This window comes from Schistocerca cancellata, chromosome 4 (assembly GCF_023864275.1).
Source record: "Schistocerca cancellata isolate TAMUIC-IGC-003103 chromosome 4, iqSchCanc2.1, whole genome shotgun sequence".
Taxonomy (NCBI): Eukaryota; Metazoa; Arthropoda; class Insecta; order Orthoptera; family Acrididae; genus Schistocerca; species Schistocerca cancellata.
Window position 1 is genome coordinate 693,365,750 of NC_064629.1, and position 288,358 is coordinate 693,654,107.

General features: G+C 41.5%; 1 protein-coding gene across 1 annotated transcript; it reads right to left on the reverse strand.

The window, feature by feature from the left end:
* Window positions 1-16,453: 16,453 nt before the first annotated feature.
* Window positions 16,454-168,079, reverse strand: LOC126183586 (uncharacterized). Its single transcript, XM_049925684.1, has 20 exons — window positions 167,947-168,079; window positions 131,273-131,358; window positions 115,206-115,467; window positions 112,995-113,124; window positions 104,894-105,045; window positions 103,978-104,110; window positions 98,040-98,182; window positions 91,925-92,224; window positions 90,121-90,216; window positions 85,768-86,075; window positions 75,732-75,856; window positions 56,252-56,412; window positions 51,646-51,824; window positions 43,506-43,645; window positions 40,293-40,529; window positions 39,953-40,103; window positions 35,749-35,895; window positions 35,419-35,579; window positions 23,783-23,911; window positions 16,454-17,217 (listed from the first exon to the last, which is right to left on the reverse strand). Exons 1-20 carry the CDS (start codon window positions 168,020-168,022, stop codon window positions 17,058-17,060), a joined length of 3,276 nt encoding a protein of 1,091 aa, XP_049781641.1. The 5' UTR covers window positions 168,023-168,079; the 3' UTR covers window positions 16,454-17,057.
* Between the last annotated feature and the right edge of the window lie 120,279 nt (window positions 168,080-288,358).

Here is a 288,358-nt window from a genome sequence, read left to right on the forward strand (position 1 = left end):
TTGTGGTCTTCAGTCCAAAGGCTGGTTTAATCCACCTCTCCATGCTAGTCCATCCAATGCACGTCTCGTCATCACTGTTTAACTACTGTAACTACGAGGGTTGACTGAAAAGTAATGCCTCCATTTTCGTAACTCTTCAACAGTAGGCATCATTGGTATGCGGCAGGTACTGTTTGTTCCGTAGCCTCTTCTCTACAGCACCTGTTGGTGGGAAGCCTTAGCAATGAACGGTTGTGTTGTTACAGTGTAAAGTATGGAACCCTGCGCAAATGGTCAGTCAATGCTATTTAAGCAACATGCAGTCATTGAACTCTTGACAGCAGAAGGTGTCACCCCAAAGGAGATTCATCAGAGAATGAAAGCAGTTTATGGTTATTGTGTTGATGTGAGTACTGTGCGTCGTTGAGTAAGTTTAAAGATATTGAAGCGGGAACATCTGACTTGCGTGAGAAACATCCTGTGACAGCAACCACTGAGTTTCACAAGCAAAATGTTGACAGATTGATTCAGGTCAATCATCGTATCACTCGGAGAGAAATTGCAAGCACAATCAGCATTTCACAAGAACATATGGGTCACATTAGTGCTTTGCTTGGCTATTGGAAGATCTGTGCAAAATGGTTACCTCAGGTGCAGACTCCTGAAATGAAAGTGAACAGACTTGAAATTTGCCAAGAACTCCTCTCGCGTTACAAGAATGAAGGTGACGCATTTCTCCATTCAATTCTGACAGGAGACGAAACATGGGTGCACCATTATGACCCGGAGACGAAACGTTAGTCTGTGAAATATCGACACAGACTCGCCCCAGAAAAATAAATCAGACGCAGCCCTCAGCTGGAGAAATCATGGCCACAGTGTTATGGGAAGCAGATGGTGTTATCCATGTTGATTTCCTTGATCATGGAACAACAACAAATTCAGAGGGTAACATCACGGTGCTGCGAACTCTGAAACGACAGCTAACAAGGCACCAAAAGTAAAAGGGAAATGGTTCCCTGCATCATGACAGTGCCAAACCACACACTTGACGTGCCACCACAGCAGAACTTCAGAGACTGAATCTCACCACTGTATGGCATCCTCCATACAGTCCAGATTTAGCACCGTCTGACTTCCATCTGTTCCCGACAATGAAAGATAATCTGCGGGGACATCATTATGCTTCTGCTGGAGATGTTGAGAGAACTGTGAGACTGTGGTTGCAGAAACAGTGTGTCGACTTCTTCCTTGACAGCTTCAGAAAACTTGTTCATCGTTGGCAGAAATGATCCAATTGCCTGGTGATTATGTGGAAAAGTGAATATTGGTAATTAAAGATCACATTCTACGGCTCCCTCAGGGCTAGTTACTGGTCCTCATTGTACCAGTACTTTCAGAAATATTAGAACTGTTTATGATCACTTAGCTAAACATTTAATTTAAGAGACCCAATGTTCTGTGTAACAGCCAGTCCTTTTGTTGTGAAAGTACCAGTGCATCTCGTGTGGAAATTCTTAGTGAAACAGTAACATCTTTTTGAAACAAGAATGTGTTTCTTGTGTTTTGGAATGTGAATAAACCATGTCTTTTGACATCTTATTAGTAAAATTGAAGTTGACTGTGTAAATATTTCCATTCATCCTACATGAGTAACATAAGGCAACAAACATTCTCCCTTAGTAAAAACTTCTACTTGTGTTCCACTGGGCTGTTTCCTGAGGCCCGTTTTTTCCAATCAGTGATCTGTGTAACACTGGATGATACAACCTGAATTACCTCAAATCACATTACTTCTGCTACCATACTAAAAACAAGAGTGTAATAGATAATGGTTTAGTCCAAGAATGATACTGATGATCCAAGAATAAATATTACTATGCAACAAAAGGTACAGTGAATTAAATTTCTTCAAACGATTGTATCAAACTGAGATACCAAGACATCCATTTTGGCAACAAAATTAGCACATTGTTGTCAACTGTATTTATGCAATAATTTTCAGACATCAGTAATTTCTCATCATTACTACTAAAACTTGGGAAAACGTGAAAATGTAAGTTGCATGAGTTCTTGGTGCCTCTGAATGTGTCATATCAACCAATCCCTTCTTTTAAACTAGTTGTACCACAAATTTCTTTTTCCCCATTTCAGTTCAGTACCTCCTCATTAGTTATCCAATCTACCCATTTGTACTTCATCATTCTTCTGTAGCACCACATTTCAAAGCCTTCAATTCTCTTTTTATCTGAAATTCTTGCTGTCCAAGTTTCACTTCTGTACAAGGCTACACTCCAGACAAATGCCTTCAGAAAATACATCCCGACACTTAAATTTAACTGAGCAAGGTGGCGCGCAGTGGTTAGCACACTGGACTCGCATTTGGGAGGACAAAGGTTCAAACCCACATCCAGCCACCCTGAGTTTGGTTTTCCATGATTTCCCTAAATCACTTCAGGCAAATGACAGGTTGGTTTCCTTGAATTGGCACGGCCGACTTCCTTCGCTATCCTTCCCTACTCCGATAGGACCGATGACCTCGCTGTTTGGTCCTCTCTCAAATCAACCAACCAACCAACACTTAAATGTATATTAGATGTTAACAAAGTCCTGTTTTTCAGAAATGCTTTTATTGCTATTGTCAGTTTGCATTTTATATCCTCTGTACTTTTCCCATCGTCAGTTATTTTGATGCTGAAGTATCAAAACTCATTTACTACTTTCAATGTCTCATTTTCTAATCCAATTCCCTCAACATACGTGATTAATATTCACCTTCTAACTTCTTTTCAAGACATTGTCCATTCCATTTAACTGATCTTTCAAGTCCTTTGCCATCTCTGACAGAATCACAATGTCACTGGGAAACTTCACAGTGTTTATTTCTTCTTTCTGAACTTCAGTTCCCTCCTTGGTTACCTTTACTGCTTGTTTGGTATACAGATTCAATAACATATGGGACAGGCTACAACCCTGTCTTTCCTGTCTTTCCTGTCTTTCTCCCTTCTTAACTGCTGCTTCCTTGTCATGTGTTCGAATCATATGATTGCAGCCTGGTTTCTGCACAAGTTGTAGATAACTGTTCGCTCCCTGTCTTTTATCCTTGCTGCCTTCAGAATATCAATGAGTCTATTCCAGTCAATACTGCCAAAAGATTACTCTAATTCTACAAATGCTATAAATATTGATTTGTCTGTCTTTCAGCTATCTTCTAAAGTTTGCATGTTCCTGCATTTTTCCAGAACCTATATTGATCTTCCCCAATGTTGGCTTTTACTGTATTTCTTTTAAAAAAAAATAATTCATGTCGGTATTTTGCAACTATGCAACAGTTCATACCTGTCAGCACCTACTTTTTTTGGAATAGGAATTCTTACATCCATCGTGTAATTTGAGGATATTTCTCTCGTCTCATATATCTTGTATACCAGGAGCAATAGTTATGTCATTGCTGGGTCTCCCAATGATCTCAGTAATTGTGAAGGTACTGAATTCACGTCAGGGGCCTTGTTATGACTTAAGTCTCTCAGTGCTCTGTCAAATTCTTCTTGCAGTATTGTACTCCCATCTCATCTCCATTTACTTCCTTTTCCCCTTTTCAAGTTTGTCGCTTTATAGCCCTTCTACGTATTCCTTTCACCTTTCAGCCTTCCCTTCTTTACCTAGGAAGTGCTTGTCATCTGAGCTCTTAATAATATTCAGACAGGTACTTCTCTTCTCACGAAAGGTTTACTTTATTTTCTTATAGGTGGCACCTATCTTTCTCCTAGTCATTCATCCTTCTTCAGCTTTGTATTTAACATCTAGCTATTCCTGTTTTGCCATTTTACACTTCTTGTCAGTATCATTTATTAGATTTCTCTATTCCTTTTTGCCTGCTCCATTTGCTTTATGTTTATATTTTCTTCTTTTGTGGATTAGATTCAGTATCTCCAGTGACATTCAAGGACTTCTACTGGGTCTGGTCTTTTTGCCTATTTCATGCTCTGCTCCCCACACTATTTCATCTCTCAGTGCTACCCATTTGTCTTCTCAGTATTCCTTTCACCTGTTTCAATTAATGCTTGCCTAATTCTTCCTTTCAAACTCCCAAAAACTAGTGATTCTTTCAGTTTATTCAAGTCCTATCTCCTTAAATTTCTTCCTTTCTGCAGTTTCTTCAGTTTTAATCTGCAGTTCATAACCAACAAATTGTCACCAGAATCCACATCTGCCATTGGAAATGTTTTGCTATTTAAAATCTGGTTTCGCAGTCACAGTATTGCCATTATATTATGTGTATGAAAACTGCACCTACTATTTTATTTCTTCTTTTCCATTTCCTACTGTTGAATTCTATTCCTCCATCACAAGTAAATTTTTATCTCGTTTAATGATCTGAATAATTTCTTGTATCTCATCATACTTGCTTTCAATCCTTCAACATCTACGGCACTAATTGGCATATAAACTTGTACTAATGTAGTGGGTTTTGGCTTTGTATCTGTCTTGACTATGATAATGCATTCACTATGCTGTTTGTAGTAGCTTATCCTCATTTCATTTTCTCTATCATTATTTGACCTACTCTTACATTACCTATGTTTGATTTTATTGATAATCCTGTACTGACCTGACCACTTACTATATCTAAATTAAACCCATCTATCCATCTTACTTGAATTCAGTTACCCACCAACCTGGTAAAGTGATCTAACATTCCACACTTGGACCCATAGAATTACAGTTTTCTTTATCCTGATAGTAACAACCTCCTCTGAGTTGTCCCTGCCCAGAGATCTAAATGGAAGCCCAGTTTACATCCAGAGTATTTTACTCCAGAGGATCTGCATATCCTTGGAAAAGAAATCTGTAATAGTTTCCTCTTGCTTTCACCCATTCTCAGTATCAACATAGCAAATCCATGTTGGCTAAAGTTACAGGACCAGATCAGTTAATCATCCAGACGTGTCCCTGCAACAACTTAAAAGGCTGCTGACCCTCTTCGGAAACCATATGTCCATCTAGCCTCTCCACAGATATCCCCCTAATGCAGTTGCACCAATGGATTGTTATCTGTTTCATATAGGCATCTCACTTTCAAACGATCAGTGGTTCATGGTGGTTGGTGTCCCAGTTAATACACATTTATATTTATTCAAAACTGTACTGAAATTATTTTTAAAGGTTGTGTCTATTTCTGTCACAATACTGGGCCCTCAGGGGCTCAGCATTCATTTACTGGGTACAGGCATGATGACCCTGGGGTTCCTGAGCTGGGGACTGGTAAGCGCCACCAGTCCTGTCTCTCCATAAGCTCTGGGCACGCTTCAGCGACCATCATGTGGCGCAGCGGTGGAACATTATGTGTGTCAGGGAACAGGGAGCTTTGCGTGACCGCCCGAATTGCAAGGATGGAATAAACCTCCATAATAAAACCCTCAATGTCAAGGTGTGCTGCACGCTGATGACGTGCATGGCGTTGAGGTGGAACAGTTGCTCGTGGGCAACCTCTGGGAACCTGCCACACTTCAGTTTTATAAGGCTTACTCAGACATGTGGGGCTGTGTTTGAGTGGACCCTTATTTCCCTAGCTGCTTGTGGGACAGAGATGAGCCCTCGAAATTTTCCTCTTCTCCTCCCAGTGTGATGGGGGTACCACCTGGGAGTACTCATACCCATTCATCCATAATCAACTTGTTAGTAATGGGGGCTCAAGGAGTCATGAATCAGAATGTCTTTAAGTGATCAAGAGGAAGAAGGGAACATTTGAAAAAGTGTCCCCCTTCTACATCCATAAAGGCTTAGAAGGACTTTCTGGTACCCTAAAGTCTATTAAGGGGCTTGGATTTTGATGCCTCAGCACCGAATGCAGGCAGCTGTCCATGCCACCTCACTCTACAAGCACCTTAGCACCCTGGTGTAAGGACGGGGTAAATCAAGACCACACTGATGAAATTGCTCCCATACTCCAATGGAATATAAGTGGATAAATGACTCTTCTGGAGGAACTGAGACTCCTTGTACAGGAGAAACCCTTTTGCCACTGTCTTCAAGAGGCTCATTTTAGAGAGACTGACACATCTGTACTTGGAGGCTATCACCTCTACAGAAAAGATGACCTTACTGGTGACAGGGTGAAAGGTGGGGTTGCAGTTTCCATCAAGGATTGCAGTTTTCACTCCTCACATGTGTCCTTAACCACAACACTACAAATAGTTGCTGTTCAGATAGTGGCCCATGTTACCATCATGGTGTGCTCTGTGTACCTACCTCCCCATGAGCCTCTAGACAGTATGAACCTCACTCATCTTCTTGATGAACTACCCTGTCCCTTTCTCCCTTGAGGAGATCAATGCACACAGTGCACTATGGAGTTATAAAACCACTTGGCCCCAAGAGTCAGATACTTGAGGATCTGGTACGCACTACTGATATCATACTTGTGAACATGGGTCACGCTACAAGTTTTAGCACCGCTACCGGTCTGTCTACAGCCATAGACCTCCCCTTCAGCTCACCTGCCCTTGCAGACGCTGCTCAATGGGGAGTGGTAGCGACCACTGCCCTATCTGGATCCACCTGCATGATGGAATGGATCCCGAAAGGAAGCCACCGAGATGGTTGTTCCAAAAAGGCTAACTGAATGCTTCACAGGCAGTTAGCTGTTTCTGAGCACTGCAGAACTGGGTGGCTCACATTACAGATGTGATTCACCATGCTGTTGATGCTTCCATCCCATCTCTCTTGGTGGAATGATGAATGTCATTCTGCAATCAGGCACAAGAGGGCAGCTATGCACGTATTCAGTCAATGCCCTACATATGAGAATATTGTAAACTTTCGAATGATGCATGCAAGACCAGGTAAATAGTTCAGGAGAGTAAGCAGAGGTCTTGGCAAAAGTTACTGAACCACGTCAAGAGGTTCACATCCACAAGTAAAGTATGGGAAGCCATCAGGAGGATCTCTAGGTGCAACTCTCGACTGGCAATAGCAGCTGTACAAATACAGAGGTCTCTTGTAACACTGCCAAGAGGGATACCTCAGACAATGGCTGACTCCTATAAGCCCCTTACAGCTGATTCTAGCTGGGGTCCTACTTTCTGCCGATATCAGGAGACACAGGAGAAGTCTGATTTTGGTTTCTGTTCCACCAATATGGAAGAATACAACCAGCCTTTCTCTCTGTGGGAGCTGGATTCTGAATTGTCATTAGCTTGTGATATGACCCCTGGAAGTGACTCATAACGTACAGCATGTTGAAATAGTTGGACCCATGGTCGAAGGAGGTGCTTCTTCAGCTCATTAATGAAATTTGGATGAAAGGTGACTTTCCCAACTCGTGGAAAGACACTATTTTAATCCAAATTTTAAAGCCATTGAAGCATCAGACAGACCCCAGTAGTTGTTGTAGTATTTGTCTGACAACCTGCTAGGAAAGACACTGGTGCGTGTGCTCAGTCAGTGCCTAGTGTGGGTTCCCAAAACCAGGTCCCTACTCAGTCGTTCCCAGTGTGGGTTGAGGAGGTATCACTCCATGCTCAATAACCTGACCCTTCTCGAAGAAGCAATTCAATGAGCTTTCCTTCATAAGCAGCTGTTTTCTTCAATTTCGAAAAGGCCTACGATACTACCTGGAGGCATAATATTTTTTCACAGCTCCATCGGTGGGGATTCCATGGATGTCTACCCACCTTCATACGGTCATTTCTCTCAGACAGATATTTTAGATACAAGGTCAGGAATATCCTGCCTGACCGTTTTAAGTAGGAGAATGGTGTCCCTCAAGGGAGTGTTTTAAGAGTCATGGCATTTGCCATTGCAAAGAACAGTATTACATCCATAGTGTGATGTCCTATACTATGTTCCTTGTTTGTGGACATCTTCTCCATCTTCTGTGCATCCTCCAGCCTTGCAACGGCTTCTTGGCAGTTACAACTGACAATTAGGTGGTTAGAGGAGTGGTCTTATACCATAGTTTCTAAATCCTCTTTGGAGAAAACTGTTTGTGTTGATTTTAATAATTCACTCACTCTTTTTAATTTGTTCGTTTTAAAATTGGGGGACATCATTCTCACTTTTAAGAACAGGCGAAGTATCTGGGTCTTACTTTTGATGAGAAGTTAACATGGCTACCACCCCTTAAAGAACTGAAACTGAGATGTCTCAAGGCCTTAAACATCCTTAAATGCATCAGTAATAGGTCTTTGGGAGCCAACAGGGCACATCTGCTCCAACTTTATAAGGCCTTTGTTTGTCCCAGCTTGAATACGGATGCCAGATTTGTGAGTCAGAAAGGCCTTCACACTTCAAAATACCGGATGCGGTTCACCATGGGGGTAATACTCTGTCAATAAGGTCCTATTGCACAAGCCCTGTTCTTAGCTTGTATGTGGAGGCTGGTGAGCCGCCGCTGTCTATTCGACATATTTTTGTGGTGCACCAAGCGTATAGGGCTTTGTCCGCTCCTACATCACCGCCAGCATCCAGCTATATTGTGCAACTGCCACTAGAATGGCTGTTCAATCATCAGCCACAGGCAACAAGGTCATTTGGAATCCATGCAAGGGAGAGCTTTGAGTTATTACAAGTGGGGGCATTAAGGGCAAAAGCCAGGGTGAAATAGGGCATCGCCCTGGCTACTATCGAGACCCAGATTGCCTTTAGAACTGACTGCTTACAGGGAGCATTATACCACAGACTATATTTTTACAATTAAATTTAATGAGATCTTTCATCACCATTCAGATTTTGTTACTGTGTACACATATGGATGTAAGCAGGGAGATTTCTCGTTTGTTCTATTGTGTCCCCCGACCTTGTCCTGAGGGTAGGGCTTCCAGAAGCAGTTTTCAGTTTTATTACACAGAATTGTTTGCTACCCTGAGGGCAGTGGAGCAGATGAGATGGCATCATGACAAGAAATTCCTTATCTCAGATTCTCAAAATGCCCTCTTCGCTATTGGACAGATGTACCCAATAGATCGGATGGTGTAAAAATTGCAGGACGCTCTTCTCCTCTTGCAAAGGCATGACAATAAAATCATTTTCTGCTGGGTCCCAGGGCACTTAGGGATTCAGGGAAATGAGCTCACTGGTGTGGCTGCCAAGGAGTCTTGCTCTGTTCCTCCTGCTGCTCACTGTTCAGTCCCCCCTGCAGGCTGTCACTGCATTTGTGATCAGGAAGGCCATGTGTTTGTGGAAAGCTAAGTGGTTGGAAGTGAGGAATAATAAACTATGTTCCATAAAAACTTCAGTGTGACTGTGGTTTACCTCCTTCTGCCTATGATGGTCTGAAGAAGTAGCTCTAACATGGCTTAGAATGGGACAGTGCCAACTGACACATGCTTCCTCTTATGTCGGGAGGACCCCCAGTATGTCAGAGATGCAGGACACAGCTTTCAATATGACAATGACATATTTTAACTAAGTGTGTTTTATATGATGACCTGAGGGTTGAACTGGGGCTCCCACAGGATCTGCCCTCTGTCTTAACTGATAATGAGGTGAGTGTTGTTCGTGTTTTAAGTTTTTGTGTGGTGTCCAGAATTCTTCCCAAAATATTGGGTGTAAGTTTTTTGTGTGTCACAAAGTGGCTGGGTCACTCATTATTTATAAGTAGTTATCCAGTCGCAGTTATCTGTCCCTCCTTTAACCATGTTTTTACAGTTATTTTATCTAGCTATTCTTTTGTGTCTCATTGGGATTTAATCATGGGCTTTTCTGAAGCTCCCCTTATTGGGGTTGCCTTGCAATTCTTGTGGGAGGGTGAAACTTCGTTTTCCATTTTATTGACCTCCTTTCATAGATTTTCAACATGCCCATCATAATACTGAACACTGAGGGTGGCACTTAGTATTCAAACATTTGTGAGGCTATATACAAGACATACCACCCCTTTTATTTCATGAACTGTTCCAGGTATCAAAATGAGGTTTTCTGCAGTTGATAGTGCACTGAGGGGCGTGTAATGTTTTGTAGGGATAATGCCCTGAACTCTGGTGTCAAACAAGATACTGAAACAAGTGTGTGTGTGTGTGTGTGTGTGTGTGTGTGTGTGTGTGTAACCATATGCCTTTCATAACCGCATTCAGTAGCTTTGGAGAAAACCATTATACAGATACAGTGCTTGTTAATACTGAGGTTGAAGCCTTTTACAAAAGAATCCAAAAAATGTAGTATAATTCGAAAGAAATGTGGCCGGAGTCAGCTATTGCAGTGATAACAGTGCCAAGTAGAGCTCTCATGCCGTGCTCCATAGTTACATACAGCAAGAGAGGCCTACACTACTAAGATAAAAATTCCTTTCCTATATGACATAGATACAGGGTAATCTTGTATATGGAACTACAGCATATGCCAGCTTTTGGCACATGAGATGTGTTTAGTCCGCCGCTTGTGGTCTCGCGGTAGCGTTCTCGCTTCCCGAGCACGGGGTCCCGGGTTCGATTCCCGGCGGGGTCAGGGATTTTCACCTGCCTCGAGATGACTGGGTGTTTGTGTTGTCCTCATCATTTCATCATCATCCAGGAAAGTGGCGAAATTGGACTGAGCAAAGATTGGGTAATTGTACGGGCGCTGATAACCACGCAGTTGAGCGCCCCACAAACCAAACATCATCATCATCACACATCAGATGTGGCTTAGGAAAACTATTTAAAGTGTGTTTACATTTCCAGATTTGTGTGGAAACAGCTGCAGTTATGTCAGTCAGTTTTCCATTTAAATCCTTCCCTTTGCTGGTTACGTGACAAAGCCAAAACATAAATGTCAATTGTTCATACTTCATAATGATAAGCAGCCGTCTTCACAAATAAAAGGAAACTACTGTATTAACTTTCTTAGATTTGGAAAAAAAAAAAAAAACAACTCTGACCTGCCTTTTCCTGGAGATGTCTGAATGCTTCTTAAAAGGTAAAACACGTGCTATTGGACAAATGTGTGTGTAGATTCTACTCAAAACTGTAATTAGTTGGAATACACCATTTACTGATGACATGTCATCCTAAAAATAAGTACTTTTAATAATGAAACACTGGCTTGTGTAAAGTTGAAAACTATGTTTCATTATGAAAAGTACTTATTTTTAGGGTGACATGTCATCAGTAAATCTGAATAAAATGTTTAGTTTATTTATGGTGTATTCCAACTAATTACAGTTTTGAGTAGAATCTACAGACACATTTGTCCAATAGCAGGTGTTTTATCTTTTAAGAAGCATTCAGACATCTCCTAGAAAAGGCAGGTCAGAGTTCGTTTTTTTTTTTCAAATTTGTTGTTGTTGTTGTTGTTGTTGTTGTTGTTGTCTTCAGTCCTGAGACTGGTTTGATGCAGCTCTCCATGCTACTCTATCCTGTGCAAGCTTCATCATCTCCCAGTACTTACTGCAACCTACATCCTTCTGAATCTGCTTAGTATATTCATCTCTTGGTCTCCCTCTATGATTTTTACCCTCCACGCTGCTCTCCAATGCTTAATTTGTGATCCCCTGATGCCTCAGAACATGTCCTACCAACTGGTCCCTTCTTCTGGTCAAGTTGTGCCACAAACTCCTCTTCTCCCCAATTCTATTAAATACCTCCTCATTAGTTATTATGTGATCTACACCCCCCCCCCCCCCCCCCTCCCTATGAACCTAGGACCTTGCCGTTGGTGGGGAGGCTTGCATGCCTCAGCGATACAGATGGCCGTACTGTAGGTGCAACCACAACGGAGGGGTATCTGTTGAGAGGCCAGACAAACGTGTGGTTCCTGAAGAGGGGCAGCAGCCTTTTCAGTAGTTGCAGGGGCAACAGTTTGTATGATTGACTGATCTGGCCTTGTAACACTAATCAAAACGGCCTTGCTGTGCTGGTACTGTGAACAGCTGAAAGCAAGGGGAAACTGCAGCCATAATTTTTCTCGAGGCCATGCAGCTTTACTGTATGGTTAAATGATGATGGCGTCCTCTTGGGTAAATCATTGCGGAGGTAAAATAGTCCCCCATTTGGATTTCCAGGCGGGCAACACTCAAGAGGATGTCATTATCAGGAGAAAGAAAACTGACATTCTACGGATCGGAGCATGGAATGTCAGATCCCTTAATCGGGCAGGTAGGTTAGAATATTTAAAAAGGGAAATGGATAGGTTAAAGTTAGATATAGTGGGAATTAGTGAAGTTCGGTGGCAGGAGGCACAAGACTTTTGGTCAGGTGAATACAGGGTTATAAATACAAAATCAAATAGGGGTAATGCAGAAGTAGGTTTAATAATGAATAAAAAATTAGGAGTATGGGTAAGCTACTACAAACAGCATAGTGAGCGCATTATTGTGGTCAAGATAGACACGAAGCCCATGTCTACTACAGTATTACAAGTTTATATGCCAACTAGCTCTGCAGATGACGAAGAAATTGAAGAAATGTATGATGAGATAAAAGAAATTATTCAGGTAGTGAAGGGAGACGAAAATTTAATAGTCATGGGTGACTGGAATTCATGAGTAGGAAAAGGGAGAGAAGGAAACATAGTAGGTGAATATGGATTGGGGGTAAGAAATAAAAGAGGAAGCCGTCTGGTAGAATTTTGCACAGAGCATAACTTAATCATTGCTAACACTTGGTTCAAGAATCATAAAAGCAGGTTGTATACATGGAAGAATCCTGGAGATACTAGAAGGTATCAGATAGATTATATAATGGTAAGATAGAGATTTAGGAACCAAGTTTTAAATTGTAAGACATTTCCACGGGCAGATGTGGACTCTGACCACAATTTATTGGTTATGAACTGTAGACTAAAACTGAAAAAAACTGCAAACAGGTGGGGATATAAGGAGATGGGACCTGGATAAACTGACTAAACCAGAGGTTGTACAGAGTTTCAGGGAGAGCATAAGGGAACAATTGACAGGAATGGGGGAAAGAAATACAGTAGAAGAAGAATGGGTAGCTCTGAGGGATGAAGTAGTGAAGGCAGCAGAGGATCAAGTAGGTAAAAAGACGAGGGCTAGTAGAAATCCTTGGGTAACTGAAGAAATTTAATTGATGAAAGGAGAAAATACAAAAATGCAGTAAGTGAAGCAGGTAAAAAGGAATACAAACGTCTCAAAAATGAGATCAACAGGAAGTGCAAAATGGCTAAGCAGGGATGGCTAGAGGACAAATGTAAGGATGTAGAGGCTTACCTCACTAGGGGCAAGATAGATACTGCCTACAGGAAAATTAAAGAGACCTTTGGAGGAAAGAGAACCACTTGTATGAGTATCAAGAGCTCAGATGCAAAACCAGTTCTAAGCAAAGAAGGAAAAGCAGAAAGGTGGAAGGAGTATATAGAGGGTCTATACAAGGGTGATGTACTTGAGGACAGTATTATGGAAATGGAAGAGGATGTAGATGAAGATGAAATGGGAGATACGATACTGCGTGAAGCGTTTGACAGAGCACTGAAAGACCTGAGTCGAAACAAGGCCCTGGGAGTAGGTAAAATTCCATTAGAACTACTGACGGCCTTGGGAGAGCCGGTCCTGAGTAAACTCTACCATCTGCTGAGCAAGATATATGAGACAAGCGAAATACCCTCAGACTTCAAGAAGAATATGATAATGCCAATCCCAAAGAAAGCAGGTGTTGACAGATGTGAAAATTACCAAACTATCAGTTTAATAAGTCACAGCTACAAAATACTAAAGCGAATTCTTTACAGACGAATGGTAGAAGCCGACCTCAGCGAAGATCAGTTTGGATTCCATAGAAATGTTGGAACATGTGAGGCAATACTGGCCTTACGACTTACCTTAGAAGAAAGATTAAGGAAAGGCAAACCTACGTTTCTAGCATTTGTAGACGCAGAGAAAGCTGTAGACAATGTTGACTGGAATACTCTCTTTCAAATTCTAAAGGTGGCAGGGGTAAAATACAGGGAGCGAAAGGCTATTTACAATTTGTACAGAAACCAGATGGCAGTTATAAGAGTCAAGGTACATGAAAGGGAAGGAGTGGTTGGGAAGGGAGTGAGACAGGGTTGTAGCCTCTCCCCGATGTTATTCAATCTGTATATTGAGCAAACAGTAAAGGAAACAAAAGAAAAATTCGGGGTAGGTATTAAAATCCATGGAGAAGAAATAAAAACTTTGAGGTTCGCCGATGACATTGTAATTCGGTCAGAGACAGGAAAGGACTTGGAAGAGTAGTTGAATGTAATGGGCAGTATCTTGAAAGGAGAACTGCATCAAACCAGTCTCAGGACTGAAGACCACAACAACAACAACAACAACAAAACAACAACAACAACAACAGATTTGTAAAAAAAAACAACTCTGACCTGCCTTTTCCTGGAGATGTGTGAATGCTTCTTAAAAGGTAAAACACCTGCTATTGGACAAATGTCTCTGTAGATTCTACTCAAAACTGAAATTAGTTGGAACACACCATAAATAAACTAAACATTTTATTCAGGTGTACTGATGACATGTCACGCTAAAAATAAGTACTTTTCATAATGAAACACAGTTTTCAACTTTACACAAGCCAGTGCTCAAATTGTTTACCATCGACTGTATTGCATATTTGCAATCATCACTCAAGAGATAGATGAACAGATGCAAGTACATTAGATGATATGCTGCTGGATGCTGTGAGAATTAGATGGCACATATCATCTGGAATAGTTGGGACTTCAGGATAGACTTCATCTTTTAGTGCTCTTCATAAAAAGAAATCAAGAGGAATCAAATCAGGGGACCTGGCCAATCACTGTACAGCAGCATTCTGTCCTATCCATTGGTTGGAAACTTTTCATTCATTATAATCACTACAACATGAGAAGAGGGCATTGGGCAGCCATTGTGTTGGAACAACATACACTGTTGCTTATGCAGTGGTACCTCTTCTAGGAGACCAGGTAGAATGTTCATAAGAAATTGTGTGTACTTATATCGATTTAACACCCATAGGATAAAGTAAGGTCCCATGCTGGAATTTACTATGGTGCTCCACCATGCATTTACACACCACAGTCATTGGGGTTGTACCTGACAAATCCAGTGTGGATTTTCTGCAGACCAATACTGCATCTTACGTAGATCTGTGTCACCGTGGTATAAAGTATCTTCTCCCAGATGCTGCAATGCAAATCATCAAAATTCTGTATGACATTTGAAATCACATTCTCTGAGTGTGTGATGTAGTGACAGATGATAAGGGTGAAATTAATGTCAATGCAAGATGCAAATGACACTTATCTGGCTGACTCCACATTCGTTGGCCATACATCTCAAGCCAACATGTGAACTGATAAGTGTCGTAACCAGAACAGCTTCTTCATGTGCTCTCGGCATTTGCTCTCATAGTCCTCACCCTCTGACGTTCAAGCTGCTTGTTTGCACTAGTGACGTAATAATCCGTGAGAGTGCCCGGCGTGATGGACAATGATGATCAGGATAGACATTCCAGTACTGCTGCACCATTTCGACAACATTTTTTTGAAATTTGCCATATAGAAGTAGAATGTCTAATTTCTCCTCATTGTTGTACGTGTCTGCATAAATGTCAAAGCAGAAATGACCTGCTGATAGATGATATGGCTCCTGCTACTTTTTGCAGTCAGACACGTAAATGGTGACCTTTGTGTGTGTGTGTGTGTGTGTGTGTGTGTGTGTGTGTGTGTGTGTGTGTGTGTGAAGAAGAGTTACCAATTTCAAAATTAAGAAGCAGTATATCACTGTACTCATCTTTTCAAGCACTTTCAAATGCCATAAAAAAAAAAAGACCATTATTTTTGAAATATCATACTTGCTTCAACATCTTAAGAGTTAAGACTATAGATCACAGAACATAAGTATATGCCCCTTAGCATACTATTATTTGCTGAAAACCTCATTTCAATGTTTCGAACTATTCCTGAAATAAAAGGGATGTTACATATTTCCTGACACACCATGTATATTTCTTCCATGTCTACAGTATTTCATACTTTTCTAAAAAAATTAAAACTCCATCCCAATAGGCCTTGGAAGGTCCAATGGTACTGACCAGCTGCCGTGTCATCCTCAGCCCCCAGGTGTCACTGGATGCGGATACGGAGGGGCATGTGGTCAGCCCACCACTCTCCCAGCCGTATGTCGGTTTACAAGACCACAGCCACTACTTCTCAATCAAGTAGCTCCTCAGTTTGTCTCACAAGGTCTGAGTGCACCCTGCTTGCCAACAGCACTCGACAGACCGGATGGTTACCCATCCAAGTGCTAGCCCATCCCAACAACGCTTAACTTCGGTGATCTGACGGGTACCGGTGTTACCACTGTAGCAAGGTCGTTGGCGATACATACTTTTCTACTGTTATCTAACCCCTGGCTGGAAATTTTAAATAACGTTTTTCATTCTGTTTACCTTTTCAGAATGTAATCATACGTGACAATACTGACATGGCACAAAAACAATTTTTTTTAAACTTTTGTTTGCAGGGAAAATAAAGTAGAATTGTCCACAAATTTAATATCTGTATGTTTTACAAAATTTATTGATGTTATATAACTAAAAAATTACAAATTTAGCTCATAGTGTGAAACTGATAATTGTTACATTATGTTCTTGTATAACAAACTTTCATTGGGTTATTTACAGTCTTATATATATCATGAGTTAATAATCATCGAGATTTCAGAATATTACAAAATGAAAATAAAATGTAGGATGAAAGTCTTAATGTCACAGGAGTACACATTGGCAGAAGACGGTTTAGTTACAGTAAAGTCTCTAAAAGCTATAGGAAAATAGTATGTACTGTTTGTTTCAAAATCAATGTGGTAGCAACTATGACTGATCACTCAGTGAAGATGTATAGAAGTAAAAAAATTGAAAGTTCAGAAAATGTTGAGAAAATATTATGAATAGATTGAAACATGTTCACATCAATGTATAAATGAACACATTAAATCTGTTTACACCTTCAAAAGAAAACAAAAATCTCAAGACAAACATTCTCTTCCATGTTACTCACTGAAGGAGACGAGTTCAATAAACAGATGTCAGTAGTTTGTGCCTTTTATACCAAACGGAGAGAAACATTTTTGTTGTCTTACATAACACGCAGTCTGCATACCCAAAGGCTTTCGTTACCTATACTTGCATTTTATGTCCTGCCTGTGATGCTGTAATGCTTCTTAGACTTCGAGACCTTTCAAACAATGATGGATCTGTATAGATAGGCTCACTTGGGTCATCAAATCCTCTACCACATCTATTTGGCATTTCTGGATCCATTATTTTTGCTGTATTCCTGTATAAAGAAAAACTATCATTCAGTTTTCATATAAATATAATCCCAGATGTTAATATACTTATATTTCAACACATTTTTGACTAGTAAATACGTGGTGGGTAACAATGGAAATGAGCTTTAAATAATAATATCCAATTGCTATCATGTTCTTGCACAACATCTATGGATAAAAATATGAAGTTTTTGAATGATGAGTAATGTAAACTATTTTAATTCATGTGTGTGGGGTTGTAAGTCATATTCACATGGTTTCCTGTTTTAACTACATGTGTCGTATCAAAGAAGTGGAGTCGGGCAGCTTCACTCTTGTGTATTAATATACACACACGTGGAGTTGGACACTTCTAATATGAGATGGGTCGTGCCAAGTGGCAAGCATCTCAAGGCTCTCAGCATTTAGCTGGGGACTGGTTATTGCCACCATATGTGCACATTTCAGAGAGCACTTTGCCACAAGACAGTGGATCATTTTATCATATCGAGTGGGGATCTTAGCTTAGCTGTCTGTACTATGAGGATGGTACAAACCTGTATATAAAAACAGATCTCCACTTCAAGTTGTTCTGTGTGCTGATGGCGTGTATGGCTGTCATGCTGAAACAGCCATGAATGGGCAACCTCTGGTGCACATACCACACCATGATTGCATAAGGCTTATTCAGACAAGATGGGGACTGTTTACTGTATTTTATGGACTATAAGACACACTTTTTTTCTTTGAAAAATTGTCTCCAAAATTCAGGTGTGTCTTATACTCGAAATTAATGTAAAATGTCCAGTGTTTTATTTAAAATTCCCAGCAGTCTTAAAAATTCCCATATAGCTGCCGATGCCATGGGAAACCAATGATCATTTTCAAATGCAAAACAATTCCAAAACCTTCTGAAATATTGCCAGGTGTTGTTCATGTATCAGTACATGGCAAGGGTTGGATGGATGAGCCTGTATGAAATTACGGATTAACAGTGTGTGGGAGATAAGGAAAGGTGCTTTATTGAAGAAGAGTTCTCTTCTCATGCGAGATCAGTTTAGTACTCATTTGAAAAATTATGTGAAAGAGAAATTGAGACAGGGATATAAAGAGCTTGCTGTTATTCTGGGAGGACTTACTTCACAATTGCAACCTTTTGATGTCTCGATAAATAAACCATTTAAAGTGTATATGAGAGAGGAGTGGAACAACTGGATGACAGAGGAAACCCAACATGAATTTATGCCAAAGGGAGATGTAAAACAACATACAATCAAACAAGTGTGCCAGTGGATGAAACAGTCATGGTCTAGAGTGAGAGAAGATATTATTGTTAAATCTTTCAAGAAGTGTGGCATAAGTACTGTTCTCCGTGGCAGTGAAGACCACCTTATATATGAAGAGGACAAAGATGGAGGAGGAGGAGGAGGGGAGAAGGAGATGATGACAACGTCGATGAAAGTTCAGATGACAGTTTTCAGGTATTTTTAAGGTCAGTTTGGTTTTATAAACTAAGGTTTTTTTAGTCTGGCTTTGCAGTCTAATAATAAAAATGTAATTTAAAAAAAAAAAGCTTAAAAAATTAAGGTGTGTCTTGTAGTCCATAGTGTCTTATAGTCCACAGAATATTGTGCCTATCTGTGGGACAGGATCTAACTTCTGACTTTTTCTACAAATGTCAGAAAATGGGTGTCCCTCTGGTACATATCAACATTCAACCTAATTAGAGGTCATGGCTAAGCCATTCCCCTGAGGAATGATTTGGAAAACAGGTTTCAAACAAGAGTAACAAAACACAAGTGTGTTCTTAAGACAAGAAGTTTTTTTTTTTAGAAAGTGCCACTTTCCTAAATCAAGAAGAATACAGAAGTATTGCTGACACTTTAAAGTTAGTAAAATATTTGGGCAGCAGGACTATGTTCATAGAAACACTCGTGTTCATGTAAACAACAAGATTCCCCCACACAGCAGAGCCAAAAAAATATACAGAGCTTTTCAACTCCCAACATTTGCTGCTGTGACTATTTTGGCTCTTAAAATCCTAATCTGGATAGCTCATGCCTCAACACAAATGCAGATAAATAGTGCCAACACAAATATCTGCCTTTGTAAGTTGACTGCAAAAATGTGCTTACCTCAAAACCTGCTGCTCCCTGCAGACAGGCATAAATGACAGCAGGTACCAACACACTGTCAGTAAAGCCGTGAAGGCAGGTTGTGAGTCATGCTGGGATAGCTCAGTCAGCAGAGCACTTGCTTGTTAAAGACAAAGGTCCCAGGTTTGAGTCCCTACTGACACACACTTTTAATCTGCCAGGAAGTTTCAAATCAGCATATTTTCCATTGCAGAGTGAAAATTTATTCTGGAAATGTATAACTGCCCCATCTTTATCTGGGAGACTGACTTGACATTGTCTGCTACTCATAACCCATCACCTGATCATGATGGGATCCATTACTGTATTTTTCAGAACCTTTTAGAGGGGAGCAAAGAAATCCTCCTTGCCCTTTTTAATTTTGTCTAGGCATGGAAAGTAGCTTTTGTAAAGTTTTCCCCACTTACTGTGAGGGAAAGACCTTGAATCAGATGGTAAGCTGCTGCCACAATTTCATTGTGAATACAGGAGATATTGATTGATAAACTAGCACTGCTGAAGGCAACTATACAACAGATTCCTTGCAAAGACATCACAATTTTTTTTTAACCTTGAGAAGAAGTAAAATACTACTTGGAGTCCTAATATTCTCTGACATCTCCATGAATGGAACATCTGATGGCATCTTTGTGTAATACTTTCATTCCTCACATTTTAAATACAGAGTTGGAAACATCTAGTCCATTCATTTTTAACAAGAGAACAGTGTCTCTAATTGCTAATAACAATATTACATCCATGGTAAGCTCATTGATGAGTTTTCCATTCTTACCTCTTTGCAGGTAGCACATACAAGCTGCAAATGGAAATTAAGAGGTTGCAATTTACGAGCAGATAAAACAGGTATTAAATTTATGACAGACAAATCTGTGCATGTCCTTTTTAACTATGCACACATCATTTTTAATTTGCCTGGTTTGAGATTGAGGAATAGCAATTCAAAATAACTGTGAGATTTATTGGTATTGTTGATGAAAAGTTCACTTGATGATTGCACAATTCAGCTGTTTAAAAGCAAGGTCTTATGGAGCACAAAATTTTTAAAATGTATTAGTCACAGGGCTTGGGTTGAATTCAGATTTATCTGCTCCAATGTTACTGAACTCTGTTTGTTCCTACCTTGACTACAGATGTATTACATTGTATGGGTCAGTGCAAGGCTCATATATTTATTTATTGTTCAGCTAATTCAATCTATACAAGATGTAGCCTCTTTAAGTTATTAAATACATTTTTAAGAGGTATTTCCATGCATCTCTGTCTGCTGCTGTCTTCTGCCAGTTGAAGTCTGCAACTTTCCTGAGTTCCCTATCCCAGCGATCAGGTGGGCTCCCAGGTGGTCCTCGTTTTTCTCTGTGACTCCACTCTAAAACTGATTTTGCCCATCTTTCATCCTTCATTCATGCAATATGTCCTGCCTACTGCCATTATATATATATAACACAGGAAGTTCACTGTGGCTGGCCGGCCGATGTGGCTGTGCGGTTCTAGGCACGTCAGTCTGGAACCACGAGACCGCTACGGTCGCAGGTTCGAATCCTGTCTTGGGCATGGATGTGTGTGATGTCCTTAGGTTAGTTAGGTTTAATTAGTTCTAAGTTCTAGGCGACTGATAACCTCAGAAGTTAAGTCGCATAGTGCTCAGAGCCATTTGAACCATTTTTTCACTGTGGCTGTTTATGGATGATGCTGCTGCAATGCAAAAAATATGACCTGCACAGGATCTGTGCTTGGCACAGAAATTGACAGTTGAGCCTTAACATAAACAAATGTAATGTATTTCCCATATATACACACCAAGAGACCCATTATTGGTTGATTACATGATTGCTTACAATCACTGAGAAGAATCCCATCCATTAAATCTCTGGGAACATACATAAAGAATAATTTGTAGGGGAATGACCAGATGAAACTAATCATTGGAAAGGCAGATGCTAGAAAGATTCATTGGAATAACCATCTAGTAGTGTAGGCACCCATAAAGGAGATCTTACATATCTGTCATGGAATCAGTTCCTGAGCATTGCTCCTGAATTGTGAACCTTTTCACGTGGGATTGAGATAAAGCCAAAGAAGAACAGTGTATTTCATTGCAGGTTCTGTTGGTAAGTGCAAAAGAATCATGAGATGGTCATTCAACTTCAGTGAGACTGGAATTCAGCTCACAACAGGAGCTCTTTGAATGAGCCCAGTGAACAGCCTCCTCATGGATGCTGGTGTTCCTCCGTTGTGGCTTTGACGGCAACTGCTGCTTGAAAAGTGTACCGCCCACATTCATAATTCACCTCGCCACCCAAATTTCCATCTCCTTTTCCCTAACATCTCTCCAGCAACAGTGGTCCAGAACTGAGAATCCCCTTGCCCTCTGTGTCTGGTTGCTTCATACTGAACTCAGCGCTTTAACTCTACCACCTTTCCTGCAGGTCCACTTACTTACACCTCCATGGTCCATGCCTTGGCCACAGCGTCATTTGGACCTATTGCAAGGCCCAAAAGGCTCAGTTCCACCTGAGGCCCTCTGCCAGCAATTTTTATCTTATAGTTGGCAATAAATAAGAAACACACAAAAGTCCATATTGTGCTTTGTGGAATTGTTGAATTCTGCCAGTCACTGTTTCCACACATAGTGGTGTATAGCACTTTGTTTGTATTGGTCAGGTCAACTTGTCCAGTTTTAACTGCACCTATTTGGGCTTGAAAGCTATTTGTTCCTAGTGACCCTAGTGAATAGGTGCCACTAAGAGTGGATGTATAGGTAGAGAGACAATGGCTAGCTGTGCTTCAACTTATTAGTTAGTATTACCAGTTTGCTTGAATTCATTGTCATTACAATAAATCATTTAAAATCTCTATCTTCAGGAGGTTCAACTCCTATTATTGCTGATAGAAGCATTTAAAACAGAACACAGCACTCTTAGACGCTTTATTGCCTCTCTTTGTCCACATGATATGTGGGTCCCTTTTAACCTAGGAGCTGAGTGACCAGTTTTCCCACCTCCAACCTCCCTACACCAGTCTTTCTTTCCTGCCTGAAGAAGAAAACTATTGTTTCCAAAAGCAGGAATCCTGTGTTCTATTTCAAGTGTTTCTGTTGGCAATGCTGGGAGTTGCACTTCCTGAACAGAAGAATGAGCCAGCATTTCAGTCTCTATAGTTGTTGACAAATTTATAAACTGATTTTGTTTTACAAAAAATCAGTTGGGATATTTAATGTATTGCTTTACTGAGCAGTAGTCACCTCAGATCCAAATGTGTGGTGAGATCTACAATTGAACACTTTACGGAAACCATAATGCTGAATTGTCAGTTTACAAGAAATTACTATGTGCAATAATTTACATTACTGGTTAAAATACTCTTTAAAAATGGATAAGACAACCATCTTCCTTGTAGGGTGTGGGAGGATATGTGTACAAAATTTCATAAAAGTTCTCATTAATCATTCACATAAATTTACTTGAGAAATAGCAGTGGTGCAGAAAATTTGCCTTGCATAGATAAGGGGGATGCATTAAGCAGAGAAAGTTTAAATTGCACAAAACCTTGTAGAGGGAATGCAGTGAATTAAGTTCTTGTCACACAGTAAAACTGAAACAGTGACACATGTTCTGTGTATGATGGTCTGAAACCTGAAGACAGAACATAATAGCTATAAGACAGATGGTAAAACTGTATTCAAAGTCACGATCCTGTTCTGTAGGTTACACTATTTGGTAAGGTGCTGTACTCTCCTTGTAAATTGAATTGAAAGATCTGTGGTTGTCTTGAGAAACTAAAATACAGATTTGTGCTTGCAGTGAACCAACTTTTCAGGCTGCAGTACGGGTAGAGAACTGTGTGAGCTATCTGAAAAAAATACTTAACTTGAAAGATCAGCTAATCTTTATCCATTTCTACTTTGTTTTCTGTTCTATCTCTCTACTAGTTGGTGAGTAGTGCTCTGTCTTTATACACAACTTTTATTCCATACTGGATGTTCTGTCTCTCAATGAACAAACTCATTTCAAAATAAAGGCCACAGATTTAATTTAAATGCTTTCAGTTCTGAAAGATGTCATATCTCCTGCCGATCTCCACATGCTAATAAAGCATTCAGATGTTGAAGCTATGTCTTTTTATGTTTCATGCTATTTGAGAATCACAAATATAATAACAATAGCAAATTTTCAGAGCCGAAAGGTGTTTTGGTTTGATGTTTTATATTAAACAGCTGAGGTCCTGCAACCATCTGTATAAAGGTGTGTGTTTGTTTGTGTGTGTCTGTGTGTGTGGGGGGGGGGGGGGGGATGCCTATAGTTGCACACTATCTCCATGGTGTATATGAAACAAACAGTGCTACCATAATACATCATTTCATCAGGAAACATTATTTGTAATATTTTCCCCAGGAAATATATTTAGCCAGCCCCTCTACTTTTACATGTCTACTCACCCATTTCCAAAAGCTTTCTTGGCATTTGGAACAAGAAAAGAGAAATTTGGTCTGTTTGATATGGTAGGAATATTAGCTGGATGTGTACTGTCAGCTGCAACATTCTTCATATGGACAGACCAGTAGCGCCTATAGAGAATAACACAAAATAATGATAAAAAACAGGTACAAAAATATATGTGCCACATTCTGTGTAAAATTAATTTGCATCTGAAATAACTTACACTGTTCATAGTGTTTTATGTACTGTGCAAGAAAGAATTATTATAATATCACGTCATCTGCAAGACCATATTTCTACAAAAAACATTGCTGACTAATTTTTCTGTATTTGATGTGTAGTTTCCTAATTAATTAAATATTTTATCTCACTTCCTCACAATATAATGTGCACAAGTGGGTTAAAGGTAAAAACTTTAACATGCTTATAACAGCTTCCACCGGAGAAATCTAAATATGATTCAAAATAAATCTAAATATGATCGAGAATAAACATATAAGTAGAAACAGTTGTCCAAATGGGACAATCTTTGTGATAAAGAAAGGATGCTCTGCAGACTAAATGAAACCTCTTAGAAAAGTGAACATGAAATATATCAAATATTATCATTCTTGGTAGGAGATAGAAAGAGAAAAATAAATAAATTTGCTATCTCATTGAAAATGAGAAGACAGAAAACAATGTATACACTTTTTACATGTATCCACTTAACAGGAGTGAGTGATTTCGTATTCTGCTCATTGACTATTTCATTTTGGAAAATGTGTGTATGAATCTGATCAGTTACAGAAAGAGAGACTCTTAAAGTAAAACTGAAGCAGAATGGTGAATTAATTGAAGCTGTGGGTATCCTGACTGTACCATGTGGGTACATTTTGCAAATAGTGATCCACGTTAAAAGAGACACTGATCAGGACACAATGAACAGGTCTCTACACAAATATAGAACCAGATCCAGCGACTACTTGCATCTCAATAGAAAAAACAAAACAAAAATCCAAAATAGTGTGCTGTATAATGGAATTAATCTATACAATAAACTACCACAAGAGATCTAAGACGAAAGCAAAATACGTGCTTTCTGGAGTACCCTAAAATTATTTGTTAGAAAAGTGTTTTTATACCATAAAGGATTACCTAAAATGATGTGTAAATTTTGATGACAATTATGCTAATGATTGATTACTGCAGTTAAGAGGCATTTTAAAATATGTTAAATAGAACAGTGAAATACAATGTCCAAATGGGTAACTAAGTAAGGCAAGAAATGTATGTATCTATTTATGTGTGTAATTGTGTATGTTTATTTTTCCCTGTGTCTGTATTTTATGTATTTATGTGTTGACAACATCCACACAATTTGCATTGTCTATGGATAGACAAATAAAAATAAATCATACACTTTAAATGTTGTGAGTTATGCATTATTTTTATACTGTGAGAACAACTGTGTGGAAGGAGGAAGGTTCTACTAGCACATGTAAAAATATACAAATAGTAAGTAAAATAAAGAAATAAGAACATATTTCCTGAATTTGCAAAACATGGTGTAACTTAGTCATAAGAAATTTGGTGTACAACAGCAACCAAAATATATAGTTAGATGAACATTTAAAAAATTAACAAAACTGGAGAACAGTGAACAGGATGAACTCTCCTCCCAGGTACCACACATACTTCATAGGAATGTGGGTGGGAGCACTCTATGAGGTGGCTGAAGGGCTCAATTGGCAGTGAGTTGCAACCAAAAACACTGCTGTGTGAAGGTCTTTAACAATGCTTATTTGCCACAGACTGGCTGCATATTCCCAATGTATCAATGAATCCTCTGATAAAACTAAGATCTGGAGACCTCACTGACAAGTCAATGTGAGGAGTATCTTCACCAGCAAGAAATCCATCTTCTAGAGCAGCCTGATGTATAAAGGCAAGGTGAAAGGTCTCTGACCTTGTAGTGAAAAACTGTTTCTTAATTCAACACACACATTGCTTTCAGTATAGTCCCCTTTTAGGTCAACTCACTTTGTCCAGTGCCTTTCCCGTGAGTAGATTCTGTCCCTGAAGTGTGGTTCTGAAAGGTCAGTAGAAAACAAATCAGTGGCTGTCATAGCCTCTTCACTGGGCTCCATAAATATTTTCCAGTCCCAGATATCTTTAAATGTGAAAATAAGTGGAAGTTAAAATGTTCCAAGTTGGCTGAACAGACTGTGTGTTCAAACAATTAATATTTGAAGTCCTTCGTTTTTATGATTGTCATGGCACCTTTCATTGTCCTGATGAGAGATTTTTTTCCATTGTAATCCAGACCTCCACTCACATTTTTTTAATCCAGCTGGCCAAGGAGACTTATGTGTAGGAGTCATCAGTTGTTGCTTTAATCAGCAGGGTAATAAAAAAGAAAAACCTTTTTGTATCCCAGAAAATAGTGGTCTTAATATTTCTGGTGAATAAAAATGGCTTTGTCTTCTTTGCTGCACAGTAATAAGCCCTTACCTCCTACTTTGATTGCCATTCCATTTTTGCCATGAAACAATAGACACTGCCCACATAAGCCTACCCCTTGGATATTATGGTAACAAGCTATTCTGTGATCATCATTCATACCAAGACTAAAGTGAAATTAATCAGTGGATTTAATTCATTATCATTATTGTGCACAACTGCGACATTCTGTGTACAACTCATGATGAGCTGTATGTTGCAAAGAGACATGAATACGCAATGCAGAAGATGTCATGTACACAGGTCAAATACAATAATTTAGGGCTGCTGGAGATTGGCAAATGGAGTGCAAACTCCATGATCTGCTAGGTCTGTCTGGATGAAACACAACTGTTTTCTACTGCATGATTATCTATGTTGTATTCTTATGTCACAGCAGCTGATCTCAATGAAACATTAACTGAGTAACATGTTGTATGGGGGGCTGGGGTGGTGGAGGGGCAGGAAAGAACGAGGTCATCATAAATTGTAAAGGTCAGTGATGGGTGTTTTCCCTATGCATATTCTTACAAACATTTATGTTCTTTATTGGAACACATGAAACTGGGTGGTCGGTTTGTCTTGTAGTTTCCATGTAGGCTATATAAACACAAGAGTACACAAATTTTGTGAGAGCCAAAAAATTATGACCACTGCTCATCGCAACTGAATGCTGCTTAGTGTGTTGTGGATAAATGGCAAGGTAGGAAAACTATATAAGTGGAGCATAGAGAAATGGTGAACCATTCTAGCAATGATACAGGTCATAAATGGTAAAGTCTCTGCTAATCCATCAAGGACAGTGGAACAGCAGCCGAATGTGAAGTACTTTGTAATGGTTCTTTATTTACGTGGCCATTACGGCACTCCAACCCCAGTTCTCGATACCAGTAATATCAAACTACTTTTCTGTCAAGTAACAGACATTTTTGTGACAATATTCACATTTGGTTTTATTAATGTATAGTTACTCCGATGTATCGATATATTACAGTGATATGGTTCTTGTGTGTATGCATTTCTGTGAGACTGTCATAATCTTTGTCTTGCTTGTAATCATTTTGGTGTGAATGCACACAGAGCAGTCTTTGTTTCACTTTGCAGAAGTTACATTGTTATTTCACTTTGTAAAAGAGCAGTCAAGTCTTGAGTTTGATTCAAGTGGAAATTAAATATGTGAAGATTGATACAAAACTGTTTTTTGATGATGTGACAATTAAGAAGAAGTATATGTGAATTTACAAGATGTTTATTAAAAATGTGGATCATGAACACCAAGTCAAAAATTATTTCTACCATGCCATTGTTCTGATCTGGGATTGTTTGATCATTAAGAATTTCCTGAAAATGTATTTGTTAGGTCTTCAAATATTGCTAAAATACAGATCCGGACCTTCTAGCAACCAAAGTGGAATCACCCTAGAATCAGCAAGATGAACCATAATGATTTCAATGAAATCTACGTGGGAATCCATTCAAGATAAGTGCCAAATTAATGACTTTTTTACAGTGACCTCATTATTTCCATTCTGACGATACCATCCACAGTCAGTGCTTTTGTTGTTGCCCGATAAAGCAAACATATGCTGCATGAGCAACATTATTAATCTGATTTCTAATCTACTTTCCAAGTGGTGGTATTGTTAGAACTTGAATAGAGATAATTAAAACCAGCAGCCTTTTTGTAATCCAACATCACGTATTTAAAGCATGCTACCAGTTTTGACACCAAAAAGCATCATCTTAAGGCACCAAGCGAAACCTGCCATCAATGTACAAACTGCAGTGACAATGACCAGCGAGGTCTTCAAATGGAAACAGTATGACTTATTAAGCATATACGCCAGCATGTGCAGCCAACAAAGTCACATGCAGAGGGACCAAAATCCACTGAATTCTGTATCTTTTTAGCTGTAACAAGCCCAGCAATTGGCAGATGACAACTGAAACTCCAAGGCACATGGAGGCAAAGCCAAAGATTATAAACTTTGCCCAAAGTTTCCATCTGAAGACTCTGCTGGTCTTTGTCATTGTGGTTTGTACATCAATGCCAAGTTATGTTTTGGGCCTGAAGATGACACTTCTTGGCGTCAAAACTGGCATGTTTTGAATTGTCGACGTTGGATTACAATACACCTGTTGTATTTAATTATCATTATTCAGGTACAAATCGGGAAATCCATTGACAAAAATTATTTTCACAAATGGCAGATTGCTGTAGTCTGGCACCTGGGAATGAGTGTCTTGGAAGGGGCAAAGCTGCTCAGCTGTTTGTTTACTTCCATTGTGAGCATCTGTGGAAAGTGGTTGAAGGACAGCGAAACCCCAAATAGGTGACAGTGTTGGACATAAATGCTTCATCACAGATAGTGGAGGTTGAAGATGCATGAGATGATCTGATGACAGAGTACAGTGTTGGTAGAGGCATATGTGTTTTGGTGCACCCCATTCTGTGCACATCGTTGAACATGGGGCTCTGCAGCAGATGACCTCTATGAATTCCAGGTTGACTCAACAATATTGTCAGTTATGACTGTAGTGGACCCAGGATCATCAAGATTGGACCATGGATCAATGGAAACGTGTCGCCTGGTCAGATAAATCACATTTCTTCTGCACTAGGTTGATGGTCATTCTGGATATGCTGTCATCCAGACAAAGAACTGCTTGAAACGTGCATTGTGCCATTGATGCAGGCTGGCATCTGGTATGTTACTGGATGCCAGTTCAACACCCAAAAACCACCAGCCCATAATGTGTGGGAACTGTGTGCCCTATGTATAGACATCTGGTGTCACATATCTATAGAAACCTCCAAAGGTACTTCTCAAGTCCATCTCATGCAGAATTGCTCTGTGTTGCATCCAAAGGTGGATCACCATGATATAAAGCAGGAGGTCACCATATTTTGGCTCACTAGTGTATCTAAGGAAAACACCTACACTGATAATTTCCACTAACACACCCTCCACCCAAATTTACATTCCAAACCACACAATGTGTTAGTCAGTTGATGTTCCAATGAGATCAGTTACTAAGAGGGTAGACTGCCATGTACATAATCATGAAGAAGCAGACAGAGAGTAGATAAGACTTTGCAGGTCATGGAACTTGGACTCAATTTGTACAGCACTGTGGCATATCTACAGATGATGAGTGCTGAAATATAAACTGATTCCTCTCTAACTTTTTGCATGGCCTTTAAGCATTGAGGACCGACATGAATGCCCTCTGTATCTCTGTAATTGTTAATCAATATGAAGTATGATTCCTATCTGACTGCTAACAAATGACATCTTTACTAATCTCTTTCTTTTTCAATTTGCTGGTAAGTATTCATTTTATAAATCAAATGTATGTAAATATATTTAGAGAGAGTTAGGTAGACATGAAAAAACAAATCTGAATTCTTGAAGGGGATCTCTTATTTACTGGACACGAAAAGGAAGCAGGATTAAAGATAATATTTCTTTAAACTCTCTGGAAGAATATATCATCTCTGAAGAAATGAAATTAATTGTTTCAGATTATGTAAGTGACAATTGACTAGATGCTATTTAACAAAATTGTGTTATTTGCTGATAACAGTGGGAAACTATGAAAAGTAAGTTAAGAATAACTTAGTATATTAAGATGTTTTAAATGTGCAGAATGTTCAACCAGTTAATTAATAGTAGTGACAGCTGCTGACAGAAATAAACAACAAAGAGAAAAAATAGAGTTTAAGGTAGAATTGCTGCTAGGCAGCAAAATCAATGTATGAGCATACATTTCAGCATTGATATATTTGTTGCAAACTATGTATAGAAATAATTGTTAATAGTGTCTATAAAACCAATCATATGACAATGAAAGTGGATATTATAACTAATAATGAGACAAAGGGGAAATACCGGTAAGTCATGTGTAAGTTTACAACCAAGCAACTTGATTAATGCAAGAACTGGCACAATTATGGGTATCTCGATGCATTATAGGGAGAACTTTGTGTCCAGAGCAGCTTGAAATGCAACTGCTCATTATTGATATAGTAAGAGGAAAAAGGATCCTCTACTATCTAAATATATTAGCGAGACACATGATATGTGAGAGATTGGAGACATAATCTAGTTTGCATTTTGGCCATTCTCTGGTTCAGTGACAGGGAAGATTAGAAGGTTCCTGAAGACATATAACACCAAATCAATCACTCCTCCACCTAAAGTATCCCAATCCATCAAGCCTGTGAAAGTTAATGTTCTACGTGTGTGTGGACAATATTTTGCTCAGCAGACTGTGTGCACGATGGAATAAGGCTGATCTGGATATGAGAGGTGTTGGGAGCTACAGTATCCAGAGAAATAGTCAGTAGCTTAACATGCATTGGAAGATGGACATAAAATTGCATGTAATCCCACCTCTATCATAATAAATGTTAGATGGGAGTTTGTTACTTATTACAGCATGGGACCTGGCCATTGCAAATTTAAAGCAGGCATGGCAGACAGTGTGAAAACATTGCCTTATACAGCAATGGACAAAGCACCAGTGATGTCATAGCCAGTACTATGGCTGTTTAAGGATGAGGCCTGAAACCATCTGAAAGTCAATTGCCACTTGACAATGACTGAGGAGCACGCAGCTGAAAACACATGTATGTAGTGTGATCCATAAGTAATGGGAATTTTTTAATTTCATGAGCTTTGTAAACCTGATTTTCAAAATTCTTTTGTCTTGTTGTTACTCATGCCCCTTAGGTATATTTGTATTTTTAGCTGTTTTGAATAATTAGTTTATTGTTGTTTTTGTGTTCTTGGTGAATTTTTACTTTTAAAGAAGATGGATCAGAGAATTTGCATTAAATTATGCTTGAGAAATGGAATAAAGTGCAGCACCACATTCAAAATGTTGACTGTGACTTTTTGCGAAGCTGCTATGAGGAAGACAAAAGTTTCTAAGTGGTATAAACATTTCAAAGAGGGTCAAGAAGGTGTTTAAGACTACGACCACCCTGGATGCCCCAGCACATCAGTTACTGATGAAAATGTGGCAGAAGTAAAGAAAATTGTTCTGGAAAATCACCGAATCACCATCAGAGAGGTTGCTGATGATGTCAGCATATCCTTTGGCTCATGCTGAGCAATTTTTTTGGATGTTTTGGGCATGAAACGTATAGCAGCAAAGTTTGTTCTGAAACTGTTGAATTTCAACCAAAAACAAGATCTGGAATTGCTGAATGAAGTCGGCAATGATTCAAAGCTTCCAAAGGAGGTTGTAACAGGTGCTGAAATGTTGATATACAGGTATGACATCAAAACCAAGGCCCATTCATCCTAATGGAAACTGCATGAAGAGACAAGACCCAAAAAAAATTTTGATAAGTCCAATCACATGTGAAGGTTCTTCTCACTGTTTCCTTCGATTACAGTGGGATAGAGCATCATGAGTTCCTGTCTTATGATCATACAGTCAATAAAGAATACTACCTGGAAGTTATGCACTGTTTGCTTGAAGCAGTCCAAAGAAAACAACCAGAATTGTGGCAAAGCTACTCATGGAAACTGTATCATGAAAATGCTCCTGCTAACATCTCAATGCTTGTTCATGATTTTCTGGCAAAAAATAAAACTGTTACGTTGTCTGTATTTACTGGACATGGCCTTTGTGACTTCTTTCTATTCCTGTAGCTGAAGAGAACCATGAAACAATGTCATTTGCCACCACTGATGAGATAAAAACAGAATCACAGTAGGAGCTGAACATCATAATGAAAAGTGAGTTCCAGAAGTGCTGCCAAGACTGGAAAAAGCACTGGCACAAGTGTATTATATATATATCTGAGGGATTACTTTGAAGGGAACAAAGTTGATGTTGATGAATCAATAAAGATTCTTTAAAAAAATCCGATTACTTTTTAATTACACCTCATATGTATAAGAGCTTGACCTCGCAGGAAACCTGAGAAAATTTTGTTCAGCCCTATCACCATGAGACAACGCTTTCCCTAATAGAGAATGTTTTTCATCTGCTTGTGACGTCTGTTGATGTTCACAGTTCCGATCCTCAGACCCTTACCTCACTGAAAATAACTTTTGAAACATGAATTTCACACATTTGTTTTCGATATCACAGACATCATCATTAACAGTGATACACATCACTGTTGTACTGCTTGAGCTAATATATTAATATTATTTTGCTTCACCAAGTTGTGACACCTCCATTTGTACATTACAGACATGCTGTAAGTGAGTATGTTACCAGAAAACTATGAAATCTGACATTTTAAGGAATGCCTGGGCAATATATAGAATACAAAAAAAATCATAAGGAAGGGTATTAAATGTATCTTTTTCAACACTTTGCCTAGGCATCTAATAAAATGCCAGTTATGTTTAAGGCAAAGTATGAAAGAAATACAATTTAAATGTTTTGACAGTTTGTACAGACATCACTGTTGTAACAGTTTTAGTCCAATTTGGATGGAGTTCAGTTGTGTCAGAGTGCCAAAGTGCCACTTTCGCTAAAATGGAGGCTGCATGTAATGACTATGAAACTGTTGTGGTTGATGATCGTGTAAATGCAATGAAACAAAGATTTTATAGAGAGTTACAGATTATGAGGAGCAATTCCTGAAGAAATGGTGTTTTTCTGATGATCACCACAAGGAAATAATAAGAGACATGGAAATTTCAGAGACTGTGAAAAAGAAGCAACTTCATTATTACTGGTTAATGAGGTAGTACACTGTAATGAATGCACAGAGAACACAGAAATTGATGCAAGCACTGAATGAAATATGTGATGCAACCAAATTTTATGCACCAGATGGTGAGTTGTTTAACATACTTTATCAGACCCATTCTTCTTTTGGCCATGGTGGGCAAGACAGGATGATACAGGAATTGTCTATTAGATATGTTAATATAGCTCATCATGATATAAATCTTTTCATACAAATCTGTGAACCCTGCCCACAGAAACAAAAGAGCTGTAGAAAAGACATAGTAGTAAAACCACTGATTTCTTCTGAATTTAATTCTCAATATCAGGTTGACCCAACTGATTTTCAAAACCATCCAGATGGTGACTGATTCAAGTATATCAGGATCACATGATGTCCTTAGAACAAAGACAGCTGAGGAAGTAGAATACCACTCAATTGATATATTCACTGTTCTGAGAGCTCCACCAATCTCCCAGTCAGCCAGGAGAGAGTTTGTCAATAAGAGTACTGGTCTCAACTGAAAATCTTATATGGAGAATCTTGTCATAGCCAAAGTCAAGGAAATGCTGTCCACCCCCAGCAGCTGAGTGGTCAGCGGCACAGAATGTCAATCCTAATGGTCCAGGTTCAATTCGTGGCTGGGTCGGAGATTTTCTCTGCTCAGGGACTGGGTGTTGTTTTGCCCTAATCATCATCATTTCATCCCCATTGACTCACAAATCGCTGATGTGGCGTCAAATCAAAAGACTTGCACCCGCCGAATGGTCTACCTGACAGGTGGCCCTAGTCACATGACATTTTTTTAAGGAAATGCTGAAAGAATAAACCAAAATTTGGACAACATCTTGACAACATGGATGCAGATCAAGCAAAATAATAATTGGAGCATAGGTTTATGGTTCACCCAGTTAATGAGACACTGACCATATCATTCTGGTATTAAAAAGTCTCCATATGAGGCTCTGTTACACTGCAAAATAAAGGTTGGACTGAACATGTCAGCTCTGCCACAACAGGTTTAAAATGGTATTACAAAAGAAGAAGAATTGGAAGAGATCATTGATTCATTAGAAAAAGCCGGTGAATGTGAAGATGTCTGTGAAAATTCAGGAGAAGCCCACCATGAGTTTATTACACCTATGGCTTCAACATCAACTCAAGCGTCTAAAATACAAGATTTCATTTGTTGTGTCTGTTCAGAACTGACACAGGATGCGTGCCAATGTCCACTCTGTGAATGCTACATGCACGTTATCTGCAGGAATTCAACTCAAATGGGAGGAGGTTTGGTATGCATATTACATGCCCCCTTCGCATAAATAACAAAAAATTCATTATTGGTCAGACAGACTCATAAAAAAATCTAGTCTCAGGCACAGAAAATGAAAATTTTCTTTGAAAAAATGTTCGCATTAGCTGAAAAAGGATCTACAGTTAGAGTTCCAGTTCCTGAAATTGATTAAGGTTATGGAAATGTTTGAAACATTTTGGCTGTCGTGGTTTTTGTGAAAAATGATGGTTTTTATAAATTAGGTACCAAAGAAGGAATTCTAAAGCAGTTGTACATGAGGTCACAGTTCACAGCATGCAAGAAATATCTTCTAAAGTCTGGAGATGTTACGTTGGACAAAGAAGTATCTCTTGGATCAGCTGCAACAAGGCAATCTACTGGGAATGGACAAGAATTGAAGTGAATGTGCAAAAATAAATGTCAGAACCTCAAGTGTTTGTTTTTAAAAAGAAAAGTTATTTGCAATTCAAATCATCATTTCAGTATTGCTGCTTGTTACAATAAATAAAGCATAACAGAATTACAGCTTTGAAGTACATAAAATGTCAAAGTTTTGATTCAGTTATTGCATATTATGCATTTGTAATAATTGTTAAAATGTTTTTTTCAGTTGTTTATTACATATAGGTAATTGTTAACAACTATTAAAACACATGTACTCCAGGATAAGCCAGTTTTCAGACACACAGAATTGTGATAATTTTCATGTTCTAATTTAGCTTCCATTAAATATAAAAATTTCTAGTTTGAAAATATTATTTCATTGTAACTTTATGCTTTGCCTGAGTCTGTTTTCATTTTATAAAATTCCTAGACATTTTTTAGATTTGCTACGAAAGGTATTAAATTAAACATCTTGCCAAAAAATTCTAAATATTCTATAAGTTGCGTAGGCATTCTGTACAGTGCCTTGATTGGACACTGCCAGTAACGTACATTAAGTCCAGAAATGTGTTTTCATCTTTTATTTTATTTTATTTTTGTATAGCAAGTTTTACATAATTCCATCCAAGTTTAATTGCATTGAAGATGGGGAGAGGGGGGCATAAGGGGTGACATGCATGCATGAGTGAGTGTGAGTACGCAACTGGAGGTAAATTTTTGCAGTTCTCCTCACTTCCTAATTCATAATTAGTTTGCTGCCCCAATATACTTACCTGTAACATACTGCAGAGAAGCTGGCCACAGCAATGAGAGCAAGCATGAAGATAATGACTGCAGACATTAGCCCATAGTACTCCCGGTTGGTGAGACAAATATTTGCAGTCAGTGGCTCAACTGTTTCCTCTTGAAGGATATCATGTCGTGATTCAAATACCTGTCAAGTATTCACATGAAAGTAAATATATAATATAAGTTATATAATGATGGGTGCAGCAGGAAAATTTTGCTCTGTAGCTATATTTAAAGCAGATCTTACGGCTATTCTTTTTCTACAGGAACATAAAAAACAATTTAATGATGTGAAAAAACCATTATTAGCCTACCTCAATCATCTCTCTAACTTGTTCCTCTTCTTCTGTTCCATTTTTGTATTGATCATTTTCTTCCACTTCTCCTGTTTCATTTGTTACATCCCTTTTCCGTCTACCAAATGATGGTTCACTTCTGCCAGAATGGCCAGTGCAGTAAGCCTGAAATATAACTTATGCTATATGTAATGTAACACTATTAAAGCAAAAAGAAACTATACCTGAATCAAAAATCTCAACACAATTTCATTATTTAAACTTTTGTGTATTTGCTCATGATTATCATTTTATTTCTTATGGATGTCTGCAACAGCTTTGAAATACTTTACTATGGAGCAGTTATTGAACATTAACATTTGAGACAGATAAAGGTGCCATTATTTTGTAAGTACGTAGTGGTAGCCAAGAATTTCTAGTACTTAGCTAATGATTTGGAATTTATATTATTGCCATGATATCCATAAAATATTTACACACATGCTCTTGCAATATAATGCCTGCTGTCTCATATTTTGCTCAGAACTATAATGTGAACAGAACATGCAGGATTACATTATCTAATAATACTGACTGAAGTTACAGATCTGTAAGCCGATCAGTTTCACACATTTCTCTTTTCAAAGACACATTTTATTTTTTTGCCTGAAGTGTGTTCCCAAATCATACACTATTTTTTTTACAGATATTTCATAAAATAAATCAGTTGCAACCCTAACGGTTTTGCAGATAACTCTAATGTCTTCAGATGATTACAGTTACAACTTCGTAAGTCATACACTTACATTACAGTAGGACATTATAAATTGCCCCTGCTGATATAAATAATGGCACTTCTGTTTCTTGATATGTTGTGAGATAATACTTACTGGATTGGGTATTGAAGGTGGTGGTGCAGTGGTTAGATACTGAACTTGCATACAGGACACCATGTCAAACCCATGTTTGATCATCCAGAGTTAGATCTTCAATAGTTTTGCTAAATTTCTTAACACACATGCTAGGATGATTCCTTTGAAAAGTACAAGACTAATTTCTTTTTCAATTCTTGTCCAGTCTGAGCTTGTGTTCCATCTTTAATGACCTCTTCAGGACATTGAACCCTAATCTTCCTTCCTTGCATGAGCTTTATTGCATCATATTATTTGAAATATCAACACCATGAAGATTTACAGTAGTATTTTTGGCATGTTGGAAGCTGTGCTGCTGTAGTGCTAAAGTTTCCAATCTACTCCAGTCATAGTAGTATGAACATTGATCAAGAGATGAGTTTTTTAATGCCTTAGCATAGCATGAGACATTAAAATTGCAGTACTACAGGGAAAGATACACACATCTATTGCATGCCCACAATGGATTGGGAGGATGAATGTGTTAGCAACTGCAGTGCTTTTAACTTTTCTGTTAGTAGTTATATGAAGACTACTGTCAGTATTTGTTCATGTTTCCTGTAAAGAAGACAATCTACTTGTCACTTCATATTTCACCAAATGATATGCAGCAGTGGTAAGACACTAAGCTCATATTCCTGAGGACAGCTGTTTGAATTCCCACGTTACCATCCATGTTTAAGTTTTCCATTGGTTCCCTAAATTGCTTAGGTGAAAGCTGAGGTGGTTTGCTCCAAGGAACACAATTCATTTACTTTCACATTCTTTCTCAGTCTGAGCTGCTGCCTCTTTTCTAATGGCCTCATTGGAAGGACATTAAACCCTAATCTTCCTTTCTTCTTTATTTTTACTTCAAAATTCAAAACTGAAAGAGCAAGCTGGAAAGGAGATTCCATACCATCAAAACTATTTTCAGCACTCCTACAGTAAGAAGTTCATAAAATAAATTTCTACAATACATACGGCTGTTGGTAAATTATTGCATCAATAAATAAGTTTTTTAGGTGTTCTAACTGATCAAAGAAGAAGAAGAAAAAGAAGAATCATTTATTGATGCTATTAATATGAGCCATCTTCAGTTTGGTGATGACATTGTACTGTTTTGCCGTAACTACGGGTGATCTTCAACAATGAATGGAAGAACTTAACACTCAGAGTTTGAAAGCTGACCTCAAAATCATCTAAACTAAGATGAAAATAATGTACAGTGAATACACTGAAAAGGAAATTTTAAAAAAGAAGATATTACTTGTGCCAAGACTGTATATTTACAGAACATAATGCTTATGTAAACCATTATTGGCTAAATTTGGCTGTATAGCCATTTTCAAATGGGCCAACAGCAAAATAAATCAGTCAAACATACAATCGATTTTCACAAAGCTTATGGTTGCTAGGAATTTATTTTATTGTGATGATGCATCTATCACTATGTATGCAGCAGTCAGTGTGTTGAAAGAAGTGTTCCATACACATCCTTGCATTTGGATGTAATACTGCACTCTCCCCTGCAGTGAGTTATGAATTAGTTTAAACACCTTCAGATCATCTTGTAAAGCTGGACAACATTGTAGAACCTGCTGTTCCAACTCTTCAACCAAATCAATGGAAGTACTGTACAATTAACTTTTGAGACAACTCCAGACAGAAAAATTCAGATACCTGAAGCCAAATGATCTTGGAGATCAAGGAACAGGTCGTACTTGAATAACATATTGTGGACCATATTGGTGCATTATATGTCATATTACATGGCAGAAAAATATGCCATTGTTGCATTGTGCATATGCTGTTTTCCCTAACACATCAAATTTTCTTGGAAGAATGTGAGGTCCAGTGAGATGGTTACTTAGTACCCCAACCACACATTCAGTGAGAAGCACTGCCAATATGTCAACTCATCAACAGTATACGGGTTTATGTCATGTTTAAACCCAATCACATGGAGACGTTATTGAAAAAAATTGCATTTGAAATACATTTGTGCTATCCAAGATAATATTTCATACTGAAATCAGTAGTGTCTCATAACTACACATTCATAAATATCTCACAAACATTTCAGTAGTGAACCCATATTTACTACTGTGTGTGTGCTTTCGAGTATTGTATACTTACACTTGGGTCAGTTTTTGCTATTAATTGTGATAAACACTGTATACTGTCTTGATGAAATTAATGTAGCCTTTCAAGAAAGGGACCAATGACCTCACAGTTTGGTCCCTTCCCCCCCCCCCCCCCCCCCTTTAAACCAACCAACCAACCAACCTTTCAAGAAATTTCATATTTCTGGGGAACCAAATATAACGTTAAGTGTAAATTAACAGGCAATAGAATCTGTTGTTAAGATTTTGTATTTAGGACAGTCAAAGGCAACAACTGGATAGACAGAAAAAGAAAATAAACAGAAGAATAAAGTGTCTTGAAGTGCTTTAGGTGCACTGAACAAGTTTGCAAAACTGAGCATCCAGTGTGTCTGAAAAAGAAAATTTGTTATTGCCAGTTTTAACTTATGGCAGTTTTAGATCTACTTTTAACATGAAAAATTCTCATACTTAGAGTTTCTGAATGAGAAATGTAGAGATACATAATGTTAATTACTGGGAGTAACAGGAAAACAGGAAACAGGCTGAAGTGGAGGATGTAACTATCTCCAAATGGAATCGAGGTGGGCAGGATGAGTAACTAGGTTAATGCATGGTACATGGACCAAGGAAGTTCTTTGTTGGATTTCAAGAGATACAGAAATATTAAGATGATGAGCTAACAGAAGACGACACGAGAAAACATATAGGAATAACAATGATGTATCTAGATAACAACTGTAATGCATGTAAAAGTCTAAAGGATGCCTTTTTCCAGCAGTGGCTGTTGAATGGCTGCTGCTGCTGCAGATTATGATCATGATCATGATGACATTTCAGGTGTTTCTAGTGGTGCTGCTGATATTCGGTCACAAATTTCCAACATTCCAAGATGGATCCACATACAAGTGAGGACAACATGCAAGTTAGTAACATGCCATTTTCATGGATGACTCATGCCTGATCTTATAAAATCACAGAGGTTACATATGTATGCAGATGAAACAGTACCATTTGTTATCAATAACCATAATATTTGAGAAGCACACATTATTTAATGTGCAATTGAAAACCAACCCCCCCCCCCCCCCCCACACACACACACCTACTTTTACTTTTACTTTAACATAATTTAATAAACAGAGTGTCAACACATGATAATGTCCTCTTATCTATACAAGCCATACAAATTTCTCAAATTTTTAATCATAAAATTGCAACAAAAGGAAAGAATTTGTTTGTACATACTGGCTGACATCCATCACGACATGTTCTAACTGTTGCTTCAAACACTAAAAAGTTTGATTCAGGTATTTTGAAAGCATTAAATCGTGCCTCGAGCCCATCACCTGATCTGGATCTATCAAGGCCTGGGAAAACATAATTGTCAACTGGACACCTGAAAAGGAATGCATATTTCAAGATTTAATTATGAACAACAAAAAGAGCCATGCATAACATTCATCCCCTTCACAGAATATACAGAACCATGGGCATTTATATTTGGTACTAATTTTGTTAGAACAGTGGTTGTGAATTTAACACAAAAATATTTGTTTTGTTCTAGCTAAATTATTCATCTACTCACCCATATCTGTCAATAAGTTGCACAGATCGTCCAGAGTATGGATCTCTTGCTATCACATTTGTAGCAAAAATATCAGTAACATAATTGTAACCATCTTGTGCCTCGAGACGAAATGTCAAAGGATCACCGACAGCAATTGTTGTTGTTGGACGTCCTTGGTACAAAATCAGCAACCTCACCCTTGAACTCAGTGAATTTTCAGCAGGCAAATATTCAATTGGAATTGGGCTTCCAGACCTGAAATATTTATTTCCATTTCACCAATTGTGGATGCTGTTGCATAGAAAGAAAGTATCTATGACTACAAAAAGTCATGTTATTAAAAACGGTTTCTTCACTTATGGAAATGTTATGTTGTTTGTACTTTGTTTTCATTTTGTTATTTATTTGCATAATGGAGGTTGTGATACAACTGGAAATGTGTTAACAGGAGCTGGAAAAGTGTTTCATAATCAGTGTAAACAAAAATCATTTATTAAAAGAAGGAATAATACTTGTATAATTATATTATAACAGCTGTTGTCCTTGGAGTCTGAGATCAGAAAATGACATTAATTGTGTTTGTATAATATTCAAGACTTAAATAACAGAGTTTTTGTAATGAACATCAAAAGAAACACACTTGGTATGCTAACAAATTTAAAAACTGAAGCCAATTACATTCTTTTGGAACTCTTGAGTTAGTTCCTCCAGAGATATATGAAAGCATTGTGAACTTGGCAAACACAGGCCAAAAGTAAACATAGGCCAAGTTAGACCCATCATGATGTAAGGGAGATGAGGTGGGAGAAGTAACAAAATAAAAACAGTGATAATAATAATAATCATACACTGAAGGAATGAATATGTGCTATGAGAAGTTTGCTAAGGAAAGAAAGAGAGATGAAAAATTTAGAGAAAAGAAAGTAAGTTGTTGTTGAGCATTGTGGAGACCCTAATAACATTTTGCATTTCACAGTAAATGTTATGATGTGCAATATTTCAGTTGAAAAAGTTGGAGAGACAACTGGTGCTTTGAACTTCACCACCAATGAAGATCCTCCAGGCTGCTGACCAATGAAGACCACCGGGATGGTGTTATAAGTGATAGCCACCTGGACACCAGTCTTATAGTTCAAGATTGCTGCTAGTTGAGATTACTTGTGTGTTGCTATTTACTGCTGAATGTTACACCAAGTTGTTGATAGTCATCTCTACTGGCAAACATTCAGTTTACTTGGACACAGACCAAGTTGTTAATATCTACCTCTACTGGCAAATATTCAGTGTACTTAGATGCTCACCCACATCAGGACATTGTTTATAGCTAGCCATGGCTGCCACAAGTAGTCAACAGTGTGGCAGTTCTTTCACACAAGCTGAGTAAATCATATTTATTTAAAGTGCACTTGTGTCAACTAATCTTTTGCTTTCTTGTCCAGATACCTACAGTGACAGATCGCTTTGGCCAACTTTCCACCCATTTATCATTAGCAGTGAGGTCATAATATTTGGGTTCTCAGAACAGAACAGTTACACATCATGACAGACTCTAGCCATTTACAGGTTTGTAATTGACTACATATTTCCCATCGAGACTACCATTATGGAATAGAAGCAATTTTTCAAGAAAAATGACTTCAATCTACATTTGAAAACAGTTCTTCCATGGGAAGATTGCTGAAGAGTTTTGTAGTCATATATTTTCCTCCATTCTGTACCAGATTCACCAGAGGAAAGTACAGGTCATTTTCCTGCTATTATTGTATTTATTTATATATCTGTTATTCCCAAACTGCAATTGATTGCAGATAACAAATTTCACCAGTGAATAAATGTACTGTTGTGTGATAGTTAATATGCCCAATTGCTTGAACAGATGCCTATACGTGTTTCAGCACACATTTAAAATTACCTTCTTTTGTACATTTTACCCAAGTGAGGAGCTACCCCAGAACATTATCCTGTAGGACACAAGTGAATGAAAATATGCAAAAGATGTTAACTTACTGATTTTAGGCCCCAAATTGGCAATTACTGTCTTGATAAAAGTATCTTAAGTTAATGCTGTCATACTTCTTCTAAATAGTTTTTCCAGTTTAAGTTTTCGTCAATATGGACTCTTAAGTTTTTACTCTATTTATTATTTTTGTTGGTACATTACATTAATAAGAGGTTGAGATACTTTTGAGAGTGTAATACTGGATTGATGGTGTTTTACAAAGTTTTTGCAAAACCCAAATAATAACATAAAAAATTTACTATTTTCTGTGTTGATGTTTCTTTGCTTTGTTTAACTATAATGCTTGTATCATCTACAAAAAGACTAGTAATTCTGCCTCCTGATTCAAATAAAGTGAGAGATCATTAACATAAAGCAAGACCAGTAATGGGCCTGTGCTGAACCCCATAAAATATATGTATTACTTGAACATATTAGTGTAATTTTCTGGAGCTTGTTTATTCTAATAGGTATGTACTGAACCATTTATCATATAAAAACAAAATACTTCTTCTAGAATATCATAATTTACTCAGTCAAATGCCTTTAATGTTACAAAAGATGCCAGTTGCTGACATATATAATTTAAAGTTACATTATCTGCTCAGTGAATGCGGAAATAGCTGCTTCCACAGAGTAGCCCTTTTTAAATCCAAACTGTGATTAATGGAGTACTGCATTACTATGCAGGTGGGTGACAAGCCTTGAGAACATTATCTCTAAAAAAAATTTTAAAACTGTATAGAAGGTATTAAAGTTTGAGGTTACACTTTACATCTAGTGAGGCTTAAAAAAGGCCTGTTAAAAATACCATGAATTAATAATTTATTACACATGTAACTGAGAACGTTACATACTGATATTACATGGCCACAAATTTTAGGGTCTCATTGGAGGTATCGTAATAGACAGTCAATGTCCCTTATTCTTCTAAAGTTAATTAACACAGTTTATGACTAACTCTTTGGGGTGCAAAAATAAGAACTAGTAAGTAACTAGGCTATACAGAATTGTAGTAGAAACTGGAGATAGTCCATATGGTGATATGGTGGTTCAAAATATTGTTTAAAATTTTAGGGTTGAATACATCAACCCCAGACACAAATAATGCAAAAAAACAAGAAAATTTTTCAAAATCACACTTAACCATAAAGATAACAAACAAACAATTGATGTAGCTCCAAATAACTCAAATACTGTAGAGAGTAAATTCAAAATTAAATCATAATTACCCAGCTCCAATGTATCCAGATGTAACCACAGCTTCTCCAGGTCCACGGAACAAACAAGTTAGATTATACCTTTTGTCTCGTCCAGTTTGTACATAATCACTGAATTGTACAACCACAATGTTTGTCATGGTGTCACCATACTGAAAATAAACATTCCTGGACTTACATTCAAAATAATATCGTTTTGGTATATGTGATGTTATTTTACAATGAAGTTACATTTTGTGCAAATCACTATGAGGTAAGCAGCTAGTTAACATTACAGTAAAGTGGATATAGCACAAGTTTTTGACTCATGAAAGTAAGTCTGAAAATGTGGCCGCCTAAATTGTTGACAACAAAAATGTGTAACACTACAACTTGATGAAAAGTCAACACTGGTGGTCACAGTGAAATAAAAGTAAAAATTTGACGATCTAGCACCAGTAGAAGAGTGAACATGGGAGCTTTCCCCAGTGGACGTATGCCTGTTATTTTCCTCACTTACAATTGAGTTTATACGAGGGCTGCCCAGAAAGTAATGCACAGCATTTTTATCTACGCACCCTATTTTTTCCACGTAAACTTCATCATGTTCTATGGTCTTCCTCCAGCATGAAACAAGGGTGTGTATGTCCTGTCAGTACCAATGTTTGTCCTGGTGGCAGAGCCAGTGCTTCACTGTGTGAATCACCTCCTCATTGTCCTCAAAATGTCTTCCATGAATGGCATCCTGTGATGGCTCAGACAAGTGAAAGTCCACGGGGGCTAGGTCAGGGCTGTAGGGTGGATGGAGTAACACTGTCCAACCCTCTTTTGGGATGTGTTCAGCAGCCTCAGACTTGTGTGGGGCCAAGCTTTATTGTGTTGCACCAAAACATCTCTTGGGTTGTTGCAGTGCCAAAGTTGCCGGAAACACATCTTGAGTTTTGTTACTGTGTTGTCATATGCTTCTGAATTAATGGTACTGCCTCTTGGCATCACATTAATAAGAATCACATCTTCACAGTCCCAGAACATGAAGCAAATGCTTTGAATTTTTTCTTCAGTGAGGAGTGCCATTCCAACACTTGTTTTGTTGTGGGCTCAAAATGGTGAACCCAGGTTTTATCACCTGTCTCAATCTGGGACAAGAAGGCCTCCCCCTCAGCTTCAAAATGTTGCAACAAATCATGACAAATGTTTTTTCTGTATGATTTGTGATCCACCATTAGACCTGCGGGACCCATCTTGCACACACTTTTGAATATCCAAGAGAGCAGATAATTGCATCCACATTTCTTTTGCTGATTGACAGATGCAGTGCCAAATGCTGAGTTGTAATGCTGTAATGCATCTGTCCTTGTGAATGACAATGCAAGCTCACTGCAACATGTCAGGTGTGACAGCCGCGGATGGTCTCCCCAACCACTGCAAATCATGGAGCTCTGCTGCACAGCCTTCTGATGACCTCACCCTCTGTGCCCAGCAACTAACTGTACTTCTGTCGACAGCAGATGGTCCATAGATTTTACACAAGTGTTTGTGAATATTTCACACAGTTTATTTCTCTGCAATGAGAAATACAATGACGGCATGTTGATTGTAATGTACATCACCTATAGATGCCACTTTGAAACTGTCCTGCAGCTACACTATCTGTTGGAAGTGATGGAAACTTGGCATGCTCACTCAGCAGACGCCAGATAATACATACATAACGTTTCACGTTCATAGCATTGTTTTCAGCAGAGAAAAAAAAATGTGGTGCATTACTTTCTGGGCATATATTCAATCCTGACTATGTCCTGACAAGTGTTTACTCTTGACTGTCTGCATGATTTAACTAGTTCCAATCACCACTCAATAAATTTATAACCACACTACTTCACATAATTTATATATGTGCTGAGCAGAAAATACTAGTACAAACCTGCAGTCTTTTTAAGTCTACCTTAGATTTTTGCAGAGTTTCTCTCAGATATGATTTCATCATAAATGTGCCCTCTGTAAAAAAGCCTGAAGCTATAGTTAAACGTTTATGATGAGTCCTTAATGCAGTGTTCAAACATCAGTGATATTTACATCAATGTTTACAGCATATATGATTTGAGAGCTGTTGAAACAGCATTATCTGCATATTCGAGTTCCATTACTTCTACACTATCCAGACACCCCCCAAAACATACGTTTTTCATATTAGATGCATTGTACTGCCACCTACTGCCAGGTACTCCATATCAGTGTCCTCAGTAGTCATTAGACATCGTGAGAGAGATGAATGGGGCACTCCATGGGACTCATGGACTTCGAACGTGGTCATGTGATTGGGTGTCACTTGTGTCATATGTCTGTATGCGAGATTTTCACGCTCCTAAACATCCCGAGATCTACTGTTTCCGATGTGATAGTGAAGTGGAAACATGAAGGGACACATACGGCTCAAAAGTGTACAGGCCGACCTTGTCTGTTGACCGACAGTTGAAGAGGGTCATAATGCGTAATAGGCAGACATCTATCCAGACCATCACACAGAAATTCCAAATTGCATCAGGATCCACTGCAAGTACTATGAGAGTTAGGCAGGGGGTGAGAAAACTTGGATTTAATGGTCAAGTGGCTGCTCATAATTCACACATCACACTGGTAAATTCCAAACAACACCTCGCTTGGTGTAAAGAGCATAAGCATTGGACAATTGAACACTGGAAAAATGTTGTGTGGAATGACGAATCATGGTACACAATGTGGCAATCTGATAGCAGGGTGTGAATATGGTGAATGCGCAGTGAACATCATCTGCCAGCGTGTGTAGTGCCAACAGCAAAATTCGGAAGGGGTGGTGTTATAGTGTGGTTGTGTTTTTCATGAAGGCGGCTTGTGTCTCTTGTTGTTTTGCATGGCACTATCACAGCACAGGCCTACATTGATGTTTTAAGCACCTTCTTGCTTCCCACTGTTAAAGGGCAATTTGGGGATAGCGATTGCATCTTTCATCACGGCCTGTGGTAGAGTGGTTACACAACAATAACATCCTTGTAATGGACTGTCCTGCACAGAGTCCAGACCTGAATCCTATGGAACACCTTTGGGATATTTTGGAATGCCAACATCGTGCCAGGCCTCACCGATCGACATTGATACCTCTCCTCAATGCAGCACTCCATGAATAATGGGCTGCCATTCCCCAAGAAACCTTCCGGCACCTGACTGATCATATGCCTGTAGAGTGGAAGCTGTCATCAAGGCTAAGGGTGGGCCAACACCATATTGAATTCCAGCATTACCGATGGAGGGCACCACAAACTTGTAAGTCATTTTCAGCCAGGTGTCCAGATACTTTTGATCACATAGTGTATGACTTAATCTAGTTTCCAGAGAGAAATTCAGCCATATTGCAAACAAAACCTTCATCAATGTAATATCCAAGATCAACATCCAAATTATCTAATAACATTCCATGTAGCATGGCTGATAAACATAATATTAAGACAGCTAGTTTATGCAAATAATTATGGTCCTGTCTATGTAAGATCAGAATTAAGACAATGACAATAATTGATTCAGATATGTTGTGTAAGTACAGAATGTTTCCAGTCATCCCATACTTGACAGATCATGATCTCAATTGGATCAACAGAATGTGGTGCACACTAGTAGTGAACAAGAACTGTCCATGCAGTAGATCTTTGGACTGAATCAAAAGTCTTCTCCCAGCTACATAAGTCTAAAAAGAGAGGCTTTTCATTGCATTTTTCTTAGAGTTGATGTTAGCAAATCATAGTGGAATTTGGGGAGAAAATCATAGCAGTGATAATTACAACTTTTGAGCAAAACAGAAAGAAAGCAGTGGATGAATATTTTTGATGGACTGAGGAACTTAAATGGGGAAATACCACAGTAGTGAGTGGAACTTATATTTACAGAGATACAATGGACTTGAAAATTAGAAAAATGATACACATGGCAACAGGTTAGTGTTTAATATGAAGGACAAACTGAAGACCACTCCTCCAGATAGATAAATATGTTTGTTTACACTATGAATGCAAACTGCAGAGCTCCACATGTACAAGACATTAATGGTGTATTAATGGTGTGGCAACCAATACATATTCCTTGGCACCTCTAATTTTGGCACTTCTAATTTTGTCGATGACCCTCCATCCAACGCTACACACTGCACCCTCACTATTAAAAGGTCTTCAGTCCAGTCACAAATTTTCATTGATACCCCCATAAAATAGTATTTTAATAAATAACCAGTTGCATAGTACTGAGCCAAACACTTTTTGGAAGACAAGAAGTACTGCATCCATCTGATTACCTTAATGTATGGCTTTCAAGATATCATGTGAAAAAGTGTGTGCTGGGTTTCCCATTATCTGTGTTCACAGAATCCATATGGGTTGGAATGAAGGAAGTTTTCTATTTGAGATACCTCATTATGTTCGAGCTCAGAATATATTCTAAGGTTGTTCAACAGATGTGTATCAAAGATAGTAGAGGGTAGTTTTGTGGATCACTTTTGCTACCCTTTTTGTAGACAAATGTGATCTGTGGGCGCAGCTTATTGGGCTCAGCTTATTGTTTAAGGGAATTACAGTATATTATGATTAAAAAAGGAGATAACGCAACCACAAATTATGTATGGAATCTGACAGAGATTCCATTGGGCCCTGGAGTTTTGTTCAATTTTAGCTCTTTCTCAATGCTGCCAACACTAATATCTACACCAAAGAATTAAACTGGGGCAGTACACCTCAAAATTCCTTTGACAGAAGAGTTACGCACTTCCTCTTTTGCTTTCCTAACCTCAGTTTCAGTTCTTATGTTGTTCATCACTCTCCGGACACTAACTTTGGTGCTGCTCACAGCCTTTACAGTTGGCCAGAATTTCTTTGGGTTTTATGATGTATGTTTCAATAAAATTCTGCTATGGTAATCACTGAAGGCTTCACACATTTCCAACCAGACATGTTTCATTTAGCATACCTGTTCACTTGGTTTTATTTTTGTTTATTTATTGATTTCACTCCATCTGATTAGGACCATCAGGCTCTTTCTTACATCAGACCAGAGTTTCACACATATAATACCTTTCTTGCATCATAGTTACCTAAGTATCAACAACTTTAATATGACAAATATTATTAAAATGATCTGAGTTTCTGTAGTGACAATATGAGTAAATAATACGGACTGTGAACTAATAAAGCTAATACTGGCAAGTATCTCTACAGCTGCTGCTACTGTCAAAATGATAATGATGATAATAGTAACAACAATAACAACAACAATAATAATAATATAAAAATAATATGAGTGTGTACAGGGACAATGGTAATCATTACTGTTGCTTCAGTAGCTAAGTCATTAACTGTCTTCTGAAGCTGGATCTATTATTTATTTCTCTAATATAATGTGGGAGGTTATTCCAGAGTTGTGTTGCTGCTACTGAGAAGGACAGTGAGAAAGTGGCTGAATGATGGAGTGGGACAGACAGGTTTTTGCTCTGATGGGAATGGGTGTTTCTGCTATGTTGTTCAGACAAGAGTGTAATGGTGAGAGAGAGATATGAGGGACAGTGTATGTTGATAAGACAGTAGAGAAGACAGAGAGTATGGAAATCTCTGTGCCTGTCTGAACACAGCCAGGATAGCTGCACATATGATGCTGAAAGATGATAAAAGAGTCAAACATCACAGATGTAATGAACACAGGCATTCATAACTGGTTCCAGGTGCCATGAGCTTTCCTGAGAAAGACCAAACAGGCTAACAATACTGTAATCAATATGTAGAAGTATAAGTGTCTGCACAAGTTTCTTTTTCATTTTAAGATGGAAAGGCTTTTTATATTTTGGTAGAACATGGAGGAATGCTGATGCCTTCTTACACATTGCAGTTATGTGCTCAGTCAAATTTAGATTCTCATCTGATATTACTCCTAGACTCTTTGCTGAGGGGGAGAAGGTGATATTTGTTCCATTTAGTATTACAGGTAGTAGGGATCCCTGATGTTTCAGCCTAATGAGCCTAGAATGACCAATAAGTACCATCTGGATTTTGGATGGGTTGAGTTTTTAAACCTTTATCTTGCACCAATTTTTATAGCACACACAGGTCAGTATTGAGATTCTCAATAGCACTTCAAGTTTATCGGTTTTGAACTTAGAGACAATTGAAGGTCATTAGTGCACATGTGGTATTTGTAGTAGGACAAAGCTGATGACACATCATTGATATACAGTGGAAAAAGTATAGGACTTAGTTCTGAAGCCTGGGTGATGTCTGATACTGCCTGCCTCCATTGTGACTTAATGGTCCTGAACATGACACATTACTGGTGAGACGTAAGGTATGTGCAAAACCATTGCACTGCACTTCACAATAAATTCAGGCTGTTAATTTTGGCAAGTAAAATTTTGAAGCTGACAGTGTCAAAGACTTTTCTGAAGTCTAAGAAGCACATGACAGTTGCCTCTTGTGTATCCATGGCAAGCTTCAGATCATCTGTTACCTTCATTAAGGCAGATGTTGTGCTGTGGTGTTTATAGACATCTGGTTGTATTCATCTAGTAGGTTGTTTGTACTTAGGTAGGTTGCTGGACAGTGCAGAAAGAGGGCAGATAGATTGGTAGTCAGAGGGTGATGTGGCAACATCCTTTTTAAGTAGTGGCTTATGTAGCGCCTGCTTCCAAGCTTCAGGGAAAACACTTGCAATTTTTTTGAAGATATGTGTTATAATGGGCAGTAGTGGTTCAATAATATGCTCAATGATTTGGCCTGTGACAGCAGATATCTCTCCCAGTGGGCTGCTGTACAACATGATGGAATTGTATCTAGTATGGTGTGTATTACAGGCTAAATCCTTTGCTTAAAAGTTTCAGCAAGTGGAACCAGTATGGAACACTATCTCTTGCAAGGTGACAGCTAACACCTACATTATTTTCTCTATTACCAATTGCTGGTCTGAGCTGCAGCTAGATGATATGTTGGAACAGTTGTCCAAGATCATCTGAGCATTGGTGTATGATACTGTGATTGTAATAGTACCTTATACACACCCTGTGTATGTGAATGAAACTGTGTATGTGAATAAAACTTCATTCATGTGAGACAATTGCTACAAGGTACTCATTTTGCACTAGTGTATACTATCCAGGAGGACATCCAAGGTCTTACATACAAATTGCTCTGGATATGAATTTTGAGGGTGTTTGTAATTTATTTACACAAGTGGTTTGTTGACTGCTGCTTCAGAATCAATTAAATATATCACAAGCAGTTGTACAGATATAATTTTGCATAATCCATGGATAGATGGAAACAAATATTTTGATGTTATTTCTGTTTAAGGAAAAGTATGTTGTAATTAATGTAGATTGTAATAGGAAGTCTGAAAAGACAGTATCATATGCAGGATGTTGGTGCAATACAGAAATACAAATAAGCCTTGCAGGATAAAAATGTTATTTTTTGGATTGACTTGATAGGAAGAAAAACTATCCAAAGATCTGGTGAGACAAAGTTGCAACAAGGATAAATAGAATATGTCAGTTTTATTTAGACAGGCAAATTGTAGTTATTGCTCACAAACAAATCACAGAAACATTCACATTATAGCTCAACAGTTCATGTAAGTAAGATAATAAAGATTGATTAATGATATATAGCATAAAAAATTAACCAATAAGAAAATAAGGATTACAAATTAATTAGTGTTGCATCTGTATGGTGATTTAATAACAGCAGACTTGACATGAAATATAACACAGATCCAGAATGAGACCTTCAGTGGCAGCCAGTTGTCTATTCAAATGATTTCTTAGTTAAAAAATAAAACTACCAATTGGAAGCTGTCTACTGTCACAGATGGAAAATTTTAAAAGAAGCTGAAGTTAACAAATGTGCATTAACTTTAACTCAAGATGCCATTCTGTGAAATAGAAGCACACAATGCCTTAGATATGAAATAGATTTTCAAAAGAAAAGGCAATAATTTATTATTGCCACATGACTATGAAAATTTCTCATGGAAATTTATTATCAAACATGAATGTTACATACTGATCAAAAAAATCTAAATTCAAAAACTGAAACCACTATGTAAACGACACTGTGAAATAGTTTTACTATTTTTATGAAAAAATGAAAATGATATTTTCTCATCAACAAACCCTTTGTGTTCCACATTCTGGGTAGCCCTGTGCACCACTTATTCTCAAAACATTCAGTGTTCCTCCATTTCCCCGGAAGAAACAGCGATCATAGAAACCATATGTATAGATGCGGCCAAAGAATCCCTCAGGTGTTCTAAGAGTAAATTCCATTCCATCTTCACTACATTGCTGGCTGACTGTGTATGAGCAAAATAACAAAATGTATATTTTATTCCTTATTTCAATAACAACACAATGTATTTAAAAACAATTTCAAAATTGGAAAAATTCTTAAATTACTTTTTCGAGATAGGTACTGATCTGGATATCTGAAAAATGATCCCTTATGTATAAGTATACATAAAAAACTGACCTTGACCTTTCTGTCACATTTTTTACATGTTTATTAATGTTTCTAATGCCTATAATCATGAATCCAGTAGCACTTTAGAGAAGTAAAAGTCCTTGAACTATGACCTAGATGTCTGCATGCTATAGGATGTGATAATGTGGAAAAAACAAAAAGATATGCACCATGGTGGAATGATCTGAATGGGACAGAAATCAATTGGTGTGATGTAGATGTACAGACAAAAAAATGAATACAATTTCAGAAAAGATGGATAATTTATTCAAGAGAAGGAGCTCCGCAAATTGAGCGAGTCAATAATGTGTTGGTCCATCTCTGGCCATTACATGAGCAGTTATTCAGCTTAGCATTGATAGAGTTGTTGAATGTCCTCCTGAGGTACATTGAGCCAGATTCTGTCGAAATTGTGTGTTCATTCATGAAAATCCCAAGATGGTTGGTGAGCTCAGCCCATAGTGCTCTGGGACCAATGACCGTAGCAGTCTGGTCCCTTTAATCCCACAAACCAACCAACCATAGTGCTCCACATGATCTCAATTGGGGAGAGATCCAGTGACATTGCTGACTGAGGTAGGGTTTGGCAAGCACGAAGACAAGCAGTAGAAGCTTTAGCCTATGTAGGCGGACTTTATCTTGCTAAAATGTAAGCCCAGGATGGCTTGCCATAAAGGGCAACAAAATGGGGAGTGGAATACTGATGACATACAGGTGTGTTGTAAGGGTGCTGCGGATGACAACCAAAGGGGTCCTCCTATGAAAAGAAATGGCACACCAGATCATCACCCTTGATTGTCAGGCCATATAGCAGACAACATTCAGGATGGCATCCCACCACTGTCCAGGGTCTTTACAGACACATCTCTGGCCTGGAATCTCTTGAGTATAACTGTCTTGAGTGATGAATCCTGCTTAGAATTGAGCCCTGATGTCCAGCGATGTCCCACACTAGTGGGATACCAACCTGGCTAATGCCTGCCATAATGCTAGACAACCTGGATTGGTGGTTTGGCATGCCTTTTCTTGGTTGGTCACTTTGGCTGTCATCCGCAGCACCCTTACAGCATAGTGGTACTTCAACGTTACTCTATACCCCATTATGTTGCCCTTCATGGTAAGCCACCCTGGGCTTACATTGCATCAAGAATGCCCTTCTGTCCACAGTGAGAGTTTCTATTGCTTGTCTTCATGCTTGCCAAACCCTACCTCAGTCAGCAGAGTCACCAGATCTCTCCATAACTGAGAACATTTGGAGCATTATGAGCAGGGCCCTCCAACCAGCTCAGGATTTTGATGGTCTAACACATCAACTGCGACCCTCCTCCCTCCCACCTAGCCATCCCATGGGCCACCTTTCAGGAGTTCCTTACTTCCAACTTGGGCTCACCATCCTTCGCCAGGTTCCTTCCCAAGAATGAAAATCTCTCAATAGAAGAAAGGACAACTATTCACAACATCAAAACAAACCTTAATTTAACTATACTCCCTGCAGACAAAGGTTCTACCACTGGTAGTGATGAATCATAGTGACTACCTGCCAGAAGGCTTACTACCAACTGTCTGGCTCATTCATCTACAAGCTCTGCCATACTGATCCCATCTCAGCAGTCCAATGTAACCTCCAACCACTACTGAAATCTTTATGTATATCCCAGAATCTGTCCACTGAGTCCACCTCTCTGCTCACTCCAGTGACACCATGACACCCATTTTCTACATGCTCCCCAAAATCCACAAACCATCAATCCTGGATGCCCCATTGTAGCTGGTTATTGTACTCACACCGAAGGAGTTTCTGCTCTTTTGACCAACAATTGCCTGAAGCCTAGCCTCTCACATCAAAGATACCAACCTCTTCCTTCACTGACTCTCTACCATCCCCACCCCTTTACCACCAGGACCGCTACTCATCACTGTTGATGACACTTCCCTATATACTGACATTCCTCATGCCCATGGCCATGCCACTATTGAACACTACCTCTCCCAATGTCCTTCCAACTCAAAAGACACTGCCCTATTCCTAATAAGCCTTACCAGCTATAACTTCACACAAAACTGCTACTCCTTCAAGGGTAAGGTATATTAAAAACCAGTGGCACAGCCATGGGCAGCTGCACGGCAGCTTCCTATGCCATCCTGTTCATGGGTCATCTAGAGGAAACCTTCCTAGCCTCCCAAGACGCCTAACCTCTTGTCTGGTCCAGGCTGATATACGATATCTTCACGAACTGGACTTGGGGCCAAGACACACTGTCCTCATTCCTTCACAGCCTCAACACATTCCCTCCCATCCACTTAGGCTGGTCCTCCTCAGCCAATGTGCCACCTTCTTGAATGTTTACTTCCACCTCTCTGATGGCTCGACACACACCTCTGTCCATATTAAACTCACAAACGACTGACAGTACATGCATTTTGACAGAACCTACACCAAAAAAATCGCTACCATGAAGCCTGGCCACCCATGGGTGAACCTGAAGGTCTCAAGAGGGCCACCACAGACAAGCACTACCCACCAAACCTAATCCGCAGACAGATTGTGTATGCCATATTCTCACACATCCAAATCCTCCCACCAACCCCATGAATCCTCTACAAAGGAGCACCCATATCATCACCCAACATCACCCTGGCCTGGGGTAGTAAATAACCATACCCCTGCCAGAGCTTTGACTACCTGTCATCATGCCTGAAAATGAGGGAGATCCTACACAAGTTCCTTCTCATCTGTCCTAAAGTGATATTCCATCGCCCATGCACCTTACACGGTATTATAGTCCATTCTTACGACACTCCCACTACCAACCTCTTGCCACAAGTGTCATATCCTTGTGGAAGACACAGTTGCAAGACCTGTCTGTTTCACCCATTCAGCACTTACAACTCCAGTCATGTCACAGACTTATCTTGTGCCATCACTGGCACGACAACCTGTGAAAGCAGCCATGTGTTACATCATCTCTACTACAGCCACTGCACAGACTTCTATGTCAGCATGACTACCAGTCATATGTCCAGCAGAATGAATAGCCACTGTCAAACTGTGGCCAAGAACAAAGTTTACCATCTAGTGGCACAACATGCTGCTGAGCACAACATGCTGAAGTTCAATAGTTGCTTCACAATCTGTGCTATTAGGATCCTTACACCCAGCATCAACTTTCCTGAATTATGTACTTGTAGATGTGAGTTATTCTTGCAAAATATCCTTTGCTTCCGTAATCCTCATGGCCTCATTCTCCACTTACCCACTGTCCCCACATCTTCGAGCCAACAGTTTCCCCTTCCTATGTCCTGTCACCCCTCTCAATCCACACTTTCACACCTCTCCATAGTGTGATTTCAGAGGGATTATTTCAGCATTTTCCTGGAGTGATTTAGAGAAATCTCTGAAAACCTGAATCAAGATGGCCAGATGTGGACTGTCATCTTCCTGAATGCAAGGCTCATAGGCAGAGAGAGAGAGAGAGAGAGAGAGAGAGAGAGAGAGAGAGAGAGAGAGAGATTGAATGTACTAAAAAGAAAGGAAGGTTATAGATAGTGCTAGGGATACTAAAGTAATCTTGAGCTAAGGGGAAAATTCATATAACAAGCACCTGCAACACTTCAGAGGCTATACCATGAAATGTTCTTTCTTCAAAAATATCAAAACAGTGATGAACCAAGTATAATAGAATCCAATGACAGAAGTTTTCAACACTGTTTATTTTCTGCAATTTTAGAAGTGTGAATTCTCAATGACAAGTGATTTTTGAGATTTACACCATGACCTTAGGCATTTTTTCTGCAGATTATTATGGGTCTAATCATGGAAGACATCAGAGGATATGGAAATGTGTTCAAATTCTCAGATGATGAATGCTTAAGAAAATATGCAATTTCAGAGGAATTACATTTGGAGATTCAAAAACCTAGTTACATAGCCACTGATGATGTTTCCAACAGCAAATGGTGGATTTTTATGCAGAAAATGATGCCTAAGATCGTGATCAAAGTCCCAAAACTAAGATGTCAGCAAGGAATTAAGCACCAGTTGGTAAACTATACACTGTATGATCACACTTTGGTTTGCTATATGATGTGACTCATGGAAGGGGGTAGGGCATAACTAACTGGAAAAGATAGCAAATTCTGTGAATCATATTAATTACAGAAGGGGGGGCGGCATCCATATTGTAAAATTTATAAAGAAGAAAGTAAAGAATGAGGAAGGTGCCCCTGAATTGTTGTAAAGCATGAAAAAATTAAGCTTACCATCAAGACAGTCTCCTGCAATTCTTCCACCAAACCGTTCATAGAAGTCATAGTCTCCCGTTGTCTCAAAATATAGTGGATTATTGATATCAAAATCTTTTGTATCACGATCACTTAGTTCACAGTTTTCTCTTTCTGCACCATAGGGTGCAGCATATGCCCTGTGGGAGAGAAATCCAGCAAAACTATTTAGTTATAGATTACTTTGTTGTGCTGATACTGAAAAACATAAAGCAGAGTACTTCAAAAGTGCATGACAGAGGATATTTAGTATTGTACCACAAGTTAAGGTTTCTTTGTAAGAATCACTAAAAGTATGTGATGTCTTATTAAAAAGGTGAACCATTGATTGTGCTGTAATATTTTAAAGAGAATTATTAAAAAAAGCCCCAAAATATGCACATCATATCTGAAATTAACAACTTGAGCCACAAAGTAAAAACCATGTGGCAAGTTGTACACAGGGAGAGTGGGCAAAAATTGGATTGTATTTCTGATAAAGATATAAGTCAGTGTAGAAATATTGCAACAGCTATATAGCTAGAGATATTTTTAATAGCTGCTGAGAAAACTGGCTGCAAAGGCTCAGTGAGTGACGGGATTAGCCCTTCTGTGTAAAGCTAATGGAACCAAAGTTATGTGTCTCATATCATCCTTAATAAGATCGAGAAAATAGTCAAAGACATGAAAGCAAATAGTTCTTTTGAAGTCAATAATATTTCCATAAGAAATCTTAGCTCTGTCATGTTTATATAAGTGCAGTTCTGTGTCACATATTTAGTGAATCACTACACAAGATATTGCCCACTGAGATTGAAATATGCATGTGTGAAACCACTTTTCTAGAATGGTGAAAAAACTGTAACAAATTACTGTCCAATGTCCCTGCTAACAAGTTTTTCCAAAGACCTAAAGAAACTGGTGTTCAGGCTAGTTGTCAGTCACAACATTCTCAGTCAATGTCAGTTTGGTTTCTGGGAAGACACCTGCAGCTCATGGTCTAGTGGCTAGTGTTGCTGCCTCTGGATCATGGGGTCCCAGGTTTGATTCCTGGCTGGGTTGTGGATTTTCTCTGCCCGGCAATTGGGTGTTTGTGTTGTCCTCATCATTCATGAAAGTGGCGAAATTGGACTGAGCAAAGGTTGGGAATTTGTACGGTGCTGATAACCGCGCAGTTGAGCACCCCTCAAACCAAATATCATCATCATCGTTATGTGCAATTTCATGTGACACGTTAGGAACATAATATGAAGTGCAATGGCCATGAAGTACTGCAAATGGATTCTGATAAGTTCTTGTTGGATTTTGATATCAAATTAAATTGGTCCAACCAAATCCTAGATCTGGCAAAAAGACTTCATTCTACGACTTTTGCCTTACACATAATTGCATCATATGCACATAAGGATACACTGTTGTCTTAAGCGATCATATTTTGGGGTAATCAACCCCTGACAAAAGAAGAGAGTTATATGCATTATGAATGCTGTTCATCCAAGATGCTCTTGCAGGAACCTTTTATGAAAACTACATATTTTACAATGATATCTCAGTATATCTCCTCCCATGTATGTTTCACTGTTAAAAACCACTCTCTTTTCAAAACCAATAATGCATATCATGGCCACAGTATGAGGTCAAATCTGGACTTACATAGTAACTTGACAAACTTTACCCTTGTGCAGAAAGAAGTAATTACTTAGGAATGAAATTTTTCAATGCTATACCTATAGACGTGAAGAGTGTTGCCCCTGAAACACCAAAATTCAAGAGCAAGTCGAAAGAATACCAGTTACAAAAGTCATTCCACTCAACTGGTGGGTTTTTAGCACAAATGAGCATGCATGTGTGTAGTTATTGTATAACTGAGTCATTAAATTTAGTTTAAGCATAAATATGAATTATTTTTGTCATAAATCTATATTAATTTTCAGATATTAAGATATTACTGATATAAATTTCTCAAAGTGTATGTGTAAATATTAATTCTGATGTGTTGTTCAATTATGTACCATATTTATTTTTATGTATTATAATGTAACTTTAGTTGATATGAGCATTATTATAAATCTATCACATTTTATTCAACTATATCCACTACTGTAAATTTTATGCAAAATTTATAATTGTAAATACTGTAAAAAAAACTGACTCATGTCATATCCTAACTACTCTAACGCTACTAGGATCAATGTAATTCAATGTAAAATAAAACAAATGAATAAAAAATTATCATTCAATGAAATGAAATGATCGTATGGCATTGTTCGCCAGGAGACCCCATGAGGGGTGTTGGGCCGCAGAAAGTGCAAGTCCTTTTTAGCTGACGCCACTTCGGCGACTTGTGAGTCAATGATGATGAAAAATTATCATTCAGTAATTCACCTGTAGAGTGTGGGAAGGTGTTTTGAGGCAGGTAAAGCTTTTCTGTTATAATGTTGACTGACACTGACATACCTATCGCTTTTAAAAGGGGACTGTCGAACACTGGACTTTAGGAAGGTAAACTGGATTTTGCTCATAATTTCATTCACACCATAAAAAGTCACTGTTGTTTCCCCAATAAAATCAATCAGTTGGAAATTAAAAACCCATAAGCACATTAGAATACACATCACATGCAGTTAAGCACTAATTAATCTAGGCACTTTCAAATAAAAAATACGTAATGTGTGTAATAACGTATTTATGAATGGCAAAAGAAACAAATGTAAAATTTTAGGTTTTTACATATTATTAAAATATATAATTAACTTCGTTGTTGTTGTGGTCTTCAGTCCTGAGACTGGTTTGATGCAGCTCTCCATGCTACTCTATCCTGTGCAAGCTTCTTCATCTCCCAGTACTTACTGCAACCTACATCCTTCTGAATCTGCTTAGTGTATTCATCTCTTGGTCTCCCTCTACGATTTTTACCCTCCATGCTGCCCTCAAATGCTAAATTTGTGATCCCTTGATGCCTCAGAATATGCCCTACCAACTGGTCCCTTCTTCTTGTCAAGTTGTGCCACATACTCCTCTTCTCCCCCGTTCTATTAAATGCCTCCTCATTAGTTATGTGATCTACCCATCTAATCTTCAGCATTCTTCTGTAGAACCACATTTCGAAAGCTTCTATTCTCTTCTTGTCCAAATTATTTATCGTCCATGTTTCACTTCCATACATGGCTACACTCCATACAAATACTTTCAGAAACGACTTCCTGACACTTAAATCTATACTCGATGTTAACGAATTTCTCTTCTTCAGAAACGCTTTCCTTGCCATTGCCAGTCTACATTTTATATCCTCTCTACTTCGACCATCATCAGTTATTTTGCTCCCCAAATCGCAAAACTCGATTACTACTTTGAAAGTGTGTCATTTCCTAATCTAATTCCCTCAGCATCACCCAACTTAATTCGACTACATTCCATTATCCTCATTTAGCTTTTGTTTATGTTCATCTTAATAAAATATTACAACGTTATTACAGTATTCTATGTTTATATTTACGTTTGCGACACTTTGACATTTGACTGTAACTTTAGGTCATAAGTTACTGTAATTTAGTAAATAACAAAAGCGACTTGCCTTTCACATCTCACTGTAAACTTATTTGTGATTTCTTTGGAATCTAGATGTAGTGCCAGATCAAGATGAACACTCATTAGAGCAAGACCAGTAAGCCTGTCATCTCCTATTTTATTTCTGATATAAGCTTTTAGCCTCATTAAAGTGGAGAAACATCTTTCTGGGGTCGCAGTGACACTGGGAGTGTGTCTAAAATGATGACAAGCTATTTTATCAAAGGGAAAACTGTTCATTGCACTGATCAACAGCTTCTCTTGCAATGGCATATTTCTTCTCTACACTTTTCCAGTGATTTTGCCATATCTCACATTCACTCGGAAGTTCTGTGCCAGCATTTTCACCCAGAAGTATTTGTGCTATCTTTTTGTCCTGGAGTCATTACTGGTTTTCTCAGACAAAAGCATCTAAATCCCTTAGATCGTTTCTTCATGTTTAAAACAAGTATCGAGTTCCATACTCACATGTCAATAAAAGGGCAAAAGACATACTGGCGGTAATATGTTTCGGCAGTTTCTGCTGGTGCATTGCTGCGCTGGGTTCGCCTTCCAGTCGTCCTTGGAACAGCTATGTCACTCAGAGTCATTTGGTTTGCCTGCTCGAAAAGGATTGAGAATTGACTTTCATTCGGAATATTTTATTTTTTTAAATTATTTTATTGTTTTAGCATAGCTACAAGCATTGGTCAAGTCAACACTGACCTTTTGCATTGCTTTGTTTAGCTTCGCTGTATACGAAAAAGCTTTTGTTCGTATAATTTCGACACAATAAACTGACTATTTTCTAAGGTGGTCTGCAGTTGGTATGCTGAAGTGGCGACATCCCTACATGCATCGTCTTGAAGTGCCAAGCGTTGCGCGCACTACAGGAAGCATTTCTGCAAATCTTTTGACACCCACATGTTTTTCGGTCCACCGCGTCTTACAAAGAGCGATAAGCGTCAAATGAGAAGAGTTGATTTGTCTCGCAATTTTCTTCAAAAGATTGTCCCGAAGTGGAGATTGTCGAAAAAGGTTTACTGCAGTTTTCATTGTTCCGATACAGATCCTTATCATCGGTCTCGCGCGTGAATGCGCTGGAACTAAATTAAGAACGTGCGCCACACAGTGTACGAATTGCACTCTTGGGTATCGTTCTACAAATGTTGTTCTCACGCCTCGTAACCGGCCGCTCATCACTGTAGTGCCATCAAAGCCCTGCCCAATAAATTTATCCATATCCAAGTCATAAGATATGAAATGCGTTATAATCGTTGCTGCTAGTGCTCGAGCTGAAACATCGTCTGCGTAGATGAATTCAAGAAAACCTTCCCCGATGATCTAACCCCAAAACAGATTTCTGACTTGTCCGTTTCACTGTTTTTTCAAGCGTGACTAATCAAACACAAGCACGCTAAGTTTAAGCTCGGTTGACTCAAGACGCCCGAAACTGTCACCGTTAATTGTTGAACTGCCCAGAGCGAAGCTGCGCATCAGCCCGTTGCGCGCATAGCGATGGGGTGGGCCCGTGAAGGGGGGAAGGGGATGCGGGAAAGGTGAAACCCCACTTTATTGCATCGCAACTCCATAGTTTGTTGCTGTCTCAATCAATTACAGTGCGTGACTATTAAAATGTGGCACGGGTTTCACAAAGCGGACATTCGGGTAATATTCCAGTTTTTCGCGTAAGATAAGGGTGGGGGTTGGGGGAGGGGGGAGGAGGGGCTCCAGACCCCCTAAACCCCAATTCCTCACATTCATCCCCATTGTCAGCATTGTGCGTAATAACAAATACACATAATTCTTAAGTGCTTCTGGGTGCACTGTAGTTACTCTGATCTCGTCTTCACAGTCCGTATGAGAGCAATAAATAGCAGGATGAAGAATATCTCTAGATTCTTCATTTAATACTTTGTAAATAGGATTTTATGGGATAGTTCTACATCTACATCTATCCACATGGATACACTGCAAATCACACTTACGTGACTGGCAGAGGATTCATCGAAGCATCTTCACAATAATTATCTATTATTCCAATATCGAAGAGCGCGCGGAAAAAAGAACATCTATATCTTTCCGTGGGAGCTCTGATTTCCCTTGTTTTATTACGATGATTGTAGGTCTGCGTCAACAAATTATTTGCACATTCGGAGGTTGGTGATTGAAATTTCGTGAGAAGATTCCGCCGCAACGAAAAGCCCCTTTGTTTTAGTGATGTCCACCGCAAATCTTGTATCATGTCAGTGACACTTTCTCCCCTATTTCGCGATAATACAAAGTGTTTTGCAGTCCTTTGAACTTTGTCGATGTACTCCGTCAATCTTATCTGATAAGGATCCCAGACCGCGCAGCAGTACTCCAAAAGAGGACGGACAAGCGTAGTGTAGGCAATCTCTTTAGCAGATGTGTTACGGTACATTTTCTAAGTGTGCTGCCAATAAAACGCAGTCTTTGGTTTGCCTTCCCCACCAAATTTTCTATGTGTTTTTTCCAATTCAAGTTGATCGTAATTGTAATTGCTGGGTATTTAGTAGAATTTACGGCCTTCAGATTTGACTGATTTATCGTGTAACCGAAGTTTAGCGGATTCCTTTTAGCACTCAAGTTGATGACCTCACGGTTTTCATTATTTAGGATCAATTGCCAATTTTCGCACCTTACAGATATCTTTCCTAAATTGTTTTCCTGTTTGTTTTGATATTCTGATGACTTTACTAGACGATAGACCATAGAATCATCTGCAAACATCGTAAGACCGCTGCCCAGTCTGTCTCCTAAATCGTCCGCAGCTCGTGGTCGTGCGGTAGCGTTCTCGCTTCCCACGCCCGGGTTCCCGGGTTCGATTCCCGGCGGGGTCAGGGATTTTCTTTGCCTCGTGATGACTGGGTGTTGTGTGATGTCCTTAGGTTAGTTAGGTTTAAGTAGTTCTAAGTTCTAGGGGACTGATGACCATAGAAGTTAAGTCCCATAGTGCTCAGAGCCATTTGAACTATTTTGTCTTCTAAATCGTTTATATAGATAAGGAACAGCAAAGGGCCTACAACACTAACTTGGGGAACGCCAGAAATCACTTCTGTTTTACTCGATGACTTTTCGTCAATTACTACGAAGGTTGGTTGGTGATACGCTTTGAGGGGAAATCACGAATCCAGTCACATAACTGAGGCGATACTCCATAAGAACGCAATTTCACTACAAGCCGCTTGTGTGGTAAAATGTCGAAAGGCTTCTGGAAATCTAGATTTACGGAATCAGTTCGAAACTCCTTGTCAATAGCACTCAACACTTCGTGTGAATAAAGAGTTAGTTGGGTTTCACAAGACCGATGTTTTCTAAATCGGTGTTGACTATGTGTCAATAGGCCACTCTCTTTGAGGTAATTCATAATGTTCGAACACAATATATGTTCCAAAATCCTGCTGCATATCGACCTTAATGATATGGCCTAAAATTTGGTGGATTACTCCTACTACCTCTCTTGAATATAGGTGTGACCTGTGCAACTTTTCAGTCTTTGGACACGGATCTTTCGTCGAACGAGCGGTTGTATATGATTGTTACACATTGAGCTATTGTATCAGCATATTCTGAAAGAAACCTAATTGGTATACAGTTTGGAGCGGAAGACTTGCTTTTATTAAGTGATTTAACGGAAGCAGTGCGGCCTTGGTAGGTCGCTGGAGGCAGTTGGCACCGCATCTGCACACACAAGTCACCTAATTCCTGTAAATTCCAGGGAGGGTGGTGGTGAGCTCTGATGCTACGTTCAATCACATCTCAGATGTGTTTAATCAGGTTCATATCTGGCGATTTGGGGGGCCAGCACATCAATTGGAACTCGCCACTGTGTTCCTCGAACCACTCTATCACACTCCTGACCTTGTGACATGGCACATTTATCTTACTGAAATATGCCACTGCCATCGGGAAACACGATCGTCATGAAGGGATGTTCATGGTCTGCAACCAGTGTTCGATACTCCTTGACCGTCATGGTGCCTGGCACGAGCTCTACTGGACTCATAGATGTCCACGTGAATGTTCCCCAGAGCATAATGGAGCCACCACCAGCTTGTCTCCATCCCGCCGTACAGGTGTCAGGGAGCTGTTCCCGTGGAAGACGATAGATTCGCGCCCTCCAATCGGCACGATGAAGAAGGTACCGGGATTCGTCAGACCATTCTACGCTCTGTCACTATGGCAATGTCTAATGACGATGGTCGCATACTCATTTCAGTCGTAGTTACCGATGTCGTGGTAGCATTGGCACATGCATGGATCGTCAACTGCAGAGGCCCATTGTTAGGAGCGTTTGGTGCATTGTGTGTTCAGACACACTTGTACTCTGCCCAGCATTAAAGTATGGTGTTAGTTACGCTACAGTTCGCCGCCTGTCCGTTTTTGCCAGTCTGCCCAGCCTACGACGTCTGACATCTGTAATGAGGTGCCCAACTGCACGACGTCTGGACGTGGTTTCACCACGTGTTGAAGACACTCATCACAGCAATCCTCAAACACCCGACAAGTCGTGCAGTTTCCGAAATGCACGTGTCGAGCCTCCGGGCCATTAGTATCTGCCCTCGGTCAAACTCAGATAGATCGCATGCGTTCTCCATCTACATCTACATGTACATTTATACTCGGCAAGCCACCCACGGGGTGTGGCGGAGGGCACTTTACGTGCCGCTGTCATTACCTCTGTTTCCTGTTCCAGTCGCGTATGGTTCGCGGGAAGAACGACTGTCTGAAAGCCTCCGTAATTGCCGATGTCGTGGTAGCATTGGCACATGCATGGGTCGTCAACTGCAGAGGCCCATTGTTAGGAGCGTTTGGTGCATTGTGTGTTCAGACACACTTGTACTCTGCCCAGCATTAAAGTATGGTGTTAGTTACGCTACAGTTCGCCGCCTGTCCGTTTTTGCCAGTCTGCCCAGCCTACGACGTCTGACATCTGTAATGAGGTGCCCAACCGCACGACGTCTGGACGTGGTTTCACCACGTGTTGAAGACACTCATCACAGCAATCCTCAAACACCCGACAAGTCGTGCAGTTTCCGAAATGCACGTGTCGAGCCTCCGGGCCATCAGTATCTGCCCTCGTCAAACTCAGATAGATCGCATGCGTTCTCCATCTACATCTACATGTACATTTATACTCGGCAAGCCACCCACGGGGTGTGGCGGAGGGCACTTTACGTGCCGCTGTCATTACCTCCGTTTCCTGTTCCAGTCGCGTATGGTTCGCGGGAAGAACGACTGTCTGAAAGCCTCCGTGCGCGCTCGAATCTCTCTAATTTTACATTCGTGATTTCCTCTGGAGGTGGAAGTAGGGGGAAGCAATATATTCGATACCTCATCCAGAAACGCACCCTCTCGAAACCTGGACAGCAAGCTACACCGCGATGCAGAGCGCCTCTCTTGCAGTCTGCCACTTGAGTTTGCTAAATATCTCCGTAACGCTATCACGCTTACCAAATAACCCTGTGACGAAACGCGCCGCTCTTCTTTGGATCTTCTCTATCTCCTCTGTCAACCCGACCTGGTACGGATCCCACACTGATGAGCAATACTTGAGTATAGGTCGAACGAGTGTTTTGTAAGCCACCTCCTTTGTTGATGGCCTACATTTTCTAAGTACTCTCCCAATGAATCTCAACCTGGCACCCGCCTTACCAACAATTAATTTTATATGATCATTCCTCTTCAAATCGTTCCGTACACATACTTCCAGATATTTTACAGAAGTAACTGCTACCAGTGTTTGTTCCGCTATCATATAATCATACAATAAATGATCCTTCTTTCTATGTATTCGCAATACATTACATTTGTCTACGTTAAGGGTCTCTTGCCACTCCCTGCACCAAGTGCCTACCAGCTGCAGATCTTCCTGCGTTTCGCTGCAGTTTTCTAATGCTGCAACTTCTCTGTATACTACAGCATCATCCGCGAAAAGCCGCATGAAACTTCCGACACTATCTACATTCTACACATAGACAGCACACTCACTGATACTTCGTGCACCGTGTGTGTCTGACTAGCAGTCATTCCTCACTAGGTGACGCTGCTATCGCCTGGACGGTTTTATATCGACAGTAGATCGGTGGTCACAGTGTTTTGGCTGATCAGTGTATATAAGACATCCACATGCATAACGGTTTCAGTTTCGATTACGAATAACATTTAAGCGGCTTTTACCTCCGTGTGTAACATCGACTGTAGCGAAAGCATGCAGCACAGGTCAAGGTGCCTGAACTGCGACTGACAGGCGTGGCGTGTTCCCCCTACACGGCTCCTCACCCCTTGGTATTCTTATGTAAGGGCCGGGGCTTGGTTCATTCGCTCCTCGCTACCCCTTCTGTCAACTGACCAGCTTTAGTTAACAAATTGCACACAGGCGCTATGTGATCTCACTGGTATGCAGGATAAGGGTTGCAGACAGAAGCTTGAAATACTGAATTCGCTATTCCCGAACTATTTCACTGTAGAAGATCGTAGTACTGATCGTATTTTCAGTCATTGGATGAAGGCCGAAATGAGACATAGAGAGAAGTGATGGCTGAATAGAAAATCACTTATATTCGCTCATCAAAGGAAAGGCAACTGGACCCGTGTTCTATATAGAGTACTCAAAAGAACTTGCTATCCTTCTAGAAGCAGTTTATCGTAGGTTGCTAGAGCAAGGAAGCATTACAAGCGATGGAAGAATGGCGTGGGATATTCCCATTTCCAAACATATCTTTGAACAGATGCACATGACTATAGCCCTATATAGCTGTTGCACAATTATAGACCACGTTCTATGCTTGAGCATTACGATCTTTTTGGAGACCGCAAGTTTCCTTGATGCTTGGAACCACAGTCTACTACTGAGAAGGTCACAACGCCAAGGCTGTAAAGAAATGAAGGAAAACCTGCAGAAGACACACGCTTGGTGTAGGGACCCTCAACATGAGTAAATGTAACATACTGCACATAAATAGGCTGTTTACCCTACATGCAATAAATCACTGCAAACAGTGGCAACAGTAAAATATCTAAGAGTAGCTGAATGTTTGTTCACTGCGAGAAAATATGTTATTTTTGTAAAGGGTACCGGTTGGTTGGTTGGTTGTTTTGGGGAAGGAGACCAGACAGCGAGGTCATCGGGTTAGAGAAGGACGGGGAAGGAAGTCGGCCGTGCCCTTTGAAAGGAACCGTCCCGGCATTTGCCTGGAGCGATTTAGGGAAATAACGGAAAACCTAAATCAGGATGGCCGGACGCGGGATTGAACCGTCGTCCTCCCGAACGCGAGTCCAGTGTCTAACCACTAAAGGGTACCGGTTAACCTGTCTGAATCACTGAGAAAAAACTCAAACATCATCAAGCTAGTTCTCTGCCAGTATTGATTGCTCTCGTTGTTGCGGTCTTCAGTCTCAAGACTTGTTTGATGCAGGTTCTCTGTTCTATACAAGCCTCTTCATCTCCGAAGAATTACTGCAGCCTACATATATTTGAATCTGCCGACTGTATTCATCTCTTGCTCTCCCTCTACAATTCAAAGCCCCCTCCCTTCTCCCCCTCATACACACACACTTCCCTTCAGTACTAAATTGACGATTCCTTGATGTCTCAGAATGCGTTAAATCAACCACCGGCTTCTTAAGCCTAGTTTATACGACGACACTGGGTTGCACGCAACTGGGTTACCAGCCAGTGCGCATGCGCGAAGCACGTTTGCGCATCTCATTGTGAAACTAAAGATTTTCGGATTGTTCAAACTTTGACGACACTAGTTGCATGAGTATTCGAGGTTAGGTGTGTAGGTAGAGGGTAAACAAAGTGAAATATGAAGTAGTGAACCGAGGAAACTGTTCCTGTTATGGGTATAAGACTATAAGTGCTGTGCATAGATGTTCTGTAGGACTGTAATTATGTTGACTACCAAAACAAGTAGCGAGTTGTTGCTGCACTTGAGACTGGCATACACGATCTCCACATGAACTGATAGACAATACATGAGCTGTAGAGCAAAATCCACTCAATTAAAATTATAGGAGTATATACAAAAACGAATTAAAAAAATAGACGCAACAAAACAGCTGGCTGCAGAACTGCCCACGTTTACAAGACTAAAATTCCATGGTACGAGTTGCCGGATTCTTTTTTTAAGAAGAATAGTTTACAGGAGAAAAGCTTACAGAATTCTGGAAAGCTGATTTCTTTATTCAGTATTAATTTATTTAGAATGTCACAGAAGTGCTTTACGTTCACAAATTGTAGCTAAAAAAATTAAAATAACTTATATGGTCTTCCAGTACAATTTCTTTCAGCACGGTCGCTGACCAACTGAGCTGACGTCATTCCTTTATTCAGCCACGAACCTAAACACGTTTCTTATTTTTTTAAATGTCTTGCCATATGCTGTGATTTCCTGAAAACAAGCATTAACTCCTGATAACTAGTACAGCTGCCAAAACTTTCATTTTACGCTCGATTATGGCTCTCACAAAATGACGAAACTCAAGTGCACACTGGTGGCGCCGTGTCTATGGACATATACGAAATCACTGGCGTGCAACTCGTTGCATGCAACGATTGGCTCAAGCCAGTGTCGTCATGTAAACTAGGCTTTATAGTAAGATAGTATCACAAATTTATTTTCTCCCCAGTTCTACTGAATACCTCCTCATTAGCTATACGATCTACTCACCCAATCTTCATCGTTCTTCCTTGGCACCACATTTCAAAAGCTTCTGTTCTCTTCTTGTCTAAACTGCTTATTCTCCCCGTTTCACTTTCCTACCGGCTACACACCAGACAAATACATCTATATCCAATCTCTGCAAACCATTGTTTAGCGCACTGCAGAGGATACGTCCCAGAGTACCAGTTATTACGGCTGTTTCTTGTCCTATTTACGTATGGACTGCGGGAAGAATGAGTCTCTAAATGCCCGCGTGTGTGCTGTAATTAATTTGATCTTGTCCTCACGATCACTACGGGAGCAATATTTAGGGGGCTGTGGTATAATTTAAATCAAGTTATTGAAAAATTGTATGTAGGCTTTCTCAGGATAACTTACGTCTATCTTTAAGAATCTAACAGTTCATTTCTTGCGACATCTCTCTGCTATTCTCCTGCGAGTCAAACAAACATGTGACAATTAGTGTTTCCCTTCTCTGTATCATTCAGTATCCCCTGTTAGTTCTATTTGGTATGGGTCCCACATACTTGAATAGTTTTCTAGAATTGGTGGCACGAGTGATTTGTAGGCAATCTCCTTTGTAGACTGATTGCAATTTTCTAATGGTTCAAATGGTTCAAATGGCTCTGAGCACTATGGGACTCAACATCTTAGGTCATAAGTCCCCTAGAACTTAGAACTACTTAAACCTAACTAACCTAAGGACATCACACACACCCATGCCCGAGGCAGGATTCGAACCTGCGACCGTAGCAGCCCCGCGGTTCCGGACTGCAGCGCCAGAACCGCTAGACCACCGCGGCCGGCTGCAATTCTCTAATGTTCTGCCAATAAACCGAAGTCTGCTGCCTTACCCACGACTGAGCCTATGTGACGTTCCAATTCATGTCCCTGAAAAGTGTTACAGCCAGATATATGTATGAGCTGACCGATTCCAACATTGATTTACAGAAATTACAGTCATAGGATACAACGTTTTTTCTTTTTCTCAAGTGCACACTTCTACATTTCTGAACATTTAAAGCTAATGGCCGATCTTTGACCCTGTCTGAAATCTTATCAAGATCTGACTGAATATTTGTGCAGCTTCTTTCAGAATGTACTTTATTATACATAACCCCATCATCTGCAAAAAGTCTGAGGTTACTATTAATACTGTCCGCAAGGCCATTAATATACAACTTGAATAGCATTCAGAAAACACTTCTTAATACTACATTTTATATTACATGTTAACAAATTCCTTTTTTTCCAAAAAAACCTTCCCATGCTTTAGGCAGTCTGCTTTTTACAACCTATCTGTATCGATCATCGTCAGTTATTTTTCTGCCCAAATAGTAAAACTCTTCTACTACTCTTTGTATCACATTTCCTAATCTAATTTCTTCAGTATCACCTGATTTAATTGGACTACATTTCACTACTCCTATTTTGCCTTTGTTGGTGTCCATCTTGTATTTTTCTTCGAAGACACTATCCATTCATTTCACCTGCTCTTCCAAGTCCTTTGCTGTCTCTGACAGAATTATACTGTCATCAGCGAGCCTCTAACTTTTTGTTTCTTCTCCGTGAACTTTAATTACACCTCCAAATTTTTCTTTGGTTTTATTTATTGTAGGCGTAATGTACAGATTGAATAACGACAGGAATAAGCTACAACCCTGTCTCACTCCTTTCGCTCCTACTTTCCTTTCATGCCCTTCAAGTTATAGCTACCGTCTGGTTCCTATGTAAGTTGTAAATAATCTTTTGCTCCGTGCATTTTATTCCTGCTCCTTGTTGATATTATTTCAGAAACTAACAGCCACAATAGATAATGTCCTCCAATCTGCTTACTATGCACTGTAAATAATAACATATTGCAGTATTAGGTGAAGATTTCAACTTACCAGCTATAGACTGATGTTGGTGAAGTCCCATACTCCTTCACAGAATGTATGGGACGATGCGGGAGACACGCATTGCTGTACTAGGCAAGGTCCTTGTGGAGGTGGTTTGCCATTGCCTTCCTCCGACCGCAATGGGGATGAATGATGATGAAGACGACACAACAACACCCAGTCATCTCGAGGTAGGTGAAAATCCCTGACCCCGCCGGGAATCGAACCCGGGATCCCGTGCTCGGGAAGCGAGAAGGCTACCGCGAGACCACGAGCTGCGGAGGCTACACACTGGGAGACTCAAATCATTAAATCGGGTATAAGGGGTAGGGAATCGCGTGAAATTGTACTAAATGCTTTCTCCAAAAATTACCTCGAGCAGTTAATCAGAGAACGACTCATGAATCGAATATGTTAAATGCGTGTGACAAACAGACCCGAACTTTTCAACTCAGCGCAGAAACAGTGAATCAGTGATCAAAGGCGTCACAGCATCACTGACTACGACTGTTCAAATGGTTGAAATGGCTCTGAGCACTATGGGACTTAACTGCTGAGGTCATCAGTCCCCTGGAACTTAGAACTACTTAAACCTAACTAACCCAAGGACATCACACATATCCATGCCCGAGGCAGGATTCGAACCTGCGACCGTAGCGGTCACGCGGTTCCAGACTGTAGCGCCTAGAACCGCTCGGCCACACCGGCCGGCGACTACGACTGTAATTAGGAATGTACAGAAAGGTAGTAAGAGCTTTCTGTTCAGCAAGAGCGACAGGAAACAGATTACCTGAGCGTTCAGCGTGAAATTTTCATATCCAACACTAATAAGGCTGAGTATCAAAGAAAAAAGTTCAAATGCATTATACAATACACTTTAGACAGGTCACGTACCAAGCAAAGTTGAGGGAGATGGACAAGACCCGCCATTGTGTTGGAAAGCTACTACGAAGTTAAGAGAACTTCATTGCATAGTTAAACGTAGCTAAAACCTAGCACACAAAAATTAAATGTGGTCAAAATTAATGTGAGGAGAGCCATGCGTGAAGCGTTCAACGATTTCGAAAGTAAAATTCTCTCTACCGACTCGACAGAAAATCCCAAGGAGTTTTGATTTTATGTTTAATCAGTAAAACGATCGAAGCCGTCTGTCCGGACACTCTATGACCACAATGGTACTGAAACGGATGACGACACGGAAACGGCCGAAATACTGAACGTGTTTAGCAAAACTGTTACACAGAAAAAGACCACACTGTGGTACTTCATTTAAATTGTCGCACGAATGAGAAAATAGCTGATACCGAAATAAGTGATCAAGGGATAGAAAAGCAACTGAAATCGCTCAACAGAGAGAAGGCCAGTGGAGGAGTGAAGTATTCCTGATGATTGGAAAAAAAGTATAGGTAATTTCCATTTTCAAGAAGGGTCGTCGAAAGATGCACAAAACTATACGCCTATATCCCCGACGTCGGTTTGTTGTAAAATTTTGGAACGTGTTTTATGCTCATGTATTATGACATTTCTGGAAACCGAAAACTTCCTCTATAGAAGTCAACATGGGTTCTAAAAACGACGACGCCGCGCGGGATTAGCCGAGCGGTATAAGGCGCTGCAGTCATGGACTGTGCGGCTGGTCCCGGCGGAGGTTCGAGTTCTCCCTCGGGCATGGGTGTGTGTGTTTGTCCTTAGGATAATTTAGGTTAAGTAGTGTGTAAGCTTAGGGGCTGATGACCTTAGCAGTTAAGTCCCATAAGATTTCACACACATTTGAACATTTTTGAAAAACGACGACCTTGTGAAACCTAGCTCGTTCTGTTAGTTCATGAGATCCAGAGGCGGCCGAACTTCCCCGCATGGGGCCTCCCGGCCAACAATGCCATACGATCATCATCAACATCAAGGCATTCGATCAGTTCCGCACTGCCGCCTACTGAATAAAATACGAGCGTACGGAGTATAAGACCAACTTTGTGATTATATGAAGATGTTACCTGTTCTTTCGGACCATCTTCATATAGTTAAGGCTAACCGGCCATTGACCTTCTTCTTCTGTGCTGGATGCACACGCATTGCCCGAACTCTTACGGGACTCGGTAAGATTGTCTGCCGCGAGTAATGAGTGTAATGGGCAGGGGCACTATGAATGTAGTGTGTGGAAATTAAGTTGGGAATGTGGGGTCTCACGGGGAGCGTGCAAGGGATAAATCCCTGAAGTCGCATTATCCTATGTGACCTCGGTGGCTCAGATGGCGTCTGCCAAGTAAGCAGGAGATCCCTGGTTCGAGTCCCGGTCGGGACACACATTTTCAACTGTCCCCGTTGAGCTTAGGGTCTTGATCTGCCGGCACGGTAGCTCAGCGTGTTCGGTCAGAGGGTTAGCTGCCCTCTGTAATAAAAAACTGAGTGAACAGGTCAAGTATGAGCTTGAACGGGTGTCATGGGACGTCCGCCCCGAACAAACGCAACGAATAATGCCGGCACGGTAGCTCAGCGTGTTCGGTCAGAGGGTTAGCTGCCCTCTGTAATGAAAAAAAAAACTCTGAGTTAATCGATCAATAACGAACTTAAACGGATGTTTTACGACGTCCGCCCCGAGCAGATGCAACGAACAAAAGCGAACAAAATGAGATTTGCTGGCACGGTAGCTCAACGTGTTCGGTCAGAGGGCTGCGTGCTCTCTGTAATAAAAAAAACTGAGTCAAAGAATCAACGATCAGCTAGAACGGATGTCTTGTGACGTCCGCCCAGACCAAACGCAACGAAAAAAAAAGATGGATAGAGCGTCTGCCATGTAAGCAGGAGATCCCCGGTTCGAGTCCCGGTCAGGGCACACATGTTCAACTGTCCCCGTTGATGTACCGGTATATCAACGCCTGTCGACAGCTTAGGGTCTTGATTTAATTATCATTTCAACTTTGTGATTGGACTGAAGAGTTTCTAGCAAACAGAAAACAGCGTGTCATTCTCACTGGAGGGAAAAATTCAGACGTAAAATTAACTTCAGGAGTACCCCAAGGGAACGTTATACGCAGGTCCATTACTTTTCACAATATGTAAATGACATAGTAGACAACTTCGGAAGTTTCCTGAGGCTTCTGACAGATGATTCTGTTTTATAAAGAGAAGTTAATTGTACCGAAATGCAGGAAGATCTGCAGGTGATCGAACCTTGGTGTAAGGAATGGTTCTTGACCACCAACACAAACAAATGTAACGTATTGCGTATAGATACACACAAAGACCCATTATTGTCACGGCCGATTCGAGAACATTTTTCTACACAAAAGACTTACCATTTGGCGCCCCCTCCCCCTCCCTCCCTCTTTTTCCCTTGCGTAAAGAGCAGCACGTTTCGTTACGGGTTCATTTAGTGAGGAAGAAAGTGTCGTGGAGATGATCAACCGACTCCATGGTAGATGCTGCAAGAGAGACGTTCTGCATCACGGTGTGGTTTACTGATAGTGTTCTGGAAGCATACGTTCCTAGAAGAGTCAACAAATATATTGTTTCGTCCAATGTCCAGCGAAGGAGTCCTTATTTCAGATTTAAATGTCTCGAAAACTGAGATCGATAGACGAGTGCAATAAACGATATGTTTATTGTGAAAGCTGCGTGAATTCTATACAGGTTGTAAAGAAGTTTAGAAATAGTTCCAAAAGCTGCTAACAGATAGCGCTGTAATCGCAACCCGATAAATAGTGTGCCACAGCACTTTAGTTCCACCGTCGAAACGGAAGAGGTTAGTTTGCTGAAGGAAGAGGGTGAAATCATGTATTCCACTGCTCAACGTGTTTTTATGGCTCTAGAATGCCACAGTTTAGAACAAGGCGCTGTTTTCAAACACGATGTAATGTTCCATGACGGCCCGATGCGAAAACCATTCGCAAGCTCTTTGCCACATTCCAACAGACAGGTTGCATGGCCGATAATATGGCGGGGAATGTGGGCTGCAGACAAAGTGTAGTTATTCCCGAAAATGCCGCCATAGAATCTGGGGCTATTCAGCACAATCCAAGGAAATCCGTCGGAAGAATTGCAACAGAGACTGGTTTGAAGCGTTCCAGCAAGCAAAAGATACTGAGACAGAATCTACTCATGTTCTCATTCAAAATCCAAAGCCACAAGGCCATACCTGTACGATATGTACGGCAGAGGGCTGACTCTGCGAACCAGACTCTCACAAGGAGTGATAATGAGGAATTTTATGTTGGCTGCATCTAGTACACAGATGAAACCCACTTCCGTCTGAATGGAGCCGTGAATAAACAGAACTGGTGATTTTAGGCTTCAGAAAATACCCTTTTGTGTGTAGAGAAACTACTGTATTCTCCCAAAGTTATTGTTTGGACTGCGGTATACAGCATCTGCATTATTGTCCCTTTTTTTCGTATGATAAACGATCACTATTGAATATTACGTTGCAACTTTGTCGCCATAAAGCTGCTGGCACTGAAGGATCGACAAGGTATTGAATGGTTCATGCAAGATGGGGCCAGACCACATCGCACCGAACAGGCGCTTCGCTTTCTCGATGAATTCTTCGGGAATAGAGTCACTGTGTTGGATTATAGTAAATTTACTGGCGCAGGGATGGATTGGCCTCCATATCCACCCGATCTGACCTCTTATGACTGCTTCTTATGAGGCACGTTGAAAGACACTGTCGAGCGGAACCATATCACCACTCTGGACGAGCTGGAATCGGCGATCTGTGTGACCCCTGAATCAACTTACGTTTTGACACTACAAGATGTGATGGCAAATTTAATTGTTCTTTTGCGCCACCTCCATATGGCGAGTGGTGCACATATCGAAAAGATTGCGATGTGATTGCAAAGACTGCTTGCAGAGGACTGATACTGTACGAGCTGCACAGCGTCCATCGCCATCTGTTAGCAGCTTTTCGAACAATTTCGAAATTTCCATATAACTTATGTTTAAAATTCTTACAGCTTTCACAGTAAACATACATTTTGTTGCACTCGTCTCTATCTTAATTTTCAAGATATTAATTTAGTTTTGAGAACGAGAACTTTTTCGCTGGACATTGTGAATTTGTTGCACAAAAACCATGAGTATTTGAGCCCAAACGGAGGCTTAAGGAAATCATCCTTCCCGCGAAATATTCGTGACTGGAATAAAAAAAGAAGGGTGGCGGGTGAATGTAACAGTGGTACATAAAGCACCCTCCACCAGATACCTTAAGATGGCTTGCGTTGTAAGTAGGTAATATGTAAGTAGGTAATGTTACCGGTAATTACACTGTCAGGCTGTCACTGCTAGTGGTTAACAGTAAGTCAATGTATTTAGTAGCTTCTCCAAATTCTAGGATTTACTAAAGGAGAAAATTTTCATTACCTGAAGTTGAACGCCCGACAGATGAAATCTCTCGCCTCGGCACATTCTCGCTCACAGACCGGAAGTGACGGCGCCGACACAAACCTCCGTATAAACTGTCGTCTCATGCGCAGACGAACGCCCACCTGAGAAACAACAGTCGGTTTATGGATAGCTTCATTCTTAATACTAATGCAATAATTTTTAGGTACGAAGCAAAAAAAATTCTTTCCCTTCCAGAACATGCAGCTGATGTGCCATGCTCTCCAAGGAACAATGTTTGATGGATGGCTATGTTTGACATTTGCACCAACGGCCAAAAGTTGTATGATCTTGGGATACAATTTTCAGTATTTCACTAAATATAGTAACAGCATGTGTATGATTAGCTTGGCCGAAGATAATGGCACTAACATTAGTAAAAATATGTATTTCGAGATGGTTACTAAAAAAAGGTCGTACCAGTATAATACACCCGAGGCTATTCGAGTAATATAAAGACGTCACATATTGTACAAAGGGAGAAATTACAATGGGATTCCCACACGGTTCGATCACTTGTTCGCAACTGTTCTTGCTTTAAGTTAATGATGAACTCAAAAGAGAATCGTGACTATTAGCTAGTTAATAAGAATGGGGGTACACATTAAAAAAATATTGTCAGTAATGCTAATTTTCTGTCGCTCATCAGTATTTGCCCTTTGGAGTTGAGAATACACTTTATTCGTGCATAATACCAGCCTTTGATGAGTGGTCTTATAGTTTCTACGATACGTATTCATTGTTTGCAGTCTTAGTTTTAATTAATTAGTTAGCTAGTTACACGTTCCATAGATCATTTGAACGATTCTTTTATCGAAATGATATGGAAGGAGTCAGTTTACAGGATACTTATACATGATTAGTGTTAACATTAACGAACACATTATCATCTTATTCCTACTCATGCAACTACACTTTACTCCAAGAGAAATGATTTTAAAATGGGGTTAAAACTTGCTTCGCTACCTGTCAACATTTCATGCTATTGGACAAATGATCAAAAATTTTTATTGCTGCGTATTCAACTCCTCTCTGAGCCACAGACAATTTTAACAATGGGTAATAAAGGTCATTTTTCCCTCTAGTATTGTAGGTATGTGCAACATAATTCTTCTCAAATTGTGATGGATTGCTTATGACGAATTTCATTAGCGAAAATATGTATTGTGACGGCGCAGTTAAAATGCCTATCTCGCTGAAGAGGTAGCTTCATTACGTTCGTGGGTGAACACCCCATATTGTTCATACTGCTCGCCTTTATGTAATCAATACTTTCTTTCTAAGTGATGAGTTACCCCAGAAAATTATTAAGTGAGACATTATTGAGTGGAAATATGCAAACTATGTCAGGAGGCTGATACGTTTGTTTCCAATGTTAGTAATCATACAAAAAGCAAAAGTAGCTGAATCTAATTGTTTGAGAAGCTTAGTAATACACTTCTTCCAGTTCAAGTTTTCATCAATATGTACACCTAAAAATTTGGAGCGTTCTACCCCATTTACCGACTCCTGCTCGTGTGGATTCGAAATTCGTTGTTGGTAAAGAGCACATTGGAGTTTGTCAGTGACTGATTTTGACGTTAGTGAATATTGTGTAATCGAGGAGAAATTTGCAAGAGGTAATGATTTATATATTCACGCGTGCTTTATAACAAATGAAATGTTTTTATTTTGTCTTACCTTTTTGGTTTTTCGAGTTCTGTGTCATTAGGTCTTCGTCAATTTGTTAACTTTGATACTCATATGTTTTTTCTTAATGAATGCTTGTGTCTAGTGCTGATCCTTCCGAGACGAAAGAAGGTAGCATTCTGCTAAACAGTCCCAACAGTCAACATGTATTGTTGCGAGATGTTACTCGCGTTGCTTAGGGGTTTGGGTTGTTTTGGGGAAGGAGACCAGACGGCGAGGTCATCGGTCTCATTGGATTACGGAAGGACGGGGAAGGAAGTCGGCCGTGCCCTTTGAAAGGAACCATCCCGGCATTTGCCTGGAGCGATTTAGGGAAATCACGGAAAACCTAAATCAGGATGGCCGGACGCGAGGTTGGACCGTCGTCCTCCCGAATGCAAGTCCAGTGTTTAACCACTGCGCCACCTCGCTCGGTGCGTTGCTTAGGTATGGCAATCACAAAAACTGAGAAGCTATCGTAAGTCCAGAATCCTCAATGAATATTTAAAACTTAAAATACTCTCCTTCTTTCATAAAACAGAAAACAGGTAAACTGAAAAGACGAGAACAGTTAAAAGCCCCACCCCCCCCCACACAGACACAGCTACTCTTTGTTGGAGAGTCTGGCAAGCGTGCATCCCATGGAAGTGGTTGGCTCCGACTTAGCCGCCTGTGATGTGGATACCGATCCACCATAACCGAACATTCACGTGTCGCTACACTGCGGCATTGCCCAGGTTGGGCATATACTACAAACTTACTTTAAATTTAAAATTATTTAACGTAACCTGTTATAATAACCTGCGTATTGTTGATTCCAACTAATATGCTATACTTCTCGCCATATTTTATTAACAATATCTAGAATGCTTTCCTCTGATTTATAGTCAAGATACACAGTATGCTGTATTTGATTCCGCTATAACTGAGTGCTGAATAACGAGCCTCAGCCAGTGTTGAAATTGGCACACAGATGGAGAAGAAGTAGTTACAAAACTCGAAATTGTTGGCTTTGAATTTAACCTCGCCCTCCCCCTCCTCGTCATTTTCTCCATGATCACCCATGACAACAGTATGCTGTATCCAGGAAGCCAGTGGTGGTACTCTTTGGTGAAATGTTCCACCATTTTTCGACTAATTTCCTTTGATGTTGTCTGAAGACGACCCTCTTTTAATATAGCTACTACACGTTCCAGGCTGCCATTTCTGGAACCCCTTCTGGCAATTTCCCATACTCGTATGGTGCTACATCTACATCTACATGGTTACTCCGCAATTCACACTTAAGCGCCTGGCAGAGGGTTCATCGAACCATTTTCATACTACTTCTCTGTCATTCCACTCTCGAATGGCGCGTGGGAAAAAGAAACACCTAAATCTTTCCGTTCGAGCTCTGATTTCTCTTATTTTATTATGATGATCATTTCTTCGTACGTAGGTGGGTGTCAACAAAACATTTTCGCTAGAGGAATGATTGATTTGGTCCATGAATGCTTGGTATGACCTATTATTGTTCCCATCAGTGGGTCGTAAGGTCTTTGTCCTGACCACTAGAAACACTGGAAGGTTCTTTGTAGTTAGCTGGCATTTGAACCTTCGCATAGCTGCACATCTGTCCGTGAGGGCTGAATTACACTCTTCACTCCACGGAGGAAAATATTGCCTTTGGCCCGAAGATAGTGTAATGGAGGCATCAGGATAGTGTAATGGAGGCATCAGCAAGGTGGTGAATCCCATTCATTATGCGAGCCACACAATCTCGGACGCTATTACAGCCGGTTGTCTGTATAGCACCCAATTAGCCTTGCTGAACATTCATTTGGACACCTAATTTTCAGGCACTACTCAATCTGGTTGGTGTATCCTTATCGGGAAAGAATCACTGGAGGGAAACGTGTCGACCATTGTCCACTGATTTTCGCCAAGGAACATACTAACTGATAATTGGTAGAGATGAAGCATGTATCAGTATCCAGTTGTGTTCTCCCGACCATAAAGGGCCTCTGAAAACCTCAGCTTCTTAACAGCTCTGTCTCTTGGAAACATTGTAACTGAGTTCCATAATACGAGGGTAAGTCAATTATTATCCGCAAAGTTGTTATAAAATTTTATTGTAACCAAATAAGAAACGTGCAAGAAAGTCAGTTTTCGACATAGTCTCCTTGCGTTTCAACGAACTTGGTCCATCTTTGTACAAGCTTCCTGGTGCCCTCATAAAAGAAGGTTCTCGGTTGAGCTGCGAGCCAGGAATGCACCGCTTCTTTCACTGCTTCGTCTGAGGAAATTCGACGGCCCCTCAGTATCTGTTTGAGTAGACCAGACAAGTGATAGTCAGAAGGGGCAAGATCGGGACTATATGGAGGATGATCCAGTACTTCAAATTTGAGTTTCTGGAGCGTTTCAACAATGTGGACAGCAGTATGCGGACGGGCATTTTCGTGCAACAACACAACACCTTTTGACAGCAGTCCTCGGCGTTTGCTTCGAATTGCAGGCTTTAGCCTGGCAGTAAGCATCTCACTGTAACGTACACTGTTTATTGTTGTGCCCCTTTCCCCATCATGTTCCAGTACTGGACCTTGTGCGTCCCAAAAAACCGTAAGCATCTGTTTTCCTGCGGACGGTTGGGTCTTGAACTTTTTCGTGCACGGCGAATTTGGATTAATGATCCAGTCTAAGAAGTTGTCCGCTTCGTTACCATAGCGATCCATATGTTTTTTGCAGATGTCCAAGCGCGTTTGTTTATGCAGCTACGTGAGTTGTTTTGGGACCCATCTTGCACAAACTTTATGAAACTCAAGTCTGTTGTGGATGATTTCGTAGGCAGAACCGTGACTAATTTGCAGACGATGTGCCACTTCGTCAACAGTTAATCGTCTGCCTAAGAGAATCATTTCACGTGAACGCTCAATGGTTTCTTCATTTGTGGAGATTAACGGTCGTCCGGTTCCTTCATCGTGCGTAACACTTGTGCGACCATTTCGGAATTTTTCAATCCATTCGTAGACACTCCGTTGTGGCAAAACACTGTTCCCATACTGTGCCGAAAGTCTTCGATGAATTTCGGACACTGATATGCCTTCCCACCACAAAAAACGGATCACTGAACGTTGCTCTTCTTTGGTGCAAATAGACAGCGGAGCAGCCATGATTAACAGTACGGCAGCGGTAACGAAACTAACCTAGCAGCTTGAAAATTGCAAAGATATAACAACAAATAAACAAAGCATGCGTCATCAACGTAATACGACAGCACTACGAAAATAAACAAAAATGTAACTAAATTGCGGATAATAATTGACTTTCCATCGTACATTATAAGTATGAAAGTTCCAACAGACGAGGAACGGATGGGGAGTAAGCTATGAGCCCTGTGCGAATCTCTACAGTGTCATTAGGAAGCAGGCATAGAAAACATAGCATTACCTTGTATAGCAAGTACACTATTACAGCGATTGCTTGGTTGTGAAGGGGAAAAGCAAAGTGTGATATGTTCAACACAAACGGGTACACCACCGTTAGCCCTCTTCGCTGTAAGTTTGCCTTTTGGTGGAGACTGTAACCTCTTAGCACAAGGGTATTAGTACCTCTAAATGTGTGTGGGTGTGTTGGAAACGAAGTCATAATGGCCCTCTCTGTGCTAGTTGAAGTTTTCGCATTTATGTTTCACTATACTATCAAGGCTGTTTATTGTTTAGGTTATTCTATGTCTACGTTTTTCTCTTTCTACTGACTGCAAACGTATATCATTGAATCATTCACAGGAGGGACTGGTTCGTTTCCTCTGGCCACCTCCTTTATTTCCCTGGATTTGTTACCTTTGGAGTCATCAGTCTACACTGGTAATGATGTCCTAATGGTTTTTGACCCATCGTTTTGTGTTTCTGTTTAATGATTTGGTGTTTTTCTTTCGGTGACTATGATGCTGGTAAATACGTTTTCATCCACCTACATCTACATGGTTACTCTGCAAATCACATTTAAGTGCCTGGCAGAGGGTTCATCGAACCATTTTCATACTACTTCTCTACCATTCCACTCTCGAATGGCGCGTGAGAAAAAGGAACACCTAAATCTTTCCGTTCGAGCTCTGATATCTCTTATTTTGTTACGATGATCATTTCTCCCTACGTAGGTGCGTGTCAACAAAATATTTACGCATTCGGAAGAGAAAGTTGGTGATTGAAATTTCGTAAACATATCTCCCCGCAAAGAAAACCGCCTTTGTTTCAGTGACTGCCACCCCAACTCGCGTATCATAACAGTGACAGTCTCACCCCTATTGCGCGATAACACGAAACGAGCTGCCCTTCTTTGCACTTTTTCGAAGTCCTCCGTCAATCCTACCCGGTAAGGATTCCATACCGCGCAGCTATATTCCAGCAGAGGACGGAGAAGTGTAATGTAGGCTGTCTCTTTATTGGGTTTGTCGCATCTTCTAAGTGTTCTGCCAACAAAGAGCAGTCTTTGTTTCGCCTTCCCCACAATATTATCTATGTGATCTTTCCAATTTAAGTTGCTCGTAATTGTAATTCCTAGGTATTTAGTCGAATTGACAGCCCTTAGATTTGTGCGATTTATCGTATACCCAAAATTTATCGGATTTATTTTAGTATCCATGTGGATGACCTCGCACTTTTCATTGTTTAGTGCTAATTGCCACTTGTCGACCCATGTATAAATTCTCTCTAGATCATTTTGTAAGTGGAATTGATCGTCTGATGATTTTACTAGACGGTAAATTACAGCGTCAGCTGCAAACAATCTAAGGGGGCTGTTCAGATTATCACCTAGATCATTTATATAAATCAGGAACAGCAGAGGGCCTATGACACTACCTTGCGGAACGCCAGATATCACTTCTGTTCTACTCGATGATTTACCGTTTATCACTACGAACTATGACCTTTCTGAGAGGAAATCACGAATCCAGCCACACAACTGAGACGATACTCCATATGCACGCAATTTGATTAATAGTCGCTTGTGAGGAACGGTATCAAAAGCCTTCTGGAAATCTAGGAATATGGAATCGATCTGAGATCCCTTGTCGACAGCACTTGTTACTGTATTCTGTGCTTGGTGTGCATGCTGGTGCACCAGTTTGAGGTGATGTGTTACTCTTATTTCGGGTTTCGTTAGTATCTAAAACTGTGATGAAGTCGCTAGGCAGAAGACCGAGAGAGATCGCACACTGGACTGGCCTTCGGGAGGACAGCAGTATTAATTCCCTTCCGACCATCTAGATTTAGGCTTTCGATGGTTTTCTTTCATCGCGTAAGGCAAATGCCACGATCGTTCCGCTGGAAATGACATGACCGGTTTCCGATCCAATCCTTCGCCAGTTAGAGCTTGTGTTCCTATTCTAATGACCTCGTCGTCGACGGTACATTAAATCTTAATTTTCTTTCCTTCCTTTTAGTAGGCACCCACACAACGTTCAGCAGTTAAGTTATCCGTGGGCTTTTCAGTCACATACATGTGGATAACAACAGCATAGATGTATGGTAGAGGTAACTCGCACGGTCCTTGGCAACAGCTCGTTAGATGGATTGCACAGGAACTGACTGTGAATCTTGGGTAATTAGGGATAGTCAGTGGGCGGGTCTGAGCATCTTGGATCTTACATGGCGTTGTGTTTCCTCAGTTGGCACTAGGAGGCATAATTTATTGCTGACCATTGGGTACCCTATGCAGGGTCCAACCCATTAGCAGGGTGATTTTTCTGAGTTAGTTTCCAGGGTGATGTGTGGAGGTGACAGTAGATACCCCGAACCCACCTATCTACGGTTTCTAGGTACAGCCTTAGGTGAATTAACACCTTCCACATACGAAAAAAAAAGCATTTTGTGTGCAGTTTCTGGAATGTTGCTAGAGGGTTTTGGTGGTCTTGGTATCCTGCATGAATGATCTCTCTCTCTCTCTCTCTCTCTCTCTCTCTCTCTCTCTCTCTCTCTCTGTTCATTTAGTCGGTTATTGCCCTCCGTGAACCCATGAACTAAGGCACGCCAATTTATTCTGACCTTTACTTTCTCCCGCGGACTTTCCTGGTTGAATCCATTACTTTTGCGATGCTATCAATCCATTTCATCCTTTGTAGCCCACTTCTCCTTGTGCCTCCGATATTCCCCAATATTAACGTCTTTTCCAGCGAATCATGTTTTCTAATAATGTGCCCAAAGTAGGCTACTTTTTGTTTCGGTATCAAACCTTCCAAGGAGCAGTCTGGTTTTATTTGCTGTAGTGCTGACCTATTCGTTCTCTTTGCGGTCCATGGAACTTTAAGAAGTTTCCTCCAACACCACTATTCAAAGATATCTATTCTATGCCGTTCAGTCTTTCTTGTTGTGCATCACAACGGGAAGGACCATACCTCTTACTAAACGGATCTTTGTTATTAAAGTTATGTCTCTACTCCTTAAAACATTATCAAGGTAGAACGCTGCCTTTCTGTCAAGTAACAAGCGTCTCCTGATTTCGTGGCTGCAATCACCATCAGCAGAAATCTGGGAGCCGAGATAACTGAACAAGGAAACTACCTCCATTGTTTCTGCTTCTGCCTGCCATGAATGAAGTGATAGGCGTAGTTGCCGTAATTTTCGTTTTCTTGACCAAAGATCAATGAATGGAACATGTCTAGCTAACGTAAACAGTTGTTCTATTATGCATTCTACTGTGTATTGTGATATTTTGCACTTAACAGTTATCTACGAGGGTAATCCCAAAAGTAAGGTCTCCTACTTTTTATAAGTACATAGACCTGTTTATTTCTACAATGGTTTACATCAGTTTACAGCTTGAACATTTAGCTATTGTTCGACATAATCACTATAATCACTATTTCTGTCGATGCATTTTTGTAGACGCTGTGGCAGTTTTTGTATGCCCATGTCATACCAGCTCGCCGCCACGCCTTTCAGAAAGTTATGAACCTCTTCTTTCACCTCGTCGTCGGAGCTGAATCGCTTTCCGGCCAAATGTTCTTTTAACCTAGGGAACAGGTGATAGTCACTGGGCGCCAAGTCAGGACTATAGGGTGGGTGGGTGATAACGTTCCACTGAAACTGTTGCAGGAGTGCAACGGTTTGCCGAGTGATGTGTGGGCGAGCGTTGTCATGGAGAATGTGTACGCCCTTGCTCAACATTCCTCTTCTCCGGTTCTGAATTGCCCGATTGAGTCTCACAGTACCTGTCTGCGTTCATTGTGGTCCCAGCGATTCAGCTCCGACGACGAGGTGAATGAAGAGGTTCATATTTACTCTAATATAACTTTCTGAACAGCATGGCGGTGAGCTGGTATGACATGGGCATACAAAAACTGCCACATCGTCTACAAAAATGCATCGACAGAAATGGTGATTATGTTGAAAAATAGCTAAATGTTCAAGTTGTAAGCCGCGCGGGATTAGCCGAGCGGTCTAGGGGGCGCTGCAGTCATGGACTGTGCGGCTCGTCCCGGCGGAGGTTCGGGTCCTCCCTCGGGCATGGGTGTGTGTGTTTGTCCTTAGGATACTTTAGGTTAAGTAGTGTGTAAGCTTAGGGACTGACGACCTTAGCAGTTAAGTCCCATAATATTTCCCACACATTTGAACATTCACGTTGTAAATTGATTAAACCATTGTAGAAATAAACAGGTCTATGTATTTATAAAAAAAATTGGAGACCTTACTTTTAGGATTACCCTCGTATGAACGCTACATGTACAGGCATAGTCATGTGCACAAGGTGCTTTTTGATTGTAAATATTTTATTTCTTACAAACCTTTGTATCATGTGCTACATTTTCTCCACTAATACGACAACTTGGCTAGAGTTTCCAGCTCACAATGAATGCGTTTTGCAACAAAAATTTTGAAGACCAGAAGATGACAGCAAAGTTCAAATGTTCAAATGTGTGTGAAATCTTATGGGACTTAACTGCTAAGGTCATCAGTCCCTAAGCTTACACACTACTTAACCTAAATTATCCTAAGAACAAACACACACACCCATGCCCGAGGGAGGACTCGAACCTCCGCCGGGACCAGCCGCACAGTCCACGACTGCAGCGCCTGAGACCGCTCGGCTAATCCCGCGTGGCGACAGCAAAGTCTATAGAAACCAGTTGTCGATAATAAAGAAGTAGTTACGCGATCTTGGCTGTAGAAAGTTTTTTTTACCAAGTGAAACAGATCGCTCCTTCTCATTTCTGAACATGAGAAAATTCAATCAGTACAGTGTATACTTGTTTTCCAAATCAAACTGCAAAATAGTACAGTGTACATCGATCATGCGCTCCCTCACACATACAATAACGATCGATTTTTGTAATGTGCGGCGTATGCCGCGACGAAGAAGAGAAGATTACTTGTCTGAAGCTGTCTCCCTCGTCGCAGCGAGGCGCAGTGAAGGGCGGTCGTCCCGGGGGCGGACCGCCGCCGTAGACGGCGTCCCCGGCTGTGGCGTAGGGTGGCACCGGCGGTACGGGAGGCAGGGGCGGACCCGGGGGCCCGGCAGGCCCGGGGTAGCTGCCGTAGCCGCCGCCGCCGCCGCTGGCGCCGTAGTGCCCCCCTGGGCCCGGGTAGCCACCGCCGCCGCTTCCGCCACCGCCGCCTCCGCCGTAGCCACCGTACCCTCCGTAGCCTCCGTGTGGAGGAGAGTATCCAGGTCCGCCAGCTGTCCCAAACAGAGCATTTATTACACTGCATTACATTAGAAGAGCAACTCAACAGCTACAGTCTGTCAGAACTAGAAGGCGAGTGTGGTGTCACCGCCAGACACCACACTTGCTAGGTGGTAGCCTTTAAATCGGCCGCGGTCCGTTAGTATACGTCGGACCCGCGTGTCGCCACTGTCAGAGATTGCAGACCGACCGCCGCCACACGGCAGGTCTAGAGAGACGTCCTAGCACTCGCCCCAGTTGTACAGCCGACTTAGCGAGCAATGGTTCACTGACAAATTACGCTCTCATTTGCCGAGACGATAGTTAGCACAGCCTTCAGCTACGTCATTTTCTACGACCTAGCAAGGCGCCATTACCAGTTTATATTGAGATTGTAATTAATGTATCAACAAGAGCGATGTTCTCCAATTATGGATCAAAGTTAAGTATTGCAGAAGCTGTGTACTATTTTTGGCTACTATAATTCCTTGTCATTTTTCAGACCTCACGCCAGCCTGCGTGAGCTTAAACGCGTGCCTTTCGGCATCCTCGCATAGTGACTTGGCTGTCTTGCCAAGTCACAACAGCGAGACCTCATTCTTTTTACCTAGCTACACTATCTGATCAGAAGTATCCAGACACTTATTCCTCGGCCGGCAGCTGTGGCCGAGCGTTTCTAGGTGCTTCAGTCCGGAACCGCGCTGCTGCTATGGTCGCAGGTTCGAATCATAATGGTTCAAATGACTCTGAGCACTATGGGACTTAACTTCTGAGGTCATCAGTCCCCTAGAACTTAGAACTACGAGGGCTATCCACCGTTTGTGTCCGTTAGGAGCGGGGCTAGCGCGACCATCTTGGTGTCATGGCATTCCGCCGCTCAGTCGGCATCCTGCCGTGCTAGTGAGAGGTTCGTGCTGTACTCCGTTGAGTTACTGTGACAGTTTGAAATGTCAGCGTTAATTGAAAATGCCGCGAAGTGTGAAGTGCGTGCTGTAATAAGGTTTCCGACTGCAAAAAACTGTACACCGATAGAAATCTATCGGCAGCTTTGTGAAGTGTATGGGGACAACATAATCACTGAAGGTGGAGTGCGTCAATGGGTCATAAAATTTAAAAATGGCCGAACTAACGTTCAGGACGAAGAGCGAAGTGGAAGACCCAGCATAGTGACTGCCGAACTTGTCGAAAAAGTCGATGCCGCGGTCCGTGAAAACCGTAATTTCACAATAACGGAACTCTCTATGAGTTTTCCACAAATTTCACGAAGTTTGTTGCATTAAACCATTACCGAAAAGCTTGGTTACCACAAGTTTTGTGCAAGATGGATACCAAAAATCTTGACAGAGATTCACAAAAATCAGCGAATGGCTGCAGCGTTAACGTTTTTGGACGCTTACGAGAAAGATGGCGACTCAGTACTCGATCGCATCTTTACTGGTGACGAAACATGGGTTAAGCATGTGAACTGCGAGACAAAATTGCAGTCAGTGCTGTGGGGGCACACAAATTCCCCCCAAAAACCCAAGAAATGCATGCAGACGATGTCGGCAAGGAAGGTGATAGCGACTGTCTTTTGGGACAGAAAAGGTGTGATTTTTGTGGATTTCCTGGAAAGAGGCACTACAATAAACACTCAAAGGTATTGCAAAACTTTGCACAACCTCAGAAGAGCAATACACAACAAGCGCACGGGAAAGTTGGGCTCAAGGATCTTGCTGATTCACGACAACGCCCGGGCCCACACGGCAAATGCGACTCGTGAAGTTCTCGAATCTTTTAAGTGGGAGTTGTTTCCTCATCCGCCGTACAGTCCCGACCTGGCACCGAGCGACTACCACTTATTCCCTGCAATGAAGAAGTGGTTGGCTATGCAGCGTTTTGATGACGACGCACAGCTTCAAGAAGAGGTAACCACGTGGTTGAAGACGCAGGCGGCCGAATTTTACGACGAAGGAATTTCCATGCTCGTCCATCGCTACGATAAGTGCCTTAATTTAAATGGTAACTATGTAGAAAAGTAGTATTTAAGTGTGGCTTTCTTCTGTATATAATAAAATTTTTTCCAATACTATATTTATTTTTAATTCCAAAACGTAATGTACTTTGTGGATAGCCCTCGTACTTAAACCTAACTAACATAAGGACATCCATGCCCGAGGCAGGATTCGAACCTGCGACCGTAGCGGTCGCACTGTTCCGAACTGTAGCGCCTAGAACCGCTCGGCCACCCCGGCCGGCGCAGGTTCGAATCCTGTCTCGGGCATGTCCTTAGGTTAGTTAGGTTTAAGTAGTTCTAAGTTCTAGGGGACTGATGACCTCAGAAGTTAAGTCCCATAATACTCAGAGCCATTTCAACCTCCTATAGAAATACATGGAAGAAAACTTAAACTCTCATGAACAGGAAAGGAAGGCAGCTACCCATTATGAAAAACAAATGCATCAAAATAGAGTTGTTAACAAGAAAAAAATGATACTAACAGTGTGGTTCCATAGTCCTGGCAAGACTTTATCTTTCAGAGTGACTGCTACTTCATCCTCTCTTTGTGGCGTAACTGCGACACAGGATAAGGAGGGTAAAGTTTAGCATCCCCGATACAGAGATAAGCTGGAGGAGGAAGGGAAAGTGAGTTAGCCGTAGCCTTTTCAATAGAACCATCCACGTATTCTCCTAAAGCTATTTAGGGAAATCACTGAAACCCTAAATCTGACTGAACGGCGTTTGAATCCCACTAATCTCATATACTAGTCTAATGTATTAATCGCCTTGTTTGGAGTACTGCGGTGGCCGCTGTGGCCAAGCGGTTCTAGGCGCTTCAGTCCGGAACAGCGCTGCTTCTACGGTCGCAGGTTCGAATCCTGCTTCGGGCATGGATGTGTGTGCTGTCCTTAAGTTAGTTAGGTTTAAGGAGTTCAAAGTCTAGGGGACTGATGACCTCAGATGTTAAGTCCCATGGTGATTAGAGCCATTTGAACCATTTGAGACACTTATTAGTGCATGTTAATAAGTCGTGTGTCCAACATTCGCCTTTATGTCGTCTTGAACTCTGCTGGGGACATTTTTAATGAGGTGTGTGAATGTCTGTGGAGGTATGGCAGCCCATTCTTACTCTACAGCAGAAACCAGAGAAGGCAGTGCTGTTGGACGCTGGCGTCTGGAGCGAAGACGACGATCTAACTCATCCCAAGGATGTTCCATTAGATTCAGGTTGCAGTGGAGTGTGCACTGATATGAAACTTTCTGGCAGTTTAAAAGTGTGTGCAGGATCGAGACTCGAACTCGGGACCTTGGCCTTTCGTGGGCAATTGCTCTACCAACTGAGCTACCTAAGCACGACTCAGGAGCCGTCCTCACAGCTTCAGTTCTGCCAGTACCTCGTCTCTTACTTTCCAGACTTCACAGAAGCTCCGCTGAAGAGTGACAATCTCATTCTGGAAACATCCCCCAGGCTGTGGCTAAGCCATGTCTCTGCAATATCCTTTCCTCCAGGAGTGCTAGTTCTGCAAGGTTCGCAGAAGAGCTTCTGTGAAGTTTGGAGGAGGAGGAGGAGATTAGTGTTTAACGTCCCGTCGACAACGAGGTCATTAGAGACGGAGCGCAAGCTCGGGTGAGAGAAGGATGGGGAAGGAAATCGGCCGTGCCATTTCAAAGGAACCATCCCGGCATTTGCCTGAAGCGATTTAGGGAAATCACGGAAAACCGAAATCAGGATGGCCGGAGACGGGATTGAACCGTCGTCCTCCCGAATGCGAGTCCAGTGTCCTAACCACTGCGCCACCTCGCTCGGTGTGAAGTTTGGAAAGTGGAGACGAGGTACTGGCAGAATTGAAGCAGTGAGGACAGGTCGTGAGTCGTGCTTGGGTAGCTCAGTTGGTAGAGCACTTGGCCGCGATAGGCGGAGGTCCCGAGTTCGAGTCTCGGTCCAGCACACAGTTTTAATCTACCAGAAAGTTTCAACGTGGGATTAATCACCTTATCTAACGAATAAGTCGCGAATGTAAGTAAATAAAGACTTATTTACTCTATAATACGACATAATTTACTATTAAAATGGCACTTACGGTAGGCATTGTAAGGTGGCCGCCCGTGGTGATTCGAATCCTGGCCAAGGGGATCAGGACGGTAGCTAGGTCCTGGCGCATCGCCAATATAAGGATCTGAAACAGAGACAGTTTCGGCCAACGATTGTTAAAGAATATTCGAAATTAATCCCTTGAATGAGAATTTCTTGACATCAGCTGTATTACGTAAAGATCTACCACCCAAAAGTGATATGAAAATTTTAGCTGGCCCTGTATACAGGGTGAAAAGTATTTAAACCGACAAACTATGGGAGGTTGTAGGGGACATCAAAACAAATATTTTTCCCTAATGTCATTTTTTCCTATGATTTCTCTGGCGGCAAATTAATTAAACCATTTTTTTATGACCAAGAGACAACACATTAACACAAACCAATTTCAATTACACTAGATTTTCAAAAATGCCTCCATTGACACGTAAAGAAAAGTTACACCGTCGGATCATGTTCTGTCTGACACGGGAAAAAACCCTAGGAGTATCCTGAATTGTTCCTGCTGCTGCTGCTACTATCCGGGCAACCAGATCCTCTTCTGATGCAACAGGAGTTGCGTAAACAAGGTTGCGCATCTCTCCCCACACAAAAAAGTCCAGAGGGGACATATCTGGGGATCGAGCAGGCCATGATACAAGACCACCTCTGCCAATCCACGTTTCTGGGAACTGTCGGTCCAGGAATCGACGCACACGACGACTGAAATGTGATGGCGCCCCGTCATCTTGGAACCAGATGCGTTGTCTTGTAGGGAGCGGGGCGTCTTCCAGCAATTTTGGCAATGCTCTGGCGAGAAAATTGTAATAGTGCCTGCCATTTAATAGACTAGGAAGCAGATACGGCCCAATTAAACAGTCCCCAACAACACCGACCCACACATTAACGAAGAACCGCAGTTGATGAGCGCTAGTAACTATGGCATGTGGGTTATCCCAACTCCAAACATGCGAACTGTGCACATTGAAGACTCCATCACGCCCGAACGTAGCTTCATCGGTAAACAACACAGAGGATGGAAATGTAGGGTGCATTTCACACTGTTCCAGGTACCACTGCGAAAACTGTGCTCTGGGTGGATAATCTACTGGTTCCAGGTTGTGGACACGCTGTAAGTGAAATGGACGTAACAATTGCTCTCGAAGGACTGTTCTTACATTCGCCTGATTCGTCCCCATGTTACGTGCAATTGCACGAGTGCTGATTGAAGGATCCCGCTCCACATGCTGCAAGACAGCTTCCTCAAATTGCAGCGTTCTTACCGTGCGACGGCGTCCCTGTCCAGGTAATCTGATAAATGTCCCGGTCTCACGCAGACGTTGGTACAGAGCAGCAAAGGTCGTATGATGCGGAATACGGCGATTAGGATATTGTTGTTGATAAACCCACTGAGCTACGTAGTACGCACCAACCGTATCAGCGTACTCACTCCAGGTGTATCGCTCCATTAGTAATCAGAGACAATGCACACTACACTGGTGGACAGCAGTTGCCTACAGCTGAAGAGCGTAATACGGCCTCTAACAACTGACGAGCGTAATACGGCCTCCACCGGGTTTAAATAATCCTCCCAGAGTTTGTCGGTTTAAATACTTTTCACCCTGTATATCAGTACTGTGTAATAGATGTATTACCTAATAAAGCTAATATCAAGGAATTCGCATTCAGCTAATTAATTTCTAATTATTTCGTACAGCTATGCATCATCTACAGTGTCTGCTCTTTCAGACAAGTATTAAAGATAAGTCGTCGAGTTACTTAAAAGCGGTAACTGTGATGCACTGTTTACTGACTCATGAGATTTTCGTAGTAATCGTAATCGGCGTCGTAGATGATGCGCAGCCCGTCGCGCTGGTTGTAACGGCTGAGGCGGCAGATGCGGAAGCGGTCGCTGTAGACGGCGGAGCGGCACTGGAAGCTGGCCTGGCGCAGGCAGTCATCCAGGCACTCGCTCAGCGTGCGGCCCGTGATCTCCGTCTGGAAGTCGCCGCCCAGGCGGCTGTTCCGGTACCGCTGAAACGCCGTGTCCGGCCGCCTGCCGTCCGCGAACAGGTGCTGCGTCACCGAGTTGTCGGGGAACTCGCTTCCTCGAGCTGCAAAAGAAAAGCACTCTACCTTTACAACGGGATTCGCTACACACACGAAAAATACGGGGTGTATCAAAAGAATCATCCGATTTTAAAAAATCGTTGTTGTTGTTGTGGTCTTCAGTCCTGAGACTGGTTTGATGCAGCTTGTAATGGTACTTGAATTACGTAATCATTACGGCACCTCACCTTAACCTCTCGATACCAGCAATATTGTACTGTGTTTCTGTAAAGTAGTTAACATATTTCTGAGGCAACATTCAGATTTGATTTCATTAATGTGGAGGTGCTTTGATACATCGATATGCTTATATTTCAATGATATTATTCTTATGTGTATTCTTTCTTTTGTCACTATGATCTTTGACGTACTTGTAACTCTGATTTTTGGGCGCGTAAGCGGTTATTAGAGAGTCAAGTCTTGGTCGTCATGTTGAAAAGACGCAAATTGTAGTCAGTTTATAAAATACGAGCTTTAACAGTGAGGAAGATATTTTCAAGTATGTTTTATATTGTGAAGTGATGTTTTTTGAGTTACGAGATATTGCAACAAAAGTAATAAAAAAGAAGTGTAACTTAAATTCGGAGTGCCGATTACTTTTTTACATCACCATTGTCTTAACTTGCAAAAGTTTATCTCCAAGAATGGTTTATGAAACACATCTATAAAACTTTTGAATATCGCAGAATAACACCTAGGCCTCTTTGCATCCGAGCTTGGAATCATCACTACCTAGATTTTCGACGATTGAGCCATGAGTTCACAACGAGACCAGCGAGACCAGCGTGGGAAACACGAAAAGATCAGTGCCCAATTTATCCAATATTTCATGAAATGACTTTATTAACTGTGCTCTAATGACACCTGCCACATAATGTAACTTTGTTGTTGCCCGAAAATGCAATATTTAGCAGCGTGAGCAACACTACAATCATAATTAAATTTTACCTTTGTTGTGGTAGGGTTGTTAGGAGCTCTCCATGCTACTCTATCCTGTGCAAGCTTCTTCATCTCCCAGTACCTAATGCAACCTACATCCTTCTGAATCTGTTTAGTGTATTCATCCCTTGGTCTCCCTCTGAGATTTTTACCCTCCACGCTGCCCTCCAATACTAAGTTGGTGATCCCTTGATGCCTCAGAACATGTCCTACCAGCCGATCCCTTCTTCAAGTCAAGTTGTGCCACGAACTCCTCCCCAATTTTATTCAATACCTCCTCATTAGTTATGTGATTTACCCATCTTATCTTCAGCATTCTTCTGTAGCACCACATTTCGAAAGCTTCTATTCTCTTCTTGTCCAAACTATTTATCGCTCATATTTCACTTCCATACATGGCTACACTCCATACAATTACTTTCAGAAACGACTTCCTGACAGTTAAATCTGTACTCGATGTTATCAAATTTTTCTTCTTCAGAAACGCTTTCCTTGCCATTGCCAGTCTACATTTTACATCCTCTCTACTTCGACCATCATCAGTTATTTTGTTCCCCAAATAATAAAACTCCTTTACTACTTTAAATGTCTCATTTCCTAATCTAATTCCCTCAGCATCACCCGACTTAATTCGACAACATTCCATTATCCTCGTTTTGCTTTTGTTGATGTTCATCTTATATCGTCCTTTCAAGACACTGTCCATTCCGTTCAGCTACTCTTCTAGGTCCTTTGCTGTCTCTGACAGAATTACAATGTCATCGGCGAACCTCAAAGTTTTTATTTCTTCTCCGTGGATTTTAATTCCTACTCCGAATTTTTCTTTTGTTTCCTTTACTGCTTGCTCAATATGCAGATTGAATAACATCGGGGATAGGCTACAACCCTGTCTCACTCCCTTCCCAACCACTGCTTCCCTTTCATGCCCCTCGACTCTTATAACGGCCATCTGGTTTCTGTACAAATTGTAAATAGCCTTTCGCTCCCTGTATTTTACCCCCACCACCTTCAGAATTTCAAAGAGAGTATTCCAGCCAACATTGTCAAAAGCTTTCTCTAACTCTACAAATGCTAGAAAAGTAGGTTTTCCTTTCCTTAATCTATCTTCTAAGATAAGTCGTAGGGTCAGTATTGCCTCACGTGTTCCAATATTTCTACGGAATCCAAACTGATCTTCCCCGAGGTCGGCTTCTACCAGTTTTTCCATTCGTCTGAAAAGAATTCGCGTTAGTATTTTGCAGCCGTGACTTATTAAACTGATAGTTCGGTAATTTTGACATCTATCAACACCTGCTTAAAAAATCGTAACTATTATGTTATCTGAGACATGTGTGTGAACAACGTATTGTTGGAAAGAGCAAACTCTGGAGTTTTGTTTGGTTCCCGCTAGGTAGCACCAGTGTGCTCCCACTTCAGTTCTCGAAAAAATGATGTTGGGACAACAGAAAGCGTTTTGTGTTCTACGTTTTGCGCAGTGCGGTTCAGTAATAACTGTTCAGCGTGACTTTCGTACTAGGTATGGTGTGGATCCTCCTACAGCACAGAGCATTAAACGATGGTATGAACAATTCCGAGAAACAGGTTGTTTGTGTAAAGGCAAATCGCCGGGCCGTCCCCGAGTGTCTTACACACACGCCGAACGCAACCGCCGTAGTTTCGCAAGGAGGCCGCAGAAATCCGTTCATTGTGCAGCTCGACAGCTCATGTCCTCGATGTCCGCTTGGCGTGTGTTGCGTCGTCGTTTACACATGAAACCGTACATGATTCAGCTACTGCAAGCTCTTCGTGAAGGTGACCAACAACGTGTGGCTCTCTGTAATTTCGTTCTTGCCAATATGGAGGATGACAGTTTTCTTCCACTCTTAGTGTTTAGTGGCAGCATTCCATTTAAATCGAAAGGCGAACAGTCATAATGGGAGAATATGGAGTACCTAACAACCACATAGGTTGTACGACATGAGAGAAATTCTTCAAAATTTAATGTGTTTTGTGCAGTTTCATGGGAAAATGTGTATGGTCCATTTTTCTTTGCCGAGAACGCTGTTACAGAAAGCACATATCTCGATATGCTTGAGAACTTCCTTTCCCCACATTTGGAGACTGATTCGAACGACTTAGTTTACGAACAGGATGTGGCACGGAAATACTGGCATCTGGAAGTGCGGGAATTTTTAAATCTAAGTATTACTATACCAAATGTTTCAGGTTTACATTACTGACCTCCAAGGTCACCGGACCTGACTATGATTATTTATTGTTGGGTTTATAACAGACTCTGTTTATGTGCCTCTGTTACCAACAACAATGAATGAACTAAGACATCGCGCCGGCCAGTGTGGCCGAGCGGTTCTAGGCGCTTCAGTCTGGAGCCGCGCGACCGCACCGGTCGCAGGTTCGAATCCTGCCTCGGGTATGGATGTGTGTGATGTCCTTAGGTTAGTTAGGTTTAAGTAGTTCTAAGTTCTAGGGGACTGATGACGTCCGATGTTACGTCCCATAGTGCTCAGACCCATTTGAACCATTTTTGAACTAAGACATCGCACAACAGCAGCTGTGGAAGCTGTAACTCAAGACGTGCTCGCTGCAGTGAGGGAACAATTTCAATACTGACATAGGCCATGCATCTCAAGGGAGACGTGTTGAACACCTATAAAAAGATACGAAAAAAACGTTTTGAGTTTCCCGTTCATCAAAAAATGAAATTCATTGTATATGTTTCTTAGTTTCAGAAATATAGACGTGCCAAATCAGATGATTCTTTTTGATACACCCTGTACTTTGCCTGACACAAAAAGAGAAGCAACCAGAACACATCATCGGATGCCAATGTAATACTTTGTAAATGAATGCGCCATTGGTGGGTATGTAAATGATTAGGGTTGCAATTCTCTGTAATGGGTACGAAAGCCATCAACAGTGTATTAGTACTGTTAGAGTTCAGTGATATTACTAGGCCTGGGATGTGAACAACATCAGACATTGAGTGATCGCTGTGAAGAACGCAGATATGTCGCGTATTCGTGAGAGACGCCGTTACCAGCACCTGGCACAGAGTCTGAAAGGCTTCTCATTGTGGCCCTCCATTTGACCAGCTGGTCGAATCGCACAGGTTTGTGCGGCATTCGGATGTGACAGTGGCCCAATGTTGGACTGCGTGGGAACGTGACGGGAGGCATACTTGTCAAGGTTCCGGCCGACCGCATCTGACTACGACAAAAGAGATTCACCGTATTGTGCAGCAAGCACATCTTAACCTCTTCACATCTGCACCTGCCATCCGAGAGCAAGTAATAAACTCCCTGCAGCTTTCAGTATCATCCCACATCATTGGTCTGAGACCAGCAGCAGTCAGAGTAGGGTATGGCATAGCATTGTGTTCTGCACTACCAGGGATGATCATCGTCATCGAGTATGGTGGCGATGTGGGGAGAGGTCTCAATCTTCGCATGTTTTGGAGAGGCACAGCTGTGTTACTGCTGGAGTCAGTGTGTGGGAGAACCATCTTGTATGGCTTTGGGTGAAGGCTGACATTGACAGAGGAAACTAACAGTACAACAGTACATCCTGCGTCCTCATGTGTTACCTCTCACAGGACAGCATCGTGGTGCCATTTTTCAACTGGAAGATGTTCGTCCACTCACCCACTTTACTTTTTGCCTTCAATATCGCATTCAAGATTGTTTGGTTCTATATCGGGATTGTTCTTCCTGCAGTGTTAGTTGTACGTCAACAGTTACACACAGTAGTGTGGATAGGCTTACTTATGAAATGCTGGCCGAGATGCGCCTCGCGCATGTGTTCACTGAATGCAGTGGAAGAATGACACGACGACGTTACATTGTGCTGTTTCCGTAGGGACGGCGGCCACAGCACAGAACTTTTGCTTCATCTGAGATTTTATGCATTGCTCTGTGTTATTACTGAACGTTTTTGTAATTGCATATCACAGGCTTTTACGTTGTTGTGGAGGATTTTTCACAAAAACAAAGGTTGTTGGGATAACAATCTGTTCGAGACATTATTACATCATTACTCTGTAATGAGCCACCAGAGACCACAGTCACTTACACGAAAACACTCAGAAAACATCTCTGAACAATCCCCGAAAATTTGTCGATGGAGTTCGGGTTCATCCTGTATAAATAAAGGCGAACTGCCATGAACCGCATTTAATACAGTTTTCAGATGTAGAAGTATAACATAACCAGTAGCGATAAATTTAGTGCCCACAAATTCTAAACTGAAGTAATTTCTACTATCAGAACCGCAAAAAATACAAAATAACGGTCACTGAAGATGCAGAAACAACTGTGAAACGTATTTAGGCATAAAAAACACAAAATTGTATCCTAGCAAGAAAGTGCATCGTGTTAATTAATATGCGCATGAGTACACAAATGAAGAAAAACAGTGCGGCATTCTACAGACACACTGCCAGGTACCCGATTTTAATAAAGAAAATCACACTATAAAATTACTTCTTACTTTTAGATTAAACTTTTCTGTTGTCATCACGAGTCGGAAAATCACACTAATCTACGAGTAATATTAAGTTTACGTTGTTACAGTAAGATGCCAATGTGTGCCTTCTTAGCAGTGCAGTTTTGAATTTTGTGATTTGTCAGATTAAATCTTGTTCGTTATAAAGTACACATCTTAATGTAATGATATAAAGCTGTTATCAGTTGAAGATTGGAATTAATTTTCGAAATACATCATGGGTAACAAAATAAACTACATCTTGATTTTGAATTTTGAGTGCAATATGTTATTGCCACATAAAATTAAACTGGAATTCAGGATGACAGATTATTCTGTTACCGATTTAAAGTATCTCATTACGTGCACCAGTTTTCATGTGGGTCGAACAAAGCCACTTACACGTATCCAGGCACACCAAGTCAAATAAGTGATGTGATGGGCTGTTGCTCGTCTGCAGGTCATCTCTCTGAGACATGGAGTCCTCTTCCAGAAGAATGCACAGTTGAGTCTGTTCGTTGTATTCAATTGCGCGACAAAAGAACCTGTTAACAAAACATATCATAAAAGCTGTTCTTGTAAGCGTATGGCAACGCTAGGTGACAAACTAATCGAGGCAGAAGATACCGTTTGATTTGTAGTCAGAACAGTAGAGCATCATTTATCTGAATATCTGTCAACCGAAACATCGGTTCACCAAAAGCGTTTCATGCGCCAAGTTTAAATTTGCGCGCGTGTTATATAGAAGTTCCGCAGACACTGGGTTGGCTCCACGATAGGCAGACCAATTCGGCGGTTTTCCCCTCCTTGCCAGTCGTCATTGTTGGAAACTATGGAATTTTCAGAAATTGAAGAATGCGATCAGGAAAATATTCAAGACTGACTCGAATGTGATGAAATGACTGCCAGTGTCATCGACGACCGACGCTCTTGCGACAGCGACCGTGCCGGGAAAGAACCATCCAGTGACGGTACCTTGAGACGGCTATGAACAGGCTTCGACAAGAAGAAGGACCTGATGCTTTCCAATTGCTGTCTTTGAAGTGTTTGCGAGATTTAGCGGCAAAAAAGTCTCACCTCTAATGGCCGTTTTGGTCTTTTCAGACTAGGCTATGTAGTCAGTCCTCTGTGTTATTTATAAGGCGTATGATGCAAAATGTATAGTACAGTTTCGTGTTAAATTTATCGTTTCTGTGTTTGAAATTTATATGAACATTGGTACAATATGTTTTCGTAAATGATTGATTATCCGAAAAATCAGTTAACCGGGTACCCTCCATTACCGATTTTTTCAGATAGTCGATACTCTACTGTATTTATTTATCAAATATTACGAAATACATACAATTTAAAATCATAAATTTAAGAAATTAGGGACAGAGCTAATATGTACACATTCTTAAAGTTAATAATTCAATAATACTGAATGGATGACATTTAAACTACAAGATTAGGGCTGTTAATTAAAACACACACATTTAATCAGAGTTTAACATCTAATGAATGAAGCCAATTGGTAGCAGAGGGAGAAACATTTATAAAAGCACTGAAGGGTCCTCGGTACTTTCTCAGAGAGCAGTATCTGACAATATGCTGAACATTAATTAATTTAGAGAAGTCCACTTCATTTGTACTAATTATTTATTCAAACCACTACCGATTTCCGGATTTTAAAATCTCATCTTCAAGTGTATAAAATTACTGTATTTGGTAACAAACTGTCCGCCGTCGGGCAGCCGCACAGTAGGAACGCCAACTACTAGTAGTTGGCATGTTATGTGTTACCAAATACAATCATATAGAACACCTGAAGATGGAATTTTAAAATCCCGAAACCGGTCGTGGTTTGAATAAATAATTAGTACAACGGAAGTAGATCTCTCTAAATTAATTATCATGCCTCTCAGTTGCGGATGCCTACGTACCAAATCTTGTGCAACATGCAGTACGGTTTGGTCTTGGGCCCCACAACCGCAGGCTGGAGAGTCTCGGAGTCACCACTTGTGCATCAGAGCACTGCACCTGACGTTACTGGTTCTTATCCTGTTTAATCGTGTCTAATCACTTCTCTTCAGATCAAATTCTAGTAGACTGGCAGATGGATCTTGAACACATTGATCTTTTATTGTTGCAGCGTTCCATCTCTTGCACCACTCTTCTTTAAGGTCAAACTTCTTGTTGTTTCTTCCATTATGCCACAGTTGAGTGCGCGATGTCAAGCGGTCTGGAGGCCGGTCATTTAAGACTGTATGAACTGGGAAGCCTTCGGGGCAGTCGGGATGATGCAGCTTCCTTCATTTTCGACCGGTTGCTTCTTCGGGTCGCAATTCAGATGGTGGAATGTTACTGATGGTGTTCAGACAAGGGATCGGTGTAATAATTCTCATTGATTCATTCAGATGGATGCCTAGTTTCCTTGTACGAGCACTGTGTTGCCACACTGGGGCTCAGTACTCTGCTAGTGGTTACACTAATGTCGGAGCTGCAGTCAGTAGAGTGGATGTTTCAGCAGCCCAGGTTGTGCCACCAAGTTTGTTTGTGATATTATTTTGGGTCTTTAGCGTTTGGCTAGTGTTTTCCACGTGTCTTTTACATGTCAAAGACCGATCGAGTGTGACACCGAAATATTTAGGCTGGAAATAGTGTCTAATACTCTGTTGACAAAAGTTCACATTGAGCTGTTGGTATGCAATTCTGTTGTTTAAGTGGAATGCGCAGACTGTATTTGGTTGGAGTCTGCATACTTTGTAAGATGTGTTGAGATTTTCTAAGTCTATAGATAATATATTTTCTCTTTCTACTATATATACTCTTATTATCAGTATCGATAGCGTCTCAAGTTAACGTAAAAACGCGAAAGAGAACCTGAGTGGAGTTCGAGGTGGACCTACATTCTGGAGGATGAGAAGAACTCCTAACTGTACAGGGAGATACAAATGTCAAGATTTTTTATTTATTGCAACTTTTCTCGCAAACGCAATTACACGTCCAAGATTTGTTGGACTGACATCCTCACCTCTTCTTTGTTAAAACGTGGGAGAGCAGTCTTTAATGTTGATGTTACTGTAAAACGTACGTTACTTTTCAGGCGAACACAGAATTCTTCTGCCTTGAGATCTAACAGCTACAGATCATTATTTGAAGGAAGCACCTTAAGCAGAACCGCAGTGACACAGTTTCCTTAGAGGTTAACTCTTTTCTGTGGGCTGCAACAAGTTTTATTTAACTGTACACATATTTGAAGTTAAAGTATCTTATTCCAATGCACACTGATTTTTCATAACATCTTTGGCTCTTCGACAGGTTTTTAATATGTTCTGATAAACCAGTGCTCCTTATCGTACGTAAAACTGTACGCTCTGATGCATATATAATACTAAACTAACTGATGGCACATGCTTGTTTAAAAGGGCAATGTAAGAGGAGTCATCTCTTAAGATGCATTTCTATGTGGATTACGAAACATCAGTGTCTACCAGTCTCATACTGGAGCATAGGAATGTTTACGAGATTATGCAGATCATATTTATGTCTGCACCTTAGAGTTAGTCAAAGTTAGTATAACAGCCAGCTATGGCACCTGTAATTTGGTATACAGACTTTCTGGCCAAGCCTGCTCCCAGAGCATGATTAATTCTTGGGGGTTAATATTATTAGATTTATGTCTTCTGGATCTACAAGTAAAATGCTTAATAACTTAAAAGGTTAACGAAAGAGCCAAAGGAACAATGGAAAAATCCAGCAAAGTTATTTGTAGCGCCGCGAAACAAGCGAGAAGCAATACAAAAAGTTGGTATTATTATTTTAACTAATATGCATATATTTTTCCACTTATATAAATGTTACAAAAAACAATATGGATGCAGATTTTTCGCAGTTATTGATGTATTCGATGTAACTGAAACGAGTGAAGAAACGATAATTATTATGTTGTCTTTTGAGAATATATTACAGATATTGGCTGAGAAGCGCAGGCAACTCCTACGTGTTACTATATCTCCTGTGTTATAAGGGATGGATGTAGGTTTGAAGGCCATCACAGCGATCACCACAGTAGCTCCACTGTGTGGCATGGATTCAACAAGTCCTCGGTAGGCTTCTGGAGGTATTATGTGGCAGTACGTGTGCATACACGTATTGCGTCATTCCTGTAAATTACGGGCCAGTGGTTTGTGGTTGCAGAGCTGCTGCTCGATAGCGTCCCAAACGTTTCCCATTGCATTCAGATCAATAGGACTTCGTGGCCAAAGCATCAACTGAGTACACTATCGTGCTCATAAAACCACTGTATCACGATTCTGACCTAGCGACCAGGATAGTTATCTCGCTGGAAGATGCCATTGCCGTCGGGGAAGACATCAGGCATAAAGGGATGCAGGCGGTCCGCAATAATGTTCACATAGTCCGCTGTCACAGTGCCTGTTACTATAGGTTCCATAGAAGTCCAGGTGACTATCCCCAATAGCATAATACTGCCTCCACCGGTCTGCGTTCGTGGCGCGGAGCACGATTCGAGCAACTGGACGATGGCGTACCCGGGCACGATCATTGACTTGTAACAAGAAACGTGATTCTGACCAAACGACGTGTTTTCAGTGACACAAAACCCACTCTCAACGATCACTCGTCCACGGCAATCGTAACTGGCAATGTCGTTGGGTCAACATGGGAACGCACAGGAGTCCGTTACTGCGGTGCCCATCTTCAAGAATGCACGATGAATAGTATGCTCTGAAACACTTGTGCCTGCACCAGCACCATACTCTGTCATCATATCTGCTACACATCGCAGCCTATCCTGTTTTAGAGAGCAGGCAAGCTTCCGACCTCCACGATCTGTGGTGAACAGTGGTCGTTCAAATCTCTGTCGCTAACTCGTGGTTTCACCATCGTTAAACAGTTTTCCATGGTACCATGCGAACAGCTGATCAGCATCGTCATTTCCGTGATGCTCGAGGCGCCGGGCGTAAAAGTCGCTTATGTCAGTTTATTTCCCCATTTTTGGCCCGTACCGTCGTTAGACTGATTCCCCATTCGTGTCAGCTCCGCTTATATACAGGGTGTTTATAAATGAATATCGAGGTTTTAACGCTTTATAATATTTATTACATTAAGCTTACAGTTATAAATGATATGTCAAATGAAAGAGCAACTCAAACGGTTTTACCAAGAACCTTATAAATGTTCAATGTGAGCATTGGCATATCGAAGTACGCCATTGGTTGAACTTCACTGTACCCAAGCGCTGGATAGGCCGCAAGGGGCCCAATGACAGGGCTTGCTTTGCATGGCCTCCACGTTCACCCGACCTAACGCCATGAGATTTTTTCCTTTGGGGCTTCATCAAGGATCGTGTGTACGTGCCTCCGCTACCAGCAGACCTCCCTGAATTAAGAAACCGATTGAAGCAGCTGTTGCTACAATCACTGAAGAGACACTTATCAACGTTTGGGAAGAACTCGATTATAGACTTGATGTGTTCCGTGTGACAAATGGTCCTCACACTGAACATTTATAAGGTTCTTGGTAAAACTGTTTGAGTTTCTCTTTCATTTGACATTTCATTTATAGCTGTAAGTTTAATATAATAAATATTATAAAGCGTTAAATCCCCGATATTCATTTATGAACACCCTGTATTTTCCTTACCGCGCCGCGTGCCCGGAACGCCTTCAGCCTCACGTTGAGCAGTGTCCACAATGTTTTGGCTCATCAGTGTAAAAGTAATGAGCAGACAAGAAAGACGAAGGCAAAACTTTGTAGCAGCACTGTTGTTGAGATATCGACTATCGCACCTAAGAGTAGCAATAATGTAGTTCTTGAGAAGTATTTATACGGAAAATTAAGTAGTTTACTGAGGTTGCGACTTTCATGTCCAGCAATAATATACTGAAAAGGGTACAGAGGTTGGTAAGGTTGAAAATAGTAGGGAGTAGTACTCAAATCAGAATGTAAAGCTGTTATGAAGAGGCATTCATTGTTTCCGTTGCACAATTAAATGAAACGCCTAATAAGAATGAAATCTCCTGGTGATTACTTTGAAACACTCAGTTATCTGACACTGAAAAATATTCAGCGGGCGATGATTAATGATCGATCTTACCTAGCATGAGATGCATTGTCGTTACAGACAAAAATGAACTAACCAACTGATGGTGTCTCAACCTTGTGATAACGAAAGAAATGCGTTTGTGAGCGGAAATATCTGAACGAATAACATTATAAAGCTGGGTCCAGCAACCATAGAAACTGGAACTGTAAGGAACATATAAGAGAAATTATCAGGCTGTTAACGAAAGAAGGAAGTAATGAGATGATTGTATAAAGCTTTAAGACTTACTTTTCAGACCATACGCACTGACTTTGGCATTCTTCAACAGTCAGATTGCTAAAAATGTCTATTTCGAATGGTCCACCTAGTCGTTTATTTTCTTCTTTGATGAAAACAGTGAGACCGTCGCACCGTCTTTGTGCTGAAAGAAGGAAAGAAAATGTTACAAAATATCACGTAAGGGCCAAAACATTTTATTTTAAACATGTGCCAAATTACGCCTCTTAGGAGACTTCGCTCCCTCATATCCTCGTGAGAATAGGTTCCATAATTTTTCGCCAATTGATGTCTGTCTTACCCGTTTTTCTTGAATGTAATTGCATTTAAACTTACTGGAATATGCTTTACCGAGTGTTTCAATAAATTAGCGCTGTTTATTTCCAATTTATGAACAGATATTGTGATTTACACTGAAACGAAACGTTTATTACGAAGCCAAGACACAAAATTATTTTGACAGATGAGTCTCCCGTAGTTGACAGGCGTGTTTTATGAGTCATACTCTTGATATCTGGTCAGAAAAAATTTCTGTGAAAGTCTGAAATCACATGAAGCGATTTTGGCAGATTCTGATAGTAAGAAATGCTAATCTTAATGACGTGCTTCCGGGTATGCAGCCGAGTTGTTGTTTATGTATTATGCGTTGTGCATGATACGGTGACAAAACAACACGGCTGTATACCTGGAAGCATACCATTAATCAGTCACGCCGAGAAAACCTGAGAGTTCGCAATACTTATCTTTTTTATTTGTACAGATACCTTTTTTGTTAATCTTTTATTTCAGGAAAAAATTCTTCTTGTACACTTTTGTCGGCTGTTGTACTTTGGCTCACTCTAAAATAATTGCGTAACTGACAAGACAGTAAGTAAATACATTATGCATAATTTAAGATAAAAATCTCGTAAGAAGCTGAAGGTATTACCATCCAAGCAAGTGTTTTCCAGGTAATCAGAGTTTGGATCATCTTCGAGAAGATCAGGGCGAGCTCTCCACGTGAACTTGCTGAGAGAACATCTCCTAGCAGATGCATCGTACGTTGCAGATCGACAAACGAAAGCAAATTCGTTTAAACATCTGGAAATAGATAGACAAGTGTTTTAAAACTTGAATCTTGCCTGAAAATATTCATTAATAAAACAAATTCTGTCTCAAATAGTCTACAACGATGGCTTACCACATGAACCACAAATGCAAAAACTTTTAAGTAACCACGCATGCCCCCTTAGGGTTTCCTCTAAAATGTTTCGCGGATCTATAATGACGTGGGATATTAAGCTCACTCCAATGTAATGTTTTCCTACTTGTGGCAGGCTTAGAGACATCCAAAAACATACTACTGGAATGAAGCATAAATATATTGTGATAAGCTGCGCTTTCCAGCATGTGGGAAGATTCTGATATATTAGTCAGAATTAGGTCTCGTTGAAGACGAGCGCCCAGTGTGTGGTATTTAACTGTTTCATCCTTTCATACCCAGGGAAAAACAATACAGGATTCATGTTGAGAGTTATTATTCTATATCTACATCTACACGCATACTTCGCAAGCCACCATGTGGTGTGTGGCGGAGGATACCTTGTAGCACTACTGGTCACTTACTTTCCTGTAACAATCGCAAACAGAGCGAGGGAAAAACGACTGCCTATACGCCTCCCTACAAGTCCTAATTTCTCTTATCTCATGCATGTGGTCTTGACGTGAAACGTACGTCGCTGGCAGAAGAATCGTTCTGCAGACAGCCTGTTCTCCCAAGTTTCTCAATAGTGTTCCGCGAGGAGAACGTCGTCTTCTTTCCAGAGATTCTCACTTGAATTCAACGTTATACGGGTGATAGAGCATCCTAAACGGGCATTTTAAGATGAGGAACTAAGGGTCAGAAATGAATATTTAATTTTATTGACATAAAGAACTTATACCTTATAGCAAGAATATAAGCTCATACCAACTGTTCAAAGTGACGACCATCTGTCTGAATGCTTGCAGTACAGCACACTCTGTTGATGAAACTGATATCTAAGCTCAAAATCAACTGGCCCATTTCTTGCACGCGTTGTATGTATAGCGGTGTAATTGCTGTTCCATCACTACTCTCAACACCGCATTCTTCAAAATGCACATTTCACGGGAAAAGTTGACGGATGTTCCACGAAATTTAGGGCTAACTGCAGGATGTCAGCAGCTTGTTGCCACGAAATTTCGGCACAGAGTTGTCTGGCCATCTTCAGGTGTAAAAAGAATGAAGTTTAGTGTTTAACCTCCCGTCGAGAGCGAGGTCATTAGAGAGGCAGCACGTACTCGGATTACAAAAGGTTGGCAAAAGAAAATCGGCTGTGTCCTTTTCAAAGGGACCATCCCCGCATTTACCTGGAGCGATTTAGGGAAATCACGGAAAATCTAATTCTGGATGGCCGAACTAGGATATGGAACATCGAGCTGCCGAATGTTAGTCCAGTGTGCCAACCACTGAGGCATCCCGCTCTGTCATTTTCGGCTGGTTTCTGGCGAAAGTACACTGAGTTTCCCTATTTAAGACCCCGTCGGCGCATACGTGATGTACTCAGTTGTCACAGCTGTCACTACGCATGTGTTGTTAGGGCTCACGTGCTTCTGCTACAAGTCTGTGCATAGCTGTGAGCGCCCTTCGTGGTGGAAGCTCTCCTTATTGATGTCAGAGCGATCGTCTTCACATTGTAAAATCGCAGAACGACGGCGGCTTTGTAGAACACAAAGTTTTTCTACGGCAGGACTCCGTCCATTATCTAACTGGAAACCACCGTCACGATTGATAAGGGTCTCCCACAGTAGCATTTCCGCTGGTTCATTGACAACAGTCCCAAAAGAAAGAAATTTTCACTCTGCAGCGGAGTGTGCGTTGAAATGAAAACTTCCTGGCAGATTAAAACTGTGTGCCAGACCGAGACTCGAACTCGGGAGCTATTGCCTTTCACGGGCACGTGCTTTATTATCTGAGCTACCCAAGCACGACTCGCGACCCGTCCTCACAGCATAGGTCCCGAGTTCGAGTCTCGGTCTGGCACATAGTTTTAATCTGCCAGGAAGTTTCAGAGCCCCAAAAGTTTGAAATATAGGTCAACGTATGATTCGTTGTGTTTCATCGAATTACCAGTAAAAATACACTGTTATGCGATAGCAGATTTGTTGGCTTGAAGGAGACGAGTAAGACGAAGGTGTCCTCAGAACCACGCGTCACTTACGCTAGACAGGGTGGTCAGAAACAGTTCTAAAAGCTCGTAAGGATGTTGCAGCGTAGAATGTGCTGACAAATAGTTGTTAAGATAAAAATTAGATACGTGGCGCCGTTTCCCAATTAGTTAGCATTTAAGGTAGTCAGTCAGGCCGTTGCGCGCGCTAATTCAAGCGGCTCGCCAGAGGCGGTGCCGCCAAACGTGTACTTCGTTTAGTTTTCTAAAACCGAAAAGAGAGCGATACACAAATTGGACACGGGACGGTAGTAAGAATCGAACACGAGCCAAAGGCTGAGCAATCTCGTGTGCTCTCATCTATGCTATAAGGACAACTGACACTGCACCCCATACTTGCCTCTTTCCTTCCCACATCCCTTCCTACCTGGCCCTCTTCAGCGCGCCCCCCGCCCATCTCCCCCCCTCTCTTCCCCTCCCTCCCTTCTTCCGGTCTCCCTCATCTCCTTGTGCCTGGCAGATCCTCCGTTTTGATCATCGTCAGTGTGCCACCGGGGTGTTGTTTACTGCTGCTTCTCCTGTGCGCCAAGAGGTGTGATTTTAATTGTGTACTGCCTTGAGGTTCGCTGTCAGTGTTTGTTATCTGCTACGCCATCCGTCGATACTTTTTATGCTCCAGTCATACTGTGCCTTGTGTTCTTTTAATTTTCGCAGTGTGTGGCTTTTTGTGTGCGCTACTTTTAAACAGTTTTTTATCTCCATTTTACAGTCGCCCCTTTTTTTGTCAATTGCCTTCCATGATGTTCCCCCTTTTTTATATCTATGTTCACCATATTCTCTCCTTTGTATATTTTTCACTGTCTTCTATTGTTTGTTCTATGTCTTTCGGCTGAAGAGCAGCGCATATGCTGCTGCCAGCCCACCCCGATGGGGAATTGAAATACAATAAAGAAAAAAAAAAAGTGGAATGAGGGCGATGATCGATAAACGAATCAAGCCGTGCTCTTAGGTGTTAGCATGTAATGCACACCCATACATTTGCTGCTTGTAAAGAAAAGATGTGATGGATTTAATTATAGTCACACCATGAATTCTTGGGCAACGGTGAGGAGGCTTGAACTCCACTGGCTAACTCGCACCACAACTGGAGGTCTATGTGTAAATTCCAAAATTTTTTTGCAGACTGCGGAAAAATGATTTCTTGTGGATATACAGCGTGGCATTTTATCGAGCGACAGATTGCCCTGGAAGAAGTGCATCTTTTTACATAGCGATAAGGTAATTCATGGGTAACGATGTAAGTGTACTTTAGTACTTTATGAAATGTAATAAAAGAGCATGTCTTCACAACAAGTTGGTAGGATGGCGTAGTTGACGTACTGGACTATTTTTTGTATGGATGGATGAAAGAAAAAATGACTGAAAACACTTTGGGAGCAACTGATACCCGTAATTCGTTCAGACTGTCCGTCAAAAATTATTACTATATCAAATTAGTTTACCAGACTAACAACGCATTACGAATAGCCCAGTCATCTGAAGTTTTGGCACTCAGAGTAGTCTCTACATATTATTAAATGGCTCGGTATTACATTTTTCATAGTTATCTTCACGATGTGTGCAGTATACTGTTATTGCATATCTGGGACACGTATGTAATATTTTTCTTGTTCTGGGGATAGAGATACATTCGCAGACCTTTCTCACTTGTTTATGGAAAATTTTGAAGATATCCACTAGATACTTGTGTCGGAAGAGTCGTTGGAAGCGAATGATTCTGCATTGATCAGTGGCGTCAACTAAAAAGAACTTCCAATCCGTCGGCCGAACTACCCCGCATGGAGCCTCCCGGCGAACATTGCCATACGCTCATTATGATTAACGGTCTGATTTGTCTTTGTAACGTTAGGCAACATGGCATTGCTATGCTTCCCGCATTTTTCCCGCGGGCATGCAGCTCTACTGTACGGTTAAATGATGATGAGATACTATTGAGTAAAATATTCCGGAGGTAAAATAGTCCCCGGATCTCTGGGAGGGGACTGCTCAGGAGGAGATCGTTATCAGGAGAAAACAAAATGTTATTCTACGGATCGGATTGCGGAGTGTTAGATCCCTTAATCGGTAGGTAGATTAGAAAATTTAAAAAGAGAAATGGATAGGTTGAAGTTAGATAGTGAAGTTCAGTGGCAGGAGTAACAATACTTCTGGTCGGATGAATACAGGATTATAAATACAAAATCAAATAGGGGTAATGCAGGTGTAGGTTTAATAATGAAGAAAATTAGAATGCAGGTAAGCCACTATGAACAGCATAGTGAACGCATTATTGTAAAAAAAAGACACGAAACCAACACCCACCAAAGTAGTACGAGGTTATATGCCAACTAGCACCGCAAATGATGGAGAGATTAAAAGAATGTATGATGAGATAAAAGAAATTATTCAGACACATAAAGGAGAGAAAAATTTAATTGTGTTCGGAGACTAGAATTCGATAGTAGGAAAAGGAGGAGAAGGAAAAAAAAAAAAAAGGAAACATTGACTGGGTGAAAGGAATGGAACAGGAAGCCGCCTGGTAGAATGTTGCACAGAATATTATATAATCACCGCTAACACACTGTTTAAGAACTACGAAAGAAGACTGAATATGTGGAAGACACCAGAGGACACTTCAGTATTTCTGGTTGATTATGCAATGGTAAGACAGAGATTTCGGAACCAGATTTTAAACTGTAAGACACTTCCAGGGCCATAAATGATATCTGACCACAGTTTGTTGGTTATGAAGTATAGATTAAAACTGAGGAAATTGCAAAAAGGTACGAAGTTAAGGAGATGGGACGAGGATAAGTTGAAAGAACCAGAGGTTGAGAGTTTCAGAGAGACCATCAGGCAACGACTGACTGAAACTGGGGAAAGGAATACAGTAGAAGGCGAATGGGTCAATTTGAAAGATGAAGTAGTGAAGGGAGCAAGTATCAATTAGGTAAAAAGAGAAGTGCTAGTAAAAGTCCTTGGATAACACAGGATATACTGAATTTAGTTAATGAAAGGACAAAATATAAAAATGCGACAAATGAAGCAAGCAAAACTGAATACAGACGTATAAAAAATAAGACTTGCAGGAAGTGCAGAAATCGCTAGAGGACACACAGAAGCATGTATAAGAAAGGGTAAGGTAGATACCGCCTATAGGAAACTTAAAGAGTCTTTTGGAGAAAAGAGAAGCAGCTGTTTGAACATCAAGAGTGCTAAACAAAGAAGCGAAAACTGAAAGATGGAAAGAATATACAGAGGTGCTACGTGAGGGAAAAGACTTGGAGGCAGTATTATAGTAAGCGAAGCAGAACTAGATGATAATGGGATGGGAGATCTGATACTGCGTGAATAATTTGATAGAGCAGTGAAAGACCTAAGTTGAAACATGGCCCTTGGAGTAGACGACATTCCCTCACAACTACTGATATCCTTGAGAGGGAGAGCCATGACCAAACTATTCCACCAAGTGTGCAAAATGTGTGAGGTATCTTCAGAAGCCCAAGAATAATGTAATAATTGCAATTCCAACGAAAGCAGTTGCTGATAGGTGAGAAAATTACCATACTATCAGTTTAATGAGTAGTGGTTGCAAAATACTGACATGAATTATTTACAGAAGAACGGAAAAGCTGGTAGAAACCAGCCTTGATGAAGATCAGTATGGCTTCGGAGAAATGTAGGAGCACGCGAAGCTATGCAACCCTACGACTTCCCTTAGAACATAGGTTATCCTACGTTTATAGTATTTGTAGACTTAGAGAAAGCTTTTGACAATGCTGGCTAGGAAACACTCTTTGAAATTCTGTGGTACAGGGGAGAAGTACAGGGGGCGAAAGGTTATTTACAACTTGTCGAGAAACCCGACGGCAGTTATAAAAATCGGAGGGCTTGGAAGGGAGACAACGTTTGAGAAGGGAGCTAGACAATGTTATAACCCATTTCTGACATTATTCAGTCTATACAATGAATAAGCAATAAAGGAAACCAAAGAAAAATTTGAAGAAGTTCAGCGAGAAGAAATAAAAACTTTGAAGTTTGCCGATAACATTGTAATTCTGTCAGAAAAAGCAAAGGACTTGGAAGAGCAGTTGAACGGGACAGTGTCTTGGAAAGGACATAAATGAACATCAACAAAAGCAAAAACAATTTAATCAGGCGATGCTAAGGGAATTAGATTAGGAAATGAGACACTAAAAGTAGGAGATGAGTTTTGCTATTTAGGCAGCAAAATAACTGATGATGGTCGAAGTAGAGAGGATATAAAATCACAAAGCATAAAAAGCATTTGTGCAGAGGGGAATTTTGTTAACATCGAATATAAATTTAAGTGTTAGGAAGTCATTTATGAAGGTGTTTGCGGGATTAGCCGCGCGGTCTCAGGCGCTGCAGTCATGGACTGTGCGGCTGATTCCGGCGGAGGTTCGAGTCCTCCCTCGAGCAGGGGTGTGTGCGTTAGTCCTTAGGATAATTTAGGTTAAGTAGTGTGTAAGCTTAGGGACTGATGACCTTAGGAGTTAAGTCCCATAAGATTTCACACACATTTGAACATTTTATGAAGGTGTTTGTCTGGAGTGCAGCCTTTTACGGATGTGAAACGTAGACAACAGGCACTTCATACGAGAAGAGAATAGAAGCTTTTCAAGTGTTGTGCTACAGAAGAATGCTGAAGATTAGGTGAGTAGGTCACGTAATTAATCGGGATGTACTGAATAGAACTGGGGAGAAAAGAAACTTGTGACACAACTGGACTAAACGAAGGGGTCGGTTCATAGGGTGCATTCAGAGACATCAAGGAAACTTCAATTTAGAATAGGAGGGATATGTGGAGACTGAAAATTATAGAGGGAAACTAAGAGATGAATACAGTAAGCAGGTTCAAAAGGATGTAGGTTGGAGCAGTTATTCGGAAATGAAGAGGCTTGCAGAGGATAGAGTAGCAATGAGAGCTCCTTTAAACCAGTTTTCGGACTGAAGACCACAACAATAACAACAACAACGACACAGGTCATCAGATTTTATTTGCTCTTCCTAAAGAGCATAAATTATTTAATATAAATAAATGAAAAAAGGATATAATTAAGAATTGAGAAAATATCTCTTGGGTTGTTGTTACAATTATACTTCGCATATCCTTGATTTGAGTGAAGCAAACTCACTGATTTAATCATTGAAGTCAAGTTTAGCAGCTATGTTGCATTCTATCGACACAATAGTTTGTTCCCAACTATCGACCTTAAGTAGTTTTTTATCATCCCTAATTTGCTGATTACCGTTCACGATACACTGCAGTAACTAGAACTGCCATAAATATCCTAGAAGCTCAGTGGTAGACGTTTGTTTATGATGCTACTTGGACTACATGACTAGAAATGACACTGTGGCAACATCGTGTGTTTACAGTCGTATGTCGAGTGAATGGCTTTTTCTTATGGGCAGAAAAAAGGAACACGAGAGGTACGAGAGTCATGTACCTCCTCCGGTTCGTTCTTGAACTGTCATTATTCCTTGTCTGGTTTTGGGCTCTCTCTGTGCCTGTGCTTCTGGCGGGGACCTACCTCGCCACCCCCTCGGTACCGTCTTGCTTGTGGAATCTTCGCTTCGTGAGATCGCCGTCATCTCTGATACAATTACTCGTAAGTGTACACTAAAGAAATCGATCTGACGACATATTAAGCGTGAAATTACAAATTGACAGGGAACATGCAGGTTGTTTCGAAAGAAACATACTTGCTGTAAGAAAAATAGCGGTACTCGTAATAAATCTATCGTAACTTCTGATCTAAAATACATATATCAGTTTAGTCGAAGTCTCTAACTAACCTGTCTTCACAATCTGTTCGATTAGAAGCTGTCACATCTTTGACGTCACTTGCTGGAAGCTTCAGTTTTTTTCGTGGATGCCTTTCAAAGACGTAATGACGGTTAGGACAATCCCTCTCGATGCGGCTAGCTGCAACGAAGAAGAATATACTATGAAATGAACAAATGAATGAAAAACCATTTATACTTCACTATTTTTTGTGAGGGTGGTTCTCCAAAGCTACCAAGTACTTGATAAAGATAGACATGACCGCCAACAGACATATAGACACATAGCATTTGGTATGTGGTGCAAGACAGTGTATACACTACATAAAATATATTCTGATTATATAGCATGCTTGACTATTATAAGATGAACGAAAGGGAGGAGTAGAGACAATAATACAAGCAAATAGTCCTTATAAAAGTAGGTCCGATAACGAATGGTTTCCCCCATGCGCCGTATGCACAAGCGCAGTCACGTCAGTGATACAACCCTGTTAATGTCTTCAAGGTCACTCTTCACGTCACCCGTGAAAGTAAAGTATTCAACCAACCAACAGTGATGTGCCAGCCGCGAAGTTGCAGCATAAACGTAGCCTTACAGTCCAGGTACCGGTTCCTACAGCGAACAGCAACCGCAGTGCGCACAAGTAGAATTTGAAGCGGTTGGCGTGGCTCCACACACATTTTCAAACGACAAAATGGTCGACATCCATCTCATATAATGGCGCGCAAATGGTAATGCACGTGAGGCAGCACGATTGCGAAGCGCATCTTCAGAGTAGACTGTCAGACAGCAGCGTGTCCCGTCTGTGTCTGCGCGAGACCAGTTCTTTCAAACCCAACATACAATATGCAGGTAGACTAAGAACAATGTCGACACCACGATAGCGGGAGTGTGTATTACATCAAGTGTGTGCGGGCACAGTTACCAGAAGGATTGTTGCAGCAGAACGCGTTTCGCCCTTCATCATATGGCGGATTTTAGATAAAGGACAGTTATACACATATCACGTACAAAATGTGCAGTCACTGGCCGCACCTGGCTCTTCAGTCAAGGTTGTCTTCTATCAATGGATCCTTGCACAATGTGGGAATGATACACAGTTCCTCGCGCACTTGTTGTTTACAGATGAAGCATGCTTTATCGAGATGGTATTATGAGCATCCACAACACACACGTTTGGGTTTACGGAAACCCTCATACAACCATTGAGGTCGCGCATCAGCGGAGACTCTCCATTAACGTTTGAGAAGGTGTCATTGGTGATCGGTTGATGGGGCCACATTTCCTGCGTGGCCAGGTACCCCGACTTGAACCCTTTGGATTTTTTTGTGTAGCTTGAAAGCTTTGGTGTATTCTAGTCCCGTTGATAGTTCCGACGAACTCTGGGAACGCATTTTGGATAGTTGCCAATGTATTCGGAACACGCCTGAGATTTTTGAACGTTTACGGCCAACTATGATGAAACATGCTGAAACTATCCTTCACATGAACGGTTGCCACGTGAAATACTAGTAAAGTGTTTGTTCTCAAGTGCATATCTGCAGTTTGCATCCTTGGGGACTCTGTTATAAGGTGCTCACGTCGTGTAGGGGAAAAATGAATCCATTGGTTTCCGGACCTGTGTCTATTAGAATTATTTACTTATTTCCTGGTCCTCTGCTCGGCCCTTTCCTTTGTACTTATAATAGAAAACACTCTGTATAATGACGTAAATGCTTACTGTAAAGTTCCCCAGTCCCACACTATTATCATAGTATGCCAATTTTACAAGTACGTTTACAGAAACTTTCTATAATGCTTAATGCTCCACAATATTTGATGGCATTCGCTCATCCTTGCAAGCCAGTATGATTTGATTATCTCAACAAGAAGATGACTACAATATAGGAACTAGACATGAATAAATACTCTTACTACAGTTTCTTGGCGGTCATGCTTTCTTTTTTCATTTGTATTTTGTGGATTCCTTCTAAAGAATAATATCAAATTTTCAGGATCCAAATTATATCACAGGACAATGATGTTACAATAGTAATTTCATTGTCAGCACTCTCTCAACAGCTTTAGACTTTGGAGAAATCTAATGAACAAGACGTGAAGAATGGATCCATTACATTTTCACGCTGTAAATACAAGAAATTGTCTTACAAAACTTAACTGTTACCAGATAAGGTATAAGGAATATTAAAAACGAAAGTATTACTAGCATAATTACTTACACATCAAGCACACTTCAGTGAAGTGTACACTATTCGGTACTAAGACAAGGTTCCCGATACCCTCTGGATGAGCTTGTTCTCTCGTTAAATAACACGTTGATTCTTCATACTCTGATGATCCACTGAACGAAGTAATACGATTTCCTGCTTGGAAGTCAAATGATGTGCAAGTCCTGACTAAATTGTTCGTAGCAGTCCGATCTCGTAGGCACAAATCCTGGCATTTTTCTAAAACCTTGAATGGCGGCAACGTATCTCTCACCTGTAAAACAAATATAATAATACTGATAATGAAACTAGGCTTTATTTGAAATTAACAAAAAGGTGTTAACAAACATTTGTAACAGTGACACATGACGATTCTTCAAATATAAATGCACTGCGCACAGATATTCAGTGGTCTGTACAGTGTGGATAATTCTATACATTCTTCAAGTCTGCTAGGAATTCTCCTTGTGAGCGACAAAAAAAGTAATCTTCACCTGAGCAAATATCAGAACAAAAGCACTAGCGCTATTTCAAAATATGACTTCAAATGGACATACAGCTCATTCTCAAAAATCTGTGTTTACATTGTAGATACCTACTGGTCTATCAGGGATGTAGGCGTGGCTTTACCGCAACCATAGGGAACGTTGAAATGTTGTGGCATACCTTCCCAAATAATCGGTAGTACAGATATACCATCAACCAAAGGGTGTAATAAATATTGGAAATATTAAATCATGTAGTTTGACCAAATTTAGCAATTTTACGGTCTTTTCAGAGACGCTCAGTTTAATAGCTACATATGCTAAATTTTGGACTAAGATATTAGTGCAACTGAAAATTGCCCCACGAAAATAATATTTTGTTACAGTTCTTATTTTAGATGTTACGGACGTTTTTATGATTTTTCTTGTCTTTTCAAGTAAACAATGTAGGTTAAGCACTAGATACACTTAAGCTACGGAAGAGGCTTTTAGGTACGAAATGGAGAAGATAATTTAGTTACGTTATGTAAAATTGGAGCTTTTTAAATTAAATACTTCAGTTTCCAGTCATCCACTGTCCAGTGGCGTCGCACTTTACACAACTTCAGCTGTCGCTTAGGACAGGAATATGTGGCTTATGAGGAGCTGCTCGACCATTTTACCCCATTCTTCTTAACGCTCTACGCATATTCAACACGCTAGCCGGACTGCTGGTATCATTTTGGAGCTCATGAGTGATTTTTTCCATTGATTTCATGCCATTTTTTACAACCACCGTCCGCAATACTCGACGGTCAGTACATGAGGTCTGCCTGCTCTTGTTTGTTTTCACTTCACAAAAACATCACCAACAGTCGACTTGGACAGCTTTAGGTGGGTTGACATGTCCCTGATGATTCTTTACTGAGGTGGCATCCAATGACTAGTCCACATTCGAAGGCACAGAGTTCTCAAGTTACTGCTTCTGTACTGACAACAAAATACTCCACCCTTCCCTCCTGTTATACTGACGGTCCGGCTTCGTAACATCTAATAGTTCCACATCTCTCGGACTGTACTGATACTTTTGATCAGGTAGTGTAGGAGTGGTACTGCTGACCAGCCCTCAGCTCGTGAAGACTGGGGCTGCCAACCTGTACTCTGCCGAAGCTGGATGTAATTTTCACGGTCTTGATAAGTCCTGTGCGTTTACCGCCGATTGTTCGAGTTTTAATATAGTCCTGCCGGTTCGGAACACACCGGCCTTTCGTTGAAAGTACAGCGACGATAGCTTTCAGCTCATGAGTTTCCTTTTAAAGATTCTGTGTTACTTAATGGTTTCTCCTTACAGGTTTATTCTGTATTTTAAGTATGAAACTTTCTATAAATGCATTTTTCAGTTCTGACCACTCCAGATATTTGGTCTCTTCTATTTTGAAAGATTTGCAGTAGGTTCTCGAATTAGTTTATAATTTAATTTCCACACTTGATAGATTTATATGAAAACCGGTTTGGAGGTGTTATTCCACTAGAAATATAATGTTTTCTTTCTTTTGATTTCCGTGAGCTCTATGCAGAGCTCACTCAGACGTATTTTGGATTCATTACATTCACATTCGCTTGGCAGAACCCTTTTCAGGAACTCCGCGCTCGCTTTAGTTCTTCGGTTTCAAAGATTGTATCTGTTTATGAGCCTTCCTAGTTTGTGGGTATGAAATGAGACAAAACTACATTTTCATCTTTCTTGTTTCATTTTGGTAGAGATTGCGACCTGGTCTACACTCCTGGAAATTGAAATAAGAACACCGTTAATTCATTGTCCCAGGAAGGGGAAACTTTGTTGACACATTCCTGGGGTCAGATACATCACATGATCACACTGACAGAACCACAGGCACATAGACACAGGCAACAGAGCATGCACAATGTCGGCACTAGTACAGTGTATATCCACCTTTCGCAGCAATGCAGGCTGCTATTCGCCCATGGAGACGATCGTAGAGATGCTGGATGTAGTCCTGTGGAACGGCTTGCCATGCCATTTCCACCTGACGCCTCAGTTGGACCAGCGTTCGTGCTGGACGTGCAGACCGCGTGAGACGACGCTTCATCCAGTCCCAAACATGCTCAATGGGGGACAGATCCGGAGATCTTGCTGGCCAGGGTAGTTGACTTACACCTTATAGAGCACGTTGGGTGGCACGGGATACATGCGGACGTGCATTGTCCTGTTGGAACAGCAAGTTCCCTTGCCGGTCTAGGAATGGTAGAACGATGGGTTCGATGACGGTTTGGATGTACCGTGCACTATTCAGTGTCCCCTCGACGATCACCAGTGGTGTACGGCCAGTGTAGGAGACCGCTCCCCACACCATGATGCCGGGTGTTGGCCCTGTGTGCCTCGGTCGTATGCAGTCCTGATTGTGGCGCTCACCTGCACGGCGCCAAACACGCATACGACCATCATTGGCACCAAGGCAGAAGCGACTCTCATCGCTGAAGACGACACGTCTTCATTCGTCCCTCCATTCACGCCTGTCGCGACACCACTGGAGGCGGGCTGCACGATGTTGGGGCGTGAGCGGAAGACGGCCTAACGGTGTGCGGGACCGTAGCCCAGCTTCATGGAGACGGTTGCGAATGGTCCTCGCCGATACCCCAGGAGCAACAGTGTCCCTAATTTGCTGGGAAGTGGCGGTGTGGTCCCCTACGGCACTGCGCAGCTAGCGCCATTCGACGGCCAACACCGCGGTTCCTGGTGTGTCCGCTGTGCCGTGCGTGTGATCATTGCTTGTACAGCATCCGTGCGTCGCTGCGGTCCGGTCCCAGGTCGACGGGCACGTGCACCTTCCGCCGACCACTGGCGACAACATCGATGTACTGTGGAGACCTCACGCCCCACGTGTTGAGCAATTCGGCGGTACGTCCACCCGGCCTCCCGCATGCCCACTATACGCCCTCGCTCAAAGTCCGTCAACTGCACATACGGTTCACGTCCACGCTGTCGCGGCATGCTACCAGTGTTAAAGACTGCGATGGAGCTCCGTATGCCACGGCAAACTGGCTGACACTGACGGCGGCGGTGCACAAATGCTGCGCAGCTAGCGCCATTCGACGGCCAACACCGCGGTTCCTGGTGTGTCCGCTGTGCCGTGCGTGTGATCATTGCTTGTACAGCCCTCTCGCAGTGTCCGGAGCAAGTATGGTGGGTCTGACACACCGGTGTCAATGTGTTCTTTTTTCCATTTCCAGGAGTGTATTTAAAACTTCGCGTTATTTTGGATGGGGGATCTGCTATTGAAACATATGGAAGAAAACTTAAACTCTCATGAACAGGAAAGGAAGATAGCTACCCACTATGAAAAACAAATGCATCAAAATAGAGTTGTTAACAAGAAAAAAATGATACTAACATTGTGGTTCCATCGTCCTGGCAAGACTTTTTCTTCCATAGAGCCGGCCGGAGTGGCAGTGCGGTTCTAGGCGCTACAGTCTGTAGCCGAGCGACCGCTACGGTCGCAGGTTCGAATCCTGCCTCGGGCATGGATGTGTGTGATGTCCTTAGGTTAGTTAGGTTTAATTAGTTCTAAGTTCTAGGCGACTGATGAGCTCAGAAGTTAAGTCGCATAGTGCTCAGAGCCATTTGAACCATTTTTCTTCCAGAGTGACTGCTACTTCATCCTCTCTCTGTGGTGTAACTGCGACACAGGATAAGGAGGAGAGGTAAAGTTTTGCACCCCCGATAGTGAGATAAGCTGGAGGAGGAAGGGAAAGTGAATTTGCTGTAGCCTTTTAAACAGAACCATCCACGTATTCTCCTAAAGTAATTTAGGGAAATCACTGAAACCCTAAATCTGACTGAACGGCGTTTGAATCCCACTAATCTCATATACTAGTCCAATGTACACTACTGGCCATTAAAATTGCTGCACCACGAAGATGACGTGCTACAGACGCGTGTAATGAGGAGAAATGCGTACCATCACGTTTCCGACTTTGATATAGGTCGGATTGTAGCCCATCACGATTGCGGTTTATCGTATCGCGACATTGCTGCTCGCGTTGGTCGAGATCCAATGACTGTTAGCAGAATTTGGAATCGGTGGGTTCAGGGGGGTAATACGGAACGCCGTGCTGGATCCCAACGGCCTCGTGTTAACTAGCAGTCGAGATGACAGGCATCTTATCCGCATGGCTGTAACGGATCGTGCAGCCACGCCTCGATCCCTGAGTCAACCGATGGGGACGTTTTTAAGACAACAACCATCTGCACGAACAGTTCGACGACGTTTGCAGCAGCATGGCCTATCATCTCGGACACCATGGCTGTGGTTACCCTTGACGCTGCATCACAGACAGGAGCGCCTGGGATGGTGTACTCAACGACGAACCTGTGTGCACGAATGGCAAAACGTCATTTTTTCCGATGAATCCAGGTTCTGTTTACAGCATCATGATGGTCGCAGCCGTGTTTGGCGACATCGCGGTGAACGCACATTGGAAGCGTGTATTCGTCATCGCCATACTGGCGTATCACCCGGCGCGATGGTATGGGGTGCCAGTGGTTACACGTCTCCGTCACCTCTTGTTCGCATTGACGGCACTTTGAGCAGTGGACGTTACATTTCAGATGTGTTACGACCCGTGGCTCTACCCTTCATTCGATCCCTGCGAAACCCTACATTTTAGCAGGATAATGCACGACCGCATGTTGCAGGTCCTGTACGGGCCTTTCTGGATACGGAAAATGTTCGACTGCTGCCCTGGCCAGCACATTGTCCAGATCTCTCACCAATTGAAAACGTCTGATCAATGGTGGCCGAGCAACTGGCTCATCACAATACGCCAGTCACTGCTGTTGATGAACTGTGGTATCGTGTTGAAGCTGCATGGGCAGCTGTAATTGTACACGCCATCCAAGCTCTGTTTGACTCAATACCCAGGCGTATCAAGGCCGTTATTACGGCCAGAGGTGGTTGTTCGGGGTACTGATTTCTCAGGATCTATGCACCCAAATTGCGTGAAAAAGTAGTCACATGTCAGTTCTAGTATAATATCTTTGTCCAATGAATATCCGTTTATCATCCGCATTTCTTCTTGGTGTAGCAATTTTAATGGCCAGTAGTGTATTAATCGCCTTGTTTGGAGTATTGCGATGGCGGAGAGTCACCGTACAGCTCTTCCAGTGAATAACATTGGCAGAGCTGCTGCTTCTCGTTCAAATACCATTTAAGCTGTCGTTACGAGACTGTGGACCCCGTTTCAGACCTCTCATTAAAGGAATATCCAAAATGTAGACTGGCAATGGCAAGGAAAGCGTTTCTCAAGAAGAGGAATTTGTTAACATCGAGTATAGATTTAAGTGTCAGGAAGTCGTTTCTGAAAGTATTTGTATGGAGTGTAGCCATGTATGGAAGTGAAACATGGACGATAACTAGTTTGGACAAGAAGAGAATAGAAGCTTTCGAAATGTGGTGCTACAGAAGAATGCTGAAGATAAGGTGGGTAGATCACGTAACTAACGAGGAGGTATTGAATAGGATTGGGGAGAAGAGAAGTTTGTGGCACAACTTGACTAGAAGAAGGGATCGGTTGGTAGGACATGTTTTGAGGCATCAAGGGATCACAAATTTAGCATTGGAGGGCAGTGTGGAGGGTAAAAATCGTAGAGGGAGACCAAGAGATGAATACACTAAGCAGATTCAGAAGGATGTAGGTTGCAGTAGATACTGGGAGATGAAGAAGCTTGCACAGGATAGAGTAGCATGGAGAGCTGCATCAAACCAGTCTCAGGACTGAAGACCACAACAACAACAACAACCCTGGTGGTATCGGAGATCGACACCGAGTCCCCATCTTAGTCATCAGATACGCCAACCGTTCAGTCACAGGGGCATGGTATCTGTTTCACAAGATGTGGCTAAAATGGAATGATTAATTATTTATAACTGATGCAGGTATAGAAAGAAGTGAGTGGCTTAATTATGTCAAATCTAGAAAAAAAAATTAAAATGGGAGGTTTTTACTTCGTTACAAATATCTTGGAAATGCGGTCGCAGTTGAGAGTAGTAGCGCCGTTAGATGACGTCAGAGAGGCCCGGCAGGCGGAAGTGGAAGTGCGCCTATTGATGGGTACACTTCCGGGCGCGCCCTACAGCGGGACAGCCCGCGATTCTTCCGTGGATGCTGTAGGGAGGAGCCGCGCAACGGCAGTGGGAAGAGCACAGTAGCGGAAAAAGTTTACGATGGGTTTGTTTATAAACAACTTTTCTGCTACCAGTCACTGTTTTGTTTTATTCATATTTTACACGACGCGCTTGGGGAATGATACGCATTTTCCAGTGTGTTTTCTCTGTGTACTATGCCATTTTTACATTGTCTCCGATATGTAAAGTTCTGTTTTGTTTTATTGACTTTACTGCACTTTATAAAAAACGCACAAATTTTAGTTAGTTATCGATTTTTTGTATTTATTTAGTGTCGAAATTTAGAAGAACTTGTTCTTACAGTTTTCTTATGGTCCATTTGCGCAGAGTCTCACACATGTTAAACATCACACATAGTTTTCAATGCAGGGTGTACATCGAGAATAACTTACATAAACAAACAGTTACAAAGATGAGTTTAGATATAGCTGACATAGATAATGTTACAGGTGTTCCACAGATTATGATACTCTTTTATACAGAGGGTACTTATCTTAAAAGTGTGGATCATAATTTGCTTATATCTATTTTTTTACAGTGCTGCTTATTTCTATGTGTTACTATTTTTATTTAAGTAGATTGTCAAAGAATCTAAAGAGATTCACTTATTGATTTTCAAGTTTACCATTTAATATTTGGTCTTCATATTTTCTGTAATGTGAATATATCTCCAGTTCTTGTAACAAACGGAGTTTACGCTCTTTATGTAGTCGGTGGAGTACTTTGAAAATTTTCTCTACTTTTACAAATGGGTGCCCTGTATTAATTTTGTGTGTGGCTATTACTGGTGTCTATCTGTTGTGTGTGTAGGCTTTAATGCGCTCTCTGTACCTGGTGTTGAAATTTCGGCCTGTTTGTCCTAAGTTGACTGTGGAACACCTGTAACATTTTCTCTGTCAACTACGTCTGAAATCATCTTTGTAACTGTTTATGTAAGTTATTCTCGATGTACACCCTACACTAAAAATTGTGTGTGATGTTTAACATGTGTGAGACTTTGCACAAGGGGACAATAAGAAAACTGTAAGTGCCGGTTTTCCAAATTTCGCCTCTAAGTACAAAAAAAATAGGTAACTAACTAAAAATTGTGCGTTTTTTATATATTGAAATAAAACCAACAAAACAAAACAGAATGTCACAGAACGAAAACATTACATAAAAATGGCAAAGTACAAAGAGAAAACATACTTGAAAATGGGAATCATTTTCTGAAACGCGCCGTGTGAAATATGAATAAAAGAAAATAGTGACTGGTAGCAGAAAAATTATTTATAAACGAACTCATTGTTTTCACAGTCGCAGGCTTTCACAGAAACCATGAACAATTAGCAAAATCAGATCATAAGTTCAGCACCAAAGGTTTGGTTGGTTAGTTGATTTGGGGGAGGGGACCAAACAGCAAGGTCATCGGTCCCAGCGTATTAGGGAAGGAAATCGGCCGTACCCTTTCAAAGGAACCATCCCGGCATTTTCCTGAAGTGATTTAGGTAAATCACGGAAAACCTAAATCAAGATGGACAGATGAGGGTTTGAACCGTCGTCCTTCCGAATGCGAGTCCACTGTGCTAACCGCTGCGGCACTTCACTCGGCCCAGTGCCACAGTTAGCTAACCAGTTTCGCACCTAAAATACGAACTTTACCGTTGAAAGACGTCCATAAGAACTTTTTGTAAGCGCAAAAGCGCAAAAGAAAGGCTCAAAACTAATTTTTCTGTAAAAATGAGAAAAAACAGTCACTGGTCGAAGTATTGCAGTTGACACGCTTCTTTGGTGGTAGTAAACTTTTAGTTTTGACAGAAATGTCAACGCAACGCAAAAATAGAAAGAGCCTGTGAGATTGAAAGGTGAAACAAATCCGGATGGAATACGCACGCTACGGTAACCACCCGTTGCTCCGGGACGCGGAAGAAACGCGTCCTATACAGATTCTCATATAACGAGCACGTTCCTTATGTCCGTCTCTATAACCCAACACATGGACATTTAAATCAAGAAAACACGCAGAATAGTGATATACCGATTCAGCAGACCCCATGGTTAGGACATTGGCTTGTTTTCGAGTGAATGCTGGTATAGTTCCTTTGAATAGGCCACGGGATAGCTCCTTTTCTCTCCTTGAGTTAAACTAGTGCCCTGTTTCCAGTGACGTCACAGTTGATGTGTCGTTAAGTTCCAATCTTCTTTCAGAATAGAGTTACATGAAACGCAGGCTAATAGCGTACCTGATAGTTACCCCTACAGATTAAGACGACGTGGCGTCAGGGAAGGCATCTGACTACAGAAACAAGTGGAGAGTAGAAATGGGAAATGTTGTAACTGCCAACCCCCACATTTGTCAGAAGAATCTCCTATCTCCTTTACATCACTTATTTTTATCCATAAATTAAGAAGGTATTCTGATACGATAGCCGACATATTCGTCTTGAGAGATTCAGCAACAATGTTGATATTTAAGATAATTCTTATTTATTGTCCCGTCTCAGTTGCACATTTTTAATTAGATTACATGTTTCGATCATTAAGTATCATATTTAGATCAAAATAGTTGCGTCAGCAACCCGTCTTGTTTATTCAGAACCATATATTCTGATACCACAAAATTATGCTATCCATCATATCCTGCAAAAAATGATGAGACAAATTGGAAAATAAATAATTTATTAAGAACGTCCTAAGTTTCATACCAGGACACTGACTTGTTCTAAGCGCCAATAAGAAAGTTTTTGTTTCAAGTGGCATTAATATAGAGGCATTAGGTTTTATTTGTGATAATACAATACAGAAACACAACAATGATATTTTAACTAGCAGAACTGTGTTCAACAAAAACCATACCTTGTTCCTTTTTAATTTTTTTACAAGAGAGTAACAAAATTAAATTCAAGAAAAATATCTGATTACAGACTTCTGTTTCTTACACTACTCGACTCTTTGGATCAATTTATCGTCGACAGGTTCTTCTGTTTTACAACTGATAAATGTGGTTGGTCTTTCACATGAAGTGCGGTACGGCATACTTCTGCCATTGTCTTTCCTCTTTTCAATACATTGACATTTTCCCATTCTCCTGTTTCAAAGTAGGAATTTGTAGATAGCTGTTTGAGATGAATGAGTATAAGACACTTTAATTATGCTGCATTTGGGGATATTTAACGTCTCCATTGGCGAGTGCTTTAGCAGTATCTTTAAAATCAAAGAACTCAGTTGTATGCACTAGAATTACAAGCAATGGGTTCGTAACTTTAGCTGAGTCAACACTCTCGTGTAAACCTTGCGGAACGAAGGCCTTGCTTACCTTTCTTCACATCTCTGTAACTGCAAATTCTCTGTCGCAAGTCAAAAAGCTGTGCCCATTCACCAAAAACCTGTGTGTTATCTCTTCAAACCATTCCAGGCATAATGGCGCATGTCATTTGGAACTGAACTGAGAAGCACTGCTTGGCACTAGGACAATGCGCCATCTATTAATGAATGTTTGAAACATTTTCTCTATGATTTGACACATGGAACAAATCTAGGGAGATGCAACAGTGTACCGAGAACGCAATGGCACTAAAAACTTTTTATTTATTTATTTTTTAACGGCACAGAACATTTTCAGTGTCCACTCTTGAAGTGTCATAGCTAAGATGAGAACAGGTTTTTCAAGAGTAGAAACAAGATAAAGATAGGAAGATGTAGAGAAAACTCATGCATCGCGGATTAAGTTAACAACTTACAATGTAACTGTCAGATCGTTTAACACAAATTATTTGATAAACGTGACGCAAGCTGGGTTTTGCGAAACTCTAACAAATAGCACCAGTATACTGGAAAAGAGCGGATATATATGTATGGGCGCGCGTCATATAAACCTATTTAAAAACGCTAAGTAATTAGGACGTAACACAACAAAGGAAAAGACGAATCGTGACACATGGTCTTTGAAAGTGAACTGCGTGAATATATATCGTCACCCACGATGTCGTAGGGCTTACGTTATCCCACAACTTTTGTCTCCTGCAGCACCTGAAGAAGTCGACTGTTTTCTCCATTAACTTGTGGACCAGTTCGTGATATTTCCTTGCTCTCTCAGATCGGATTCATTTCAGCTCCTACAAAATACTAGATTAGTGCATAAATTCGAAACGTTTTTGTTTTGCATGTTGATATTTCGGTTGTTATGGGTTTAATTATCGATTGCCATGTTTTATTTGTAGTTCACTGTTGCTTTTTGAGTTTACGTGTTACCATTTTGTCATATGGAAATAGTGCATATGCTGTGGACGCTAGGAAATGGAGTGCCAAGTACAGATATCGGAACATTTCCGACATATTCTTCTGTCTGAGTTCAATAGGAGAGCAGCGGAGGCAGCCAGAAACATTTGCACCGTGTATGGGGATAATGTCGTTGGGCAGACTACCGCAAGAAAATTGTTTTCTCGTTTTCAGAAGAATCGTTTTGACACTAGTGACTCTCCACATTCAGGAAGACCTCCGGGGTTTGATGAATATAGTTTAAAGGCATGAATCCACATTGATCCACGTCAGTGTCTTCGAGAACTGGTAAATGTGATGAACTGTGATCATTCCACCATCGGGCGACATTTGTATGCAATGCCAAAGGTTCAAAAATCGTGTTTACGGGTACTGCATGGTCTAAGCCAAAATCACAGAAATCAGCAGGTGGCCATATGTGCATCTCTGCTTGCTCGTTATCAGAAAAGAAAGGAATGGTTGAGCCCAAACAAAGCAGCAACTTCCCATGCAAAGACCTCCGCACATCCACAGAAGACAAAGTTATGCACCTGGTGGAAGTGCGACAGTGTGGTGAACTACGAATTACTTCACCGAGATGTAACCACCACTGCTGGTATTTAATGTCACCAACTGAGACGTTTTGCAGACGCAATCACGCAATCTACGACAACGACCAGGAAGATAGCGGGAAGTGACGCTACTCCACGATAACGCCTCACTGCATTCTCCCTTTTTTTAAAAAGGAGAATTTGGATTGGAAGTCATTCCGCAATGCGCACCCACCTTATTCACCTGACCATGCACCCTCAAATTTTCGCCTTTCCGCTGTCAATCGAACAACTTTCAAGAAACTTCCTTTCCGGATGAAAATGCGTTCCGAACATGGCTTGACGAGTTCTTCGTCTCAAAACCACCTAGTTCCTACACTCGAAAAGTTACTCCAGTGTTGGCAGGCTGTTGTAAATATTGAAGGAGAATATATTATTGATGACTAAAGTCTCTGTTATGTGTATTTGTTGTCTTCGCCAAACTTATGAAAAAACGCTTCGAACTTACGCACTAGCCTAATAATGATTACTTTTGACAACGGGTGGGGATAATACGATAACCGTTGCAGCTATACGCATTAGCTGTGTGTTGATGAGGCACAAAATACATTATGAACCTGACCTTTCTTCGAGTGAGATCATGATTGAGTGGTGGTGGATTATTGGAACGATTCGCTACTGACTCTCAGACGCTAATACACAATTAATGGCGAGACGCATCTACTCCTTGACCGCTGAACTGCGTGGAAATATATTACTTACTTAGCAGGAGTTGGATCATTTCAGTTACATTAAACGGAGGCTGTTTCCCGTGCAATCCTAACACCTCGTTTCTACTGATCAGTCTCTGTTATGTAACTCTTGGTTATCCATGCATTTCATCCATCAGACGATATGTAGCCCCATGCGCCGACAGCGACACTACAAAAACTGCTTATCGGCAGAGATTGACACTTCCGCATTCATTGGATCTCTCACTAAACGGCTGCTACTTTTCAAGTCTATGAGGCAAGGCTTTGCCCGATCAAAGGTTCATAATCTCATCAGTGGTTTTAACATCTTACCACGGGACCGTACCAACTTTTCCTCATCAATTTGCTTTACACTGATAGGGTGTGTAGGGCACAACTAGGACTTTAACGTCTGTGACCAACAAGATGCAGTTCTCAAAATCTTTGAGAGAATCGAGTTTTAAAATTATAGGTGTGCTTATGCTGTACGATTTGTAGGGCCGCGCGGGTGCACGGCGTCTGCAGGCAATCGAGTAAGCGCTTAGTTTCACAACCGCGAGGCCTCTAGATCGAATCTCGCTGCCGGTAGCTCTTTTCTCATTCCAATGTAATTCTAACAACATATTTATTATGACCGTGCAAAGTATCAGTATTTAGTAATTCATTTACTATTTTCCTAATCTATAACATGAAGAAAGGAGAAATATTTTTTCCTCCCTTAAGGAGATTGGAAACAAGAAAAGGATATAAGTGCACTTTCATCAAATCAGTGTAGTAATCTTATTTATATCATTGTATCTACATCTGCGATAAGTATAATGTGTTACCTCTGCAGTGCCGGCCGCGGTGGTCTAGCGGTTTTGGCGCTGCAGTCCGGAACCGCGGGACTGCCACGGTCGCAGGTTCGAATCCTGCCTCGGGCATGGATGTGTATGATGTCCTTAGGTTAGTTAGGTTTAAGTAGTTCTAAGTTCTAGGGGACTTATGACCTAAGATGTTGAGTCCCATAGTGCTCAGAGCCATTTGAACCATTTGAACCTCTGCAGCACTGCACGAATCAGGATGATACTGATCGTAGAAACATGGAAAACAATAATTATTGCGATATACAACAAAGTAATGAACTCAGAATTTGTGCATGTCCATGATTTTTTTCAATGTGTCCATTGCAAACCAGACGTGGTTTACAATCATAAACAATTCTCGATCGTCCCACAATGTCCCGGTGCACCACGCGTATCGAAGAATAGCACCGAATATTGGTGCAGATGACTAATAAATAGTTCAAATGGCTCTGAGCACTATGGGACTTAACATATATGGTCATCAGTCCCCTAGAACTTAGAACTACTTAAACCTAACTAACCTAAGGACATCACACACATCCATGCCCGAGGCAGGATTCGAACCTGCGACCGTAGCGGTCACGCGGTTCCAGACTGAAGCGCCTAGAACCGCTCGGCCACGCAGGCCGGCGGTCCCACAGTTGCCCGACAGTTTTCGGTAGACTCTGAAGCCTTCGCTACATGCCGTTGACAGATTGACTGACCTTACCTGTGTTTGTTTTTCGGTTCGGATGGCTCCCTGGACAGTTTCCGCATGCTTACGACTACTTTCGCTATACTATGGACGTTCTGTCAACGACCACAGTAACCGTCTGTTTGTTCCAGTAGTCTCTGCGACGCCACAAGATCGAGTGATCATAAACTGTGTTCTACCTACGCCGACTAGGATACAAAACAGTTACTGTTTTTAGCTATTTATTCCCACCTGCTGGGAAAATGTCTGTGCCAAATACACAGTCTTTTGTGGCAGAATATATCCGTGCAATATACGCTATGTGACCAAACACGTCGTTATTAGTTCCAAACACACCAGATACGAAGTAGTTAATAGCGTATATCAATTCGATTTACTGCTGCTATAACCTTTAATCTTAGGAGTCGTCCTTGCACTAAATTATAATTTGTTTCATTTCTTCCTGGGGTCTGGTGAATAGCTGTTACCACAGTTTAGGACGAATTACAGGTGTCTTTCATTCTACCAGCGCTTTAGGCCATTTCAAGTGCGTTCAGTAGGACTCATATTCGTGCTTAGAATGGTTTACTGCAGCAAATCACTTAGATTTTCTTCGAACCACGACGCTATCTGTACAGACGCATTATCAAGGTAGAATTCCAAATTACTTTAAAATTTTTGAGTCGGAATATTGTTTTGAAGGTAAAATCTGCCCTTGATAAGTATGATTTATTTTCTGTACGTTTAGTATTTTGTACACCAAATAAACGAACCTGAGCTACCATTTGTGATAGCGTTTACCCGTTCGTCGTAAATCAACCTTTTCCAAACTTATTTACATCTGAATTTTTTACTTTTCGTTTTCAACTTTTTGTTATTTCACCTAATTCTTTGCTTATTCCGAAAACAATAGGTCTCCAGATCTCATGCTGTTGAGGATCCTGGCCAACCGACTTATGCCATTACCAATAAAATTTTTATGATCCGTTTTCTCTCTATATTCAGTTACCCTTTTTATTTTGAAATGTTGTTTACTTGAAAACTCCAAAGCTTCAATGTAATGGAAAAAAGCTATGAAAAATGAGAACCAGTGTTCAGTGTTAATGTGGCTTGTAAATTCATATCAGCTAAACTGCTCCAATGGCAATTTTTCATTAAACATTTGAGAAATTCTTTGACCTGTACTTTGATTAATAGTTTATAACTATGTGGTATGAGAACTATTGAGTCCCAGCTTACTACGTAAATGGGGAGAGTCTAGTGTAACATGGGATAGTCATTATCGAAAAATCGAGATGCATCTTATAGGTTTTATAGTTGTCAAGATTTCCATACTCCAAAACCAGGCCAATATCGGGATGGATAATTACTGATTCAGTCGCCAATTTCTCATCCTACCCTTAAGGGAAGTAGAACAGCATTAAAGGAAAACCGAAATGGTTATTTTACCTTTTTATGTAGTGTTGTTATGTCAGACGGATGTCGCCGTGTTGGTATAGCTTCTGTTTTATACCTTAGCGTCAAAATATGATAGGTAGCTCTATTTTTGTTATTTAAGTCAAATAGGGTGCGTACTCAATTTCGGTTAGGGTAAAGACACAAGAAAACAGGCCGCAGCTTTAGGGAAATCACTGTAAAACGGAATCAGGACACGTAGTTCCCTCTTCCACTCGCTATGTGGTCTACCACTGGCAAGCTCACGCGTCGCAGTGGAAGACTAAGTACTTCGTTCAATTTCTGGATAACCGAGGCTACTGACGCACGACCCAGGATTAGCAGAGGCAAATCCATGTGGTAGACGACCGGCTCATCACAAATATTTAACCGATAATGGCAACGGTTGTGCTCACTCGCCATACGAAGACAGGACAAGACAATTTGTAGGTTCTGCCTCCGTAGCTAAGTTGTCAGTGCAGCTAACTGCCATACGGAAAACCCGGGTTCTATCGCCGGTACCGACAGGGGTTTTGCCTTTGGGGGGAGGACTGGAACAGGGTGTACTCAGCCTTGTGATGCCAGTTGGGGAGCTATTTGATTGAGTAGTAGCGGCTCAAGGTCACGAAAACTGACCACGGCGGAGCAGCGTTGCGCTGACCTCACACACCTCCGTATCGCATCCAATAACGCCATCAGCAATGGATGACACGGCGGTCGGTTGGTACCAATTGGCCCACCAGTGCCTGTGGACGGAATTTTCGTAGTTCTACTATTTACATTACTACATCCTGTGTTAAGGAGCGATATGATATTTATTTAATGTCGTAATTTTACCAGTTGAGCTCAAATATGAAAGTAGTTTTCTCTCTCGCTCTCTCTCTCTCTCAAGCGTAATTCTATTATTTATTAAAGCGAACAAACCCTAGTTTAGCTTACCACATCATCATCGAAGCCCTGGAGTTGTTGATCCGGTAGTCGCTCGTAAACGATCCTTCCAATACCTTGGTTGCAGGTCGTTTGAGCTGTAACAAATATTTCATATGAGACAGTATTAACATGATTTGATAATTAAAGGCGCTGCAATCTGGAACCGCAAGACCGCTACGGTCGCAGGTTCGAATCCTGCCTCGGGCATGGATGTTTGTGATGTTCTTAGATTAGTTAGGTTTTAGTTCTAAGTTCTAGGGGACTAATAACCTCGGCAGTTGAGTCCCATAGTGCTCAGAGCCATTTTGATAATTAAAACATGGTCCAAGTAGGCTGTAATCTGTTTATTACCTGTGCAATTAGGCAATTCAACCGTGCATTTTGTACAAGCACATACACTATGTGATCAAAAGTATCCGGACACCCCCAAAAACATACGTTTTTCATATTATGTGCATTGTGCAGCCACCTACTGCCAGGTACTCCAGATCAGCGACCACAGTAGTCATTAGGCATCGTGAGAGAGCAGAATGGGGGGCTCCACGGAACTCACAGACTTCGAACGTGGTCAACTGATTGGGTGTCACTTGTGTCATATGTCTGTACGCGAGATTTCCACGCTCCTAAATAGCCCTAGATCCACTGTTTCCGATGTGATAGTGAAGTGGAAACGTGAAGGGATACGTACAGCACAAACGCGTACAGGTCGATCTCGACTGTTGCCTGACAGAGACCGCCGATAGTTGAAGAGGGTCGGAATGTGTAATAGGCAGACATCTATCCAGACCATCACACATGAATTCCAAACTGTATCAGGATCCACTGCAAGTACTATGACAGTTAGGCGGGAGGTGAGAAAACTTGGATTTCATGGTCGAGCGGCTGCTCATAAGCCACTCATCATGCCGGTAAATGCCAAAAGACGCCTCGCTTGGTGTAAGGAACGTAAACATTGGACGACTGAACAGTGGAAAAACATTGTGTCGAGTGACGAATCACGGTAAACAATGTGGCGATCCGATGGCAGGGTGTGGGTGTGGCGAATGCCCGGTGAACGTCATCTGCCAGCGTGTGTAGTGCCAACAGTAAAAATGTGTGTGTGAAATCTTATGGGACTTAACTGCTAAGGTCATCAGTCCCTAAGCTTACACACTAATTCACCTAAATTATCCTAAGGACAAACACACACACACCCATGCCCGAGGGAGGACTCGAACCTCCGACGGGACCAGCCGCACAGTCTATGACTGCAACGCCCTAGACCGCTCGGCTAATCCCGCGCGGCGTCAACAGTAAAATTCGGAGGTGGTGGTGTTATGGTGTGGTCGTGTTTTTTATGGAGGGCGTCTGCGCCCCTTGTTGTTTTGCGTGGCATTATCACAGCACATGCCTACATTGATGTCTTAAGCACCTTTTTGCTTCCCACTGTTGAAGAGGAATTCATTGATGGCGACTGCATCTTTCAACACGGTAGAGGACCTGTTCATAATGCACGGCCAGTGGCGGAGTGGTTACACGAGAATAAGATCCCTGTAATGGACTGGGCTGCACAGAGTCCTGACTTGAATTCTATAGAACACCTTTTGGATGTTTTGGAAGGCCGACTTCGTGCCAGGCCTCACCGACCGACATCGATACCTCTCCTCAGTGCAGTACTCTGTGAGGAACGGGCTGCCATTCCCCGAGAACCCTTCCAGCACCTGATTGAACGTATGCCTGCGGGAGTGGAAGCTGTCATCAAGCCTAAGGGTGGGCCAACACTATATGGAATTGCAGCATTACCGATGGAGGGGCCCCGAACTTGTAAGTCATTTTCAGCCAGGTGTTCGTATACTTTGGATCACATAGTGTATTTTAAGCTTAACACTTCATTTCACATTTTACTACGTCGCTGGTACACGTGTACAGGTATATGTCGTATTTCTGTGCGTATGTGGCACAAACACAATGCAATAGTGTACATGATGCGTGGAAGCTGAGAGGTACAGTGTTACTATCTTTGCCAATTGCTTATGTTCGCTGCGGACAGTTTTTAGACTTTCACCACCATTCGTAAGAGGACACAAGTATGTGCACTTTCGCTTCAACGACACAACGCCGGCATTTTCTACTAAGAACGATGCACCTACAGAGAAATTTGTGCTATCGAAGCATTCGGACCTCAGCGATGAAATAGATTTTAACAGTAATTCTTGAAAGTCTGTAACTCCCATGTATAAAACAGCTTCATGTGTCTGATTACGTTAAAATGTGTGAATGGGTTAAATACTTGACTTTAAGCAAGTAAGCTAGGAAAAGTTTAGGAAAGATTTGAAATGATGCATATCTTGTTGGAATTCTCTAAGTGCTCTCATTATGAATCACTGGATCAATATAGTCTCGGTAATTTGCGCCCCATTTTAAGTAAAAGCTAGTTTTTCTCGCCTCTCAATGTTTGTGACGTCATATCTCCTGAACTGTGTGCCGAACAATAATATAACTTTGGAGGTAAATTCAGTGATGTATGTAGATGCTGTCTGCAAAGTGTATTGCAAATAGAGATAGCAGCAAAGAAGTAACAAATTAAAACGTCATGTCTGACGCTGAAGTTTGACAACACGAACAGCGAAATGTTAGTAAGTGATAAACGTTTTTCCTTTCATCATTTTGTGGGGGTGTCAGCGAGCAAAAACTTTCATAAAGGTTTAAAATTATGTACAAAGTTAGGTGCATGTCCCTAAGTGCTCTCACTCTCAAATACTGGATGAATAAGTCCGGGTATTAGAGCGCCATCAGTTACACTACCTCAACACAAACACACAGTTTCTAGCTGTAATATTTGTTTTATTGTGTTAAGTTTTTTACGTAAGATTATACCTCTTATTGATTACATTATGACAGCATTTAAAATTTTTAAATTAGGTCAGTAATTTCGAGAAAGACTAAAAACCAATTTTTGTTGCCCATAGAAGCCTTTAGATAGGCAGTCTGCAATTGGTTTTCGGTTTTGGGATACTGGTTTAGTAAAATGCACTGGGGTGCAGAATTTAAGGACGAAAATAACTCTCGCCTGGTGTGTCACTACCAACTGATATACCTCGATGAAACTTGGACCATACATAGAAAGAACTGCTACATATAGTAAAGAAGGTAACTTAAAGGAATACGGAGTGAGAAATCACACTTTCATTCAAAGGCAATAATTATACTAAAGTCATCGCAATCTATGATAGTGCCTGGGAACTCCGTAAGGATATAGTTATTAACAGGGTGTGTGATTGCCACGGATGGCAGTGCATGCCCGGCAACGTGCTCCCATGTTAGCGCCAAGGTTGGTAAGGTGTTCCTGTGGTAGGGCATTATGTTCCTCCACTAGCGCCGCTCACTGCTGCTGGACTGTCGTTGGTGAACGTGAACGCGCTGCAGTACGTCTGCCCAACGCATCCCACACTCATCCTATGGGATTTAAGTCGGGGGAACGTCAGGCTAGTCCATTCGCTGAATATCCTCTCGTTCCAAGATCTCTCCCACCAGAGCTGTTCGATTAGGTCGCGCCTTATCATCCATAAAACTGAAGTCGGCATCGAATGCCCCCTGTCGCACATGGGGAAGGAGTACAACGTCACGATAACGTTGACTGGTGAGAGTACCGAGTTCAAAGATTTGGAAGTCAGTACGGTCATGCAACTTTATGTTTCTGCATACCGTAACAACTGGACCACCAAAGCGCTCATTTTCGACATTGTTACTGGTACATTACGTGTTCGCATCTCTCGCCATGTGAGGGTACGTCTAGAAGTACTACTCAGGCTGGATCTGTTCATATTCGAGAAGAACACGCGACCTCACTCCTCGTCGATTCTATTCCTATTCCCTCGGCACCATCCTAAACAGTGCCGCTCATGTATGGATGTCATCAGAACACAACATACTGGTCGTCGGACAACGATACAACGCCCATGCAGCCGCCGTGCCACTGTGGTGCTTTGCAGTCCTGTTAAATGTGGTTGCAATTACACCCGTTGTTTCGCGTGGGTCGCTTTCTAGCTGTTGCGCAATGTAGCGGTCATCTGCTGCTCTAGTTGACCGTGATCGACCACGTTCTATCCTTCGGGCAACAGTGCCTTTGGTTCGGAACGCTCCCAGTGCACCTGAAACAATTCTGTGAAAAATACCAAACACCTGGACTGCTTCGTCCTTCTTTCAATTTCCCGATGATTCTTCCTTGTGTGAAGTCATACTGATGTTGTCCCCAGGTCATATTGTAATGAAGAACATTACCACAGTGCACCGTAACTGCTCGCTGATTTGCTCGCTGTATTTTCCGTTTCTTCAACTGTCTCGTGTTGCGGGCCAGCCCCATTTGGTGCTATAGTCACCCTGACCTGACGCTATGTGACGTCCAACTTTCTGTGCACGAGTGTGAGACCGTTGACAAAATGCTCCCATACTTACATTCATTTCCACCGAATAGTTAGTGTTATGTTCCTTTATCTTTCAACGGCCGTGCCGAGGTAGATACACCGGTTCCAGAAGTTAAGCACCGTCGTGCGTGGCCAGTACTTGGATGGGTACCGTGCGGGTACGCCACTTGCTGTTGTCGAATTTCCATTTGTGTCTACGGCAGAGGGTACAGGAGGGGTGGTGGGATAAGGTCTTTGCGTCAGTGTCCTAGATATAATTCCATACCTCTCCGTAGTGTCTCATGAAGTGAGGGCAACTGATACTGTTGATCCATTCGTTTGATGGCGACGTTAAGCTCGGCTGTCCCGTTGGTACTCTTGGAAAGGAATAGACTATGTGCTGGCATCGGGTTTCCCCCTCTGTCTTCTCTCATCTTAAATACGAACACACACCCATTACAGTCGCCTACTCACCTTCACTTAACAGAATGGCACACACAGAATGGCACACATAGTTCCCTAAAAAAAGGTGCCTGCTGGTGCGAAGGATAGGGAAAATCTATCCAATTAGGCGGCTGAACATGCCCCTAGGGATCTCCCGGCCATTCACGCCATACGACTTTACTTTTTCACATTTTCCTTTATCTAGCTCACGCCTTCATTTTGCAGAGCATTGTAGATGATGAATGACCGAAATGTGTTCTTTACATTGTTGAGGATACATAATGTATAGGCAATCCTGTGAACTGTTGTGGAAAATCCATGTTGTGATCATCATATACTGTACACTAAATTACAGGATAGAAGTCACATGTAGTTTTTAGTTTGTTTGTGTCATGAGAAAACGGCGACTGTGACTGGTGTCCCTAACGCACACGTGATGTCGAATTATGGGCTAACCGGTTCGAATCCTGATAAGGAGAGAAAAGTTTTGTAGTGAGGATAGGCGCCGTGTTCAATTTCTATTCACCGGAATGTGAAAAAGTATCCAAGGTTAATCTCAAATAACTCAGCAGTGTCTGGTGGAATGATGACTTGTAATGTTTGAGAGGCTTAACTAAACATATTGTATGAAAGGAGTAGTTTATATGTTCTCATCGGGCTAAACCTTGTCCCTTTCATTCATTTGCACAGCAATTCGTAACGACATGTAGAACGCAACACTGGACAAAATGGGACCGATACCCCTTGAGGGTAGAGGAGGATTTCTTAGTGTAAGTCAGCAGAAGCCATGAAAAGTGGTCACATCTTCTAGATTGGAAGGCAAGCATCGACAATGTCTTGGGGAAACGTCTTAACGCGGTCTACATAAGAGTAATCATCTACCTTAACAATGGCGGTTTTCTTTTATACAAATTTCGAAGGTACTCGTTAAAGGTCGCCTTTAGCGATCATCAGCGTATTACTACACAACTGAGTCAAATGCATGTTGCTTCGATCGACGAGAAGCGATGCTACTCGGGGGCCACATTATGGTTAGTCTGAGTATGGTTTTTTTTTTGTAGTTTTCCTTATTCATACGGGTGAATTTCAGGTTTCATTATTTTGCTCTCCCATTCAGAAACACTCACAAAATAGGATGAACTCGCAATCTGCGATTACGGTTCAGCATCAGCTATAGGATATTTTAGAACAAATAAAAATTTGTGCCGGACAGGGACTCGAACCCGGATTTCCCACTGATCGCGAGTGATCGCCTTATCTTTTTTTTCTTTTTTATTGATCTCATTTCGTTCTATATTGTTCGTTGAATTTGTTCGGGGCGGACGTCCGATGACACCCGTTTACTCTGACCGAACACGCTGAGCTACCGTGCCGGCATGCATGTCCAAACGAACTTTGCATTGTAATTGGAATAACACATACACTGCAACATCATATTCTCATGATTCTCGCACAGGTTGAGATACTGTTTCGTCTCGTCGTGTCGCCTCGCCATTGCTTGAAATACTGTAGTGCAGTGTTTGTGTTGTCCCATGTAGTCAGGAGCAATGTTCCTTCGGACAGGACTCCAATAACAATTTCCGGTCACAGTTGCCTTATTTCATTAATTGTCAGCAGCAGTCATCGATATTGCATTTAACCAGATTCTCTCTTATCGAATAGAAAGAGATAAAATATTAAGAAACGAGTGAAAATACAATTAAAAAATCGAACGTGAATAAGAAGAGAAAATTAATTTTTGAAGATAATAGTCAGTCTGTGAAGGAGAATCTTTGAGAATCGCTCTGATATCTAGGATAAGGGAATTGAATAATAGTTAAATATTTCTACAAGACGACACGCTGAACGTGCAATTGCAATTGGTGTATTAGGTATCAAGCCGCTATGGTGAGTGACTCGCTTACGACTTCACTCTAATACCGATATCAGCTACTTCCTCGAGCTTACCCTAAATCCTTAGCTGCAGCATTGCTCAGTTAACAGTCTTCTCAGTTGCAATTTCGTTGTATTGGCGCTATCAATGTCTATTGCGTTGCAATTTTTAACACGATTTATAATGGTCTACCGTGTAGTATATTTCAATACTTCCAAGAGATGATGAATGAATCAGATGTATTTAAAATGATATAAGGCTTTAAATTACGTTTGTCATCTGTGAAAGAATTTGCAGGTATTCTTCCCATGAGGTGCGTTTTCCCTTTTCCGTTGAACATTTACTTTTGACACCTATACTGTACATTAAGAATTCCCAGAGAAATTCAGGGAAAATCGAGCTAGTGATTTCCCACAGTACGTACTGGAGAGTGTGAAAACTATTTTCCCGTAGCTGAATTACCAGATAACGTTACCATCACTTCAAGTAATAAAAATAGAAACATTGTGCATGAGGGAAGTTAGTAGGTAGATGGAATGTTCAGAGCACTTAGTTGTTCGTATTCACAAGGAAACAAAATGAGAAAAAAGAATATTTCTGATTTTCTCTAGAGCTCTGTAGCTGTCGTGGCACGCATGACAACCAGTTTTGGAAAAAAAGATGTCATTGATGATCATTTTTCTTGTTTTCATTTCTTAATGTGTTATGATGTAACTTTCTATGGCAACACCTTATTTCAAGAAAAATTTCAAACAAAGGGACAAGAATGTAATAAGATCGTGGATAGCCGTTTGCCAGTTAAGAATACAAAGAGTGAAGAAAATAATACGAATACTCGTCTACAGTGAAGTACGATAACTTTCGGCACACATAACAGCCTGAATCCTAATTTATAAGTCTTGAATGGTGATTATTGCGACATTATACCACGTTCGTGAGCAGTTGAGAGAACACATCTACGTAGCAGCGTGTCGCAACCGCTAGCAACAGCTGCGACGCGCCGTAGCTTTGTCTCTACGATGGTGAGCCATCCTGACATATACTATCTGATAAACAGTATCCAGATACCTATTAGCAGGCTTTAATATGGGGAGTATCCTCTCTTCGCCTCTATGACGGCTTGAACCCTACATCGGACACTTTCAGTGAAGTATCTGAACGTCTGTGGAGGAATAGGCCAGTCTTCCTCAAGAGCTGAAATCAGTGAAGGTAGTGATATTAGACTTCCCGATCTGGAGCAAAATCGATGTTCTAACTCATACCAAAGGTGTCCCATTGGTTCAGAACGGGACTCTGGGCAGACCAGTCCATTTCAGGACTGTTACTGTCCACAAACCATTGATTCACAGATGCAACTTTATGGTAGTATGCACTGTAATGCCGACAGAAAACAATCAACGTCTCCGAGCTATTCCTCTGATGTACACAGTACACAATACTGTAAAATGTATTCATATCCTCCCGCATTTAACGATTTCTTAAAGGCAATAAAGAGACGACACACTAACAAAGAAAAACACTCCCATACTTCAACACCACCTCCTCCGTACTTCGCTGTTAGTACTAAACATTATGGCAGATAACGTTCTACAAGCATTGTTGTTGTTGTTGTGGTCTTCAGTCCAGAGACTGGTCTGATGCAGCTCTCCATGCTACTCTATCCTGTGCAAGCTTCTTCATCTCCCAGTACCTACTGCAACGTACATCCTTCTGAATCTGCTAAGTGTAACCATCTGTTGGTCTCCCTCTACGATTTTTATCCTCCACGCTGCCCTCCAGTACTAAATTGGTGGCCGGCCGATGTGGCTGTGCGGTTAAAGGCGCTTCAGTCTGGAACCGCGTGACCGCTACGGTCGCAGGTTCGAATCCTGCCTCGGGCATGGATGTGTGTGATGTCCTTACGTTAGTTAGGTTTAATTAGTTCTAAGTTCTAGGCGACTGATGACCTCAGAAGTTAAGTCGCATAGTGCTCAGAGCCATTTGAACCATTTGAACTAAATTGGTGATCCCTTGATAGCTCAAAATATATCCTACCAAGCGATCCCTTCTTCTAGTCAAGTTGTGTCACAAATTTCTCTTCTCCCCAATTCAATTCAATACCTCCTCATTATTTATATGATCTACCCGTCTAATCATCAACATTCTTCTGTAGTACCAAATTTCGAAAGCTTCTATTCTCTTCTTGTCCAAACTATTTATCGTCCATGTTTCACTTCCACACATGGCTACACTCCATAGAAATACTTTCAGAAACGACTTCCTGACACTTAAATCTATACTCGATGTTAAGCTGCTTGCCCTCGGGAAAAGTTACGGCTGTAGTTTCCCCTTGCTTTCTGCCGTTCGCAGTACCAACACAGCAAGGCCGTTTTGGTTAGTGTTAAAAGGCCAAATCAGTCAATCATCCAGACTGTTGCCCCTGCAGCTACTGAAAAGGCTGCTCCCTCTTCAGGAACCACACGTTTGTCTGGCCTCTCAACAGATACCCCTCCGTTGTGGTTGCACCTACGGTACGGCTATCTGTATCGCTGAGGCACGCAAGCCTCCCCACTAACGGCAAGCTCCATGGTTCATGAACAAGACAAAAATACTTCCATGACATTGTCACAGAATATAGCGTGATTCATCTCACATTTCCATTAATTCACTATCCAGTAATGTCGCTATTTACACTACCTCAAGCGTTTCTTGGCACTGACTACAGAAATTTGTGGCTTATGAGCAGCTCTTCGACCACTGTCCCTAGACACATTCATTCTGCTAACTGGACTGCTGGTAGCAGTTTGGAATTCACGAATGATTCCTTCCACTGATTTCATGTGATTTTTTACAACCATGCTCAGCAGTGCACGACAGCCCCAGTCAGTCAGTAAATGAGATGTCACTGGTATTGGTTTAGCTGTGATCGTTCCTTCACCTTTCCACTTCACAATCACATCACCTAGGTCGGCTTGGGACCTTTAGAAGGACTGAAATATCCCTGATGGATATGTTATGCAGCCTGTCTTTCTCGGCTATGGCTCTACTCCAACCGCCACCGTTTGTATTGTGTTGCGGGCCGGAGTGGCCGAGCGGTTCTAGGCGCTACAGTCTTGAACCGCGCGACCGCTACGGTCGCAGGTTCGAATCCTGCCTCGGGCATGGATGTTTGTGATGTCCTTAGGTTAGTTAGGTTTAAGTAGTTCTAAGTTCTAGGGGACTAATGACCTCAGAAGTTTAGAACCCATAGTGCTCAGAGCCATTTGAAACATTTTTTTTTTGTATTGTGTTCTCAACAGCAGCCTACATGTGGGTCGGTAATTCCCTATATATGCGGCTGATAGTCTCCGACCAATGGTGGAAGAAGTCACAGAATGTTACAGGGAGTGTTTTATTTGTTATCGGATAGCAGGCGCAGTTGTGAAGGCGTTACGACGTGCTTGTTGTACTATCTGGCGATCCTTACTTGTGGTGGTCAGATGTAGTCGGCTGGAATCTTAAGACGAGTTTAGGTGCCCTCACGGTCCAAGTTGTCCAACACTGGCCCAGTGTCACGTCCAAACGCCCTAAAAATCTGCGTATTGCACAATTCCCTAATCTGACAATATCGAGATCCACAATGAGGTCCCTTTAAAACTGTCAGATGCTGGTAACGCAGTTTCGCAGGAGTACGCAGCATCTTCGTGCCTTTCAAAGTGATGTCAAAGCACCTGATGCTGTTAGCGCTCCCTATGTACCCTACCAATCCTGGTAACAACACTAAACACGATCGATACTAAGGCATTCTGGTGGCCATTCTAACTATTGCAACTCTAATCATTTATATAATTGCTGATAGTGTGATGATGATGTTTGGTTTGTGGGGCGCTCAACTGCGTGGTTATCAGCGCCCGTACAATTATCCAATCTTTGCTCAGTCCAATTTCGCCACTGTCCTGGATGATGATGAAATGATGAGGACAACACAAACACCCAGTCATCTCGAGGCAGGTGAAAATCCCTGACCCCGCCGGGAATCGAACCCGGGACCCCGTGCTCGGGAAGCGAGAACGCTACCGCGAGACCACGAGCGGCGGACAAACTGATAGTGTGTATAATATGTACGAAGTTACACTGACATCCGATTATGTCTTCTGGGGTTCCACCATTTTTGACAAACAGTGTATATTCAACCCAGTCACGCAGCAGTTCCCCCCACTAATAACACACTGCTGTCCCTTGCAGAGTCGCCTGCGCGGCTATGGTAAAACTATGTTTTATACAGTTCACAAACGTAGATACGTGAAGAAGAGAATGATGAGTAACAGAAATCCATCTCAGTGATTAGTTTCTACAACATATATGTTGTGATGAATTTAATTCTTTTTCCCAGAGGACATGAAACGTCGAATTCAGTCAACACCTACATAATCAAAACCGCCTCTCTGTTAGAATTGTCGCAGAAACAATTATATATACGGTCCATTCAAAACGTTCGGGGGTTTATTTTATGCCTAGCGTATAAGCAACGTCAGCGCAGTAACTACGGTGGCAGCTTCAATTAATATCTGTAAACAACAGATGTGTATTTGATCAGTCAGATGTGAGCAGGCAGTGCTAAGTAGTCGACGTGTGACTGTAGTGTGTCAGTGTTATTATGGCACTAATCGCAATTGAGCAACATCTCTAAATCAAGTGGTCAAGACGTTTTCCATAACGTTTTGAAGAGGGGAAACGTGTGTACAAAGTTCATTACATACACTGTGACTCTGAACAAAATCAAAGATACGTGGACGCCTACCGCAATTTGATTGAAATGCAAAATCGAGACTATTCTTTTCTGTAAAAATTCATAACGTGTGATGAGATTTAGTGTTACGAATACAAACCGTCCACAAAAGACAGAGTGCATAAATTCATATGAAGGGTCTAAACTTTGACGACATAACCGACATTCAAACCAATGTGACGCTTTAGTTGAACGACATCCCAAAGAAGAACTTTTCTGACAGTTTCGAATGGTTGTATTGAAGTTCTGTGTCTTTTACTCAAGTGTGCGGGGGAGGGAGGGGGAGGAGGGGGGGGGAGGGAGGACTATGAAGCACACCACAATTTTAACGTTTCTCTACTTTTTATTAATCCAGTCTCGAAACGTTTTTGACTGACGGGGTATTGCAGGCATGTTGATAACGGCATCACAACCCTGTAACGAAGTCAATTATTCTTGACAAATATGATATAGTTAGTACAGGAAAGAGGAGAATGACATCTGTTGTGATACTTTTCTCTATACAGTCGTTCGACTTTCCTGGGGCTACATCCATACATTAAATGTATGTCTACAAGTTCTTGTAACCAACTGACGTAGCAGCTCGTGGCCTTGTGGTTAGCGTTGCTGACTGTGGATCACAAAGCCCTGTATTCGATTCCCGGTCGAGTCAGGAATTTTCTCCGCTCGAGACTGGGTGTGTGTATTTTCCTCATCATCATTTCATCATCATCGACGTGCGAGTCACCGAAGTGGTCAGAAGTGGACTCCTGGCCAAGAATGCAGTTGTTTGTTATGAAATACACACAGTTTGCAAACACGTGCCTCTCATGCATTGCTCGTTCTTGAGCTCATAAAGCCTGGGATATTTATGTCTGACCATTGCTTCCTTATCTCAATATACTCTGTTTGCAGCTGTCTGCTACTCGTATGACGTTTTTGGGTACACGAACAGTTTACTATCTAGTAGCGTGCAAACTTTAACGTAATTTACAATGAAAATACTGCGAAACAACACCGCTGATGATAGCGGGATGAAACACAGCGAAACGAGCTCTTTAGAGATGAACAGCTAGCATAACTGGACAAAGATACAGTACTAAATGATTATGGTGATGGTGAAGAAACCAATGTAGCGTTCTCCTGAGGAAATGAAAGAAACGACGGATATGGTCTGGACGACATTTGATTGCCTCCTGTGCAAAAAGTTGACCACAGCGCCATCAAACAGAAGTCCGCACAAAAGAACATCAGCCAAAAATTGTATGACCTTAACAATTCTTCCTATAACAAAAACGGCAGTTTGGGCACAAACTTACAACAGTCAAGAATAAGAGAAAGCTGCTGTGTAGAACAGAAGGCATTCCTCTCACCCGAGTGAAGGGAATAGTTCGCTAAGCCATGTACATAAGGTGGTGTTGGAAGCATCTGTTGGCTGACAGTGAGCGTTGAAGCAACGAGAGAACGAGCGCAGTTTGCACCCCGTCTACGCCTGTGTCATGGTGGTCCAGGATGATTTATAGCCCCCTCTGCCTCCCAGCCCCCTCCTTGCCATCCTGTCAGCAAACTGGTTAGAGTACAAAAGACAGGCTCTTCTCCGGTTGGCTGAGGTATCATGCATGGATGGGGTTCCTTTCCTTTATCAGTATAATGTGTTACCCAATTAGGACTACCCTTTCCTCGTCACTACAATTTATTTAACTCCATATCGTAATTAGGACAATAATAATTATGTAACAAAAGGCAGTTTTACTGTGATATATAGCAATGCACGTTATTTTAAATGTTACTTCAGACGTGAGAGACATAGAATATAAGAGATGTATTGGATATTCTGCATATTTTACATAGAATTATAGATACCCAGCCACTGTTCCTAAGGTAGTGTTAGCAAAAATGTTGTATAATACATATGCCCAATGGTTGTGGCTGTTTTATTCTAGCGAGGCACTGCACACTAACATTCTATATCAAAGTTACTGAGGAGTCTTCTGGTTTGTACAGCCGTGTTCGAAGAAATTTTTCGGTTCGTGACATTTCACCCAGAGCTGTGTTGGACATCTTCGGAGATACTCCTGGCGACGCTGAGTCGTGCCGTCTTACCACTGACTACTGCCAGCGTTCTCCAAGAGTACCTCTGAAGATGTTCAACACAGCTCTGGACGAAACGTCAGGAACCGAACTGTTTCTTTGACCACGGGCATACAACCTGGAAGACTCACCAGCATCTCATCCAGTCATGAAAGCCTTCGTTGTATGATTCTATACCGAGACAGGCGACAGGTAGATAGATTAATATGATTACATCATGATCTTAACACTTCATTCTAAAAAACTGGCCACCATCAAAGAATCATGTTTTAGTGCCATAATGTAGAATTGTGAGAGGAGAATCGGCACATCACAGGCATTTGTTAATGTAGACTGTCTTCCACAGGTTTAAAAAACATCATTTTACTCCCTACCCCCCATCTACAACACTGTCTACATTCGTGAAGACATTTAGGCCTGCACACCAACATTCTATGTCAAAGTTACTGAGCAGTCTTCTGGTTTGTACAGCCGTGTTCGAAGAAATTTTTCGGTTCGTGACATTTCGTCCAGAGCTGCGTCTACACCTGTGTATCAGAATCCTTTGTAATTCCCACTCATTTCAAGACGCAGTTACAAATATCAGCATACAGAGGAAGTAATCGGAATTTGTAACAGAAACTTTGGAATTCTAATCGTTGTGCTAGATACAAGAGGAAGATGACACAACATATTTGTACTTTAATAAAGAAAAGACGAAACATTCTAGAGAAACAGTGTCAAGATGAAATTACCATTTCTCCTACAAGGCCGGAATAATGCGGCAGTAAGAAGCATATTGGATAAAACTGGCAATGGAGCATTGGAAACCATTTCACGAAGATTTAAACATCCTGTGACTACACCACATATAGTGGCTGACATTAAAATGAATGGTCTAATGGAGTAACTGCCTGGACTATTGCAATAACTTTATGTAGACGACTATGGACCTGGGTAAACACAAGATTTTGCTGGGATTTTCAACCAAATGGAGATGTGTGACTATCTAATTTCAAACCATAACTTCTGTGTGCACGACGAGCGCTAAGGAAACAGCGTTGTTATTGTATGCAATGATAAGACTATTTAACGTGGATGTGCTCCAACTGCAGAATAAAGATATGTAACAAGTTTACATGTGAAATCATAAGTCCAAGAACGAACAAAGTTAGCCATCTCATCGATTTTATAATGTCTCCTGAGATGAATCTACAAGAATCTTTTGCGTCTTCCTTGACTAAAGACCTTGGAATGATCATACTGTAAGCTACAATTTATAATTATGGAACTGATGGTATGTTTGAACCACAGGAAGACTTAAGTTTATTAAATGTCAAAAATTAGTATTTTCAATATGCTCTGCTGTACTCTGTGATAATCACTTCTGTGTGATGTAAATTATCAGATACAGTACGAAAAAATTGCTGTGTTGTATTTAACAGCGTTCTGAAATTTGTTTACTGGGGACATAAGAACATACAAAAGATGACTGATGTACAAATAAAACTTCTGGACAATCAAGAACGAGAAAAGATTATCAACTATGTTCTGTCTGCCTATAATTTTAATTTATGTGAAAACTACTTGCAATTTGTTAACACAGACTCCAACGAAGAAGATATAAGTATTATAAAGAAGTGTTATATTAAAGCTCTCTCTAACTTTATCCATAGTCCCTGGCAGGCCCATTGGTATCAACTGACAGTGGTGTAATTGGATGTGGTGTGGAGTGGGCCGTGGAGTCAGTTGCCCCTGGAGCCGCCACTAATCAGTCAAGTAGCTTCTCAATTGGCTTAGCAAGCGGCTGCACTGACCACTCAACTATAGAGGCGGAACGGTCTATTAAAGCTGGAGAAACATATTTTTCGCGATCCAGGACATTGTTCTCCTTAATATCTTCAAATATGAATGTTACCGGATTAATATGGGTCCCACGAAACTTTTGTTCCACAGGTCTTAGAAAACGATACCAATGTGTCAAACAGATTTAAACCATTTCCAGATAAAGAAATTACTCCTTTAAGTTCAATGAACGTGATATGTGGACGAAAAAAGAAACTGGGTAGGGAAAAGGTCGAAGTCAGGTAATGGAAACAGGAGCATATGATGAAAGCAATTGCTATGATGGAAGAATATAAATTGCTACTGGAAAAGGAGCAATCCATAATGACATTTTGTAATGCAATATTAGATGCGTAAGACAATAATGTTTATAAATGTTATTTTTTACTTTTATATATATATATATATATATATATATATATATATATATATATATATATATATATATATCTGTTGTGTCGTATAGTTACGAATCAAATAGTTTAAACTATGTATTAGGCTGCTCAGTGCACTACTATTCACCAGTCTTAGAAATAATGGGAAAATGCCCACATTTAGTGTATCAGAAATTAGTGACAAGGATTATGATGGCCATTAATCATCTCAATAAGAGCCATTAGTTCGTGGCTGTCTTCTTTGGAAAACAAAGGTTTACACAGTCTTTTAGCTACACATGTTCTTAGATTGTCAAAGAGGGTAGTGAACTGGTAAGCTCATTCTAGCAAACCGACTTCTTTCTATCACCACTGTCATTCAAGAATTCCATGACCTTCTAGTATTTATTTCCACAGTCATGATTATTTGGCACAGTAGTTCTTAACTTCCAGTCACTGTCTATGAGATGTATTTTTTAAATAAGGTCCAGTTTTTAATAACAAGAAAAATACTATAAATATCATTAAAATATTTTTGTCTGTATTATACATAGTTTTATATACTTTTCTACATAATATGCATATCATGCTGTTCTGCAGCTTCAAAAAATCATATGAAAGTCATGCTGTTATAATAAGATATATCAAAGCAGCTGTATGTGTATTTTAATTCTCACTACCAGTTTTGAGCAATGGCTTTTTCTCAAGCGGTACCTAAATACAATCACGCTATTTTCAGCATATATACCTATTTTTGTAGATGTAAATGTACAGTTTTTCATTGTGTTATTAGATCTTAAATGTCATTTTTCAGTTTTGATCTACTTGGATTTCAAAACATTTATGCATGTGTCAGAGATAAGGTTTGTTATTAAATTCATATCTTTGACAAGTGTCGATCAAGACTGCATTTAAAATTTAGAAGTATCTTTTGTTCTGAATTATTTACGACCAATGAGAGTAATGTCGAAGCTCTCATCTGGCATGTTCATTTAAAATGTTATTTGGATATCTGCCACAGGTGCATACATTTCTATTTCCTCTAAAAAGTTCAGTAGCTTCCTTTTTTGGCTTTATGAAGAATGTAAGGCTTATTCCTCATGTCTGCTATAGAATGTAGCTTTTCTCGAAGATTGATGTGAAATGTGGAGGAGGTGCTGTCACTTTTATTTATATGTTGTTATTATACTGTACTGAATTTTCATCCTATTTGTCTGATCTAGAACATCTCACAGTTGTTGCATTTAATGTTATATACTCCTAAGTGGTCATATTTTTTATGTTTGTCTGTTATATGTATTACCTTCATTCCTAGTTTTTTCTCTGTGTGAAAGCTAGTTTTAACATTAGTATTACGAAATTTGTTACATGCTTGTGAGAAATATTTCCCATTTATGGTAGCATAACGAATTTTTATTTTTTCTTTCTTTCTACTTTTGCTAATGTTATTCATTAATTTTCATTTGTAAATTTGACCTTCGTTTTCTTAATGTGCCTATATTAGTACTGTAGCCATTATTTATGGCTACAGTTGTAATTATATATGAGTCTGTCTTTATATTTTCTTTAGTTAGGAGAACTCGAATGACATGTTCTACTGTAGTATGAAAATACTTTGTTTTCTAAGCTTGCAGGTTTATGAAATATGTCAAATTTCTGGACACAATATTATTATCTATTTTTATTTTTAATAAGTTTATGCTCTTTTCTGTTTCAAATTCGATGATAAACTTAATGCTATTACTCATTTTATTCATTTGCTAGTCAAAATAGTTAATTTAGTCATTTTTTCGTGGAGAATATGAGGGAATCATCAACATAGCATCAGTATAAAGTGACTTCATCAGCCTATTGGATTTGTTCTCTAAAAAATTTATTTTGTAAGTGATCTAAGAAAATGTTTGACAGGGTTCCTGCAAGGCTACTTCACATAGCTAATCTTCATTTTGGTTATATATGTATCTGCTTGAAAAGTGAGACAGCACTGTTTGTTGAAGAGTGATCAATTCATTTACAAGGGGTGGACAAATATGTAGAAACAGCAAAAACACAACTCATTACCATGCCTAATAAGGTGTAGGAAAACCGGCGGCATCCAAAATGTCTTCCAGTCACAGAATCAGTCATGGATCATGTGGGCTGTGTGAACAGGAGCCCTGTTCTCTTTGAACACTGTATCACCTTTGGTGAAAAGAAACTTTTTACCATGGGATGGTCACACAATACTCAGCAGTAATGTGAGCTTGCAGAGTAGCTGTGGGGCCCATGGAATAACATGATATGGTTGCTCAAATCATCACTGAACCCCCACCATAGTTGACTCTTGGGACATAAACTCAGCTAGAAGTTGAAAATAGTGTGCAACAAAAACCATCAAACAAAATCACTTTTATCTGTTGTTCAGTAATCCAGGCTTTATGGCTTTGGCACCATGTTTTCCTGTTATTGGCATTAGGAATTTGAATCACTGATGTGTGGTTTTGGAATTACAGTTCCCTCTGCAATTCCTAACTTATGGGATCCCCTGCCACGATAAATGAATGTGCCATTCAGTTCTGCAGTGACTTTTTTGGTTGTCGCCCTTTTAATTTTCGTTACAATCATTTTCAATGACTGCCTGTCATAATTACTTGGCACACTCTTTCCTCTGAATTGTGACTTTGTGTGATACTTTTCCTTTTCCCTGTATGCAGTACAAAATCTTCGATATGATGCCTCTTGCAACACCAAACAGTTCAGCTACCTTAATTATGATAGCACCCACCATACAAGCCCAACAATTTGTCCACTTTCTAAGTCACTTAGCTCCAACACAATGTACTCACCAGTACACAGAACACCGTTCTGACCACAACTGACACTTGTAACGTGTTTATGCCATTACAGAGATGATTTTAGTGGTGAAATACATCAGTTCAACCTTCAACCTTGGCTAGCATCTGCATTTATGTTCAAGCAATCGTTTCCCATGGTGTTTCCATATTGTTGTCCAACCCCTGTATTTCTGGTTGGCTAATCTTGCCAAAATTTATTTGGTCATTCCCCTTCGGGGTGCACTCAGCCTCGTGATGCCAATTGAGGAGCTACTCGGCCGATTAGTAGCGGCTTCAGTCAAGAGTACCATCTTACGACCGGGAGAGCGGTGTGCTGACCCACACCGCTTCTATCCACATCCTCCACCGAGCATGACACGGCGGTCGGATGGTCCCAGTAGGCCATTTGTGACCTGAAGACGGAGTGCTTATGATGTGTATGGTTTCAATAACTGGAACATTTGTGTATATATTAGTGATTTATAATGAAAAGATTTTTTCATTAACTGGTATCTTTGTGGCTTTAATCTGATTAACTAGGTCCATGTTATTTTTAATTGTTTATTTCTTGGTGTGTGTATAATTTTTGTTAAGCAATTTATTTAGTATTTTAGTAAGTGTGTACACTGGACTGTTTTTGTAATTTAGAATAGGTCTAATAGGAATCCTTTCTTTGTGTATTTTCGGTTGTGCTCTCAGATTAGATGCTAGTTGAGTCATTACTATTCAAATATTCATTTCAGTGCTAGAAAGTAGAAAATCACATTTCATAACTGCATGTTCAACAAATTTCTGGAATTTGTTAGCTGGTCTTTCTCTAATCCCACATTGGTAGTCTCTCTGAAAAATTATTTTGTTTCTGTAATATAGTTCTCTTTATGCGTAAGTGTAATTATACTGCCTTTGTCTGCTTTTATTGCTATAGAATAACGTGATTATAATTTATTATTGATGTTTTTTTAACTTAGTAAGTTCCTCATTATTATTTTTAAATTCTTAGTCTCCAGTAGTTGCTTATTGATAATACCTGTAATTTACCTGCTTATTTGGTTATGTGACTACTTAGCACATACAAAATTAAGAAAAAATTTACTGCAGACTCATTCAGATTGAATAATGGGAACAGTGCCAAAATGTGTATAGAGAAACTGAAGTGAACAGCCAAAGACATGTCAAAAATTTTACTGCTCTCACTGTGAAAACAAATAAGGATCAAGACAAAGATGCACCTAAGGTTAATTTAATGGTTGATGAAATGTGAAACAAGCAGAATTGTTGCATAAAGGACTAAACTACAATATACCTCCAACATTTAGTGACGCTAATATCAAATCCATAACTGACCATAGTAAAGGATCATTAGATGCCAAAATTACCAAAAATGGAACAGATGACCAAATAAGCAGCAAAATCGCAGGTCTCATCAGTATACTATAGGAGTTTAACAGCTCTAAAAATAATATTAATGAATTTACTAACTAAAAAAACTATAATCACATGATGCTGTAGCAATGAAAGCAGATAAAGACAACACAATTATACTTACATATAAAGAAGACTATATTATAAAAAGTAATAATTTTTCAGAGTGAATAAGTCTGAGTGATTAGAGATAGCCCCAATCAACAAATTTCAGACACTTATTAAACAAGTAATTAAGAAACGTGATTTTATACTTTCTAGCACAAAAATGAGTGGTTGTATAATTGTCAATCCCCAAGCATCTAAACTGAGAGCACAACGTAAATTACGAAAACAAGGGATTCCTATTAGACCTGTTCTAAATTACATAAATATTACAGTACTCTTACTTACTAAAATACTAAATAAATTGCTTAACCAGAAATATACATACACCAAGAAATAAACAATTAAAATAGTATGGACCTAATTAATCAGATTAAAGACATAAGAATGCCAGTTAATGGAAAATTCATCTGATTGGAAGTTACTAATCTGTATACCAATGTGCCAATTACTGAAACCATAAACATTGCAAGGAATAATCAGCTAAATTTTAGTGAGATTAGCTAACCAGAAATATATCAACTTATCAGTCTCCTAGAAAAAATGCTATCACACAATTATTTCACTTTTGAATCAAAGATATGCAAGGAAAAAGATGGGTTAGCTTTGGGAAATTGCGTTACATGAAATGTGGCAAACAATTTCTTAGAAACTAAGCTTTTCAGAGAAGGTAACTCGTTACCAACATTATGTTGATCATTCTTTCTTTCTCTTTAATGGAAATAATGACAAAATTAATTATTTTATTGTCTAATAAATAAAATGAATAATAGCTTCAAATTTATCTTCGAAAGGGAATCAGTAAAAAGTATAAACTTATTAAACATCAAAGTAAATAATTCTAATTATGTCTTTAAATTTCATATTTCATAAACCAACCACAAGTGACTGTAAAATGTCATGTCACCCATTAGCACATAAAATGGAATATTTTTATATTACAGTAGATCATGTCACTAGAGTTTGCTTTACCAAAGAAGACATAAAGACAGCATAGTGTACAATTACAACTGGACCCGCAGATCATGACTGCAGTCCTAACAAAGGTGATAAAATATACAGAAAGAAAATTAGCGTCAAAATTGCAAACAAAAATTAACAAATAACATTATCAGAAGGAGAAAGAAAGAAGAAACAAATATTCGTTGTGTTACCATATATGGAAAATATTTGACAATAATATGTAACACATTTCTTAATACTAGTGTTAAAATTAGCTATCACGCAGAGAATAAACTATGAATGAAGGTAAAACATAGAACAGACAAAGACAAAAAGCATTACTTAGGAATATATAATATTAAATTAACAACTGTGAGATGTTCTAGATCAGATAAACATGATGAAAATTTACTGCAGTATAATAAGAAAATGTAAATAAAAGTGAAAGCAACCTCTCCACATTTAGTGCGAATCTTCAACAAGATTGACAGTCTTTAGCAGACATAAACACTAATCTTTATATTCTTCATAGACTAGAAACAAGTTGAACATCTTAGAGGAAATAGAAATTTACACACAGTTGGCAAAGATATGAATAATGTTTTAAATAAAGAAACAGAATTTGGGAATAAAAGATATATTGAGAACTTCGACAAACCTCTTATTGGTCATAAATAATTCAGAGCAATAGACAGTCCTAAATTTTACATGCAATATAAATTGAATTTGTTCAAAAATATGAATTTAATAACAAACCTTATCTTTGATACATCGATGTTGTAACAACCATGCACAAATATTTCAAAACAAAAGTAGATCATATTTGAAAAATGACATTTAAGATCTTATAACATAAGTAAAAAGTTGTAATATGACCAAAAATTGTATGGTTATCTGTATAAAAATAGACATATATGTTGGTGATACCTTGATTGTATTTAGATACAACTTGAAACTGAGCCACTGTTCGAAACCATGTCCAGTGCTATAAACCATAAGAATACAATACAGTATAGTATACACATATATACTATACACAAAAAGACACATTTGGTGGATCTTATTACAACAGTATGCATTTCACGTAATTTCAATTGTTGTTCAAATCTGTTATACCATTCAACAAATTTCTGAATTCTGATGTCAAAAAAATCTTCCACCTTTGAAGGAACCCAGTCTATGTCTGAAATTATCACTTCTTCATCATCTTTGTTCCATTGACCACTAATTAACTCCTTTAAGTACTGAAACAATTGAAGATCACTGGGTGCAATATCTGGGCTGCAAGGTGGATGATCCAATTGTTCCCATCCAAAAGACATGAGTAGACCTTGTTTTTTGTGCCTCGCATTGCTGCAGAGCAACATCACATCGGAAAACAGTCAGCCATGTTGCGTGTTTTTTATGGCACGCCAGAATTTTCTTAGGTCATCTAATATGCATCATAATTGATTGTTGTGCCCTTCAGCGTAAATTTCACTAACAAATTCCCTAGCCTGTCCCGAAAGACATTTGTTGTGATCTTTCATGCTTAGGTTGTCTCTTTGGGTTTCACTCTGATTGGTGACGATGTGTGTCGCTATTTCATTGGCTGTTGCTTGGTCTCAGAAGTCACGTGAGACACTCAAGTTTCAGATCCTCTAAAGATGTGGGCCAAAAATTCATCTCTTTCCTGATGGGATCGCGTCAAAAATGATAAAGCACAGCTTCCCTTGTTTGTTTTGTGATCGTCAGAAAACAGGCTTGAAATCCGTCAAGAACATAATTTTGCTAACTCAGTTTCTAGAAATAATGTTTTATAGAACGAACCTTGAAATCTGTGGAAACTAAATAGGCAAATTCGAAATCGTGACTCACTAATCCTCTCGAATTTTGGTTTTCACATCAGAAAGCAAATCATCAGAAATAGGAAAAGGTCGACCTCATGCCCATTAATCCGCCTGTCCTTGAGTATTCTCACCGACTTTCCAACTTTACTGTCACTCACAACATTGTCACCGTAAACTTCACAAAATTGACGGTGAATTTGCGTTGGTGCTAAGTTTTTTCCACTAATGAATGGAACTACATATATTATCTCACAGTAAGCGAGCTACTCAGTGGTATTCGAAATTATAAATTTCTACATCTTAGCACACAGGCAGACGATACGGCTGACAGGACATCTAAACACGCGCAAAGCATTCTGGGAGCAATTGCATTTGCCCACTGCAACAGTGACATGTCAGACTCACTCTCATTCACAAATGGATCTTATTTAAAATATATCCCTCTTATTTTGCTGTAGTAAATCCTGGTCTGCATGTCGTTCTCCAATGGAAGCGTACTACTTTGAAGAAAATATTGTGGATGATATACAAAGAGCAGTGTTGTGTTCGCAGAAGGATTTACAATGCGGTTCTGCTTGGCCCACAAGACAATCAGGGGGTTTTGCTGCTCTACATGCTAGTGACATGAAAAAAAACCTAATATCGTGAGCACTTTACTGTTACCTACCAACATCGAATATTGGAAATTAATACTGGTATGAATCTAAAAGTAAGAGTTCATTAATTTTAGGGTTTACACAACTTAGAATTCTGATTTGAATGTCATTGTAAATATACTGAATTCCTTTGTTGCAGCTGTCAGTGATGAATGGACGACCCATTTCTCTAAGCCTCAATTCTCTTGATGGGAAGTAGACTTGGATAAGTGAGAGTTCGTATTAGCGCCACTAGCATCGAAATATGAACTGAAGTTGCAATTGCAAATGTCCATCTCATCACTTTCAGTCACATGATATAGCATGCCAGTCAAATACTCCTTATCGTTACTATGTTTCAGTATTCGTTAACTTTGGTTATTTACTATGATTATGTACTTTATACATTTCCAGTACAGTGATAATGCATCGCATATTCTGCACCCTTGATACTACAGCATTTTTGTCCCTGTATTTTATTCATTGTTGTGACTTATCCCTTGTAGAGCTGTTGCTCTCTCATTGTGTGCCTTCCCGGTGTGGCTCAATTGTTTTGCTGTTTAGCAGAAAACTGAAATAACTGATGTGGGCGAAAGACAGCAGCTGAAGCCTTCCAGTGGGAAATTTGAGGAAAAGCATTTTGAGCCACCAGACCTATGTATACACCTTTATTCCCAACTGGTTTCAGTCTTAGCAACCATCATCATGGAGCAGAAGCTGTACATCGATGGATCAAAAATACATTACATTCAAACAAGATACAGCTGCATGTCCAGTGCTATAAACCATAAGAATACAATACAGTATAGTATACACATATATACTATACACTATTGTGTTTTGTGATTCAAACTGTTTTTAAGATTACTGCGTTTATGCATGCTATTAAGGAGCAAGTTTATAGTATACTTGCAGCTGCATCCTGTTTCAATTTAATTAATTTCTAATTCATCAGTGTACAAATTCTCCTGTGTTGATGGTTCTAAAACTGAAACTGGGTTAGAATAAATGTGATATATACAGCTGGTGGGTCAAAATGCTTTTTTAAAAAGTTATAGTTCCAGTGAGCAACTGACCTTCAAAGACTACAGGAATATAACTTCAAAGACAAATCACTTGATCTCCCAGGTTAGCAGTTCTGCATAGACTAATGAACTGACCACGAAATCATTTTACAAACAAAATCAATTGTTAACCTTATAAACAATTCAGCTATACATCAGAAATGTGACGCTCGTCCCATTGAGATCATTTTTTTGAGTCCATGGAATGTAAGTAACCCTTATAAACCTAGCATAATATCCTTTGTAATTGACGAAGTCTCTAGATACAAAATGAATGGAACAAGAACGAAGCTACCGTGTCAAAAGATAACACCACAATACTTTATTGTGTAAATATCTCTGGAAAATATGAATTTGGAACTGGTTTCATAGCGAACTGCAGTATGATCCCCACTGTTAACAAACTGCAGGCAAGAAATGAGAGAATTGGCCAGCTCATAACTGAATGTAGATATCTACAATTATCATCAATGTATGTGTACCTATAGAAGCAAAACAAGACGAAACTAAATACTAATTTGATGAAAGGCATCAAGATCCTTATGGCACTTTTCCTAAGTATTAAGATGCTTATTGGTGATTTAAATGCAAAAAAAGGACACAAATTTTGTTTTATAACAGCAGTTTGGAAACATAGTTTATGTAAATATAAAAAATAATGCAATCGAAGTGCTAGACTTTGTTACAAGGAATACTGTAATTATATATAATTAATTCCCTACACAAATATACACGATCTTACATGGGTCTCTGCAGATAGCATTACACAAAGTCAAATTGATCATATACTCCAGAGAAATCAACAAAACAAGCATAGCTTTTGTCAGGAGTGGACTGTCACTCAAACTTCTTCTTAACTAAAATGTTCATGTGTCATTATGTAAAAGGCAGTGGCAGAACGTGCACACACACACACCCAAATACATTAAAACTCACAGACCTCATATTATGTCAGGAATTCGTAGAGGATTTTGTTAATAAAGGCAGCAGAAATTGCTCTGCAAATAGCTCTTCAGTTACTGCAATTGGAAATGAATAGAAATACTTAAACGATACAACAAGAGATAACTCAAAGAAAATTTTAAGATTTAAGAATTGTAACTGAAGTAGATGGTTTGGTGGTAATTTACTGAAGATATTACTGGCAGAAAGATAACAGGCATAAAATTTCTACAAAATCTGGATGATGTGAACAAATCCTTATTAAACAAAAACAGGCTTGTCACTCTATAACAAGAAAGAAAAAGGTAGAACCAACCAACGAAAATCTGAACAAAAGAGTAAACTTTCACGGTATGGTTTACGTCATCTTCAAGCGTCTTCCACTTCAGTTCTTTCAGCACCTCCGTGACGCTCTCCAGTGGGTCAAACAAATATGAGACCATTCGTACTACCCTTCTTTGTATAGTTTCAATATCTCCTGTTAATCCTATTTGGTAGTACAGTATTCTACCAATGAGCCGAATTCTGCCACCTATTTTACCAACGACTGATCTTATATCGTCGTTCCATTTCATATACCTACTAATAGCTACACCCAAGTATTTGTATGAGTTTAGTGTTCCGAACTGTGATTCATTGATATTGTAGTTATAGGATAATACCTTATTCGTTTTGTGAAAGGAAAAATTTTGATTCCTGAACATTTAAAGCAAATTGCCAATCTTTGCACCACTTCGGATTCTTGTCAAGATCTGACTGAACATTTGTGCAGTTTTTTCCAAGCAGTACTTCATTACAGATAACTACATTATCTGTGAAAAATTACTGTTACTATTAACATTATCTGCAAGGTCAATAATAAACGTGAACAGCAAAAGTCCAAAAGCACTTCCCTGGGGCACGCCTGAAATTAATATCGAAGATAACATGCTGCGTCCTCCCTACCAAGAAACCCTTAATCCAGTCACAAATATCACTAGTAAGTACACATATTCCTTTTCTTAATGTGCAATCATTCTTCTCTCCTCTCTTTCTCTTCCTTTTTTTCACGTTTTCACTTTTCTTTCCCTCCTACCTATTTTACTTTTCTTCGTAAAAAGCATAATGATAAAGCATAGAAAGACAGCTTAAATTTTATTCAAATGTTATTGTTGTTGTGGTCTTCATTCCAAAGATTGGTTTGATGCATCTCTACATGCTACTCTATCCTGTGCAAGCCTCTTCATGTCCGAGTAGCTACTTAATCTACATCCTTCTGAATCTACTTACTGTATTCATCTCTTGTTCTCCCTCTACGATTTTTACATCTCACGCTTCCCTCCAGTACTAAATTGTTGCTCCCTTGATGCCTCAGAATGTGTCCTACCAATCGTTCCCATCTTCTAGTCAGGTTGTGTCCCAAATTTCTTTTCTCCCCCGTTCTATTCAGTACGTCCTCATTAGTTACGTGATCTACCCACCTAATACTTAGCATTCTTCTGTAACACCACATTTCAGAAGCTTCTATTCTCTTCTTGTCTAAATTGTTTATCGTCCATGTTTCACTTCCATACATACCTACACTCAGTACAAATAGTTTCAGAAGAGACTTCCTGCCACTTAAATCTATACTCTTCAGAAACACTTTTGTTGCCATTGGCAGTCTACGTTTTATATCCTCTCTACTTCGATCATCATCAGTTAGTTTGCTGCCCGAATAGCAAAACTCATCTACTACTTTAAGTGTTCATTTCCTAATCTAATTCCCTCAGCTTTACCTTATTTAATTCGACTACATTCCATTATCCTCGGTATGCTTTTGTTGATGTTCGTCTTATATGTTCCTTTCAGGACATTGTCCATTCCGTTAAAGTGCTCTTCCAAGTCCCGTGCTGTGTCTGACAGAATTAAATTATCATCAGCGAACCTCAAGGTTTTTATTTCTTCTTCCTGGACTTTTATTCCTACTCCAAATTTTATTTTTGTTTCCTTTACTGCGTGCTCAACAAACATCGGGGATAGATTACAACCCTGCCTCACTCGCATTTCGATCACTTCTTTCATTTCAGGCCCCTCGTCTCTTATAATTGCCATCTGGTTTCTGCGTAAATTGTAAATAGCCTTTCGCTCCCTGTATTTTACTCCCGCCACCTTCGGAATTTGAAAGAGAGTATTCCAGTCAACACTATCAAAAGCTTTCTCTAAGTCTACAAATGCTGTTAACGAAGATTTGCCTTTCCTTAACCTATCTTCTGTGAGAAGTCGTAGGGTCAGTATGGCCTCGCGTGTTCCTACATTTCTCCGCAATCCAAATTGATCTTCTCTAGGTAGGCTTCTACCACTTTTTCCATTCTTCTGCAAAGTATTCGTATTAGTATTTTGCAATCGTGAATTATTTAACTGATAGTTCGGTAATTTTCACACCTGTCAGCACTTGCTTTCTTTGGAACTGGAATTATTATATTTTTCTTGAAGTCTGAGGGTATTTCGCCTGTCTCATACATGTAGTTACCAGATGGAAGAGTTTTGTCATGGATGGCTCTCCCAAAGCTCTGTGTGTGTGTGTCTGAGTGTGTGTGTGCGTGTGTGTGTGAATTCCTAAGGGACCAAACTGCTGAGGTCATCGGTCCCTAAACTTACACACTACTTAAACTAATTTATGCTAAGAACAACACACGCACTCATGCCCGAGGGAGGACTCGAACCTCCGGTGGGAAGGGCCACGCCATCTGTGACATGGCGCCTCAAACCGCGCGGTCACTCCGCGCAGATCTGACAAGACTGTCAATAGTTCTAAGAGAATAGTGTCTACTCCCGGGGGCTTCTTTCAACTTAAGACTTTGAATGCTGTGTCAAATTATTTATGAAGTATCATATCTTCCATCTCTTCTTTATCTACATCTTCTTCCATTTCCATAATACAAGTACATATAGACCTCTATATACTCCTTCCACTTTTCTGCTTTCCCATCTTTACCTAGGGCTGGTTTTCCGTCTGACCTCTTGATATTCATACAGGTGGTTCTCTTTTCTCAAAAGGACTCTTTCATTCTCCTGTTGGCGGCATCTATCTTTCCACTAGCGATATATGCTTCCAAATGTCCTATAGCCATTCCTGCTCAGTCATATTGCACTTCCTGTCAGTTTCATTTTTAGCCGTTTGTATTCTCTTTCGCTTGCTCCATTTACTGCATTTTCATATTTTCTACTTTCATCAGTTAACTTCAATATGTTCTGTGTTATATAAGGACTTCTACCAGACTTTGTCATTTTACTTATTTGGTTCTCTGCTGCCTTCACTATTTCATCTCTCAAAGCTACTGATTCTTCTTCTACTGTGTCCCCTTCCCCTGTTCTTGTCAATCATTCCCCAATGCTCCCTGTGAAGTTCTCTAAAATCTCTGGTTCTTTCAGTTTAACCAGGTTCCATCTCCTTAAATTCCTACGTTTCTGCAGTTTCTTCAGCTTCAGTCTACTGTTCTTAGCCAATAAGTTGTGGTCAGAGTCCGCACCTGCCCCTGGAAATGTCTTAAAATTTAAAATCTGGTCCAGAAATCTTTGTCTTACCATTATATAATGAATGTGAAACCTTCCGGTGTCTCTAGATATCTTCCATGTATACAACCTTTTTTCATGATTCTTAAACCAAGTGTTAGCTATGATTAAATTGTTCTCTGTAAAAATTCTACCAGGCGGCTCCTTCTTTCACTTCTTTCCCCCAGTCCATATTCGCCTACCATTTTCCCTTCTCTTCCTTTTCCTGCTATCAAATTCCATTGCCCTATCACAGTTAAATGTTCGTATCCTTAATAATCCGAATAGCTTCTTTTATTTCTTCATACATTTATTCATTCTCTTCATCATCTGCGGAGCTAGTTGGCATATAAACTTGTACTACTGTTGTGAGTGTGCGCTTCGTGTCTGTCTTGGCTATGATAATGCGTTCACTATGATGTTGACAGTAGCTTACCCATATTCCTATTTTTTTATTCATTATTAAACCTACTCGCGCATTACCTCCATTTGATTTTGCATTTATAGCCCTGTATTCACCTGACCAGAAGTCCTGTTACTCCTGGCACCGAACTTCACTAACACCCACTATATCTAACTTTAACCTGTCCACTTCCGTTTTTAAATTTTCTAACCTACCTGCCCGATTAATGGATCTGACATTACACGCTCTGATCCGTAGAAAGTCAGTTTCGTTTCTCCTGATAACGATATCTTCCTGAGTAGTCCCCGCCGGGATATCCGAATTGGGGACTATTTTACCTCCGGAATATTTTCCCAAGAGGATGACATCGCCATTCAACCGTACAGCAGAGACGCATACCCTCAGGAAAAATTTCGGCTGTAGTTTGCCCTTGCTTTCAGTCTTTCGCAGTAACACCACAGCAAGGCCGTTTTGGTTGATGTTACCGGGTCAGATCAGTTAATCATCCAGACTGTTGACCCTGCAACTACTGAAAAGGCTGTTGCCCCTCTTCAGGAACCACACGTTTGTCTGGCCTCTCAGCTGTTACCCCCATATTGTGGTTGCACCTACAGTACGGCTATCTGTATAGCTGAGGCACCAACGGCAAGGTCTGTGGTTCATTACAGTATGTGTTGTATAGTATACTGTTTAATGTCTATTTTAGAACCAAGATAACAAATGGCTCTGAGCACTATGGGACTTAACAGCTGTGGTCATCAGTCCCCTAAAACTTAGAACTACTTAAACCTAACTAACCTAAGGACATCACACACATCCATGCCCGAGGCAGGATTCGAACCTGCGACCGTAGCAGTCGCGCGGTTCCGGACTGTGCGCCTAGAACCGCGATACCACCGCGGCCGGCACCAAGATAACATATTGTAACTGAACTGAAAATAAATAAATTTTAGTTATATATTAAATTAACTCATTATGTGCATAGGATTCATGTTTCAGGAGCGTAAGAGAAATATATGTTTTTGCAACACGATGTGATAAAAATAGATGAAGAATACAGGGTGATTTTGTCCACCGTGTAGAAACTTTAGGGATTGATCGATGACAGAATACGGAATTTATGTCCGAAATGCAGGATTTCTATGCTAGTGACCACTTATTCAATCATACTTTGTTACAGAGACTGCGGTCTAATACGCGTGTACCATGCAGCCACAGTTACAGCATGCATGGTTTCCTCCTAGAAGGTGGTACCGTTCCTCATATCCACGCCCTAGCGCCCTCTCCTGCCATAGTAACTGGTAATGTTGTGTGCCATTCACTTCTGTTGCTGACTCACCTTGTAGTGGATCTGATACAGCGTTGCACACAATGGTTCCGTATTCCAATCGAGAGCTTGCCGACATGGTGTTTAATTATGGAAAAGCAAATAACAAATGGCGGCGGGCAGCAAGGTTGTATCGGGAGACCTATCCCCGGCGACAATAACCACAGCATTCAATGTTTGCAACAGTGTTTCACCGTTTGTCTGAGACAGGGTCGTTTCAGGAAGCAGGAAATCATGAAGGACGTACACGTAGTTCGGACACCAGACTTGGAGGAAAATGTGATTAACACTGTGGAAGGCGACCGCCGTGTCAGTACCAGGCAGCTGGCCCGCCAGTAAAGCGTAAGCCAGATGATCGTTTGGAACATTCTCCAAAGAAATTGTTATTGCCGTTATCACTTACAGCGTGTACAGGGCTTACTAGCGACAGATCTTCCACATCGGGAGCAGTTTTGCCACTGGTTTCTTCACCAGGCAACCACGATTCCGGGATTTGTGTCATACATCCTATTCACAAATGAGGCCACCTTTACGGGCAGTGGTATCTTCAGCTTTCATAACAGTCATCGGTGGGATAGAATGCAGAATCTTCATGGCACGGTGACAGCGAATCATCAGCATCGGTGCAGCCGGAATGTGTGGGCCGGGATAATTGGCGACCGTATTTTGCGAACAGTCTTCCTTCCACGTCACCTAACAGGCCAGAACTACCGGCGTTTCTTGTGGGTGACTTTGCCTCCCCTGCTGGAAGAAGTGCCATTGATGATTCGAAAAATTATGTGGCTGCTACATGATGGTGCTCCAGCCCACTTGGCCGTTAACATCCGGACGCATCTCAATCGTATCTTCCCTGCTCTATGGCGCGGACGAGGGGGTCCAGTTGCATGGCCTGCTCCTTTAGCGGGTCTCAACCCGTGCGATTTCTGGTTATGGGGTCATCTCACAAGTATCGTGTGCGCGTAGCCTCTTCCAGGTGTGGAGACACTGGAACAGCGTATTCATGCTGCCTTGCACACTGTTGGATGCATCCCGACCGATGCGAACGTGTAAGACAGAACATGATACGGCGGGTACACGCATGCACATGGAACCATTTTCAGCACATACTGCAACCGTGGCTGCATGGTACAGCGCATATCAGACCACAGTCTCTGTAACAATGTCTGATTGAACGAACGGTCTCTACATTTTCGGACATAATTTTATTAGACCTTTTTTGTTCCGTATCCTCTCATCGATCAATCCCTAGAGTTTGTACACGGTAGAAAATATCACCCTGTATAATAGACCGTTACTCTACAACACAATAACTAAACGTTGACTAGTGCATCATGTTCTGTAAGGACAAGAGATATTTATCCTTCAAACGCTCATCGAGCCACTTAAATTCATGCACATAAATAAAATAGTTAATGAAGTCGCCCTGTATATACGCTTTCATTAAATGCGCTGATGTGCAGTTATTTCTTTGCCCTAACACACCGCACGAGTAGCCGAATTCTGGTTTATGACCAGACTGACAGATGTTAAGGTTGCTAGGTAACGGAAAATCACTTCGTAGACTCCAAATAGAACATTAGTCCTAGTCGTTATTTGGGCACCCGCAACAAACTTCCCGGTCTACTGAAAGTATTAGGCGCTATTTCCTGTCATTTTAATGTACCACACTCAACAGCGTAATGCAGCTAAATAACGTTAATTCCGTAGTTCATACAATCCATCATGCATTTGCAATTTCTAAACACATCTGAGGAATGACTACATGACATTTCTGTCGTTACCATGTGGTAAAGTTACTTCCTGTTGCCGTTACAGAATGTGCCACAGGGTATTACTTGGAACACGTGTAATGGAATGACGCGTGTCATTGATCTGTTCGTAACCATCCAAACAAAACCGGTCACAGATTCAGTTCGCCTCCCGTTTCGTAACGCGACCTCCTATTCAGTAACGACTAATACTGATTAAGTAACGAAAACTTAAGTTTTTCCAGTATCATCCCAGTAAATCGATACCTGACATCTGCTTTATCTACAGTGGAGTGTACTAGGTTGATATTTTATCGAGATCCTATTGGAAGTTAGTAAAATTGTTTTCCAATATCAATTCCTCATGACTAACCACATCATCTTCGAAAAGCCTGAGACTGCAAACAATACTGTCCACTAAGTCATTAACACATATTACAAACATAAATGGACCTATCATACTTTTCTGAAGGACATCCGGAACTTCTTCTGTCTCTTTGAACGTTGCACCACCGACGTAATGTGCTAGTTTCTTCCTGTCAATAAATTTTCAGTCCAAACAGTATTATGACTCAATATTCTGACGGTAATTAGAAATATTTAGCTAGTATGTTACATGACAAAATGTGTTTTCCGAATACATTCGATATCGTCGGTAATGCATTGCGAATTGATCAGATCCAAGCAAATCGTAATAACAGTAAATGGTTGTTACACAAATCTTGCAATGGCGACAGCAAATGGAGGCAATTATAACGCGATGGCTGATTTACAGAGAGGCCTATTATTCTTTAGTAACATTGTAAGTGAAAGGCAATGGGTGGCTGAAACATTATGTCTGGAGCACCCTTTGACAAAGAGCTCTACTTAGCCAAGATGTATATGAAGATTCAGCCACAGTCTAAAGTTTTCGCTTTCCTCGTACGAGCTAGGGACAGAGGTAGCAACAGTCACTGCAACATGAGAAGTATAATCGAAACAATTTTCCACCAAATCACACTCCAACGAACGAATTTCATAGGTGGTATAATATAACAGTATAATATAACAGTAGGTTCTATTCAGCCAATACGTATTGTATATTTAACAATCATACCATTGTACAAATACCCTTGCGACACTAAACGTATATGCGAATGTGTTCCATATTCACAGAGGAATCATAGGGAAATATGGAAATTTGTGTTACGTTCTTATGGGACCAAACTACTGAGGTCATCGGTCCCTAGTCTTACTACTTAAATTAACTTACGCTAAGGACAACACACACACCCATGCCCAATGGAGGACTCGAACTTCCAACGGGGGCAGCTGTGCGAACCGTGGCAAGGCGCCCTTAGACCGCGCGGCTAGATCATAGGGTAAAGAAGTGGTTTATGCAATTCAATTAATTTTAGTTTTACCACATACCCGCCGGATAAATATGAACTTGTGCTGACGAGCATATTGTGCGCGCTTACTTAGTGGATGATGAAGACTGTGACTGGAAAATGGGTTTGACTGACCTAAAAAAAATTATATGCATGCGACCCGTACTCCGTTAAGCGAGTAGCAACTTCCGGAGTATAATTCACGCCTGACCTATTCAGAGAGACCTATCAGTTCCAAATGTGATAGCAAAGGGCAAAAAACCTGCGTACTGAATCGTCACATTTTCGACGGAGCCTCTATTTTATGCTTCCAGTAGGTCCCAAATCAAAGGATCGCTGTCAGTTCTCGGAAGGATGCTAAAAATCGGGAGCTGTGGTTCTACCTCGCTAGAGAAATTAGCCATTTTCACCACTTGGGCCAGGCGTTGAATGGAGGCCGTAATGATTACCTGAGAACCAAAGTCAAAATCATCATTGATGCTGACATTAATGAATTTCTGCTGACTGCACTCAGTGTGTTCGACAGCTGCCAACGTCGTCCACTACTCATCTCGGGTGAGAAATCTCAGCAGGCGTAAAAAGTTGGTATTTTTCTTCCTTCCCAGTCTGACTGCTATTTTTCATAGGAGTTACATTTGAGCAGTTCCTTCCTTTGTGGAAGTACAGATCTTTCTGGAATATCGGCCATAGTCATAACTATGGAGCCACTCGTGACGGGTCATTCGTCTTATCAAGTCAACCCCCTAACGCCAAGCTAGTAATAATTAAAAGAAACTAACTGTTTGTGCAAAAAAGTACTGTTGCTAATGTATTGCAATGCTTGTCAGACGTAACAATTAAAAACCAAGTGGAGACAACAGACGAAATAATACAGCATAGTTAACCAAATAGAATTTGCCTTATCGAGTGGTTATAGCAAACTACCGCCCAGAAAAGCTACGATATAAATGCTAAACCGCCTTAGTAGTTTCTCAGGAACAGTATTTTTCAACCTAAACGTGTCATGTTTATAAAAAGAAACATCTTACCAAGGTGATGTAGAGATTACCACTACAACTTCAAAAACATATTTGAGTTTGTGATTCTAGTTATCTTCTGAAGCTGAAGTAGCAAAAACAATGAACTAACGTCGTAACAAGAAACTCGCCAGATTAGAAGCTCAGCTGATACACTCACAACAATATTCCATACAACCAGTAAACAAAAAATGCTAAGCTTATGCAACCAACAACGCTGAGATGCAATGAACAAATCAAAAATTTCCCTACCACTCCCTTAAAAAAGAACACAAACTTTAAAACCACGGGGATGTTTAGAACCAATAATTCATGGGTGATATGACTGCCGACATTAGGAAAATTACGCAACATGGCATCATGTACCATCCTTACACAATATATGTATATATAGTAACGTTGCAAATTAACTTGTTACTCGCTACAGCAGAAAAAGAAGAAAAACAGTATAACAACTAACATTTAAAATTAAAGAAACACCAAATGACGGCTTTTTGCTGGAGAGTGATAAGCGCTATGCAGTAGTGGCAACGCAGGCCAGTAAATAGGCATCAAAATTTAGAAGGTTATTACAAGGATGCCAATCGTAGACATATTGTATTAAAAAGGACGACAAATTAACGATTTCAGCAACTACCAGAAAGTTTTACATTCCTCACGTTTACGAGCATATATACCGCAAGTTTTAATCAGAAAAACAGAACATAAAACGACCTTAGTAGATCATTTATCGACAATGGCGTGCGCTATGGTGGTATCACTACCCACATTGAAAATGGCCACAATGGGTTCATACAAACCCTCTAAGAATACGATGCTTTCATTCTCATATACTTTAATTTTGAAAATTACGGCGCTCTAGCAAAAAATAATGGCATTTCTTAATTCAATTAAACTAATTCAGATAGAGAGAAGATAGCACCATTAATGATACGATTTCAAGCATGTCAGATTTATTTTGTCGTCTGTGATTTTTTCCACGCTTCGTTTTTGACAAACAATGAAATGCAGTCTTAGTAAACTTCGTTTACGTCTTGCGATCATCGTACTTATGTGAATAGTAATAGCGTTGGATTATAAACAGAAGATGAAGTGGCAGCCCAGTCACACTCTCAGTTAAATACGGCAGTGTAACAACTGGAATTACGGGAATGTGATTGGTCCATTAAGCGTTTCGTTCTAGGATAGTTCTTCTCATGACAACTGTTACGAAAGATTAGTGAAAAAAGCTTCAGATAGAGTCCAATGACGAAACTCCAGCGATTACTGGAAGAGCGCCGTGCCCCAGAGTCACGTGTCTGCTGCGGCCATTGCCTTATTTCGCAGAGATCACGTGCCAAGTGGAGCTCTTTCTACCGCGCAGTCTCGTTTCCCTCAGAGTCGACCCACCGGAGAGCCAGCGGCTTGGCGGTTTGGTGAATCCAACCCTTCTTGTACGATAGTGACTATTTCACAGTCAGTACTGGTCACACGCATCAGAGTCTACGAGAATTTCCAGCAAGTTGCTGGATGAATATTCCCTGACCCGATCCCCCATAAGGATTGTTTTAGCTTTTGCGAATGTGCGAAGTACGCAGCGAGATGTTAACAGGCTAAAAGTATAGCGCATTGGATTGCATCCAAAAAATATTCTACATTGAAATCAACGCCAGCTATGATGGAAGAAAATAAATGGAAAAAATGGTGGACCCGATAGGTATTTCTGTGCTATGTATAAAAGTATATCGGCTTCCGAAGTTAAGCTGCTCTATCACTGTCAGTAATTCAACTCGTTAGTCAAAAAATTGTGTATTACTGAAATAAAATAGACGGCGAACTTTAGAATGTGCGTCGAACTTACCGTTAGCCATCATTTTGAGAACGGTGATGACAGATATAGCGTGCACCATGGTGGGTAGATAGTGTTTCCTTCTCATTTTGGGCGGTGTACTGCAGCGGGACTCATGCGTTCATGTTGGAACTGAGGCACGAACTGGCCGCTGGTCGCCCCGCCAGCCACACACCCTCGCCAGTCCGCCAGCGGCCTTGGCGCGCCGGAAGCGCTCTTTTGTGCGCCCGTTTCCTGGCGCAGGGGTCACTGTATGGAACGGCTAATTGTGTGCTGTGAAATCAAAACTGTTATCTCCGTTCTTGCAAGAATTCGAGTTTCAGCTGTGATCCCGTTTCCGTTCAGAGCAGCTTTGTCCGTCTAACTGGACCACACGCCGCCGCCGCTGCCTAAGCTTGCTCAACAGCGTTTTCTCTCATTGGACTTATCTGTTCAGCTATTCGCACCGAGGAGTCTAAGGATCGATACAAGAGAGGTGGGGAGGGGGGGGGCATGAGTGAGGGGTGGAGGGGTGGCGCGGTCATGGCTTCTGTCACTGACGTTCGTTTTAGTTCCATATAATGTCACATCCTATCTTCCCCTCAATGTCTTCCAAATACATCTTCCTAGACCGTTCTCTTCCTTTCTTTCTCAGCACTTTCCCTTCAAGAGTCTTAATGATGGAAGTGTTGTATCTGATGACGCATCTAATACATTTTAATTTTTTCTTTTCCATTTCCTTTAGTGATCTCTCTTCCTTGAATTCCCTTAAGATTTCCACGTCGGTTTTTCTATCCGTCCAGCTCGTTCAAAAATGGTTCAAATGGCTCTGAGCACTATGGGACTTGACTTCTGAGGTCATCAGCTCCCTACAACTTAGAACTACTTAAACCTAACTAACCTAAGGACATCACACACATCCATGCCCGAGGCAGGATTCGAACCTGCGACCGTAGCGGTCGCGCGGTTCCAGACTGTAGCGCCTAGAACCGCTCGGCCACTCCGGCCGGCTCCAGCTCGTTCTTGTCATTTTCCGACAGATCCATATTTCAGCAGCTTCAAGTCGATTCGTTTCCCATTTACCCAGAGTCCAACGTCTACCTCCATAGAGCAGTGTACTCCATACAGATGCTTTTGCAAAAGATTTTCTGACATCTACATGCGTATGTTTCCTAGTTAAAATGTTTCTCTTAGTCATAAATGCCTGTTTTGCAAATGCAATCCTTGTCTTCATGTCCATTAACTCTTCGAATCCCAACAATATAAAAAAAATTTTAAAAAGTTTCACAAATTTGACCTTCATCATAGTAAGCAACAAATACAGGAAGAAATTGGCAAAAAAAAAATAAACATCAATTATTTTAAGGAGGTGGTTCCACTTTGAAATATAATTTTATGATTTTCACTAAATTAACCATTATTATCACAGTAAACAACGAATACATGGCAAGAAGTAAACCATCAATTGTAGTATAGTTGGAGTTATACTTTGGAACGAATGGAAGCTACAGTTTTAACCACGGATGATTTCAGGAGAGGTATTTGAAAGCATTTTCGTATTTTTCTGAGAAAAAATCCCATATATCGAAACTCCCATGAACTCGTAATGCCCAAAACAAATTACAGTCCTAAATAACAAACAAAAATGCGGCTAAAATTTAAAAAAATTATATCAAAAGTACATACTGCTTCAGTGGTTTCTCATGGAAACCACTCATACCGGCAGTAGTATAAACGCAAATTTACGTTGTAATAATTTCAGATATACTTACTTTCGCTGTCGATGTTTTCCTCAATATGATCACTATATAAAAAAACACGTCACAACCTCCAATCACACAGTACTATCTCCATACCGACTGTTGTTTTGAACGCAGGAAGTGACTGTTACAGTACACTACATTCGCAGAAGTACCTCAGAGTACTACTAGATGTCTCTAAAAAACAAAATTAAAAGAAAGATAGTTTCAGGCAGTTGGCGCCAGCACATGAGTGTTCCAAAATGAAGTATGATATGGAAGTGCGTATAAAACAGCGATGTGTTATTCAGTTCCTCACGGCTGAGGTGTATGGAGACGATACAACAGATGTGAGCAATGTGAGGCGATTGGTACGGCATTTTCAAGGTGGTGTAAAGGGTGTGCATAACAAGCCACGGCTCGGACGACCCTGCGCAGCTGTCACCCTCGCAATGAGGAGCGTCTTGATCAACTCATCCGTGCTGATCGGAGGATAACGGTCAGAGAATTGTGTGCAAAGCTGAATGTCGGCTGTAATGCCTTGGAAACAATGTTGGAACATCTTGCTTGTCGCAAAGTCTGTCTGAGATGGGTCCTTTGCATGCTTACAGAAGAACAAAAATTCATCGAATGGAAATTTGTCGGGGCCTGCTGGACTAATTTGAATCTGAAGGTGACAATTTTATGAATAGCATCGTCACCGGAGACGAGACGTGGTGTCACCACAGCGAGCCGGAATCGAAAAGATAGTCAATTGAATGGCGACATGCGAATTCTCCCTCAAAGAATAAATTCAAGACACAGCCGTATGCAGGCAAAGTGATGTGCACAGTCTTCTGGGATAGCCGGGCTGTGGTTCTTTTGGATTTCCTGGAGTCTGGAGAACCTGTCAATTCAGGACGCTGCACTGTCTAAGATCTAAGGTCATTATCGGCACGAACGACAGCCATCTGTAAGGTGTCAGGCAAATCCAACATCTTCCATGAAAACCCTGACATGATAAGCAAATCCATTAGTATGTCACATAGCTCCGAATAAATCGTGACATTAAATTAACCAAAGTAATACGAGTAACGAGTGAGCAAATGGAATACCACAGACTAACACAAGAATACCTAAATGCATGTCATACCTTCCCACCGTGAGACAGACGCAGTTCCGAGGGGAGAAACGAGAACAGAAGCCGAGAGCAGAACCGTGTTAAGCTGGAAGGCCCTACGATAAGGGACGGACACCCACGTCGCCAGCTAACCGCTAGGACCACCCCCCAGCCCATGTTAAAAGCTTGAGCCCTCCAGAAGAACAGTATAGATCTCACGATAACACAAAAAGGGCTACCCCAACCGCAAGTTTTAGCGTGAGACTTTTTCGCGTCTCTGTTACGTCAGGACCACCCTCCAGCCCATGTTAAAAGATAGAGCCCTCCAGAAGAACAGTATAGATCTTACGATAACACTAAAAGGACCACACCAGCTGCAAGTTTTAGCGTGGGACTTTTTCGAGTCTCTGTTACGTTGCAAACTTTAAAAACATTGCCCCACCACGAAAAGTATAACGTTTCTCATTAGATAGACAGAATTTTTGTAGGCGGAGCTTAAGGTTAACATTGAGACCCTGATTGGTCAGATGAAAACACAGCTCGATAGTTTTTTTGAACCAACTTCGGTAAATTGTAGTAAGGAGAAGTTAGAGAGAGTTGCTTCCGAGACGGCGAAGTGAGGGGAGATGTGCTGTCCGCCGCCCCCTGACGAACACCGACAAGGTAATGAATGCACGCGATGCCGCATAACAGCACATAAAGCTTCACTCAGAACTGCAGAAGTCTCATTTGCTACACCCCCTTTTTGCGTAATACTAGTGTCGATCGTCAATTAAAGCTCATGGTGTTCACATTTGGCACTCGAAGTAAAAATCTGAAACGCGATGATTTTTCTGTTATATAGTTATTGAGAAGCCACATCAGCCACTGTAATTTACGACAAGTTAGATAAGTAATTAAAGATAATTGAGGGTTACTGTAGACCATTTTGATAGTTTTCTCTTTTGTGAAACTTAATTTAAACCTAGATTATAGATGTGATATGGCATAGGTCATCCTTCGATCCGTTGTAGAACTTGGAAACCTATTCAGGGAATATTCGTTCAAATTTTTGTTGAACGCAGTTGGTTTTTACCATCCTGTATTAAAACATTTCCTTTTATCAATAGTGCAATTTATAAACAATGTTTTGTGAGTAGAATAAAATTTCCAATGGTAAACTTAACTGCTTTTTCGACGTTATTTTACCAGCTAACTAAAAATAGGAAAGCCTTGAACCACTTCCACTAAATTTAGTTAATATTAAGATTCTTTTACAGGGAGTGCAGTGGAGCTGACGCTGAAATCATTAATTTTTTGGTTATATCATCGCTAGTCTCACTGAACTGTTCTGAACTCTACATGTCATGTGTGGTCTGGAGTCTCCTTACCAGCAACAGGTCCTAGGTTCAAACTAGTCAATTCCCTAAAAAAACACGCTCAGAGCGTCGTTGCGCGAAAGTGGTAGGGAGAGACGAATAGAACAAACAGACACGACGCAGAATGTTAGACATCGTAATCCAATTATGACCTCCATGGACACTGTATAACATAAAATTGAAGCGAATGCCACGAAAAAAATGCAGGTTCTTTAAACAATTTTTCGTATTTCACAGTAGCAATGAAGGCTTTCTAGTTCAGTCAAACGTTGTATATCTGCTTGTATAAAGTTAGCCGACAAATATATACCCAATGAACATGCCAACATGGCGTTATGATGTTTACGTGCGAACCGTCAAAAAACCGTGGGCCGGGTTAAACACATCATACGCATAAGCCTTGAAATGAAATACTTACTCTTACTGTCCTGGTCCCAAAAAATGAAGTCAGCTTTTAGTCTCGTCAAGTAACCTCCTCCACAGCGTTCTGTTCTTGGCATCTTCATCCCTTACACCAGGTATTTGAAGATCCTTGGCCACCTGGTCTTTCGAACTTATTTTCGGTCTGCCTATAGGTCTTCGTACATCGAATTTTTTCTCAGACACTTCTCTCAATCTTGATCCTTCCTCTCTCTCTTATAGATGCGCCTGGACCACCTCCTTGTCTTGGCTTCCACAGAAGTATTTGTTTCATTATATACGGTACCTCCCTTAGCTCCCTGTTCTCTCTTCTTCGCAATTGTCCGCCCTCACAAGTTGGTCCAAATATCTTCCACAGCATTTTATTTTCGAAAACTATTTTCTTCCTTTGTTTATACTGTTATCTATTATCCATTCTCCATATTACTGCCCCATATAGTAATACTGGTGTGATTATAGTTTTATTTATCCATATTTTGGTTCTTCTTCATAAAATTTTGATAGGTATTAATTGGTTGATGCTCTGGATTCCGCTTTTATCCTCGCTTCTGTTTCTTGTTTCTCGTCGTTTACGTTATTTATTACAATTCCCAGATATTTAAATTCTTTTGGTTCTTCGAACACGTGGTCATCAATCCGTATGGTTTACCGCCTTTTTGTCTTGTAATTTCTTTCTATTCTCGTAAGTGTTGTTTCCCCGTCACTCCCCTCTAATCCAGTTTCCTTTGCTTTTTGAAATAGCTTTCTTGCCAGTATTTTCAGGTAATCTAGATTTTCGGCGATTAATGTTACATCGCCTGCAAATGACAGTACATTCATTTTTATTCCTGTGATAGTTCACTCCTCTCCTTCACTTGTTCCATCCAGTGCTTCCTTTATTATTACAATGATAAGAGTGGTGGTATTCCGTCTCCTTGCCTGACTCCTGTTTTTATGACAAAAGTCATGGAATATTCTACATTATTCCAGATTTCTGACTTTTCTACCGCAAATTTCTCTGTTTGTACTATCGTAGGCTTACTTAGAACCAAAAGACAATATTGCCATTGTTTTGCTGTATTTCCAATATTTTTGTGGTGTCACCGCCAGACACCACACTTGCTAGGTGGTAGCCTTTAAATCGGCCGCGGTCCGCTAGTATACGACGGACCCGCGTGTCGCCACTGTCAGTGATTGCAGACCGAGCGCCGCCACACGGCAGGTCTAGAGACACTTCCTAGTACTCGCCCCAGTTGTACAGCAGACTTTGCTAGCGATGCTACACTGACAACTACGCTCTCATTTGCCGAGACGATAGTTAGCATAGCCTTCAGCTACGTCATTTGCTACGACCTAGCAAGGCGCTATTACCAGTTAATATTGAGATTGTAAAACCTGTACAGTCAAGAGCGATGTACATCAATTATGGATTAAAGTTAAGTATTCCAGCAGCAACGTACCTTATTGGCTATATTAATTACATTGTCATTTTCCAGACCTCACGCCAGCCTGCGTGAGCTTAAAAGCGTGCATTTCGGCCTCCTCTAGCAACACGGTGTTGGCTCTTCTGCCAACACACTAATTTTGATATGGTTTCTTTCATTACAAATATCAGTGGTGGATCGATTCTTCATTCTTGTTTCTCATCTATTGTCTCTCTTAAATACGGTTCCGATCTTTTCTGGAAAATCATGGAAACTCTTTGTAGGCTGTGCTAGTTAATGAGATGCCTCTACAATTTCTGCATTCTTGCTTATTACCTTTCTTATGGATTTGGACTATGACCGCTTCTTTCCACTCAGATGGCATTCTTTCTTCGTTCCAAATGTTGGTCACGATTTTGTGTACATGTTTCGCGATTGTATCACCTCCCTTCTTTAGTAGCTCAGCTGTTATTCCATCTTTCCCTGGAGTTTTGTTGTTTTTTAGTATTCTGCTTGCGTCTACTATCTCTTTCAATCTGCGCAGTACAATTAAGGGCTCTACTTTCTGATATTTACGCTGTTCCTCCGTTTTCGTAATTCCACCTTCGACGTTTAAAAGCGCCTCAAAATATCCCTTCCAAATTTCCATAGCTTTTGTTCTTTCCAAAACTATATTATGTTTATCTTTAGTGCAATACATGTATGATGTGTATCTTTCTCTGAAAATCCTAATCGATCTGTAAAAATCTCTAGCATTCCTTCCAGTTTTATCCTCTTATGATTTTTTAACTAGAATTTCGGTATGTTATTTCTTTTTCTTTACGAGAATATTTTTGGTTTCCCTGTCAGCATTTTCATATGCTTCTTTGCTTTCATTCGAATCTGCCTGTAGGTGCTTTTCCTTTGCTACTCATCTTTCTTTCACTTTTTGCTCACATTTCTCCGAGAAAAATGGATTTTTTCTTCCTACTGTTTCTTTTTCCACACACCTCTGCTGCTGCTGCTTCCACATTTGTTTTCGTCGTTTCCCACTGGCATTCAATGTTGAGGTTATTTTCCACTATTAGAAACTCAAATCTGTTTCGAAGCTTAATGACGTACTCTGGTACCTTTCATTATCTTTCAGTTTGTCTGGGACAATATGCCATTCTTTTATGCTACTTCCTCCCCTTCGCTTTTCTATAGCTATTCGTTGCCGCACCGCTATCGTGACTAGTGAGCGGTCCGTGCCTACCTCGACACCTCTTATGGTTTCCACATTCATTACACAGATTTTGTGCCTTTTGTCCACGAAGACGGCCTATTTGGTAACCCAAGTTGCCTTTTAAATGTCTTTCCGAGGAAAGTATGTGCTCGTTAATCCATACTTTGGCTACACTTTTATAGCTAAGAAATCTCACTCCATTATCGTTACTTCCAGCGTGTAAGCTTTCTACCCCTACTATTCCCTTCCAAAAGGTCTTCCTTCCGACTTCAGTATTGGTATCTCCACCAATAAGTTTCATGTCAAATGTCATATCCTAGTTCATTACTACACCCCATCAAATATTTTATAGGAACTGTCTTTCTTTTCCTCCTCCGCTACCTTAGTTGGGGCATGTAGCGTAATTATTATTATATTTTTTGTGAATCTACTTATTAGCCTTAACGCAGTTATTCTGTCATCAAATGATTGAAAATAAATTACTGCGCCGCTATTTTTTAATAACCATGAAATCTACTCCATTTTGAAATTTCTCATCGTCCCATCCATGTAGTATAAAATGTGTTAGTCCGTTTCCAGTTTTCCTGTTACTGGGTATCTTGTTTGTTGTAGTGCAACTAAATCCATATCATATCTCTCGAGTTGTTTTACCAAAATCTTAAGAGCCTCACGTGCTGCTAAAGTTCTAATGTTAATAAGTCCTTGTTCGTATGGTGTTTTCCATATGCCTTCTTTCCATTTTCATCCGAGGCATGTTCTTGACATTTTGTACCATGTTTCTTTTTATGGGTCCCGTTATTAGAACAGTGCCCAACCCCCAGTCTGGAGGAATAGTCCAGTTATTTTGTCACGGTGCATATTTTATTTCCTCACTGCCCTCCGACACTGCTGGCGAAAGACCCGGCGAAACCCAGTTCCAATGGGGATGCACCCGATCGAGGTAACTGGCAAATCCCCACACGGGCTTGATATGAAATATACATATTAATTTTGTCACAGCGTATTATGTGATTCCAGGGGATTTTCTGTATACTACACATTGATCTTGTCAAAACCCGTGATGACTAGGTACATGAGTAGGTATATTTTTCAAGCGTATTATCTTCGGATATGTGACCTAGCTTAAATTTGACACCGTGTCGCCAGCGATTAATACATCAAGCTGCTGCACGCGTCGTGTCTCAACATGTCTTACATGGTGGTTGGGTCTGGGGGTGGCGTGGGTGTGTCTTTGCTGTAGCTATTGTACGCATAGGGGGTGTCTCAGGAGGAATGGTCAATATTCTGGGATATGACAGGAACGATCATTCGAAGAAATAAGTTTAGTAAATAAGGAATCTAAAATGCAAACGTTAAGAGGTATGAGCGCCTCATCTCCGATACTATGAAACAAGTCTATTCTATTTCAAGCTCTTTGCTTTCATGTTTTGGGAGGAGGTAATATGGAGCAAAACAAGAAAAAATTGTCATGTAACACACGGGTTCTAAAATGCGTTCTTAAGTGCTATGAGCACTTGTTCAGTAGACTAGATGGCTTTCACAATAGCGAAGATGAATAATGTACACATAGCTCTTAAGGTATGCATTTTAGAGTCCATATTTACTAGATATTTTTGCTTCGAATGATCATTCCTGTCATGTCCCTGAATATTGAAGATTCCTTTTGGGACACCCTGTCTAGCCCATCAGTGCAAGCAAGAGTTCAAAACATCAAAACAAGTACCAGAAATCTAGTTATGTACCCTTAGTTGTTGGACTGAGCACTGACGCTTTGGGATTCTCTACATATTCTGTGAAACGTTTCACTAGTTGTGGCAAACACCTACACTGAAGCGCCAAAGAAACTGGCATAGGCATGCGTATTCAAATACAGAGATACGTAAACAGGCAGAATACGGCGCTACGGTCGGCAAAGCCCATATAACACAACAAGTGTCTCGCGCATTTGTCGGTTACTGCTGCTACAATGGAAGGTTATCAAGATTTAAGTGAGTTTGAACGAGGTGTTCTATAGCCAGGGCACGAGCGATGGGACACAGCACCATCGAAGTAGCAGTGAAGTGGGGATTTTCCCATATGACCATTTCACGAGTGTACAGTGAATATCAGGATACGGTAAAACATCATATCTCCGACATCGCCGGGGCCAGTAAAAGATCCTGCAAGAACGGAACCAAAGACGACTGAAAAGAATCGTTCACCGTGACAGAACTGCAACCCTTCCGCAAATTGCTGCATATTTCAATGCTGGGCAATCAACAAGTATCGGCGTGCTAACCATTCAACGAAACAACATCGATATGGGCTTACGGAGCCGAAGGCCCACTCGTGTACCCCTGATGACCGCATGACACAAAATTTTACGCCTTGCCTGGGCCCGTCAACATCATCACTGGACTGTTGATGACTGGAAACATGTTGCCTGGTCGGACGAGTCTTGTTTCAAATTCTATTGACCGGATGGACGTGTGCGGCTATGGAGACAACCTCATGAATCTATGGACCCTGAATGTCAGCAGGGGACTGTTCAAGCTGGTGGAATCTCTAGAATGGTGTGGGTCGTGTGTAGTTGGAGTGATATGGGGCCACTGATACGTCTAGATACGACTCTGATAGGTGACATGTACGTAAGCATCCTGTCTACTCACCTGCATCCATTCATGTCCATAGTGCATTCCAACGAATTTGGGTAATTCCATCAGGACAATGCGACATCCCACATGTCTATAATTGCTACAGAGTGACTCCAGAAACACTCTTCTGAGTTTAAACACTTCCGTTGGTCGCCAACCTCCCCAGACATGAACATTATTGAGCACATCTGGGATCCCTTGCAATGTGCTGTTCAGAAGAGAGCTCCAGCCCTCGTACTCTTACGGATATATGGACAACCCTGCAGGATTCATGGTGTCAGTTTCCTCCAGCACTACTCCAGACATTAGTTGAGTCCATGCCACATCGTGTTCGGCACTTCTGCGTCCTCTTATGGGCCCTACACGATATTAGGCAGGTTTACCAGTTTCTTTGGCTCTTCAGTGTATATCTACGATGACGAACAGTGTGTCTAAGGCGTTCAGCCTGACCCGGTAGCCTCCAAACACGTCTCTGACGATTGTCTGGTTGAAGGCATATGCGACACTCATCGGTGAATAGAACGTGATGTTGGTCACATCTGTACGGCTTCATGGCGTCGTGGTTGCAATGATGGACCTCGCCATGGACGTCGGGAGTGAAGTTGCGCATCATGGAGCTTATTGTGCACAGTTTGAGTCGTAACACGACGTCCTGTAGTTGCACGAAAAGCATTATTCAACATGGTGGAGTTGCTGTCAGGGTTCCTCCGAGCCATAATCCGTAGGTAGCGGACATCCACTGCAGTAGTAGCCCTTGGGCGGCCTGAGCGAGGCATATCATCGACAGTTCCTGTCTCTCTGTTTCTTCTCCATGTCCGAACAACATCGCCTTAGTTCACTCCGAGACGCCTGGACACTTCCCTTGTTGAGAGCCTTTCCTGGCACAAAGTAACAATGCGGACGCGATCGAACTGCGGAATTGACCGTCTAGGCATAGTTGAACGACAGACAACACAAGCCGTGTACCTCCATCCTGGTGCAATGACTGGAACTGACCGGCTGTCGGACACCCTCCGTCTAACAGGCGCTGCTCATGCATGGTTGTTTACATCTTTGTGCGGGTTTAGTGACATCTCTGAACAGTCAAAGAGACTGTGCCTGTGATACAATATCCACAGTCAACGTCTATCTTCAGGAATTCTGGGAACCGGGGTGATGCAAAACTTTTGTTGATTTGTGTGTAAAATATAAACAGTCGAAACATGAAAACACACAGATCTAAGTTTACTCGTGACGTAGACGGATATCGCAGTCGACTTCCCTTCCCATCTTACAGCAAAGACGATGAGTTTACAGAAATGGCATCCGGAAATAGAAATAAAAGAACTGTTAAATTAAGGATGGACTATTGTCTGTCTCTTTCGAACCATGAAAACGTGATTGTCACCAGCAAAGCGAAGCTGAAGGAAATGACACTAGAGTACTAACATCAGGTCACAAAGTCGATGTGCACTTATACAATGCTTTGCCACAACGTGCAAGTGATCGATTACTCCACATGGTACTTTTCAGTTCTCGTAGGGTCTAGTAGTGATGCCAAACTTGAAGTACGTACTCATGGTTTCTAGCGAAAATTGCCTGTGGACTTCGTCAAATGCTACAGGTAGCAACGGTCGTTGTCTGTCAAAGGTTTTGGCTTTCTGGACGAGTTCAGTGTTCCGACGTCTCTGAGGCTTTCTGACTCCCGTCGTGATTCACGGCAAACTAGAGTAGTAATTATGGTGAATACAGGCTATGTGGGATGACCGTGGTATCCAGAAGTTGACAACAATTCAACGGTTATGATATATCAGTGTCAATAAAACGTGAACTGACAGTACCACTAACTAGTCTACATTTCTTCAGCAGGACAGAACATTTGAATCGATCAAGGCGGGATCAAATCATAGGTCAGATTTGCCGTATCTCCCTACCTCATTTCAGAACCATGCTGTGATGGAACTTTAACAAAGTCAGTAAGGTTGGTCACACCATGAGCCCTTGGTCCACAAGTTTCTTCTCTTAGAACGTATGTTTTTCGAGATATTACTGTGCAAAGATTAAGCCGGACGCTGTGGCCGAGCGCTTCTAGGCGCTTCAGTCCGGAACCACACTGCTGCTACAGTCGCAGGTTCGAATCCTGCCTCGGGCATGGATGTGTGTGATGTCCGTAGGTTAGTTAGGTTTAAGTAGCTCTAAGTCTAGGGGACTGATGACCTCAGATGTTAAGTACATTAGTGCTTAGAGCCATCTGAACATTTTTTTTTTTTTTTTTTGCAAAGATTAAAAGGAGACAAACATTATATGAGAGATTTTGTGACATGCTAACACAGTTCAAGTATCTCCATACTTTGATTTCGTAATGAAATGGAAAGTATACAATAATTTCTTTCATAAATCTGAAACGATACTTATGCATTGATTGGCTTATTAAATTGTCTGCGGTAAATGATGCATAGGGGATCACTGTAACTTGTCGATGAAAAAGGGCGCCATATAATCAGCGTATTGGTGGGTTAAATGGAAAAGAATTATCGGATTCTAGTGTTGCTAATCATATCGGAAACTACATACTGAACAATGTGTAATTTTGCTGCTAGTTAAGATCTGCGAAGACTGGAGACGCAGCCGGCAGAGTTATTGTTAAAAGAACCACAGCTGTTTTCATCCTGAAGTAATTAGAGAAATCGGAGATATTCCAGATCTCGATATTCACGTGGGGATTTGAATCCTATTCGTTCGTACTAAGGTGTCCATATAGGAAACCAAACGCAGTTTTCTCACATTTCTTAGATTATCGTGCAGATCACATTCACAATGGTGTTATTCATGATAATAAATACACCAGCTCTTCGACTATATATTTCCAGTGGTTTTGTTGAAATACTGAGGGAGAGTACAGAAGTCATCCTTCGTTCATAACTGGACCTCGATGTAGTCTCGAAATGTGTCACAGCTGAGCTGCAGACTCCTAGTACACTTCAATAAATTCGTTGTGCGCGCTAATTGAAGGATTAAATAGCGAAACCACGCCAGGTCGTTTGCTAGAGCTTAAATTATTTTTAAGATTATATAGCGATAAACTTTTATTGTTAATTGCAGCCACTGTTCTGTCACATGAATAGGCTGTCACTCACAATATGTTTGCTCAGCAAATAGTGGGTGTCAATGGACAAAAGTATTTCTAACGTCAAAATCGAGCTTGCTTGGCTCTGTCATGAAAGCTCTATAGCATTGCTTTGCGGGTTTGCCTACCGGGCATGTAATCAACGCCCCACAGATTTCCGTAGTGCTCATGCCATCTCGTAAAAATAGAACGGACCACTTCAACGCTTCTGGTATTTTTGACAGTCCTCTATCTTTCCGGTCGGAAATCAGAAAACTAGATTTTGCCTGAGTATACAAAAGTCCATCGTGGAAAGGTTTTTCGTTCACACAATGTCCAAACCTCCGAACGCTTTGTTAGGGAGTGAGAACATTCATCTTGCAATAACACTAGTCATGTACGAAACAATATATTCTTAATTCTGTGTAGTCAGTTGAAACTGACCCAGACTCTACCCCATTATAGCAGGTTATAATAGCGGCTCTAAAAATGGTTCAAATGGCTCTGAGCACTATGGGACTTAACATCTGAGGTCATCAGTCTCCTAGAACGTAGAACTAATTAAACCTAACTAACCTAAGGACATCACACACATCCATACCCGAGGCAGGATTCGAACCTGCGGCCGTAGCGGTCGCGCAGCTCCAGACTGAAGCGCCTAGAACCGCTCGGCCACACCGGCCGGCTTAGCGGCTCTACCTGCAAATAAAAGATAGAAAGGAAACAAAATGATACTTAGCTTAGTCCGTTTGTAGTGCTTGTGTGTGCACTCATATGCAGAAACTTTGTGAGCACCAACCACTGGACACAAGGAAATGCAGTAAGCATGATATCCTCTGATACAAAAATCGCGAAAATAATGTGAAGACTGGTAGAGTCCGAGGGATATATTCTGTAGAATGATCCACGAAACTTTATTCCTTGCCTCACTTTGGTAGGCCTGCCATTCGTTCGGGAAGCGAGAGTGGTAATGGTTTAGTCTGAATGCCTGTGAATGCGTATTGAGAACACTGTAGTGTTTGTGTTGTTGATGACGATGAGAGAGAAAAGGAGAGGGAATCTCAATATCAACACGTAGATTACTCCTCTCGAGTGGTGTGAAGAGGACAACAGATGTTAATGTGAACGTCCAACGGACGGATCATTACCAGCCATGCCTTTGCCTTTGCTGACATCTGGGTACCTGTGGTGCTGGTGTTTATCCTCGAGCAATAGTTAGCTGGCATGGTAGCATCAAGTTCCCATATCTTGTGTAAAATTCTATCTCAGAGGTGGCTTTGGTGCCATTCGAGACGAGATGCTTGTGTACCTGAGCCAGTTCTCTCTCTCTCTCTCTCTCTCTCTCTCTCAATCGTTATCAATACAGAAACAAAAGTATATTCTAAATCGATTTAACACAGTCCCCTACCTGGAAGTGTTGCACTTACGAGGTAACAGTCAGAATAAGTAATGGTTTAAAATGGTACAAATGGCTCTGAGCACTATGGGACTTAACATCGGAGGTCATCAGTCCCCTAGATCTTAGAACTACTAGAACTACTTGAACCTAACGAACCTAAGGACATCACACAAATCCATGCCTGAGGCAGGATTCGAACGTGCGACCGTAGCAGTCGCGCGGTTCCGGACTGAAGCGCCTAGAACCGCTCGGCCACCACTGCCGGCCTTAGTAATGGGAAGATACAGAATGTGTACGAATAAACATTCGATTTGCTACAGCATTCCATAATGTTATTGTTCTATTGTCGCCAATAGGAAAGTTGCAAAATTTATCGCTAATCACAACTGTGCCGAGATATGATGTCTATTACGACTAAGTCTGCTTTGCAATCGAGCATACAGTGCATGATGGAGGGTATCTACTGCCACCGCTAGTCATTCTATTTTCTGTTCCACTCGCAAATGGAACAAGGGAAAAACGACTGCTTCAATGCTTCCGTACGAGCCCTATTTTTTCCTATTTGCCATTCGAAGTTTTTGCGCAAGATGTATGTTTGTGGCAGTAGGATCGTTCTGCAGTCTGTCGCAAATGCCGGATTTTTGAACTTTCTCAATAGTGTTTCGCGGGAAGGACGTCTTCTTCCCTACTGCGATTCCCGTTTGAGTACATGGAACATTGCCATAATGCTCGCGTACTGATCGAACTTACCGGCAAAGAACTTAGCAGCGCGTTTATGAGTTTGCTTCGGTGTCTTCCTTTTATCGGACCGGGTGGGGGTACCAAACACTAGAGCAGTACTCAAAATTGGTCGCAGAAGTGTTTTGACGTGTTCTTCCTGAGAAATGAGCTTTACTTTTGTAGAACTATCTCAATAACCGAAGTCAACCATTTGCCTTACCTACAACCGAGATTACGAGCTCGATCCATTTCATGTTGCTTTGCAGCTTTACACCTGGATATTGAACAGACGTACTAGTGTCGGCAGCACACAGCTAATAATGTATTAACACGTCACAGGATTGTTTTCCCTATTCATTTGGATTAACTTACATTTCTCCACATTTAGAGCAAGCTGCCATTTATCACTCGAAATAGAGATTCTATGTATGCCATCCTGTTTCCTACTACAGCCGCCCAACGACGACACAGTTTAGAACAAGAGCGGTCCAAAAATGGTTCAAATGGCTCTAAGCACTATGGGAGTTAACATCTGAGGTCATCAGTCCCCTAGACTTAGAACTACTTAAACCTAACTAACCTAAGGACATCGCACACATCCATGCCCGAGGTAGGATTCGAACCTGCGACCGTAGCAACAACGCGGTTCCGAACTGAACAAGAGCGGTTCTGTCATATTTTCCTGGGGAACTCCTGCCGATACCCTACTATCCGATGAACACTCGCCAACCAGAAGAACGTACTAGGTTCAAGTACTTATAAAAGTCTTTGAACTATTAACATATATGAGAACCTATTTCGTATGCTCGGTCCTTTTTTTAACAGTCTGCAGTGTGGTGCTGTGAAAAACACTTTCCAAAAGTCTAGCAATATGAAATATGTCTGTTGCCACGCACCCGCGGTACGCAGGATATCGAGAGGATATCGAGAGAGAAGAAACAGAATTGAGTTTCGGACCTAACTAAGGTACGAGCATATGGGATTGGTTCCCAAGTATGTGAATAGCTCGAAGACTTCTTAAGTAATAGAACCCAGCACGTTGTCCTCGATAGTGAGTGGTCATCGGAGGTGAGGGTATCATCTGGAGTGCCCCAGGGAAGTGTGGTAGTCCGTTGTTGTTTTCTATCTACATAAATGATCTTTTGGATAGGGTGGATAGCAATGTGCGGCTGTTTACTGATGATGCTGTGGTGTACGGGAAGGTGTCGTCATTGAGTGACTGTAGGAGGATACAAGATGACTTGGACAGGATTTGTGACTGGTGTAAAGAATGGCAGCTCACTCTAAATATAGATAAATGTAAATTAATGCAGATGAATAGGAAAAAGAATCCCGTAATGTTTCAATACCCCATTATTAGTGCAGCGCTTGACACAGTCACGTCGATTAAATATTTGGGCGTAACATTGCAGAGCGATATGAAGTGGGACAAGCATGTAATGGCAGTTGTGGGGAAGACGGATAGTCGGCTTCGGTTCATTGGTAGAATTTTGGGAAGATGTGGTTCATCAGTAAAGGAGACCGCTTATAAAACACTAATACGACCTATTCTTGAGTACTGCTCGAGCGTTTGGGATCCCTATCAGGTCGGATTGAGGGAGGTCATAGAAGCAATTCAGAGGCGGACTGCTAGATTTGTTACTGGTAGGTTTGATCATCACGCGAGTGTTACGGAAATGCTTCAGGAACTCGGGTGGGAGCCTCTGGAGGAAAGGAGGCGTTCTTTTCGTGAATCGCTACTGAGAAAATTTAGAGAACCAGCATTTGAGGCTGACTGCAGTACAATTTTACTGCCGCCAACTTACATTTCGCGGAAAGACCACAAAGAAAAGATAAGAGAGATTAGGGCTCTTACAGAGGCATATAGGCAGTCATTTTTCCTTCGTTCTGTTTGGGAATGGAACAGGGAGAGAAGATGCTAGTTGTGGTACGAGGTAGCCTCCGCCACGCACCGTATGGTGGATTGCGGAGTATGTATGTAGATGTAGGCGAGCGATGCTTTCTAAATTCACATTAATTTGTGGATAAAAGTTTTCTGTCCCAAGGAAATTGATTATTTTGAAATATGCACACGAATTTTGTAGAGAATCAACATTAATGACATTAGTCTTTAATTATTATATACGGGAGTCATCTGCGCTTGTTTTTCGGTCGCTTAGAATTTCCCGCTGGCCGAGAGATTCGCGCTAGACGCAATCTAAGTTAGGGGTCAATGCCGAAGAGTACTCTCAGTAAAATTGACGTGGGGTTACATCTGCACCTGGCGACTTATTTATTTCCATTTCATTCAACTGCTTTTCAACGCCTATGATGCCTATCTGTATGGCCTCCATACGGAAGTTTGTGCATTGATCGAACGACCCTTCTGCGTTAATGATTTTTTAAACGGAAATTTAAAATTTGATATTTCCTTTTTTCTACTGAAGTAATGAGCACTGTAATGCAAGAATGAGATAGTGGATGTATGGGGCGCTCACAGTGCGAGCGGCTCCCCTGTGTGGGAGCGGAAGCGCAGCTCTTCCGGAGTCACGCCTCGCCACCGCCAGAGCCCAGCCCCCACAACGCACCAGCGCCACGTGTTTCGGCCGCCGGACACGATTTGACGCCATATACGTAATTAGTAGAGCTGCATCACACAATGGTCGCACTGAAAGCATTCATTTAATCATTTGTGACATCATTATTTTTATTACTATTATCAGGAAGCTTCACAAACTATGAAAACTCTTCGCTGCCGACGATGCATTATTTAACTAAGCAGTTCTATATTGGCATTTATTTTTCCAATTCATCTCATGTAAGATTTTCATATCTTCTCTGATGTCGAAGTAGCGTAGTCTTGATCTTCTAAGAGGTACTCTTCATCGAGGGTGCTCTGTAATTGCTTGATGGATTCACCTTTCCTCTGGAGTTCCGAAATGGAAGTCGTAATTCACTCCCTTATTTTATGTCCATATATCACGAAGCACAATTATTACGTTGTAATAACTATCTCATGGTTTAAACAATGTTATAATATATGTTAAGAATAAGTGCATTATATTTACCGATGAATGACACTTATCTTTCGAAGCTGGCCCTATGGTCAGAGCTGCTTCCTTTGTAGCTGTATAATCTATTGAAAAGATTTTATCCAGGATCGTTTAAATAACAAGTCACTACATCATTATGTCCACCCCTGGTAGCTGAGTGGTCAGCGCGACGGAATTTCATGCCTAACGGCCCGGGTTCGATTCCCGACTGGGTCGGAGATTTTCTCTGCTCAGGGACTGGGTGTTGTGTTGTCCTTATCATCATCATTTCATCCCCATCGACACAAAAGTCACCGAAGTGGCGTCAACTCGAAAGACTTGCACCAGGCGAACGGTCAACTGGAAGGGAGGTCCTAGCCACACGGCATTTCCATTTTACTAGAACATTATGTTACTTTTAACAATTTTCTTCTTTTATTTGCATGTTCTTGAAACACAGTTTACCATTACACACTTGACACTTTTTAAGCATACATTGTGCAACTCGCTTGAGCCATGCAAAGAATATAATGGATCAGAGGGCAATAGGTAGCAAGCTCAATAGACTCTAAACCTACTCTTTCGCTATCTGACTCAACTCTGACGCTATGTGAAGCAACTCCGACGCACGTGGTGCAAAAAATACATTATATATTACGAGTCCAGCATCCAGTACCCTTTAGAACAGGATATAACCCAAATCATCATTAACATGGCTGTCTTAACTGAAATTGTTTTACAGATTTCATTTGTATCTTTTTTCCTGAAAATAATTATTTACGTGAAGATTTATAGGCCTAACGGTTAATAAAAAAGGTTGCAAATTTTATTTTTTAAAATCGATTTCATTATCGATAGTAAAATGAGAAAAATTATGAATACAGACAGTAATTTTGTTTGCATGAAAACTGAAACATAACAGTATTATATTTACTGTAAAAGTGTTTTTAGATCATTCAAGTTGACAATTGTGATTACTAAACTTCATGTTACAAGATCGATTTTACGAAATGGATCGATATTAATAATAAAAACATATTAACAGAAAAATAGCTTTTTGGCAATCAAATATTTTCAGAGATATCTTCGGGTGAGAAATATATAATTGAATTAAGAAAGTTAACCCAAGTATGGCCACAATAAATACGATTCGAACATTTCGGTTAACACGGGAAAATTCTGAGGAGGCAAGTTCTTTACAGTGTACAGTCCAACGAAGTCTCCTAAATTTAATTATGGATACAATGTCTAGTTCTCCATGTACATTACATACTTTTTGTGTTAATATTCTCCACTCTGCTGTGTTCTTATATCTTCCTCAAACTTTTCCTTTGAAAGATTCCTAATTTTTGGTGTTGCTGAGACAGCAACCAGCCACAAATTTATTTTCAGTTGCTTTTTTCAAAAGGTACAGTTACCGGTTTCGAATCATTACGATTCATATTCAGACGGTTTCCATGCTTTCATTACAACATGTGGTGCGTTTTTTTCAGATTATTTGGCCTAAAATATAAATATGTGGCGTACTTATTATTATGTATTATTAATATTTTAGGACAATTAATCTGTAAAAAACGCACCACATATTGTAATGAAAGCATGAAAACCGTCTGAAGATGAATCGTAATGATTCGAAGCCGGTAACGGTACCTTTTGAATAAAGGAACTGAAAACAAATTTGTGGCTGGTTGCTGTCTCAACACCATCAACATTTGTCTTCAAATAACAGCCACGGTCTCCAACCATGTCATCATATGACAAAATTGCATTCTTAATTTTGCCTCTTTTGATTTTGTGGAAGTCCATGTCTCACAAGCGTATGTCAGAACCAGCTTGATTTCAGTAAGGCATTTGACACCGTCCCGCATCTCCGTTTAATGAAAAAATACGCGCTTAGGGAGTATCAGAGCAAACTTGTGACTGGATTCAAGACTTTCTTGCAGATAGAACTCAACACGTCGCTCTTAACGGAATTAAATCGACAGATGTGAAGGTAATATCCGGAGTACCACAGGGAAGTGTGATAGGACCGTTGCTGTTTACAATATATATAAATGATCTAGTAGAAAGCGTCGGATTCTCTTTAAGGCTCTTCGCAGATGATGCAGTTGTCTATATCATAGTAGCTACGATAGAAGATAGTAAGAATTTGCAGAACGACCTGCAGAGGCTTGATGACTGGTGCAGGGTCTGGCAGTTGACCCTGAACGTAAATGAATGTAACATATTGCGCATACATAGGAAAACAAATCCACTACTGTACATCTACACTATTAATGACAAATTGCTGGAGACGGCGTCTGCCGTAAAAATATATAGGCGTAACTATCCAGAGCGACTTTAAGTCGAATGACCACATAAAACATATAGTGGGAAAAGCAGACACCAGACTTAGATTCATCGGAAGAATCATAAGGAAATGTAACTCATTCTGCGGTAGCGTTCTCGCTTCCCACGCCCGTGTTCCCGGGTTCGATTCCCGGCGGGGTCAGGGATTTTCTCTGCCTCGTGATGACTGGGTGTTGTGTGATGTCCTTAGGTTAGTTAGGTTTAAGTAGTTCTAAGTTCTAGGATCTGATGACCATAGATGTTAAGTCCCATAGTGCTCAGAGCCATTTTTTTGTAACTCATTCACGAAAGAAGTGGCTTATAAGGTGCTTCTTCGCCAGATTCTTGAGTAGTCTTCATCGACCTGATATCTCTATCAGGTAGGACTGATAGAGAAGATAGAAAAAAATGTTCAGATGTGTGTGAAATCTTATGGGACTTAACTGCTAAGGTCATCAGTCCCTATGCTTACACACTACTTAACCTAAATTATCCTAAGGACAAACACACACACACCCATGCCCGAGGGAGGACTCGAACCTCCGCCAGGACCAGCCGCACAGCCTATGACTGCATCGACTTAGATCGCTCGGCTAATCGCGCGCGGCGAGGAAATAGAGAAGATCCTACGAAGAGCGGCGCGTTTCATCACGAGTTCGTTTATCTGGTGAGAGAGCGTTACGGAGATGCTAAACAAACTCCACTGGCAGACGTTACAAGAGAGCCGTTGTGCATCACGGGGGGATTTACTATTGAAATTTCGGGACAGCACTTTTCAGGAGGAGTCGAACAACATATTTCTTTCCCCCATATACATCTCGCGTATTGACAACGAGGAGAAAATTCGAGAAATTAGAGCTAATACAGAGGCTTATCGATAATCATTCTTCCCACGCATTATTTGCGAGTGGAACAGGGTTGGAGGAAACAGATAGTGGTACCGAAAGTACCCTCCACCACACACCATTAGGTCGCTTGTGGAGTATGATGTAGATGTAGATTTAGATAAATGTAAACATGTACAAGAGCAAATCTTACTCTTCCATAGGCAGGTTCACAAGCATAGAGTAATGAATAAAATCACTACCAGGACAACTGTCAGTCGATGATTTAAAAGCTTCATTGAAGTAGTGTAGAGAGAGAGGAGGAAGCAGGGTATGATGTCGGTCATCTCAATAGGAGATGGATGATTTAGGAATTTGACCGTGGGAGAAGCGAGCATAGCGATACATTCTTTTAATCGGGCAGCTGTAGTAGGAAGCTGGGAAGACCGTCGGCTGTTTCTAAAAGCATCTGTCTTGTACCAAATGCTTATCATACTGGCTGCTTTATTGAATGAAGAACAAAATTTAATTTAATTGTCCAGTTCTTTTCAGTAATTTGTTAATACGCGCATTTATCAAGTACTTTTCTCACTGCCACGAAACTAGCCAAGGTAGAATTCTAGCGATAAGTTTTCAAAGTACGTCTCCGTTTTGCAATTTCACGAGAGCATTCGAGGTTCCACAAACAAGGGGAATGTTGCTTCATAACAGTAAACGCTTTTTTTTCTTAGGAATGTTGACATCCTCTCCGAATTCCATAGCGTTCGTTAAAGTTTGATACGCGTATTACTACCGTAAGTCAATTTATATTTTGTGAGTATCCGTCGAGCTGTGCCTTATACTTGTCCCAATTGACTTCTGCAATTTTCCACTTGCTATGAGTGGTTTGCGCAGTATCAACATTTATACCGGGTATTAAAAAAAAGTGTCGAATACTTTGAGAGGTGATAGTACTCATCGACACAAGAAAAGTAAGTCCAATAAACATGGGTCCGGAAATGCATACTTTCTGAGATATACAACTGCTTACAGGAGGTGTTCAACGTCTCGTCTATTCATGATAATGCACCCCTCTAACCTCCGGCGTAAGAAATGACGCATCCTTTGAAGTATAACCGGTTGAAGACGCGACCCCGTAGTGTCCGCACATCGTTGATTTTCTGGCGTAGACCGATTCCTTCAGGTGTCCGCATAACCGAAAGCATAGGGGGTTGAGGTCTGGGGAACGAGCAGGCCAAGGTGTGCCCCCCCCCCCCTCTCTCTACCCCGTCGAAACAATCCAGGGCCGGCCGGGTGGCCGAGTGGTTCTAGGCGCTTCAGTCCAGAACCGCGCGACCGCTACGATCGCAGGTTCGAATCCTGCCTCGGGCATGGATGTGTGTGATGTCCTTAGGTTAGTTAGGTTTAAGTAGTTCGCAGTTCTAGGGGACTGATGACCTCAGATGTTAAGTCCCATAGTGCTCAGAGCCATTTGAACCAATCCAGGGTCGTGAAATGTCTGCGCCAGATATTGGCGCACATTGTGACAAAAGTGTGCTGGTGCGCCATTATGCATGAACCACATTTGTATTCGTTGCTGCAAAGGCACAACCTCCAGCAGGGTAGGCAATACATTAATGAAAAAGTTCAGATAATGCGCCCCAGTTAAACTTTCTGGTTGCCCCATTAACCTGTCTCCAAGTACGCCTGTTCATACGTTGACTGAGAATCGGCGTTGATGCCCTCTCTCCTGAATTGCTTGAAGATTTACATCTGCGCATACATGGTTATGGAAATCCGCAACACCATCTCTTGTAAACCCTCTCTCTTCTAAAAATAAAATCTTGGATGTGAACTGTGGATTTGCGGCACACTTCTGAAACAGCCATTGACAAACCGCCGTCTGATATGATGATCCTGTGGCCTTAGGGCCTGAACGCACTATAGATGATATGGGTACAGCAATTGTTCATGAAGTACCCCCTGTCCAGATAAGAGAGTGAGACACGTCTTTTGCTGCTGCTAATAGTCGTCCACTGGTCCCAGGGGTTTCTTCCACCGAACGTAGCACACGCTCATCCATGTTAGGCGTGCGAGCTGTATGGGTCCTTCCACCTCCTAGGTGCAAGGGTACCTGTGCTGTAAAAGTCTGTCGAACAGTTTATCAGAGAGCACTCTGCGCTGTGGATATTTTTCAGTGTGGAGGGTACGGGCTTGCAGGCTATGTCCACTTCCTAAACCATAGCAGAATATCATATCCGCCATTTCACTTGTCGAGTGACAAATGATGGAAGAGAGAAAATGTACATCATTTGTACATACAAATAGTGTAATAACAGTAAAGACATAAGTGAATCCACGTTTGGAAGAAGGTAAGACACCATGATGTGTACCCAAGATCGACAGTACTGTACAATAAGACACACAAATACGACGAAAACTGACGTAGCCTACGACACGACTCGAACCATGCAACTGCTGCAGACCACCTAATGGTAGGTAGAGTACTGTGAGGAAGACATCATAATGCCCTGCTGACACAGTTGCCAACGCAGCGACTGTGCTAAGTGCTAAAATCTTCAACGAAGCGTCGCACTGCCCTTTCTATAAATACGTGTTTATATCGAAAAGCATGCGTTTCCGGATCCATGTTTATTGAACTTAACTGTGTGGCTGGTCCCGGCGAAGGTTCGAGTCCTCCCTCGGGCATGGGTGTGTGTGTTTGTCCTTAGGATAATTCAGGTAAAGTAGTGTGTAAGCTTAGGGACTGATGACCTTAGCAGTTAAGTCCCATAAGATTTCACACACATTTGAACATTTTTTTATTGAACTTATTTTTCTTGTTTCGATCAATATCACCACCTGTCAAAGTATTCGACACTTTTTTTGAACATCCTGTATTAACTTGGAACTCAAATGGGAGGTAATCAAGTCTCACTGAATCTGTTTTAAAGTACCAATTAGAAAATTCAGTGAAACGGGGGGTGCAAAGCGTTACACCTTTTGCAGAACTTCTACTGAAAGGTGAATACTCAATAGTAGGAGGTCCATCGCTGACTACCACTAAATTATTATCTTCAATAACATTCATCACAGCCATGCCGTTCCTTTCTGTCATGTGTTCTCCCCATACTACATGATGGGAACTTAGGTTTCCACTAATTATAAAGGGAGGCCGAAGCTGGCGTGTTTAAGTGTCGCCAATCATCTTCCACGATCCTATAGTGGGAAGCTTTGTAAATCGAGTCAACTATAAAGGTTTTGTGAGCAGATTGTATCTTCACAGCAACTAATTCGATGTCGCTGTTCTTGCATTGAGGAAGTATGGTTGGTGCGACAGCGAATTTTTTACCAATATAGCAACACCGTCCTTCCCATTGAGACGGGCCTCCCTCATTATGAAGTAATTTCTAAAGCTAATAAATGTGCTGAGAGCTGAACCATGTTTCGCAAGCCGGCCGATGTAGCCGAGAAGTGTCGGCACGGTAGCTGAGCGTGTTCGGTCAGAGGGCCGATTGTCCTCTGTAATTAAAAAAACAAAAAAAAAAAAAAACTGAGTAAAGGAAAACGCCGGCACGGTAGCTCAGCGTGTTCGGTCAGAGAGCTGGTTGGCCTCTGTAATAATAAAAAAAACTGAGTGGAAGGATCAACAAACGGATGTCATGTGACGTCCGCAACGCCGATAAAAGAAAAAAAAACAAAAACGGTTCTAGGCGCTTCAGTTTGGAACCGCGCGACCGCTGCGGTCGCAGATTTGAATCCTGCCTCGGGCATGGATGTGTGTGATGTCCTTATGTTAGTTAGGTTTAAGTGGTTCTAAGTTCTAGGGGACTGATGACATCAGATGTTAAGTCCCATAGTGCTCAGAGCCACAGCAACAACATGTTTCGCTCAACAGGACTCTATCAGGCTGGCTAATGAATAATTATCTTTGCAAGCTTTCTCTCGTTGAGTTAGTTGATCTAGCGTTCCACCGTAATACTTTTATTGGATCCATAATTTAGGCAGAAAGAGAACGAAATATGCCTGTTACGAGGTGCCAGATGTCGGTATCGTTCATAACACCGTTTTGGCTCAAATGGCTCTGAGCACTATGCGACTTAACTTCTGAGGTCATCGGTCGCCTAGAACTTAGAACTAATTAAACCTAACTAACCTAAGGACATCACTCATATCCATGCCCGAGGCAGGGTTCGAACCTGCGACCGTAGCGGTCGCTCGACTCCAGACTGTAGCGCCTAGAACCGCACGGCCACTCCGGCTAACACCGTTTTGTCGCATATTCTGAATAACAACTTCAATAACATTTACTAAGCCGAGCGGTCTAAGGCGCTGCAGTCATGGACTGAGGGGATGATTCCGGCGGGGGTTCGAGTCCTCCATTGGGCATGGGTGTGTGTGTTTGTCCTTAGGATAATTTAGGTTAAGTAGTGTGTAAGCTTCATTACCAGGTGCAGATATTAATAGTGACCACAACTTACTTATGGCAGAAATAGAAATAAGAATGAAAAAACTGAAAAAGGCGACAATGGTGAAGAAGTGGGATCTAGAGAAGATAAGGTCCAACAAAGAACAAATTACAGAAATGCTGTCTCGGGACGTTCTAAACACAAAGAAGCACCTGATAATGCCAACGAGTACTGGAATATGCTGAAAGAAGGAATCATTAAAGCAGGACAGCAAAATATAGGATATGTAAAAGGGAAAAGGTAAAAAAAAAACCATGGGTCACACAAGAAATGATTTCCAAAATGGAGGAGAGAAGAAAATTGAAAAACAAGAACACAGAAGATGCAAGAAAGATATACCGAAGGTTAAATAACGAACTGCGAAGAGAAACAGAGCAGGCTAGGAAAAAATGGCTAAAAGAGGAATGTGATGAAATTGAAGAACTGGACAGGAAGGGAAGATACGACTTACTTTACAACAGAGTAAAGACTATGACATGGGAACAAAACAGAGCAGGAAGTGCTACTATGTAAATTTTGAGTAAAGACGAAGAGGTAGTGTACAAAGATCGTGACGATGTCCTCCAGAGATGGGAAGAATATATAAAAGAGCTATATGACACAAATAGCAAACCAAAAACTCTGGAACTTGAATCACACAACAGTGTAAGTGATGAAGAGAAAGGACCGACCATCATAATGGAAGAAGTAAAGTCTGCCATTGCTGCAATGAAAAATGGCAAAGCAGTAGGTACAGATACAATACCGGGAGAAATACTAAAATGCTTGAACCACAATGGAATAAGAGAAATATTGAGGTTATGTAATAAAATATATGACAGTGGTGAATGGCCTGAGGACTTTTTGACAACAGTAATGATTCCATTACCGAAAAACAAGGAACCAAGAAATGCAGCGAGCACAGGACAATCAGCCTCATTTCACATGCAGCCAAAGTGATGTTAAGAATAATTAATAAAAGACTTGAAAAAGTAATAGAGGAGAATCTCGGCGAGGAGCAGTTTGGCTTTAGACGGAATACGGGCACCAGAGATGCAATAGGGCTCCTACGAATCTTGGGAGAAAGGTTTATTGAAAAAGGAAGAGACCTATATATGTGCTTCATCGATTTAGAAAAGGCATTTGACAATGTGGTTTGGGACAAGCTGGCGACTATTATGAGGGAAAAGAGAGTGGACTGGAAAACCAGAAGACTTATAAACTCATTATACCTTAACCAAAAAGTTTCAGTTACAGTGAGAGGAGAAAGTACAAACTGGATCAGACTAGGGAAAGGAGTAAGACAAGGATGCTGTTTATCACCTACTCTTTTCAACCTGTACTTGGAAAATATGATTGACCAATGCTCATTAGATGACAAAGGAGTAGAAATTGGAGGAAGAAGAGTAGGGTGCTTGAGATTTGCTGATGACATGGTCCTTCTAGCCACAGGGGAAAAAGAATTACAGGATTTGGTGGACACCATTGCAACTAACGGAAAAAATATGGAATGAAAATTAACACAAATAAAACAAAAGTATTGGCAATAGGAGGAAATAAGGAAATAAAAATTGTGCTGAATGGAGAAACACTAGAACAGGTGCAAAATTTTAAGTATCTTGGAAGCAGGATGGACACCGACTGGAAGTGCACCACAGAAATTAAAACAAGGATAGCAATGGCAAAAGAGGCGTTTTATAAGAAAAGGAGTATCTTCTGCAGCGGTCTGGACAGAGAACTCAGAAAGAGACTCATAAAATGTCTTGTATGGAGTGTTCTTCTATATGGCGCTGAAACATGGACTATGAGGAAAAAAGACAGAGAAAGGCTGGAGGCTTTTGAGATCTGGACATGGCGGAAGATGGAAAGAATAAGTTGGATGGACAGAGTAAAAAATGAAGAGGTACTGAGAAGAGTGGGAGAGAAAAGACAGTTACTAGATGTAATAAAGAGAAGAAAAAGAAATTGGATTGGGCATATATTAAGAAAGAATGACGGACTGATAAAAACAGTTTTAGAAGGTTTTGTAGAAGGGAAAAGGAAGCGTGGAAGGAAGAGATTCCAGATACTGGATGACATGATGGACGGTACAACATACAGCAGCCTTAAGAAGGAAGCAATGGATCGCAGAAAATGGAGAGGCAAAGGACCTGCTAATATAGCAGATAACTGATGATGATGAGTGTGTAAGCTTAGGGACTGTTGACCTTAGCAGTTAAGTCCCATAAGATTTCGCACACATTTGAACATTTTTGAACATTTACTATCTTATCGATAATTCAGGGTGAATTGGACGCTGTCTTTGATTTGATACTTGAGGAGCTGCTAACTTATAAGTACCATGCTGACAGGGCTTCTGGCTTATAGGTGTGGCTGCATTTTGCGTGGGGTACAGCAGACTGCAGTGCTGAGACCACTTACTTACATTACTGTGTTTGCTTATTTCCTCCCTGAATGCTTACGGTGGGTAGCGGTGGAAACAGTTGCATGTTATGAAAATCTGGAGCGCTGAAGTTTGTTGGAGCAGCAGTGATCAGCACAGGCAAGAAATATTATTGTCCCCCAGTGACGGAGGCGTAGGATGGCATACGAGCAATGGGTAGTGCATCCATAAATTCAATGTTATTGAACGCTGCTAGTTCTTGAACTCGTCGCTGTATATGATTTCCAGGACAGGACCTATCCTTGGATAGGTGTCCCCCACAGTTCGCACAAATAGCAGGGGGTGGGTGGGTGGGTGGGTGGGGGGGGGGATGGGGGCTCAGGATTCAACAGAATGAGGTCCCCAAATTTGACGCATCTCACCTGGGACCGACACTGTTTACTGATGTGCCCATAACGAAAGCAGTTAAAGTACTGCCTGACAGTAGGCACATTAGGACCTACAGGATATCTAGTTCCATGAATGTACACGTCTTCTGGTAAAGTTTGAGAGTCAAAGGTTAATAAACAAGTCTGCAGTTTGACAATTTTTTTCTTTACAACGTATCTTTGTAAACTTTCGAACGCCTATGACGAGGAAGAAAGATTGCGCAGCATCCGAAATCTCCACTTCTTCAAGTTCTGTATCTATTTATCTTATTATTCCAAGTTCGTGGACAATGAAAGAATGAATGTAGGCTTCTATATTTTTAGACTTTAATATTTCACTGTTTACTAGGAAATTAGTCTTGTCTGGAATTTTCAATTCGACTTTCATTTTGGTTTCTCCTACAGAAGAAATAGTAATTATAGTATTCTTAGGGAAGGAAAAGTTTAAGAGTTTCTAGAGCGGCCAATGTTTTTATTCAAATTTTCCATATAAACAACGTACGGCCCAGAATCTGTACGTTTTGAGAAGTTTAGAGACTGGTGAGTAGTTTCAGTTCCTACGGGATAGGTATTGATAACATTTTGTTGGTTGAGTCTTCACCGTAAGCGACTGTTACGAGGGGATTAGCTACATTTCACTTATTAGTAGCAGATGAGACGTTGTTTAACTTCAGCAGTGAAGGTTTTTTAAGCTATTAAATCCAGACTAACCTCATACTGGGATTTAATTCTCGCACTGTAGGCGCTGTAGGGATCCTGTTCTGACAGTTCCATCTTCTGTTCTTCAGTATATACTCCAGCTTCACCCGAACGACCGCTAACGAGTGGCTGATAGCATCCGCCGTGTTGTCCAGTAGTTCCTGGAGGAACTGGAAACCGACCTGCATCTTGATGAAGCTGCTGGACGGCCGGTTGTCGTCAATGTTGTCCAACGGGGCCGGCGGAATCACCACACCCTTGATCATACACCCCACCATACCCAGTGCGTCGTGCCGTTACTGAGAAGAAGGTCAAATGCTAAAGTTTGTTACAGATAACCATGCCAAATATGAAACACGCCATAAGGGAAACTCAGGCATCTCACGGAAGAGCAACCTCTCAGCACGTCTAAACACTTCCGCGACAGCGAGCGAACTGGCGTCACGTCTTATCCAGCGTCCAGGAAACGGTTGGTCAACGCATTTCCTGCCACAAGCGATTAGTGGGCGGGCAAACGTCGTGCGTGCGTGTGCCACAAACATCTACATATTTCAGCTGGTTCTTTCTCTCGGGGAGACAGGTGCACTTCCCTAACAAATTGTATCAGTTATACTTTATGGTTTCTTTAATCCTATATTACCAAAACCCCGTAAAATTTACAACTGCTGATGGCACCAATTGGCGCTTCCCTCCAATCTGGTATTGTCGGTACAGGGTGTAAAACAGGACATCCTGTACTTATTTTGTATGTGTCATACCACTAGAGACCTCATAATTGTAATTAACTAATGCATAAACTATAAATTATGATTTCTCTTGAATAAAATATGGAGTAGCAAAATTTTCCATGGTTTAGTTATACTGTAACACCCTCCCCCCTCCTTTTAGTGTTCTTTGGTTAATGAAGTAAGACCTAGTTACATACTCTCCAATAATCCCAATATTCCACTGCCTCTGATGTACCACCTACTTCGGCCAGCGCGGATTCTCAGCTCCCGTATAATGCACATTTCTTACATTCAGTTTTCCGTTATTTGTAAAGGTTGAATCATCAGTAAAAGAACTATTTTAAGAAAGAACATGTGATGATTACCTGACATCGTCAGTGGAGGAGGAGGCGATTTATATTTGAGACTTTAATATCCTTTTAGAACACTTTGTCACCTAGATAATAAGTTTTGTTACGCAGATAAGCAGTTTCAGCCGCTTCAGTGGCCATCTTCAGACCCATAATCATAGAACTTACAACATACTAAACACTGTATAGAGTACTGAGCACTCTCACATAGTACAAAAAAACTGGGCAATATCTCTTGTGTATAATGATCTTACAATTTCTTAGATAATAACCATGAGCAATAAACTAACTGCCAACTTCAACTGATTCCTGAATCATAAAGGAAGACGTGTTATATTGCCCATGGTCATTATCGAAGAAAGTGTAAGATCATCATACAAAAAGGATTCTGCCCAGTTGTTTTGCACTATGTGAAAGTGCCCACAATGTCTAATATGTTGCAAGTTCTGGATCTGAAGATCGCCATTGAATGGTTGAAACTGCGTATATACGTAACTAAACTTGCGATCTAGGCAATGATGGGTTCTAAAAAGATACTAGACTCTCAAAGAATCTGTTATCCCGATGTTGCATCAGAACCGAACGACCGAATTCCATGTGTCTTTTACATTTTTGCTTGTTAATCTGCTCTTGACGTGGACCTGATACAGACGAAAGCTGTTTGCACGTAAAATGCAAACAACGCCGGACTGACCTGTTCCGGAGGCACTTACAATTTTTCTAGCTTTAACGTGTCACTTATGAGCAACAGATGCCATAACATCCACTTGGTTCGGTCCCTTTCGTTGCAGACTTGGCTATTACCTTGTACGTAGCATTCCAGAGTCCAACTTACAACAACTTTGTGCAAAGTTGCTAAACTAAACACTGTGTGTTAGGATGACCTTGTGAGGACAACTCAACTGTTCTCTTTGAGTGCTGCTGTATTCTAAAGAAGTAAAATAAACACCAGGGCGCGCTGAAAAGTATTGCCTCCGAATTTTTTATGTGAAAACTCTTAAAGCTTTTTAAATAAAACAAACGTTATAAACATTCTGCATCTTATTCTTCATATTTACATATTTGCAACCCTTTGCATCTACTGGGCTCCGAATTGTAGCGTGTAACATAGCGGTATGTAACGTATCTCTGTCGGTGTGGGAGAAGTAATTTGTTGTAATCTATTTTCGAATTCGAAGAGTTCATCCACACACAGACCACGCCCGAGCGCTTCGACGTCTGCAACAATCCGACGCCATGGGTTCACTGTCATCGATTGTATTCCATACAGTCCCGACTCGGTCCCACCCGATTTTCATCTGTTTCCAAAACTTAAAGAATATCTTCTAGGACTTCACTTTGACAGTGACGAAGCGGTGCGAAGAGAGGTGAGAGAGTGGCTCCGTCAACGAAGTCAAACATTTTACACTGACTATATCAGAAAAGTGGTCCCTCGTTGGGAGAAATGTCTTCATCGCCGACGTGAATATGTTAAGAAATAAACACGTACACATGAAGAATAAAGATGTAGAATGCTAATAACGCTTCTTTTATTTAAAAAGCTTTAAAAGTTATCTCATAAAAAATTGAGAGGCATTACTTTTCAGCACGCCCTCGTAATATCTCTTGGGCTGTGAAAGTCATTTTTAAGTAACGATCATTCGATAATTGTGAACTACACAGACAATGTAGAAAGCCGTATTACCTTGAGTTGTGTCCCTTTTGCCCGCTGTCGCAACGATGCAACACTCTGTTTCCTCCTTAAGCGATGTGACGCAGTTCCTTATTTGAGTATGAAATCACTCATTTCCGCGTAAGACAGCAGTCAGTCTGATGTTAAAAGCACATAAATCCTATGTACTAAATATTGCAATTCCTCTAAACAATTTATCGGATTTCGCAGAATGAAACGCGTTTAAATTTGTCTTTCTGAAATGTAAGACACTCTCAGCAGAAATTACTGTAATTCTGCTTGAAAATAAAATGTTGTTACTGGTATTTCTAAAATCAATATAACTATGACGGGACTGTACGCCGTTTAGTGAGAACTTTCTTATAATTCATCTGTGTGACAACAGAATTGTTATACCGTGTCTAAAACGGTTCTGGAAATGAATAGCTTATTCGAACTATTTTGTACGTTAAGAGGAGCAACAGACACCGAAGACGACACTTTACACGAGCCCAGTCAGATTCATATCCGTTCACTCTTTGTTGGGACAAAGCACAAGTTTCTGGTTACTATTTTCAAGATACGAATTGAGTCAGTGTTCTGCTTTTCCTCTAAGATAAGTTTCTAACAGTTTCGTGATGCCATACTAAAAATCTTAAAACAAATCTTATGTCTGTGTTGTGTTACTACTCATATCATTCCCTTCCTAAAAGTCTTCGAAAACACTATTAACAAAGACTTAGTCGGTAATTGGCTACATTTCCTAAGTCTGAGTCAGTTTGGAAACTGAGTTCACGTGAATGACACAGTAATTGAACAGAGTATTACTGCGTGATGTACCTGTCTTCTCAAGTGAAACTGATGTTTCATTATACCTATGTGAGTCGTAACTCTTCAATGATGTAATAATTGTTTCAGTTTCCTCCTTGCTTGTTTTCTGCAATGGCATTTGACATCCATATATGGGTTCAGTTTTTAAATATCCCATATACTTTCCTGTACCAAATAATTTTGATTTAACTTTCCAATTACTGACAGGAAATGGTTATTAGACATTTTTCAAAACTTTGAAAGATCAGTAATAGTACCATTCCTGACAGAAGAGATGTGATATGCTTGACACCCATATTCTACCCTGATTAACAACGGCATACATTATTTTAATTTTTTTCTGGCAGTTCCCTATTCTTTTGACGTAAAACATTTTTCTGGCCTGTCTGATGACATGAAACAGCACTTTTCAGTACTGTTTGTGGTGAAATTCTGTAGTTGGGCTAAGGCTGTCCTAAATGATATTCAAATACAATTTGTTATCCGAATTGGTTGTTAATTACTACCATATTTGTGCCTTCAATTTTGTAGCGTAGTTGAACTGTCAAAGAAAGTGACGAAGGTTTGTTGAAAGGTATCATATTTTTCTTTCAAGTTTCTATTTTAAACACCTCTTGCTAAGTCTCCACTTCAAAACTAGCGTTAACTATCTGCATTAAGAGTTGGCTAAATTTCTAAACCTTCTATTTACTATCTTGGGTTATGACATCGTTTCGATCATTTCTTATATACGAGGGGCGTTTGAAAAGTCCGTGCAAAAATAAAAACTACTTACATGTTTGTGTTTGGGGTAAACCTTTTTTATTTTTCGACAAAGTCTCCTTTTAGATTTATACACTTCGTCCAACCCTGTTGTAATTTGTTGATCCCTTCGGAATAATAGGAATTGCCCAAGTCCGCAAAATAGCTATTAGTTGCTGCAATCACCTCCTCGTTTGAACAAAATCTTTGTCCCGCCAGCCATTCCTTCAAATTAGGGTGCAAATAGTAGTCCGAAGGAGTCAAGTCTGGAGAATATGGGGGATGTGAAACGAGTTGGAATCCCATTTCCATTAATTTTGCGACCACAACTGCTGAGGTGTGTGCTTGTGCATTGTCGTGATGGAAAAGGACATTTTTGCGGTCCAATCACCGTCGTTTTTCTTGCAGCTCGGTTTTCAAACGGTCAAATAACGATGAATAATATTCACCTATAATAGTTTTACCCTTTTCCAGACAGTCGATGAGGATTATCTCCTGCGAATCCCAAAAGACAGTCGCCATAACCTTTCCGGCCGGAGAAATGGTCTTCGCCTCTTTTGGTGCAGATTCTCCCTTAGTAAGCCATTGTTTAGATTGTTGTTTGGTCTCAGGAGTATAGTAATGTATCCACGTTTCATCCACAGTGACGAAACGACGCTTTAAGTCCTGCGGATTCTACGTGAACAACTGCAAACCATCCCTGCAACACTTCACACGATTCCGTTTTTGGTCAAGCGTGAGCAATTGCGGAACCTGTCTTGCGGACAGCTTTCTCATGTCCAAATGTTTATGCAAAATATTATGTACCCGTTCATTCGAGATGCCCAGAGCACTAGCAGTCTTACGCACCTTAACTCTTCTGTCATCCATCACAATATCATGGATTTTATCAATCATTTCTGGAGTCGTAACCTCCACAGGACGCCCAGAACGTTCAGCATCACTTGTGCCCATATGGCCACTCCGAAAATTTTGAAACCACTTATAAACTGTTCTAATCGAAGGTGCAGAGTCACCGCAATCTTTATCAAGGTTCTCTTTAGTCTCCTGAGGTGTTTTGCCTTTCATAAAGTAATGTTTAATCACCACACGAAATCCTTTTTCGTCCATATTTTGACAATCACTCGATTTCCTTGGTTCACATGACTGCCAAACACAAAGAAATAGATCAATATGGCTGAAACTTGGTGTGTGTTGTTTCCAAAGATGCTACTAACTAAACAAGACCTCGATACGACTACCCGATGCAAACCGACGAAAGTGCGGGAGCATGTTGCCAGGGATCTCCTAGTCGTGCACAGAAAGTTGGACGTCACGCGGCATGAGGTCAGCGTGATTGTAGCGCCAAATGGGGTTGGCTCTGGAACACGAGACAGCTGAAGGAACGGGGAAAGACAGTGTGTGTGTGACACGATCAGCGTGCAGTATCGGTGCAGAAAGGTGGTGTCTATCATTACAACATGGCCTGAAGGTAACATGTGGACTAAAAACGGGGAAGAATCATCGTGATCACAGCATTGCTTCATGTGTATGGGGAGCATTCCGGACCACAGGCATTACTGCCCAAAGGAGCGAAGGTAGTAGACAACGGTCAATTACAGCAGTAGATGACCGCTACATTCTGCAAAAGGCAAGACGGAACCCATGTCAAATAGCGGGTGCAACTGTAACCACAGCTAACAAAAGTGCAAGGCACTCAATCTAACTCTAAAAATGGTTCAAATGGCTCTGAGCACTATGCGACTTAACTTCTGAGGTCATCAGTCGCCTAGAACTTAGAACTAATTAAACCTAACTAACCTAAGGACATCACACACATCTATGCCCGAGGCAGGATTCGAACCTGCGACCGTAGCGGTCGCTCGGCTCCAGACTGTAGAGCCTAGAACCGTACGGCCACTCCGGCCGGCAATCTAACTCTCCACAATGGCATTGCGAATGCATGGGAACGGCCTCTTTGCTCGGCAACCAGTACGTTGTGTTCCGTTAACATTCGCACATCAGCGGTAGCGTTTGCGTTGGAACCAAGAGCGTAGGGACTGGACCAATATGGCGAGATGTGGGAACATGTAATGCAGTCATGAACATTATCGAATATGATGGTTTTGATGGTCCAGGTGGTATGGTGCGGGGAGCCATAATATTCGAACTCTCTGAACGTGGTACACTCACCGGTATACGATATTGTGACACTTCACTCCGTGCATCTGTTCAGTGGTGCATTCGACCATGACTTCATTTTTATGGAAGATGCGCGATCGCCTCGAACATCGTAGGTGGGGGCAGTTACAGTAGGTTAGGCAAAATGCTCCACCGTTGCCTGGGTTGTAGTTCTTATTTCGAGACACGGCGTCTAAATTACAGGTTCCGTACTAGAAAATCTCCTGACGGCATCTCATGCGACTGGGCGAGTTCAGAACACTAACCACGGCCACTTTCTGTTTTCTTGTATAATTGGTTCGCCATAAATTGTAACGACCCGAAAGGCTGCGGTTGATCGGTATCTGAACCGCCGCCGTCTCACATGTATGACGTAAACTTCAGGGCGATAGTTGTTGCTTTACCAAGGGACAGGTTACCACCTAAGATGACCAAATGTTTTGGTGTAGTGGATCACAGTTGTAATATGACCAGCCCAGTTCTGGATGCTGCATTGACTCTGAAAAGATCTACTGACCACAGAACGCCAAATTATGAGGTGTGCAAGGTTGTCGGCCGTTGTGGCCGAGCGGTTCTAGGTACTTCAGTCCGGAACCGCGCAGCTGCTACGGTCGCAGGTTCGAATCCTGCCTCGGTCACGGATGTGTGTGCTGTCCTTAGGTTAGTTAGGTTTAAGTATTTCTAAATCTAGGGGACTGATGACCTCAGATGTTAAGTCCCATAGTGCTCAGAGCCGTTTGAACCATTTCGCAAGGCCGATTTTACGATTTCGTAGCTGGGGTTTACAGTCACGTAAAATTTTGTATATGACGTCACGTTTTGACAATAAAATTATTCATTTGTAAAACCTAATATTGCAATTTCGACCATTTCACCATTATCAGATGGAAATAATTGCGCCTTAGCATATATCAAAGTCACAAAATTACCTGGCATGATATAACACGGATGCCGGTTTCATTGCACTGTGTTCCTGATGACGACTTCTTGTGTATATTGCACTCTCTGAATTACAATGTGAATAATTTGCTGGTATTCCACTTTAATTTTGCTCGCTATCATAATATTGGGTGGCGTAATTGATTCCGTATTTTCTTTTGTTTCATTATTGGTTCAATGCAGATGTTATTCTGATTGATGCCCTAAACAAGACAAATAAGAGAGATTTCGCTTCATACTTTTGAGGTATTTCAAGTCAACTAATTACAGGAAAGAAATACCAACAGCGCTTCTTTGAAGATTTTTAAATGTCACGCCTTTTCATTCCAAACCCAACCTCTGGGTGTAGTAGGGGTCTCTTACTCCTACAGGATTTTTAGACAAATAATGAGTCACGTACACAAAAAATTTGGTTGAAATTCCTACAAGTGATTCCCAGATATGCTTTCATATCATCCCTTTTCATACCCCACCCTCAGCCATAGGGACGATAGGGGACGATTTTTACAGACAGCAAGTGATTCGTGTGCTAAGATTCATAGAGATACGCTGAAAGGTGTTGCAGTGATACACTGAGGAGACAAATGTCATGGGATACCTCCTAATATTGTGTCTGACCTGCTTTTGCCCGGCGCAGTGCTGGAGATGTCATGCTGTTAGCAGATGCATTCACATCGGTCCTCTGCTGCCATAGCGCATTAACCCCAAATTTCACCGCACTACCCTAACGGATACATTCGTCGTAGGTCTCACATTGATTTATGCGGTTATTTCACGTATTGTTGCTTGTCTATTAGCACTGACAACTCCATGCAGACGCCGCTGGTCTCCGCCGTTATGTGAAGGCCATCGGCCACTGCGTTGTCCGTGGTGAGGGGTAATGCCTGAGACAGTGTGGGTCCCGGAATACTGAATTCTCTAACGATATCCGAAATCTAATATCCTATGCGTCCAGCTTCAACTATCATTCCGCGTTCAAAGTCAGTAATTTCCGTCGTGTGTCCATAATCATTTCGGAAAGCTTTCCAAATGAATCACCTGAGTACAAAAGACAGCTCCACCAATGCAGGGCCGTTTTATACCTTGTGTACGCGATACTACCGCCTTCCGCATATGTGAATATCGCTATACTATGACTTGTCTCTTCAGTGCATGGTAACATGTCACAGTCTTTTGCAGCCCCCCCCCCCCTTTTGGGTGAAAAGTCATTAGGACTGTCACCAATGAGCCTAGTTACACCAAAAACTGTGGATTTGTTACTAATATAGAATATTTTTGCCGGCCGGTGTGGTCGAGCGGTTCTAGGCGCTTCAGTCTGGAACCGCGTGACCGCTACGGTCGCAGGTTCGAATCCTGCCTCGGGCATGGATGTGTGTGATGTCCTTAGATTAGTTAGGTTTAATTAGTTCTAAGTTCTAGGGGACTGATGACCTCAGATGTTAAGTCCCATAGTGCTCAGAGCCATTTGAACCATTTTTGGAATATTTTTACATGTCATAGCTTCTCAATCCCTGCCCCAACACTAAGGATCTTAGGGGTATTTTACCTCCACAGTATTTTTAAACAAATAATTATAGAAGTAATACAAAATTTATAATTAGTGATGTAAATTCAAAATTCTGTTTAAATTGTTCCAGACATTCCTGAGTTAAGCTTATTTGTCAGCACCGTTTCACCTCCACCCATATGTTAGGTAGGTGTTTCTTATTCCTACAGTGCTTCTTTTCAGATAGGAAGTGATGTGTGTACTAAGTTTGGTTGAAATTGATCAAGAGAATTAGGAGGATGGTTAAAATGGCTCTGAGATCAACCTAACTAACCTAAGGACATCACACACATCCATGCCCGAGGCAGGTTTCGAACCTGCGGCCGTAGCAGTCGCGCGGCTCCGGACTGCAGCGCCTAGAACCGCTCGGCCACAGCGGCCGGCATTTAGGAGGTGATGTGGAACTTAAATACACTATGTGATCAAAAGTACCCGGACACTTGGCTGAAAAGACTTACAAGTTCGTGGCGTCCTCCATCGGTAATGCTGGAATTCAGTTTGGTGTTGGTCCACCCTTAGCGTTGATAACGTCTTCCACTCTCGCAGGCATACGTTCAATCAGGTGCTGGAAGGTTTCTTGGGAACGGCAGCCCATTCTTCACGGAGTGCTGCACTGAGGAGATGTATCGATGACGGTCGGTGTGGTCTGGCACGAAGTCGGCGTCCCAAAACACCTCAAAGGTGTTCTATAGGATTGAGGTTAGGACTCTGCGCAGGTCAGTCCATTACAGGGATGTTATGGTCGTGTAACCACTCCGCCACAGGTTGTGCATTATGAACAGGTGCTCCCGGATTGCTCTTCAATAGTGGGAAGCAAGGAGGTACTTAAAGCATCAATGTAGACATGTGCTGAGATATTGCCACGCAAAACAACAAGGGGTGCAAGCCCCCTCCATAAAAACACGACCACACCATAACATCACCGCCCCCGAATTTTACTATTGGCGCTACACACGCCGGCAGATGACGTTCACCGAGCATTCACCATACCCTCACGCTGCCATCGGATCGCCACATTGTGTATCTTGATCCGTCACTCCACACAGAATTTTTCCACTGTTCAATCGTCCAACGTTTACGCTCCTTACACCAAGCAAGAGAGGCGTTCCGCATCACAGTATGGTCTGCTGTTCAAATTCGGAGAGCGTAAGTTCCTAGATGAGTCAACCAATACATTGCATCCTCCTACGTACATCTCACGAAAAGGCCGTGAAGATAAAATCACACACTGAGGCTTACCAGCAATCGTTCACCCCACAGAACGTAAGTGACTGGAACAGGAAAATGATAGTAGTACACAAAGTATCCTCTGCCACACAGTCAGGTGGCTTGTGAAGTATAGATGTAGGTGTAGATGTAGATATAGGCAGAACATGAAGGATCAGTCACGTTAGCAGCAGAACGTGCATATTCACGAATTATTAATTATTGTTCGTCCTAAATTTGAATGTAAAGGAACAGTGAGCTCTAAATTTTTTAAAAATAATTTGATAAACACATGTACGTACGTACACAAGTTGCACACTTTTCATCATTTAGATTCTGTTGCAGCTACACTAAAGATATCAGAGATAAGTGTGTTTGGAAATCTGTCTAGTCACACGAACTGCAGATTTCAGGAACATTCGTTAGCCTTATTTAGTGGCATAATAAGTCATAAGTCGCGCCACTAGTTCATAAAAGTAAAAATTATATGTACATATAAGATTCTGACGCGCCCTGACAAATATCCTTGGTGTGCATCGAATCACATCACAGGCAGATACAATTCTAGCAACTAATTCCATCTCCGTATCCTCTGGGGTCTCATTCGCAAGTGACTTTGGGTATCCTCATAGAAAATAATCAAGGGGACTCAGGTCAGGCGACCTAGCAGGCCATGGAATAGGACCTCCCCTTCCAGTCTAGCGACCAGGAAATACAGCATTGAGATGGCTGCGGACATCCACACTAAAGTGAGGCGGTGCATTGTCATGTTGTATCCATATCCTCTCACGAACAGCCAAGAGAACTCTCTCCAACAACTCAGGTTCAGACATCAGATAATAAGATGTGGCCCAATGAGATTGTCGCCTGGGCCAGATATTCACAACCAAATGTACTTGATGGTGTGACTCTACTACAGTATGAGGGCTTTCCTCATCCAACGTATGACTATTCCTGATGTTCGTCATACATCACTATCAAATGAGGCCTCGTCAGTAAGCGGCACGATTTGGAGGAAGTCTGTCGATCAATTCTTTGTTGGAAAAACCAATGACACAACGCGACCCTTGAAGTGCAAAGTCAGTCATAAGCATTGCATGGACTCATTGCGGGTGATATGGGAGTACAACTGTTTTTCGTGGAGTACTCGTCACACTCCCGTTTCACGTACAAAACGACGAGTACTTGTAGTGGGATCCGCTGCAACACTACCCAGCACCTCCTCTTCAAAATCGGGTGTGCGAGTGGCCCTCATGTTGCCAGGTCCCTCGTTTGTTCTTTCCAATGAATCAGTCTCCCGCATTCTTCGATCGAGAGAAACAAACACTCGTCCTGACGGATGATGCGCGTTAGGGAGTCATTCCCTGTGCAGTCTTTCAGCAGCGAGAGTATTGCAACGTACTTCCCCAAACACAACATGCATGTCAGTAAGTTTTGCGAAACTGTACCGGTGCCGCTCCATCGTATTGTGCTGTAAGTCTCTGAATAGCACTGAGTAATGAAAGGGTCTTTCGTTGATTCATAGCACATTCTGTCATGGAACAATGTAAATACGATACAGAAGAGTCGTCTTATGGACAAGTAATGTAAAGAAAACCTGCATCGTGACTTCCTAGTAATCAGGGTCGTCCTCTTTGTTTCTTTGGAGGAAATAAGTCTTGTGCAATAAGACTTGTGAAATAAGTCTTGTGAATATCGTTGTGCAGGGCGGCTTCCTAGTGTAAATTTTCCGTGTAGAGAAATTTATCTCTGTTTAAGAGCTTGCGGTCTCAGAGTTCAGTGATAAATCTGCACACCAACTTTTAGTGTTACTTTATTCTCCTTTCGTATATTTTCAAACTCAGTAGCGCCATTTGAGACCTAATATCTATTTTATACACAGTACGATATGGCTAGGGATTGTGCTTGTGAGCGGACACAAGGAGAGTTGCCTGCTGTCCGTAAACGGCTGGAAGCTGCGTTGGCTACCAACGACAAGCTTCTAGCTAATGCTCGAAGTTGCGGTGATGTCGGGACGCCAATGACGAGACCTGAGACATCTTTGGTGTCACTGGAATCCCTTCGTGGCCCGGACGTCACTGCGGCTTCCGATACGCAACATCTGACCGGCCCGTCCTCACTCCAGAGTTTGTGGCAGACAGTGGTGGGTTCGCGTGTCACTGCGCGGATTACGAAAGAGGGAACAGGCCGTGATGCTGGCTCTCTACGTCTTAGCAACAGGTACGAGATACTACCCAGTGTTGATGATAACTCTGAGCCAGCACGGGATGCCTCTCCTGTTGGGCCAGCGGTCGATTTTCCTGCCCAGTCCGGACAAGTACAGAGGGTGGATACGCTAGTCATTGGGAGCTCCAATGTTACGCGAGTGATGGAGTCCCTCAGAGAGATAGCAGGCAAGGCGAGAAAGAATTCCGGTGTGCATTCGGTATGTTTGCCTGGAGGTCTCATCCGTGATGTGGAGGAGGTCCTGTCGGCGGCTATCGAGCGCAATGGGTGCAACCGGCTGCATGTAGTGGCACATGTTGGTACGAATGACGCCTGCCGCTTGGGTTCTGAGGCCATCCTCGACTCCTTCCGGCTGGTGGCTGATTTGCTGAAGGCAAGTAGCAACGCATGCGGGGTGCAGGCTAAGCTGTCTATTTGTAGCATCGTGCCCAGGGTTGATCGCGGTCCTCTGGTTTGGAGCAGAGTGGAAGGTCTAAACCAGAGGCTCAGACGACTCTGCGACGGTATCGGATGCGAATTTCTCGACCTACGCTATCGGGAGCAGAATTGTAGCGTTCCTCTTAATAGGTCAGGTGTGCACTACTACACGCAGGAAGCGGCTACTAGGGTAGCGGAGTACGTGTGGCGTGCACATGGGGCTTTTTTAGGTTAGAGGACCCCACCCTTGGCAGCAAACACGATTTGTCTGTTAAATCAGCCACAGTGACCTCAGAGAATCTTGGTCCTCGCAGATCAGAGATTAATATGATTTCAGTAAACTGCCGGAGCATCTATGTAAAGGTCCCAGAATTAGTATTGCTTATTGAAGGTTTTAATGCACAGATAGTATTCGAATCAGAAAGCTGGTTAAAACCAGACGTCAATGACAACGATATCCTAAGTTCAGACTGAGTTTATCGTAAAGATAGGTTAGTCGCCAATGGTGGCGGTGTTTATATTGAAGTAAAAAATTTGATAAAATCTAACGAGGTTATCACGGATTCCGAATGTGAATTAATCTGGGTGAAACTGAATACAAAGAACAGTCAAAAATGGTGATCGGATGCTCTTATAGATCAACTGGGTCAGGGTCAGTAGTTGTAGAGCGCTTCAGACAGAGCTTGCAGAATATCATTAGTAATTTTCCTGATCATGCTGCCTTAAAAGGGGGTGACTTCAACTTGCCAGTTATAGATTGGGAGTGTTACGCCATGAAAACTGGTGCCAGAGACAGGGAATTGTGTGGCATTGTTCTTGATGTCTTCTCCGAAAATTACCTTTAGCAGTTAGAGAAACAACTTGTGAGGATAACGTCTTAGACCTCCTGGCAACAAACAGACCTGAACTTATCGAATCAGTTAACTTAGAAGAAGGTATGAGTGATCATAAGGCTGAGACAGCATCTATGACGACGGGTCCTACAAGGAATGTTAAGAAAGGTAGGAAGATACATTTGCTTAGCAAGGATGACGGGATACAAATTTCAGAATATCTCAGCACTCAGCATCAAATATTCGGTGATGAGGACGTAGATGTGGAGAACAAATGCAAAAAAAATTCAAATGCATCGTTCAATATGCCCTAGACAAGTACGTTCCGATTAAGATTTAAAGATCCACCATGGTTTAATAGCCGAGTTAGAAAAGCACTACATACACAAAGAGCACTTCATACAGATTCAAGAGAAGTAAAAACCTAGCTGACAAACGAAACTTGAACGAAGCGAAAATGTGCGTAAGGAGAGAAACGAGAGAAGCGTTCAATGATTTTGAAAGTAAGACGTTGTCAACCGACCTGAGGAAAAACCCTAAGAGATTTTGGTTGTATGTAAAATCAGTAAGTGGATCAAAATCATCTATTCATTCTCTCAGCGACCACACCGGCACCGAAACGGAAAATAACAGAGAGAAGGCAAAAATACTGAATTCCGACTTCAGAAGTTGTTTCACTGCGAAATATCGTAACACTATCCCTCCTTTCAATCGTCGTGCGAACGTCGAAATGGCAGTTATTGAGATAACCTATTGCGGCATTGAAAAACAGCTACAATCGCTTAGTAGTGGAAAGGCTTCAGGATCAGATGAGATACTTATAAGATTCTATAAAGATTATGCGAAAGAATTTGCTCCCCTTCTAGCAGTAATTTATCGTTGATCTCTTGAGCAACGAAAGGGACCTAATGACTGGAAAAAGCTCAGGTCATTCCCGTTTTTAAGAAAGGCCAGAAGACAAATCCACACAATTATATACCTATGTCGTTGACGTCATTCGGTTGTAGAGTTATGGGACATGTTTTATGCTCAATAATTATGACGTTCTTGGAAAATGAACATCTCCTCTATAAAAATCAACATGGATTCTGCAAACAGAGATCCCTCGAAACTCAGCTCGCTCTGTTGCTCTATGAGATTCGCAGTGCAGTGCACAACGGCGCTCAGGTTGATGCCGTGTTCCTTGATTTCAGTAAGGCATTTGACGCCGTCCCGCATTCCCGTTTAATGAAAAAAATACGAGCTTACGGAGTATCGGAGCAAACTTGCGACTGGATTCAAGACTTTCTTGCAGATAGAACTCAGCACGTCCCTCTTGATGGAATTAAATCGACAGATGTAAAGGTGCCCGCATCTCGTGGTCGTGCGGTAGCGTTCTCGCTTCCCACGCCCGGGTTCCCGGGTTCGATTCCCGGCGGGGTCAGGGATTTTCTCTGCCTCGTGATGGCTGGGTGTTGTGTGCTGTCCTTAGGTTAGTTAGGTTTAAATAGTTCTAAGTTCTAGGGAACTGATGACCATAGATGTTAAGTCCCATAGTGCTCAGAGCCATTTGAACCATTTGAACAGATGTAAAGGTAATATCCGGAGTATCACAGGGAAGTGTGATACGACCATTGCTGTTTATAATATATATGAATGATCCAGTAGAAAGCGTCGGATGCTCTTTAAGGCTATTCACAGGCAGATGATGCAGTTATTTAAACCAAAGTAGTAACGCCAGAAGATAGTAAGAATTTGAAGAACGACCTGCAGAGAATTGATGACTGGTGCAGGCTCTCACAGTTGATCCTGAACGTAAATGAATGTAACATATTGCGCATACGTAGGAAAAGAAATCCACTACTGTACAGCTACACTATTGATGACAAACAGCTGGAGACAGCGTCTGCCTTAAAATATATAGGCGCAATTATCCAGAGCGACCTTAAGTGGAATGGCCATATAAAACAGGTAGTAGGAAAAGCAGACACAAGACTCAGAGTCATCGGAGGAATCTTAAGGGAATATAATTCATCCATGAAAGAAGTGGCTTATAAGGCCCTTGTTCGCTAGGTTCTTGAGTATTGTTCGTGTATCTGGGATCCCTATTAGATAGGACTGATAGACGAGATAGAGAAGATCCAACGAAGAGCGGCTCGTTTCGTCACGGCATCGTTTAGCTGGCGAGAGGGTGTTACGGACATGCTAAACAAACTCCACTGGCAGACATTACAAGAGAGACGTTGTGCATCACGGAGAGATTCACTACTGAAATTTCGGGACAGAACTTTTCAGGAGCAGTCAGACAACATATTACTTCCCCCCACATACATCTCGCGTATTGACCACGAGGAGAAAATTCGAGAAATTAGAGCCAATACAGAGGCTTACCTACAATCATTCATCCCACGCACTATTCGCGAGTGGAACAGGGTGGGAGGGATCAGATAGTGGTACCGAAAGTACCCTCCGCCACACACTATTAGGTGGCTTGCGGGGTAGTAGTAGTAAAGAATGTACATGTAAATAAACAGCACAGTATGTGTAAACGTGTACGCATGTTGGTTGTACATAAGCTGGAAAACAGTAATGCTACACAAGGCGGTCGACAAGTTTACTTCAATATCGTCTTAAGCTGTCTTCTCCCACCCCAGGTTCCTACCTCAAATTGTTCAGTGGAGCATTCTGTATGTCCTGTTACATTTTTTAACGCTCTGACGGAAACACCCTGAATAGCGGATGAGATGTTGAGTTCAGAGAGAGGGTAAGTTTTGCGTCCTGATTCTAGGCGGGCCAATCGTGCCCGAACGACCGCCGTGTCATACCTCTGACGATGACGGCATTGGATGCGGTACAGAGGGACATTTAATCAGCACCGGGTTCGATTCCCGACGGGACCAGGGATTTTCACCTGCCTCGAGATGACTGGGTGTTTGTGTTGTCCTCATCATTTCATCATCATTCATGAAAGTGGCAAGTTTGGACTGAGCAAAGGTTGGGAATTTGTACGGGTGCTGATAACCGCGTAGTTGAGCGCCCCACAAACGAAACATCATCATCATCATCATCATTTGATCAGCACATCGCTCTTCCGGCCACTGTCGGGTTTCTTGACCATGGAACCGCTACTAATCGATCAAGTAGCTCTTCATATGAGCTCATTAGGCCGTGTGCAAACCGTACCAGGCCTCACACCAAGGAAACTCGCTGGCAGTAACGGGAATCGAACCAGGGTCCTCCACATGACAGTCAGCCGCGCTGAACACACAGTTACGGAGGCAGACTAGAAATAGGATAAGGTGTTAGTATTATACTTTGCATAGATCTAGGACTAAGTTTTTCCAGAAAAGAAAAAATAGAAGGAAAAATAGTGGGAAAGTGGCAGGCCTATATGACATGATACATATTTTATTATCGTTATTATTATTTATAAAAAGTGGTAGGATTTGCAGGCAATTTTTTTTTTGCAGGAGGACGCACTGAGAGTACGTCTCAGATGACGTCAACAATTAAGTCATTACTGTAACCGTCCTTATTTAAAGTGTTATGGACGGTAAATGTACAGGGTGGTTATAATTAAATTTTCGCTACTTAAGCCAGTGCACACAGAAAACTATTTACCGTATGGGTATCCAATTTTATGGGAATAATGATCACATTGTGCGCTGCACTGTTTGCGTTGTTAGTAGTGTCGTATCCTGATCTACCATTAGGCACCCAGTACTGGTAAGGCGACTTAGGGTTGAAACAACAAGCATCAGCTGTGGTTGCCAGTTATCCCGATTTAGACGAGATTGTCCCGAATTTCCAAGCGAAAACCCGACTCACGATTAAACGTTGTAGGAATAGGTGAAAATCACGATCACACAAAAATGGACATTTCCTAAGTGTTATTGTCTCACTTTAAATGGTTTGTTATGGGTTTAAGACTGAGGGATAATCTTGTAAAAGTTACTGAAATTTAAAATTCTGCTTTTAGTTTCTGAGAGAACTAAGTTGGCAAAGATGATTCAAACACCGGTGCTTACGACTAGCGTGTCATACGTCGATCATAAAAGTGCTTAGCGATTCTCTACAGGAACAACCAATACTGTTGTGCAGTTTCCTTTGTGAAACTTTGTTACAAATACGGATACGTCTTCAGAAAGTGAAACTAAAGAACGGCCAGTTTCGAAAAAGAAACGAAAGTTGAAAACTAAGTTCAAGAGCGAATGGTGTAAGGTTTACTCGTGGATTCAAAACGGTAATGATGATCATAATGCTCACTGTACTGTGTGCCCCTCACACGGAGGCAGAAAAGACATTAAAACACCAAAATGCTGCAACAAACAGAGCTTCTATTCAACAATCGGCCTCGAAAACCCGGATGAAAGCTCTTTTTTTTTATTTTTTATTTTTACCTCTCATGGAAGTATACAGCAAGAAAAAGTTATGGATTCGGAAGCATCCTTTATCCTTTGTGTTTCACTCAATTAAACAGAGTCGTAGTTTTGTTTCTGTGAACTGCTGCAGCAGCTTGTTCCAGTTTCAAAAATATCTGAGAAATATCCATGCGGACGCCCAAAGGCAACGAAAATGATTTCGTTAGTACTGGCTCCATATTCAAAAGAGCGAACAATTAAGCAATTGGACAACACTGTTTATTATTCTGTTTCTTCGGATGCATTCAACAATATACACATTAAAACCTTTGCTCTGGTAGTACGTTATTTTTCTCGTGAAGAAGGTATATTTACAAAACTTCTCTCATGCTACAGCAGTGACAGTGAAACGTCTATCTAAGTTGCGACAGGAATCCAGAAGTGAACTTAACAAGGCATCTTTACTGCTTGAAGAATATCAGCAGATTTCCTCGTGACAACGGCCCTGTTAATTTGGGAATAAAAGTCGACTTTAGCAAAGAAAATCCAAACTTCATTGCAGTGGCATGTAACTGTCATCTCTCGAATAACGTCGCAAAGCAAGCAGCAAATACACTTAGAATTGTTGTAGAAGCCATTGTTATTAAGATATATAATAAATTCCATCGGTCGACTAGAAGAATCAGTTAACTAAAGGAATATTTTGCTTGGGTTACATTGAATGGTAGGAGATTTCAAAGCATGATGACTGTATCTTACTCCGGCCGTAGAGCGAATAGTGAAAAACTCTGAACAATCAAATCGTACATCCTCTCGCAGGAGCACACACCAAAGATACTGAGAGACTTTTTCGAAGATGAATTATATTTGATATAGAGCGTCTTTCTACAGAACGTTTGTCGCTATTTTGCACCATTAAAGGCAAATTTCCAGTCTGATGGTGCGCTTCTAACAGACTTATTTGATCTTAATATCACTTTAGCATCTCGTATTGGTGGTATATGGATGGAGAGGGATAGTTGAGCAGAGGAGGAAGAAAGAGATGGATAGTCAGAGGGGGAAGGATGAGATGGACAGAGGCAGGAGGGAAGATGAGATCGGCAGAGAGAAGGCGGCAGGAGGAGATGGACAAGAATAGGTTGGAGGCAGTGATAGAAAGAGTAGAGGAGGATGATATGGGCAGAGAAAGGGGAAGAACGGGGAGGTGTAGGAGGTATGTAGAAGATGGCGAGGGGCAGTGGACAGGTGGAAAAGAAAGAGAGTAAGTGGAGGCAAATGGAACAGGTAGTGTGTGTGTGTGGAGGCAGGCTTAAGAGGGGCAGGGAATTAGAAGGCCGCAAGAAGGTGTAGGTGGAGCTGGAGAGAAAGGGGGGAGAAGGGATTGAAGGTAGGTGTCAGATGGAGCAAGGTTGTGGGCAGGTGTAGAAGAAATATGAGTATACAAAGGCGAAACAGAGGGTAAAAATCAATGTATCTACACTATGAAATCAAAAGTACCTGGACACCCCGATATTAGGTGCATTTTGCTGCCACCTATGGCTAGGTACTCCATATCAGCGACCTCAGTAGTCATTAGACATCGAGAGAGCAGAACGGGGCGCTCTGTGGAACTCACGGACTTCGAACGTGGTCAGGTGATTGGGTGTCACTTGTGTCATACTTTTGTACGCGAGATTTCCACACTCCTAAACATCCTTAGGTCCACCATTTCCGATGTGATAGTGAAGTGGAAACGTGAAGGGACACGTACAGCACAAAAGCGTACAGGCCGACTTCGTCTGTTGACTGACAGAGACCGCCGAGAGTTGGAGAGGTTCGTAATGTGTAATAGGCAGTCATCTACCCAGGCCATCACATAGGAATTTCAAACTGCATCAGGATCCACTGCAAGTTGTATGACAATTAGGTGGGAGGTGAGAAAAGTTGGACTGCATGGTCGAGCGGCTGCTCGTAAGCCACCTTTGGGTCTCCTCTATTTCTTCTGCCCATCCTATCTGCTAAGGATTCCAGACTGACGAACAATATTCACGTCTTGTGTCGAACGAGTATTTTGTAAGCTACTTCAATCGGTGATGGACTACATTTTCTGAGTAGTCTTCCAATGAGTCTCAGTATGGTATCTGCTTCACCCATGCTTCATGTTATGTGGTCGTTCCACTTCAAATTGCTAAGTACGCATTGTCTTAGATATCTTATGGAAGTAACTGCTTCCAGTGAGTGTTCTGCTATCGTGTAATCATTCAGTTATGGGTCTTTCTGTTTGTCTGTCCGATCTGTCAAGAAGGCGGGATTTACACTCACTTATTAAAAATATGCAATGTATAATCTTCTTGAAGACTGGTCCATGCGAACAATTTTCTACTGTTACTTAGAAAGACAATGAGAAATGAAATTAAAATTTCTGCAGCGTGACAGTCAGGGGCTGAGATACGACGTATTTCTGAATGAATCAAACAAGGTTAAAAAAAGGATAAAAACGCAAAGTGGTATGCAGATGAACTTCATTTTTATCTCTAATAGCTCTTGTTAAATAATCAGGTATTCATCGTTAATATTCTACGAAACTATTTTTCAGTACCGAAACATTCATCAGCAGAGCTTTTTCCTCGACGCCGTCGTCACAGACTAGACCCTCATCCACTAAGTAACGTTTCAGCTTCATAGAGCTGGAGGTAAACAGAGAAAACACTCCACCATGCGGACTATGTACGACGGGGAACGAACAGAGCGTAGCCGCAGCGCTTCTTAACAGCTTCATTTAATCTTTGAACTCTGTCCTGACAATGCAAAAATATTCCCGCTGCGGCCGACGGCACGTGATTCTATAACAAAAACCGGTGCAGACCAGTTACGAATCTAGTGAACGAGCCTGGCGGTCATACAGTGGAGGCACTAGGCGCTTAACAGGAAACTCTGCATTTTGTTTCGAGAAACATAGTCGTGGAGTAAATAACCCACTGGGGAAGATAAAATTCTTTGATCCTGTAGATGCCGACACACAGAAGTTTCTCAGTTCCTGTTTGCAAGGAAGTGAGTGTTCCTCTCTCTTTTTCTGAAACTGGCTTCTCGCCTGTAGTCTAGCATGCGTTCCCTCAAAGTTTCCAACCATTCATCTTTGAACATACTTCATAACATGTTTATAACATATATTTAGCTCAGTATGTTTGATTTGTGTATTATCACTACCAACTATTAGTTCTATGGAACACACAAAGTAACCTCACATCTAAAACTCACGCCAGTGTCAGAGCTGGGACCTGAACCTACGAAATTCTTACATGAGTTGATACTACCAGATTAGCGTACGCTGATGAAAAAGTTCTCAGAATTTGTAGCCCCTATTTATGAATATTAAAGGAAAATGACTTGACTCAATTTATGCACATGCTTCTAGCCACACAACCTCCTATCATCAGTTTGATGTTTATTCATGGGTGCACGAATAATGTTAACAGCTGAGGGATAAACATCACGTTGCATAACGCAAGTTGAGTTGTAGTAAAGGAAATGGTAAAAGTAGGGTTTTAACGTTTTGTCAAGGACGAGGCTATTAGAAACGGAACACAAGCTTAGAATGAGTAACGAAATTGGCCGTGGCATTCTAGCATTTTGCTGAAGCGAGTTTGAAAAACCGCGGTAAAACTAAATGTGGATTACTGTACGGGGATTTTTACCGCCGTTATCCCGAATGCAGTTACGGTGTCGTAACCATTATGCCACGTCACCCTGCAAAGGAAATTCACTCGCTCGAAAGCTGTATTGGAGAAGATCTGAGTTTGTGTCACCACCCTGTAAAAGTATTCTGATGCTTTGAAAGTGAGGAGTGAGGAGTTTATAAAAGTGTTTGAAGTCGATCATGTTTCGTATTGAACTTCCTGAAGCCGAGTCTCCTCATGGGCTTATTGACTGATGGAAAAAAATCTGACTAGTTGGTGAATTTTGGAACCCTAATACCAAATACGTATTCCTGAACTTTTTTTCCAGGTTAAGTTCCGATGCGAAAATGTCTTACAAAGAAATATCTATTTCAGGATTTCCATCCTTGCACGAGGCTTTTAACATACTTATAATTATTAATACCTTTAATGGCTGGTAACATTGTTCAATTAGGCTATCAAACAAGATACAAAAAAAGGATTCTGTCATTTTCGAAACAGGTCTGAGCAGAAGCATGTAGAAGTTCTCCATAAGATGGTCCACTGTATGGATACGTATTGGTTAAGTTAGACACTACTTATTTAATAAATATCTGGTGCTTAGTTTTCAACGAAAGTGTTACACGCTGTGCATTATCCCACCAGCATGATCTGTCAGAATTCGCGTCGTTTCGAGCCATCGTTAAGATAAAAGCTGATAAGTCATTGCGGGGGACTGCAGATGTTGCTCGAGTGTCTTAGGCTGTATCTTATCGAAATGTCTTTAAAGAAGCCTAGAACAAGGCCGTGCGCTAACATTAGACTCGAACACGATCGCTATTTCACAGTAACAGAGCGAAGAAAGTGGTCACGTTGTGCTACTGAACTACAATGTTTTTTGTAATCAGAAACAGGACACACAGTGTGATCCTAAATTGTCCTCTGGCGCCTTGTGAAGGTGACAGCCATGATTTCTCTCTGTAACTGACAGAACAACGCCGTTGCACGCCAAGAGTCTGGAGACAGCAAAATATTGGGTGGCAGCAAATTGATTCAGTTTCGTACTTGGAAACGTTTCCAACTATGCGGAGCTTAGAATACGAAAAAACCTCAGATTCGTACACGTAGTGAAACAAATCAAAACTGGCCACTCAAAAGCATTGGGCCGCTTTTTGCAGTATGTTTACGGTAGTTTTTTTATTTGATTATCAGTAGGGCAAGAACAACAATTTATTCTTATCTTTGGGACGAACATTTCAGAAACGCGATTCAAGCCAGCTTTCCGCTATGGATATTAGCTGTTTAGTCCTTGTATCGAACATCGATGATTATGATTTTGTGTAACCCTGTGCATTTTTTTAATGTGCAGTTCGTTTGTTATGTGTTCTTAAAATTAATAACTGTAGTAGTAACTAAATTAAAACTCATTTTGCTTTCATTGTGTCCTGAGCATGAGTAACTATTTTTAAGAGGTTTCAAAATACAGACCCTTTGTAGGGTAATATTTTTTCATTTAATTATTTTATTTAGCTCGAATACGAAATGAATTTTTGGTAAAATATAGTCGTATCTAGAGAAGTGGCACTTATTGGACAATGTGAAGAACTAAGAGTGGACGAGAATTCAGTGAAGCGATGGCAGTTGCTAACAATTGCGGGAAGTGCTTTTTCCATTTTTTACCCGCACGTGACAATTACATAATATTTGTATCGACATTAATAAACAGGAGAACAGTGTCGCAGTAGCACGGCAATATGTATTTTTCAACTAATGACGTGGGCAGAAATCGTTACTGGTTGACCTATCAAGCTCTGGGTTATTTGAAAACGCTTACACATAACCATAGGAACTAGAGGCGAGATTCTCGGCAATTTGCTCTATCATTCGCAGCTGTCGTTCATAGTTCTTTTTCGCGGACAATATAGTTCATATAACGAACGACACGTATCATGCTTGTAATTCTGTAACCCAGTGGCATGCACTTCTTATAAATAAAATTCCATTGAGTTCGTTTATACGAAATCTACACTCCCTTCCTATTATGCCGATCAGTTCACAACACGTCCAAAAACAAATGCTCAGAGCAAAAAAATGGTAGGATATTTAGCGCATACGCTATTGGTCTTAACGTGGCGTATAAATAGGCCGCCGTTCACGGTATGAACCGTTTCCAGTGAGAATAGCGAACAGCGTTTTCACCTGAAGATAGTTGTCAGATGCACCGCTGAAATATTGTGTTTAGATGATTGTGTGATCCTGCTGCAAGCCGGCAAGAATATCACATATTAATACGCCAGGAAAGTCTACGCAGTCACATTCTCTTCGATGTGTTTTCAGTGAGATTAAGTCGGAGTACTGATAACATTTTCCAAATCTATAGGACAGTAATTAGCGAGAGTTACAGAACCCACAACAAAAATTCTTTCTCAATTTTTGCAGATAAGTGTCACTTATTTTGAGTCTAATTGTTATGGTAACTATGGTCATAGTTCAATTAGAAAAATAAAAGAAGCACTGAAACAATGAATACAAGTCCAGGATATGGTAATTGATTTAATAGCAACAACAACAGCTGTGTTGATAACTTCAGTAACTTCGAAACAGCGTTGAAAGAACACAAATATGAGTAATGTGGCCGAAGAGACAATGTTGAAAAGACAATAATAATGAAAGTATCAGTGGGGGATCTGTTTAAAGGGGAGGGGGAGGGAGATGTTCAGGGAGCTTAATTTGGAAGTTGAGCTGCTTTGTGGTAAGAAACATTGTTGTGTTAGAAGTGGACAAGACATGTAATTTCTTTGATATTGGGGGGCAGACTATTAGAGGAACTGGGTTCTCAAAACAGGGAACAGTTTACGGAGTGGACAATTTCGACCTCGCAGTGGCCGTATCCAGTGTTTTGGCTATGCTGTTCAGACAAGAGCTCTAAGGTCTAAGGCATACTGACTACCTGGCCAAAAGCCTGTGGATATCCTATTTTAATGCTATCTGTGTGGTGTCAGGAATTGCGATCGAGGCAGTGTAGGCGTAAATACACTGACGGGAAAAAATCACAACACCAAAAAAATAATTAATGTTGAGTAATGAAATTTCTGGAATGCATTTGTCTAGGTAACATATGTACGTGTTAACATTGCAAGATCACAGGTTAATGTATGCGCGAGATATGCCATTGCAAACGTGAAATGCTGGTACATTAATAACCGGTGTAACCACCAGAATGTTGAATGCGAGTATGCAAAAGTACAGGTGCCTGATGTTAATTTATGGGATGGAGGTCCATGACTACACTTGGTCGGTCAATACAAGGAGAATTAATGTTGGTTGTGAATGACACTGGAGTTGTAGTCCGATGATGTCCCATGCGTGCTCTATTGGAGGCAGATCTGGTGATCGAGCAGGACAAGGTAACATGTCGACACATGAGCATGTTGGGTTACAACAGCGGTATATGGGTGAACGTTATCCTGTTGAAAAGGACCCCACCAGACTGACGAACAAATTTGCAGTCGGGGTGCGTGGGATAAGCACGCGAGTAGTCCTGCTGTCATACGAAATCGCACCCCAGATCTTAACTCGAGGTGTAGGTCCAGTGTGTGTGGCACACACACAGGTTGGTGGCAGGCGCTCAACTAGCCACCTCCTAAGCAACACACGGTCATCACTGGCGCCGAAGCAGAACCAGCTTTCATCAGAAAACACAACAGATCCCCACTCCGCCCTCCAATGAGCTCTCTTGAAATCGCAAATGGCGGTAGTTTGGGTTCAGTGGAATGCGGGCTACAAGGCGTCTGGCTCGGAGCTATCTTGAAGTAACTAATTTGTAATACACTCCTGGAAATGGAAAAAAGAACACATTGACACCGGTGTGTCAGACCCACCATACTTGCTCCGGACACTGCGAGAGGGCTGTACAAGTAATGATCACACGCACGGCACAGTGGACACACCAGGAACCGCGGTGTTGGCCGTCGAATGGCGCTAGCTGCGCAGCATTTGTGCACCGCCGCCGTCAGTGTCAGCCAGTTTGCCGTGGCATACGGAGCTCCATCGCAGTCTTTAACACTGGTAGCATGCCGCGACAGCGTGGACGTGAACCGTATGTGCAGTTGACGGACTTTGAGCGAGGGCGTATAGTGGGCATGCGGGAGGCCGGGTGGACGTACCGCCGAATTGCTCAACACGTGGGGCGTGAGGTCTCCACAGTACATGGATGTTGTCGCCAGTGGTCGGCGGAAGGTGCACGTGCCCGTCGACCTGGGACCGGACCGCAGCGACGCACGGATGCACGCCAAGACCGTAGGATCCTACGCAGTGCCGTAGGGGACCGCACCGCCACTTCCCAGCAAATTAGGGACACTGTTGCTCCTGGGGTATCGGCGAGGACCATTCGCAACCGTCTCCATGAAGCTGGGCTACGGTCCCGCACACCGTTAGGCCGTCTTCCGCTCACGCCCCAACATCGTGCAGCCCGCCTCCAGTGGTGTCGCGACAGGCGTGAATGGAGGGACGAATGGAGACGTGTCGTCTTGAGCGATGAGAGTCGCTTCTGCCTTGGTGCCAATGATGGTTGTATGCGTGTTTGGCGCCGTGCAGGTGAGCGCCACAATCAGGACTGCATACGACCGAGGCACACAGGGCCAACACCCGGCATCATGGTGTGGGGAGCGATCTCCTACACTGGCCGTACACCACTGGTGATCGTCGAGGGGACACTGAATAGTGCACGGTACATCCAAACCGTCATCGAACCCATCGTTCTACCATTCCTAGACCGGCAAGGGAACTTGCTGTTCCAACAGGACAATGCACGTCCGCATGTATCCCGTGCCACCCAACGTGCTCTAGAAGGTGTAAGTCAACTACCCTGGCCAGCAAGATCTCCGGATCTGTCCCCCATTGAGCATGTTTGGGACTGGATGAAGCGTCGTCTCACGCGGTCTGCACGTCCAGCACGAACGCTGGTCCAACTGAGGCGCCAGGTGGAAATGGCATGGCAAGCCGTTCCACAGGACTACATCCAGCATCTCTACGATCGTCTCCATGTGAGAATAGCAGCCTGCATTGCTGCGAAAGGTGGATATACACTGTACTAGTGCCGACATTGTGCATGCTCTGTTGCCTGTGTCTATGTGCCTGTGGTTCTGTCAGTGTGATCATGTGATGTATCTGACCCCAGGAATGTGTCAATAAAGTTTCCCCTTCCTGGGACAATGAATTCACGGTGTTCTTATTTCAATTTCCAGGAGTGTAGTTTGATGTGTCACTGTGGTATAAACTGCTGCTCACATTGCTGCTGCAGATGCAGTACGATGCACCAGAGCCATATCCAGAATACGATGGTCTTCCCTCTCGGTGTTAACAAGTGGGCGTCCGCAGCCCAGTCTTCTTGCGGCTGTTCATTCTCACGACCGCTGTTGCCACCAATCGTGTGCAGTGGCTACATTCCTGCCAAGTCTTTCTGCAGTATCGCAGAAGAAAATCCAGCTTCTCGTAGTCCTATTACATGACCTCGTTCAAACTCAATGAGGTGTTGATAATGGCGTCTTTGTCGCCTTAAAGGCATTCTTGACTGACATCAACTGACCTCGTCAAATCTCAAAGGCAACTGAAGCTCACGACTGTTAAGCGTGTATTTAAAGCTGATTTACATCCTCATGGTGACGCTACTAACACCACTCTTATGCAACTGACACGAAATTTTAGTAGACGTTATATTTCACATGTGGAAATAACCCTACCAACTTTCGTTTACGTCGCACAACTCTCCTATTTGGTGTTGCGATTTTTTTTCCGTGAGTGTAGACTTTGTCAATACTGTAGACTTCAATTTTTTTAGTGATTCATTGCAAACAACTGAGTGAATTAGAATGATGCCTGATTGTAGAAGCATAGGAGTTTGAGTATTCTAACGAGTTTGAGTATTCTCACGTAAGTTAAGTAGGCCCATTTCCACTGTTTGCTATGTTACTTTGTTACGAGTTCAATAGAAACGGAATGTAGATATGGATGGGGAAGGAAATTGGCCTTGTCTTTTTGGGAGGAACCATCCTGGTATTCCTCTTAATCAGTTTTCACCTACGGAAAACCGGCACGAAGGTAACCAGACGTGGAGTGTATAACGAGTCACCCTCTAACCTTTTTTATAGAAATAACCGATACCATATATACTATCGATTTTTGCATAGGTTAAAATCATTTCAGCTGTTTCACTCAAAGAATTCATATGATTTTCTATACGACGTATTATATTTCAGGCTAAAATGTATCAAAACGATATTAATGTGTTACAATCGATATGTACTAACAGTTAAAAGTACTCTTCTTTTAAGAATAATTGAAATTACAAAATTTCTGTCATACTTAAAATTAATATTATTAACTGCGCGATCTAATGCTAATTATTAAATTTGTTTCTGGATTTATTTACGAAATAATGATATAATTTGGTAAAGAGTGTTCTCCTGTCGAGGAAGTTTGTAAACTCTTTTGCTTTGTAAACTCTTTGGAAGTTGTGAGTACGGCAGAAAGTACGTAGTGGTGGGCATGCCTCTGATGGAAACGCACGTATTTTACTAAACTTGTCAACAACAATGTAATTATTGGTTTTTTGAGTGTGGAAATTGTAAAGTCAGTGTGATTTAGAAGAATGAGATAAAATAAAAAGATATTTATAGCTACAGGTAAATATTCATCAGTTATTTGGTGCAACAAGAAGCCGCAATTTTAAATGGAAATTTCAGTTGCAAGAAAGTACCCCTAGACAAGACTTTGAGCTAGCGATAACAACAACGAGATAATGAAGATAAGTGTAATGTTATTATTTTGTATATCTCACACCTCTCGAAACTTTCGAAAATAGTGAAGAAACTAAGACAATGAATTTAATAGTGATGTATGGGAGGGTGGGGTAACAAGTGGAACCCCGCTCCTGCCAAATGTGAGTCCAGCGCACTACCTCTCTCGATGATGTTAATGATGTTACTCTAAAATGGAAACGACAGAGTGTAGTTAAATCATATCATCGGCCATGTTATCGCTCTATTAAACTCTGTCCCCAGACGATGCGGGCTCATCGGTACCGACCAACCGCCGTGCCATCCTCTGCCAGTGGCGTCACTGGATGCGGTATGGAGGGGCGTGGAATCAGCACACTGCTCTCTAGGTTATTGTTAGTATTCGTGACTTACTAGGTCAAGTAGTACTTCAGCTGGCATCACGAGGGTTAGTGAACCCCCCTCAAGTCCTCCCACCACGGGAAAATCAGTGGCAGAATCGACCATCGAACCCAGGTCCTTCGCATGGCAATCAGCCCATCGACCACTCAGCGATGGCGGCGGACATCGCTCTACGCTCTACCAGGCTCAATAAATTTGCTGGTAGGAACCAGTGGACTCTAAATCGCAGTTTATCGGCATACCTTTGATGCCCTTGTCATTTAGGGGACGACAGTTTTAGATAAAACTTTCTCAGTTTTGTGAGAACCAAAGCTTTCGATGGCTTCCTCCATGGACCAAGTGTTCGTGTAAAATGTCGAATCCTGTTTTATTTGATGTCAAAAACGACGGTCTTCGTTTCGGCCAGCAGAATATATTGACAAAGAGACTCGATAGCAATTCATCGTTCCTGCCAGTTTCTTCACCGGGGCACTGTACCTTCACTTGCGGTAGGGGGGCACGAGTGACAATTTCTGCCACAAGCGCTGTTGACTTTCCACGGCGAATGAGAGGGCCATCGTTCACCGTATCAGTCAGGTGGCATGAAACCGGTTACGGTTGACGTGCTGCAGCGTTCGGATTTAGTGTCGCGTGCTCTCCGCAGTCTATAACAGGGATATCCAACTTTTTAACTTACCTAGGCCTCAATGGAAGAAGACGAGTATATTTGGGCCACACATAATATACTAACACCAACAATTACCACAATTACCACTAGGAAAAAAAGGGAAGGGAGAGAGAGAGAGAGAAAACGAAAGGACGGGATGGGCCAATGAGAGAATAGCATCGTGTGAGGGGAGTTCCAAACTGAAAACATTCCAAATTTATCATAACTTTACATAAACGGAATTTTACGAATTTAAAAAAAAAATTTTATTTTTTTACCGTTGTGGTGATGGGTGCTCACTTCTTGTGCCGCACTGATACTTGCTTTAGGCTGCGTGCGGCCCGCGGGCCGCTGTTTGGACACCCACGGTCTATACGATCGATATACCCGGGCAGGCAGGAGAGGAAACCGCCCTGTACGCTGACGGCACTGCGCTATTCAAGCGCTGCAGCAACCTGAATTATGTTGTAAAGCACCTTAAAAGTCACCTAACCGAGATCACCCGGGTGTTGCACTGTATGTAAGGTCTTTCTAGTCTGTCTGTTCGATATAAATTTTGCAACTACCTAATGAGCTAGAGACCTGAAAATTTAAACATAGCTCAGAACTGGGTAGCAACGGAATATTAACTGGCTTTCTTCTTTGGTGTATGGCGAAGGGTCATTTGTTTACCACTGTAATCTCTCGATGAGCTAGAGACTCGACACATCCAACATAGCTCAGAACGGGATTGCAATATTAACTAACTTTTGTGTATGCTTTATGACCAAGGATAGTTTGTGTGGCACTGCCGTTTCCCACTTTTCCTGTTCGTTTATTTACAACACGCTCCATTACCTATTTTTTTAACGCTACATGTACGTATTTTGTGTGTGTGTGTAGTGTAATGTTTGTGTTGTATGATGACGATGAGGAGGAGGAAGTGGGTGAAACCCCGTGCCGGTACATAGTCTACTCCTCGCGAACAGCACCAAGGGGTGCCGCCAAGCTTAAGCTCCCCATTCGACGGACAGATCACAATCAACAGTCTCACATGCCCTCACTTCATAAGATACTGGCAGTGAAAATTTCTTCCTCTACCAGGATTCGAACCAGCTTACCCGTGAGCCGAGAGCCAGCACTTAAGCGAGTGTTAGCGACCTCGGCCACGGCAGCGGGTAACCCCTTTCCGCTTCTAGTCACAAATTGTTTGCGGGAGGAACTGTTGCTGGTAAGCCACAGCGTGAGTTCAAGTCGCTCCCATTTTTGCGTTCACAGTCTTTTCACGAGATATACGTAGGAGGAGGCGATATATAGGACGGGCAATTGATTGAGCAAGGTGAAGAGAAACTGAAATAAACCTGAAATTTACCACATGTCTCTGTTGTAATCTCATCAAAAAGTCTGAAATCGGTTGAAAAATTTCCCACACACAAGACTAAAAAGCAGAAAATAATTATTTAAATAAAAGTGAATTTTTAATATTCCAAGTTTTTGTATTGGACGAAAGAGTATAAAATAATTTCTCCTAGTCCCAAACAGATTTCCTAATTCCATACAGATAGTAGTGAAAACTTGTGAGTGAGAATTTTTAATAGCTATGATATACTTGTAACATTTACTAGATCACCTTCTTAATATTAAAATACTTACTAATTTATGCATGCATACTTCACCTCCTTACTAGTAACCCAGTGCATGCGACCCACGTTTTTAGTTTTAAATTTTACAAGTATTATCATAGCTCTTAAAAATTCACAGTGACAAATTTTCAGGACTATCTGTATGGGGTCAGGAATCTGTACAGGATTGTGAAATTTTATGGTTTTCAGTCTGATTTTAAAAAGTTGTATATTAAACATTCATTTTTACTTAAATATTTACTCACTACCAAGCTCAACGTCCCTAACTGCCAATTAACGCTTGATGGCGTGGACTTCACTCGATGTGACTCAGTTAACTATCGGGCGCTCACATTAGAAAAGTGGGTTGACTTGGAGATCGCCCATTATCGTTGCGGCCAATAAAGGCTGCGGCTTATTAGGTCATTTGTACCCGCTTCTACACAGCGACAGAGTTTCTAGTCAAGGAAACTGGCGCGTCGTCATACTTCGTGGTGTTTTATATGGTTCGGAAGCAGGTTCGATGGCTACAGGCAGATATATTCGACGCTTGCAGGTGTTGGAAAATAAGATTTTCAGTTCTCTCGTAACACTGAAATGAGGTGGCACACGGTAACCACCCATTACTGATCTCATTCAGCAGAAGTCTGTCTCATTTTGTCGGAAATCCAGTCTCTCTTCTCACCAGGCTATCCAGTCATTAAGCGCAGAACACTGTGTTTCGCTTCACAGAAGACCCCAAGTGATCCTCACACGACACTTTAGGGACTAACACACATTTCGGGTCGACGCAGAAAGTTAGATGCTACACAGACGGTCATACCACTCATTTTCCAGCATGGCGGAAGTCGGACGGGCGAAGTGCCCTTGTGGCACTTGCAATATACTTATGAACGTTCAGTCAGTTAGTATGAATCAGTTCCGGCGATATTAGCCAACAGCGTTCTCACTTGAAGACAGGGTCGAGGTTGACCTCTTAAATATTGTGTCTAGACGGTTTGAGATCTGACAAGAATAACTGTATAGAAACGGAGTCAACACACGGACACGTGCACACACGTTTACCTAATGTGATAATGAAAATAAGCTTTGCAGTGCATTTAAACGGTCAAAGACTAATTGTTTTTTCAGCAAAAACCTTGGGTAGACACAGTGTTGACATTAAATATCAAACAATCTGTAATAGATAAGTGAATCGTTCAAAATATTCTCAGTAAACGTATCAAGTAAAATTGACACGAAACTGCAAGGATTGGCAACATCGTCAATTGCCTTCGTCAGGGAAGCATGTGACTGAAAAACCCTTGACGGACACCCACAGATATAAATGACGTTCAGGTGCCCTTTGCGTCCAGACGCTATTATCGAAAGCTTGGAACCTTATACCATTTCGATGTGACTATTTCAACGAGAATGTTTTGTGTAACAATTCCGTGCCGAAAGACTTTGCGGTTACTTAAGGGAATTGTCGCGCCATCATTTTATTCCATCGGCTCCTAAATTCTACACGAAAATTTGTAGGGTTCGATCGAATTAGCCATTTTATTACTACACGAATCGAAAAAAAAAAAAAAAAACAAACGAAGAAGAGATGCGTAAGAAGAAAAAAGATGTAACTCCCTCAAACCTTTAGCCGTGGAACCTTCAGTTCTTTACCGACTACAGTACATAACTCCCGACAGGGGAATAAATATAAATATTTATCGCTTTTTCCGATTTTCCACTGTGCTGGTAATGACTTACGCGTATATCAAACTGAAGATGTATAGTTGCTCAAGCACGACGTCTCTATAATCTAAGATTGAGAAATAATGGAAAGTAATTAACTGGCTATAGATTTCCAGTATAAGTTTAAGCTAGTAAATAATTTGGAATGTATTGATATATTCAAACTGTGTGCTGGATCAGGCCTGCTGCGCGGAGTGGCCGTGGGGTCAGAGGCACCATGGTTCGAGTCCTCCCTCGGGCATAGGTGCGTGTGTTGTTCTTAGCATAAGTTAGTTTAAGTAGTTCGTAAGTCTAGGGACCGATGACCTTAGCAGTTTGGCCCCTTAGGAATACACACACATTTCGATCAGGCGTCAAACGCCTTATTTTACTCTCAGTATGGGGCACACTTACAGTCTGCTGTGTAAGGCATAGCAGACACGGACTGCGCGGCTGGTCCCGGTGGAGGTTCGAGTCCTCCCTCGGGCATGGGTGTGTGTGTTTGTCCTTAGGATAATTTAGGTTAAGTAGTGTGTAACGTTAGGGACTGATGACCTTGGCAGTTAAGTCCCATAAGATTTCACACACATTTGAACATTTTTACAGTCTGCGCCATTTCAGAACCACCTCACGGTAAATCCAGAGTTCCCTATGCCACTACCTCAGTCCTATTTTTCACATTTCACAGAATCTCTCCGGTGTACTCTGCCAGACTATTACTCTTGGATGAAAGGATACGACGGAGATTGCATTACCTACGGCCCAGGAGATACTCCTAAACTGAATCCAGAAAACTAAGCAACAGACTCTAGACTGAAGTTCTCAGGCCTTTCCTGCGAAACGATCTGTGCTCGAGTACCAGTGTTAATTTTTCCCGAAGGTCAAATACAATATATAGTCCTCTGAAAAATGAAACACTCACTGTCGAATAATGGACTGTTTTTCACCACGTTTTTGTTAGGTCGCTTTCTTGACTGTCTGTTCAGTAAAAATTTAGCAGTTGATTTGACTTCCCGATGCGCTAAATGCTTAAATTTTAAACGTAGCTCAGAACTGTATCACAGTGCAGTATTAGCACGCTTTCTTGTCTGATGTGTGTCGGAGGGTACTTTGTTTACCAATGCCATTTCACGAGGAGCTAGAGACTTGAAACTTTCAACATAGCTCAGAACTGGAGCACAGTGCGATATTAACACCCTTTCCTGTATGTTATGATGTGGAGGGTACTTTGTGTACCGCAGCCATTTCTCCCTTTGCCTGTTCCAGTCACAAATGGTTTCTGGGAAGAACGATGTTTGAAGTCGACTGAAAAATTTCACACGCACAAGAGTAAAAAGCGGTAAATAATTATTTAAGTAAAATGTATTTTTAATACACCAAGATCTTAAATCGGACTGAGAAGTGTGAAGTAATTTCTCCGTGGCCTATGTGGATTACTAACTCCTTACAGAGAGTCTTGAAAATTGGTGATTGCGAATTTTGAATATCTGTGGAAGTACTTGTAGGATTTAAAACGAAAAGTGTGAAGCGCATTCAGTATGTAACTGATTTACAAATAGATCACCTCGTTACCATTACGTATTGCATGCGTCCCATGTTTTACTTTTCAAATCTTACAAGTGTTTTCACAACAATTAAAAATTCAAAATCACAAATTTTCTGGGCTATTGTATGGGGTTAGCTGTCTATATAGGCTAAGAGAAATTATTTTATACTTTTTAGTCCAATTTAAATACGTGTTATATTAAAAATTTATTTTTATTTAAACACTTATTTTTTAGCTGGGCTTTGTCCTTCCCATCGAGTGAAATGTATAATACAGCAATTTCAGTGGAATGTAAGCTGCGTTAGCGCGCTTCACGCGACCACACGGGTGTCGCGAGCGCGCTAAGTGGTATACGAAATGCGTTGGGTTTGCAGTCGAAAGACAAAGGGGATATGGGGAGCCTATCAGCGGGACACGCGAGCTTTGTGGCGGCCGGATGCAGCTTTACGCCTCGCCAGTGACCGTGGGGCGCGCAACGGCCCCGGCTGCCACTGACAGCACAAATACTGCAACGCGCTTTTCGGTCACCGAATGGCCTTCTCTCGCTAAAACTTTATCTACGCTCGGGGAAAGGGGACGGTCGTCATCGCTTACTCCATCTCTCTGGAAAAATGGAAATTCTATCGTTTCAAAGTAGGCGAAGAATTTAACTGTGCCTCCGGAAAAGTCAACCTGCAGTCATGAAAATTGGTGATGGTGTTAGTCCTTCTCTACATACTCGTAATTCAGTTTTTTTATTCTTGTTTCAGAAACACACATATACACAGTTATGACTGTATTACTCTTGCCCAAAACTTGGCCACTTCCAATGTGTTTTCTGTTCCTTGATGAAGTTCGGCTTCTGCGCAGGAGGTTGGACATAGTCGGCACTGCAGTATATGATAAATAGTCTGGTATTTTCCACAGTCTCACTGAATACCGTCTTGACCAGTGTAGTCACATCTTGCCAATTTAAACTTTGATCTGCCAACTCCAGATCTCAGTCTATTCAAGAACTTCTAAGTCGTCCATGTCTCATCATTGCCAGGGGGTAGAGTTTCTGAAATTCTTTTCCAACCCGGGGGAAGGTGGGACATAGCTCTCCATAGTTTCAAACCAGCTTTTTCAGCTGTGGCTCTAAATGCCGTTAATGCTCTAAGGAAACTCCTCCTGACTTCAGTCTTTGTGCGTGTGCTTCGTGCCCGTACAAAGGATGTGTTCCCTCTTGTTTCGCTTTCTTTCTTTCCTCATTTGCAGTTCAAAAATGGTTCAAATAGCTCTGAGCACTATGGGACTTAACTTCTGAGGTCATCAGTCCCCTAGAACTTAGAACTACTTAAACCTAACTAACCTAAGGACATCACACACATCCATGCCCGAGGCAGGATTCGAACCTGCGACCGTAGCGGTCGCGCGGTTCCAGACTGTAGCACCTAGAACCGCTCGGCCGCCTCGGCCGGCTCATTTGAAGTTGTTTCTGTTCGAACGGGAAGAGGTGCTATGCCTGCGAGGTGGTAAAGCCATTCGACTGGAGTTGCTTCCACGTAACCAGTTGTGATTCTGTGATTCTGCACCCTTTTGACATGTGTTGAATTGTACCAAACTTTCATTGAAAGATACACTGAAGAGCCAAAGAAACTGGTACACCTTCCTAGTATCATGATGGGCCAATGCGAGCACGCTAATGTGCCGCAATACGACATGGCATGGACTTGACTAATGTCTGAAGTAGTGCTGGAGGGAACTGACACCATGAATCCTGCAGGGAAGTCCATAAATCCCTAATAGTACGAGGGGTTGGAGATATCTTCTGAACAGCACGTTGCAAATCATCCCATATATGCTCAATAATGTTCATGTCTGGGGAGCTTGGTGGCTAGCGGAAGAGTGTCCCTGGAGCCAGGCTGTAGCAATTATGAACTTGTGGGGTGTCGCAAGTCCGTCGGAATGTACAATAGACATTAATGGATGCAGGTGATCAGACAGGCTGCTTACGTATGTGTCACCTGTCAGAGTCGTATCTAGACATATCAGGGGTCCCATTTCACTCCAGCTGCACCCATGGATTCATTAGGTTTTCTCCATACCCGCACACGTCCATCCTTTCGATACAATTTGAAACGAGACTCGTCTGACCAGGCAACATGTTTCCAGTCATCAACGGTCCAATGTCGGCGATGACAGGCCCAGGCGAAGCGTAAAGCTTTGTGTTATGTACTCGAGTGGGCCTTCGTCTCCGAAATAACACATCGATGATGTTTCGTTGAATGGTTCGCACGCTGACCCTTGTTCATGGTCTAGCATTGAAATCTGCAGCAATTTGCGGGAGGGTTGCACTTCAGCCACGTTGAACCATTCTCTTCAGTCGTAGTTGGTCCCATTCTTGCTGGATCTTTTTCCGGCCGCAGCGATATTGGAGATTTAATGTTTTACCGGATTCTTGATATTCACGGTACACTCGCGAAATGGTCGTACGGGAAAATCCCCACTTCATCGCTACCTCGGAAATGCTGCGTCCCATCGTTCGTGCGCCGACTATAACACAACGTTCAAACTCACTTTAAATCTTGACAACCCACCATTGTAGCAGCAGTAACCGGTCTAACAACTGCGTGATACATGGGCGTTGCCGACCGCAGCGCCGTATTGTGCCTGTTTACATATACCTGTATTTGAATACGCATGCTTATACCAGTTTCTTTGGCGCTTCAGTGTATATCCATGTGTTTGACATGTGTTGAACTGTACCAAACAGGACATGCTTACTCTGCCATAGAACAGCATAGTGCCATTGCAGAGGTTCGTAGAAGTACAAGGTCTCTCTCCCTACCTCAACACAACCACACACACACACACACACACACACACACACACACACATACACACACACACAAACTGTGATCTGGCCATTTTCCATATAAACGTAGAAGGCTGTTCTTCCTGGTGGAAACTTTTGACTTGCTGTTCACGCAGTGCTTCTTGAAAGTGAGAAAGATGTGAATGCGATTGTTGTAGACAGTCTAACTGTTCCTCACCCACATTCCATAGACTCCTTCTTCGCCTCAGCTCTCCATCCTCCTTTTCGGCCAGGTCATCACAGTCACAAATTATTTTGTTCGTATAACACAGTACTCTCTGTCAATACTCACTTATGTCGCTGCGTCTTCCGGCAGTGAGCATCTTACCGGTCAGCCATCACTCCAGGGTGAATGGCGGACAGTGGTGGGCTCTCGCGTGCCTGGCCGAAAGGCGAAGGTGGGATCTGGCCGCGTGGCAGCTGCCTTACCCCTTTCCAACAGGTACGGGGTGCTTCCTAGTGGTGATGACATCGTTTCCGAGCCACCACAGGATGCCTCGCCTGTTGGGCCAGTGGCCGATTCTCCGGCAAGGTCCCGACAGTCACAGAGGGCGGGCCTATTAGTTATAGGGAGCTCCAACGTTAGGCGGGTTATGGAGCCCCTCAGGAAAATAGCGGGTAGGTCGGGGAAGAATGCCAGTGTGCACTCGGTGTGCTTGCCGGGGGGTCTCGTCCGTAATGTGGAGGAGGCCCTTCCGGCAGCTATTGAACGCACTGGGTGTGACCGGCTGCAGATAGTAGCACATGTCGGAACGAATGACGCCTGCCGCTTGGGTTCTGAGGCCATCCTTGGTTCCTTCCGGCGGCTGGCTGATTTGGTGAAGACAACCAGCATCGCACGCGGAGTGCAAGCTGAGCTTAATATCTGCAGCATAGTGCCCAGAGTCGATCGCGGTCCTCTGGTTTGGAGCCGTGTGGAGGGTCTAAACCAGAGGCTCAGACGACTCTGCGACTATAATGGTTGCAAATTCATCGACCTCCGTTATTGGGTGGAGAACTGTAGGGCCCCCCTAGACAGGTCAGGCGTGCACTACACACCGGAAGCAGCTACTAGGGTAGCAGAGTACGTGTGGCGTGCACACGGGGGTTTTTTAGGTTAGAGGGACCCCCCCTTGGGCGAAACGATAAAATACCTGACGGCTTACCAGAGAGGACATTATCATCGTTGATAAAGAACGTCCGTCCTCAGAGACCAAAAACAGGAAAAGTTAACGTAATATTGGTAAACTGCAGGAGTATCCAGGGCAAGGTTCCTGAATTAGTATCTCTTATTGAAGGAAATAGTGCGCATATAGTATTAGGAACGGAAAGTTGGTTAAAACCGGAAGTGAACAGTAACGAAATCCTAGACACAGAATGGAATATATACCGCAAGGATAGGATAAACGCCAATGGTGGAGGAGTATTTATAGCAGTAAAGAATTCAATAATATCCAGTGAAGTTATTAGCGAATGCGAATGTGAAATAATCTGGGTTAAGCTAAGTATCAAAGGTGGGTCAGATATGATAGTCGGATGCTTCTATAGACCACCTGCATCAGCAACCGTAGTAGTTGAGCGCCTCAGAGAGAACCTGCAGAACGTCGTGAAGAAGTTTCGTGATCATACTATTGTAATAGGGGGAGACTTCAATCTACCAGGTATAGAATGGGATAGTCACACAATCAGAACTGGAGCCAGGGACAGAGACTCTTGTGACATTATCCTGACTGCCTTGTCCGAGAATTACTTCGAGCAGATAGTTAGAGAACCAACTCGTGAAGCTAACGTTTTAGACCTCATAGCAACAAATAGACCGGAACTTTTCGACTCCGTGAATGTAGAAGAGGGTATCAGTGATCATAAGTCAGTGGTTGCATCAATGACTACAAGTGTAATAAGAAATGCCAAGAAAGGAAGGAAAATATATTTGCTTAACAAGAGTGATAGGGCACAAATCGCAGAATATCTGAGTGACCACCATCAAACGTTCATTTCTGAGGAAGAGGATGTGGAACAAAAATGGAAAAAATTCAGAAACATCGTCCAGTACGCCTTAGATAAGTTCGTACCGACTAAGGTCCAAAGCGAGGGGAAAGATCCACCGTGGTATAACAATCATGTACGAAAGGTACTACGGAAACAAAGAAAGCTTCATCATAGGTTTAAGAGTAGTCGAATCATAGCTGATAAGGAAAAGCTGAACGAAGCAAAAAAGAGCGTAAAGAGAGCAATGAGAGAAGCATTCAACGAATTCGAACATAAAACATTGGCAAACAATCTAAACAAGAACCCTAAAAAGTTTTGGTCATATGTAAAATCGGTAAGCGGATCTAAATCCCCTATTCAGTCACTCGTTGACCACGATGGCACCGAAACAGAGGACGACCGAAGAAAGGCAGAAATACTGAATTCAGTGTTCCGAAACTGTTTCACTGCGGAAAATCGTAACACGGTCCCTGACTTCAGCCGTCGCACGGACGCCAAAATGGAAAATATTGAAATAAACGATATCGGAATTGAAAAACAACTGCTATCACTTAGTAGCGGAAAAGCATCCGGACCAGACGAGATACCCTTAAGATTCTACAGTGATTATGCTAAAGAACTTGCCCCCTTTCTATCAGCAATTTATCGTAGATCGCTGGAAGAACGTAAAGTACCTAGCGACTGGAAGAAAGCGCAGGTCGTTCCCATTTTCAAGAAGGGTCATAAATCAGATGCGAATAATTATAGGCCTATTTCGCTTACGTCAATCTGTTGTAGAATAATGGAACATGTTTTGTGTTCTCGTATTATGACGTTCTTAGATAATACAAATCTCCTTCATCATAACCAACATGGATTCCGCAAACAGAGATCATGTGAAACTCAGCTCGCCCTATTTGCCCAAGAAATTCACAGTGCCGTAGACACTGGCGAGCAGATTGATGCCGTATTCCTGGACTTCAGGAAGGCATTTGATACGGTTCCGCACTTACGTTTAATGAAAAAAAATACGAGCTTACGGAATATCGGACCAGGTTTGTGATTGGATTCAGGATTTCCTAGAAGAAAGAACACAACATGTCATTCTTAACGGTTCAAAATCTGCAGATGTAGAGGTAATTTCGGGAGTACCGCAAGGAAGCGTGATAGGACCTTTATTGTTTACAATATACATAAATGACTTAGTTGACAACATCGGTAGCTCCGTGAGGCTATTTGCAGATGACACGGTTGTCTACAAGAAAGTAGCAACATCAGAAGACTCGTACGTACTCCAGGAAGACCTGCAGAGGATTAATGCATGGTGCGACAGCTGGCAGCTTTCCCTAAACGTAGATAAATGTAATATAATGCGCATACATAGGGGCAGAAATCCATTCCAGTACGATTATGCCATAGGTGGTAAATCATTGGAAGCGGTAACGACCGTAAAATACTTAGGAGTTACTATCCGGAGCGATCTGAAGTGGAATGATCACATAAAACAAATAGTGGGAAAAGCAGGCGCCAGGTTGAGATTCATAGGAAGAATTCTAAGAAAATGTGACTCATCGACGAAAGAAGTAGCTTACAAAACGCTTGTTCGTCCGATTCTTGAGTATTGCTCATCAGTATGGGACCCTTACCAGGTTGGATTAATAGAAGAGATAGACATGATCCAGCGAAAAGCAGCGCGATTCGTCATGGGGACATTTAGTCAGCGCGAGAGCGTTACGGAGATGCTGAACAAGCTCCAGTGGCGGACACTTCAAGAAAGGCGTTACGCAATACGGAGAGGTTTATTATCGAAATTACGAGAGAGCACATTCCGGGAAGAGATGGGCAACATATTACTACCGCCCACATATATCTCGCGTAATGATCACAACGAAAAGATCCGAGAAATTAGAGCAAATACGGAGACTTACAAGCAGTCGTTCTTCCCACGCACAATTCGTGAATGGAACAGGGAAGGGGGGATCAGATAGTGGTACAATAAGTACCCTCCGCCACACACCGTAAGGTGGCTCGCGGAGTATAGATGTAGATGTAGATGTAGATACACCGTTTTCGGCTTAAACATTCTAATACGTGTAATATCAAGCACAAAGAAATATAAGATTTATTTGTTCAAAGCTCCTTTGTGAATTTCATTATACTTTTTTGTATAGGGTTATAGGGTTTTAGGGATATAGGTATAAATGTTGTGATCATTTGTACCTTCATACGTACCCAGTTCAGCGTGTTAGTTGTTTCTTCTCTGCCTCTAAGAGTCTTCCTTCAAATACATCGTATATTTGATCACCCGATGTTTTCTTTTTGGTCAGAACTACACCAGCAAGTTTTCTATGCCTGTCAGTATAGAATATACGTAATGCGTCCACCATCCACACTTCAGTACGTGATCTGCTGCCTAGGGAGAAACACTAAGCCGGTGGCTGTGGCCGAGCGGTTCTATGCGCTTCAGTCCGGAACCGCGCTGCTGCTACGGTCGCCGGTTCGAGTCCTGCCTCGGGCATGGATGTGTGAGGTGTCCTTAGGTTAGTTAGGATTAAGTAGTTCTAAGTCTAGGAGACTGATGACCTCAGATGTTATGTCCCATAGTGCTTAGAGCGATTTTTTTTAAACATTTATGTCTTTTGCTTGTGCCATGCGTACTTGGAGGTACTAACCAACCTCAAAACATACTGTACGTAATAACTATCATTATTAGTCTTCAAATGAAGTAAATATTGATGTAACATTATTCAATACACTTCCCTCAGTCATCAACAGAAATATCTGCACTTATAACACCAACGCCCTGTGTAGGTGTAAAAGGCCACATATCTTTGGAAAAACAATCGTTGTGCAGCTACAAACGCTCGCTGGTGTTGTGTAGACTATTTACTAAGTCTTAAGTTATCTGAGGATGACCTAGAAAGGCGAAAGCCGATCCATAACAAATTATAAAATAAATTAGTTTGCAACATCAATAGCATGTAGGGCCTATTTCTATGTTCCTCCAAGTGCCGATGAGTATTCTATTAATAAATTAATTTTATTTTATACAATGGTCAAGCAGAGAAGTAGAGGGGTTTACTAAGTAGTGCTTCACATTTTTTCCCCCGAAAGCCGGTTGTCTTTATTCAGGATTCCAATACACCACATTATTTCCCACTCTTTTGGCTACAAAACCCTATTTTTAAACTTAATCTCCGTTCAGTGCGACGGCCTTCCGCTACCTCACTGGAGGGGCCTGTATGCCCGCTTGGTACCACTTTATTGGTCGATGTCTGAGCCAGCTTCTTGCTGCATCAGCAACCTCCTCATCATCCACGCAATGCTTGCCGCGCACTCCGTCCTTCATTGGACCAAATAGGTGCAAGTCGGAAGGCGCGAGTTCTGGGCTGTAGGGTGGATAAGGATGAACAGTATAATGAAGTTTTGTGAGCTCCTCCTGGGTGCACAGACTAGTGCAATGATTGTGATCTGTCGACCACCTCGAATGAGAATGTCCGCACGTTCGAACATTGCACGAGTCACAGCTGTGTGCGGCCGGCAGGCAAAACGGGACATCGGATAGGTTTGTGCGACCTTGTTGCAGTGATGACAGACACCTCGCTGAATGACTCACCGTGCTTCCGTTCACTGCCACGTCTCCGTAGACATTCTGCAAGCGTTTTTGAATATCTGCGATGCTCTGGTTTTCCACCAAAAGGAACTCAATGACAGCTTCCTGCTTGGAGGTCACTTCTGTTACAGACGCCATTTTGAAGGTTACGGATAGCTCCACCTATCGGAACTTCGTGAAACTGTAGGAGCTGAAGCGGAAATATTTCAAAGATGTCCCACAAGTTCCGCATTTTTTCAATCGAAATTGGCAGAAAAAAAATCTGTTACATTACTTATTGAACGCCCTCGTATTATGAGCACCACTCTACACTGATGAAGAGCAAGCTTATAAAATGTAGAGAACTCTTTGCGTGGCACCAAAAGCACAGAAGAACCGTCGATCCGGAGAAACAATACGTCTACTCTGTGTGCAATATACCTGAATGGTTTGCGTTAGGACGTTCAATCTGCACGGTCGGTCGCTCGTCAATAAGCAAAATTGGCGCATTTGGGAGATTGAGAATCCAGAATTCGCGATCGAGAAGTCTCTTCACCCTCAACGTGTGACTGTGTGATGTGCAATGTCCTGTCACGGAATAATCGGTGCGATGTTACTTGATGGCACGGTGACTACCGAACGGTACGTGAAGGTTTTGGAAGATTATTGCAGCTCCATTATCCGAAATGATCCTGATTTCAACAAGATGTGGTTCACCCAAGACGCAGCTCGACCCCATGGAAGCAGGAGAGTGTTTGATGTCCTGGAGGTGCAGTATGGGGACCACATTCTGGCTCTGGGTCTCGATTGGCCGCCATGTTCTCCGCATCTGAACACATGCGCCTCCTTTTTGTGGGGCTATATTAAAAACAATGTGTACAGCAACAACGCCAAAACCATTGCTGAGCTGAAAACAGCCATTCAGGAGGTCATAGACAGCATCGGTGTTCCGACACTTCAGCGTGTCATGCAGGATTTATCTATTCGTCTGCGCCACATCATCGCCAAAGATGGCAGGCATGTCGAACGTGTCATAACTTAAATACGAATATCTGTAGTGACGTTTAGCTGTTGAATAAAGTGAGTGCACGCCGTAATTTGTTACTAAGTTACGTATCTTTTTCATATAGTTCAATAATTGTCACCTTGTACATACTCTGCAAGCCACCAAACGGTGCCTGCCGGATACTACCCTGTAAAACTACTAGTCATTTCCTTTCGTCTTCCACTCGCAAAGAGCGAGGGAAAAATAATGTCCATATGACCCCGTTCGAGCCCTAATTTCTGTTATCTTCGATGTCATTAAGCGAAATGTACGTTGTGAGCAGCAGATTCGTTCTGCGGTTAGCTACAAATTCTGGTTCTATACATTCCTAAATTGTGTTATTCGAAAAGAAAGTCGCCTTCTCTCCGGGGATTCCCATTTGAGACCCCGAAGCATCTCCGTAATACTTGCGTGTTGTTCGAACTTACCGGTAACAAATCTACTATCCCGCCTCTGAATCGCTTCGATGTCTTCCTTTAACCTGACCTGATTCGCATTCCAAACACTCGAGCAGTACTCTAAGTACTCTATAATAGGTTAGATTAGTATCATATATGCGGTCTCCTTTGTAGATGAGCCACACTTTCATAAAAGTTTCCAATAAATCGAAGTCAACCAATTGCCGTTCACACTACAGTCCTCACATACTCGTTTCATTTCATATTGTTTTGCAACGATACGCCTAGATATTTAATCGTCGTGACCGTGTCGAACAGGACACTGCTAATGTTGTATTCGAACATTAATGGTTTATTTTTCCTGCTCATCTGCGTTAATTTACATTTTTCCGCATTTAGAGAGTGCCGTTCATCACGCCAACTATAAATGTTGTCTAAGTCATATTGTGTCATCCTGCAGTCACTCAACGACAACACCTTCCCGTACACGACAGCATCATCACCAAACAGACTCAGATTGCTGCTCACCCTATCCGCCAGATCACTTATGTATGTAGTATACAAGGTGTTACAAAAAGGTACGGCCAAACTTTCAGGAAACATTCCTCACACACAAATAAAGAAAAGATGTTATGTGGACATGTGTCCGGAAACGCTTAATTTCCATGTTAGAGCTCATTTTAGTTTCGTTAGTATGTACTGTACTTCCTCGATTCACCGCCATGATTTCATACGGGCTACTCTACCTGTGCTGCTAGAACATGTGCCTTTACAAGTACGACACAACATGTGGTTCATGGACGATGGAGCTCCTGCACATTTCAGTCGAAGTGTTCGTACGCGTCTCAACAACAGATTCGGTGACCGATGGATTGGTAGAGGCGGACCAATTCCATGGCCTCCACGCTCTCCTGACCTCAACCCTCTTGACTTTCATTTATGAGGGCATTTGAAAGCTCTTGTCTACGCAACCCCGGTACCAAATGTAGAGACTATTCGTGCTCATATTGTGGACGGCTGTGATACAATACGCCATTCTCCAGGGCTGCATCAGCGCATCAGAGATTCCATGCGACGGAGGGTGGATGCATGTATCCTCGCTAACGGAGGACATTTTGAACATTTCCTGTAACAAAGTGTTTGAAGTCACGGTGGTGCGTTCTGTTGCTGTCTGTTTCCATTCCATGATTAATGTGATTTGAAGAGAAGTAATAAAATGAGCTCTAACATTGAAAGTAAGCGCTTCCGGTCACATGTCCACATAACATATTTTCTTTCTTTGTGTGTGAAGAATGTTTCCTGAAAGTTTGGCCGTATCTTTTCGTAACACCCTGTATAACAGCGGTCCTATCACGCTTCCCTGTGGCACTCCTAGTGCTGTGGTATGTCCACACGCTCTTGTCATTTGTACGAGTAATTATGAAATGTGGAGGACTTATGATGAAACCGCTAGTACACAGAAAGGCACTGGGCATAATTGCCTCATTCAAGAACACTGACAGCGAAGAACTGCACCTTCTGTAAAAAAGAACCGGTAGTAGTATATATCACGCTAAACATATGAGTACAATTCTGTGATGGGTACAGCTATTTAGAGGCACGCTGTCCAGAAAACATTATTGAAAATTGGGAGGCAACATACGACATTCTCAGTTACTACTGAAATGGGCTGGTGAATATTGTAACTGGATCACGGAACAGTGGAAACGTGTTGCCTCGTCAGATGAACTGTGCAATACTTTACATCACGTCGATGATGTCAGGATGCGCCCTCCATCAAGAGACTACCAGTTCACAAGTTGTATGCAGTTCGTGATAGCAGTAACGTCGCTGTGGGAAATCAGTGCCAGTTATTATCTGTGAACTATGTTACTAATGTTTAATGTCTGATATTTTGCAGATTGGACCTTGACCAGGACCATTATTTCCTCGAGACTAAAACCGCACTAACATATTTTTAATGAGCGTGATGAAGAACTTCGGTTGCTAATCTGGTTCTCTAATTCAGCGTGTACTCGCATGAACCGCATAGAACACACCGAGCGTCAGCCTCGTAATCTACATGAATGCTCGCGTGTGAACTTTGACGCCACTGATCACTTTCCATTAACGACGAATTTTATATGAACCCATGCCACAAACTGCAACTGTATAGCGTGGGAAATGCCGACCAACTCATTAAGTGGCCATCTGTGCTAGTTTCGCTAATTAGAGCATATTTATCAAGTTTTACTTTCTCAATATAATGTTATCACATTTGGTGAGGACCTGTTTACAGGGTAACTGTAAAAGCAAAGTCCAAGCACTGAATAATAAATGCGTGAAACATACGACGACGTTCTTTGTGAAGTACAACAACAGAAAACTTGTAGCAACCAAACGTCTCTAGAATAGTTTGGCTCCATTCGTCGCAAATATATCGGTCAATTTTCAGAGCAACACGACATGACAATATCAGTGAGGTTGAGAGAGGAGGGCATTATCACTATGCCTTATCTTTTCCTGTAAGAAAGTCATCACAACGTTATCAGAAAGTAAAGAACTCATTTTTCAGTCTCACTGCTTCTACTTTACCAACCACAGTTTCATTTCGCCTTCTCCCCCTTCCCTCCCCTTCTAGTATTAGTTTTCAGTTTTTTTCCTCTCTTCATAGTTAATTATAAATATTTCCCATAAGAATTAATGTCATAGACATGCCGTATGACAATCCTGTTCATTTGAACCCGGTTGTTTTCTACTTTACTGTTTATTTTATGCATTTATTACTCTCTTCCCCTCTCCACAATGAGTTCTTCGTTTCACACATACAGAACTTCATAAATGAATATGAAATGACGAGGCCATTACAGACGGTTCATGAACAATAAACACGAAATAGATACATACTAATTTTGTATAAGGAGGTGCAAAGCGGCTTGTGTGTTTCGCTTAAGACAGTAGAGCAAACATGACGGATTTATATTTAAAACCGTCTTCTCGTATGTGACGGTAAGATTAATGCCGACAGCTGCCGAAGTCTGTCACATAAATTAAAATTTGTTTACGTTCTGTCAGAGAGAAGCAATTGCACTCTGAAGGGAATTCCGAGCTGGCCTTGCTAACAAGTGCGATAAGCAAGCTGTCTGCGACCTCGTTACTTCAATGAAAGACAGAGGACAGAGGAAGGCACAAATCGCGGGGCATCGTACAAGGCTTGTGTATTTCTCTTGACACGTCTGGAGTTTGTCCTTTGAGGTTCCTGTTACGAACTAATTTTCTGAACGGTGGGGTATGTCACGCGAAGGAGTGAAAACGGTACCTTGTAAGATTTTGTTGAGACAGAACTCCCATACACCTAGGAGAGATACCGAATGAGGGCACAGCTCGAAACTGTCGGGTACAGATCTTTGTCGAGCTGGCCTGCATTGGTATTAGAGGATACGATTAGTTCCTTCCGCCATTTGCAAAACCGAACGTGGTTTCGTTGAGTTGACCTAGCTGTGGGGGTGATAAAATCCGAAAAGAGATTTAAAGAACAATACTAACATTTTCGCACTGTACTTTCTGCACGTAAAAATTCTTCTGCCTCATTTGACAATAACCATTTTGAACAAAGTATATAAAGAACCAACAGGTTGCGAATATATTCACTTAAAAGATCAGTTTCAGAACTGCCGAAATATCTGAAATGTATCTTTATAATCTGGAGGTAAACTTTGACTAGAAAACTACTTAATCAACATAAAACGCCTCCATTCAGTAGCCACACTAGTGAAAATATGATGGAAATTCGAAAACGTGACATCATGAAACTCTAAAAAGACCCTGGGTGCGACGCCAGTACCTGTTACTGTCTGTGCGGGATAGAAAGTGAGTACCGTAACTTATTGTTGAATTCTTGTGTAGCGAAAGTGATCCACAGAATTATCATATAATATCACTCAACTGTATCTGCAGTTGAAATCTAGAACATATACTAATCGGCCAAAACAGTATGACCACCTGCTTAACAGCGTGTTCGCCCACGTTTGAAACCCAATACAGCAGCTATTGTACGTGGCATGAATTCGACAAATCATTGGTAGCTTTCCGGAGATATGTGGAACCACATGTCTGCGTATACGTCACGCAATTGCTGTAAATTACAGGGTGGTGGTTTTTGGAGAGGTAGCTGCTGCCTGGCTGCATCCCAGATGTGTTCCACAGGATTCATGTCAGGCGAATCTGATACTTATGACACTGTAGTATGATTCTGGCCTTGTGATGCAGGCAGTTATCCTGTTGAAAGATGTCATAGTCATCGGAGAAAACTTTCTTTCTTTATTCGTGTCAGAGGTACACTAAAATGAACACTTATACAATACATATAAATAAAACTATACAGTATTCACCCAGTATTGGACAACTTTGATACCATTGGGTGCTGCAGACGTTAAGTCCTTCATGCTACAGCTGGCTGGGCATGAGTTACATTTGAAGAGATGCCGGGTTGTCTGCAATTCACCCCATTCGCACAGTGTTGTGTTGGCATTTGGCAGTTGGAAGTTCCATTTAAGGAGATTGTCCCTCGATCTTGCGACTTCGGTCCGTAGTCTGTTCAAGGACTTCCAGATGACCCACTTCTCCATGTGTCCAGGTGGCAGGGATTCTTGTAATGTCATCCAGTTTGACAGGTGTTGGCATCTTTCTTTCCACTTGATGAGTCGGGTAGCCGCAGCTGATCCTTCTAAGGGCTGTGAAGTTGTTAGGAAATTCTTCCTGGAGTTCAGTCTTGGCTTGGCAGGTTGATGTCCAAAGAGTGGATGTGAGGTCACTGTATTTGATTTATGCCTTTCGATGTTAGCGGCAACCTCTTTTCTGATGTCTCATGGAGCAATCCCAGCGCGACATTGAACTTTGATCATGGGGGTTGGCCTTAGGCAGCCTGTAACAGTCCTACAGCTGTCATTTAACCCTGTGGCGCATAGCGTCCACTACAGTGGACAGGTGTTAATGCTTGCTTCTTTGGCACTTTCAATCAGTCCTGAGGCTGAAAATGCACACAGTTCACTGCAGTGGGCACTCCCTACTGGTGTTGTGTCCTGCGTGCATTTGCAGCCTCGTGACTGATTGAAAACGCCAGAGAATTAACCATTATAAGTTGTCCACTGCAGTGAAATTCATGCACCACAGGGTTAAGGCTGCATCAACCTGCTTTGCATGTACTGAATTGTACCACACTGGGCTAGCATACTCTCCTGCAGAATAGCATAAGGCAAGGACTGTTGTTCTTAATGTTTGTGGGTTTGTACCCCAGTTCGATCCCGCCAGTTTCCGAAGAAGGCAGTTTCTGGAGGATACTTTCTGCTTCAGCTTCAGACAGTGTTCCTTGTAGGTGGTTTACGGTGTCAAAGGCCGCCGAAAGCTCAACAAAAGGTACACCTTTTATCTTTCTCTGCTCAAAGCCATCTTCTATGAACTGAGGAAGATAAAGGATATGTGAGGTGTAATTCTTGCCTGTTATAAAGCCAGCTTGCTGTGAGATAAGAAGTGGATCAACTACCGCAGTTAAGCGGGGTAGAATCATTCTCTCTAGGATCTTATAGAGATGTCAAAGGAGAGATATTGGCCTGTAGTTCTTCGGATCCGTTGGTGACTTTCCAGGTTTTAGTATCGCAATCACGCGTGCCTTGCGCCATAATTTCGGGATCTTGAAAAAAGCCAGACAGTGGTTGTACAGGTTTAAGAGCCATTCTTTGGTTACGGTGCCAAAATGTTTAATTTGCTCTACACAAATGTCGTCTAATCCTGCTGCCTTGCCATTTTTACATTTGTGAACGGCTTCTTCTAATTCACCTAGGATGAATGGTCTAGTCAGCTTATTATTCTGAGATTGTTCCTTAAACTCTAATTTGAAGTCCGATTTGGAGTGATGTTAGTGTGGTTGGCATGTTTGGTTGGATCGTTATTTAGTTTTCTCAGCAGTTTCCAGGCCTTCTGGCTGCTAATTGAAAGATCTGTTTCCTCCTTAAGTTTAATCCACCTTTCTCTTTTGTTTTCTGCTATGGAAGACATTACTTCTTGACCAGCCAAGATGGTTTGCTCATTGAATGGATCTTGTTCAAACAGCGACGGGTATTTATTCATTAGGGCTGCCGACTGGGTTGTTAATCCGTCGAGGTGTTGCGTTCTGCAGCCCCGTGACATAGATGACCGTGATCCCTTCTTCACTCTATTGGGGGAAATGATGAAACATAAATGGATGAAGGTGTTCTGCCAGAATGTTCACGTAGTCCACAGCTGTCATGGTGCCTTCGATTACTGTCACAGGTCTCATGGAAGCCCACGTGAATGTCCCCTACAGCATAATACTGCAACCACCGGCCTGCGTCCATGGCGCAGTACATGTTTCGAGCCGCGCGTATCCCTAGATGATGGAGTATCTGGGCACGACCATCGACCTGATGTCACAAGAAATGTGATCCACTGAACCAGGTAACACATTTTCATTGATTCACGTTCCAAACTCTATGATCCAGTGCCCACTGCAATCGTAATTGACGATGTCGTTGGGTCAACATAGGAACACATGGGGGTCGCCTGCTAAGGAGCTCCGCGTTCAACAGTTTACGCTGAACGGAATGCAGCCTATCCTCCTTTAGAGAGCGGACAAGCATTCGACCTCAGCGTTCTGTGATAAGGTGAGGTCGTTTAATACCTTATCACCTACTCGTGGTTCCACCGTCCTTCAACCACTCTCCAGAGATGCCCACGACAGTAGCGGAAATAGCCAACCAGCTTCGCGGTTTCCGAGATGCTCGTCCCTAGGCGGCTACCCGCCAATCAACCCTATGTCAAAAGTCCTTTACGTTAGTGAATTTGCCCATTTGCGGCCCTTATCGTTGTTGGATTCCCAATTCTTCTCGGCTCTGCTTGTACACTTCCTTTACCACGTCACGTGCTCGTAATGCCACCAGATGGCATTGCATCCCGCGGCAGACAGTGGTTGTAATATTTGGGCTCAGCCGTGTATATAGAGTTCAACCGTAGTGAACACCTGGAAAAATTATCACCAACCAAGAGGCCTGTCTCTTAAGAATGAGTGAGATAACCAACTGCGTGCAGTGTTTGACTGCGTACTGCACCAGCTCTTCTAGATTCAGAGTCTTCCGCAGGCACCAAAGTAATTTATGGTCCCTCCTGAAAAATTTTGTTAAGCTTGTTAATGTTCATGTTACGTAGTAACGAGTCAGAAGAGACTGTTACCTTTTATATCTATAATGACTTCATATGTGAAGAAGCACGCACCTATCTGATAAAATATGAAATAACATACAGTCAAATCTTGATGCGATGTAAACATGGATGGAAGATTTGCAGTTATCTCTAATCTAGAGAAACGCAAATTCTGTAAAAATAAATAAATAAATAAATAAATAAAAACAACTTTTTAAAAGTAAAATGTTAAAGTGATAATGTTATACGATACGAAATAGACGATCTCATTTTTTCAGCTGTGAGTATCGCCTGTGATTGATTGGTAGCATTCTAGGGAACTGATATTTCCTTACAAGATAGACTGCTTACAAAACATTTGAACGGGCAGTAATGGAACATGCATATCAAAGTAAACGAACAAGGAAGGCAGAGTATAATAGTATAAAATGGCGGTACAAATGATTACAGATCACACTAACGGGGAAAATCTGAAATGTCGGGCACTGAAAGAAGTTGAAATTGTACTGAAAATCGACTTCGAAATTTACGAGTTCCTATGTTCACTGTGGTATCAACGAATTATTTACATTTCGGTATACAAGGTGTTTAAAAAATGTGTTTCATATTTTGAGAGGTGGTAGCATGGACGAAAACAAAAAAGTCCAGAAAACAAGGACATTAAAATGCATACCTTAAGAGCTATGAGCACTTTTACGTCTTTGTTACTATGAATCTCGTATTTTCTAGTGCAAGCTTTTTGCTGTTACGAACGACCTACAGAAAGCAATAAAAAAATGAGGATACAGTCCTCTGTTACTGTCCATGGAAGCATGCAGTGAACATCTGTTAGTGTAGTTACTGCAAACCATATTCACACTTCAGGGTATGTGCAGAGTATATGTTAGTTCTAATGGAACCAGTTTGTCTTTCGATAACTTTGAAAAATGATTTTAAATTGTAGTTGAATCTTCGACTTACCAGCCTACACATGGTAAATGGAAGATCCAAAACTGTGAGTACGGTTTACAGTAACTGCACTAACAGATCTTTGCTGCATGCTGTATCCATGGAAAATAACAGAGGAATGTGTCCTCATTTGTTTACTGCGTTCTGTAGGTCATTCGTAGTAGCAAATAACTTGCAGTATAAGAGATTCTTTTCATACTAGAGAAGAAGAACAAATGCTCACAGCTTTTAAGTTATGTATTTTAGAGCCCATGCTTACTGGTGATTTTTGGTCGTGATTTGGTCCGTACTGGCACCTGTCAAAATATAGAATACTTTTTTTTAAATACCCTGCATAACTCCTCCGAAAGAGCATTAAAGAGAAAATCCGACAATTTGCAACATGCACTAAGATGTAAAAGCAATCATTGTTCCAGTCTACATTCGTGTATCGAACATGAAAATAGATCAATGTGCCGAACAAGCACCTCTGCCATATATTCTACTGTGAACTGCAAAATATAGACGTAAAGACTAATATTTTGATTTTGTAACGAAGCCTACGAAGTCCACCGAGGCATGTGTTAGGATTTTGAGAATTTCTTTCTGCCAAACCCACGTTGGAGAACAGATGATAAATATTTACTGCCTCGTCGAATTCTCGTACCACTGAAGCAGCTCAATAGCATTACATAAGACAGCGTATCTATTCATTTTTAGGTGACTTATAATTCTATTCAGTCCACCTCCGCAGGTCAGTGCTAGCCGGCGCAGTAGCTCAACCCGTTCGGTCAGTGAGCGATTGTCATAGACTGAAGACGAAAGGTGTCATGCGAGGTCCTCGCAGAACCACTGAAGAAATAACGACGAAAGAACAGATGGTAAGAAAGAAGACAAAAAAGTGGCCAACGCGTTTGGTTGCTATTCTGAGAACCCGGGTTCGGTTCCTGGTACTGCCAAGGGTTTTTTCTTTGTGGGAGGACTGGACTGGGGTATACTCAGCCTCGTGAGGCCAACTGAGAAGCTACTTGAATGAGAAGTAGCGGTTCCAAGGTTAAGAAAGCCAACAACGGCCGGGAGAGCGGTGTGTTGACACCACGCCACTCCATACTGCATGCGATGACGCGCTGGTATAGGATGGCAAGGCGGTCGGTCAGCCCATCAGCGCCAGAGGAAAGCTTTGCTTTGCTTTGCATAATCGTATGCTGATATATTCTACATCTGTGTAAATACTCCCAGGCCAGTGCACAGTGCATAGCGAAGGGTATATAGTATCAGTATTAGCGATATTCTTTCCCGCTCCGTTCTCGCATTGAGAGAGGAAAAATGACTATCTGTATGAGTCCGTATGCACCCTCAACTCTCTTACCCTCTTCTCATGATCGCTACGTGAGATATATCATAGTGGCTGCCCAGTGATCTCACAGTCCTCTACGAATAAGGTTCCTATAAATTTACACAGAAAGGTTTCGCGAGAACTATGTTGTTTTTCTTTCAAGGATTTCCATTTTGTATGAGCTATACCGACCTCTTACTATCCTACTAGCACGTCTATGAATGCGACAGATGTCTGTTGAAATGCCTACTTGACAAGTACACCAAGCATTGGAGTAATACTCTAGAACTGCTAGCAATTTCCTTTACAGATGCACTGGATTTTCTTAGAACCCTTCCAATAAACGTATGTCTTCCATTCGCCTTCCCGAATACAGAATTTAAGTGATAGTCCCATTTCATGGCACTTGTTAGTATGGCTCCTAAATATTTATATGATGTTATATGCTCAGAGTGTTCACCACTAATCTTTTCAGAAGATACTAATCTTTTCATAAGATGCTAACGGGTTATTTCTCCTTCTTATAGGCATTACGTTGCATATCATGAGACCTGTCATTCGTTACACCAAGTGAAATTTCGTCAATCAGAGCAGATGAGTAGGAAAAACAATCCTCTAACGTTCGAATGCAGTATAAGTAGTGTAGTGCTTGATAAAGTCTCGACAATTAAATAACTAGGTGTGATGTTGCAAAGCAATATGAAATGGAACGAGCGCATACGGTCGATAGTAGAGAAGGTGAATAGTCGACTTCGGTTTATTGGAAGAATTCTAGGAAAGTGTAGCTCATTTTAAGGAGACTGCATGTAGAACACTTGTGCGACCCATTCGTAGATACTGCTTGAGTACTTGGAATCCCATGCCAGGCCAAATTAAAGGCAGACATCCAATCAGTTCAGAGGTGTGCTGCTAGAATTGTTACCGGCAGGTTCGATCAACACGCTAGTGTTATAGACATGCTCTGTCAACTCAAATGGGAATCCCTAGAGGAAAGTCGACGTTATTTTCACGAGCTATTATTGAGAACGTTTAGAGAACCGGAATTTGCGACTGGCTACAGAAAGTTTCTGCCGCCATCAAAGTACGTACATTTCGCGCAAGGACCACAGAGAGAAGATAAGAGAAATTAGGGATCGTACAGAGGCTTATGGACAGTTGTTCTTCCAGCACTTCATTTGCGAGTGGACCGGGAAAGTAAATCACTGGTACTTTTATGAAGTATTATCAGGCTCAAAAACATCCGATCAACCTGAATTACGTTCCGCCTGATTTGTATGCAACACACATAACGTAACTGTCATGGTGATCCTCTAAACCCTTTTCGGCACAGTCGTTTGACAACACAAAGTGGTTACTACAAGAGACCACTGGAGAACTTTGCTCTGTATGGCAATCAGTCCAGAAGAAAATTAATACCACAATAATGGAAACATCAGGAAAACATTGTTATAGATAACATAGCCTTTAACGCTTGTAAACTTATTTATTACAATAAATAACTTTTCAAAATTCAATTTCAACTTGAAATTACACGATGAAAAGTTTTTACTGGAACAGGATCCGGTACTCCCATCCAGCATCTATTCTCCCTGTTAACTAACAACAAAAGATCTTAAACATGGTTTCAGTCACAAATAACAAAGTGTGCGCGTGTTTAAACTTGAAATGGCTTATCGTAAAGTTTGGTGTTAGACGGGGATTCGAACCCAGCATCTAATTAATTGTTGACCAAGCATAGTGAAATGTTAGACATGGAAATTTTCCCCAGTAGCGAGATGACAGAAACTGAAATGACGAGATGAAAAAGTTTTGCCTTAGTGGGATTCGAATCCAGCACCTGTCGAAATTGCTTTCTAGTCATGAACAAGCGTTAAATATCGGTATGTTTCATCAGTAGAGAAGTGTGAGTATTGAACTGGTTATCACGTGACGAATAGTTCTGTGATGACTCTTACGTTTCTTATTTTAAACCCTTGCCGAGCTAAAGGCTTCCAGGTCGAGAATCAGTAAGGAAATCTTAATATACACACCTTAAGTCTTCACACAAACCTTATTTAGTACCCCTTGATCTAATGGTGAAACATTTAAGAAAATGCAGCATTGTACTTATATCTCCCTTCTTATGCAGACATAACTTTTAGTTTTTTAGTGACTACGCAATTTCTTTGATTGATGTGTGTGTTTTACATAATTTGTTAACGAGGTTTCTTTCTGAGTCTATTCTCACTGCCGGGTTTACGTATTTTTGTGGTAGAACCGAAGTATTTCTTGGGTAGGACACTGGACTTCACGTAGACGAAGACCATATCGAGGTGAAATGGCTGTAATATCTCACTAACACGTGAAGTTTTAGGGAAGTTCGTATTACGGATGACATTTGTGTCACTAAATTAGTCTTGAGTCATAAGGTTATCATGGTAAGTTGTAATTCATTTGTGTTAGAGAATGCCAGCCATTATTTTCTTTTTATGAAGTTAACACACGGTGATTCAACTGCCTGTGCGGCCATCTTGATTTCAGTTTTCCATTATTTGATTGCATCGATTAAGGCAGATGCTGGGATATTTCCTGCGAAAGGCACAGTCGATTTCCTTCTCCATACTTCGCAATCCTAGCTTCACTTCGTGTGTAATGGCCACGTCGACGGTGGGATGTTTAACCCTAATAATCGCTTACATTTTTCCCCACCATTGCTTTCTGAATGCAACAAAAGCTAAACAGTGGCTGTTCGTCAGATTCGGTAATAGTAGGATAAACCATACAGGTAAACTTTGAAAACATTATTCATCAAAGCCCGTTAGTCCTCTTGAATGTGGAAAATAGCTGAAGTCGAAACGATCCTGCTTGAAACGAGAAAAACTACTCGCGGTTGCAACACACCACCTTTGCTTATAGACAAATAATACATACAGCACCATAGCATCTCAAAGAGAAGAGTTCATGTAAAAATTTCCGATACTACTGTTTTGTCAGTTCGTACAGATGGCCGTTCTTTGAGTTTAATTAAGTGACTACAACATCAAGTCAAAAGTATGGACTGGGTAGCCAAGGCAGCTGGAGGATGGCGATGTGCACGAACAAGGAAATGAATATTTTGAACCGGCGTGATCTACTTCCAGTGAGTCAGAATTCTCATCCAGTGTTGAGCACTATTCGTAGTAGCACAAGAGGTACCAATACAGCGACAGGCGGGGAGGAGGCATAGTGGCCAGGCCTTGGGATTCGACCCCTGCCCATCTTCTCTTCACTCAGCCTGAAGGTTGCTATGGCCATTCTTTCCTGCGGGTACAAGCGTCTCCTCTATCATAAAAAAGCGGTAAACTGCGTTCCTGCAAACCGACACGACGCGGGATCGAGTCTCGGACCGAACACGGTCTTTTCTGTCTTCCTTTTAACTTTGTCTTGACCTCTAAACATTGTGGGGAAAAATAGAGAAAAAAGTTGGAATGATTCTAGCTACGTATCCCTAAGGTCTAGGTATATACAAAAAAGCATTAAAGCATCTGGACAGAATCCGAAAGGTAGAAAAAAAGTAGGAGTGGTTCCAGCATCGAATATTTAACGTGTGGGTTGGATTCACATTTCCGGCAACCATTTCTAATAAGCATGGACAGATCATTTACTCTTCTGGTCACGCCAATTGAACAAAGAAGGTTTGAACAGTGGTTCCTAACCGACGTTAAACATGACGTCCCTTCGCTACCGACTGGAGGAGAGTCGGTGTAGGTTGGGCCATGACAGAGGCGGAAGTCTCAACAAGTAGAAACTCTGTCACCAGCAAGCTTTCTTACTCCAGAAACTTTATTTTATAACGAACAAGTCGTCATGTAAAGTCACAGGGCACTTATTTCTTACTATTTTTGAACTTGAGACGTTGAAAATATTGGCACTGCATTGGGATGCGAACTCAGGTCTCCTCTTTCGCGGGATTTGACCCGTTTGGGACGATACAGTTCTATCATTTCCCGAAGATTTAAAACTCCTCCAGGTCTCCTCAACGTCTGGTTTTGAGTCCCGGTCCTACACAAAAATTTTCATTATGTCATTTCATCATGTCATGTAGCACCTGCACACCAAACTACAAGTGAAAAATGGTTATGATTTTAGACGTGTCTCCATGCGTTGTCAGCAATAACGATTGGTGCCTGTTTCGCAACCCAGTCAGACACAGAATTTTCCATCGTATTATTTCAGTTTCAAACATGCCACACCTGGCTACTGGTGAAAAAGTATTCAACAGTTGACGTCTTTTTATGTGTAGCCAATAACGATTATATGTGGCGTTCCGACTCCCAATCAGCATAGAACTACTCGTCACGTTATTTCCAGTTCGAACATACATCTCTTTACTGAAGAAACATACAAATAATTAACGTTTGTCCGTGGCTAGAAAACAATGGCGATAGGTACTGGATTCGAATCTCGGCAAGACAAAACATTTTCGTTTCGTCGTATCAGTTTCAGTCATCTTGCCACTGGTGAAAAATTTCGGTACCTAACATTTGATTATGCTTAGTTAATAATCGATTAGGCGCTGGGTTCGAATCCCTGTCCATCACAAGACTTTATCCCACGTTATTGCCGGCCGCTGGTGGCTGAGCAGTTCTATGCGCTTTAGTCTGGAACCGCGCGACTGCTACGGTCGCAGGTTCGAATCCTGCCTCGGGCATGGATGTGTGTGATGTCCTTAGGTTAGTTAGGTTTAAGTAGTTCTAAGTTCTAGGGGACTGACGACCTGAGATGTTAAGTCCTATAGTGCTCAGAGCCATTTGAACCCACGTTATTTCATTGTGCACACTTCGTTATTTGTGACTGAAACCATATTTTAGATCTTGTGTGGTTGGTTAACAGGGAGAATAGTTGTTGATTAGGAGTCCCTGGTCCAGGTGCAGCACGAACTGTTCGCCATGTAATTTCAAGTTAAAACTTGAGTTATTTATTGTAATAAATTTGAGTTTATAAGCGTTAAAAGCTGTAACATCTCTAACAAGGTGTTTCCTGATGTTATTATTATCGTCGTTTAAATTGTATCTCGACTGATTGCAATACAGATAAAAGTTCGCCAGCAGTCTCTTGTAGTAACCATTTTGTGTACGCAGTTTAAAGACCTACAAGACAGTTACGTACTGTGGGTTGCATTCAAATCTGGCGGCAGGCAATTCAGGTCGTCCGGATACTTTTGAACAGGATATAAGGAACAATCAAAAAGTTTCCATCTGAGGGCGATGCTGCAGCGTATATGCAACGTGGAACGACTCCGATGCGGGTATATAAGCACCGATATTCAGACATGAGATTAGTGTGGCATTCGTGTCTTTCCGACGTGCGTGCGGTAAACGCGGAAACGTGAACTATGGCGACGTTATTGCCACGACCAAACAGGACCAACGTGCTGTTACACTTTTCTTGGCCGCAGAAGGACAAACACCGGTAGACATCCATCAAAGAATGAAGAATGTGTATGGGATAGCATGTCTGTCGAAAACCACCTTTGTGGACTGCTACAAAATGGGTGCTTCTGCTTCATGATAACGCACGTTCCTATATCGCAAATGTCGTAACGCAGAAGTTACGTCAACTCAAGCGGGACACACTCGAGAACAGCAATATCCTCCTGATCTCTTCCCATAGCGATTATCACGCCTTCGGTCTCTTAAAAAAGGCGTTGAAGGGTCGACGATTTCCGTCGGACTAGAATGTCCAGCATGCAGTTACGACTTCTTCACACAGCAGGACACGGTGTTTTACCGAAGGGTGTTTTCAACGTGGTGCGTAGGTGAGAGGATTGCCTCAATGCTCAGGACCATTTTGCTTGATTGACAAAACGATTCTGGACTGTATGGCCTTTGAACGGAAACTTTTTGATCACCCATTACAGTACGTTTCCCCACGCACCTTATAGTGGCATGTAGAGTATGTGGATGTAGATGTAGACGATATGCAAATATTTGAGATTGTGCAACGACGAGACTCTCATGTAAACACTAGCATCGTCAGCGAACACTCTTATGGTACTGGTGATCCTCTCTTTGAATCGTTCACGTATAATGGAAACATTAGAGGCCCTGTTACACTTTCTCGGGACATGCTCTATGTTGGCCTTCAAGTATAACGTACTGGGTTCTATTAACCAAATATTCTTCTAGTCAATCACATATTTGCGAAGATATTCCTTATGGTATTAGTCTGGAACCGCGAGACCGCTGCGGTCGCAGGTTCGAATCCTGCCTCGGGCATGGATGTGTGTGATGTCCTTAGGTTGGTTAGGTTTAAGTAGTTCTAAGTTCTAGGGGACTGATGACCTCAGAAGTTGAGTCCCATAGTGCTCAGAACCATTTGAACCTTATGGTATTACCTTGGTTAGTAGTCGACGATGTGGTACCGTGTCGAACGCCTTAAGGAAAACTAGGACGGCGTTACCGGTTCACCTACATCTACTGTTTGGAAGATGTACAGTATGACTAAAGCAAGCTGTGATTCACATATCCTAACATAGAGGTCGTTCTTATAGCCATGTAGCTCAGGCATTTTCAGAGAGCTTCCGTCGGTGGCTTGGCTGGGCCATACCGGATATCGGAATGTATAGAAGCTGAGATGGCTTTAACATTACTTCTTATAACCTGGTGAAACTGTTACGTCTTAGAGCTTCATGTTACCTGTCGATCTTCACGATATCTCTAAGCAGAAAGGCTGGGTTCTTGTTGATTTGTGACAATTGCTCGGATTGAGGAAGGAATGTTAGATTTTAAAGTCCAGTAGACGTATTGATCGTCAGCGACGGAGTACTGAGTAAGAATAGAGAAGAAAATGAACCATGGTCTTTTTAAAGGATCTATCCAGGTATTCCTATGAACTGAGTTTGGTAAGTCAACGAAAACTAAAATTACGGTGTGTGGGGATTTGAATCCCACTCATCCCGCATATGAGTGCAGTGCCTTACCATTGCACTCAACTTCAAATGGAAATGAGACAACATGGAGACAACAGGTAACGTATCAGACAATCTTAGTAAATAAATGATTAAGAAATGAAGAGCGTTATCTCACAAAATACAGGTTTTTAGCCAAAATCTTTATTTATTCGTAGTTAAAAGAAACTATAGGTTGAAGTCGTTAGATTCACATTGAGTCTAAATTCAAAAATGACAAAATGGCAGGTAGCTCATTTAGAGTATGCATAATCGTGTACTGTTTGGATTGAGCTAAATTTCTGATTCGGTTTGCTACGGATGGGAGAGCAGATTCTAGTTGGCTAAATTTTTTCTTGTCGACCAACAGATACAGTAAGACAGTCAACGTTTGCACTTGCCTGTATTTTTTGTGATATCTTCTTGAAAATTGCATAGGCAGCTAGAATTCATCATTCTCAGTCTCCGGGCATGTGAATCGGCTGTCATTCATGCTTGTCGTGTACTCTGAACATAACAGAGATATTCATCAGTATCGTCAGAAGCACTAAACGTATCTGATATCATCACTAGCATGAGTAGCTGCAGCCACTGAGAATCGGTGTCAGCCAAACGAAGACTCGATGAAAAAATAACAACAAACTCTAGTAAACAGTTTACAAAACGTATTTTTGTATCTTATAAATGGCAAAGGAAGGAATAAAATCAATTTTAAGAGAAACTGAACTCCAGAATAAGGAAAAAAGGAAAAAAAGAAGCCCTATTTTCCATAAACAACCTTTTTTTAGAACTGTTTGAATAATTTAGAAATAAACTAATATTGTAAAGTTAAGCATAACTCTAAAAATTAGAAAATAGAAAGAGGAAATTTTAGCAATTACAGCAAATGATAATCAAGAGTTTCCTATGCAACGGTATTGTGCCATATGACTAGGAAAAGAGCAATTGTACACCAGACATGTTATGTCTCACTCTTGTCTGCACTTTCATTGTGGGCAGAGTGTGACGATGGGTTGAAGTTAATTCTGTAGCGCCCCAAAGGCGCCATTTGGAACATGTGTTGTAGAATAGATACCTGAGACACCCTGAAGTGCGTCAGACACAAACCGCAGTTAAAGCCACATTGAATGTGCAACACTGTGTCATTTCAAAGCTTTGGAAAATGGCTCTGAGCACTATGGGACTTAACATCTATGGTCATCAGTCCCCTAGAACTTAGAACTACTTAAACGTAACTAACCTAAGGACATCACACATCACCCAGCCATCACGAGGCAGAGAAAATCCCTGACCCCGCCGGGAATCGAACCCGGGAACCCGGGCGCGGGAAGCGAGAACGCTACCGCACGACCACGAGCTGCGGACTCAAGGCTTTGGAGAGAGTTTCCAAATAGAAAAGGTATGGATTTGACGTCCGATTGATAAGAGATCCCTAAAGACAGAACATAAGTTATCGTGGGTAAAGGACGAGGAAATAAAGTGACCGCATCCTTTACAAAGGAACCAGTTGGGAAGGTACAGTCGAGGATATATTTGCGGGGCACCACACTTTCTCGTTATGTTGAACTACAAAGCGGTACTGTCTGTTACATAGCATAACAGGCAAAGAGACACAATGCTACCAACACATTATTTAACAAACTGGTCCATTATTTCTAGTATAAAATGTGGAAAGAAAATAGTTATCTACGATCATCACAACATTGTTCATGATGCACGCTTTTTTGTGCAACATGATGTAGAACTCGTACACGGATTAACTGATTTGCAATTTTATTTTCCCCATAACGTAATAATCTCTTCGCCTTGGCACATGCTTTTCAACATCCCTGTCATCATGGTTCCAATGAATGGAGACAACAATGATACTTGAGATGCCATCTTTCGGACATACTAATTAGTTATTTACGATCCATCAGAAAAATGAATAGGTGCTTCCATTACAAGGTGGTTAGAATTAAATTTCCGCCTCCTCTCCTCCCCCCCCCCACACCCCCAACCCACGGAAACGAGTGATCGTAGGATAACGAAATGTTGTTTACATAGTTCCGCGTAGTCAGCGCGTACACAACTTTCCCACAACAGCGCAGGCGCAGCTCTCGTTCGTCCCTGCACTACGAGGTGGCGCTGCCATAGAGACGGACCAAATTCTGCTTCCGCCGATCCGCGTATTAATATGTAACGCAGCCAATGAGATTTCTGCTAACGTAGAACCTTTTCTCCTCGCGGATAACACTCGCGCAGTGATACATGAACGCGCGAGGTATTATAACGAGTGTACAGACCTCCGATTAGTCTGTACCTGTCTGTACCTGTCTGCATTTGTCTGCACCAGTCTGTACGAGTTCTACATTTGTCTGTACCAGTCTATAGTCAAGTTTCAGTCTGCGCCTAATAAGATTACCATATTCCTGTACATAGCCATGAAGATAAATGTATAGACACTTTTGTCAAGTATCAGATATATATGTGAGAATAAGATTAACGTACCAATACCAAAGGAACTTCAGATTGTCAATTGTAAATAGCATCCAGAACCAAGTTAAGTAATTTCTATGCTTGTTATTATTTTAATAAAGGTGTGTGAAAATTAATCAAGTTCTGTTTAAAGTTGGTCACCGTCAATCTGCTACTCTAAGCGTGCAAGTGGCATTTCTATCGTCTGACCTAACGGCAGAGGATAAACACGCCACGATAAGACCACGAGACATATTGCTGAAACTCGCCTACTTCGTTAGAGCGACAGGTCAAATAATCTGATGGTGTGTGTACTGAAGGTCTTACAGTACGCACACCACACGAAAATTTGTGGAAACATTGGCAAGGACACGCGGAAGAGAAATAACGAATGAATCATAGAAAAAAACATATTTTAATTTCCACGTGAGAGGGTTGGAATCTGGTGATCTTGGGGATTACGCAGTTTAGAACGATCGCCCAACGATTCGATTTTCTCCAAATGTGGCCAGTAACACCTTGCGAGCGATGTGACGTGCAGCTGCATTGTGCATTAAAACAGTTGAGTCCGAAACACCTTTCTCCCGTATGTAGGGATCTAATGTTGACAAAACCGATCATATTTAAGTGTGCTGTTCACGCTGCTGGCCGATCGTTCCAGACTGCGAAACCACCATGATCACCAAGTTTGAAACCTCTGCTGTGGAAATTAAAATGTGTTTCTTTAAGTGGTTTATTTATTTTTCTTCCGCGTGTCCTTGTAAGTGTTTCCACAAAGTTACATTGTCCAACATTTTCATGGGGTCCTCTCAAGTAACGAAAGTTTAATTATAACCACCCTGTACTCATAATTCCGTTAAATTAAATGATGGGCCGCAAGCTATTGACAGTAGCTAGTACTACAGTTTTCAGTCAACTTGACCACACCAAAGGTGCCGATAACGATAACTTCAGAGAAGAATGAGAGGAAACGTGTAAGCTTATTTCCGTATCGGTATGAGATCCATATTATGACTAAAGGTGCTCATCATAGTTGTACTATGATCCAGATATTCACACTCGGACTGGATGTCATAATACAATTGAACGACTTGGGTTCTGTCCGAGACGGCTTTTGCCTATCCAGTCCAATGGACCGACACATTAAATCGTGCAGCCACACCGGCGTGTCCATAGCAGTTACTTTTTGAACTACCGCAACACTTGGCACAAGAGAGCTGGTTAACTGATATTACTGCTACACTTGCTGGAACAGTACTAACGACACTTTTTCGTTGGCGGGAGAGACAGGACAGATTCTGCTTTGCACCTTCTATTATGAATCAGTAGAGGCCACAGATCCCACATTTCTAGCGCGGCGAGTAGCAGTATCGACCCACCGGCTCCGTCAGGACCTAGTAAGACGACAGCTGTTTTTCGCGGCGGGCCGCCGGTGGCTTTCTCGCAAGTGAAGATTTCATTCTAACTTTCGTATCCATTAGTTTTAATACTTGCTGTACACGTAGCAAATAAAGGATTAATTTAAATATAAGAAAAATATAAAGTAGCTGTTATGTGATTGATGACATTTTATCTTATAAATCGATTCTTATTTATGATTCCCATACAATACCGTCAGCTGGAAATGTTGAACATCGATTACGAACGTTTCGAGCCGCAGCTGATTGATTTAAAAAGGTGCATTTTTTTAAAATTTTCAATGAAAATCATACGATAGCAACTGGGACCCAATGCTAATACGACGTACCATTAATCAGCAGATACAGACGTCAGTAGTTCGTGTCCTGCCCTTATGAGGTATTTGTTGCATTTACATATACACTCACTATGCTTTTTCCATCACAACGAAAACGCATATGTAATTTTAATAATACCGAGAGATAGCACACACTATGAAAAAATTGTTGTGGTGAAAAAGTCCGGATAGCAACAAACGAAACAGAGAACCCTATAGCACCCAATGAATTGCTCGAAATTATCTGTTCGCAAACGGATAACGATTGTATTTATTTCTTGTTTTTCGACTACGAATAAAAGTTAAATTTTGTGTTTAAGAAACATTCAGAATCTTCATTTGCTGCGACACCCGCCTCTGTCATGGTCTAATCTAAGTTCCCTTCACCCGCATTGATAATGGGAGATACTGGTTAAATGGCATTCCTAATGTATAGGCGACGTTCTTCATTAGTCTTTGCCATAGGTGAATGACTTCTTTGGCGGGTGTTAAAATTTTTATGCCGGGTGAAAATCGTACATGAAACCTTCGGAATAGTCACCAATAAACGATCCACCGGTATATCTTCCCCTACAAAAATAATCCGGAGGAATAAGAAAACATGAACGATCGATATACAGGGTGGTCCATTGGTCGTGACCGGGCCAACTATCTCACGAAATAAGCGTCAAACGAAAAAAACTAAAAAGAACGAAACTTGTCTAGCTTGAAGGGGGAAACCAGATGGCGCTATGGTTGACCCGCTAGATGGAGCTGCCATAGGTCAAACGGGTATCAACTGCGTTTTTAAAACAGGAACACCCATTTTTATTACATATTCGTGTAGTACGTAAAGAAATATGAATGTTTTAGTTGGACCACTTTTTTCGCTTTGTGATAGATGGCGCTGTAATAGTCAAAAACATATGGCTCACAAATTTAGACGAATAGTTGGTAACAGGTAGGTTTTTTAAATTAAAATACAGAACGTAGGTGCGTTTGAACATTTTATTTCGGTTGTTCCAATGTGATACATGTACCTTTCTGAACTTATCATTTCTGAGAACCCATGCTATTACAGCGTGATTGCCTGTAAATACCACATTAATGCAATAAATGCTCAAAATGATGTCCGTCAACCTCAATGCATTTGGCAATACGTGTAACGACATTCCTCTCAACAGCGAGTAGTTCGCCTTCCGTAATGTTCGCACATACATTGACAATGCGCTGACACATGTTGTCAGGCATTGTCGGTGGATCAAGATGGCAAATATCCTTCAACTTTCCCCACAGAAAGAAATCCGGGGACGTCAGATCCGGTGAACGTGCGGGCCATGGTATGGTGCTTCGACGACTAATCCACCTGTCATGAAATATGTTATTCAATACCGCTTCAACCGCACGCGAGCTATGTGCCGAAAATCCATCATGTTGGAGGTACATCGCCATTCTGTCATGCAGTGAAACATCTTGTAATAACATCTGTAGAATATTACGTAGGAAATCAGCATACATTTCACCATTTAGATTGCCATCGATAAAATGGGGGCCAATTATCCTTCCTCCCATAATGCCGCACCAAACATTAACCCGCCAAGGGTCGCTGATGTTCCAATTGTCGCAGCCATCGTGGATTTTCCGTTGCCCAATAGTGCATATTATGCCGGTTTACGTTACCTTTGTTGGTGAATGACGCTTCGTCGCTAAATAGAACGCTTGCAAAATATCTGTCATCGTCCCGTAATTTCTCTTGTGCGCAATGGCAGAACTGTACACGACGTTCAAAGTCGTCGCCATGCAATTCCTGATGCATAGAAATATGGTACGGGTGCAATAGATGTTGATGTAGCATTCTCAACACCGACGTTTTTGAAATTCCCGATTCTCGCGCAATTTGTCTGCTACTGATGTGCGGATTAGCTGCGACAGCAGCTAAAACGCCTTCTTGGGCATCATCATTTGTTGCAGATCGTGAATGACGTTTCACATGTGGCTGAACATTTCCTGTTTCTTTAAATAACATAACTATCCGGCGAACGGTCCGGACACTTGGATGATGTCGTCCAGGATACCGAGCAGCATACATAGCACAAGCCCGTTGTGCATTTTGATCACAATAGCCATACATCAATTCGATATCGACCTTTTCCTCAATTGGTAAACGGACCATTTTAACACGGGTAATGTATCACGAAGCAGATACCGTCCGCACTGGCGGAATGTTACGTGATACCACGTGCTTATACGTTTGTGACTATCACAGCGCCATCTATCACAAAGCGAAGAAAGTGGTCCAACTAAAACATTCATATTTCATTACGTACTACACGAATATGTAATAAAAAATGAGGGTTCCTATTTAAAAAAAAACGCAGTTGATATCCATTTGACCTATGGCAGCGCCATCTAGCGGGCCAACCATAGCGCCATCTGGCTTCCCCATTCAAGCTAGACGAGTTTCGTTCTTTGTAATTTTTTCGTTTGATGCTTATTTCGTGAGATATTTGGCCCGGTCACTATCAATGGGCCATCCTGTATACTGAAATTAGACGAGAGTTCGAGCCTACTATTACCTTTATTTTATAAACCGCTTTTCGTCTGCTTAAAGTATCAGTCTGATGGAACCACTGAGATAGTTTACTTTACCTTTCATCCAGACAGTAATTGCAAAACTTTCGAAAAACTTCCCGCAGTTAACTGAAGAAGTTTGGCGTATAGGTTCGTGGTGTTATCGTTTTTTATGTTATCACGCTCTTTGCTATTAGTCTATTTATAAATTGCCCTTTTTTATTTGTACACTGAGCAACAAAATTGAAGAATCGATTTTTAGAAAGTTCGTAATTACCTGCCAATCCGACGTATAAGTTTGAAATTTGGCTCAAAGATGCCTACAACCTTCCTGTGTAACAGTGCTAAAGCGTAAAACCCTGTGACGTCACCCTCGGGCTCGGCGATGCTTCAAAGAGCATTGTGAACTGTCGTTTTCGAAGGCGAAGATTTGGGAATCAACGACCCAATGGAAGGTATGGTTTCATTGACGCCCTTTATGCCATCCCCTGGAGCCTTTACGTGTCTGAAATGTTTTTCTCGGTCACCGATGGAAAAACTGCGTGATTTCAACGCTGGGGGTCGCGATTCTGACGTCCAGCGCACAGGCAGTCAAAAGAAGGGGTAAAATGTGTATAAGAGGGGGTGTGACGACCTTCTCATAGTGTGGCATGTTCATGGTGGCGTTGGGACGACTTGTGGTCAAATCTGATGCCAATTTGACATTATTAACTCACCTTACAGCTCACATGAGCTTCTCAGCTGTGGCCTTTTTGTCGCCTGTGTTGGAAGCTTCGCTGAGCCTGACGTCGCAGGGTATCACGCTTTTGCACCATTATTAGGGAAGATTGTGGGCATCTTAGAGCCAAATTTCAAACTTATTCATCTCAAAGGGAGTCAATTACTGGGTTTCGAAAAAGAGATCCTTTAATAGTGTTGTGCGTTGTAGTTCTAATATTCTTCTTGAAATAATAAATTCAATGAAGTTTGTAAAGAATGGTCTTTAAGCGTTAGAAAACGGATTGTGAAATGTAAATGTCTAACTTGCGACATTTGGTTACTTTTGATATCGATAGGGGAAGGAGGTAGGCGACGGATGCAATTCGAAGCATTTGTGCCGTCTCAGACTCGTTATATTCAATGGGTAGGTTTCAGAATACGGGAAAAAAGGAAGGTATGAAGATCAGAGTTTAACATCCAGTCAACAACGAGGTAATTAGAGATGGGGCAGAAAGGTTTGGAAAGAAAAATAACCGTATCCTTTCAGAAGTATTGTTGTCTCCATTCACTGAAACTACGATGACAGGGATGTAGAAAAGCAAGTATGAGCCTGAAGAGCTTAATACGCCATAGGAAATATAAAACTCTAAATTAGTTAGTAAATCGGTTTATGAGCTCTACATAATATCATTTAAAAAAGAGCGCATCACGAACACTGTTCTTATTACTGGATGTAATTACCACAAACAATTGTTTTCCTTCCGCGTTTTATGATAGAAGAAAGTGGCATTTTTGATTAAATTATTTTTCTTTAAAACTGATTTTCAGTTAACTTTTAACTTCAATCCTGTTGACATCTCACTTTTTGAGAATTCTTGGCAGATTACAAGTACGTTTCTGACCAGGTCTCGAAACCGCGACATTTGCCTTTCGTGGGAAAGAGCACTTCACGCGAAAGGCAAAGGTGCCGGGTTCGAGTTCTGGTCAGACACACTTTTAATCTGTCAGAAAATTTCCTATCGGCACACACCGCTGCAGAGCGAAAAATTCATTCTGTTCTCACTTTTTGTTTCCTAAATTTGTTATCGTCAAATATACATTTAAGTGTTAGGAAGTCTTTTCTGAAGGTATTTGTCTGGAGTGTAGCCGTGTACGGAAGTGAAACATGGGAGATAAACTATTTAGACGAGAAGAGAGTAGAAGCTTTTGAAATATTGTGCAACAGAAGAACTCTGAAGATTGAATGGATAGATCACGTAACTAATGATGAGATACTGAATAGGATTGGGAGAAAAGAAATTTGTGGCACAACTTGACAAAAAGAAAGGATCGGTTGATAGGAAACATTCTGAGACATCAAGAGATCACTAACGTAGTACTGGAGGGAAGTGTTGGGGTGGGGGTGTAAAAGTCGTAGACGGAGGCCAAGAAATGAATACAGTAAGCAGATTCAGAAGGATGTAGGCTGCAGTAGTTATTCGGAGATGAAGAAGCTTGCACAGAATAGAGCAGCATGGAGAGCTGCATCAAAACAGTCATCGGACTGAACACCACAACTGCAACAACGTACAGTAGGGGCATATGCGAGTTAACAGTATGTTGATTGCACTGTGTCACCTTGCCTATTATGCCGCGTAACAGACAGTAAAACTTTGCAGTTTAGCACAATGGTTCTTGCGAATTCTATCCCCCACTGTACTTTAAACAATTAGAAAAAAGGAAGGTTAAATCTTCAGTGCCAGACAGGTATTCGAACAGCTCACCTCCCAATGCAAGTGTTATGCCGTTACCAGTTCGCTAACTTTCTCGGCGCGACGGCTCTGACACAAAGGAAATGTTGGTCGTAGGCTAGTATCGAGTCGGCCAAGAGAAACCAATCCACAATAAGACCGATATTTGGTCTTAACTGCACGACGATGTCATCGACATATGTACAGTAAAAACCTGTAGAGATTAAAGATTGCCTAGAAGTTGCTGCTTCCCACAAAATTGTGAATTCGAGGCTCAGAATAGTTTGACTCTACGTCAGATGTTCGACAGGGGTTATCTACCTCATGGTAGGGCAGAGCCGAACCAATCTGTTGTTCAGTCGACAACATTGAGAATGGATCATGAACAACTGGAGTAATATGCTTCCCAACATTAACCTTGCTTCAGATTGCATAAACTTTTTGGTCGCACAGTCACTTAGTAAATGGTAGCTATTACAGTCACAAGAATGACCTGTTTGGAGGTGTCTGGGTCTCAGTGTAGGGTTACATTGTGGTAGACGGGCATACGGAACTTCGCGTCATCGTTGGTGGTTCGAGGAGTACTGTCAACGTCTAGGGACACAGAGATAGGCTAATGCAACTATGTTAGCGACATTTCAGAGGTACAACTTGATCCAGGCTACTCTTACACAGTCGATCACTCCTATCCGCATCGAGCTATCTTCGTGGATGAATTTGTCGCATGTGAAGGTACATGCATGTAGACTGCTTAGCCAGACCTAACCGTATCGTAAATTGCCACTAAGGATTCTTCCAGGCCCTCACACCCTTGTAAAACTCTTTAAGAAATGGGATCGACTACCAACACTGCACTTGAAACACCCCAAGAAAGCATACCAATTCGCTGCCTAGTATGTGAGACAGTTAGGGCCAATCATATCCTGTAAATACTGTTTTGTTATTGTGAAGAAGCTCTCAGGTTTTCTTACTCTTTTGTTTATATGTATGTTTCCAGAACGTGAAGGGTTATACTCACTAACTTCCATGAAAATTGCAACAGCCAAGAAAGAAGGAAGGCAAGAAGGAACGGAGGGAGGAGGTTGAAGGTTTATCGTTCTGTCGAAGACGACGTCATTAAGTACAGAGAACAAGATCGGAAGGGAGAAATAAATTGACCGTATCCGGCATTTGCTTCAAGTGATTTTGATAAATGCCTAGAAACCTAAATCTGAATGGCCAGAAGAGGATTCGAACAACCATTCTGCTAAATCCGAGTCTGCTGCGAATGCGCAGGAACTCTCTGTTGCCTCGTAAGGAGATTTTAATTGCCTCACAGATTCCAAGGGAGTGTATCCGGTGCAGGGAGTGTATCCGGTGCACGGAGGCGTGAACCAGCGTGCTGCCAGTCCACCTCAAAAGTGGCTGGCACCCGTAAAGCTTTTAAACTTAGTCCTTCTGTGTGCCGCCGAACCCCGCTCTGCTCGGGATAGCACGTTTGTGCTGATGGTCCACGTGCTGTCACGATTCAGGTAGCATCAACAAGATTGAGTCGCTACCAAATTCGTTTGTGGGTGACCCTCGTGTGTACGTTTGCTACTCGAATGGTTGACTTTGTTTGGAATTAAGAAGAAACTATGTGAGTTATTAATCGCAAAATACACTGACGTTTTCTTTGGCTTTCAAGCAATGAAACATACTGTGCTGCTACTCACTTCTTTTGGCGTTTCTTGTGAGAAAAAAGGATGCTAGTCCTTTGCTCCTAGTTGTTTCTTACGTGGTTGTCAGTGATAGTTTCACAAGTAGTAACACGGAACAGATGGCTTTACTATCAACACTGCACTCACCAGTTGGCTACGTAATTTCGAAGATTATAGCGTTGAGTAGATTCGGTACACTATTAACGCAACAAGAATTAGTCTTCTGGGTCATCATCACAAGCCACTGTGCTCACTGCTGAGCGTCTTGATCCTTGAACCAGACGTCTCCAGCCCGAACGGTTACCAGATTCTCTTGGACCGTGCTAAAGAGGTAGATTGGAGATCTTTTCGATTTGATCCATGCATTTGCTCGCTGCTCTCCCCATAGGTCTCGTGCCCTTGTCTTCCCTTTCATGTCCTTTCCTTCCATGATTATTTTCCGTAGATTTTCTCCATCTCTCCTCACAATAGGGCTAATGAACTGGAAAATTTTTGGTTGACACGAGAAGAAAGGCGCCTGGGCATACTGAGCTGCTCAATAATTGATGCATTAGTTCTTTCTTTTATGCGGAGCGTCCTGCGCCATCACCAAAGCTCAAATGCGTCAGTACGGTGCTTGCCTCTGGTCTTAAGGGTCCATGTGTCGCAACCGTAAAAGAAGACGAAAAATACAAATTTTTTAACAAGCCGGATATTTGTGCTGTTCGTCATGGCTCTGTTCTGCCAGATCTTGGTGAGCTTCTTCATAGCCACTCGCCCTAGAGTGATCCACCTTCTTATCTTATCTCCACACTTCTCATGCTGTAGGTGGTTGACGCAAGATAGATGAGAGAATGCTTGACTTCCAGTTCCTTTAATCGAAATGTGAGTTGGACCTGTGCTCACGGATCAGTTATGGTGAGTTTGGACTTGCTGAGATTGATGTCTACTCCGTATGATATATTAACGTCCTTTACTTTTGTTAGTAGCTTATCAAGTTCATCTTCGCTGTTGGCTAAAGGCATGGCGTCATCAGTAAATACTTCTTCCACCAACTGAGATGCCTTTAGTCCAACAATGAAGAGCTTTCTTGATGAGAGGATCGACATATATATTGAACAGTTGGGGAGATAGGACGCAGCCCTGTCTGACACTTGTGGTACCTTGACGAAATCAGACTTGCCAGCACTTGTCTTCACAGATGCGGGATGATTACTGTATAGACTTGTAATAAGTGCTATCAAGTGTGGTGGGACACCGACCTATGGAAGCAGCTGCCACAACTTTTTCTAGGCAACACAGTCAAAGGCTATCCTATAGTCACTCTCATGACTTGCAAAATCTTTTTCATTTTTTCTGACTATTCATTTGCGCACAGGGAATCGCTACTTACAGCAATTAAAGTCATCCTGCATTGAGAAAGCAGTTCAGTAGAACACATTTTGTCTCCAACCGTGAATGGGGCAATACTGCTTGTGGACGCTAGTGAAGCTGCCAACAAGTCTTAATCCATATGCTGCTTGTTTATGAATGCCTGGCTGACCTGAATTTGCAGGGATTGTGGCGTTTGTCATTATATCTTCCGTATAAATGTGAATGTGCACTATAGTAGAATATACATACTCCGTGGATGATCTGCAGTATCATATATCTGCTGATAGTATGTAAAACATCTTTGGGACTGTTTGTCATTGTATATATCTGTTTTTAATGTGCACTGTGTACTGTCAATTGTCAAAGTGGATATATATGAGTTTCTGCATATGATGTCAACCGGAAATCAGTAAGTGAAAAATATTTTTAAATTCGCCATTACCACAGAGAAAGGTCCATCATTAACTACAAAACTGCACGTATTTATATACTCCAGTGACGGCATTAAAGTAATACAGCAGCTCACACATCACAAACATCACGCATAAATACCATAATATGCAAAATATGCACCTTATAAGGGGAAGTACTTCTCGAAACACATCGTACAGTGAATAAATAAAAGAAAATCGTGAATGGAAGCAGATACATTATTTTATGACGAACAAAACCATTGTTTTCACTGCTATTTTGTCGAACACTGGCATTTTGAGACTGTGGCTGTGTACAAAATATAGGTTGATTCTTTCACAGAAGAAGGGCCAACCAGCTACTATTGATGATGATGCTATTTATTTGTACAAATAGCGCCGTAACCGGTGTCGAACCGACAGGTTCAACTTCAGACGGATTTTCAGCTCTTCAATCCTCCTTGTGGGGAAAGATTGTTGCAGTCGTAGTGCCATACAGTAAAAAACGATATTAAAAACGACCTACGTAACTATCCTTCATAACGATCGAATACAATGTAAACAATTTTTTAAGACTGAGTTGTTGTAGTTATACTTTGATAATAAAATATACATGCAACAACTCAGTCCCGAAGATTAATGAATGTTCTGGCTAAATGATGGGCCCATATTTCTCGATTAGAAGACTTAGAGGAAGACCCGTGCGACAGTGGCCAAAAATCAGTGTTATTCATTTAACGTCAGTTATTTTACAACATGACGCAGCACCACATCCAGGAAACTTATGTAAACTTCACCAATTGAGCATCTTGACGTGAACATTCGTCTGAAGATGCACTTGTCTGTTCGAAATCGGTTGCGTCGCTATTTATGTAAATAAATAGCATTATCAGTAGTGACTGGTTGCTCTCATTTTCTTGCCGGCCGCCGTGGTCTAGCGGTTCTGGCGCTGCAGTCCGGAACCGCGGGACTGCTACGGTCGCAGGTTCGAATCCTGCCTCGGGCATGGGTGTGTGTGATGTCCTTAGGTTACTTAGGTTTAAGTAGTTCTAAGTTCTAGGGGACTTATGACCTAAGATGTTGAGTCCCATAGTGCTCAGAGCCATTTTCTCATTTTCTTTGAAAGACTCAAAATACACATTGTTATGACAGTCGTAATCTTTCACCAGCCATTTCTAATTCATAAAATAAAAGCTTAATGAAGACGTCTATGATTCCGGTACTACAAGTGCAGGACAACAGGAAATCGTCAAAAGTGCCGATTTGAGAAATGTGGACAACAACCAGTTTCATTAACATAAACGTTTACTGGGTACAGAACTGCGACATGTTGTAAAATAACTGACATGAAATGCAGCAGTGACTTTTCAGTCACTGCTGCATTGCCCTTCCTCTGGTTCTTCTAAACGAGAAATATGGACCCACAGTGTAGTAAAAGTTATTTAATAAGACGCGACTCTTCGGCGACAAAGATTTTATGTGAACTGACTACGTTCACGTAAGTCTATATAATTACATTCAAGTTCTGCCTCCATCTGTGTGTTACTGACGGCAAGCACTTGAGAGCTCTGACAATGAAGTCCATTAGAAAACGAACTCAGGTATTGTGCCTGTAAAGTCAGATAGCAGTTATGCCGATGTCAGATGGACAAGACTTACACTATATGATCAAAAGTAACCGGACACCTCCAAAACATATATTTTTCATATTAGGTGCATTGTGCTGCCATCTACTGCCAGGTACTCCATATCAGCGACCTCGGTAGTCATTAGACATCGTCAGAGAGCAGAATGGGGCGCTCCGCGAAACTCACAGACTTCGAACGTGGACAGGTGATTGGGTGTCACTTGTGTCATACGTCTGTACGCGAGATTTCCACACTCATAAACATCCCCAGGTCCACTGTTTCCGATGTGATAGTGAAGTGGAAACGTGAAGGTACACGTACAGCACAAAAGCATAAAGGCCGACTTCATCTGTTGACTGACAGAGACCGCCGACGGTTGAAGAGGGTCGTAATGTGTAATAGGCATACATCTATCCACACCATCACACAGGAATTCCAAACTGCATCAGGATTCAATGCAAGTACTATGAAAGTTATGCAGAAGGTGAGAAAACTTGGATTTCATGGTCGAGCAGCTGATCATAAGCCACACGTCACGCCGGTAATTTCCAAACGACGCCTCGCTTGATGTAAGGAGCGTAAACATTGGATGATTGAACAGTAGAAAAACGTTGTGTGGAGTGACGAATCACGGCACACAATATGGCGATGCTATGACAGGGTGTGGGTATGTTGAATGGCCGGTGAACATCTGCCAGAGTGTGTAGTGCCAACAGTAAAATTCGGAGGCGGTGGTGTTATGGTGTGGTCGTGTTTTTCATGGAGGGAGCTTGCACCCCTTGTTGTTTTGCGTGGCACTATCACAGCACAGGCCTACATTGATGTTTTAAGCATCTTCTTGCTTCCCACTGTTGAGGAGTAATTCGGGGATGACGACTGCATCTTTCAACACGATCGAGCACGTGTTCATAATGCACGGCCTGTGGCGGAGTGATTACAAGACAATGACATCCCTGTAATGGACTGGCCTGCATAGAGTCCTGACCTTAATGCTATAGAACACCTCTGGGATGTTTTGGAACGCCGACTTCGTGCCAGGCCTCAGTGCAGCCCTCCGTGAAGAATGGGCTGCCATTCCCCAAGAAACCTTCCAGCACCTGATTGAACGTATGCCTACGAGAGTGGAAGCTGTCATCAAGGTTAAGGGCGGGCCAACACCATAGTGAATTCCAGCATTACCGATGGAGGGCACCACGAACTTGTAAGTCATTTTCAGCCGGGTCTCAGGATACTTTTGATCATTTAGTGTACAAATCTGAAACCGATGAAAAAAAAAACTACTGGAAAAAATGAGTTTCTAATTGAAATTCAAAATATAACTGATTTCTGCAAGCTTAACCATTACTGCGTTAATCCCAGCATCATCTCCAAGATTAATATTAGAAATGCAGTAATGAAATCACCAAATACACGCTCCAAACCACGGCATCCAATATGGAACAATAGTTGTGTATGAGTACAGAATACCTTTAACCTATCAGGAACGTGGAAAAAGGACTGGAAGACTCAGTAATTATCATCTTATAACTGATCCCTCAAAAGCACTGCAAGTTTTCAACTTACCCTATTGTATCCGAAGCCACACAAGATGTAAGGCCACGCATTATAAATGGATACTTATGGACACCCCAAATTATGACCATGGAGCTCCTGAGTAGACTCTGGCCATATTATGAAAGTGTGCCCTATAAGAAAATATGATGAATCAGCTGTGAACGTCGTAGAAGCCACGCCTCATGCTGTGAAGTGGATGCAAGACCTGGACATCGATGTGTAGACAACTAATATCACCTGCTACATACCATAATTCTGTTTGCTTGTTATGTGATACTTACTACTTCCTCATTTTCTGTTACATTCGTTGCACATTTGTACTCTCACCAAATTATGCAGTAAATTGTTGAGAACCGTCAAGGTGTAATATAAATTTTTCTTTATTACTTGATTAGAGGTTCGAGCCTACGTTCATTATCAAATCGTCCAATAAGCTGTGCAATAATATACATTACGACAGGCACATGACTGTTCATTCTAGTTAAACACATCTTGTAAAGCAGTGCAGGACTGAACTTCTTAAACCCTACAAATTTGACGTCATGCCTTCCAGGATACTGATAATTAGCAAATTTGTATTCTTGTTCATTATTGTATTTGGCTTCAAATGGCTCTGAGCACTATGGGACTCAACTACTGAGGTCATCAGTCCCCTAGAACTTAGAACTACTTAAACCTAACTAACCTAAGGACATCAAACACATCCAAGCCCGAGGCAGAATTCGAACCTGCGACCGTAGCGGCCGCGCGGTTCCAGACTGTAGCGCCTAGAAACGCTCGGCCACTTCGGCCGGCCATTATTGTATTTATATAGGGTGATTCACGAAGGCATGCAAATATTTTAATATGGTATCCTACAAGAAAAAATAAAGAAAAAAGTTCTTATGAACATAGGTCCGCAAATATTTAGTTACGGAGTTACGGCTAATAAAAGATTTTGCCTGAAATTTAGCAACTTCGCTAATACGAATACATCGCAAAACTGTACGAGGTTAAAGTAAAGCACGATTTCCATTTGTTTTGTTGTTATTGGTCTGGTGAATCTAATAAAACATGTCCCAGACGTGTATCTGCATTACTTGCTCGCATTATGAATGCAATAGACAAAATTAAGAACAATCCTGTGAAACTGAAACGAGCAACAAAATCTGCTCCTACACGTGCAGCTAAATGTATTGAACTCGGTGGAGACATTTTTGAACATTTATTATGAACGTATTGTGAAATTGTATGTACTCTGTACAACTTCCTAAACACTGAGCTTTGTTTTTTCCGTTTTAACATGAATTCACGTGTGCTATGTTATTAAAAAAGCAGATTAAATGACACATTCATACAGTTTCACTTAACGTTATTACCATCATTTTTCCAAAATAAAATTCTCTACAACTTATGTTGAAAACTTAGTGTAACTGTCTGGAATTTAAAAAAAATTCGGCCAAGTAGTTAATAAATTAAAAATTATGCGAAATTCCGTCTTTGCTTCTCTGGATGTTCTGGAAAACTACTGCAGATACACGTCTGGGACATGTTTTATTAGATTCACCGGATCAATAACAACAAAATAAATCGAAACCGTGCTTTACTTTAACCTCGTACAGTTTTGCGATGGCTTCGTATTGGCGAAGTTGCTAAATTTCAGGCAGAATCTTTTATTAGCCGTAACTCCAGTGACTAAACATTTGCGGACCTATGTTTATATGATTTTTTTTCTTTAGCTTTACTTATAGAATAACATATTAAAATATTTGCATATCTTCGTGAATCACCCTGTATTTGTATATGTACTGCTGCCTTGCGCCATACGATAAGTAAACATCTCCGTTGTGGAGTTTACTGTAAGCTGTCGGTCAGAGCGTCATAGGTAGCACAATCACTTGCCACAGGAGCATCATTGAGTATTTTAATGTGTAACATTGCGGTCAGGAACTTGTTTTTGTGGGCACTGCGCCAAATCCGACGCACAGATTTGCACAACAGCGAGCGTCGTATGCTGAATAGTTGTCACCGAAAGCAGAGCTCCTGTTCAAAAATAGGCAGGAAGCGCGAGTTAAAGTACAGTTAATGTCGGCGCCTCGGACAGGAAGCGACCTCGGCTGCTGGTTGGTCATGCTTTCCGGACATTAGCACTGAATAACTGGAACGGATGTACGCCGCCCATGTCTGAGCACAACCGCGTGTGTCGCACGCTCCATACAGCCTTCACTATTTGCACAGCGAACAAAGCGTGGCGCCATACAGCAAAAACCATATGCATCAACAATTCCATTCGCCTCTGTTTCACTATAATTCAGACTTATGAATGTGCTAATCATTTGAAGAATAACGCGGAATGTATAATAAACGCACGGATAATACAACACTGCTCTTAAAATTTAAAATGACTTTCCCAGCCATTTAATACTACAGAAAAATCTTCCTTTCTTATGATACAAAATTCTGTCAGTGGAGAGATCCTCAGAAATGGTGCACTGCATCGGATGGACAGGGCTATTGAAAAGGCATCGACTACGACGTTGTTGAAAGATCAGCCGATTATATTCTTCGGCGTGCTGTTGAACGTATCATCATACTGCGAGTGTTCGATATGGCACTTGTCATTCCGCGCTTCCCATTTTCCACATTCTTCCTACCGCTACGCCTCTTATTTACGGACACTTCCCTTCTAGGTTCACAGGTTTTTTTGAACGCATTTCCGGTATGTATTCTCTTTTCCTTCGGGAAAACATTTTCATATTCTCTTTAGCTACGTGACTCAAATCATCGACTCTAGATAGCCAAACCACAACGCTTGCTTTGTTTATATCGGGTCAGTTATCGCGCTATTCGCTTCCGTAGTTTCTCCTGTAATACCTTTCCTCACACCGCCTTTGTAGGTAATGTCATTACCTCTTCTCTAAAAGTCTACTTCTCTAAATTTTAAGAGGCTTAATACGAGAGTGTTGAAGACTGTTGTAGACACCAGGCCACTGGAAATCCGGCAAGAAGGATACTACAGACCGTCTCAATAATTCGAGTGAAGACACAAGTTTTAGTATTACACCCTGTTTTTGCCGAAGTAGAGAAATATCGATAAAGACAAACACTAATTCGTAATAAATAACACCTATTTGTTTAAAAGCATTCTCTATGCTTTCTGAATTACGCCATATCGGCGACTTACATATCCATAACACTCTCAATACAATTACTTGATAAAAAATATTCTGACACATACGATGCAGCAAACGTATATCGCGTAAACAGTCAGAGAGATCTGAGTCAACGAGGTTCAATCAAAAGTCTACTAGACAGACGACAGTCACCTACAGGAGGATTCACTGTGAAAAAAGTTCTAAGTTCCCTTACAATCTTTCATACACAGGTTTTAAATCAGTCAGGCGCGGATCCAGTTCTGGCGGTGTGTGTGCGTATGTATGTATGTATGTGTGTGTGTGTGTGTGTGTGTGTGTGTGTGTGTGTGTGTGTGTGTGTGTGTGAGAGAGAGAGAGAGAGAGAGAGAGAGAGAGAGAGAGAGAGAGAAAGATAGAGAGAGACAACTTCCAACCCCCCCCCCCCCCCCTCAAAATACAGGGTTTAAAACTAGAAGAAAAGTTCGTATAATGATATATCGGGAAACTAATATCTGTTGAGATATGGGTCAATCTGTACCCCATCTGCCCATTACCTAGAGGTGCAAAATACAGACACTGCTGCATATCGTTACCATTGCTCGTGAAACACCCTTTATTTATTTATTTATTGTTCCGTCGGACCAAATTAAGGAGAAGTCTCCATGGTCATGGAACGAGTCAATACATGAAATTATAACACGATATTAGAAACAGATAAAATGAAATATAAAAAAATATATTCAGGTGACAAGTCGTAAGTTTAAATGAAGAAATCAACAATGTAACACTGGAATTTGCTTAATTTTTTAGCTCTTCCAGGAGCTCCTCGACAGAATAGAAGGAGTGAGCCATGAGGAAACTCTTCAGTTTAGACTTAAAAGAGTTTGGGATACTGCTAAGATTTTTGAGTTCTTGTGGTAGCTTATTGAAAATGGATGCAGCAGAATACTGCACTCCTTTCTGCACAAGAGTCAAGGAAGTGCATTCTACATGCAGATTTGATTTCTGCCTAGTGTTAACTGAGTGAAAGCTGCTAACTCTTGGGAATAGGCTAATATTGCTAACAACAAACGACATTAAAGAAAATATATACTGTGAGGGCAATGTCAGAACTCCCAGATTTTTGAATAGGGGTCGACAAGAGGTTCTCGAACTTACACCACATATAGCTCGAACAGCCCGTTTTTGAGCCAAAAATACCCTTTTTGAATCAGAAGAATTACCCCAAAAAATAATACCGTACGACATAAGCGTATGAAAATATGCGAAGTAGACTACTTTTCGTGTTGAAGTGTCACTTATTTCAGATACTGTTCTAATGGTAAATAAAGCAGCATTTAGCTTCGGAACAAGATCCTGGACATGGGCTTTCCACAACAGCTTACTATCTATCCGAACGCCTAGGAACTTGAACTGTTCCGTCTCGCTTATAATATGCCCATTCTAACTGATCAATATATTGGTTCTGGTTGAATTGTGAGTTAGAAACTGTAAAAACTGAGTCTTACTGTGATTTAGCATCAAATTATTTTCCACAAGCCACGAACTTATTTCATGAACTACATTATTTGTTACTGTTTCAGTATTACACACAAGATCCTTCACTATCAAGCTGGTGTCATCAGCAAACAGAAATATTTTTAAATCACCTGTAATACTAGAAGGCGTATCATTTATATAAATAAGAAACAGCAGTGGCCCCAGCACCGACCCTTGGGGAACGCCCCACTTAACAGTGCCCCATTGGGACTGAACATCACTACCACTCTCAATATTGCGGAGAATTACCCTCTGCTTTCTGTTCTTAAAGTAAGAGGCGAACCAATTGTAAGCTACTCCCCTTACTCCATAATGGTCCAACTTCTGCAGTAATATTTTGTGGTCAACACAGTCAAAAGCCTTCGTTAAATCAAAGAAAACACCTAGCGTTCGGAACCTTCTATTTAATCCGTCCAATACCTCACAGAGAAAAGAGAATATAGCATTTTCAGTTGTTAAACCATTTCTAAAACCAAACTGAACATTTGACAGCAAATTATGTGAATTTAAATGCTCCAGTAACCTTGTATATACAACCTTCTCGATAACTTTAGCAAACACCGATGGCATAGAAATAGGTCTAAAATTGTCAACATCATCAATGTCTCCCTTTTTATAAAGTGGCTTCACTACCGAGTACTCCTAAAGGAAAAGTTACAGATATGGCTGAGAACTGGGCTAACATACATAGAACAATACTTCAGTATTCTGCTAGATACCCCGTCATATCCATAAGAGTTCTTGGTCTTTAGTGATTTAATTATTAACTCAATCTCCCTCTTGTCAGCATCATGGAGGAGCATTTCAGGTAACAGTCTCGCAAAACTCTTTTCTAAGAGCGCTATATGATTCCATGTTGGGACTAGGTTTCTATTTAGTTCACCTGCTATATTCAGAAAGTGATTATTAAATACTGTACATATATGCGACTTATCAGTAACACGGACATTCCTCGACCTGTCTCTGCAGACCAGCAACTTCCTTTACGACTGACCATATGGTTTTAATTTTATCCTGAGACTTAGCTATTCTATCTGCAAACCACATACTTTTTGCCTTCCTAATAACATTTTTAAGCACCTTACAATACTGTTTGTAATGGGCTGCTGCATTTAGATTTTGACTGTTTCTAACGTTTTGATATAATTGCCACTTTGTTCTACAAGATATTCTTATCCATCTAGTCAGCCACCCAGGCTGCCTGTTTGTGCTAGTACCCTGTTTTAAACGTTCTAACGGAAAGCAACTTTCAAAGAGCATGAGAAAAGTCTGGAGAAAAGCATAATATTTATCGTCTACTGTATGAGCGCTATAAACATCTTGTCACTCTTGTTCCTTTATAAGGCTTAAAAAGGTCTCTACAGCAACTGGATCAGCTTTCCTGAACAGCTGATGACTATATTTAACACGTGTTGCAGCATAAAAATCTCTTAAAGTTAAAATTTGCGCATCATGATCTGAAAGGCCATTCACCTTTTTGCTAACAGAATGCCCTTCTAGTAACGAGGAATGAACAAAAATGTTGTCTATGGTTGTTCTACTGTTCCCTTGCACTCTCGTTGGAAAGAATACGGTTTGCATAAGATTATATGAATTAAAGAGGTCTACCAGCATCCGCTTCCTTGCACAGTCACTTATACAATTAATATTGAAGTCACCACATATAACTAACGTTTTGTATTTCCTATAAAGTGAACCAAGAACCTCCTCTAGCTTTAGCAAAAATGTTGTGAAATCGGAGTCTGGGGATCTATAAATAACAACAGTTACAAGTTTAGCTCCGTTAAATTTAACCACACCTGCACAACATTCAAACACCTTTGCAGTGCAGTACTTTGAAACATCAATTGACTCAAATGGGATGCCGTTTTTCACATACATGGCTACTCCCCCACACCGCAAAGAGCTCCTCGAAAAGCTGCCAGCCAACCTGTATCCTAGTAAAGGAAGCCTCTGAATTATCTCCTTATTTAAGAAGTGTTCAGATATACCAATAATCTCAGAGTCAACATCTATAAGCAGTTCACTAACTTTATCTCTAATACCTTGTATATTTTGATGAAATATACTAATTCCCTCATTACTCGGATACCTAAGCTTTGTCAAAAGTGATTCCCTTGTTAGAGAGACCTCCCTTAAGCAGGAATACCTATCAGCTGACTTCAATCTAAAAAAGGTGCAGCTCTAACACCCACTACTGCAGGAATTTTCCCACGAGTGATCCCACCAACCCCACCTATGCTGTCACCTATAAGCTTTGCCAACCTCCCCTTCCCATACCTGTTGAGGTGCAGGCCATGTCTAGTGAAACCCGTCCTGCTGATAGACTCCACCGACACCACTGAAATGTGACCCATGCCTTCTGTCATCAGCGCACCCCCAAGTCTCATGTTATTACGCCTGACGGCTGTATTAAGTTGAGGCCGATCGTGACGCTGAAACAATTCCACGAAATGCACATTCGTGTTGCCAGTCTGAGTGGCAATCTTTTCCAGGTCACCATCTATGTTATACTCCCCATCCCTATCAATACTACACTCCTGGAAATGGAAAAAAGAACACATTGACACCGGTGTGTCAGACCCACCATACTTGCTCCGGACACTGCGAGAGGGCTGTACAAGCAATGATCACACGCACGGCACAGCGGACACACCAGGAACCGCGGTGTTGGCCGTCGAATGGCGCTAGCTGCGCATCATTTGTGCACCGCCGCCGTCAGTGTCAGCCAGTTTGCCGTGGCATACGGAGCTCCATCGCAGTCTTTAACACTGGTAGCATGCCGCGACAGCGTGGACGTGAACCGTATGTGCAGTTGACGGACTTTGAGCGAGGGCGTATAGTGGGCATGCGGGAGGCCGGGTGGACGTACCGCCGAATTGCTCAACACGTGGGGCGTGAGGTCTCCACAGTACATCGATGTTGTCGCCAGTGGTCGGCGGAAGGTGCACGTGCCCGTCGACCTGGGACCGGACCGCAGCGACGCACGGATGCACGCCAAGACCGTAGGATCCTACGCAGTGCCGTAGGGGACCGCACCGCCACTTCCCAGCAAATTAGGGACACTGTTGCTCCTGTGGTATCGGCGAGGACCATTCGCAACCGTCTCCATGAAGCTGGGCTACGGTCCCGCACACCGTTAGGCCGTCTTCCGCTCACGCCCCAACATCGTGCAGCCCGCCTCCAGTGGTGTCGCGACAGGCGTAAATGGAGGGACGAATGGCGACGTGTCGTCTTCAGCGATGAGAGTCGCTTCTGCCTTGGTGCCAATGATGGTCGTAAGTGTGTTTGGCGCCGTGCAGGTGAGCGCCAGAATCAGGACTGCATACGACCGAGGCACACAGGGCCAACACCCGGCATCATGGTGTGGGGAGCGATCTCCTACACTGGCCGTACACCACTGGTGATCGTCGAGGGGACACTGAATAGTGCACGGTACATCCAAACCGTCATCGAACCCATCGTTCTACCATTCCTAGGCCGGCAAGGGAACTTGCTGTTCCAACAGGACAATGCACGTCCGCATGTATCCCGTGCCACCCAACGTGCTCTAGAAGGTGTAAGTCAACTACCCTGGCCAGCAAGATCGCCGGATCTGTCCCCCATTGAGCATGTTTGGGACTGGATGAAGCGTCGTCTCACGCGGTCTGCACGTCCAGCACGAACGCTGGTCCAACTGAGGCGCCAGGTGGAAATGGCATGGCAAGCCGTTCCACAGGACTACATCCAGCATCTCTACGATCGTCTCCATGGGAGAATAGCAGCCTGCATTGCTGCGAAATGTGGATATACACTGTACTAGTGCCGACATTGTGCATGCTCTGTTGCCTGTGTCTATGTGCCTGTGGTTCTGTCAGTGTGATCATGTGATGTATCTGACCCCAGGAATGTGTCAATAAAGTTTCCCCTTCCTGGGACAATGAATTCACGGTGTTCTTATTTCAATTTCCAGGAGTGTATTACCAGCCCCACCCAGAATCACTAGCTGATCCTCTTTAGTAAAATCCCTACATAACCCCCCTATGTTAACAGTCACCTGAGCCAACCCTGGATTAGGCTTCACAATGCTGGTGACCTGGTACTCACTCCCCAGCACTTCCTGCAACTGCTGGCCTACACCTCTGCCATGAGAACTACCTAACAGCAGAACCTTCTTCTTCCTCTTCAACTTTGCAACTGTTCTAGGCACAGTAACTACTGAGGTCTGCTGCATACTTCCTACATCTACAGCTACTAAAGATTCCTCTCCACTAGACTCTGACAGTTGGTCATATCTATTGTAAACACCAATGGTAAAACTATCTGAAAATCTTCTTCTCCTAGCAGATCTCTTGCCAACAGCCAGCTCCCATTCCCCAACCCCCTTCTCCCTCCTCATCCTATCTAGCTCCTCCTGTGCGTTTTTCAACTGCACCTGAAGGGCACAGATCTTACGCTCCTGCTCCTCTATCAACTTACTCTTGCTACATAACCTGCAGTTCCAGGAGAGGATCTCACCAGAATGCCCACTGGCTTCCCCACTGCATTCCCCCCCGTGAAAATACTTCGAACAAGTCTCACACCGCAATCCACTACTCACGAACCTACGGCAAAGCCCACACCTCTCACTCATGGTAAAATTTAACTTTTTCTAAGTTCCGCTACTACAATAAGAAGATGTTAAAAACCTGACTACAATAATCACAAACTTACTCTACAAGGGAAGTAACTACTATTATTAACTCTTCTTCGCTGTGAATCACGAATTCTTTCAAATACACCGATCCCCATTCGCTCTGCATTACAAGCATTGGTTACAGGCCCCTGTAACGTCTGCACATTATCAATGACTCGGCCGTACACCAATCATTTTAAATGTCCCTATAGCCAGAAATGACAACGGATTAAGTAAGGTGAAGGAGAGGTCGTGCTACCAGACTTCCCCGACCAATCCAAGGCCCAAAACGTTGCGGTGAAGTACTGTCGCACAATCCGTAGAAAATGATTTGTGCAATATCAACTGACAGATGCAGCAGATCGTTGCACTGCTCTGACTGGTATCAGTGCCATCACAGCGTCCTGAAAATTACAATAATTCAGATATGGTATGCGTAATGAACTGCCACAGTAAGACAGCCTACACTACAGAATACTACATGTTACTCGTCAACTAAAATGGCCCATATCTCAACGTATATTGGTTTCTGGACACATTATTGTAGCAGCTCTTCTTCTAGTTTTGACCAATACTACCTCATGTAGGAATATGCGACATTTTTTTTTTAAACAGCGTGTATAACTTCTCGTCAACCAAACTTTTAACGTATCCTAGATGTGTACGATTTTATTAATAATAACAATGAAAATATACAGTAGTGGAAATGAATATAAAGACATGGATATTTGTAGGAAAATTAACATTGTCCTTTGTGCACAGTGTATATGCAGTACTATGAGATCCAAAATAATGACAATGCACTCAAATGGTATCGCATTTGATGTCAGTAGTACAGTATATCTACATTTACATCTACATCATACTCTGCAAGCCACCTAATGGTGTGTGGCGGAGGGTACTTTTTGTGCCACTAACTGAGCCCTCGTACCCTGTTCCACTCGCGAATAGTGCATGGGAAGAATGATTGTAGGTAAGCCTCTGTATTGGCTGTAATTCCTCGAATTTTCTCCCCATGGTCATTACGCGAGATGTATGTAGGGGGAAGTAACATGTTGTCCAACTCTTACCGGAAAGTGCTCTCTCGAAATTTCAATAGTAAATCTTTCCGTGACGCACAATGCCTCTCTTCTAACGTGTGCCAATGGAGTTTGTTGAGAATCTCCGTAACGCTCTCGTACCGACTAAACGATTCCGTGACGAAATGTGCCGCTCTTCATTGGATCTTCTCTTTCTCTTCTGTCAGTCCTACCTGGTAGGGATCCCAGATGGATGAAAAATAATCCAGAATGGGTCTAACAAGTGCCTTATAAGCCACTTACTTCGTGGGTTACATTTCCTTAAGGGGAGCCGGAGGTGCCTATGCTGCCCATGTTAAAATCACTAAGTTTGAGGAACATTTATGAATAAACTACCAAATAGAAAAATTTGAATTTATTTTTACATATAGAGTAGTTTAGTATTGTAGTTATGACAGATTGATTTTGGAGTATCTTTTCTAGTTTCCTTCCAATTATTTTTTTATTAACAACCCAAATTTTTTTACAAATAATTGCTTTATAATTAAACTGAAATGAAACTACTGAACATATTGCCAAATGGCTGTGTTACAATGTAAGTTTGACCACTAGGAGTGCTGTATAAAAATTTCATCTCTCTAGCTTGAGTGGATTTTGAGAAAATGTTCCTTATATTCGAAAAATTCTAATTTACGGGAAATGGCTATCAAAGTTTCTCAATACATTCCTGCACTATAGGATGGATTATCAGGGTCTTCTTCTTCATCCTCCAAAAGCTCCCTCTCCTGTCTTATTTTCTGGCCTGTTGTTCCATCATACTTCAAATGCCTTTCTCTTCTTTCTGCTCCTCTTATCCTTTCTCTGTCAATATTTCTTAGTGCTCGTACAATGTTCAGCCCAGCTGTAAATCCTAATGCCTTCAGAACTTCACACTTCACACTGTTCCCTTGGCTGTAGGTTGCTATTGCATCATAAATGCCAAAGTGCAGTGTTTTTACGCTTACAAACACCCTTTTAGGAATCACTTTCCAAATCAAATTGTTTACGCTCTCATTAGGATTCTGTGTCTTTCCATGTAGACATTTGTGCAACAATACTGGCTGTTCTAAGTCATGAAAAATTGGTTTTATTGCATTTATCACAGCTGCTGGCAAACCATGTTTGTGATCATAGTCCTTTTTTGCATTATATTTGCACCAGGAATCTTTTGGGCACAGGCTGTGTTGAGGGTATTCATTGGAATTCCAAACCGAATCATTATTAGTAGAATTTAACACGTGCCCCCTCTTTTAGAACATTAATAACCATACATTTCAGCATGAGAACACTCTAAAATTTAGTGTCTTTAATAGCAAAGCTTTCTCCATTGTGCAGAGGATCCAGTATCGCCCATGCTTTCCTGCTGTAGAATTCGAATCCAGAACAACTGCCAACATGAGTAACTTGCATTATATTTGCACCAGGAATCTTTTGGGCACAGGCTGTGTTGAGGGTATTCATTGGAAGAGGCAGTATGAAGGAACAATGCCCACACTGCTTTTCGCATGACACTAACATTATTAGTATTTTGCCTTATAGCATACCCATAGTATCTCTGTAGACGTTCAATCACCTCATCAGTAAGCCTGCCTCTCCCTCCTATTGTCTTTCCATCACTGAGCTTACTTGAACCCAAAGTTAGTTTGAGCCTTTGAAGCCGTGCACCCATACGCTTTTGCACATGCCCAATGCATTCCAACTTTTCAACTACAAATTCATTTCCATATGGTTTCAGTTCCTCTATAGTCTTGAAACCTTTGGAGTCACCATCCCCAAGGTAGTATTTGTACCTAACGTTGTATCTGGGAACTGAACATTCAAAAATTTGTTTCACTCCATCCACTTCCATTGCTCCACTAAAATTTGCCTAACAGGTTCCACTGTGCTCTCCTTTGATTTTACTTTTTTACCTACTATGTATTGATAATATTGCAACATCTATCACTTTTGCACTATCACCACAAGTAGCAGTTATAACCCCATTCAGGGATTTATAACCCCTCTTTTGCCAGGAACCATCTAATGCCACTACCAAATCCCTAGAACCACCGTTCATTTCTACAGATTCCTCCACTGCTTCCTTCATGGTTTTCAAAGCCACATCTTCAACAGAGGATCCTACCAGTTCACAGTAGTACCCAAATTTGCTTGGAGGCGATGGCAAGTTCATAATACCACAAAGCAGTTTACCAGCAGCAGACCCTTTTCCAATGGATCGAAGACCATACACAAGCCAAACATTCACATCAAACGCTCTAGACTGTCCATTTTCACTAAAGATACTGGCATGTGAATGGTAGAAAGTCACTTGATACTTGCAACATGCACCGATTATCTTCATCTCACAAGCTAAACCAAAGTGCTTTGTTATCTCTAGTCCCACTCCTACACTTTAACACATTTTGCACAGAACACTTTCTTTCATCACAGAAGATAATAATCCAATATTCAGTACTTCGTTAATATCATCACTGTCACTAATATATTCACGAAATCTGTCACTTCCACCAGTCAGCTTCTTGCTAGAAGATGTCACAGGGCTATGGCCGGCCATGTGTTGCTTAGCAGAAGAACGCACTGTTTCAGTAATTGTAGTATCGCAACTTGGTATTAGTGTTAATTTTCTTTTCCCTACGTTCTTCCTCTTCTTATATACACGGTTACTAAAATGTGGCATCGTAACCAGAACAACGCTTTACACAAGAAGTATAATACTACCAACAACAGGCGCAACACTGAACTAAATCGAAACGGTAAACAGCAAAGAGACGATGTTCCGTGCTCTTAGCGCTTCATTTGTCACAGAAAACAATGTAGCCCACCCTTGCACACTCGCTGTATGCGTAACAGGCCGAGAAAATCCCAAACAGTTCGCCAGGAAGTCACGAGAGGGTGTTAGATGCATTCAGCGGCCGCCCATTTCCTCTGCAGGCGTGGGGGAAAATGGTAATAACTCCACTTCTAGGGCGAGTAGAACAATAATTCAAAGTTTACATTAAAGAGGAATGTTCCAATTAATTTTCGGTAGAAAAAAAAATCTTAATTTTTTGGATTTGACCACCTCCGGCTCCCCTTAAGATTCTTCCTATGAATTTGAGTCTGGCATCTGCTATTCCCACTATTTGTTTTGTATGGCCATCCGCCTGTTTCGAGTGACATGAAATGCGTATATTCCAAACCGAATCATTATTAGTAGAATTTAACACGTGCCCCCTCTTTTAGAACATTAATAACCATACATTTCAGCATGAGAACACTCTAAAATTTAGTGTCTTTAATAGCAAAGCTTTCTCCATTGTGCAGAGGATCCAGTATCGCCCATGCTTTCCTGCTGTAGAATTCGAATCCAGAACAACTGCCAACATGAGTAACTTAGAAGTAGATACCCTCGGTGTAGCGGAGCAGCTTAAAACACTTAAGAATGGCAAGGCTTCCGGTCCAGATTGTATACCAATCAGTTCGCTTTCAGCATATGTTGATAACAATAGCTCCATACTTAGCAAACATATACATCCACTCGCCAGCAGAAAGACCCGTATCCCCAAGACTGGAAAGTTGCACAAGTCACTACAATATCCAAGAAAGAAAATATGAGTAATCCGCTGAATTACAGACCAACGTCACTAACGTCAATTTGCAGTAGGATTTTGGAATATATACTGTGGTCGAACATTATGAATCACCTCGGAAGAAAACGATTTATTGACAAAAAACCAATACGGTTTCAAAAAAATATCGTTCTTGCGAAACACAACTAGCTCTTTTTCTCACGAAATATTGAGTGCTTTCGACAGGGGACATCATATTGATTCCATATTTTTAGATTTCCAGGTGGTTTTTGATACCGTTCCTCACAAGCAACTTTTAATCAAATTTGCGTGCCTGTGGAGTACTAACTCAGTTGTGTGACTGGATCCGTGATTTCCTATCAGAAAGGTCACAGTTCATAATAACTGACGGAAAGACATTGAGTGAAACAGAATTAATATCTGGCGTTCCCCCAGGAAGTGTCATGGGTATTCTGCTTCTCCTGATCTACATAAACGGTTTAGAAGACAATCTGAGCAGCCATCTAGGGTTGTTTGCAGATGATACTGCCATTGTAAAGTCATCAGATTATAAAAAAGGAATTGCAAAATGATTTAGAAAAAATATTTGTATGGTGCAAAAAGTGGCTATTGGCCCTAAATAATCAAAAGTGTGAAGTAACCCACATGAGGACTAAAAGGAATCCGCCAAATTTCGGTTACATGATATATCACACAAATCTAAAGCCTGTAAATTCAACTTCGTAATTTAGGGCTTACATTTACGAATAACTTAAATTGGAACAGTCACAAAGACAATGTTGTGGGGAAAGCAAACCTCAAACTGCGATTTATTGGCAGAAAACTTAGAAAATATAATAGGTCTACTAAAGAGACTTTTTACACTACGCTTGTCCGCCCTCTTCTGGAGTATTGCTGTGCTGTGTGGGATCCGCATTACATAGAATCGATGGAGGACATCGGCAAAGTTCATAGAAGGGCAGCTCCTTTTGTATAATCGCGAAATAAAGGAGAGAGTGCCACGGACATGATACACGAATTGTTGTTTCAGTCATTAAAATAAAGGCATTTTTCTCTGCTGCAGGACCTTCTCATGAAATTTCAGTCACCAACTT

What these genes read in the sequence shown, in the direction of transcription:
- LOC126183586 (XM_049925684.1), bottom strand. Translation starts at nt 168,022, where the DNA reads ATGAGAAGGAAACACTATCTACCCACCATGGTGCACGCTATATCTGTC. An exon ending in GGAAAACACTTGCTTGGATG is followed by an intron (nt 104,111 to 104,893) that starts GTAATACCTTCA and finishes TCCTTCTTTCAG; the next exon opens with CACAAAGACGGTGCGACGGT. An exon ending in AAGTTAGAGAGATGATTGAG is followed by an intron (nt 35,580 to 35,748) that starts GTAGGCTAATAA and finishes AATACTTGACAG; the next exon opens with GTATTTGAATCACGACATGA.